This window comes from Mustela nivalis (assembly GCF_964662115.1).
Source record: "Mustela nivalis genome assembly, chromosome: 13".
NCBI lineage: Eukaryota > Metazoa > Chordata > Mammalia > Carnivora > Mustelidae > Mustela > Mustela nivalis.
Window position 1 is genome coordinate 73,513,289 of NC_139032.1, and position 219,743 is coordinate 73,733,031.

At 51.0% G+C, this 219,743-nt stretch overlaps 7 protein-coding genes across 39 annotated transcripts in view; 3 read left to right on the forward strand and 4 right to left on the reverse strand.

Moving 5' to 3' along the window:
- Nucleotides 1-1,212, reverse strand: part of WDR31 (WD repeat domain 31) — an 18,425-nt gene extending 17,213 nt beyond the window's left edge. The window contains exon 1 of one of the 10 annotated variants that reach the window (XM_082697020.1): nt 1,062-1,212. The gene's annotated coding sequence lies outside the window, so the exon portion shown is untranslated. Of the gene's footprint in view, nt 1-147; nt 163-1,043 lie in introns of those variants that run through there. The other 9 variants (XM_082697019.1, XM_082697018.1, XM_082697014.1 and 6 more) reach the window with 9 other exon arrangements.
- HDHD3 (haloacid dehalogenase like hydrolase domain containing 3) overlaps nt 1-32,869 on the reverse strand; it is a 169,322-nt gene extending 136,453 nt beyond the window's left edge. Inside the window, exons 1-2 of the mRNA XM_082697023.1 lie at nt 32,084-32,869; nt 29,745-30,794 (exon numbers count right to left, since the gene is read on the reverse strand). Coding sequence (XP_082553149.1) covers nt 29,878-30,633 — 756 coding nt within the window. The 5' untranslated portion in view covers nt 30,634-30,794; nt 32,084-32,869 and the 3' untranslated portion in view covers nt 29,745-29,877. The remainder of the gene's footprint in view (nt 1-29,744; nt 30,795-32,083) is intronic.
- Nucleotides 9,242-28,018, forward strand: BSPRY (B-box and SPRY domain containing). Of its 2 annotated transcripts, none has more exons than XM_082697006.1 (6): nt 9,242-9,460; nt 12,943-13,041; nt 20,766-20,996; nt 22,113-22,138; nt 25,696-25,820; nt 27,025-28,018. In XM_082697006.1, exons 1-6 carry the CDS (start codon nt 9,284-9,286, stop codon nt 27,549-27,551), a joined length of 1,185 nt encoding a protein of 394 aa, XP_082553132.1. In that variant the 5' UTR covers nt 9,242-9,283; the 3' UTR covers nt 27,552-28,018. The 2 variants fall into 2 exon arrangements, with proteins under 2 accessions (XP_082553132.1, XP_082553133.1); XM_082697007.1 differs by having other exon boundaries at nt 22,116-22,138.
- A 4,288-nt stretch (nt 32,870-37,157) lies between the features above and the next one.
- On the reverse strand, nt 37,158-52,829 carry ALAD (aminolevulinate dehydratase). 5 transcript variants are annotated; one of them, XM_082697011.1, is made up of 14 exons: nt 52,684-52,776; nt 52,069-52,109; nt 51,149-51,306; nt 46,632-46,820; nt 45,697-45,747; nt 45,132-45,228; nt 44,663-44,798; nt 44,478-44,561; nt 44,300-44,388; nt 43,968-44,023; nt 43,780-43,867; nt 43,608-43,694; nt 42,953-43,082; nt 37,158-42,347 (listed from the first exon to the last, which is right to left on the reverse strand). In XM_082697011.1, the coding sequence occupies exons 4-14, from the start codon at nt 46,742-46,744 to the stop codon at nt 42,286-42,288; spliced, it is 993 nt and encodes a 330-aa protein (XP_082553137.1). In that variant the 5' UTR covers nt 46,745-46,820; nt 51,149-51,306; nt 52,069-52,109; nt 52,684-52,776; the 3' UTR covers nt 37,158-42,285. The 5 variants fall into 5 exon arrangements, with proteins under 5 accessions (XP_082553137.1, XP_082553136.1, XP_082553138.1 ...); XM_082697010.1 differs by lacking the exon at nt 51,149-51,306 and having other exon boundaries at nt 52,684-52,781; XM_082697012.1 differs by lacking the exon at nt 51,149-51,306 and having other exon boundaries at nt 52,033-52,109.
- A 4,747-nt stretch (nt 52,830-57,576) lies between these two features.
- Nucleotides 57,577-60,518, reverse strand: POLE3 (DNA polymerase epsilon 3, accessory subunit). The gene is made up of 4 exons (XM_082697032.1): nt 59,888-60,518; nt 59,700-59,785; nt 59,369-59,487; nt 57,577-59,093 (listed from the first exon to the last, which is right to left on the reverse strand). The coding sequence occupies exons 1-4, from the start codon at nt 59,951-59,953 to the stop codon at nt 58,921-58,923; spliced, it is 444 nt and encodes a 147-aa protein (XP_082553158.1). The 5' UTR covers nt 59,954-60,518; the 3' UTR covers nt 57,577-58,920.
- LOC309847134 (uncharacterized protein C9orf43 homolog) lies at nt 60,092-79,174 on the forward strand (the record flags this gene model as incomplete). Of its 7 annotated transcripts, none has more annotated exons than XM_082696999.1 (15): nt 60,476-60,580; nt 62,430-62,581; nt 63,907-64,105; nt 64,208-64,358; nt 68,130-68,208; nt 70,224-70,324; nt 71,979-72,045; nt 73,207-73,361; nt 74,479-74,629; nt 75,007-75,067; nt 75,354-75,424; nt 75,651-75,738; nt 77,660-77,739; nt 78,423-78,489; nt 78,699-79,174. In XM_082696999.1, 13 exons carry the CDS (start codon nt 63,955-63,957, stop codon nt 78,911-78,913), a joined length of 1,437 nt encoding a protein of 478 aa, XP_082553125.1. In that variant the 3' UTR covers nt 78,914-79,174. The 7 variants fall into 7 exon arrangements, with proteins under 7 accessions (XP_082553123.1, XP_082553124.1, XP_082553125.1 ...); XM_082697000.1 differs by having other exon boundaries at nt 63,953-64,105; XM_082697001.1 differs by lacking the exon at nt 60,476-60,580 and adding an exon at nt 61,730-61,881.
- Nucleotides 79,175-82,128: 2,954 nt separating this feature from the next.
- On the forward strand, nt 82,129-214,728 carry RGS3 (regulator of G protein signaling 3). 13 transcript variants are annotated; one of them, XM_082697060.1, is made up of 24 exons: nt 82,129-82,210; nt 94,467-94,646; nt 110,087-110,137; nt 111,976-112,034; nt 113,232-113,326; nt 114,255-114,323; nt 122,826-122,886; nt 123,980-124,070; nt 124,687-124,739; nt 131,810-131,891; nt 132,652-132,757; nt 133,750-134,101; nt 134,938-134,977; nt 139,903-140,099; nt 142,309-142,392; nt 147,591-147,702; nt 153,555-153,598; nt 160,216-160,338; nt 199,740-200,675; nt 208,311-208,375; nt 211,638-211,739; nt 212,130-212,191; nt 212,807-212,973; nt 213,777-214,728. In XM_082697060.1, exons 2-24 carry the CDS (start codon nt 94,544-94,546, stop codon nt 213,960-213,962), a joined length of 3,240 nt encoding a protein of 1,079 aa, XP_082553186.1. In that variant the 5' UTR covers nt 82,129-82,210; nt 94,467-94,543; the 3' UTR covers nt 213,963-214,728. The 13 variants fall into 13 exon arrangements, with proteins under 13 accessions (XP_082553186.1, XP_082553188.1, XP_082553180.1 ...); XM_082697054.1 differs by lacking the exons at nt 82,129-82,210; nt 94,467-94,646 and adding an exon at nt 96,060-96,320; XM_082697059.1 differs by lacking the exons at nt 82,129-82,210; nt 94,467-94,646 and adding an exon at nt 109,435-109,565.
- The last annotated feature ends 5,015 nt before the right edge of the window (nt 214,729-219,743 follow it).

The following is a 219,743-nucleotide window of genomic DNA, read 5'->3' on the forward strand; positions in this document are numbered from 1 at the left end:
GGGGCTTGACCTCAAGCTACCATGAGCTCAAGGAGTTACATGCTCTGCTGACTGAGCCAGCCAGGCGCCCTGTAAGCTTTTGAAGGGCCCAACAACATAAGAGTCCTTCAAAATTGCCCAACAACAGATCATTCAGGGAACAGTTACCTGGGCTGTCCCAAATTTCAGGTCAGGAAAGGCTGGAGAGGACTTATAAAAGCCGTAGACTCAGTTATGGCTCTGGAATATCCTTGTTGGTTCCAGAAGAAACCTGGCCTAAATCTGAATCCCAAGACCCATTTCTGCCCGAATTTGCTTTCCATACACCTTAAGATACCCCACGGTCACCTTAAACATAACTCAGAGGATCCTCTTTTAACTCTCCAGTGCAGTATTCCTCGAAATACTCCAGCATAAACCCAACTGTTATTCTCCGCGAAGAAAGTGGGACTCGGAGGGTTGTGACTTGCCAAGATCACACGAGGCAGAGCTAGAGTACCAGACCTCATTTTTCCTAGACGCCTGGTCCAATCAGTGTTCACGTACATGCTGATTGCATATCGCCCTCCCTCCCCGCAAATCTCCTTCTGCGCACAAGGCATCGCACCCAAAGTTCAGATACAAACAAAGCCGCACTGCAAGCACTGGAAGATGTTCTGATTCGACACTCTAATGGTGCAGATGGGGAAACTGAGGCTCAGAGTCTCCCAGGGAATCAGCACGAGGTCAGAACTTCCCAGGTTGCCCCAAGCTGGGGGACAGCCTGTGTAGTTTTTCCTTCCAGGCTCTTAGATCACAGTCGTCCCCCATCCTATCCATGTGGACTACCAAACCTTATTTTCTATGTGGGAGGGGGGACGGGGGAGGCGGGGTGCGACGCAGTTCACCCAAGACCCGGCTGGGACGAGGGTTGGGGGCGGGGGGGAGTAGGTGTGGCACCACCCAACCCAAGGCCAGCCCTCGAGCGAACTCCGCGCTTTGACCAGGTGCGCGGCTGCAGGTGCGCGAGGGCTCCCACCCCTCCGCCCGCTTCCCAACCCCCAGCTGCACCCCTTACCCCCCACCTTGTGCTCCATACCCACCGGCGGGCTGGCGGGGCCGGGAGCTGAGGCGGGCGGGGGCGCAGAGTGGAGGGCGTCCGCAGCCACCACGCACCACAGCCTCCCGCGCCTCCGCCCCTAGCAACGAGGCGCGCGTCGCTAGGGCAGGAGTCCCCGCGAAAAGCCTCCGGACGCTCTCCCCGCCCCCGAACCCCAGTTCCGTTCGCAGGACGTCTCCCGGAGGCCGGGCCCAGAGCGCCCAGCTCTGTTTTCTGACGGGATCGATGCGGTGGTGAGGTTCCAGAGAAGGGGACGGTTGTGCCCCAAGACCGTGCCCCGGGGGAATCTATGTAATGCAAGAAAAGCGGTACCACCGTAATAGTCGCCGAGGAAGTACTGAATAAATGTCATATTTTAAATAATTATTCGCTCAGATGGAGTAATGTTATATTTCTTTGGAGTTTTCTGTGATTCAACCTCGTGATGCCTCTTTTGGACACTTCCCCAAGTCCACACCGACCACCACCCACCCACACCCCGGGGCCCCAGTCTCTCCCTTCCTCCTTCCTCCCTCCCTCCCTTTTTCTTTCTTTCTTTCTCTCCTCTTCTTCTCTCCTTCTTTCTTTCTTTCATCAGACTGTTACAGCCCAGGACCACAGCAGAGAACCCTCAATACCTTCATGACATCCAATGGGAAGACGTCCCAGAAACCAACAGCAGCTGCAGGTACATTGCTTCCAGACTAAAGTCTACTCATTTCTGTATTCCTAGTGAACAGGGTTTGGTGTAGAGTAAGGGTTTGTTGAATGTTGAATGAGGAAATGAATGAATGAATGAATGAATGAATGGGATCTGAGCCAACATTTCTCTTGCACCTAGAAGGGACCTGCTGCCTGTCTGATCTCCCACCAAAACTGCCTTCAGTGAAGACTTGTGGAGTTTCTGAAAACTGGGTGCCTGTGGGAACAGGAATAGGGTTGGTAAGAGAAAATTACCTTCACAGAATATTAGGGCTGGCTACTGGGTCTGTCTTCCCATGCAAAGAGGCAAAATCCTCACAGCATTCCTGATGGGGGTTCCTTTAGCTCCTGTTGATCTCCTTCGTTGATGACTCACTCATTACTTTCTGAGTCAGTGTCCTGTTGTTTCTGACAGGAGCTGGGATCTACCCCCCACACAAGACTGATCTTAGTTCAGAGCTGAGGGCTCACCCTACTAGCTTAATCTCTTTTGCCTACAATAACCTGGCAACATTCAACCAGGGGAGAGTGATTGTTTTGCCCTGAGACACTGGACTAGGCTCAGTGCAGTTACAGATTTGACTTGTCTGATCCCTGCCCTCAAGATTTCCCAGCTCCGAGGATGCAGCTCTTACGGAAGATGCTTTAGGCTTAAGGCACCTGAGACTCCCAAACTGGTATCACTAGCCAGACTTACACCTGTATATCCACCTGCTTTCTGTCCATCTCCACCTGGCTGTGACTCATACTGAAAATATCATCTTTGTCCCCAAACCTGTTCTTCCTCTTTTCCCTCTGAATGCTGGGCACTCACCAGTCACCCACGCCAAGGATCTTGGAGTCATCTGTAACTTTATCCTCTCTTCCTTGTTTCAGAACAAACCCCAAGACTTCTTAATTCTGCCCCTGAAATATCCTTTAAAAAAAAAAATCTGTCCACTTCTCTCTACCCACCATCTTGGCTCAAGCCAACATCATGCCAGAGTGTGATGGCCACGAGCTCTCTGTAGCTTTTCTCATCTCATAACTTATTTTGACCAACAGAATGTGGTGGAAGTGACATTGTCTACTTCCGAGCTTAAGCCACAAAGAGGTTGTAGTCTCTTCTCTCTTCTTCTTGGAACACTGCCACCATGGGAAGAAACATGTCTCATCTGTTTAAGACACAGAGCCCACCCATTAGCTAACACCACATGGCAGACATGTGAGTGAGAATATCTTAACCATCCAGTCCTAAATGAGCCATCAGATGACTGCAAACACACAAGTAACCATCAGAATAGCCCACCCGAACCCAGCCCAATTGGCAACCCACAGAACTGTGAGCAAAGAAACAGCTTCATTTTAATCCACTAAGCTTTGGAGGTGGTTTATTATGGACCACAGATAACTGATATTCAAGATAAAATCCAAATTCCTTCCCTAGGTCAGTAATACTTGGTCTTTATCTCTTTAGCCCATCTTCCCCCTTTTGCCCCCACACTCTAGGTTTCAATGGTCTAAACTACTTGGAGCTTCTTGGCTCCCCTTCTGTTGCCCTTGAATCCTTGTACATAGAGTTTCCTCTGCCCAGGGCATCTCCCCTACATTCCCACACCTGCATGTCTAACTATTAACCACAGCTTAGAGGCCATCTCCCCCCTACCTTCAGGTCTTCCCTAACTCGGTGTGATTTTCCATTTACTGGTTTCGCTCACTGGATTCTGAGCCCCATAAGGGCAGTGACTGAGTCTTACTTACACCCGTGTCTATTGCTGGTGTCTAATACAGGGTCTAGCACAGCACTCCAATAGAACTTTCTGGTATGATGGAATGTTCTATGTCTGCACTGTCTGTAGATGAGCTGACCCCAAGTCACATGGGGCTATTGAGCCCCTAAAGTGTGGCTAGAGCAATTGAGGAACTGAATTTTCAATTGTAAATTTTTAAAAAGACTTGTTTATTTATTTATTTATTTATTTGAGAGCAATAGTGAGATAGAGAGCAAGCACCGAGTAGGGGGGTAGGGGCAGAGGGAGAGGGAGAAGCAGACTCTCTGCTGAGCAGGGAACCCCTTGTGGAGCTCGATCCCAGGACCCTGAGATAATGACCTGAGCCGAAGGCGGACACTCAACCAACTGAGCCACCCAAGCATCCCTAAATTGTATTCAATTTGAATGTAACTTTAGTAGCCACCTGTGGCTAATGACTATGGTATTGGACCAGACAGGTTTAGCACACAGTAGATGCTCATTGATTATCTTTTTTAATATTTTATTTTTTTAGGGGTGCCTGGGTGGCTCAGTGAGTTAAAGCCTCTGTCTTTGGCTCAGGTCATGGTCTCAGGGTCCTGGGATTGGGCCCCACATCAGGCTCTCTGCTCAAAAGGGAGCCTGCTTCCCCTTCTTTCTTCTTTCTCTCCCTGCCTCTCTGCCTACTTGTGATCTCTCTCTGTCAAAATAAATAAATAAAATTTTAATATTTTATTTTTTAAAGTAATCTCTACACCCAATATGGGGCTCCAAATTATAACCCCAAGATCAAGATGCTCTACCAACTGAGCCAACCAAATGCCCCACATTGAATATTTCTGAATAAACAGCCAAAAAGACGACAATCATAGACAGCCAATTAAGATACAAGGTAGGGGGTGCCTGGGTGGCTCAATGAGTTAAGCCGCTGCCTTTGGCTCAGGTCATGATCTCAGGGTCCAGGGATTGAGTCCCGAATCGGGCTCTCTGCTCAGCAGGGAGCCTGCTTCCTCCTCTCTCTCTCTCTCTCTCTCTCTCTGCCTGCCTCTCTGCCTACTTGTAATCTCTGTCTGTCAAATAAAATAAATAAAATCTTTAAAAAAAGAAAGACACAAGGTAGATTGGTAGGGATGGAAGCAACATAACTCTCATTTTTCATTCACTCGGCCTAACATTGCCAACACCTCCAACCCTGCCTTGCATAATCTTAATTATTGGCTCTTTACCTGCTGAGCTGGTTATTCTCTCCCTAACCTCCCCAGTTTGATATTGTCCTTCCTGTGAAATGGGATGGTCCTAAGAGCCCCCTGGAGACTGATCTCATTCTGTCCAGACTGGTCAGACCCAAGCAGAGAAGACTCTCTTCCCGGGGCCCTGGACTTAATCACATGAGAACTGTGTGGTCTAAGTTTCTCCACACTGGCAGGTGGCCAAGCCCCTCTTAAAGGTGACAGTTGAGGCTGTTTCTGCCAAAGAAAGTCACACAGAAAAGAAGCCACAGTGTTGATAGTCCTCTTGCTACTCCTTACAAGAACCGGTACAAGCCCAGGTCAGATGACTTCCAGTCCTGTCACCAGAGACTTTGGCGGCCTCAGGGTCTAAGGAGGAAGGAGTCATGGGGACAGGGCGAGGTGGGATCAGCAATAGGCACGGGCCTCCCACCGATGGGCAGAGGAGAGCTGGGTCTGCGGTTGAAGAGCAGGCCTGAGGGAGAGTAAATGCCAGGGAGATATAGTCCTTTTCAACAGACTTTCCCAAATATTCACTACCCAAAAAGTTAAAAAAAAAAAAAAAAGGACAACCCAAACTAAATAGCAGAAATAGACAATTGAGAAGTCTGGTTACAGGGCAGAATGTACAGATGGTCCCAATTTTATCAAAATAAACACATTCTGTGGGGTGACCGATTGGGTGGAGGTGGGTGGTGAGAGGGTTCACCCAGGGCAGAACAAAGGAGATAGAAGTTTTTTGAATACATTGCAGGGAGCAGCAGGCAGGTGGTGGTGGGAGGGGGAGCTACAGTTAATGGTGTGCAAGGAAGTATGGGAATGTGGGCCCAGTTGTGAGTAGCCCATTGGTCAGCTGGGATCTAGGAGTCTCCTGAGGTGGGTCGCTTACGGAGCCTGTTTGCATTCGGCTGGTGGTCACTGTGGGCCCTTCTGCCTTGCTCAGGTTCCCACTGCTCAAGCCTGCAGCCTAACAGCCTCCTGGACATAGTCCCAGACACATTCCACCTACCTCATACATAAGGGCTAAAGGCTCCTCTACCATGTTTGTGAGGATCTATATATTTGTAGCACCTTTTCAGAACACAAATTCTGTATGGTTCCTTGGTGAGGGCGTGAGCAGGGTTCAGTGCATAAAAAAATTTTGCACTTGCTAGTTCCTCTGCTAGGAGAGCTCCTTCCCCAGACCTTCTCATGGTTTGCTGGCTGCTCTCTCCCGTGGTAGTGCTACTCTTCCCAGAGACAACCTCCATCGCTCTTTCTAGATCTGCACCTCCCTCAAGCCCTCTGTATGCCCGAGTATGTTTCATACAGCTTTTCTCACTTCCCAGCATTATATGACCGGTTTCTTTATTTTGTTTGCTCAAGAGAGTAGACTTTGTTCTCCTTTATGGTTGTATCCTTGGCATCTTAAATATGGCCTGGCGCATAGGTAGACAGTCAATAAATTTGTTGAATGACTAAAATGTAACAAAAGAGGGGCGCCTGGGTGGCTCAGTGGGTTTAAGCCTCTGCCTTTGGCTCAGGTTGTGATCCCAGAGTCCTGGGATCGAGCCCCACTTCCGGCTCTCTGCTCAGCAGGGAGCCTGCCCCCCACCCAACTCTCTCAGCCTGCCTCTCTGCCTACTTGTAATCTCTGTCAAATAAACAAATAAAATCTTTAAAAACAAATACAACGTAACAAAAGTGTCCATTCTCTGTCCCCAGCTTGGGGTGTTCTGCCTAAGCCCTTAAGTTCAAGTATAGTTCTCCCAACTCCCACCAAGGATCCAGAGGTCACTTTAGAGCATCAGCTTTTAAACTTTTTGACCCTCTGAATAGGAAATACATTCCCCAGTGTTTACACGTGTACATGTTTATGAAAATGAAACAGACCAAAAAAAAAAAAAAAAAACCTGTACGAGGAGCAATTTTTTCTTTTCTTTATTTTTCCTTTTCTTTTTTCTTTCCTTCCTTCCTTCTTTCTTTCTTTCTTTACCTTTCCTTTTGTTTAATGCTGCTCTTCACTCCTGGAATAGATTTCACCACCTGCTAAAGGGTCCCCCTTGCCTTACAGCATTTCCAGGAGGAGTCAGAAACTTCATTCGTGGTCTAACCTCAGGGCAACTGCTACACTTGCATATTCCTCCTTCCACCCCAGAATTAGTGGATGAGAATCTTATCAGAAAGTGTGAATGCTTAACCTTCCCTCTCCCCCAACAGTCCCCAGACTCTGGGTGATTCCAAAGCCTGACAAAGCCTAAGAGCCATCTTTTGGGAGTTTCTTAGTATCCAGAGGCTTCTGGTGGGGACTTGTGTCAGGCACATGCATATTTAAGGGAAGGGGCTGATGCTTCAGTCCTGAGTAGCAGTACAGATGACCTCCACTTTATTTATTTATTTTTAAATATTTTATTTACTTATATTTGAGAGCACAAGCGAGCCTGAGAGTGGGGGGGGGGGGGGCGGTGCAAAGGGAGAAGCAGACTCCCCTGAGCAGGAAGCCCAATGCAAGGGCTCCATCCCAGGATCCTGGGATCATGACCTGAGCTGAAGGCAGACACTTAACCAAACCAGCAACCAATGATCCCCACTTTATAAAAGTAAATCCTTTTCCACCTAAGCCCCTGGCAATTCCTAGTCCTCTGCCTGGAAGTTCTTCTGGTGACTTTCCTGCTTGCCTGACTCCAGCCTTCGAGGGCCACTGCCTGCTCCAGGGGCACACCCAGTGAAGGGGCCCTGCTTTCCCTGAGGACCTTAACCCCTACTCCTCCCCATGCTCTCCACAGTCTCTTTTCCTTCACACAAAATCACTTCTCTTTTCCCTATTCTTACCAGAAGGTTTAAGAGCCCTCCCATGCCCAGCTCTTAGAACAAAAAATTCTAACCACAATTGCTGGTTAAGGTGGCCCATTTCCAGCCCCACCCCCAGAAGAGAGTATGAAGCCTTCACCCTCCCACTAGAAACGACTTTTGATGCCAGGAATGCTGCACTCCCCTTGCCAAAGAACTTTACACTGTTTACATTCTGAAACCCTGCTACAAAGCCTCACACATACAATAAAACATTTTTTAGCCCCTACTGTATACTATACATCCAAACTCAGCACTTTCAGACAACACCTCATTTAATTTTTGAAGCAGCCCTCAGAGGTATATACTATCCTCACTCCCATTTTAGAGATGGGGTAATTGAGGCCCAGAGGAACTAAATGATCAGACCCAGGTCCTGTGGTTTAAGGGGAGGAGCTCTGGGGCTGTCAGCAGCCCTAGCCCTCAAGGGCTGAAGCTGCAGGCGCTGACAGAAGGGAATCTTTCTCTATCGTTTGTGCAGTTGTCACTTAGAGGGACCTTGGGGTAGAGGTGCCTTGGCCCCCAAGTGCTGCGGGATGCATTGCTGCTTCTCTTTAGGGTTGGGTTTTCACAAGTGTCCACTCCTGGTGAATTTAGAATAACTTCTGACGCCCAAGGCCTGGCCCCTTCTCCCTTTGGCTGAGTTCTCTCCTCAGGCCTCTGCCAAGACCTTCTGAAATAGAATTTGGGGACTGGCATACAGCATTCTCCCTGTATGCCCAGGCTGGCTGGACTGGAGCCCCAGTAGAGGGTTTAATCTGGGCTTACACTGATTTACGAGATCCTAAGAAAAAAAAGCCCCAAGGCAGCTCCAGCACTTATCCACAGTGGCTTTTTCTGGGGATGGGTGTTACATCGATGTGTTTATTTGCATAGTCTCTTTTGTTCAATAAACATGCATTAGGTTTTTTAATCAATACTCGTTATTAAAAAAGTTTCAAATGAGGAAAATTTGGCTGTAAATACTTAGGGGAAATCAGCCTAATACAGATGTTCCTCACTGGACCTTAATATGCAATTAAAAAATATTAACCATATTAGCTATAAATCAAGCTGCCTGAATTCCAACCTCATTGCTGTCAATTAGCAACTGTGACTCCCTGCAAGTTTCTTAACCTCCATAAAAACGGGGATCATACTAGTACTTTCCGTGCGTTATTAACAGACGCTCAGCAATTGCAGCCGCTGTGTGTGCTCCGGGTCCTGTTTAATCATTTAAGTCACAGCACAAGTCTGTGGGGGCAGGTACCGACGCTATCCCCATTTTACAGCTGAGGCCACTGAGGGTGAGCTGCCTGTGAGCAGGGATTTGAGCCCAGGCAGCCTAACACCAGAACCTATCTGCAAGCTACTCGTCGAGAGCTGCCTGTCAAAAAAGGGCTGTTGTAGCCCATCATAAAACGCTTTAAGGCGCTTACCAAAAGTCTGGCGCTTAATAAGTGCTCAATTAAGTTTGCTACGGTCACATTAATACTCGGAGTTTTACGGTTGTCCTAAAACTAACACGCATACATGGCGACTTAATTCAGCAGAAAAATCACAGAGCTGGCTGAGGCGGGCGGACCCCGCGCGGGAGTCCCGGCGAGCGCCCACCCGGCGACAGCGAGGGCAGGCGGGCAGGAAGCCGGGGTGGCCAGCGCGCCCCGCCGCCTGCCCGGGCCCGGGGGCGGGGTCGCGGAGGCCCCGCCCTGTAGTCACCTGCGGCAGGTGGAGCGCGCGGCGCGGGGCGCTCGGCCATGTCTGCGGAGAGCGCGGGGCCGCCGTCCGGGCCGCTGTGCCCCGAGCACGGCCAGGCTCTGAGCTGGTTCTGCTGCTCCGAGCGACGGCCCGTGTGCGCTGCCTGCGCGGGGCCCAGCGGCCGCTGCCGGGGCCACCGCATCCGCCGGGCGGAGGAGCGCGCGGAAGAGCTGCGGGTGAGCCGGCGGGGGCGCCGGAAGGCGGGGCGGGGGGAGGAGAGCGGAGGCTCTTGAAGGGAGGGGACGCCGTGGCGGAGCGCCGAAGGGGACCCGGCGGGGACTCGGCGGCAGGTCCGGGGCCCAGGCCCCGCGGGGGTGCTGGCCGTGGAAGTAGGCAGTTAAGGGTGGGGCCTTTGGAGTCGTGGGGACGTGAGTTCGAATCCCGCCTCCTCCCCACCTCGCTCGGAGTCTCGTAAGTCTCAGAACCTCAGCGCCCTCATCTGTAGGGCAATAATAGCGCGCACTTATTGGGGTGGTTGTGCGAGAGACCCAAGATAATGGGGGAAATGCTCTGTAGTCTACCACATAGTGGCGGATCCAGCTGCCCACTCTTCCTCCGTTGCATCTGTTGAGGGGTGAGAGCCAGGCCTGGCCTTGGGACATAGGCTGCTGCAAGTCCCGCCCGGGTGGAAGCTGACCTGAGATAAAGCCCGGCCCTCCTCCCTCCTCAGCCCCTGGGCTCAAAGCCCCTCCCCCCGTCCACCCTTCAGGTTTCCCGGTGAGGTGATTTCTTTTCCCTTTCGGGGTTGGCCTTGACTATACTCCAAACTGGCTCGACCTGGGTAAACGGAGGGGGTGGGGTGGATCTCAAGAGGTTCTTGTTAGATCTCTTCCCGTAGAGTTCCTCCTCACCTCCACTCCAGTTACCTCCAAGCTGTCACCTTCATCACCACCTGCCCCTGATCTGACACTGGGGAGTCCAAGTTACCCTGCGTCTTCGTCCCTCCTTCCATCCTAGTTGCGGTCCCTGGGGATTTCCTTGCAATTTGATTAAGCCGCTTGGTTTGCCCAACCTTACCCGAGTGCTCTGCCCACCTGTGAGGCCTGAGGGCTCTCCCTGGGGACTCAGACTGCAGGGTAATAAACACACCTAGCTGACTGGCCAGGAGGGATTCGCTTACTCAGTGACACACCCGAAAGCTCCTGGCTGGTCCTACCTGTCACCGCTACCCATCATCCATAGTAGTGAGGAAAATAGGCTCAGATAATGTGATGTGATAAACTTGCGTAATGGTGGAAACTTTGCAAGTGCCATAGCACTTCAACGTCCATCATCTCACTCCATTCGGACCAAACTTTGGAAGTGATAGCCTACCTCCATTTTACAGATGAGGAAACTGAGGCCCAGAGCAGACCGATCACTCCTCCAAGGATTCTAATATTCAGGAACTGGATCAAAGGAATCATTAACTTGGTCAGACAAAACCACCTCTTGGTTCAGCGGAGGGAGGAAGTGGTGCGAATGGGTGTGAGAATGCAATAAAAACTTAAAAAAAAAAAAAAAAAAGTTGCCACCAGAGCAGAATCCTAGTGGTGGAAGGGCATGAAGGCTGGGGCAGGGTGTCGGGGCAGGTGCTTGATTCGGAATGCCTCTGTCCAGGGTGTCTTCCCGGAACCCTACTGAGGTCCTAAGTATGTTCACCTCTTTGCGTGGAGGGAGGAATTTCTTTACTTCTCTTCTTTCTCCAATTTTGAGTATCTTATGACATTTACATACTCCTTCTGTCATCCCTCTAGTGGCAAAGAAATTTTGCCCCAGGGAAAGATGGTTAGCATTCACAACTTCTCTCTTACCTTCATGGTTCTTGTCCTGTTGCTTTTTCTAAGTTACACTGGGTTTCCTTCATACTCTGGTGTGTGCTGATCACAGCTTCCTCGAAGCAGCTCCGTTCTTTTACTCAGTATTTGGAGCAGAGAAGCATCAGATGGAATTCCTGACTGTGGGGCAGGAAGGATATGCAAGGGTCTCCTAGAAGAGGAGCCCAGCTGCCTTTTGGCAGACGGAACCGGGGCAGAGCTCTGAGGGGAAGCCATGGAGGAGCTGTTGGCTAGGAAGGAGTCATGTTCAAGCTCCTGGAGAAATGGAGTAGAAAAGCAGGCGCCTGGCAAGTCACCTCTCTGGGGGCTTCAGTGTTTTCATTTCTAAAAGTCTCCCCTGCTCCCCTGGGGGAACGCACCCAGCTCTGGCAGATGTGAACCGTGGCACCTCTTGTGGTCCCAGAAGTGGATGTTCATTCATTCAGCAAATATTTATCCAGGGCCTCTATGTGTAGAAGAAACTTTCTTCTAGGTAGTGGCCCATAGCGAACAAGTCAAAGTCATGGTGCTCGTGTTCAAGCCATACGGGGAAATATACAAAACAAGGAAACACACCCAGAAGATACAGGCAGAGGTGTGATAAATGCAAGAAAGAAAAATAAGCAAAGTAAGGGAATGGGCTGTGAGGGTGGTCAGGAAGGGCTTCTGAGGAGGTGACCCTGAATGGAGTGGGGGAGGGGACTTGCATATAAGTGGCTATACCCCTTTATATATCAGGAGACTGCTGGCTGCCTAGGAAGCAGCAGGTGCAGAGACACTGTTGTCAGAAAAAGTTTGGTGTGTTTATGGGACAGAAAGAAGGCCAGTGTGGAGAGTGCTAGGAGGTGACATTGGCACAGTAGGCAGAGTCCCATCAGACAGGGCCTTGTTGGGTAAAGTGGGATGCTTGATCTCACTGTGAGTGTGCTGGAGAGCCATTGGAGGGTGTGGAGCAGGGACGTGACTGGACCTAATTTCTCTCCTGTGAGAGATAATGGCTGTCTGGGCAGAATAATAGGAGTAGAGGTGACCAGAAGTGGCCAGAGGAGAGAGAGAGAGAGGAAAAGAGAGGAACTGCCGAGTCAGGGCTGATAGGACTCACTGAGGGATTAGATACATGCCGGCTTGGAGAGTAATCCCAGGGTGTGGGGTTGGGGTAAGGAGGTTGATGATTGCTAAAGAATGGGGACATCTTAGGGAAGGGCAGTTTGAGAAGCCATGTTCTTCTGCTGAGGTGTGGGAAGCCAGGGAGCTGGGTCAGAAGGAACGCTGAGAGCATGTGCAGGAAAGTGATTATGGTGATGGATCACGGATTTTAGGAGAAGGAGGGAACTGAAGCCACAGAGTGGGTGATGGACATTGAAAAGTGGTAAGACTAGAGGCGCCTGGGTGGCTCAGTGGGTTAAGCCTCTGCCTTCAGCTCAGGTCATGATCTCAGGGTCCTGGGATCAAGCCCTGCATCGGCCTCTCTGCTCAGCAGGGAGCCTGCTTCCTCCTCCTCTCTCTCTCTCTCTGCCTACTTGTGATCTCTGTCTGCCAAATAAATAAATGAAAATTAAAAAAAAAAAAAAAAAACAAAGAAAAGTGGTAAGACTAACGTTTGGGTGGCCTCAGCTGAGCTGAAGGATGGTTGGACTGGGGAATCTAGAGTTAGTCATCTGGAAGGATAGAAGTGGCAGGGTGTGGGCCCCTTAAATGAAGAATTTGAGAGTGCTATAGTTCTCAGTAATAGCAAGGTCTGGGATGTGACCCTGGGTGCAAGTGGCTGAGGTGGGATAAGAGGGGGGAGATCACTGGGATGGTGGGATGGAGAGGATGGATCAACATGGAACCAGACACCATGGGTGTCCTTTGCATTGCAGAACAGGATCGTGGACCAGTGTGAGAGGCTGCAGATTCTGAGTGCCAGCATCACCAAGTATGTCGCCGAGGTCCTGCCAGAGAAGAACCAGAGAGCGGTGGTAGGTAGTTCTTCTTCTCCTATGCTCCGGACTCCTCCTAGGATAAGACTCCAGCCTCCAGAGTGTGGACCAGTCTGGGATCCCTTCCCAACCTCACAGACTCACTGTGCTTGCTACTAGCAAAGCTGGATGCCCGGGAAGGTCGGTTTCCCATCTCTCTGAGCTGTGCTCTTACCATCTGGGCAGAGAAGACGATTCCTGGGACCACACTGGGGGCAAATACTGCTGGAAAAGGACTTTTTTGGGGTAAAGGATCAGGAAGGGTAGCATTCTTCCACCATCTGAGTATGTAGTCGTCAGCCCCTAAATTAGAAAATAACCTCTGGACTTGGACGTGGAGTGTTCTTTACAACAATCTTTATGCAGTAGGTGGCAGTTACAGTCCTATTGACAGATGGGGATATGGGTCACCTAGAGGTTAACTGACTTGCCCCGGGTCCACAACCTCCTGCCAGAGTCAGATCCAGGGCCTGGATCTTCTGACTCCTAGGCCAGTGCTCCTTCTGCGACCCCCCTCTGCCGATCCTTTATCTAATTGACCCCACTGCCACTGCCACCTCCTCACTCTCAGCTATGCCCCTCACGGGTCGGGACTGTGGATTTCTTTCAGGACATGCCATCCTTCCTTCCCCAGCATGGACAATGGTGCAGGCTTGGCACGGTCTTAGTCAAGGTTCTTTTGATTGTGTAGAATGAAACCCAGTTGAACTAGCTTGCGCAAAAACAGGGAATTTCTTGGCAGGATACAGAAGCCTCTAAGAACCTGAAGGAAAGAAGAAGCTGCCAGGAGGCCAGGCAGCTCTTCTGTGCTCAGTCCTGCATCTCTTAGCATGACCATTCCTCCCTCTCTCTCTCTTTTCCTTCATCCTTTTTATTTTCTCACCTTGATGGTGCTGGCTATGGCCCCAGTACAATATCAAAAGAAGTAAGGGTAGCAGATGCAGACTTCAAAGGGTACACTCACAGTGTTTCGCCGTTTAACGTCTGTGAGCACCCACCACATACCAAGCACCATTGTGCTCTGTGCTCGAGATTCCACAGTGAACAAAACATATGGAAATTCCTGTTTTCCTGAAACTTACATCGTTAGCCGGGGCAGGTGGTTGGGTAGGGGAAGGCCAATAATTAAATACATGCTATGTCAGAAGGTCGAAGGTTTTATGGAGAAGTTCAGCACAGGAAGGGGGACATGCTTGTTGGGAACGGGGTTTGTAATTGCATACGCTGTGATTGGGAATGACCTAAGTAAGGGTTGATATTTGCACAAAATTTACAGAAGGTGAGGGAACGGACCAGATATCTGAGGGAGAGTTCTAGAAAGAGGGAATGGCAAGTGCAAAAGCCCGAAGGTAGGAGTGCACCTGGCACATTGGAGGAGCAGCAAGGGGGCCTCTGAGCTGGAGGCAGAGTGAAAGAAAGCAGCAGGAGGTGACGTCCGTCTGAGAGGCAGGGTATGGGGGGAGCTGCATAGTATCCTCGCTGGCCATACAGGGGCTTTGCGTTTAGTTTAGGTAAAGTCGGAAGTCTTTCGAAATTTCTGTGCACAGTAAGATGATATGACTTAAGATTAAAAAGGAACACAGTGGGGCACCTGGGTGCCTCAGTCAATTAAACGTCTGCCTTCGATTCAGGTCATGATCCCAGGGTCTTGAGATTGAACCCGCATCAGACTCCTTGCTCAGTGGGGACCTGCTTCTCCCTCTCTCTCTACCAGCTAGCCCTTTCACTATCTCTCCCTCTCTCCCTGCCGTATAAATAAAATAAAGTCTTTAAAAATAAATAAAAATTTAAAAAATTAAAAATTAAAAGGAAGACTAGCTACTATGTTGAGAAGTGACCATAGGTAAAAGCAGGGAGAATGATTAGTAAGCTGGTGTCATAACCCAGGTGAAAGACAAGAGTGGTTTAGACATGAGTGATGGTGAGAAGTGTCTGGATTCTGTGTTTGTTCTGAAGGGAGAAACAGCAGAATTTGCTGATGGATTGGATGTAGGCAAGAGAGAAAGGTATAGGAAGGGGGGCAGGATAACCATTAACTTTTTTTTTTTTTTTTTCTTAAAATGCCTTGATCTGAGAACTGGAAGGATGAGGTAGCCATTTACCAAGGTGGGGTAAGACCACATGTAGAGTGATGGTTGACAGGGGAGATTAGGTGTTCAGATGTGGATGTGTTAAAGTTGAGACGCCTGTTAGATATCCAAGGGAAGATGTTGAAGAGGTGGCTGTGTAAGTTGGGAGAGGGCTAGGCTGAAGACAGATTCCTTGAGTGTATAAATGAGTGATATAAACTGAAAGCCACAGGAAGGGATGAGATCACTAAGTGATTAAGTATAGATAAAAAAGCAGGTATCCAAGGACGGAGCTCCAGAGCACGGTTAACCATTAAGAAGATAGAAGGATAGAAGGAGGGTGCCTGGCTGGCTCAGTTGGAGGAGCCTAGGACTCTTGAGCTGAAGGTCATGAGCTGGAGCCCCACATTGAAATTAAAAAGAGGAAGAGGAAGATGAAGATAGGAGGAATCAGCAAAGTCGACCAAGAAGGCGCAATGAATGAGATAGGAGTCAAGCTAAGATGTTGCGTCCACATAAGAGGTTTCAGGGAGGTGGGGTGTCAAACATTGCAGAGGTTAAGTAAGGTGAGAAATGAGAGTGGGCCATTGGATTGAAAAACAGGTTCATCAGTGGAGATTATGATGGAGGGAGTGTCTTGTAGAGTGGTGGAGTGGAAGTCTGATCCGAGTGGGTTTCAGAGAGAACAGAAGAGTAATTCGCAAGAGTTGGCACAGCCAACACTTGAGGAGCTCTGCTGTAAGAAAGGAGCTGAGAAATGGGATGATAGTCGGGGGGGATGGTATTGGATCAAGAAGGTATTTTTAAGATGGGAGAAATTATTCTGTGTATGCTGGTAGGCATCGTCTGGTAGAGAGGAGACAATTAATGGTGAAGGAGAAAGGGGGAAATGAAGAGGTAACTGGAGTTAAGAGCCTGGGCATTCACGCGCTGAAACGGAAGGCAGAGTGTAGGGGCGCACGTGCAGATACATGGGTAGGTGATGGGCAGAGCTTGTGTAAGTTCTCTTCTGATTGCTTCTATTTTCCATTATTTATCATGTTTGCTGCAGGCTCTTAATGATGCCATTGGTCAGTTTATAGATATGCTTTATTCCCCATCAATCAATTGCCAAACATGACAATACATTAATACATGCTAAACCATCTTGAATTCCTTCTAGTAAGCTTGATCATAAGGTTTTTTTTTTTTTTTCACTTTAAATTTTGAGGTAATTGTAGATTCACATATAGTTGTAAGAAATGATCATAGAGCCATATCCCCGGGGCCCTTTGTCCAGGTTCCCCTAATGATTACAGGTTACCTAACTGTATAGTACAGTATCATAGCCAGGACATCGACATCCGTACAACCCACCTTATGCACATTTCAGCAATTTAACCTGCACTCGTCTCTGTGTGTGTGTGTGTATTTAGTTCTGTGCAGATTTATCTCATGTAAATTCGTGTGATGTCTCCCACAGCCAAGATAGAGAACAGTTCCATTGTAAGGGTCCCTCGTGCTACCTTCTTAACACTGAGCTCCCTCCTCTCCTTCCCCTTATGTTACCCTTATACAAAATTTCTAAGGTCGGATTGCTAATCTTAGTTTGGGGTTTTGGGTGTGTGTTTCAGGATTTTTGTGTCTATACTCAAGAGTGAGATTAGCGTATGAATTTCATATTTTGCGTAGTCTTTATCAGATTTTGGTATTGAGGTTCTATAAATCTTATTCAATGAGTTGGGAGCTCTCTGTTTCCACTGGAGGTGTTTGTGTTAAGACTGGAATTATCTGTGCCTTGAATAATTGGTGACACCTCCTGTGAAACTAGCTGGGATGGTGTTATTTTTGCAGGTGAATTTTTTTTTTTAAGATTTTATTTCTTTATTTGACAGAAAGATCACAAGTAGGCAGAGAGGCAGGCAGAGAGAGAGGAGGAAGCAGGCTCCCCGCTGAGCAGAGAGCCCGATGAGGGGCTCAATCCCAGGACCCTGGGATCATGACCCGAGCCGAAGGCAGAGGCTTTACCCACCCAGGCACCCCTTTGCAGGTGAATTTTAACTACTGATTCATTTCCCACCATGACTAAAGGGTTCTTTCTTTTTCTTTGGTTTTAGTAATTTTTTTCAGATAAATTATGTATTTTGTCTATTTTTAAAGTTAATGGCATAACGTTGTTCTTAATCTTTTTTTTTTAGATATTTATTTAAGAGAGAGAGAAAGTACAAGTGGGGAGTGGGGGAGGAGAGAGAGGGAGAAGCAGGCTCCCCGCTGAGCAGGGAGCCTGAGGTGGGGCTCGATCCCAGGACCCTAAGATTATGACCTGAACCAAAGGCAGAAGCTTAACCAACTAAGCCACCCAGGTGCCCCCCTAAGTTTTTCTTAATCTTGATTAAAGTTGCCACTAGCTTGTCTATTTTGTTAGTCTTTTCAAAGAACCAGCTTTTAGTATGTTGATCCTCTCTTTTGTATCTCTTTTTAAAGTTTATTTTTTTCTAGTGATCTCTATACCAAGGGGCTCGAACTCACAACACCAAGATCAAGTCACATGTTCTTCCAACTCAGACAGCCTTAAAAAAAAAAACTCATTATTATTTCCTCTTATCTTTTTTTTAAAGATTTTATTTATTTATTTGTCAGAGAAAGAGACAGAGAGAGCACGAGCAAGGGCAGTGGCAGGTAGAGGGAGAAGCAGGCTCTCCACTAAGCAAGGAGCTGATGCAGGACCCAAGTTGAAGGCAGACACTTAATTGACTGAGCCACCCAGGTGTCCTTTCCTCTTTTTTTTTTTTTTAATTTTATTTATTTACTATTTACTTGACAGAGAGAAAGCACAAGCAGGGGGAGTGGCAGAGGGAAGGCAGATGCCTAACCCACTGAGCCACCAAGTCACACTTAGGCATCCATTCCTCTTATCTTCATAATTTTTTTCCTTCCGATTTTTTTGGGGGTGGAGATATATGCCATTGTTATTTAACTCCCTCGGCTAAACACAGTCTATTAAATGTAGACTGTCTTCTTTCTCAAGGTCAGCATTTAAGCCGTATATTTCCATCACAAATGTGATACGATATATTCATTCAGTTATAAGTATTTTTAAATGTCCATGATGATTTGTTATTTTACTATGTGTTATTGGAAATAGGTTTTTAAATCTCCAAATGTATTTAAATGTATTTTTAAATTATCATTGTTTTTTTTTTCCAGTAATTTCTAACTTAATTTCATTGTAGGTCTGCATATCAGTTGTTTGAAATTTGTTGAGACTTGCTCTATACCCTAAAGCATGGTCACTTTATGTAAATGTTTCACATTCAGATCTTTTCCATACTTACTAATTTTTTTATCTACCATATTTACTGAACGTTGGCAGGGAGCATTTATAATTTCATATCATGCTGTAGATTTGTCTATTTTTCCATATAATTCTGTCTTTACTGGGCTCTTAAGTTTAGAGGAGTGTAAAATTCTAAAATAAATGCCAAGCTGCATTCAGGGCAATAGAGTCTGAGTTCTGGATTACACCGGTTTTCAGTTTCCTTTCCACATTTGGACTCCAGGGGATTTCCTTTACTTAGCTGCCAGAGCAGCTTGACTTTTAAAAGGATGCTTTGGGCTATTTTTCCAGCATTTCTGTGCTTTGTTTTAGGATACTGTTTAGTTTATTCTGGCATATCTTTGGAAAAGGAAATTTTTTTTTACTCTGTCGCGCTTTACCAGGAATGAGTCGAGAAATGTGTTGAAATTGATTACAGTCTTCTAGTGAAAGAGTGTCTGCTGCATCTTGGGGCGGCGTCTGTTCTTGGTCCTGCTCACAGACGTAGTACAGACATGGCTATGGACACCCACCCCTGTGGGCGAGCAGCAAGGTGGGATAGAGAGAACAATAGCTAATGTTGTTGAACACTTCTGTGCTGGGCTTTGTTCTGTTTACTTTGTATATATTAACTCATTTAATCTTCTACAATAATCTCATAAGGTAGGTACTATCATTACCCTCATTTAGCAGATTAGAAAACTGAGGCATAGGGAAGATTAGTGTTCAGCATCCTACGGAGAGTAAGTGGATCGGTTAAGGTTTAAATCTAGGCACTGTCTGTCTCTAAAGCCTAACTTCCTGGGGCGCCTGGGTGGCTCAGTGGGTTAAGCCTCTGCCTTCGGCTGAGATCATGCTCTTAGGGTCCTGGGATGGAGTTCCATGTCTGGTTCCCTGCTAGGTGGGGAGCCTGCTTGTTCCTCTCCCTTTGCCCCTCCGGGCCATGCACTGTCTCTCTCTCTCTCTCTCTCTCTCTCAAATAAATAAATAAAATCTTAAAAAAAATAAAGCCTAACTTCCTAACTCGTGTTTTATGTTGGCTCAGGGAACACTGAAGTTGGAGTCAGAACTAAGTCGTGGGTTCACTGAGGCCACTTAGGTTCACTCTCTTCCTGTCCCCTGGGCAAATCATGGGTCTCAGTTTCTTCTGTAAAGCAGGGGTCATTACCCCCTTCACTGTACAGAGTGGGTCTGCACGGGCAGGGCACAAAGAAAGCTGTTGACTCTCCTCAACATTCGGCACGAAAGAGACTGCTCTACCTCTCCCTTGTCTGGCAAGACTGCAGGTGTTTCATGCGACATTTGGGGAGGATCAATTGTCAGATGGCACTGGGGGAAAGAGAATCGTGTTGCACTGAGAGTCCAAACAGCTGGGTTCTAGTCCCAGCTCTGTCCCTGACTTGGCCTATGAGCGCTACCAAGAGATTTTTGACTTGATCAGAGGGAAACTTTCCCCTCAGTCATTCAGTGACTGTTTGAGGACCTCCTGTGTGCTAGACCCTGTGCTGACTACTAGGAGAGCCATGTTAGCTAACCCAGAGGGGATGGCATACCTCTGGCATGAATAAGAAGTCTACCACGGAAGCCATTGGAATGGACAGATTTAGGAAAGAAGATTTTTTTCATTCAGACATAATCAGAATATTGACTGGACTACTGTTGGCATGGATCCTATTGATGGGGAAGACTTTGTAGGGCCTTTCACTCTGTAATTCTCTAATTCTCTGACCTTGATCCCTTGGCCTTGGTATTCTCGACTATGAAATAATTAGTTCTAGTTGGTCCCTAGACCGTGCCCAGCTCTTCCATTCTGTGATCCTAAATCTAAGATATGACCTGGTTGTCTGAATCTCACATTTCTTTACCCTAAACCATATTTGGGAACTCTCCTCTTTTTATTTTCTTTTTCTTTTTTTTTTTTTTTTTTGAGAAGGTATAACTTCTTTTTTTTTTTTAATTAACAGATAATGTGTTATTTGCCCCAGGGGTACAGGTCTGTGATTCATCAGTCTCACACAATTCACAGCACTCACCATAGCACATTCCCTCCACAATGTCCATCATCCAGCCACCGCATCCCTCCCACCACCCTCCACTCCAGCAACCCTCAGTTTGTCTCCTGAGATTAAGAGTCTCTTATGGTTTGTTTCCCTCTCTGGTTTCCTCCCATTTCATTTTTTCCTCTCTTCCATATTTGGGAACTCTTAAGGCTGGAATGGCGTAAGCACTGTTCCTTCCACGACTGTGCCTGTGCCAGACATGGCTAATCAATCCCAGCACTCCTTCCTACTGAGCCCAGATCCTCTTAATCTTGACTGGGGCTTGGCTAGGACCCGATTCCCTGTGTTATCCCTCACCAGAGCACGGCCAGCGCGGCGCGGGAACTGGTCATCCAGAGGCTAGGTGTGGTGAGGAGTTTGTGTGAGAGCGAGGAGCAGCGGTTGCTGGAACAGGTGCATGGTGAAGAGGAGCGGGCCCACCAGAGCATCCTGACACAGCGAGTCCACTGGACTGAGGCGCTGCAGAAGCTCGACAGCATCCGGACCAGCCTGGTGGCCATGCTCACCCATCTGGATGACCTCCAGCTGATTGTAAGTCAGGCAGGAGTGAGGACACAGCCAGTGGACCAGACACCCCAAAGTCTAAAACATCCAGAATGTGTATTGGTAGGAACTGGGTAGATAAGGATAATTCAGAGCAGGGATGAGGCAAGGAAATAAAAAGGGAAATAAAACTAAATGGATTTTTTTTGGGGGGGGGCACCTGCTAACCATTCTTTCAATAGTGAGTAAATATTTGCTAAGTGTCTACTATGAGCCATTGTGCCCTGGGGTGGGGTGACAGGATACAGCTGTTAGCGCCTCACAGCCTTCCGAAGCAGAGGAATACCTAAACTGATAGCGGAGAGTTATGTGTTCTGGCAGAAGACATCACTGGGAGACAGAGACCCCGCAGTCCAGGCTTGTAGGTGGCAGGGGTGAGGGGCAGCTTCCTGAATGAAGTACCTTTGAAGCTGGTGCCTGACAGGTAAAGAGGAGCCACTACATTGAAGGAAGTGGGGAGCTAGAGACAGGGCTAAGAAGCAGAGGAAGGGAAAAGCCCGGGGATCCCTAATTGGACTGCCCAGAAACGACCGTGGGTCATACTTTCTATAGAGATAAGTACTGCAGAGTACTTTCTATAGAGATGCAGATGCTTGCGGTTTTAATGGGACAGTCTGATGTGTGAGGAAATATGCCAGCAGAGAAATCAGAATGTGGAACAACAGAGCTGTTCTGCCATTCAAGTAGAGCAGTTTCCATCGCTGCCCTAGATTGTGCCTTCACCAGGTCCCACAGCTTCCGCGTCAGAGCACATTCTGTCCCAAACTGGGACGGTCCCAGGAGAAGAATCAGTAAGCGTCCCAGCCATCCCAGAGCTGGCAGTCTGCGGGGGTGGCAAGGAGTTGGTAAATACGGGGTCCTGTGAGGGAACCGCAGGATGCCCCGGGGTATGGGAGCCAGTGATCCAGGCAATCCATTCTCAGTGTGCAGTGAGAGCTGTGTGAAGAGCCCAGAGAGCTTTGCTTGGGGTCTTAAAGCAGGAACAGAATGCTTTGTCCCAGAGATTGCCCACATGGCACCCTCCTTGCCAGTCGAACATACTTAAGTTTTGACTTCCTGCTGAATTCCTGGTCCCCAGCCTGATTCTGTTTTCTTTTCTTACAGCAGAAGGAGCAGGAGATTTTTGAGAGGTGAGTATGGCTCCGTCATTTGCCTGGGCAGACGTGCAGACTGTTGCCCGCAGGCCTGTAACTAGTCTGTGGCATTCAGGCTCTGCTGGTCTGGGGAGAAAGCCCACTGTGTGCCGTCTGGCTGCGCGCCTGTCCCAGAGCCATGAACGGGGGTCTTCCTGCACCTAACTTGGAGACCTGGTTTAGATCCCTGGGCCGGGGTCATAAAAGAAACACTTAGCGGGGCGCCTGGGTGGCTCAGTGGATTAAGCCACTGCCTTCGGCTCAGGTCATGATCTCAGTGTCCTGGGATCGAGCCCCGCATCGGGCTCTTTGCTCAGCGGGAGCCTGCTTCCTCCTCTCTTTCTGCCTGACTCTCCGCCTACTTGTGATCTTTCTCTCTGTCAAATAAATTAATAAAATCTTTAAAAAAAAAAAAGAAACACTTAGCAATGGGAGGCTTGCCAAGGGCTTTCTGAATGTTATCCTGCTACAAAATCTCCAGTCCCCTGTTGGAGTGTTTTACACCCCCCCCCCACCATCTACAGATGAAAATACCGAGGCTCAAAGAAGGGCAGGGACTTGCCTACGACCCATAGCTGGGGTGCAGACCCACACCCCACACCTGTCCCATCACCCTTTTCTCTGCCTCAGTCCCCCTTTCCCTGAGAAAAGAATCTTTGAAACCTAGGTGTGCATTACCACCGCTCACAGTTTGCATTTTAATGAAGCAGTATTAAAAGCACTTCACCAGGCTCTCCCAGGTCCTGAGAGGCTGGGAGCCAAGAGCCCGAGGAAGTGGCCAAGAGGATGTAATTTGCCAGGCAAAGAAATTAAATTCTTGCAGCTTCTGTGAGAGATTTCAGAGCTATATCTGGGGAGCACAGCCCATTCTTCTTAGCTGTTTTTATACTTAAATTTCAACAGTAATACATGTGCATGGGAGAAAGAGAAAACAATGCCATCAGTATAAAAACCACTGAAAATTTAAAATGTCTTGGGGCGCCTGGCTGGCTCAGTGGGTAGAGCATGTGACTCTTGGTCTCAGGTTTGTGAGTTCAAGCGCCACACTGGGTGTAGAGATAATTTAGGAGAATTTTTTTTCCCCCATTCCCTTCCCAATCCCATTCCCTGGAGGTGATCAGCTTTAACAGTCAGTGATGTATCTTGTGGGACTTCCCTATGTAAACAGGGTCACGGGAGAGTATGATTGGACTTGTCGACCTCTAAAAATATATATATATATTTTAACACACTAGGGATTGTTTTACTGCTTGCTGTTCTATAACTTATCAGGCTCTCTTGGAATCTCTCCGTGTCAGTATGTATAGATTTACCTCACTCTTTGGCAAGTCTGTGAAGGCTCCCCTGGTGTGGATGACCCCAGCTTTATTTTACGATTTCCTTTAAAGGCTTGGCTTATTCCTACTTTTCCCCTCTTAATCTTTCCACACTTCTGCTAGTCTTCTCTTTCTCCTTTATCTTCTTCATCTTCCTCTAAAACCATCCTGTTTTCAATTTTAAGCTGTTCTGGTTTTTGAAAAAAAAAAAAAACTTAATCTTTAAAAATTTTTTTTAAATTTTGGTATTTTGGTATGTTTCAAATGTAGAGAAAAATTGGAAAATAGTATAAGGAGTTTCACCTAGAAATTCTAATTGTTAGTATTTTGCCACATCTGCTCTCTTTCTTGGTCTGTTTGTCTCTTCCTTCCTTTCTATTTAACAAATGAATATGTGGCACTAACTGTTTTCTACCCTATTTGAGAGTAAGTTGCAGAAAGTGAGACTTTTTAGGTCTAAATACTTCAGCATCTTTCTTTCAAGAACAAAGACCATCTCTTACATAACTATAGTGTCACTATTAAGCTCAGGAAATTACTGTTGATGTGATACTATTATCTAATACACAGTCCATATTCAAATGTTGCCAGTTGTGCCTGCAAAGTTCTTAACGGTGTTTGGTGTGGTTTTTGTTTTATGTTTTTTGTTTCCTGATCCATCTGGAATTCCTGATTTAATCTGAAATTTATTCCTTAGCCTTTAAAAATAACAATAACGGCAAAATACTTAAAAAAAAAAAGATTTTAATTGTCAGAGAGAGCAAGAGTGAGAGCACAAGCAGGGGGAGCGGCAGGCAGAGGGAGAAGCAGGCTTCCCTGCCAAGCAGGGAGCTAGATGGAGGATTCAATCCCAGGGCTCTGGGATCATAACCTGAGCCGAAGGCAGATGCTTACCCGACTGAGCCACCCAGGCATCCCCACGAGTTTTCCCTTCTGAACCATGAGGTGCTGGACCAGCTGGTTGTCTAGACTCTAGCGTCTGCAACTGGCCTCAGATTTGCCTTGGCTTGACTCAGCACTGCCAACATACGTTCCTCTTTTCTCCCCGCCTGATGGCTGGGGCTCCTCCAACCCCAGATGCAGTGCTTCAAGAAAGTGGCAACAGACCCTCTCTTGTCCTGACCACAAAGAGCCTTTGTTACCAGAGCCTGCTCTCAGCGTTTCTAGGGCTCTGTTCACCTTGCACTTCCCAATCCAGGCCAGCCACTGGCAGTCTTGCAAAGGGCTTGCATCCATGAGATGTGACCCACTCTCTCTCCCTGCTCCTTCATTATGGGCAGAGTCAGGAAATTAGGGAAGAGTGTGCTCTCAGAACCCAGTTCAGAGATCTGCAAAGCTCCTTGGCAAACCCTTATTTTGCCCTATACCGCTTTGATCATTTTCATTTTAAATCAAGGGGAAAATTACGTTTAACAGTGCCTGGATGCCAGGCTGGATTTGTTCTGTTTTTGCCTGGAGTCAGGACTTGAACGCAGCTCCCCTTTTTAGCTGAGTGCTTTCTTTGAATCTCTTTTCTTTCCTGTCAAATGGGATAACAGCCCTCTTCCAGGTTATAGCAAAGATTACGCGAGAATAGAGGGAACTGGATACTTAATAAATGGTCATTCTCCCCTCCTAGGCATCTTCTGTTCCTATATTTCCTCCAGCCCAACCTAGTGCCCCTGTGAGCTGAGGAGAGGTGACTATTGGGAGCAAAGCACTGGAACCAATTTATGGTTCGGATGATAATTGATAGTCCCTTCTTGTGGGATCCCTCAAGGATATTTGCATTTTAAGAGCAGAGGAGTGGCTGTACCTTCTTACTGAACCAGTAGGTTTTGGAAGGAGGCAGGGTTATCACCACATAGGACGGGGGGGGGGGGGAGCTAGTGCATGAGTGGCTCAGGTCCCGTCCCTGCTCTGCTGCTAACTTAGAGACCCAGCAGGTTGTTTCTCCCACAGAGGGGACCAACTCCAAGTTCTAATACTGGCACCAAGTATTTACCTCCCTGGAAATTGTCTGCCTCACTGGAATTAAAGCCCCTGGAGGGGGTGCACAAGGGGAAAGCCCAGCTTCCTGTTTGGCTCAGGCCTCCTTTTAGGGGGCTCTTGTGTGGGGCCTGGCTGCCAATCTTGGTGTCACCCTCATGGGAAGATGATTTTACTCCTGTCCCTTTCCCATCATCCTATATGGATCCAGATCCATTTCCAGAACCTTCCTGAACCTGTTTTTTGTTTTGTTTTTCTCCCCTCCACAAGGACCGAGGAGGCAGAGGGCATTTTGGATCCCCAGGAGTCGGACAAGTTAAACTTCAATGAGAAGTGCATTCGGAGCCCACTCCTTACCCAGCTCTGGGTGACAGCGGTTCTTGGGTCCCTCTCAGGTTAGGAACTGTTAGGGCCCAGCGCCAATGGGAACAACTGGGTGGCTGGCTGGGGTGTGCTGCTGGGTCACACCGGGGAGCAGAACATTTGGCACGGCAGCTAAAGCAAACAGTGACACTAGATGAGGCTTGTCATTCGTAAAGCCAAGGTGCTGGACAGGCTTGGGGCAGCTGGGTCCTTCCTATGTCCAGACCAAACTGCTCTGAGGGCTCTAAGAAAAATCCGGTTCGTGTAAGTCCCAGCTCTGTCCTGCTCGAATGGGACAGCTTGGTATTATTTCTTGGAAACCGAGTTTCTCTTTAAGAAGGTACAAGTGCTGGAGGGCATGTGGAGTGAGAATTGAGCTGCCTAGGTTTGCCTCACTTACTCCCTCACCAGACACTGACTCAGGCCAGCTGTGGCCTGGCACCGTGCTGCGTGCTAAGGCCATGGGGCTGAATGCGGCCCGCCCTTCTCCCTGCAGGGATGCCCACTCAGTGCGGAAGTTCTCCAAGCAGCACCCCCCAAGCTAGGTGGCAGCTTCTGTGCCCCTGGTTGGAGTGTTTGCACAATTCACAGAGAGGTTAGGGTCATGGGTTGACTTGTTCCTCAATTTGTAGCCCTCCTCCCTTGTGTGTCAGCCTTCAATGTTGAGTTTAAGCTCTAGCTCGTCCTCTCTGGATTCTCTTATCAGAGAGTGCCTGATTTGCCAGCAGTCCCATTTCGTGAGTTGTTGCAAAGTACAGATCTGATGCTTCCTAGCTCCCAGGGGCCGTGCCCCAGGGACAGATCCCATCTGGGGGCCGCAGAGAGGCTCAACGGGAATGCTCTCTGATCAGTGCTGGCTGCTGGATATGGGAACAAAATGCCAGGTCTTCATTCTGCCCTGCCACCAACTAGGTGTGTGACTTTGGGCAACTTGCTTCCCTCTGGGCCCTCTTTCCAATTTACACATGAGGGTCTCAGACTAGTAAGAACTATCATCACGGCCACAACCTGGTGAGCACTTACAAATGCTCGGCACTTCAGATCCTCACGCCCACCTTGTGATAAGTCCGACTGATTCCCATTTTACAGATGAGGCGACTGGGGCTCAGAGAGAGGAAGTGGCTTGTGCGAGGTAGCGCACTGCCAGGGAGTAGGGAGGAAGCCCTTTGCAGCCTGATAGGGTTGGGTTAGGGCTGAGGGTGGGCCTTGGGTGACTCGGAGACTTCTTCCTGGCAGGCACGGAGGACGTGCGTATCGATGAGAGGACCGTCAGCCCCTTCCTGCAACTGTCAGATGATCGAAGGAGCCTGACCTTCAACGCCAAAAAGTCCAAGGCCTGTGCAGATGCCCCAGAGCGCTTTGACCACTGGCCCAATGCCCTCGCGGCCACGTCCTTCCAGGCTGGGCTGCACATCTGGATGGTGAACGTCCAGAACAGCTGCGCCTATAAGGTGGGTGTGGCCCTGGGCCAGCTGCCCCGCAAGGGCTCCGGCAGTGACTCTCGTCTGGGCCACAACACCTTCTCCTGGGTCTTCTCCCGCTACGACCAGGAGTTCCGTTTCTCACACGACGGGCAGCACGAGCCCCTGGGGCTGCTGCGCTGCCCCAGCCAGCTGGGCGTGCTTCTAGACTTGCAGGCGCAGGAACTGCTCTTCTACGAGCCGGCCTCGGGCACGGTGCTCCACGCCCACCGCGCGCCCTTCTCGGGGCCCCTCTTCCCAGTCTTCGCGGTGGCCGACCAGACCATTTCCATCGTACGCTGACCCGCGGCCACCAGGAGCCCCAGTCTAGCCCCTGCCACGCCTCCAGGCCGTGTTCCTACCCAGCGGTCTCTTCCCCAAATGTTGCCCCTGCCCAGGGGGCTGCTTGCGGAGGGGGAAGGGTCTGTCCTGTTTCAGGTCTGGCTTCAGCGGGGACCTGCTGGCTATCTGTGGGGAGCCTGCTACCCCCTGGGCCTTGGGCTCCCAAATCCACCAGGCATTTGCCCCTCTGAGGGCATCTTGTTCACTGCGTCATGTCTGGCATCCAGCACAGGGTCCGGTGCCTACTGGTTGTGCAATAAATATTTGGCGAGCGAACGGCTGGATGGAAAGGTGCCTGGGTGTGTGGTAGAGTCTTTCGAGACGCACCGCAGGGCGACCTGGGGTGAGGCCTTCAGGCCCCACACAGCTAACGGAGTAGGAGGGCCCCACGTAGGGAACATGTATGTTAGTAAAGATTGTAAAAGGTTGAGTGTCTTCCATGTCCTCTGTGGGTGATCGCACAAATCCCCCAAGTGTTAGCTCACATCTTAAGAGATGCAACGGCTAGAAAAGAGAGCCCTTCCTCACCCTCTTCCGCCCGCCCAGCGCAGCACACCCAGCCAGACGAGCCTTAAGACGGTCCTGGGCCCTGCATTGCTGGAACCAGGGCAAGCCCCTTCCTGCTCTCTGAGGTCACGTTACAACAGTGGTCCTCACCATTCCTGTTTTATCTAGGAACAAAGGCAATCTTACCTACAACTTCAGGCCCCTGGGCTCAAAGATCAGTGTCAGAGCCCTCCCCGCTCTTCAGTTTGCTCAATAATTTACTCCAAACACTGGGTAGATCAAATCCAGCCCACAGACCGAATGGCAGCTTTTTTGGTTGAGATGACTTCTGAGGCCCTTGCAGCTGTGACAGCACAGATCACAACCCACATCCCCACTGCCCGCTACTTAGGAATTAATGTCACCTGGGCTTTGCACCAAACCCAAGGAAGAGAGACCTGGAAGTATGGCCTAGTCTGAGAAGAGCCTCCCTGTCCTCACGTGGGCACAGTCTCTGCCCAGAAAGCTGGGTCAAAGACCATCTTTTTACTCGGCACCTGAAGGCCCCCCTTATGCCTTGCTCCCCAAACTGCCCATCTAACTCAGGCACCCTCAGTCTGCAGTTCATGGCCCTCCTGCCAGGAATGCATCTTATTCCTCTGCCCACTGAATGTCACCGCAGTTCGGGGCCACTCTGGGCCCTCCCTGGCTGTTGGCACCAGAACACAACACCGTGTATGTGCCTGGCAGTAGGCAAGGAATAGAAGAGTCTGGTAAACACCAAGCAGGTGTGAGAGGACAGGAGTGTGAAGAGGGGAGAGGCAGGAAGTGATATGGAATTTTCACAACCCAGCCTGCTTCTTGGGTCTCCAGTCATTTCCCCCATGTGTCCTACACCTGCGACCTCAAGCCCCGGTCCCTGTTCCCTGTGCTCTCCTACCTTCATGCTAACACCTATGACCGGGGTGCCCTTCAAAACTGGCCTCCTGTAGAACACCTTCCTTGGTCTCCCAGGATCTCCACTGCACTGTCTCAAGGACACAGCTCTCTCCTTGCAAGTCAGTGCTCAATCCAAGGGCTTTGGAGTCCAGCACTCCTAGATTGGAACCCGGGCTCTCCCACACGAGCTGTGGCCTCAGGCAGGATCCTTCACTTCCAAATCTGTTTCCCACTTATAAAGTGCGGGTCCCACTACCTCTGCCCATTAGGTAGCTCTGAGGGTTATACATGCGTGTAAAGGACTAAAATATGGCCAGCATGAATGATGTTTCTTCTCGTGATGTAACTGGGGTGCTCCTTGTCTGAAACCTTGCTTATACTATATGGTCCTAGAGGACATATCCTACAGCATAGCTTAGCTCTCCAAATTAAGTTTTCCAAACTAAGTTCCTCTGATCTCCTGCTTCCCAGGGGGACTTGAACAGCCTTCAGAGCCCGACTGTGGGTCTCTAGAACCTGTTTCAATCCTAAAAGTTTCTTGCTTTTGCTGTTTTATGTATTAGGGCTCTAGTAAGATCTCCCATAACAAGGGAGGGCCCTGCTGCTAAAACAAAGTTTGAATGTGCCTGATTCTGAAGGTCATTGGGCCCTCAGTGAATCTTGTAGGCGAGGAGGGTGGGAAAGACACAGGTGTGATAAATAAACCACGGCAGAGGCGAGAAGCAGGGCTCAAAGGGCCGTTTTCACAGCTTTATAGTCAGAGCGCATTTGGACGCCAGAAGGAGAAGGGCAAAGGCCAGATCTCAGGAAGGAAGGCGCTCTCAAGCTCCAGAGTTTGCTGGAGCCACTTCCCTCATCAGACTCAAAGTTCCAGAGGTGAGCCCTGCAGGCGGTCAAGGGCAGGCAGGAGATGGGACAATGAGGGGAGGAGGCATTCTTGGGGTATAGAACCCTTGACTGCAGGGTCCAAAGGCTCTGGGCCAACCACCAGGAAGCTGTGCATACCTACAGCCTGTGACCCCTTATAATCACAGTGATAACTGTCCCCAATATGGGCTGCTACTGCCGGGTCCACTCGAGCAAGCCGCAAAGCCTCGTGGAAAATCCGCGGGTCAGGCTTGGGCCAGCCGGCAGCCTCAGAAGTCAGCACAAAGTCAAAGTGTTCCCGCAGGCCCAACCCCCTCAGGATGCCCTCCAGTCGCTGGTCGAAGTTGGAGACCACCGCCAGCCTCAGACCTCGTTTTCGGCACCCTCTCAGGGTGGCCTCGGCCCCCTCCAACACCTGCCAGGTGCCGGGCTTACAGAAGTCCTCGTATAGCTGCTCAGCGATGGGGGCCACAGCCTGGGCATCTGGAACGCCCGCGAGGTGGAAGGTCTGTGAGACCACATCCAGCCACCACCGGCGGGAGGTGAGGCCTTGGCTCAGGCCGTAGTTGGGGAAGCTGTGGCTCTGAGTCCTGTAGGCCTGCCTGAAGGCGCGTCCCAGAGTGGCGGCCTCCACCTCCAGCCCGTGGGCCCGGGCCTTGGTGGCATATTCTTCTCCCACGGGCTGGCGCAGCCGGAGCAGCGTGTCCTTCACGTCCCATGTCAGCAGTCGTATCTGTAGCCGATGTGCCATGGGCCTATCAGAGGGGGGCAAGTCCACCCCGAGTCTGCCAGCGGCTAGAGAGAAACTGAGCCGGACGAGACCACGCCCCCACCCTGTACACCCAGCCTAAAGGTCCTCTCTTTCCAGGCCTCGTGGGTCAGAGCTGTAGCACTTCCTCAGAGCAGAAGATCCTGCAAGGAGACGGCAGTGAGGTGGAAGTTCAGGCTTTGGAGTCAGAGACAGACTGGGTTCAAATTCTGGCACCACCCACTCACTGTGTGACCCTACGAGTGTCACTCTCTGAGTCTCTGTCTCCTGACTAAAGAGGAACACAATGTGCCAACCTCACATGATTGTTGCATTAAATGAGATCATCCATTCATTCCACAAATTTCTGGGCACCTACTATGTGCCAGATGCTAGGGAACAGGATAGATTTCCAGCCCTCCTGCCATTTACATGCATTAAAGAATAAGAGACGCAGATATCAAAGAACTATATAAACACTGAAGTATAACAAAGTCAACGTGTGCCATAAGGATATAAACTTCCTAAGTGAAATTTCAGTGGAGATCTGAAGAACGACTATGCAGAAAATGGAGGTGGTCAGTGTTACTGGCGTTAGAAACAGCAAGTGCAAAGGCCCTGAGGTAGGTCAATGGCAAGTCTGCTGCTTTGGGTAGACAGGGCCTGCTGTGGCAGGGCCTTGTTGGTCAAAGTAAGGAAACAATTATGATTGTTATTACTATTGTTAACGATACCAAAGACACAGGGTCCTTGCAGACCATGTGACAGACCCCTTGTTTATCAGGGAAGACTGAGCCAGAGAGGGGCAGATACTAGCCCAAGGTGCACAGCCAGCACCAGATCCCAAACTTCCAGTGCTCCCTTCTACTGCATCATGCTTAGACAGATTTGGTTTTTAAAACAATCTGATTTGGGTAGATCGGTACAGAACAAGGCCAAAGGCAGACAGAGCAGCCAGGTCCTGTCTCTAAGCCTCAGGTTTACGTCTTTACGGGAGGTAGCAAGCTCTGCCTAAGTGGAGAGCCAGTAAAAGGATTACTGACTCTATGCCCAAGAAACAAGTCCTCAGCCTGTTGTTCAGGGACTGGATGTAGCTTCTTGTCCCACACAGTTGATTCCAGACAATCTCAGGGTAGTTGAAACCTGAGGGTCCAGAACACAGCCAAGTTACTGCTAAGGAAGGGAGTGGCTGGTGAATCAGGGGCAAGCCGTGGAGGAAGTCTGACAAGGAAATGAGTTTAAGTCAATCTGGAAATTAAGGAGAGCCATCCAAAAACCCTCTCACTTTCCTGGTGGGTAGATGGAGGCCCAGCGAAAGCCACGCAGGGAGTCACTGACACAGCTAAGACTAGAGCAAAGAGCTTTGGCTCCCGACCGACAGCATTTCCCATTTCTGGAAGCTGGGGCTGAGCCTCTGGGCTGCAAGCCTAAATTTCTCGGCCTCCCTCCTCACCTCCAGGGCTCGATGGCGACAAAGTCCAGGTAGCCCGCTGTTAGAGCGACATCTCTACAGCTGCCGTTTGCAGCGTGACCTTGGGCATGACGTGGCCGCGGCCTGCCTCCTGGGGCCCCTTCCCAGTTCCGGCGCGCTCCGACCGCTCCGCGCGGACCCCGGGCCCCCAGCCTCCCGGGATCAGGGCCCAGCTGGACCGCAGAGAAACGGGCCCGAAAGAAGCCGCAGCCGCACGCGGTCTAGAGAGAGCTGCGCAGGCGCTCCGCCGCCCCGACGGAGCAGGAGGCCCGCCCCCTCGTGGCCCCGCCCCGGCCTCGTAGCCCCGCCCTGTCCCCGCCCTCCCCTTTCCTCCTCCCCCTGTTCCCTTGTCTCTTCCCTGCTACAGCCCACTCCGTTCCCTCCCGTCGCACTCTCACCTGCCACCCCGCCCCTGGCGCCCTAGGTCACCCGCCTTCCTGGTCCTTTCCGTCTCTTTCTCTGCCGGAGCGTGAGACCCACACCCTCTTGTTGCCTGTCCCGCCTCCTCCGCTCTGCACTCCGTATCTCTGGGTTACCTTGCACCCTCCCCTCCCTTTCTGCCTGCCCCGCTCTCGCCGTCTCTCTCTTTCCCACCTTTCTGCGCTTCCTCCTTTGTCCTCCCAGACCCCTCCGCCCTCCTCGGATCCAGACACCCCTGAGAAGTCCTAGGCTGACTTGGGAACGAGGGAATCGGGGTCCCGGCCTGGCTTGCTGAGTGCTGTGTGGACTTGGGCAAGGCGCTGCCCCTCTGTTTTGAGTCTCCAGTTAGTATTGGAAATAATTACTTTCATTTGGAAACTTAGTAACCCAAGACATTCTGCTAAGGGTAGAGTCCTTTGCAGTAATCTAGCTTTTTTTTTTTTCTTTTGATATGAAAATAATCATCTTCAAAAATGTTTTAAAATACAAAGTAAAAAGCGAAAGCCCAATCTCACTCACTTCTCATTGAGCATCTGTCTGCTCTGTGCCTGAGCGGGGGGGAAAAAAGACGGGATTCCTGCCTTCATGGAACCCGAGAGGGGTAGACAAAGACCAAGTAAATATACAAGATTTCAGATAGCGATGAATACTATAAAAGCAATAAATCAGAATGGCGCCTTGAGCAGTGTGGCGCCTCTGGATCAGAAGGTTAGGGGAGGGGCAAAGATCTGAACCGCAGCCAGGTGAGGATTAAGGACGGGTACTTCAGGTTAGTAAATAAGAAGAAGAACAAAGGTGCTGGGGCCCCAGCCTGCTTACTGAGCAAGGGCGGTGGACCCAGGAGGTGGGGAGATGAGGGCGGACCTCTGGCCCCCAACTCACTCCGCAGGGGTTGTTGTAGGGGGCACTTTGGGTCATTATGCCATTTTCCTAGGAGCACACAAACGTGCATATATTTCTTTCTTCCTTCTTCCCATCCCCCCTCCCTTCCTTTTAAGCAAAACCTCCTCCTATATTCTAAGACTGGCCTGTTCATTTCATTCAAAACTGCCTCATCCTCAGTGGGCCCAGGCCTGGGAGAAAATACAAAGTGTGGAGTTACAGACCTTAGGCCAGGAAAGGAGAGCTTGACTCCAAAACTCATTTCAAGCAGGATTCCTACAAGTGGGAGTGGAAAGGGTGAATGGGAGGTCAGAGGTCCAGCTGCGTTTCACAGAACAGGTTTGAGATGGTTCAAGTTCCAGGGTCGCCTAAATCCAACTCCTCAGATTCTGGTCCCAGTTCTGCCATCTGACTCTCTGTGCACCCTTCACTGAATTCTTTTCCTTTCTGGGGCTCAGTCTCCAATCTGCGAAATGGGGGGATTGAACAAAATAACTTCCAGCTGAAGTCCAGGGCAGCTTCTAAGCTAGTTTCCAAATATGATTAACTTTGTCCGTGGAAACTAATTTCCTCCATATATAAATAGAGCATCCTTACGTCAAGGTTAAGTGAGAGCGTGTCAAAAAGCTCTTTGAGAAGTAGATGATTCTTATTTATTTTTAAAAAGATTTTATTTACTTGAGAGAGAGAGAGCACACAGAGGGAGAGGGAGAAGCAGACCCCTGCGGAGCAGGGAGCCTGCCAGGGCTGGATCCCAGGACCCTGGGGTGAGGACCAGAGCCAAAGGCAGACGCTTAACCAACAGAGCCACCCAGGTACCCCACATGATTCCTTAAGAAAAAATTATAGGGACACCTGGCTGGCTCAGTCAATAGAGCATGAGACTCTTGACCTCGGGATCATGAATTTGAGCCCCACACTGGGCATAGAGATTACTTTAAAAACAGTAATAATAAAACAAATTTTTATGTGAGTATAGTTGCCACACAGTTTCATTAATTTCAGGTGTACAACATAGTGATTCAACCTCTTTTATACATTCTGCTCTCAAGTATAGCTACCATCTGTCACCATACAATACTATTACGGTAGCACTGACTGTATTCCCCGTGCTGTAAATTTCATCCCTGTGACGTACTCCGTACCTGGATGCCTGTATCTCCCATGTCCCTTCACCTGTGTTGTCCATCTGCCCAGCTCTGGAAGATGATTCTTTTCAGATAGTCAAGTCTCCTGAGAGGTTAAGGGTTTGGTTTGGTCATATAACTATCTCAACCCCGGGCTCCTGTTGTACACAGCTGGCAAGTCCATTATAATCCATGCAAGTGTGCCCTCTGGAGTTGTGACCCTGATTTGGCTTTCACAGGAAAGCCAAATGACAGGTCCCCACTATTCTGAAAACAAGCTTCTTTCTGATTTGCCAGTTCAAATATGGGTACACTTGGGGAGACTGGCTGGCTGAGTTGGTTGAGTGTGTGACTCTCGACCTCAGAGTCATGAGTTCAAGGTGCACACTGGGTATAGAGCTTACTTTTAAAAAAAAATGGGCACACTTAATGGGTATAGTTTATCCCCTAAATCAGATGACAGGAATTCTCCTTGGAGGTTTTCATCCCTTGATCTACCCTGTGTGGCCTCTGACATGACTGCTCCTGGAGACACTTACCATGTCATTTTACTGAACACGGCCTTTGGTCCACTTCTCTTTGAGGAAGCCAAGCTTCTTATATGAGGCCTTTGCCCTTGAGAATCTCATACTCACATATAAGTAAACATGGGCTGGGGCCAGCAGACACATCTTCCTTTACTTTAAAATCTTTCATTTACTTAACATATTAAAATGTATCATAGAGAAAAGTTCAAACAAGTTTACATATCCTTGAATTTTTACAAAGTGAACGTACTCCTACAACCAGTAGTCCAACCAAGAAAAAGCATTTCTAGAACCCTAGAAACCTGGTCCACTTCTGCTTGCTTTACGCCTACAAAGGGTAACCACCATCCTGACTTCTAATTACATAGTTTAACTTGTTTTTGAATGGATTATAAATGGAATAATACAGCATACACTCCTTTGCCTTGTTTTTTTAAAAAAGATTTTAATTATTTTTCTATTTGAGAGAGAGAGAGAGGCGTCCCTGTCTTGTTTTCTACTCAAATTTTATTTGTAAGATGTATTCATGGGGGCACCTGGGTGGCTCAGTCAGTTAAGCATCTGCCTTTGTCTCGGGTTATGATCTCGAGGTCTTGGGATTGAGCCCTGCATTGGGCTCCCTGTTCCAAGGGGAGACTGCTTCTCCCTCTCCTCCCCACTCATGCTTTCTTTTGCTATTTCTGTCAAATAAATAGATAAATAAAATCTTAAAAAAAAAGATTTATCCATGTTGCTATGTGTACTTGTAGGTCATTCTACCTATAATATACCTTTATATGAATATACCACATTTTATTGTGTTTGGTTTTTAGAATTTGCTTTATTAAAAAATTTTATTTCAGAGACAGAAAGAGGGAGAGAAAGAATGAGTAGGGGGAGGGGCAGAGGGAGAGAAAGAATCCTTAAACAGACTCCCTGCTGAGCAGGGAGCCCCACACAGACTTGATCCCAGAGATCATGACCCAAGCAGAAACCAAGATCCATTTAACTGACTAAGCCACCTAGGTGCCCCATATTGTGTGTGTGTGTGTGTGTGTGTGTGTTTTAAAGATTTATTTACTTGTGAGAGAGAAACAGAAGTGGGAGAAGCAGAGGGAGAGAGAATCCCAAGCAAACTACACATTGAACCCGAAGCCTATGCTGGGCCTGATCCCACGACCCTGAGATCACGACCTGAACTGAAACCAAGAGTTGGATGCTCAACTGACTGCCCTACCCAGGTGCCCCGTGTGTGTGTGTTTAAAGTAAGCTCTACACCCAACATGGGACTTGAACTCATAACCTGAAAATCAAGAGTTGTGTGCTCTGCTAACTTAGCCAGCCAGGCTGCCCACCACCTTTTACCGTTGACGGGCATTTAGGTTATCCAGTTTTTGGTTATGGCGAGTATCAGAAAACGTCGATAGGAACGTTCTTGGGTATGTGTGTCTTTGGGTGAACACAGGCACACATTTCTATTGGATGAATTCCTGCATGTGGAATCCCTGGGTCATGAGCTACATGTATGTTCAACTTCAGTGGACAGGGCCAATTTTCTGAGGTGGTTGTGCCAGTAATGTCTGAGTTCCTGTTGCTACACATTCTCAACTGTTGGCATTGTCTCTTTTTAGAATTTCAGGCACTCTGATGGATGTATGGTGGTATCTCATTGTGCCCTTTTTAAAAAGATTTTATTTATTTATTTGACAGACAGAGATCACAAGTAGGCAGAGAGGCAGGCAGAGACAGGGAGCAGGCTCCCTGCTGAGCAGAGAGTCCAGTGGGGGGCTCGATCCCAGGAACCTGAGATCATGACCTGAGCCGAAGGCAGAGGCTTTAACCCACTGAGCCACCCAGTTGCCCCGCTTTTTTTTTTCTTTAAGATTTATTTATTTAGAGGGGGAGAGAGTGAGAAGGAGGGGTAGAGGGAGAGGGAAAATCTCAAGCAGACACCCTTCTGAGCACGGAGCCCAACCCAGGGCTCAACCTCTTGACCCTGAGATCACAACCTGAGCTGAAACCAAGTTGGACGTTGAACCCACTGTGCCACCCAGGGGCCCCTCACTGCGGTGTTAATTTGAATTTCTGTTGACTAATGGAGACAATGACTTTTCATATATACATTGGTCATGTTTTCATTTATTTTTATTTACACAAAAAGCATGAATACACCCTTGTTAGATATATGACTATAAAAATGCATCTGAAGCTAAGATAACACATGAAAAGCTGAAGTCCCCTTAAAATTGGTCCCTTCCCCGGGTTTGAGCACTGGGCATGGAGTTTAGAGACCTGAATTCCAGACTTGGTTTGTCATTGGCTTGTGTGAATTTGAACAAGTTCCCTTTCTGGGTCTGTCTCCCATCTTCACAATGAGTGTTGAGTGTTGAACTAGACCTCTCTGAAGACTTCTTTGATGTTCCGACCATTGTTTCTGTAGAGGTTACAAAACTTCACGTGGTGGGGAAGCCATTTGGCCCCATCTCCATCTTACCCTTTTCCCTTCGTAACTGAACCCCTGAGTTTAGCTGAGCCCATGGCTGTCCCCCTAGACTCTAGCTCCCAACACCCCATATACAACTAGGTGTGGCCATGTGACTAAGGTCAGACAAGAGCATATGGACAGAAGTGTTATGTGCAACTTCCAGGTTGTGACCTTATAAAGAAGCATCATGTCCTCCACTTGGCCACTCTCCTCTTTCTGCTGACTGAAGAGAGGAGCTAGTGGTGGGAACTGGACTTGCTATCTTTGACCACAAGATGGAAGCCAAGATGTGTTGAGGAGGACAGAACAAGGCAGGAACCAGGACCCAGCACACCATGTAGCTGACACGATCTGGACTGCTTGGAGAGAAACATTTCCACTTTAACTATCATTATTTTTGCTTATTATGACTACTGAATTTGAATCCTGACTAATACAGAGTAACTGGGGACTCACTTTAAATTGACCAGGTAGGGTTTTTGAGAAAGCAATGAGGAAGCCACAATCTTAGCAATAAAAAGGAGACTACCACACAGATTTGAGGGAAAGGCATTCCAGGAAAAGGGGACCTGCAAAGCTTGGAGACTCCACCAGACTTCTGTGTAACGAAGTAATGAAGCAGACCTGGTCAATTATGGTGCCGTATCTCACATGCCAAGGATTAACAGTGATGAAGAGGCTGGTCATGTGACATGAGCAGGGCCAATCAGAGACCTCCAGACATTTGTCATGATGACAGGAAATGATCTTTCTTTGGGATTCTAAGTCATAAAGATCATGTGGCTGTCAAGTGGCAAAAGCCATCTTAGAATAAAGCCAAGGGAACTAGGAAGGGACACAGTCTCCATGACAGCCTGTAGCCCTAGACCCCACCACACCTGACCTTGCTGAAGTCCAGTTATAAAGACAATCATTTCCTTTTTTTTGCTACTCAACTGGATTTCTGCAACTTGCAAAATATGTGGAATGACAGAATATGGGGTATGGCAACTCACATGCCCTAATTCATGGAACCGGCAGAGTCCATGTGGGGTATGGGGCAGGTCGGGATTCCTCCTTTCCTAGTTGGGAAATTGGTAGTAAAGTGGTGGTTAAAATGCCTGTTTGTTGAGACCCTCAGCCGTATGCCCACCGAGGCTATAGTTTTAGGGGTCATAATAAAAAAGTGAGGTCGGTGGAACGTAATGGCTATTTGTTGTGGCCTCCAGGAAGGTCCTATCAGACACAGACAAGCTACTGTCTAAGCAGGCACATCATAGGGAACTAGTCAAGTCTCACTGAGAGACCCTGAATGCTCCCCAGTTGTCTGTGATGCTTGGAATTCTGAGAACATGCCTTGCCAATTGCAGAAGCTGTGTCCTCTCTCTGCACAAGCATAAAAGTACTACTAGTGAGAAGAGGGCACGCAGCAAGAGACAGGGACTGAGAAGGAACTAGATCCCCCAGAACCGCCCACACCCTTCCAGCTTTCCTGCCTGGCCATTGTCTGTACACAAAACAAGGGGCTGGAACACTGACTGGCATCGCCAGTGACTAATCCGGACTCCAGAGGGCGCCCCGTCACACAGACCATGATGCCTGAGGCAATTCAGCCCTTGGTGTACCCCATTATAACAGCATCCTGTTAGGTCCCTAATTTGGCAACTGTTTATTGGGAGATGGTATGGCACAGTGGTTAAGTGTAGAGGCCCTGAAGTTGAACTATGTGGGCTCAAATCCTAGCTCTGATGGCTCAGTGACAGGGTTCTGAGCCCAATTCTGCCATAAACTAGTTGAGGGGCCTTAGGTGAGTCATAAGCTCTCTAGATACAGCTCCCTCATTGCAGACCCAGGCTAAATTTAGGACTCCCACTCTACCCTCTTCCAAGCTTTCCCATCTAGGATATGTCCTACCAGCCACCAGGACTCAAGCCAAGTTCATCCTTCCCATCTAATCTACCTCCTCCCACCCTAAAGTCACCACTGGAGTCCAGGTTACACATTTTCCCATCTGCACTTCGCCAGTGCTGTCAAATGTTTTCATAAAACGCAAAACCAAAGCGAGTTGTTCCACTGCTTAAAATCCTTCAAATGGCTTTTCTCTTGGAATAAAATCTGGAAAGGCTCCCCATCTTCCATAAACATGGCTTTTGAGTCCTGCCTGGTTTGGGCCTGCTCTCTCTCTCCCTTTCCAGTTCAGGCCATCTCTTCCTTCATCCTTCACTCTGCTGCAGCCACATCTGCTTTGTGTTCTTCCAGCTCACTCTAGAGAGTTCCCTCTGCCCGGAATGCTCTTAGCTTGGCTGCTCATCCCTCAGGTCAAGGCTTCAATGAGAGCCTCTCAGGGAAGCATTTTCTGATCCTTCAAACCCAGTCAGGTCCTGGTGACCTCCTTCACAGCACCTGTCATCCCGTCACTGTGACACAATCTGCCTCCTGGTTCTCCTCAGGGAGACTCCTCCTCATCCCACTTAACGTTTACTTCTGGGGGTCTGGTATCATGCAGCTGTCTGCCTCCCGTGGGGTTTATACCTAAAGAGCAAGGTCTGTCTCCTGTCTCTACGCCTACAAGAACCAGGCTCCACATTACCTTGGCAATGATGAGTCTGGGATGGCCCTGAAGAATCTTCCCTTCCCCACTAACCAAAAATGAGCTCAGGGACCGGGGGACCGAAGGGCCAGGAGACAAGAAGCTAAGAAGCTAACATGACCGAACATTCTGGTCTGGTCAGAGCCCTGAGGCCCATCAGTGGCTCATCTCCCATTAGTGTTGGGGCCTTCAGGTGGGAGTTCCAGGCTCAGGCTCCTTGGAAGGTGAAGCTTTATTTATGCTTCTTCAAGCCCTGATTTTGACTAGTTACCTCCCCAAATGCTGAGGACAGGGTGAGATCAGGTCCCCAGTCAGCTGCAGCACTGAGGAAGACAACAGGGAGTCAGAAGGGACTGGTCTCAATAGAGGAGCTCTGCTGGGGGTTAAGAATTCTACATTTTAAAATGCATTGTACTGCTTAAGGTCGGACTTAAGCTTGCTTTGGCCCTAGATTTGGGATTTGTAACTCTGCAGGTGGGCCCTTTAGGTAGGGCCTTAACTTTTACTATGGGAGACATGATGTGTGTCTTGGAAGAAAGCACTCATCCAGGGGCTCAAGCCAGAAACCCATGAGGCCATCCTTGTTTCTTCCTGTTCCCTGGTTAACAGTTCAGGCAAAACTTGCTCATTCTGGCTCCAGAACATATCCTGAATACCTCTACTTCCTCCTCTCCCCACTGCCACCCCAGTCCAGGCCACTGTCGATGCTCTGTGGGGTCTCCAAGAGCCTCCCAACCAGTCTCTTTCTTGCTTACCCTTCCCTTTTTGCACAGCAGCAGAGCGTGAAAAAGTGGAACACACATAACTTCTAGTTAAGAATCCTGCAGATCGCTTTCTACCCAATGCCAAGTAAGACCGAGCTTCCTACAGGTAGGCCTGCAGAGCCTACCTTTCCAACCTCCAGTCCTATCACCCCCTCTGCTTCCTCATCCCGCTCCCAGAAGCTCTGCCAAGCTCCTCCCACCACAGGACCTTTGCACAGTTTGTGTAATTCTTGTGGCTTCTTCTGCCTTTCCCTCTGCTCTCTGGAAGGATCCTTTCTTGTCCCTCAACCTCAGGGAGGGCTTCTGGACCACCCTCTCAAGAGACACCCTTGGTTGGTTATTCTGTCAAGCCCCTTTCTTTCCCTCAAAGCACGGATTACAATTTGTAATTGCTTTGTTTTCTTATTGTCATCTGTCTCCTGTTCTCCCTGCAGTGATTCCACACAGACAGACAGGCTGAGATCCATCCTGCTATAGCCCAGTACCCAGCACTGTGTCGAGGCACCAAGCAGATGTTGTCAAAAATTCTCTTCAACAGAAAAGCCTTTCTGGGGGCGCCTGGGTGGCTCAGTGGGTTAAGCCACTGCCTTCGGCTCGGGTCATGATCTCAGGGTGCTGGGATCGAGTCCTGCATCAGGCTCTCTGCTCAGCAGGGAGCCTGCTTCCTCCTCTCTCTCTCTGCCTGCCTCTCTGCCTACTTGTGATCTCTCTCTGTCAAATAAATAAATAAAATCAAAAAAAAAAAAAAAAGAAAGAAAGAAAAGAAAAGCCTTTCTGGCTTCTAGTTCTCCAACAGTCAGGAACTCTCTACTTGCTTCTCAATTTTGATCCTCAGGCAACGTTTGTGCTCATTAACAAGTTAAGTCTTCTTTGGGTCTATGGCTGAGAACAGAACAGGAGAGCTCAGGTAGCCTGCCAACATGGGCCTGTGTGGGAATCACCTTCCAGTGGAATTGAGGCACATCTCAACTCTAAACCTGGAGATGTCATTCTAGGCCTCTGTCCCGGTGCCCAGCTCTGGTGCCAGAGGCCTCGGGGTTTCTGGAGCTTTTTATGATACAAGATGTCACTTGCCCTCCTATACTCCTAATGCTCCAAGCCCCTCTGTGAGGCCCCACCAAGCCTGAGCCCTTACCTCCTGGTGGCTTTCAAGCTGAGGCCACACCAAGAGGAAGAGCTGGGGTAATGGAGGTGAGCCTCGGGGCTGAGCCAGGGGAGGGATGGGGAAGGCTGGGGGAGCCCGGGAGGCTCGCGTGGTGAGAGGGCGCAGGCTGACAGAAAGCCCCCAGGGCTGCTGGGCGCTGGCCAGCACGTGAGTAGGAAGAGGGTGTGAGGGCACAGTTCTAAAGCAGCATTTACTTTGGTTTTCACTTCTCCAATGCCCCGGGACCTTTGAAAAGTTCTAGCTATTGGTCTTGTGCATGGCCGCCATCACTCCTCCTTCAGCCACTGCAACAACTGAGGCGTGTAGTAAGTGATGATGATGTCGGCACCTGTGGGGGGGGACAGAAGCAGGAAGCGGGGAGGGGCCAGGCATCAGCTCTGGGCACACCTTCAGGGAGTCCAGGGCCAAGGAGGGGGCAGGCGGCTACCACGAAGAGGCACAGCCCGCGGGCGTCACAATGTTAAGGCTGAGCCCGCGTGCTGTGTGACCCTGGGCAGGTCATTCTCTCTTGCTGGGCCTCAGTTTGCCAATGTATAAAACACAGAGTGGGAGGAATGAGTACGTTGTAAGGGCCATTCCCGTGCCACCCGCACGCCAACACCACCGGCTCCTGTCTGTGGAGTGATGAGCATAGGCCTGTGACCCATATCATCGCACACAGTTCTCCAGACAACCCGCCTCGGCTATTTGGTCCCCGGTTTGCAGACAAGGACACTGAGTGCACGCAGCTGGCTTGGCTACGGTCTCAACACCAAAAAAGTCACCCGAGGGCTCTGTTTTCTTCACTGCTGCTGCACGTTTGCTCCTGCAGCTCCACGGCCCCTCCTGATATTTCCAGGCACAAGACTCCAGGCTGTCTCATGACTTTATTTCCCCACAAAGTGCCCATCAGCCCCCTGCGCAGGTCAGAAAACCCCGGCCCAGCCTGTTTACCTGCGCGGCGGAAGGCGGTCATGGCCTCCAGAACAGCAGCCTTGAGATCAAACGCCCCGGCCCGGGCTCCGTGCCACAGCATGGCGAACTCTCCGGAAACGTGGTACACGGCAAGAGGGAGCTCAGGGTGCTGCCGAAAAGCAGGGTGGGTGGACAGGTGGAACCTCCCGGAGTGACCCTTCCGCCTTGCCCAACCTGTGAGCATCTGGAGCCCCGAGCTCGGTGTCACTACTGTTGGCAGCCAGGCCCAGCCTTTTTTTTTTTTCTTTTTAAGATTTATTTATTTTAGAGAGGGGTGGGGGCAGAGGGAGAGAGAGAATCCCAAGCAGACTCCCCGCTGAGTGCGAAGCCTGATGCTCCATCCACTATCTTGAGACCATGACCCGAGCCAACACCAAGAGTCAGATGCTCAACCGACTGAGTCCCCCAGGCGCTCCAGGCCTCCCCACTCTTGAACTGGGAAAGCCCAGTGGTTCAAAGGCTCTGGCTAGCCCTGGGGCAGATGCCCATAGTGGTTCCTGGGCAGGGATGCGGTGGTAGGATTCCTGCTCAGGAACCCAGATAGTCTGTGATCTCTGAGTCTGAGACCCCAGAGCCTGTGGACAAACTCACTCCTCTCCCTGGGCCCCGGCTTCTCTCTGCTCTGCCTGCTCACCTTGTCCTTCACCTCCCGCACAATGTCCAGGTAGGGCATTCCCGGCTTCACCATGAGCATGTCGGCTCCTTCCCGTACGTCCCGGGCCTAAGGGTTGAAATACTGTATAGGGAGCGCCCAGGAGGCAAGATGGGAATGGCCCAGCCAGTGGGCTCAAGCTCTGGTCACTCACCACTGCTCGGAGGGCCAGGCCTCGTGCTCCCGGCGGCAGCTGGTAGCAGCGGCGGTCTCCAAAAGCTGGGCTGGACTGAGCCGCGTCCCTGGGAAGAGGAGGCATCAGCGAGGGGGCGGGGGTGGGGTTCCAGCTTTGGGTGAATGGGTGAGGGGTTTGAAAGCAGACCCCTGCCAATCCCCACTCACCGGAAAGGTCCGTAGAAACAGGATGCAAATTTGGCACTATAGCTCATCACTGATACCTACGGGGAGACAACGGGGGTCAAGGTTCAGACATCCCAGGGTGGAGGGACAGGGAGAGGAAGGTTGTGCGCTGGGAAGCAGAATGCCTGTGGTCTATTCCCATTAAAGCTCTGGGCCTTGATTTTCCCATGTGAGATGCAGAAGCTGAGATGGATCTCAAAGACCCCGTCCAGGGCTGTTTTCACTTCCATGACTCTAGGCAGGTGTAGGGGCAGGGATGGTCCGGACTCTCTCTGTGCCTTCCCCCCACCCCTCGCCACACTCTCCGCCCCTACCCTGTTGCCAAGTCCATGGGCCATCAGGGCCTCCTTGATGGCTTCCACGCGTCCATCCATCATGTCCGAAGGGGCGACCACCTGACATCCTGAGGGGTAGAGGGTGGTCTTCAGAACCCCGGGAGCCTGCTATCCACTCTGACCCGGAGTTCCTCCTCTCTGCCCATGGCTCACTCACCTGCCTTGGCGTAGGCCAGGGCCACTTCTGCCAGCCGCTGGCGGCTCTCCTCTGCCTGGAATGCCCCATTCTTGCTCAGCAGCCCTGCAGGACAGACAGCTGGCTTTGGGGGAGCATCTCAGTCCCTGGCCCATCCACCCCGGAGGAGGACTAGGCGGGGTGGGAGGTGCAGGGAGGGAGCTCACCACAGTGGCCATGAGAGGTGTAGGGGCACAAGCAGACATCGCAGGCCACCAGGAGGCTGGGGAAGGTCTTGCGCAACAGGCGGATGGCTTCGATCGCCGGAGAGTCCTCAGAGTCGGCTGCAGAACCCCGCTCATCCTAGTGGCAGGGGAAGGACAAAGAGGTACGTCTGCTATGTGAGGCCTTAGAAAAGCAAGAACCAGACCAGGGAGACCAGCTCCCTGCACGAGGACATAGTAAGGACTGTCCCCATTTTACACAGGGCACTTGACCTGTCCAGTCAGGGTGTCACACCCCTACTTAGCTTTCTGTCCCTATGCGGGTGCTGTCATCAGGCAGGGGCCATGTCCCCTCACCCTCGCCCCAGGGCCAGCACAAGGCTGTAATGAGGGCGCTGTCTGTACGTGAGCTCAGCTCACCCTCACCCGGCCCTCCCTGTCCTCCCCTCAAACTCTGCTTCTGATTCTCCACCTTGGGGACTCTGCTAGGGACTCCAAAGACCAGGACGCAGCGCAGGCCCTCTTCCACCAGGGGCTTCAGCATCTCTTCCAGCCGGTTCACCCCATACCTGTGTGGAGTGGGAGCAGAGGGGCTGAAATGAGCACGTGGCAGGCAAGGCTCCCCACACCTCACCACCCCCCACACTGTTAAGAGTCAAGTTGCACATGGCACCAGGAGAGCTCAAGTCTCACAGTACAGAGAGGGGTGGGAATGCATCCACCAAACAGATGGGAAAACCTGAGGCCCCTAGAAGCAGAGCTATGGAACTCAGCTGTGGAAGATTCTTACTGAACTCCCACTGGCAGCTCGGCTCTCCTTTGCAAGGGACTCTGCTATGACATCTCTGGTGATGAATGGGTAGCTCATTCCTTTATGTGGCTGCCTCTTCTAACTCGGGCCTTGAGAAAACTCTTTTATCTACGGAGCTCAAGTAAGGTTCTCCAGATCTTCTACCTCTTGGGTCTGCTTCCTGGCACCTCCAGCTGGGAACTCTCTCCCTCCTTCCTCCCCTGGCCCTCCCCACCACGTCTCCTACCTGGCCACTCCTGGGAGGCTGTCGATGGGCTGTACATCATCAGGAACGTCCCTGCAAGAGCGGGGGTGGGGGGTGGGGGGGCTATGGATTAGGAGCCGTGGGAAGGGCCAGTGGTGAGGGCGTGACTGGGAGGGATGGCTGGGGAGATGGGAAGGTGGATGGAGGGAGGAGGTTGGGGTCCAGTGTCTGGTTCCCTGCCTGGCCAAGCCCAGGGCCTGAAATAATAGGAACAACAAGAGTGACAGTGACAACAGAGGCAACGGGACTAAAAGAACACTAATCATATGAAGGAGTCCAGTGGCTATGGACTTGGGGTTCTGAAGTCAGAAGGCCCTCTTTGCCTGCGATCCCAGCCACTTGCTGGTTGGGTGACCTTGGCCCAGTTGTACCATCTCTTTGAGCCTCAGGCCCTTCATTTGTCTTTGGATGGGTTTGTTCATTCATTCAACGAACGCTGAGTGCTTATGATGCACAGGTACTATTTACTCTCTGGAGACAAAAAGTGAACAAATAAGCACAAATCCCTGCCCTCGTGGAGAGGACAGTCTAGGGGACACTATCCATACTTTCTTCCCATGACAACTGTCAGGACTGGAAGAGATAATCCATGTACGCTGCTTAGCACAGTACTCGGTATACAGCAAGCGCTCAGTGTCAGCCACTGCTATGATGAATAATCATGACTGCCACCGCGGACACGTACATAGCTCTTTGCAATCTACAGAACGCCTTCTCAGCTTCTGTCTTCTCGCAAAAGCTCAGGATGGCAGGCCAGGGTTAAAATCCTTATTTTCCAAATGGGAAGACTTGAGCTCTTTTCAAGGTTTGTTTGGTTCTGAAGACTGTTGTCCTGAACTCTCTCTCTCTCTCTCACACACACACACACACACACACCCCTGGCAGATCAGAGGCCTGGACCATTCCTGGGGACTCACGTGACAAAGATGGGGTAGATGAGATTGGAGGCACTGAGGGGTGTGGCGGCTGCCTGCCAGGCGCGAAGCAGTGGGTGGAAGTAGCCGCTGTGCAGAACTGATTGGGGCTGCATGGCGGCAGACAGGGGCAACGTGGAGGCAGGCTGCTGGGCACTGTGGGCTCCTGGGGCGTCGGCTGCACGCCCAGCTCTGAGGTGGGAGGGCAGAGAGCAACAAGAGGCATGTCAGACACGGCCCCTGTCCCCAGGAGATGGTCCCATACCCTGCCTGTGCTCCTCCCAACTCTTGTCTCCACCGTTCTCTGGCCTGTGCTGGCCAATCCCTGCTGGTCTGTGACAAGGCTAAGTACAGGAAGGGACATAGGCCCCTCTGGAAACTTTCTTAGCTATCAGAATCAAATAATCTAAGATTTTAGCTTGTATATTTTATGGTTTCTTTTTCTAAAATGACATTTCTTTAGCAATTCAATACATTTTATTTATTTATTTATTTATTTTTTTAAAGATTTCATTTATTTACTTGACAGAGAGAAAGATCACAAGTAGACAGAGAGGCAGGCAGAGAAAGAAGGGGAAACAGGCTCCCCACTGAGCAGAGAGTCTGATATGGGGCTTGATCCCAGGACCCTGAGATCATGACCTGGGCTGAAGGCAGAGGCTTAACCCACTGAGCCATGCAGGCGCCACAATACATTTTTTTTTTAAGATTTTATTTATTTGACAGAGAGAGAGCCAGTGAGAGCAAAAACACAAGCAGGAGGAGTGGGAGAGGGAGAAGCAGGCTTCCTGCTGAGCAGGGAGCCCGATGTGGGGCTAGATCCCAGGACCCTGAGCCAAAGATAGATGCTTAACTGACTGCGTCACCCAGGCACCCCTAAAACAATTTTTTAAAAATATTCTATCAAAAAAAAAATCAATCTGTGATGGGTTAGAAATTAGTACGAGGAGCTGACACTTGAACTTTGTTCATTCCATGAAAAAATGTGTGTGTGCTTGGCAGGAATTTTAGATAAGGAGCAAGAGAAAAATCACCAGTAATTCTATCTCTAGAGAAAAAGGTAATTCTACCTCTAGAGAAAAGCACCGTTAACACCTGGTACAGAGACTTCTTGTACCGCACAACACACACTAAGAGGATTAAATAGCAAGGGCCTGACAGACATGGACAGACAGACAGACAGACCCCCTAGAGGGGGACCACAGGCAGCCCTTTTTTCCAGTCTGAGTGCCCCCTGCCGCTCCCCAAGCACCAGCCACACTTGGCCACTCTCTGGATCACCCCCACTCCCCGGTTCGCACCCCTCCACCCTTTATCCAAAAGGTTCGTGCTCTCCGCAACACCTCCTCACCCCTAACTCCTATCTGGTGGCCCCCTTCCCTCTCCTGCTGAAGCTTCTCGTGCCCAGATCATAATCTCTCTTACATAACAGCTCTCTGTGGTGCAGCGTTGGTGGTATAGTGGTGAGCATAGCTGCCTTCCATAACAGCTCTCTGTGGATATATTTCAGCTCATTCCAGGAGACAGAGCTTCTGCAGGGCATGGTCCGCGGTAAGCTCATTCCTGGACTCCCCTGCCCCTCAACCCCGCCTGCGGGGTAAATATTTAACTTCATGAAGTACAAGACAGTGCACCCTAAGTGCCAAACAAGCGAATGTAAGACAGAAGGAAGCTGGGGCGTGCACGTGTTTCTTGAGCACCTACTGCGTGCCAGGCCCTGCCAGGCACCCGTGCACGCGAGTTCGAAGCCCTACCCGCCCGGGCAGGTAGGGCTGCTGGAGGCTGTCTCAGACAGGAGCTGCCCCAAGTGAACCATGAGTCCCAAGGCAAGTTTGGAGGTTGGAAGAAGCTTGTTGGATGAAGGCCGGGTGTGGGAGGGGTGGCTTCAACTTTGTTTCTCAGATGAGTGGGTTCGGCTTGGCAGAGGAAAAGGGGAGAGTGTTCCCTCAGGAAGGGAAGAAAGGGGCCAAGGTGGGGAAGGGGGAACGGGCCGTGGGCTACTGTGAGGACTGAGGAGGCAAAGGTGATGTGTGTACCAGGGAGGGAGGGGACAAGAGGAGGCCAGACTTGAGGACAGGGAAGATGAGGAGGGGGTGGGGGAGTGGCCTGCTCAGAGCCTGGCTTTAGGCAGATAATTTTTGCAGGCAGAGCAGAGCTGAGCCAAGGAGCAGAGACACTCGAACAGGAGTGGGGAGGGGAGGAAAGGGAAGGGCCATCGTAAGGCAGCCAAGAGGCAGTCTCTTGGGGCAGAGGCTCTGAGCTTGTGTGACCCAGAGGGCAATGGAGACAGAGACAAGGCAGGAAGAGGGTGGTTGGGAGCTGAGCTTCTGGAGGTGCCTGGGGGAGATACCCAGTAGCCAAGTAGTGGGGAGAAGGAGCCACCGGTGTCTCCTTGTATGAATGGGACCTCAAGGCAAGGACTTTTTCGAGGTTACACTTAGTGAGTTAAGAGGCTAAAACAGCAGGCCTGTGAGCCTGATGTGTCATCTCCCAGGCAGGGAGTGGGGAATGGGGGTCCCCTAGCACACTGATAAGGCCTTTCTCTCCAGTCTCTCAGGCCCCTTTAGTGCCCTTCCAAGCAGCTCAGGGGCCCACTTTTATCCATCCTCCTCCTTGGCAGGGTTGGTGTTATCAGGAGCCACACAGGGACCCACCCTCCTACCACACCCCCCTCCCGGCGCCAGCCGCATCATCTGACACAGAGGCAAGTCAGGTCTCCCCAAAGGTGTCCAACCCCCAGATGAGCATTCAGTCATCAGGGAGACAGAAAGTCCTGAGTGCCCATTTTGTGCAAGGTTGGTGGTCGGGGTCTGCTAGGGGTTAGCTCAGCTCAGAGAGGTTATGTCCCTTGCCCAAGACCACACAGTTGGTGAGCAAACAAGCCTGAAATTGAATCTGTTCTAGACAATGAGTACAGGGTCTTATCTACCATACCCCATAATCCTGATGAAGACTTGGTTCCACAAGCATCTCTCTACGTCTATTATCCGCCTTGTGGGTGGGAGAGATGGAGAATACACGAGAGGAAAATATACTGTGACGTTATGTGCTGGGCACTGGACTAGGTACTTTTAGATTTTATTAATTAATTAATTTTATTTACTTATGTGACACATCACAAGTAGGCAGAGAGGCAGGCAGAGAGAGAGGAAGGGAAGCAGGCTCCCTGCTGAGCAAAGAGCCCAATGTGGGGCTTGATCCCAGGACCCTGAAATCATGACCTGAGCGGAAGGCAGAGGCTTAACCCACTGAGCCACCCAGATGCCCTAGGACTAGATACTTTTATATATATTATCTCATTTCACTGCAGAGACTGTTCCAACTTTCAGTGATAAGTAAATGGAGGCTCTGAGAGGTTAAGTGACTTGCTCCATGTCATTCTGGAGAGTCAAGTTGGATTTTGAACCTGCCTCTGATTCACTTCCCGGAGAACAACCTCTATAGCAGGACCCTGGCTTCTGGAATTCAAAGCTACATTCTAGTGGCCTCAGCTCCCCATCTGTTTTAGAAGGCTGGGCAAGCACAGGCCTCCTGCTTATCAGAAGCAGCAGAGCAGGGCTGCCTAGGAGCTCTGCAGCCCCAATTTTACCATGGGGATGGGAGGGGGGCAAGGGAGAAGGGTGAGAGTGAGAAGGAGGCTTGACTAGGACAATTCTACTTGCATCTGTTTAGTTTTAGGGTTTAGGGAGAGATCTGCTTTGAGAAACAGGTGTCAGTGCTGAGAAAGATTTTAAAACGTTGAAAATCACCAATCTTGTTCATCTCTTAGATTCTCAAGTGGAAAATGAGGTGCAGAGAGGCAACAGGACTTGTTTGACATTGAGCAGTCAGTCAGGTGCAGAGCTGGCCTTGACCATGAATGAGTCTCCTGCCTTCTAGTCCAGTGCCCTGTCACCTCAACCACACACAGTCATTTTGTTACAATAGGCACTTAATAAATAAAATAAATAAAATGGTCCCCGAGCCAGAGCTACCTGTTTGCAGAGCCAAATCCATGCCAAGGCTCTGCTCTGCAAACAGTCCCTCAAGACTGGGAGATTTCCACACACTTGGGTTTGGGGGGCATTTCTTCCAAGTTAAGGGAGCCTCCAAGCCACAATCCTGTGACACCTCACTGAAGACAGCAGCAAGTCACCATGAGACCCAGCACCTATGCTCACCCACATGAGAACAGGTTAGCTTAGCTGGAAGGCAGGACAGGGCGGTGCAGAAAGAACCTTATTTTGGGGTCACACAATCCCACGTCTTTTCTGTGCTGTGTGACTTTGGGCAAGGCTGCTGGCCTTTCAGAATCTTTATTTCATAATCTATAAAATGGGAATGATACTATCAACTTGCAAAGCTGTGGAAATCAGATTAGAGATAGGAGGTACGTGCCTGGCATCAGGGAGCAGCCCAGTGAACATGTAGCTACTTTTATCACAAGGAGCAGAAGGGAGCTGGAAATATCACCCCCTACCCCAAGTCCACACAGCTGTGCCTTCTGCTCCACTCCCAGGAGGGAGAACTTTCACTCAAACCTGGTCACCGCAGGGTCTTCCCAGATATCTCAGGTGGGGTCCCTGTCTTCCAGCAGCTTCTGTGGTGAGAACTAATCTGGACAGATGCAGAGGCAGAGGGGTGGACTAGATGCTATCTATGGGAGGGGCCTGTGTCTCCAGGGGTCAAGCATGGCTTCCTGAGAAAGGAAGGTTTGCAGACTGATTATGAAGGTATCTCCTTCCTTAGAAGGCAACTTCCCCAATCTGGGAGTAACTATGTTGGGCCCCAAGAGCTGCCACTGTGGGAAGGAGGGTTAGAAGGAGCTGCAAGGCCTGAATGACACCCCCCCCCCCCACCACTATCATGCTGTGCTCTGCTGAGGATTTCAGAGGCTGTGCTCTTGGTGCAGACGGCTGGGAGCTGCTGCCAGCTCTGGCAGTCCTGGCTGCTAGCTGGGGAGGAGGCAGTCAGGAGGGCCACCTATGGTAGAAGGTGACCAGGGCTGAGAAATCCAAAGCCCCAGAAGGGCCCAGGATAGCAGCTGTCAGGCAGTTCTGAAAGGGGACCAACTAACTCCCTGTTTATTCAACCCGCATTTCCTGAATCGCTACCCATTGGTCTGCCCCAATGCTAGATACAGGGGTTAAAGAGAAGCATGAGACCCAGGCCTTGACCTAGGGCTTTGAAGAGCCCAACCTTTTCTGGGTTTAGCCATCTGGAGCTATAGGGAGAATCTGCCAGTTTCAGACTCCTAGAACATCTTGGCTAAATGGATCCTTAAAGCTTGTTGATTACATCATTGAAATTGATGGTGAAACTGGTCTCAGAGAAAGGCAAACACTAGCTCAAGATCAGGCAAAAGGTCAGCGGCAGATCTGGGGCTAGAATCGGGGTCTTCAGAAGCCCAGTTCTCAGTACACACCTTGATACTTCAAGTTGATTTCAAAGCTGTGCTTACCAGCAGAGGTGGGCTTGTGGAGAACTCTGGCTGAAAGGGGGCTGGGGGAGGAAGGAAATAGAATGTTGACTCTGGACTTGGCTGCAACTGGCAGCCTGATGGCTAAGTATAGGTTTTGGACTCTGCAGAGGTGTGTTCAAATCCTGATTCTGTCACTTTCTAGCTGAGCGATCTCAGTTTCTGCACCTGGTAAATGGCGATTTGAACGGACCTCAAGGTCTGCTGTAGACTTAATGGGCCAATGGATGTGACCTATGTTTAAGTCTAGCACAAAGCGTCTGTTACTGCCTTCACTTCCCTCCCCTGTCCTTCGAGGCACTTTGGGCTCTGTACTGATGGAGAATGCCCTAGGCGTCTCCAAGGGAATGGACCCCAGAGAGGGGAGGCAAAGCCCAGAGGCGAGCCCCCAAACGTACAGCTACGCGGGGACCCCAATCCCGACTGCAACAGGGCAATCTAAGACTCCAAACGGGGGCTCCACAAGGACTCTGTCTCCGGCTGCACCGCCGGCGCTTCAGGCGCGCACGGCACGTTGGGACCTGGGGACAAGAGACTCTTGGTGCCACAGTCCCCTCCTCCAAGTCCGCCATCTCCCCGAGTCCGCTCCCCACTCACCTGGTTCCTCAAGGGCTCCCAGTTGCTGCTCCCGCCACCACCGTAGTGCGTTCTACTCTCCCGGGGCCCACGTGGGGGCGGGGCGACTCACCCGGAAACAGCTCCCCCCCCTTGCAGCCCGCCCCGACCAGCGTGCAAGCCACACCCCCTGCGAGCACTTTGCCTGCGGGCTGGTCAACTCGGGCCGCGGCTCCGCCCACGCCCCCTCGAGGCCTGGCCAATCGGGTGTGCGGAAGGGCGGGCGGGTCCGCGCCCAGCCCCTCTAGGGGCCAGAACTTGAGCGGCGGAAGGCCCACCGGAGCCCACGTTGGGGCGCAGGGGCGGTGCGGGCGGGGTCCCTGTGAGTCCGGCTCCGAGGCGATTAGACTCTTTGGCGACCTCCTCTTCCCAGCCTAGCGCATACTTGGCGGTGGTTAATTGTTGAAAGAATAATCGGGTGTCAAGGACATTAAAACAACACCTTAATACCTAACACAATAGCTAAGTTCATTTTTGCAGACTGAGTATTTTAAAGCTGTTGAGTTCAGCACCAGGCTGCCTTCCAGGTTTTCAGAGAAAATTAATTCCAGAGTAATTACTCAGGGCCAGCTCTGTGCCATGGATTGAGAGATGTGTTGTGAAAGACTCCGGAAAAGCTCTTGAGTCTGATAGGGGCATCAAACCGACCTAGGATGGGTACAGCGCAAAATTTGACTAAAGGTCTGTGCGGGGGGTTGGTCAGAGTCTGTGCAGGGGCCGGAGGGAACTGGTGAGGCTTTTGGGGCTTGGGTGACCTAGTAGTATTGGGAGGGTGAAGTAGGGGTGTAGATCCGTACCCTAGCCGAGGAATGCCTTTATAAAGATGCATCAGGGATTGGAGAAAAACTGACTCTGACTTGCTGAAGAGGCCAGTGGGCTGGTTATTACACTTCCTCTAAGATTTTATTTCTCAAAATTGGTACTCCAAACCTGTTTTATACCTCTTTATATTTCAAGTTAAAGCGACAGAAAGGCTTAATGCGTGCTAGGGAAATATGACCTGTGTAATTTCCAGCTACTAGAGTTCTGATCTGTGGTCAAATAAGGGAAATGGTGGAAATGAAGTCTTATTTTTTGTGCATTTGAGTCAGGGACAGTACCATGTGTTTTACATTCACTTATTTAATTTTGATGACAATGTTACTATCCTCATTTTACAGACTGGGAATACAGTCTCTAGGGAGATTAAATAATTTGCCCCATGTCACACTGGACTTCCTCTGCAATGCCTGCTAGTAGGTTCCTTCAACTCATAGGGGTAGTTTGGATTCCCTGCTAATTTCTTTTATGACACCTGTTCCATCTGAGTTTAACTAAGTGTAATTAGGACCATCTACCTCAAAGAACCCAAAAAGAGTGAAAAATTTAAGAATGCTGCTATTTGGTGTAATCTGTTTTTCATATGTTTCTCTTATTCTTGGCAGAAAGACCTGTTTCCATTCTCTACCGGACCCCAAGTTGTTGAAAACAATTTTACCTTCATCTCTCAGTCTTATCCACAAAAAGTATTGTGAATGCAACAATATGAATAAATCTTAAACATTATGTTAGGCAAAAGGAGTCAGACACAAGAATACATATTGTATGATTTCGTTTATATGAAATACAAACTAGTCAAAATTTACTTGTGCTGTTGGAAGTTAGGATAGCGATTACTATTGGGGAAGACAGGCAGTGCCCAGATGGGAGGCCACAGGGGCTTATTAGGGTGCTGGTCATGCTGTTTATTGATCTGAGTGTGAGTTACATGGATGCCTGTGCAAATTCATCAAGCTCTACATTTATCTGCACCATTTGGTATTTATACTTTAATAAGAAGTGAAAAACAAAACAAAATAACCCACAAAATTAAAAAAAACCTACTGAACTATTGTGAATGCTTCCCAGGTAGGTATAGGGCATTGTGCTAAATGCTCTGAAGTGTATAAAAATAGAGATGAGGGGTTGCCAGGGGCTAGAGGGAGGAAAGCATGGGGAATAAGTGCTTGACAGGTACAGGTTTTTATTTTGGGGTGATGAAAATATTTTGGAACTAGATAGAAGTAGTGGTTGTACAACATTGTGAATGTGCTAAATGCCCTGAATTGGTGATTTAAAAATGGTTAATTTTATGTTCTGTGAATATCATCTCAATTAAAAGATCAAATTGGGAGGTGCTTGGGTGGCTCATTCAGTTGGGCAGTTGACTCTTGGTTTCTGCTCAGGTCATGATCTTAGGGCTGGCGTCGGGCTCCACACTCAACAGGGTGTCTGTTGGTGATTCTCTCTCTTCCTCTCCTTCTGCCCCTCCTCTTGCTCATTTGTTTGCACTCTCAAAAAAAAAAGATATTTTTTTGAAATAGATTGCGACAGATTTTGACACAGGTTACACCAAACTGCAGCATTCTTAAATTTTTCACTCTTTTGGGACTTAAAAAAAAAAGTTTCATTTACTTATTAGAGAGAATGAGAGAGAGAGAGAGAGCAGGAGAAGGGGGAGGGTGGAAGGAGAAGCAGACTCCTTGTGAGGTGGGACTAGATCCTGGAACTCCAGGATTATGACCTGAGCCAAAGGCAGTTGCCCAACCAACTGAGACACCCAGGGGCCCTCAGATAAATTAAAATCTTCTTCTTCTTCTTCTTTTTTAAATTTTACTTATTTATTTGTCAGGCAGAGAGAGAGGAGGAAGCAGGCTCCCCGCTGAGCAAAGAACCCAATGTGGGGCTCGATCCCAGGACCCTGGGATCATGACCCAAGCCAAAGGCGGAGGCTTTAACCCACTGAGCCACCCAGGCGCCTCCAGATAAATTAAAATCTTAAAACAACAACAACAACAACCCTGATTTAAAAGAAAAGATAAAATCAGCTCACTGAATGCAACATAGTATTCTGGAATGGCTCCTGGAACAAAAAAGCATGTTAGCAGAAAACCTGGTGAAATACAAAAAGTTTGGTATTTGGTGGTTTTTTTTTCTCAGTTTTGACTAATGTACTGTGGTTACGTTAAGACATCAACATGAGGGAAAGCTAGGTGAATTGCACGGGAACTCTCTGCACTCTGCAACTTTTTTGAAAACTAAAATCGTTCCAAAGTAAAAAGTTCATTAAAGAAAAAAATGAGAAGCAAGGCCTAGTGCCACTAGAACAGGATCCTGGCTTTCATAAGTTAGTGGTAAGATCTTGAGCAAGTCACTTCTCCCTGATGAGCCTCAGTCTCTCATCAGCAAGAATAGGATTACGCTCCAAAAGTAATTTCTTTTTAAGAAGATTTTATTTATTCATTTGAGTGAGTGAGAAGGAATACATGTGCACAATTTGGGGGAGTGGCAGAGGGAGGGGAAGAAGCAGACTCCCCACCAAGTGGGGAACCCCATACAGGGCTGGATCCCAGGACACTGAGATCATGATCTAAGCCGAAGTTGGGTGCTTAACCAACTGAGCCACCCAGGTGCCCCAGTTAAATTTTTTTTTTTTTTTTTTTTTTGCTAAGTAATCTTTATACCCAACATGGGGCTCAAACTTACATCAAGATCAAGAGTTGCATGCTTTGCTGAACCAGTCAGATGCCCCTGCAAACATAATTTTGCATGGGTAAAAATGGTAACCTTCCCACTCTCCGAATCCAGATTAGAATCTCTAGGCCTGAAGGGCTGTGGCTTATAAAAGATGGTATTTTTGCCTTAACCTAGTAGGCAACCTTCAAAACTTCAGATACCACTATAGGAAAGATAAAGGTATGCTTGGGAAAGACTTGTTGATAACCTCAGATTCTTCCCAGTTTTTGTTTGTTTTTACCACCTCAAGGTCAAGACTCACAGTTTTCACCAACTTAACCAGCCGGGCACCTCCTAAATTTTGTAGTTTTTTTTTTTTTTTTAAAGATTTTATGTATTTATTTGACAGAAAGAAATCACAAGTAGGCAGAGAGAGAGAGGGAAGCAGGCCCCCCGCTGAGCAGAGAGCCCGATGTGGGACTCGATCCCAGGACCCTGAGATCATGACCTGAGCCGAAGGCAGCGGCTTAACCCACTGAGCCACCCAGGCGCCCCTAAATTTTGTAGTTTTAAGTCGTACTTCCCACTCTCAGGAAACCTGATTTTCTGAGGTAGACAAAGTTTGGGAAGACGTAAAGCCATATGGAGGGAGAGTTCTTTTGGGATTCATTGACAGGAAGCTTACAATGAAGTAGAAACAGACTGGAGTAGGTGAGAAGGCAAGCCTCCTGAGACAGGTTTTGCATACCGGGTCTAAGTATGGATTTAATGGGAAGCAGTGAGGGACTAGAATATAGCAAAGTTCCGGGAAGATCTGCGTGGCAAATGGTACACAGAGGAAGCTGGGGCAAGCAGAGATGTAGTAAGAAACAGTTCAAAGGAAGCCACAGGAGTTGAGATGGGACTTGAGAGCTTAGCTGAGTGGTGCTTATGGGAATTAAGAATGGATGTTTCTGTTGTGGAGAAGGGAAAAGCCACCAGATCTAATGACTACTGGGGTTGCAACTGTATGAAATGTTATTTATAAATTCATGATTTGAAAAAGCTTTGTAGATTAGAGGTAATACAGCATTGTAGTTGACATCATGAAGGTAAAGGTAGTTCTCCTTGATAGGATTTCAGAGTTCATACTTGAAAGCATTTAGAACAGTTCAGACACATAGTAGGTACTCAATAAACGTTGAGTCATAGAGCAACTAGTAACGCAACAGAGTGCCCAGCAGAGCCATGGAAAGCTCTTGCTGTGTGTGAAGAGCGGCATCTGCTGGTCATCCAAGGCAACGCAGGATCCCATATTTCCAAAGATCTGGCCCAGTCCACATTCTGAAAACTATATACAGGGATGATCAGTGCATCCTCCCCAGATGCCTACCATAAACAAGCAGGATGAAACAGGAGTCATTACTTTTAACAAGAATGTTCTTTATTTGTACAAAGCATAATTTTCCTCAACATTCTTCACTCATTTGTCAACAAAGTTTTGACTGTATTCATTTAACAAATTAACAGTGTCAAACTACACACATTTGACTGTCACCCTCCAAGCGCTCAACTTAGAGACAAACAAAAAAGTGCTCGGAGCACCAAATATCAAGAGAAAGAAAAAAAACAACTAGAAGAAAGGTCAACAGAGTCACTTCAGAAGCAGTTAAACAGGATGGTTTTTTTGCGGTGAGGATTAGATTCCTGAGCACCATCAGATTTCTGCACTTTGGGACGTTAAGCAGTTTATCAAGTTCCTGGGTTGGCAGACGTGAGAAACGGAGGGAGAGAGAAAGTGGGAACTGGGAACAGAGGAGAGGCATAAGAGAGACAGGAAAGGAGAAGCACAGAGGGAGAAAGTTGTGCGTAGAAGAAATAAAGTTTGAAATTCGTCATGAATTGGAAGAATGAAAAACGAGAGCCACAAGCCTGGGAAATGGACTACAAGAGAAAGTCTGGAATTTTATACCTTCCAGGAGGTGACCATAAATCCTAAAGTCATACAGTGGTAGGCAGTGAGGTGCACCTAAGACTAAGCCATCTTTTGTTTTGTTTTGTTTTGTGGTAAAAGTAAGATATTGGCACACTTGCTTGACTAATTCCGTTCTACACGGCTGATTTAAAAGCATATGTGTCCAGAGCACGGCCACCCCAGCAGGTCAAATGCCTATCAGGCATGATAGAGGAGCTCCGAGCCAAGTGGGTCTGGAGAAATAAAAATTCAATTAATATTCCTGTCAAGTGAAGAGACAACAGATTTCATTCTTCTCCCGTAACCTTTTAGTAGTTTCCTAAAGCTAAACACATTCTGACCACTTTAATAAGCCAGTATTGCCAAATGTTGTACAATCAAAACAGGCTGAGCATGCTCAAAGCCCCAACTTTTTGAGCTTTGACTACCTCCGTGATCTGGGACACAGAAGGCGGCATGGAAGTCGTTACTCCTTTTTGGGGGGACGTTAGGAAGGGAACTGGGGATCAAAAACCGCCTAACCATAAGTAAACAAAAGAGATCAAACTGACTAATCAAATTAGCCATTCAGAATCCCTCTTGCCAAAAGTCATTACCTTCAGACGGATTCGGCAAAATGGGATTCCACTACTCTGATGGAAGCGCTGGTTTTGATAATTTTAGTCAGTTTTTATTTTGATCTTCTCAGGCTTTTCTGGCTGAGATTACTCTTCCCAGCGGGGAAAAGCTTCTCACAAACGTACCACATTTCTGGGTGGTACCTTCCAAGGTGCCACAGTCTTCCCGTCCCATTAGTTGTCCACTTCCTCCTCTTCATTCTGTTCCTCTTCTTCCAGCCTTTCCTCGTCTTCCTCGTTGTCCTCATCCCTGCTCTTGTCTTGCTCTTCTGCATCTGTTTTCTTGTCTTTGTCCTTCTTCTTTTGCTCTGAAGCTTCCTTTTTGCCTTTCTGCTCTCTCCTGTAGGCTGCGAGGAGGAAGGTGGGGGTGAGGAGGCAGGGCCGAACCCAACCGACCACAGCAGCTAACGCCACCGAAAGGCTGGGGCAGAGAAGGGGCACATAACCTGCTCAGCATCACAGATCAGATCTGAGGCGGCACCACCTGAACGGATCCTGAGTCACATGCAGTCCTTGCTTCCTGTTCTTACAGGGATGCAAGCTGAGAAGACTCAGGGCCAGGTGAGCAGGTCACAAAGGATGGACATCTTTTACTCGGCTCTACACAGGAAAGGGTCATTACCTTCCAGAGCTTCTTTCAACGGGGTAACGAACCGCTGGAACTCCATCTCTTCCATGGCCGAGAGCACGTCACTGGCATTCAGGGTCTTGCGTTTCCCTTTCATCGCGAAGTTGTTGGCGCTGAAAAAAAAAAAAAAAAAAGATGGAAGGCCGTCGGGGGCCTGTCAGACCCACTCTTGTCCTGTAAGGGGTGGGAAGCGGGCACCAGAGAACCCTCCGCACTGAGGTAGAGCACAACTGTTGGGGTGTGAGGGATTCCAGGCCAGGGGGGTCTCTGCGGCTCCCTTCTGCCCCCGGCCCAGCTAAGCTCTGGCTCGCTCAGCCCGCCTCACCAGGAAGTGGCGTACAGCACGAAGACGCTGGCGGCGCGGGAGATGGCGCTGCGGGCCTCCTTGGAAATGTTGACACCGTCCGGGAGCTGGGAAAAGAGCGTGGGTGAGTAAAACTACCAGCCCAAGACCTGCTTCCCCAGCAGCCCGCCCGGCCGCCCCTGGCCCATCCGCCAGCCAGAGCTGCCCACCGCTTCCTTGATGATCCTCGTGATGACGGCATTGGGCAGGTTTAGGTCCTCGGGCCTCTCCGCCATTGCCGACGGCGCCGAGGCCCGCGCCTCCGTCTCAAGCCGCTTCCTCAGGCCGCCACGGCGTCCGGACTTCCCGCGTCGCCACAGTCTGATCCAAACCGGCTTCCGTCCCGCCCCACGTCGCCCCCACTGTGTCCCATAATGCCCCGCGCGCCACAGCCGCCTTCTTCACCCAGCCCCGCCTCCGCCTCGAGTCGTCCATGCATCCAAACTTTCCACGTCGCAACGGTTTTGGCCCTCCCGGGCTTCCGTCCGATCCCACGGGGACCCAGCGAGCGTCCCTTCCCAAGCTCGTTTCCTCGCTTCTTGCCTTCACCACGTCTGGAGACGTCGCAGCAGCTCAAGTATGGCTCACTGGAGCTCCCGTCCCTTCCCCACAGTGCTCTGCGCCGCTGCCTGGCAACGGCCCTTGCCTGGCGGCTAGCGTGGGAGACGAAGGCGTGGACTGAGCGGACGGGGCGGAGCCCCTTCCAACGTAGAGCAGGGGCGGGATCCCACCACCTCTCTCAGGCGGCCCGAGGGGGTCTCGTTTTCCTAGTGGGTTTGGCTTTCCCGCAGTTTGGCGTGGCCCTTGCTGGCGCTGCCCGCCGAGGCCGAACTCTTTCACTTCACTCTTCTGGAACGAAGCGGGTATCTTTTTTCAGTTCTGCGGGAACTGACGTCCATGTTTAATCTTTTCACACCTCCCAACTTCGTAATAGTCGCATTAAGGATAATTGTCGCCTAGAATGGTTAACGCAGACTCCTTTGCCAGTACAGCGCTAATGCTGGTGACAGGAATGGGCATGACTAGACCTCGGGCCTCAGTTCGGGCTGGTCAGGTAGCAAAAGGGCAGCAAGCAGCCGGTTGTAAGGATAACGCGACATTGCATTCCATTAAAATGCAAACCCTGTTAAAATTGTTTTTTAGTTCGTTGGCTTAATGCATCATACATCTCAGTCAAAAGCATTAGCATGGTTTTTCAGTGGCTTTGCAGCTGTATCATTTTCATGTATGTGGGTAGAAAATTGTCCTCTATCCCACTGAGCATGAATGCTTTTTTTCTTGAAACATGCTGTCTCTTATCACCCTTAACTTTCCTGCTTTTTATTTTTATTATTTAAGATTTTTGTTTATTTATTTGACAGAGAGAGAGAGAGAGAACCCAAGCAGGCAGAGTGGGAGAGAAGCAGGCTTCCTGTGGAGCAGGGAACCCCACGTGGCACTGTATCCCAGGACCGTGGGCGCATGACCCGAGGCACTCCAGCGCCAATTTCCTGCCCTTTGTTGTTGTTGTTGTTGTTGTTGTTGTTTTAAGTATTTACTTATTTTGAGTAGTTCTACAGGCAAGGTAGGGCTGGAATTCATGACCAGAGAACAAGGTCACAAGCTTTACCGTTTGAGCCAATCAGACATCCCAATTTTCCAGCTTTTGACAGGAGACATGAGTACAAATTCTTCCCTATTAGGAGAAAAACAAAAGCAAACACGGTGATAAACGGCAACTGAAACTGCATTAGTTAGCGATTATAGGGTTTGGGGGGAACTCTCCATCTGGAGAAAACAGGTCTGGTTTAAAGATACCAGGAGAGGGCACCTGGGTGGCTCAGTGTGTTAAGCCTCTGCCTTCGGCTCAGGTCATGATCTCAGGGTCCTGGGATCAAGCCCTGCATGGGCTCTTTGCTCAGCGGGGAGCCTGCTTCCCTCTCTCTCTCTGCCTGCCTCTCTGCCTACTTGTGATCTCTGTCTGTCAAATAAATAAATAAATAAAATTTTTTAAAAAAAGATACCAGGAGAGACTCCCCTCTATCCAATTGCTGTCTAGTTGGAATTGGGACCCCTGCATTGTCAAATATTTTTATCTTTAAGAAGAACCAGAAATCTGAACATGGACTATTTCCACTTTAAAAAAAAGAGCTGAAAATGCAGGCCAAACAAAACAAGTCACAGGGTAGGTGTGGTGCCATACCAGTAGTTTGTTATCTCTAGTCTAATTTATAAGCTGTTTAGAAAAGGGACTTACTTTGGTCATTACTGTTCTCTATGCCTGCAACAGGTCACATCTCATGTGGTAGTCAATAAATGTGTTGAATAAAAGGAAGAAGAAATGGATACTGTCCTTAAAAAGGGAATCTGATGTCCATCTTTTATCTTTTCTCCCCTCCCAACTTTGTAATAATTGCATTAAGGAGCAGGTGGTAGGGATTGCCTAAACTATTTCTAGGGAGACAAAGATGATACTATTGAGCCCCTATCATTTTTTAAAAGATTTTATTTATTTATTTGACAGAGATCACAAGTAGGCGGGGGGGGGGGGGTTGGGGGGGGAGCAGGCTCCCCACCGAGCCGGACACGGGGCTCGATCCCAGGACCCTGGGACCACAACCTGAGCCGAAGGCAGAGGCTTTAACCCACTGAGCCATCCAGGCATCCCACCCCTACCATATTTTATACATGAAAGTACATTATTTCTCTTAATGCTTCTACAATTCTACTTAGGGATTTCCTGTCCCCTCTTTATTTGTGGAAACGAGCTGAGAGAGGGGATATCACTTGCCTGCAGCCATACAGCCAGTAGATGAAAAGCCAGAGGCCTCTAATGTCAGCGTAAGTCTACTGATCTACTGTTGGAGCAAAGCCATTCATTTCTGGTGGGTATTTTAGCTGCCTGTGTGAGAATTGGAGTGTATTGAAAAATGAAGTATGTTTTCCAAAGGCGTGAGCTATCTAAAGCCATCTTAAATGCTGTGATTATATTAGTTCTGATTTGGAGATGGTAATATGTTCTCCCTAATGATTAATGAAGGGGAAAAGGAAAATGGTGCTAATACTTATTTTGAACTATATGCCAGACCTTTTAATATTCATTAACTAATCTTTGTTTGGTTTTCTTTTTAAAGATTTTATTTATTTATTTGACAGAGATCACAAGTAGGTGGAGAGGCAGACAGACAAAGAGGAGGAAGCAGGCTCCCTGCCAAGTAGAGAGCCTGATGTGGGGCTCCATCCCAGGATCCCGGGATCATGACCCGAGCCGAAAGCAGAGGCTTTAACCCCCTGAGCCACTCAGGCGCCCCCATTAACTAATCTTTGTAATGATCCTGTGAAATAGGCTTATCCTCATTTTGCAGGCAAGGAACCTATAATTCAGATTGCTTAAGACCCTGGTCACTCGGCTACTAAATGGCCAAGCAGGAGACTTTATGAAGTTAGTCTGCTCCAAAAACTTGCTATTCTACTTCATGCTGAGATGTTTTCATACTTGCTTGTTATCCAGTTCTTAAAAGATTTTAATTATAATATGGTCAACATATAGTATCAGGTGCACAACTTAGTGATTCAACAGTTCTATACATTTCTTGGTGATCACCACAATAAAAGCATTCTTCACCCCATCACCTATTTCACCCTTCCCCCCCACCCACGTCCTCTCTGGTGACTGTCAGTTTGTTCTCTATAGTTGAGAGTCTGGCCTGTATCTTTTTTGTTTGTTTGTTTGTTTGTTTTGTTTCTTAAATGCAACAAGAGTGAAATCCTATATTTGTCTTTCCTCTGACTGACTTATTTCACTGAGCATTGTACCCCCTGGCTCCATCCATGTTGCAAATGCCAAGATTTCATTCTTTTTAAAGATTTTATTTATTTATTTGACAGAGAGAGAGATCACAAGTAGGCAGAGAGGCAGGCAGAGAGGGAGGGGGAAGCAGGCTTCTTGCCGAGCAGAGCGCCTATCCCAGGACCCTGAGATCATGACCTGAGACCATGACCTGAGGCTTAACCCACTGAGCCACCCAGGTGCCCCAAGATTTCATTCTTTTTAATGGCTGAGTAGCTTGTTACCCAATTCTTAATTATCCTGTGACCATCATTTATTTATATGGGTTCACTAGAAATATTTTGTGCTTTGATTTCAAATCAAGATCTGGACTGCATGACTGATGTGTAATACACTCTAATTGTATGGTTGTTACTTTAGAGGGTTAGAAAGCTACGAGATGGCTTTTGTACTAAACAATTTATAGCTATGGACTTGCCAGAGGAGAGCCAGTGGGATGAAACCACCTGCCAGCTGGCTGTTTGCCAGCATCCACAATGCTGGGCCACGATCCGCCGGATTGAGAGGGGCCACCCTCGAATCCTGGGCCCCCCGTGCAAAACAGCTCTGCATGATGAAGGTGAATTAGTCAGCCCTACTTCTCCCTTACAAGATTCTTGAACTCCTTGTGTTTGGCTTCCTTTTGACAGATTGTATATTTTCTTCTGGTCTGTTTTCTCAGACAAACTTCCAGTGCTCACCACTGTAAACATGGCAGATTCCTGCCTCTGGGCCAAGAGACATGCTCATCATCATTTATCAGGATTTACCTTCACCAGACCGCGTGCTCTACTATGTCCAGGTGCTAAGTTTGACTCCAAACTCCAAGGCAGGTAAATTAATCATGGAATCTTGTTTTATGAGCCTCCTATCTCAAAATTCTGGGTTGACTTCCTTTATCTATGTAGTAGACTTTGAGAGAGCTGGATTAAAAAACAGTGGTTCAGTTAGAGCAAAAGGAAAGCATTAGTTGTGTTGTAGGAGTTGTTAGAATAAGGGTGTATTAGTTTGCTAGGGTCACTGTAATAAAGTACCCTCAACTCTATGGCTTAAACAACACAAATTTATTTTTTCAGTCTAGGGGCTGGAAGTTCAAGATTAGAGTGCTGATAGAGTTGTTTTCTTCTGAATCCTCTCTCCTTGGCTTGTAGGTGGCCATTTTCTCCCCGTGTCTTAACATGGTCTATCTTCTGTGTATCTTTGTCCTAATTTCCTCTTTTACCTTTTTTTTTTAAGATTTTATTCACTTATTTGAGAGAGGGAGAGAGAGAAGCATGAGTTGGGGGAAGGGCAGAGGGAGAGGCAGACTCCTTTCTGAGCAGGGAGCCCAGTTGATGTGGGGCTCCATTCTAGGACCCTGGGATCATGACCTGATCCAAAGGTGGATGGATACTTAACCAATTGAGCCACCCAGATACCCTTCCTCTTTTTTTTTTTTTTAAAGATTTTATTCATTTATGTCAGAGAGAGAGAGAGAGCGAGTGAGCGCGCACGCACTAGCAGGGGGAATGGCAGACAGAGGGAGAAGCAGGCTCCCCATTGAGCCAGGAGCCCAATGTGGGACTCCATCCCAGGACCCTGGGATCATGATATGAGCGGAAGGCAGATGCTTAGCTGACTGAGCCACCTAACCATCCCATCCCCTTCTTTTTTTTTAAAGTTTTAAATTTTAAACCCTCCTACACTGTTGATGGGAATGCAAGCTAGTGCAGCCACTCTGGAAAACAGCATGGAGGTTCCTCAAAAAGTTGAAAATAGAGCTACAGCAATCATACTACTGGGTATTTACCCTAAGGGTACAAATGTAGTGATCTGAAGGGGCATGTGCACCCAAATGTTTATAGCAGCAATGTCCACAGTAGCCGAACTATGGAAAGAACCTAGATGTCCTTCAACAGATGAATGGATAAAGAAGATGTGGTATATATACACAATGGAATACTATGCAGCCATCAAAAGAAATGAAATCTTGCCATTTGTGACAACGTGGATGGAACTAGAGAGTATTATGCTTAGTGAAATAAGTCAGTCAGAGAAAGACAATTATCAAATGATCTCCCTGATATGAGGAAGTTGAGAAGAAACGTGGGGAGTTTGGGGGTAGAAAAGGACTAAATGAAACAAGATGGGATTGGGAGGGAGACAAACCATAAAAGACTCTTAATCTCACAAAACAACCTGAGGGTTGCCAGGGGGAGGGGGTGTGGAGAGGGTGGTTGGGTTATGGACGTTGGGGAGGGTATGTGCTATGGTGAGTGCTATGAAGTGTATAAACTTGGTGATTCACAGACCTGTACCCCTGGGGCTAATAATACATTATATGTTAATAAAAAAATAAAAAATAAAAAAATAAAATTTTAAATTTTAATTCCGATATAGTTAACACAGAGTGCAATATCAGTTTCAGGTATATGATAGAGTGATTCAACCATTCTCTACATTACTCAGTGCTCATGATGACAAGTGTATTCTTAATCCCTTAATTTCCTCTTTTTAACAAGAACACCAGGATTAGGGCCTGTCTCTATGACTTCATTTTACCCTCTTTACCTCCTTAAAGACCCTATCTCCAAATACAATGGGACTCAAATTCTGAGGGTTTTTTTTAAAGATTTTATTTATTTATTTGACAGACAGAAATAACAAGTAGGCAGAGAGGCAGGCAGAGAGAGAGGGGGAAGCAGGCTCTCTGCTGAGCAGAGAGCCTGATGCGGGGCTCAATCCCAGAACCCTGAGATCATGACCTGAGCCAAAGGCAGAGGCTTTAACCCACTGCACCACCCAGGTGCCCCAAATTCTGAGGTATTGAGGGGGTAGGATTCAATGTAAGAATGTGGGGGGCACAGTTCAGCCCACCACAGGGAGTATTTCATCAGCCTCTGCAAGTCGTCTGAGCATGTTGTCCACACACACTATTTTCTTATCTTTTATTTTTAGGTATAAAACTATTCATAAGATCTTGAAGGCAGAAGCAGTGGTTTCCTTTTGAATCTCCTACAAAGCCTAGGCATCCAGTTAGAGCCGCATTGATATGAGAAGCTAAGGGACAGGGATCTGCAGAAAACTTAGACTTGAAACAGTTGGAACCCACGTGGTTTGGAAGCAAGGCACACCTAGAGGCTCTTGTACCAGATCCTTTTCTCCCATTTGATGTAAACAGCCTTTGGTGGTTTCCGCTAGGCTAAAGACAGTATGGGAAAGGATAGGACTACTTTCTGGTTCTCTCAACTTGAACCATGGGAAGAAGGTGGCTTCTCCCAGTCAGGGCCTATGAAGGCCAAGACCATCACTTCACTCATGTCATCTCTCATTGAATTCACAAATGTGTCTTGGTGGGGAACAATTTGCTGGGCTCTGTGGTAAACAGATTATAGTCTTTACCCCCAAAGGGCTTTCAGCCTTGCTGGGGAGGCCGAGAACCGTCCCATGTGATGAGCATGGAGGGTGGGGGGCCCAGGTGTGTGGAAGCACATGGGATGGAGTCCTCACCCGGGCCACTGTCCTGAGTGCCGATGGTACATGAACCTTTGTATTGAAGTGGGAGCAGTCTGGTGAAGGGGCACTTGCAGGTGGGAGGTGGCTGTGAGGAGAGTTCTAGACTATCGAAAGAGCATATGCCGAGGCCTGGAGGAAAGAGGAAGTTCTTTAGGTGCCAGGAGAAGAGTTCCTTGTGCATGGAACATAAAGCAGGAACGGGAGAGTGGTCAGAGCTGAGTCTGGGGAGCTGGAGTAAAAAGCATATAAATCAGGCTAAGGAGTTGGATCTTTATCTTATATTTCTTTGCTATATTTATTTATTCCTACACTTAATATGGTTTTAAAAAAATAAATATAGTAGCAAGTGATATGAAATATAAGGAGACAGGTTTTTTTCCATAATGTAAAATTGACTATTTTCATTGTTTTTAAGGATACTGTTCTGGGACATTAAACACATTACAGTGTTGTGCAACCATTCCCACCATCCATTTCCAGAACTTCTTCATCATTTCAAACAGGAACTCCATATCCATTGAACAGTGACTCCCCATTCCCTCCTCCCTCAGCTCCTCTTAATGTCTCTTCTACTTTCTGTCTGTATGAATTTGCCCATTCTAGGTAACTCCTGTAAGTGGAATCATACAATAGTTGTCCTTTTGTGTCTAGCTAGCTTATTTCACTCAGCATTATGGTTTCAAGTTTCATCTGTATTGGAGCGTATATCAGAATTAAATTCCTTATTAAGGCTGAAAAATATTCCATTGTACGTAAAAAACTACATTTGGTTTATTTAACATACACTGCACGTCTACAGCGAAGGTACTCAGTCAGCTTGTCTTGGTGGTGACATATCTGTCTGTAGTTGGAGAGAGAGAGGCACAGGCCCTGCATTCAGGTTGGTGCAAATAGTTGTCAAGTGTTTGCAGTGTGCAATGTCTGTTTGGGAGCTATTCCAGAACAAACAGGCAGAACTTAAGCAAATGGGGAGATCCTACATTCATTTGGAAAGTATTAAGCCCCAGGTTTTCTGTGGATAAGCAGAAGGCTTTTCCTTGTAGCACTAACTGCCATCCCCATAGCTCTTTTGTGTCTCAGTGTCATGTTCTTGGAAACTCATTTTTTAGGCCTCGGAAGGACTTACCTGACAAAGATTTAATCGACCATCCCGATAGATCTCCTAAAGTAAATCACAGATTAAAAAAGGTACTTCTTCAGCATTTCCTCTTTACTGATGGGAATAAAACATTTGCCTCTGTTTAACATTCAGGATGACTATAATCTGAATAAGGATAATGGTAACTCTCTAACATTGGGCCCTTAAGTGTATGCTAGTCTCTGTCCTAATGTCTTTATGTACTATACTGTTTCCTGAAATCCCCGATAGCGGTGGGATTGATATGTTCCTGTTTAGCATAGGTTAAGACTTTTCTGTCTATATTCTGCATACAGCATGTTCAGCTGCTAAGTAAACCCTGTCATCATATGGGGAAATTAGAATGCTGGAATGTGACACTGAAAGTGGGCCTTCAGGTCATCTACTCTGATGACTGTCAGCCTTTTTAGTTATGACCTACAGTAAGAAATACATTTTACAACAAAATAGCATAGAACAATCTTTATCCTAATTATGAGTAATGCACTCTGATATTTTCTACATTTTCTGTCCTATTCTATTTTGCCTTTTTTTTTTTTTTTAGGACAGAGAGTATGTGCATGTGAGCAGGGGAGGGACAGAGGAGAGGGAGAAGGAATCCTAAGAAGGCTCCACACTCAGCATGGTGCCCAGTGCGGGGCTTGATCTCGTGACCCTGAGATTATCACCTGAGCCAAAATCAAGAGTCAGACACTTAACCGCCTGAGCCACCCAGGCGCCCTGGTACCCCTCTGTTCTACATTTAAGCAATATAGGCTACAATTCACAAAATTTGATTCTATGATTTATGAATTAGTTGGAGTTGCAACTGAAGAACATTACTGTGGTCTGTCTCACAGGTCTTGCAGTCGAGAAAATTGGGGCCCGGATAAGGAAGTGATTTGCTAAAGCACATAGCTAGTTAGAGGCTGAGCTAAGTTAGAGTTTAGAAAGAAAAACCCTTCTACTTACCTACAATAAAGGGAGATGTACACTTCTTTGCAGTCTTATGGATGCCTTTTATTTGTTTTAAGAGATACTTCACCTTTCACTGTCACGTGGTGGAGAGTGTAAGGGACAGAGAGAGGGTAGGTGTGTCTGAATGGACGAATGAACAAATCACTCTCCTCACTCTCCTTTGGCCTCTTTAGATTAAATTCGTTTTAAGATCATTATTTGAACGTACATGGCTCAAAACTCAAAAAGCATAAAAGGGTAATTTACCATTCAAAGAAGTCTCCCCTATTCCTCCAAGCCAATTAGTTCCTTTTCATGGGGCAACCCTATTTTTTAAAAAATCTATTTATTTATTGGGGGAGGGGAGTGAACATATAAGCATGGAGGAAGGCAGAGGGAGAGGGAGAGAGAAAGAATCTCAAACAGACTTCCCGCTGAGGTCAGGAACTTGGAGCCTGAAGCAGGGCTCAATCCCAAAACCCTGAGATCATGACTTGAGCCAAAATCAAGATTCGAGCACTTAACTGACTGAGCCACTCAAGTGCTCCACAACCCTATTTTTATTAGTTATTTTTTCCCCTTCCCTATATCCTGCCATGGGTAGGGACTAGATAATTTATAAGGTTTCCTTGAGCACCACTGTTCTGAAATCTTAAATGACAGAGCATGAGAAGTGTTGTGACTTTAACTTTCCTGTAGACAGTCCTATAATTGTAGACAGTCTGTAAAAGCAGAAAACTTGCTTCTGTCCCTGCCAATTCCCTCCCTGTTCCCAAATTGTATTGTGTTATCTGCATGGGATCTAAGTGTTTGAAGTGGAGGAGGCAGAATGAGTAGTGTTCCCTTAGGTAAAGCCCAAGCTCCCCTTCAGGGGATGGGGTGGGGAGTCCCTCAGTGCTGCCCTAATGTCACAGGGAGGCAGGGGACACTAGTCTCTTAAAATGCTCCCTCTTGCAGAGTACCTCTCCGTGTCTGGTTTCTTGGGGAGTTGTTATGAGGACAATCTGGGGATGAGAAATGTCCTTTTGTCTTTTTCATTAGCGTGATAATTCAGTTCTTAGGCCTGTTCTGAATACCATCAGGAACTGGTACCTTCAAGCCATACATAGGCTTTCCATCTTTCTCTTAGCTTTCACTGCTGAATTTGAATGAGACACAACTTCCCAACCCTCAAGATGTTAGAAATATGGTTGTAATCTGGATCCCAGAACAACCAGAGAGGCACATGAGGTGAGTATTGTGTCCAGAACTTGGGGGCCTTCCACCCTTGCCTTCTGCAAGTCCCTCTTGCCCCGTGTGGGGGTCCCATTTGTGATCTCCTTTTTAGCCACCTCATTGCAAGTAATAGGAGGCCAACTAGAGAAGAAGGTCATGGTCTCTTATATTTGCCTCTTGCTCCACTGGGGTTTGAGTTAATGCAATTTGTGCTTCCTGCAGCGGGGCTTCTCCATATCAAATCCTCCATGGCAGGAAATAGCATGCGAGGTTGCGCCTGTGTATTTGTGAGCTCTAAGAAACAGTTGCTTCCTACCAGTCTCTCTGTCTGTCTTTCAGATTTTATTTTTTTGAGAGAGAGATTGAGATAGTGAGAGAGGGCACAAGTAGTGAGGAGGGAGAGAGGCAGAGGGAGAAGCAGACTCTCTCCTGAGCAGGGAGCCCCATGTGGCATTCGATCCCAGGACCCTGAGATCATGACCTGAGCTGAAGGCAGACACTTAACATACTGAGCTACCCAGGAGCCCCTTTCAGTTTCTCTTATTAGCTATCCCCAGCTCTTGAAAACATTTTCAGTGAAGCACTTGAATCTTTGGTCTCAGCCCCAAGGACTAGAACAGTGGCACAAGATGAATGGCGTGTAGAACTTGTGCACAAAGCAGGAGGAGCATTTGGTGAGGGCCCAGAGGCTTGCTCCTACTGAGAACCACTGGAAGAAAGCGTTTCGTTTTTCTTCTGTGAATGCTGAGGCTTTTGGATTCTTGTTAAGTGACTATGTAGATATGATGTGATTTAAGAATTTCTTCTTATTTTATTTAGTTATAAGATTTTATTTATTCATTCATGAGAGACGGAGAGAGAGAGAGAGAGAGGCAGAAGCAGAGGGAGAAGCAGGCTCCCCAAGGGGCAAGGAGCCTGATGCAGGACTTGATCCCAGGACCTTGGGATCATGACTCAGGCCGAAGGCAGATACTTAGCTATCTAAGCCACCCAGGCGCCCCCTTATTTTATACACTTCTGCGTATATGCATGTGTGTGTATATGTATTATATAAACAAAAAAGCTCCCAAAGGTTTACTTCCTTTCATGTAAATAAAAAAAAAGCCCAGACGTGGGTGGGTCACAGCTAGCACCTCAGCTCCACAAGGTCATCAGAAACCAGAACTCTTTCTGGCTCTCTGGTCATCATCCTTAGCCCGTGGCTTTCATTTTCTATGGTGTCTCATGGGGGCTTTGAAGGTCTAAGGGGACAGCTAGAGCTCCAGCCCTCTTACCCGGGAAGATGACAGAGCAAAAAATACTTGAACACCTCCTCTGGGCTAAGCTGTGAGAATCTAGTGAAGAACCAGACTTGCTCCCTGACCTAGAGTGTGTGGGGGGATCCAGGCCTTACAAACATCACCACATGGTAGTATATAATTACTAATATGGATTAATGCTATGAAAACAAGTTACTGGACTGTAGGGGAGAATGGCAGGGAACCTCATGTAGATGTGAGGTCAGGCCTTGTTTCTCGAAGCTTCTGGGCAGGTGGTTCCTCCAGGCTTCCAAACAGCTGTTTTTGTGCACTTGATAGAGGAGAGACATCTCCATGGTCATCATTCACAAATATCCTCGGTGCTTCTGTGTGAGATGTCTGGAATAAGTTGTGGTTGCTCTTGTTTCAAGTCCAGCTAAGAAGAAGCCTGTTCTTCGCAGCCAGGACTGGATGAGGAGGAGAATGATCTCTACAACGGTAAGTTCCATGTTTTGGTCAAACCTTTATGGGATTACTCTGTAGAATTTTGTTTTGTTTTTCCTTTCAGGTACCTTCCTCCATTCTTTTTAAATGAATAACATTTGCAAGAGAAACCCTTTTTAAGGAATTACCAAAGCATTTTCTATCCAGGGTCTCTCTTCCCTACTTTCTCCCTGTAGAAAAGTTAGGAGGAAGCCCTTGGATATGCAGGAGGAATTTTTGACAAATTCCCCATGTGATAGAAAGAGAGCTTCAGGGACACCTGGGTGGCTCAGTGGGTTAAAGCCTCTGCCTTCGGCTCAGGTCATGATCCCAGGGTCCTGGGATCGAGCCCCGCATCGGGCTCTCTGCTCAGCAGGGAGCCTGCTTCCTCCTCTCTCTCTGTCTGCCTCTCTGCCTCCTTGTGATTTCTGTCTATCAAATAAATAAATAAATCTTTAAAAAAAAAAAGAAAAAGAAAAAGAGCTTCAGTGGACTAGGGTTTATTTATTTATTTATTTATTTAAAGATTTTATTTATTTATTTATTTGACAGAGAGAGAGATCACAAGTAGGCAGAGAGTCAGGCAGAGAGAGAGAAGGGGAAGCAGGCTCCCTGCCGAGCAGAGAGCCCGATGTGGGGCTCGATCCCAGGATACCGAGACCATGACCTGAGTCGAAGGCAACGGCCCAATCCACTGAGCCACCCAGGCGCCCCTGGACTAGGGTTTATAGTGGACTTGGGTTTCTCATTCTCCTGCCACCATTTATGGGTAAATGTAACCTTGGGTAAGTCACAGTGCTGGGAGGTAGCTACATTCATGAGAGGAGTGTCTTGGTCCACTTGTTCATTGCTGAATCCCCAGTGCTAGCCCTATGCCTGGCACATAGTTGGCCAACAAATATTTGTTCACTTTGCTCAGTGAATGAATTAATAACCTTTTTGGGAAAAAAAAAAAAAACCCAAAGAATGAATGCCTGTTTGATCTGAATTCAACCATGGGGTAAGGAGCCAGAGAGGGAAAATATGGTGGCCTTCTCAGAGCAAAGGAAGCATTGCTGCTGGAGTGGGTCTGGAAACAGGGAGTTTGGCCTGCCAGGGTTACGTTTGGGAAGCTGGGATGTTGATGGGAAGGAGTGGCACTGAAGAGAGTGCTTCATTTCCATTGTTCCTTTCTAGAAACATAGTTGGCTCTCCAGAAAGCAGAAAACAGAGACACAGTTGGGGCCTCCAGGGATGATTGTGCCTCCGCCCTCGCCCATACAATTTCTTGAGCAACAGTCTGTACCTCTCTGGAACCAATTTGACATGCTACCTCAGGATCTACTGAAGGAGTACGTATTGGGAGAGCAAGGGTACCTGCTCTTCTCTGAAGCAGAGAAGCCACTAAGTAGCATGCTCTTTCCGACGGAGGGGAGAAAAACTTCCCCCCTCCCCCACTTGTTCAGTGAGGTCTTAGACTTACTAATGTACAGTGGCGACAGTAATCACTGCCATTTACCAAGTGCTTATCACGTGCTAGGCCCTGCACTATAGAAACAATACATCTGTTCTCTTACTGGGTCTCCGGTAGCTGCTATTCCTCTCTTCTCCTTCTTCTTTTTTAAAGATTTTATTTATTTATTTGAAAGAGAAGGAGTTCACAAGCAGGCAGAGAAGCAGGCAGAGAGAGAGGGGGAAGCAGACTCCCTTCTGAGCAGAGAGCCTGATGTGGGGCTCGATCCCAGATCCTGGGATCACGACCTGAGCCGAAGACAGAGGCTTAACCCACTGAGCCACCCAGATGCCTCTCCTTCTTTTTAAGTGAGCTCTATGCTCAATGTGGGGTTCGAACTCATGACTCTGATATCTAGAGTTGCATACTACGCTGACTGAGCCAGCTAGGTGCCCCCATGCTCTTTTTTTTTAGGTGAGTTTTAGATAAGTGGGAGGCAGGAGGGAAATGTGGCTTGGGGGTGCCTGGGTGGTGCAGTCAGTTAAGCATCTACCTTGGACTCAGGTCTTGATCCCAGAGTCCTGGAATTGAGCCCCACATCGGGCTCCCTGCTCAGTGGGGAGCCTGCTTCTCCCTCTCCCTTCTGCCCCTCCCCCTGCTTGTGCTCTCTTTCTCCCTCTCTGTCAAATAAATAAATAAAATCTTAAAAAAAAAAAAAAAAGAGGAAATGTGACTTGGAGTGAGATAGCCTTTGGGCTTCACATTGAAGCTTCCTGGTTTTGTGCATTTTGGTAATCTAGCATCTTTAATGCTTTAATGCACCGTTTGCAAAATAGGGATAAGAACACCTGTCCTTGGCAAATTGAAAGGTGTTACCCAATGAGCACCTGTTGGCATAGGCCTTTTCAGGCCCGGAGTGGAAATTTATTCAAATTTGGAGCCCTTTTCATCCCTTTTTCGTCAGCCACGCTCTCCAGGAGGAACTGTTGCTGACTGGCTGTCTCTGTCCCCTTCAGCCTCTTGCCTAATGAGGGGAAGACCATGCCTTCTCTGGAGATGAAGACACAGTTGGCCATGATGAAGAAGAAAGCTCCCCTGGAAAAGAGTCGCCCCGACAGTGCCATTTCTGCTAAGATGTTCTTAACCGTACACCGCCTCACGCTGCAGGTAAGAGCTAGGGAGCCTCAGAGAAAGGTCTAGATGTTACTCCAAACTCAATTCTCTTCGAGTCTGGAGGGGTTAACCCTTTCTTCTTTCTCTCTACCCTTCCATGCTGGACCCATGCCCCACGGAAGGGCTGGGCCATTTGTAGGTGAAAGCAAACATGCAGGGAGAGGTTTGAGGAACGTTCTCATTCTCCTGCTCTTTGTTCCCCGCTCCGTTTCCTCTCTCCAGAGCCCCTGCTATAAGGCTGCGTGCACCTGGTTCTCAGACAGTGCTGGTTGGCTACGTGGGTACCTGCATTTGAGGGATTTGTTTTGGGAAAAGGAAATACCTTTAGTAGAGCTCTTCTTCTTCTTCTTTTTCTTTTTTTCCCCTTCCAGAGACCAGCATTGAGATATCCTAAACATTCAAAGAAATTATATCACAACCTGAACACAGAAGGTAGGTCTTCTGGTGCTGCCAGGTCCTCAGCTACTGTCCTGTCAGCCCGTAGTTCTCATACTTGGTGTGGGTCTCAGTTTGTTATGTCTGTGGTCAGAGTCATACAGGCTCCCATGCAGGACTCGGGAAACCGTGGGTTCAGGAGACAGCCTCCCTTCCCCACCACAGATGGCTTGATTCTGTCAGAGAGGGTGTCACCACTGAGGAGCAGGGCCCAGCAAGCAGCCCCTGGGGAGGGTGGGCGCTGTCAGGGAGAAGAGGACCGAGCTGGTGCTCTGGTCACCAGGTCACAAGAAGCAGCAGCAGTGGCAGCAGAAGCAGCAGCAGAGGAAGGTGAAAACCCCGCCGAAGAGACAGGTAGAGAGGCCATGAGGGAGGCTGGAGGTCTGGCTGGGAAGGGTCCAGGGGCGCAGCCTGAATGGGAAGGAGTGGATGAGGTGCGAGTCTCCTGGTTCTCCGCCTAGTTCTAGATCCAGAGTTCCTGTCTGCTTGCAGACACTAGCTTCCTTCTTTTAGACTCTTTTTGAAATGTTTTCTTCACTTCCAAATATCCTAATTTGGTTCCTTCTCATGTGGGTTTCAGGAGGCTAAAAAGAAATCCAAGAGTGATCTGGGGAGTCAGGACATTTTGCATAAACATTCTGGTACCGTGGTGTATGACCCATGCTATGGTAAGGAGAATACAGGCTCGGGAGGAATGGGATCTCAGGATGTAGCTGAGGGCAGGAAAAGCCGCACACGTCCGTCATTTTGGGACCTGCCTTCATCAGGCATTCAGAATTCTTCTCGGAATGTTCTGGCTTGCCTGGGCTACAATGCATCATCCTTCCATCAAACATTTACTAAGGAAGCAAGCTGGGCCAGATGTCTGCTTCATGTGGGCATTCGAGAGATGACCGTGAGCGGGAGTCAGAGTCATTTTTCCTCAGGTCTTACTTTAGGAAAGGCAGAGTGGTTTGAGAATGAAGAGCAAGCAATGAGGCAGAAAAGAGTCCAGCCCCCCCACCCCCACCCCAGCCACAAGTTAGTCCCTGGGGGCTCGGGTTGAGATCAGCACAGTATCTAGATCCTTTCTGGAGGCAGGAGGCTACTTCTTGACAGGCAATCCTTTTCCTCGGGTGTTCATGCTGAAGACCAGAATAGGTAGCTCCCCTTTTTGGAATCTTTATCATGTGTCTGAGCTGAAGGATATACTTATTCTTTTTCTTTTAAATTTTTAAATTTTTAAAATTAACATATAATGTATTATTAGCACCAGCAGTACAGGTCTGTGAATTGTCAGGCTAACACACTTCACAGCACTCACCATAGCACATACCCTCCACAGTGTCCATAACCCAGCCACCCTCTCCTATCCCCTTCCCCCCAGAAACCCTCAGTTTGTTTTGTGAGATTAAGAGTCTCTTATGGTTTGTCTTCCTCCTGATCCCATCTTGTTTCATTTATTCCTTTCCTACCCCCCAACTGCCCATGTTACCTCTCAACTTCCTCATATCGGAGAGATCATATGATAATTGTCTTTCTCTGATTGACTTTTTTTGCTCAGCATAATACCCTCTAGTTCCATCCATGTCAGATATATTTATTCTGGTCCCTCTGATGTTGCTCAGGTTTTGTTGTGTGTGTGTGTGTGTGTGTGTGTGTGTGTGTTTGTGTTTAAGATTTTATTTATTTGTCAGAGAGAGAGCTCAGGCAAGCAGAGGGAGCAGCAGGCAGAGGGAGAAGCAGGCTTCTCAGTGAGCAAGAAACCCAATGTGGGACTCAATCCCAGGATCCTGGAATCATGACCTGAGCTAAAGACAGACATTAACTGACTGAGCCCCCCATGTGTCCATGATGTTGCTCAGTTTGAGTGCAGAAAAAAAAAAGAAAGGCGGGGAGAAAGAATCCCCAAAACCTTAGGAGCTTCTTTGGCTCTACTCAGAGTGGACCTTGCTTACTGCTACCTCATCAGATTTTATTGATTTATTTGAGAGCAAGAGAGAGAGCACAAGAGATCCCAGGATCCCAGATCATGACCTTCATCAAAGACAGACTCTTAACTGCCTGAGCCACCCAGGCACCCCGGGAAGATGTTCATTTAGAGAAAGGAAATTGAGAAAGGAGAGGATGAATGCATTTAGGGACTAGTTGGGGAAACAGCCGATGCAGAAGAATCAGAGAACCAGAGCCTTTGGAAGGAAGGGGTTTCATTTTCAGAGGTCAGTATGGGGACATTTGGGTTGGTTGCAGAAGGTAAGAGAAGTCTTCATTAACTGAAAATGTAGGGTCAGAGTTTCTTTTGGTTCCCTGATGTACAGATATCTGCCCCTTCAGTTTCTTGGAGAAATCCTAAGTCTTTTTTGTGTTTTGTTTTTCCTAAGTGTTTTAACATACACTTGACCTTAATCTCTAATTCTGTGATACATGTGTTCACAGTCCCAGGTGAACAGAGTCACAAAGAGAACTCAGAGGCCCAACTGCCTTTCACCTCCTCTAACCTCTCTTGTCCTGGATGTGGAGTCACTTGCAGGCTAGGGCTCAACTAGAAGCCCAATGGTGGGATATGAAGTACCAGTAAGAAGAGAACTGAATTGACTTTGTGCTCACTAGGTCACAGAACTCTACCAAGCCAAGAAAGTGACAAAAAGCAGCCACAGCAGACAAAGTCAGAAGAACCCACCTTGAGAAAGGTAAGAGCACTGGAGCCATTCCGAATGGTTTCAGTTCTCCGTTACTGTATAGCACACCACCTCAAAGCTGACACCGCTGTAGCGGGTCGTTCTTCAGATTCTGAAGGGTGAGTGGCCAGATTTTCTACTGTTGCTTGATGTCACTCATGCAGCTGCCTTCAGGTGGCTGCTGGGGGTGGGGGGCTGTTAGCCACATTGTCTGAGTTCTCTTTCATGAGGTCTCTTCATTGTGCCTCACTTGGGGTTCTTGACAGTGTGGTAATCTCATGGAAGCATTTCTTTGAGAGAGAGGGCTGGAACTGAAACAATGTCATTTCTGCCACATTATATTGGTTAAAAAATCCCAAGACCAGCCCAGACTCAAGAGGAGAGAAAACCGACTCCATCTCTTGGTAGAAGGAGCAGCATGTGCATTCAGGACTGAGAAGAATAGTTGGTGGCCACATCTGGAGGCCATCTACCTTCAGTTGACAGATGGTAATGGGGGGAAATGGGTTCTGGCTTTGTCTGGTCAGCCTGGAGGACAAAGAATCTATGATACAGCCTTTTCTCTTTCGTCTCAGGAGGTGGCATTTTGTCCTGTCGTAGATGTTAATTTTTCTAAGAGAAGCATCTCTTAGAAAATCTTTTCTTTCTTTAAGTCTTGTTTCAAGTTTCCTTACACTTACTCCATTGGATTTTAGGATTCCACAAAGAGGCCCCAGATGGAATACTTGGAGAATCATCTAGATTCCTTCCCCAGTAAGGATGGTAAGTTACTAGGGTGGAGGAACCTCAGTAAGTCACTTAGGCCAGGGAGAGCTGAACCTGTGTTGACAAGGATGGTTCACCACCCTGGACGCCATAATTCTTTTCCCTCAGAAGGGTCCTAAAGACATGTATCCCTTCCTTCTCTGTCCTCCATTTGTCGCTGTTGGGAGAGGGCTGCAGGTGCAGTTAATGGCTGGGTCTTCTTTTAGATCCCGAGTTATCCAAGACAGAACCCTCTAACAAGGACATCAGCGCTCAGGAGTGGGTTGTGCTGGGATCCCAAGACAGGAGCTCAGAGGACCTCTTGGATGATACATCTAGAAGGTGGAACCCTGAGCTCAAGCTCCTGAGGATTCTTCAGGCCACTGATAATGAGGATGAGGAGGACCAACTCTCCGAGTCACAGAGTGAAGAGTCTTTCTAGACCTCAGAGGACAACCTTATTCCGGAGAAAGATGCTTGAAATCCTGGGGACAGAGACCTTGGACATACAGACAGAAAGGAGAAGGGACTTCTGCTCCTGGGAGCTTTCATGAGGGCCTCATTGTAGGGACTCTGCTTTCTTCATTCACTTCTCCTTACCTCTAAAATTAGTGAGGGAGAAAAAGCCTCCTGCTTTTAAACTGAGGTTGTTTCTCTTTCATTAGGGGCAGAAAAATTTTAGTGATTAAACACCACTGCTTAAGGAAAAGGCTCGTTCTGTTCCTGGGAGGATGGGAGAGATGTATCTGTAGATGTGTTTTCTGGGTCACTTTTATCTCCCCTCTGGAGCCCTGAAAGGTTTCTAGTCACAGGAAGATGAGTTTTGGGACACCTGGCTAGCTCCTTCCATTGGGCATGCAGCTCTTGATCTCGACGTTGTGAGTTCAAGCCTCATGCTCTGCATAGATATTACTGAAAAATTAAAAAAAAAAAAAAAAAAAAAGGAAAGATGAGTTTGCCCTGTGGGAACCCGTACTGTGTTCCTAGCTTTTCCTCTCATTCTCTGGAAATGGCTTGTCTCGAGGTTGGCACCCAATGATCATTATCAAATGGTATTTCTATTAGCCCGAAAGAGTCTGAAGCTCCAGCTTCTACATTACTGAGTCTGTGGGAATGTTTCAGTGATGCTCATAAGGACTCAACATTTCAGAGTCTCAGTGGACCTTGGATTTGGTTTTTGTTTTTGATTTTTTTTTAAAGATTTATTTATTTATTTGACATAGAGAGAGATCACAAGTAGGCAGAGAGGCAGGCAGAGAGAGAGAGGGAAGCAGGCTCCCTGCTGAGCAGAGAGCCCAATGAGGGCTCGATCCCAGGACCCTGAGACTACAACTCGAGCCGAAGGCAGAGGCTCAACCGACTGAGCCCCCCAGGTGCCCCGGGATTTGGTTTTTGGAAAGATTTTTTTTTCCTGTTTCTGTCCTTGAAGTTTTTAATATAGAAAATTTTTTCAAAATTACCTAAAAGTCAAGAGAATAATATAATGGAGCTCTCATGTATCCAGTAGGTTAGATGCGGGCAATAAAGGCCCTTGACCCGGGCCTGTGGCCCATGAGTTTTGGTCAAGGCAGCTGGAGCCCATTATTCTCACCAGATCTGGACATAGGGTCAAGTCTCCTTCCCATAAGTGGGAGCTGGGTGGAAGAAGAGAGCCCTGACCACTGGTGGTACTCACTAGCTCTTAGCCTCAGCCACCAGTAGTGGCGGGCAGGATGAGGTATGATGACATCTGTCCCTCCTGGGGAGACCACTCCTCTGCCTTGGAGCAGGGGAGGGAGCCCTATGTTCTTGGGCAGCAGTGATCTGGAGTAGTTTCTGTCTCGTTGAAATTGGGGTGGGGTCGGAGAGAGCATGGCTCTAGGGTTACATAGCATAGACTCAGTTCCTACCGAGCTTTTGTAGATTTTCTTAAACAATTTGCTCTGTGCTCTTAGGGCCATTTTCAGAGGCATAAACATATATTTTAAAATAATTTTCACTAGTTTCACTGAATAGCAGTCTGTGAACTTCTCACACTCTTATGATGCAAGTGGAACTCAGGACTGGGCCTGACATCTTTTTTTTTTTTGGTTAAGATTTATCTATTCATTTTAGAAGGAGAGCACACAAGCAGGGAGAGGGGCAGAAGGAGAGGGAGAGAATCCCAAGCTGACTCCTGGCTGAGCTTAGAGCATGGGGCTCCATCTCACCACCCTGAGATCATGACCTGAGCCCAAATCAAGGTCGTCTGGTCAACCAACTGAGCCACCCAGGTGCTCCCCCAACACGATAGTTTTTTATAAGACAAACTTATCCCTCATCAATTATTTGGTTCTGCTAAGTACAGTTTGTACAAAAGAGGCAGATTAAATGTTAACTCTTTTTTAATGTTGTTTCAAAACACACCAAATTAGAAAGCTGAAACTGCTGTCTACTCATTCCTCTCTCCCAAGCCAAATCAAAATTCTATGACATCATTTGTGTTACTAGACTGAACTATACTTAGCTGAATCTTGAGAGTGAGAGGAATCCGAGAGGTGTCACGTGGGTTGTTTTTCTGCAAAGAATTATTTCTCGAATGTGCATTACATTGTAGAATGACTTGTGTGGGTTAACCTAAAAATTACACTTTTTTTCAACTCCTTGGTCTTCTTTTGGACCTGTCCACTCAGGCAACCCCGATTTCCAGTGGTCAGTAGTGAGGCTGAGGAGGGGTCTGGGCTGAGCTTTCATTTGCTTGTTTTTTCTGAAGACTCAGAAGAGAAATTCTAACTATTACCAATCCAACTACACACTTAGTTAAGCAACTCTCAAAAATTGGCACGTTCTTTTCAGTTTTGTTGGTGAGTACAAAGTTACCTTTTGAATCATTTTTTAAAAACTAGTGCTCTCTTTTTCTTTTTAAAGATTTTATTTATATATTTGACACAAGTAGGCAGAGAGACAGGCAGAGAGAGGGGGAAGCAGGCTCCCTGCTGAGCAGACAGAAGGCCCCAGGACTCTGAGATCATGACCCAGCCAAAGGCAGAAGCTTTAACCAACCCACTGAGCCACCAAGGCGCTCCTTAAATCATTTTGAATGAGAAGATGTTTGCTATTTGAACACTGGCCTTTGCTTCTGTTTTCAAAGGGAGGAAAACCATTTGTGGGCTGAAACCTGTTTCACCTTTCTTACACCAATCCCTCCAATCACTAACAGAATTTAGGGCAGTATAATCTGCATGCCACAATACAGTCTTTAAGGCAGTGTATACCCACTATTTCAGTTGGTTCTCTGGCCAACTCTATAGATAATGTGGATTGTTTCCATTTTATAGATTAGAAAACTGAGGCTCAGAATCCAGGGTTGAGAATAACTCACTTGGGAATTGGTGAATTAGAAAAAAAAAAAAAAAAAGCATCCTTAAAGACACTTTACTACCACCTGTTGAAAATTCTCTCAATGAATATACAAATCTACAATGATTACATTATCAGCGGCACCCGTAGAGTTGGTCCACAACCTTCACCACAGGACCTGGTTAAGTCATTTGCCAGCAATCAAAGGCCAGCAAGGAAAGGGGGCTGGGCTTAGAACCTGGGTCCTTGCTCCTCTCATCCACTGAACTCTGATACCTCTTTGATTCCCTCTCAGTGGAGCCTGGGACATTGTTCATCAGAAAGGAAAGATGAGACCATGTAGAGAAGAATGGACTGAGGGGAAGAAGCACTCATGAACACTTTGAATTAGCCTCCCAATGTTCTGAGCGAAGAGGAACAGGTAACTGTTGCTAACTGCCATTTCCGCACAACCTGTGTCATGGGCATCAGGAGAAGGAAGGCCTAGCAGCCAGGAGGATCTAGCTAGAATTGCTTGGAGATCCACTTTACACATTAAAGCCGACAAGAGGTCTTAAGACTTAGCTAGTTTGAAGATTGTCCTAGGATACTTATAAAAAGCTCTGGCTTCTTTTCTTTTCTCTCGTTCTTTGTCATTCTTACTAAAGGCAGGCCACTTTGTTTGGATCACCATGTTTTCTGAGCACACTTCCCAATGACACCTGGCTGGTTTGACCTGTGCGTGAACAGAGTCAAGGAAAGAGTCCTCAGACAGTCTGTGTCCATAGTCTCCTCGCTGTAGGGTCAGCGATTCCTTTGTTTGGTATCAGTGCTGACATCTGGGGTAACAGACTCTGTTCTTCCTTGTTTCTGGGTTACAGTAAGCTCCCTTTGATGGGATGGAGTCCAGATTTCAGCCAGGGTAGCAGTGACTCTTAAAAAAAGGGGCACCTGGGTGGCTCAGTGGGTTAAAGACTCTGTCTTCGGCTCAGGTCATGATCTCAGGGTCCTGGGATAGAGCCCCACATCGGGCTCTCTGCTCGGCAGGGGGCCTGCTTTCCTTCCTCTCTCTGCCTGCCTCTCTGCCTGCCTCTCTGTCTACTCGTGATCTCTGTCTCTGTCAAATAAATAAATAAAATCTTTATAAAAAAAATCCATTATTCAAATGTGCCTGAAGGAATTGTTTGCTAAATTAAAGACAGAAGTACCTCCGGCTGTTAGGTAAGAATGATTAGAGGCCCTTGGGAATCCAAGGGAATCTGGGAAAGACTTTCTAAATTGTCTCTTTCGGTTGCCAGAAGGTACCAGGGTATGAGATGATTTTGTCCTTCTGTTTATGCATTTATTTAACAAACCCTGAATACATATTACATGACAGCCAACCCCTAGTTATCTTGATAGAGAAACTAAAAGTTCTGGGGAGATGAAGTGTCATTCCTGGGAAGATAGCTAGAAATTTTTCTGGATCACTTGGCGAAGTTGTTTGGGACCACTAGGTGGTGATATTACATTGTGAAAATGATACTCTTCCAAGACTGGAGGCCTCTGGTACTTTTCTGAGGCCATGGTCTACACAACCAAAGAGATTTTCTTGTTGAGCACATGGAGAACCCCCCCGCCCCTACACACACACACACTTCACCAATGAGATATATGACACAATTTAAATGCTCTGATGAATGAATCAGTCTTTGAACACTTTAGAACTATTTCAAGGGTGTGACAAATTCCCGAACATTCCCAGAGGCCTAGAATTTGGGAAAACCGGGAGCTATTGATGATCCTGACAGTTATCGTTGGGCAGAGACTGAGGAAGGCAGCATTTGACGGGTAGAAAAATAAAAAATTATCTGAGGGTCTTATGCTGTTTTCCATCTCCTAAATTTATTTTGATCAGATTTTGCCTGTTTAAAAATTCAGGGAGGGTGAAGCACCCAGCTAGCTCAGTCGGTAGAGCATGAGACTCTTAAAAATTCAGGGAGTGTGGGGCAGCTGGGTGGCTTGGTGGGTTAAAGCCTCTGCCTTCAGCTCGGGTCATGGTTTCAGGGTCCTGGGATTGAGCCCCGCATCGGTCTCTCTGCTCAGCGGGGAGCCTGCTTCCTCTTCTCTCTCTCTGCCTGCCTCTCTGCCTACTTGTGATCTCTCTCTCTCTCTGTCAAATAAATAAATAGATGTCTTAAAAAAAAAATTCAGGGAGGGTGAAACCAACAAATTCAGATTTTTTTTTTAATCTATACTATTTCTAAGGATGGCCTTGTTTTGGAAGGGATCTGCACAGATAATTAAAACTCTCTCTCAGACTCCAGATCAAACCCAACCCCTTTTGCCTGTCTCACAAGCCTTACAAGGTAGGTTTGAGGCCTGGGTGGGTCCTGCTTGTCTCCCCAGTCCCAGTTCTCCCCGCTTCCCCCTGGTGCTGGGTGCTCTAGCCATGATTTTTTCCTTTAGGTTAGAATGAGTCATGTCCTCTCTTAACTCCAGGCTTAAAAAAAAATTTTTTTTTCTGTACTTTAGTTTCAACCTGTACAATTCTTTTCTTCCCCCTCTGCCTGACAACTTTCTACCCATTCTGTAGATCTCAGCTCACATGTTACTTCTTTGGGGAAGCTTTTTCTGATCACCAGCAGGGTGAGGATCTCCTCTCTACCTTTCCTCTCCTGGCCTCTGTGGAGTTCACGGCTTATCCATCGCCACAATCTACAGCCAGACCGTGAGTTCCGTGAGTGGCATCTGTCTTCACTGTGAATCTTCAGTACCTAGTGGAGTGCCTGGCACATTGTAAATGCTCAGTAGTGTATGCTGAATGAGCAAATGAATAAAAATTGTAGATGACACATCTCTTTTCTTCAGGGTACATACAATGTAGTAGTGGGAGCTGAGTGGTACAGAGAAGGAGCTATAGTGACGAGAAGAGAAAGGGGCACTTTGGATGCTACCATCTGAAGCTATTAGGTTTTGGCAAGTGGAGATGTTTGTGGAGGTGGCCTTTAGGTAGGTGGAGGGAAGTGACGCAGGTGAGAGAAGGCGGGGGGACAAGCAAAGACTGTTGTGTTCCAGTCTGGAAAGAGGGGAATGTAGGGCTGGAGACAGCTTGTGTCCCCGTTGTTCAAGGCCTTGAATGCTGGGCTGGAGAGTGTGGGCTCTGTGTGATAGCCATCCGTGGCTTTTGACTAAAGGAGTGATAGGACTAAAGTAGTGCTTTGCGAAGTGTCAGTCTGGACCACCTGGGCGGCACCATCGATTGGATATCCAACTCTTGGTTTTGGCTTTGGTTGCAATCTTGGGGTCCTAAGATTGAGCCCCATGTCAGGCTCTATGCTCAGCACAGAGTCTGCTTCAGATTCTCTCTCCCTCTCCCTCTGTCCCCCCTCACTTGTGCACTCTCTCTCAAATAAACAAATCTTAAAAAAAAAAAAAAAAGAAATGTTAATCTGATGACAGCAAAACACGAATTGGAGAGAGACCAGTAAGCCCATAAGATTAGTCAGGAGGCTATCCATAGAATTCGAGATGGGGGGGTGACCAGGGCCTGGAGTGTGCGGGCAGCAATGGAACAGAGACAAAGGGGCCTGTCCCCATGAAAAAATTAACAAGAACCTGGAAACTAGAAAGCAGGAGTGAGGGAGAGGGAGGAGCCAAGGAGTTTTCAGCCCGAGTCAGAGAAGGGCTGTCATTATCAGAAACCTGGAGGCCAAGAGGAAAAACCAGTTTAAGGAGAGAGAAAAGAATTTCTCCATCAGACCTTTACAATGGAGTTATGGCTTTGTATGCTTCTCATTTATGGAGTTAAATCCATGTACAGGGCCAAAAAATGAAGCGCAAGTGGGAAGGAGTGACAGGGGAGTATAATGCAATGGGCGGGGGCTGTTCCAGCTCTGCCACTCAGGGAAAAAACAGCCCAGAGGGAGTGCGAGATGCGGAAGGCAAATATGCCATTCCCTTTCTGATTTACAATACCATGTGTATTTTATGGGTGATGAAGGACTTATTTGAAGGTAATTTGGTTATTCACAATTTATGCCTTGCATGTTGATTTTAGATCCAAATTTCCTGGCAAGCTCACTTTTTAAACTCTGTGCCAGATGCTAGGGTGGGTAGGAGGCAGCTACTAAGAAGACATATCTCAGTCACTGTGTTAACATTGCACACGATCTAATTGGGTGGAAAGATGTGGAAGCAGACAATGAGGGCTAATTTAGGTGAGCAGTCAGGGAGGAAGTGGGTGCAGAGAGGAAGAAGAGTGTTGCTTAGTGTGGCAAAGCGGAGGTGGCCCTGGGCCTGGGGTTGGAGAGAGATCTGAGTCCTCATCAGAACAGCCCAGAGTAGCAACAGGAGAGGAAATCTTGGAGGGAGGGAATCTAGAGGTGGGAAGGGGATTAAAGGGCATGGCTGGGGAACACGCCTCCCTAGAACGCAGGAAGAGCTGTAGAATAGAGGAATTATCAGAGAAGTGGGAGGAAAACTATGGAGGTGGGTGAGGACTGAGAACAGGCACATGCTTTTCATAATTAGGAAGTCAGTGGTGACCTCTGAGTGAACAGTTTCAGTAGAGTGGTAGGAGGCAGAAAACGGGGTCCAGGAGTGATCAGGATGTGAAGTCATGCTTCTTCTCCCAGTTACCGATCTAGTCAAACCCACCTAGATCTATTCCCAAGTTCCCCATGAAATTTCTCTGGAGAACATTTGGAACCTCTGTCCCTAGAGTTCTTCCCAGTATGCTCTGCTACTGTCCATGGGAAGGGTACTCCCCATCACAGGACACTGGTCCAGACATAGGCTTTGCTCTATACAAGCCTCCAGGTCCAGCTTGAATGCAGACACAGCCCTCAGCTGTGTTTGCTGCATTTGATATCTAAACGACTCTCTGCCCTAAGTAAGATCCACACTCCCATGTGACTGCAAATGCTAGCTTGCAAACTGCTCCCCTGGAGTTGGCTTCTTGCAATTCCTTTGTCAGAATTTAGACAAGGCAGCATAAAACCATTTGTTCCAGGATGCAAGGAGCTCTGGATGTTTTGTAGTCAATGGTTCCTTATCCCAGTTATATTGTTCTTTCCAAGAGATTAAAATAGGAGGAAATGTATGGACCCACGTAGTTTACCATTTCTAGTTCTCTACATTCCTTTGTGCAGATCAAGACTTCCAGATGGTATCATTTTCCTGCTGCCTTGGAAGACTAACATTTCTTGTGGTGCAGGTTTTCTCAACGATGAATTCATTCAGTTTTGGGAAGTCTGAGAAGATCTTCCTTTTCACCTTTTTTTTTTTTTTTAAAGGTATTTTTGCTGGGTAAAATAGGTTGGCTTTTTTTTTTTTCTTTCAATAAAGGTGCTGCTTCATTGTCTTCTAGTGTGTGTTTCTGATGAGAAGGCTAATATCATCTTTGTTCTTCTGTAGGTAATTTTTTTTTTTCTGGCTGCTTTCCAGACTCACTTTATTACTGGTTTTAGGCAATTTGATCATGATGTGCTTTGGTGTAGGTTTCTTCATATTTCTTTCACTTGGGATTCAATGGGCTTTGTGGATTTGTGGGTTTGAAATATTCATCAGATTTGGGAAATTTTTACCCATGGTTTTCTCAAATCTATTTCTGGACCCTATCTTCTTCAGGGATTCCAATTATATATGTATCAGTGTGCTAGAAGTTGTCCTGTGGCTCAGTAATGCCCTTTGTGTTTATTTTGGGGGGGGGGCTTTTTCTCCAGATGTTTTATTTTGGATGGTTTCTATTGCTCTATTTTCAAGTTCACTCATCTTTCTTTCCCCTAAAGTGTCCAATCTGCTATTACCCTATCCTGTGTATTTTTGCCTGTCAGACATCATATTTTTCAACTCCAGATGTTTGATTTAGGCTTTTTAATATTTTCTATGTTTCAACATGCTTTTAAGGTGCTTCTTAGACATAAAAACAGAGTTATAATAACCATTATAATGTACTGGTCTACTGCTTCTATTCATCTGTGTCATTCCTGGTTTGGTTTCTATTGCTTGATTTTTCTTCTTAGTATGAGCCACATTTTCCTGCTTCTTTACATGCCTTGTAAGTTTTTATTGGATACCAGATATTGTGAATTTTACCTCATTGGTTGCTGGGTATTTTTGTATTCCTCTAAATATTCCTCGGCTTGTTATGTCACTTAGAAACATTTTGATCCTTTGAGGGTCTTTCTTTCAAGCTTTTTTGGATAGTACCAGAGTATTATTCAGTCCAGGGCTAAGTACTCCCCACAACTGAAGCAAAACCCTTCTGAGTCCCTACCCAGTGCCCCCAAGAATTAGGAAGTCTTCCCAGTGTGGCTGATGAATATAAGAAGTCTTCCTGGCCTGGTGAGCCTCAAAGATGATTCCCTCTAATTCTTATGAGTGGTTCTTTCCCTAGCCTTGGGATACTTTTCTCACACCTATGAGCTTATAAGCACTTATCCAAGGACTTGAAGGGAGACCCTTTACAGATCTCTGGGGCTCTCTTTGTGCAGCTCTCCCTCTCCAACATGCTAGCCTGTGAACTCTAGCTGCATTGGCCTCCTAAACTCCTCAACTCAGGGATTTGGGGATGGCCTAGCTTCCCTCTCCCTTTTTGCAAGTCTCTCCAGGCAGTAAACCAGAGCAATCATCAGGCTCACCTTGTTGGTTTTCTATTTCTCAGAGACCTTGTTGTCTGAAGTCTAATAATATCTTAAAATTGTTGTTTCATATTTTTGTCCAGTCTTTCAGTTGTTTCAGGTGAGAGGGAAAATCCAATCCCTGGATTGGCTCCAGTCCCAAGATGTTACTCCATCTTGGCCAGAGGCAGAGATTTATGTTAAGTTCAGAAGACTTTGGGAGGCCCTTATGGACCTCTTGACTGTGCCAGGCCAACCTGCTTATTGGCAGGCCAGGAAGAGGCTGCCTCTTGGAAAGGGCTTTCAATATCACTACAAGGACACCGAGCCATTCTAGGAGAGGCTGGGGACCCTGCTTTCCTTCTCTGGACTTTAAATCTCTAGTTTTTATCCTTGGATTCAACCTACTATTTTACGATTCTCTGGTGGTGAGGGCTTTGGTCTCTTGTACTTTGAGAGCTTGTTTGAAGGTACTAGCAACGGAGCACAACTACTCATATACCCCTGACTGAATCCCGGCCCTCCTCTATCAAGGAAGGTGGTCCACTCTGCCCAAGTGTGCAACTTTGGGGGGATGCACATGGCACACGGAACAGTGAGGGAAGAGGGGGACACCCACATGGCCAACCAGGCCAAGTGAATCAACCCTGGAGACCAGTGGTGTGAGAGATGCCACAGCCAGATGGCCTTCACATCCTGGTTTCTTCTACTTTGCAACAACACCTCTCAGCTCACTTGGAATCTCAAGTTTTTTACTTGGTTCCCACATAGACCCTGTTTGTGTTTTTAGGTCAACAAAGTCCTCTGCATCTGAGGCAAATTACAGTTTCTCAGTGGTGCTTACAGCGACCAGAGGTTGCTCTTGTAGAGAACCACTAATCCAAAGCTACTGTGTTCTACCTTGAAGACGAATTGCAGACATACATTTAAAAAGCAAATCCTGCATTTCAAGGGTGAATAAAATACCACTTTACAAAGCATTCCAGCTGGTTAAATTTAGGACGAGAAGAAAACATGACCCGAGAATATTCTCTGGCTTTGAGCCCAGGGTATTTTTCCCTTTAGAGTGAATTTGGTACATTTTCATTCATGCGAAGCTGTTGCCTCCCAGCATTTTATTCTGGGATAGAAGGTCAACAATGACTGCCTTGTTGCTAAAGCCAATGGACACTTCTCAGTTATTAACCTACTTGACCTCTCAACAGTATTTGACGTGGTTGACAATTATTTCCTTCTTAATACGCTCTCTGGCTTTCCTTACCCCTCTCGTGCCTTTCTTCCCCTGCTTGTCTTCTCCGTCCTTGGTTCTTTCCTGAGCCTTCTTCTCATATTAAATGTGGTCCTTGGACTCTCCTATCCATGCCCACAGCTTTCCTGGGAATTTCCACATCCATATGTCTAGCCTAAATGTTTTTCCTGAGCTTCATGTCTAGTATCTGCAACTGCTCACTCGATACCTCCACTTTGGTGGTGCGTGGGCATCTTTTCTTTTTTAATTTATTTTTTTAGTAATCTCTACACCCAGCGTGGGGCTTGAACTCACAACCTTAAGATCAAGAGCTGCATGCTCTCCTAGTTGAACCAGCCAGGCACTCCCAATAAACTGTACTTCTAAACATTGAATTTCTCAAGCCAAGATTCCATTTTTGCAATTTATCTTCCAACCAATCACCAAGTCCTATAGATTCTACCTCTTTCCATGCCTTCCAGGCACTATCATCTTCTGCATGGGCTCCTGGAGAAGACTTTGCCTAACAGGACTCTGTTTCCTTTGGTTTTTTTTTTTTGGTTTTTGTTTTTGTTTTTTTAAAGTACTTAAGTACTTTCTGTTTCCATCTTTCCAACCTTCAGGCCACCCCTTTTCCCCATCATCCTTTTTTTTTTTTTTTTTTCTTTTTTTTCCACTCTGGCCAGAGTGATCTTTCTAAAGCATGAATTAAAGCCCCATTCTGGAATCTTGCTTAAAATCTTTCGATGACTGCTGCCCTGTGCTCTTAGGACAAAGCCCCAGCTCCCTTTTTTTTTTTTTTTTGGATAAAATATACAAAAATTCTTTGTTGTAAATTTCATATAATGAATTGATTGTCATAGGATGCCTTCACTGATTTTTTCCTAACTCTTGCATCCGTAGCCAACCTATAGTTTTAAATGGTATTTTGGCAAATAGAGTTGCTTCCTAATCTAGACAATCAATCAACAAACCAAATAAAGCCCCGATTTGTAGTACTTGCCGATTTCTTTAGTGCAAATACTTCCGCCATGGTTGGTTTCCAGCTACCAGTGTGACATCACCGCACATGGAGTTGGGGAGAGTTACACAGTAGTGTATGGATAATAATAAAAAAATAACAAAATAATCAGGAAATGATGAGTTTTGAGAGTTTATTTTGAATTTGTTAGTTTGCATAATATAATTTTAATAATGGCTATGTTTAACAGCGAGCTTGCAAAATCCTAAAAATTTCACTATCTGCCCTCATAGGCCTGTATGAATTGTCTCCAGCATATCATTGGATTCCCATTATAAATATGGATTTCGTAATATGGGTTGAAGTTAAAAAGATGAAAACTGCTCTAGAGACCTATAATTTTTTAGGCTCAGGTTTAACCCAGTCTTTAAATCTCCAGGGATAAAATTGCATAATTGCACATGGGCCAAACCCATTTCCTTTCTACAAAAATTCAAATTCTGAAACTTTCAAGAGGTACATATTTGATAGTTCCTCTGGGTAATGTCTAGAGTTTCTGCTCACCCGACATCCTTTCTGCTTTTCTTGGGGTGGGGGATCAGCCTCTGATTTTCATCTGGGGAAGCACCTTCCAAGCTCCTTTTAATAATATGTGAAGCTTGTATCTGTTTACCTTTTTGCATATTACTTCCACCCCCACACTTAAAGTTCCCTGCCACCATGTTTCCCATCCTGAGTTCCTCAAATGAACAATGCTTTGCTCTCCTTTGCTGGCCTTTGGGTATGTGTGTGTTTGCTGTTTTTTTTTTTTTCCCCTGGCCTGTAACCCTTTCTTCACTTCCTTTGCTGGGCTAAATCATCCTTCAGGTTGCTTTCTTTGCAAAGTCCTCTCTGACTTCCTTTACCAGCTCAGCCCACCCAGCTCCCCAGGCTAAATGGGAAGTTAATCTGTGTTGCCACAGGTCAACAAGATGGTTCCTCTATTGTAATGCCCACCCAAGTCTCTCACTAGATCATATGCTCCATCTTGTTCACTTCTAGAATCCTGGTGACAAGTGTGAGGCTCAGCACAAAATAGTGTTTAGCTTCATAAACATTGGTTGGATTTTATTTTATTATTATTTTTAATTTTTTAAAAGATTTTATTTATTTATTTGAGAGAGAGAGAGAATGAGAGAGATAAAGAGCATAAGAGGGAAGAGGTCAGAGGGAGCAGACTTCCCGCCAAGCAGGGAGCCCAATGTGGGATTTGATCCTGGGACTCCAGGACCATGACCTGAGCCAAAGGCAGTCGCTTAACCAACTGAGCCACCCAGGTGCCCCTTATTATTATTTTTAAAAGATTTTATTTGTTTATTTGAGAGAGCACTAGCAGGGGAGGGGGGAAAGGGAGAGGGATAGGCAGACTTCCTGCCAAGCAGGGAGACTGAAGCCAGGACCCTGAGATCATGACTTGAGCCAAAGTCAGATGCTTAATCTGAGCCACCCAGGAGTCCCTTGAATTTAATTTAATTTAATTTTAAAAGATTTTTATTTGTTCATTTGACAGAGAGAGAGAGAGAGCGCGCACAAGCAAGGGGAGTGTCAGGCAGAGGGAGAGGGAAAAGCAGGTTTTCCACTGAGCAGGGAGTCCGATGCTGGAACTCAATCCCAGGACTGTGGGATCATGACTTGAGCTGTAGGCAAATGCTTAACCAACTGAGCCACCCAGGAGCCCCCCTTGAATTGGATTTTAATGCATCAGTAGCCACAGAGGTCTTAGTCCTCTTGTTTGTAACCGAGTCATCCTGAGTAGGAGGACTGGTAGGAAAGACGACATTCTATAGTGATTCTTTGGCTGGATTCTGATTTCTCCACTGTTTACTTGCTGCTTTGGCAACCTGATTCAGTTAACAACTCTGACCCTTAGTTGCCTCATTAATAGAAATACTTGAACTTCCTGGAGGCAGATGATTTTTTTTTTTAAATTTCTCTGGTTTACCAGTATTTTATGCATTATTAGTCAATTACACTGCCTCTCTTGTGTGATGATTATTCATGTCTTTTGGTACATTTATGTTTTTCTTACTGATTTGTAAGACTTCTTGATTCATATATGCATATTTGTCATATATTGTGTAAATATTTTAAATTCTTTTTTTTTTTTTTAAGATTTTATTTATTTATTTGACAGAGAGAGATCACAAGCAGGCAGAGAGGCAGGCAGAGAGAGAGAGAAGGAAGCAGGCTCCCTGCTGAGCAGAGAGCCCGATGCGGGGCTCGATCCCAGGACCCTGGGATCATGACCCGAGCCGAAGGCAGCGGCTTAACCCACTGAGCCACCCAGGTGCCCCTAAATTCTTTTTTTAATTTAAAATTTAGAAATTTTTTATGGCCATAAAAAACCTTTTAATTTTTTTCAACCATTTTAAAATGTAAAATCCATTCTTAGTCCACTGGTACAAAAATAGGGGGTGGGTCAGATTTGGCTTGTAAGCATAGTTTGTCAACCTCAACACTAATATGCTCATTACATTTGAATGATCTTTGCATTCCTAGAATAAAGAACACTTGATCATGAATATACTGCCAGCTTTTTTTTTTTTTTAAGATTTTATTTATTTGACAGAGGGAGAAAGGAGAGCACAAGCAGAGGGAGCAGCAGAGGGAGAGGGAGAAGCAGACTTCCCACTGAGCAGGGAGCCTACCATTGGGCTCTATCCCAGGACCCCAGGATCATGACCTGAGTGGAAGGCAGGTGCTTAATTGACTGAGCACCCAGATGCCCCATCTATGGTGTATCTGTGCACGGGTGTACATGGGCAGTGTTATGGTATGTATGTGTATGTGTGTAGAGTGTGTGCAACATGTGTTTGTGTTGTGTCTGTAGTATACTGCCTATGTGTGGGGTGTGAGTAAGGTGTGAGGGAGACATGGAGGCCCACTGCCTAGGTGTGCTGGGGTGCTCAGGGCCTGCCAGAAAGACAGACTTGGTCAGCAAACTTGCCTGTCTTCTTGGGGAGAGCAGGGCCTCAACTACGACCCTTTCTGGATGTCCCCTTTGGATAGTAGTGTGGGTGAACAGGCTCGGTTTCTCCTGCAGCAGCACTGCCTAGGCTCCCACTCACTTCTGTCCTCTTCTCTCCTGAGAAAACAGTGACCCCCTCTTTTTTTTTTTTTATTTTTTTATCCCCCCCCCCTTTTTAAAAAATATTTTATTTATTTATTTGATGGAGAGAGAGAGAGCACAAGTAGGCAAAGCGGCCTGCAGAGGGAGAAGGAAAAGCAGGCTTCCCACTGAACAGGGAGCCTGATGCGGGGGCTCAATCCCAGGACCCCTGGATCATGACCTGAGTTGAAGGCCGCTGCTTAACTGACTGAGCCACCCAGGTGCCCCAAGAATGACCTCCCTCTTTAAGACAAGGAAGTGTCTAGTGTTCTACTAAGTAAAAGGGCCCTTAATGTTGATGGTGAAGGTGGTAGCGATGGTGCCTCTAGAGGGGTCAGCTCAGGATCAGAATGGCACTGGGTTCTTCCAACTGAATGGGTTAGCTGCTGAGTGGGCCTTTATCCTGAGTGGGGGTGAGATGCTAGTGTGGGCTTCAGTCTTTCCCCCCTCAGGCCACATTCAGATAGTACAGCTCTATCCTGCCCTTTGGGGTCCCACGCACCTGAAGGTGTGTCTGTACTTTGCTCACGGCTTCCTGAGCCCAGATTGTGCTCCCCAGGATAGGCTCCACAGTTGTCCGTGGCATAGCTGGAAAGGGACCACTGCCATCTTGGGCATATCGCTCTCCCTTTCCCTGTGGACCTTACTTTGCCTTGGCTCCAGAATGCCATGCTTTCTAACTCTTACTGGGAATAAACACCTCTCTCAGGGGGCATCCTCGGATCATGCCTAACTCATGTTCCTATCTTGTTCCTGCAGCTCTAGAACAACTCCAGCCTCAGTGTCCTTTCTGCATCCTGTGGCTTGAGCTTGGGGTTGCCTTTATCCTTGGCTGGATGGAGCAGCAGGGCCAGCATACCTCCCTGCTCAGAAAGGATGCCTGGATGCGGATTCCCCCAGCCAGGAGGAGAATCACGCACGTTCAAGTCGAGCATGCAGGTATGTCCACTGTCATTGGTTAGGGCCAGGGGAGTAGGCTTGCCCCTGCTATGGGCTGTGCTCATGGAATGGGGGTTGGGAAAAGGGCAGAACAGGGCTTTACAATGTGCCAGCTTTCAAACAGTCCACTGGCCTTTATGTGGCTCCTTTGCACTTGATTACCAGTTTGCTGATCTGGGGGCTCCTTCTCTAGCTTCTGCTCCCTGCTGGTAGCCAGCTGGCCCTGTGGCTTCAAGTTTCCTTTCCTGACTCGAGGAGGCAAGTCTGCAACCTGTACTTGCTGTTGGCCATGAGGCAGGATGGAGGCCAAAGAACGATGGAGGATGGCCTTTGGGGCAGACAGGCCTGGGTTCAAATTTAAGTTCTACCAACTGTGGACAAGTCACCTACCCTCTCTGCCTGAGGTTCAGATTTATCTCTGGTATACTGGGGTTGATACTTCCTAGGATCACTGTGAAGATGAGATGATATGTGTAAACTGCCCAGCTCAGCCCCTGGCTCCTGGTACGCAATACATATAACTTTTCTCCCCACTTTCTCTCTTGCATCCTCCAACCTTGTCTGGAGTGGATCCCTGGGCCAGATATCCATCTGGCAACTTCCAACACCTCCCATTTTTAGATTTACATAAGACCAGCAGCTTTCCCTCCCACAGCAGCAACAGTCAGAGATTTGCAGAGCAGATGTCTTGGTGTGAAATTGTTCCCAGGAGGTGTCCCACGAATGTTTGCTGACAGAGACATGTAGGGCCTGACCTTCCTTCCAGCTCTGCCTCCTGGCACCTGCTCTGGAGACTGAAAGCACTTAGCCTCCCTGCATCCCATGCTTTTTGTCCCCTCCGACGCTGCCCTGTTCCACAGGGCCAGGCTGCAGATGGGGGCCTGTGAGGTTGGCTGGAGCAAGCTGCTTTGGCCTGGACCTGTGCCAGGGTGCTCCCATCCAAGAGGAGGCAGAGTTTGGGAAGGGGCTGCAGCCTGGTGGGGGCAGCCAGTCCAAGCACGGAGAACAGTTTTCCAAACCCTACTGTGCCGGGCCAGGAAGATGCTCCTTTGCGCTTGCTTGAGTCTGGTGATTACAGGTCTGAGCTTCAAAGCGTGTTACAAACCTGGCTAATTGCTGGCCTGGGGGAGCTGGGCGAGCAGGCCAGCCCACCTGCGTGGACACGCCAGGGGCCGAGGGCCTCACCTGGGGCTGGGACTTCCGGCCTGGAGCCGGGAGCCCTGGTGTGGCTGCCCGGTTACTTCTGGCTCCTCCGGGAGATGGGAGACTTACGTTAGGGAGCTCGGAGGAGGGGCCACCCCGGCTGCAGCTGAGGCCCATGCCCTTGCGGTTGGGGCGCTGCCGCCTCCTGCCTCCTCCTCCGGGCCGGCGTCGGATCGGTCAGGTGGAAACCTCCTCATTCAAACCAGCGCGGGCCAATCAGGGCCCGGCGCGCCGGCTCATTCATTCAAACGCTCGCTGCAGTCGGCCTCCCGCTCCCGCCTCCGGGACACCGGCGCGGGGCGGGGGTGGGTGAACCTGCTGCCTCGGTTACAGGGGAGCAACACAGACGCCTCGGGTTGCAGGCGGTCCTGGCCGGCTGCGGCGGGGCGGCCATGGAGCGCTCCCTGCACCGTGTGTCCCTCGGGAGCCGGCGTGCCCACCCAGACTTGTCCTTCTACCTCACCACCTTTGGTAAGTGCCCACGACCGCTGGCTGCCAGCGCTGCTTCACCCTACTCCCAGCGCCTGGAAAGCCCCCTCACCACCCCCCACCCTCGTGATGTGTGGGGCTAGAAGCAGTGGTTGCTTCCTCTGGCCCCTTCCTCTAGGGGTGCGGGGGGGGGGGGGTGGTGGTGGGGGGCAGGCTGAGCAAGCCACCGGCCACCACCTGCTGCCTGCACAGTGGTGCCAAGTGCAGCCGCTCCTGCCTCACTGGGCCGGAATCATCACAGCTCCATCCCTCTTTCAGAGACCCGGTTTGCCCCACTGGAGTTTCCCATTAGCCAGCAGCTCATGGTTGAATCACCGTCTTGTTACTACATCTGGAGATTTCCTCCATCCTCTTTCCCTTAGGACAGGTGTGGGGCACACCTTGGCAACTGCACGGTGGATCACTGACCCGCAGCTGATATAGGAGAATTCTCTTCTCCAGGAGTGACCAGCCTCTCAGGAGGGTCACAGGCCTGCCCTGGAGGGCTTGAGGTAGAAAGAAATGGTCAGTAGGCCACCGCTCCCAAAACCATTGCTAGCTCGCCTCGGTTCCCCCAAATAGCAGCTGGGCAGCAGCTGCCCCAACGGTCTGGGCAAGTCCAGCCTCCCAAGAAGCCATGATAAGGCTGAAAGCCCTGTCAGAGATCGCCACCGCCTTCACGGCTGTGTGTGTCCTCCCTGGTTCTGGCACTCCCTATGGAGAGTGGGTAATAGTTCCTCTGTGGAGACCGGAGATCCAGATCCTGGGGAGCCAGGGCCAGACTTGGTACCTGAGCTCAAGCCTTCTGAGAGGATTTGTCCAGCACTACTTTTTTGTTGTTTTTTTCTTAAATTTGGATACATTTTCTTTATAAAAGTTGGGGTCGTTACTGCAACACACAGGACTTTGCCCAGATTTCACTGACAGAACAGCCCAGAAGTTAGGCCCTCCCTGGGGTTCTGGCTCTTCTGTTCTCAAGCTTACCTCTATCAGCACACTTGGTTCCGCTCCGTTCTCTAGGAGCAGAGGGAGTGGTAGAAAAGCAGTGGCTTTGCCCCCAGCAGTGGCCTGTGGTGTGGCATCCTGGAAGTCACTGGTCTAGCAGGTGGAGCGCCACAGTGGGAGGAATGAAGCCACCGCCGTTTGTTGAGCATTTACCATGTGCTGTGCCTTGTGTCAAGTTTTTTTATGTCCTTTAATCTCCCCGACCCTTGCAGGCAGTTCCTGTTAATCCCACTGGGATGTGGGAGCCTACCAGACAAAGGAGGTTTCTGGGGTGACCTAAAGTGGTGGAGCTGGGGTCATCAGGAAAGAGTGTTTAGAAGCTTTGAGGTTCTATTACCTTAGCTGTGTCCTGATTTAAAAGTAAAGATATCGGGGCGCCTGGGTGGCTCAGTTGGTGAAGCATCTGCCTTCGGCTCAGGTGATGGTCCTGGGGTCCCGGTATTCAGCCCCACTTCTGGCTCCCTGCTCACCGGGCAGTCTGCTTCTCCTTTCCCTCTTCTGCTTAAGCTCTCTTGCATGCTAACTTGCTCACTCTCTCAAATGAATAAATAAAATCTTATTTGAAAAAAGCTAAAAATATAGCTCATTGTTTTTTCCTCCTTATTATCACTGTAAGAATTATTTCATTGTTGAAAACTTAGTGAAAAGAAGAAAGCAAAAAATCACCTGTTCTCTGACTCCTAGAAAAGATAGTTGTCAGTTAACAGTTTATATCCTTCCACACTTACTTGTGTGTGTGTGTGTGTGTGTGTGTGTGTGTGTGTGTATGTATGTAGGAGTGCGTTAACGATTTGAAAAGTATCAAGATCATATTATTTGTACAGTTTTAGAACTCATTACTTTTTCTTACTGGTATAGTGTGACTGTTTCCTAACATCACTCCATGTTCTTTATTGAATTAATCATCCTGCCAGATCTGGGAAGTCAGGAGTGTCCAGACCAGCAGGGACTGGATCCTTGGCCCCACGGTGGCCTCAGGGGTGGGTCGGATGGTTATCTGGGAAGGTTGTTTCTTGAACCAGTGACTGTGACCTGGGTGTGCAGCGGACAGGGAGGAACCTGGTGGGGTGGGGAGCCTCCTGCTCTTACAGTCTCCTTTCAGATTTCTCTGAGGGAGGACACAGATGGACACTGGAAAGTTCTGCCCTGTTTTCCTGCTTAAATCCTATTTCCTTGACAAACGCTGCCCCTCTTTGAGGAGGCTGATTTTTTTCATACATGGAGTCGTCTTTGCTTGTCTGTTCATGAATGAAGATTGGTATTAGTGGTTACCAGACTTGGTCACTTGGCAGAAGCAACTGCAAGTCCATTGAAAACACAGATTCTTAGGGTACCTGGAGTCGTCAGTTAGACATCCGACTCTTGGTTTCGGCTCAGGTCGTGATCTCAGAATTGGGAGATCGAGCCCTGTATGGGGCTCTTTGCTCAGTATGGAGTCTGCTTAAGACTCCCTCTCCCCGGACGCCTGGGTAGCTCAGTTGGTTAAGCAACTGCCTTCCACTCAGGTCATGATCCTGGAGTCCCAGGATTGGGTCCCACATCAGGTTCCCTGCTTGGCAGGGGGTCTGCTTCTCCCTCTGACCTCTCTCCTCTCATGCTCTCCCTCTCTCTCAAATAAATAAAATCTTTAAAAAAAAAAAAAAAGACTCCCTCTCCCTCTACCCCTTCCTCTCTTTTTCTCTCTTTCCCTCAAAGTAAATAAATTAATTAATTAAAAAAAAAAACCTACCATAGATTCCTAGGATCTTGATAAGTCTAGCCTGGAGCCTGAGAATCTATAATTATAAGAAGCCACAGAAGTATTTTGGTGATTAGCCTGGTTTGGAAGCTATGAATTTAGGCAGCTTCGGTAGCCAGTGTGAACTCCCTTAACATGAAGGTCTTTGCTGAGTTTACTCTGATTCTCTTGCCTTTCCCCAGCATGGCAGGTAGCCCCTGGCCTTCAGGAGTGGGCTTTGCCCTGGTAGAACCAGATGAAAGTCCTGCCTAGCTGGTGGTTTACCTCGAGCACAAACATTTAAAGGGAGCTAAATTTCCAGGATTTTTGGAATTCTAAAGAGACAAAATTGTTTTCCTTCCAGGGAGAGTACTGTTGAGGTTTATGTATTGTGTGTGTGTGTGTGTGTGTGTGTGTGTGTGTGTGCATGTGTCTATACATGCATGCGCAAGTATATATCTACCACCTTGTCCCTCAGTAAGAGACACGTTCAAGTAACATTATTAATTGGCCACATGCTGCCTTCTAAGGAGGTGTTCTGGCTGCAGAAAAGGGGAGAATGTAAACCGGGCCTAGAACCCAGCTCCTCCAGAGATGACAAGTGTGTTTTCTATAGAGCAGATGCCAGCCTGCTGCTTGGCATGTTGGAGAGTGGTGAGCGAGGCCCTGAACTGGAGGCTGTGACCAGCCCCGCCAGCTGCCCCTGGCTGGCTGTGCTGCTCAGAGCCTGGGCCAGGCCCTGGACTTAGCCAGGAAACCCCTCCAACGACTTCTCAGGGGCTCATGACTTGCTGGTTGGGGGTCCTCAGCATTCATTGGCTTTCCTGTCATCTGGGGATCTGTTTGCTTGGGAGCATTCAGAAATTCTGTTTCTGGCCTATCGAGAGTCCTTTTGTTCTCTTTTCCAATTCTGTTCCATTTTTTAAAAAACCTTTTTATTTTGAAATGTAACTCACCGACAGAAAAGTGTCCCCCCAAATGACGTGCAGCTGAGTGACTCATCACAAAGCAAATATCTGTGTGACTTTCACGGGGTAGGGGGTGGGCAGTCAAGATGGCCAATATCCAGAGACCTCGTGTTCAACATGCAGATTTTTTCTTTATCATTCAGTTCGAGATAGTTTCTAATTTTCATAGTCCTACTTTCTCAAGTATTTAAAAGATTTGGAAGTGTGTTTCTTAATTCCCCAACAGTGGGGATTTCCTGGTAATATGTTTATTTTTTGTTTTATATTTTGGTCAGTGGATATACTATGCATCCTTCCCCTCTTTTTTTTTTTTCCTTAAAGATTTTATTTTTATTTATTTGACAGAGAGAGAGAGATCACAAGTAGGCAGAGAGGCAGGCAGAGAAGGGGAAGCAGGCTCCCCGCTGAGCAGAGAGCCCAATGTGGGGTTCGATCCCAGGACCCTGAGATCATGACCTGAGCTGAAGGCAAAGGATTAAGCCACTGAGCCACCCAGGGGCCCCCTCCTTTCCCTCCTTTGATGGCCCAAGATACGGTCAGTTTTTTATAAATGTTCTGTGTGTCCTTGAAAAGTTCTGCAGTGGTTGGGTGTAGTGTTCTTTGTATGTGTCAGATTTTGGTCAAGTTTGCTAATTATGTTGTCCAAATGTTCTACATCCTTGCTGATTCTGCCCTCCCCCATCTGTGCTATCAGTTACCAAGACAGTTGTGTTAAATTTCCTCCTGTGGTTGTACATGTGTCTTTTTGTCATTAGAGTTGTGTTTCTTTTATATATTTTGAAGTGCTAGAGCATACAAATTTACAACTGTTATCTTAGTAGTGAATTGAAACTTTTACTATTATGAAGCCTTCTCTTAATTTCTAGCGGAGAGAAAGTTTTCCTGATGTTAACATAGCCACCCAGCCTTCTTTTGATTAACAATGAATCTTTTTCCATCTTATTTCTGTCAATCTTTCTGTTTCTTTATGTTCTGGGTGTACTGTGTCCCTTACAAATGCCATGAACAGAGTTGTTGTTCTGTTTGTTGGTGCAGACCTAGGATGATATCTTCCTTCAAAAAGATACTTGCTTCAGGAGCCTGGGTGGCTCTGTTGGTTGAGGGTCTGTCATGCTTGGGTCATGATCCCAGGGTCCTGGGATTGAGCCCCGAATCCAGCTCCTTGCTCAGCGGGGAGCCTGCTTCTCCCTCTCCTTCTGCCTGTTTCTCTGCCTGCTTATGCTCTCTCTCTCTCTTTCTCTATCAGATAGATAAGTAAAATCTTCAAAATTTATTTAAAAAAAGATATTTGCTTCTGTAAGGTGCCTGAAGTCACTAGTGTTCTGGAATAATCCTAACGTTAGGGATTGGGATTATTTGAGGTTAAGCTGCAGGCCCTTGAGGAACTGCATTTCATTGCGGCTCACATATTCCTGAGGAACAACCCTTGGGGGTTCTGATCCAAAAGGTCGGGACTCAGAAGGACCCCACTCTTGACAGGCCCTGGTCTCCAACTCCTGTTCCTCTTGCTCTGTGAGGCAGAGGGAAACTCTGCTCAGCCTCTCAGCTTTTCCGTCATCTCTCTGGAATTTGAAAACACCCCAAGGAGAGAATTAGCCCAGGAAAACATTAAACTTCATTCCATGAACCTCCTTCTCCCGAGATCCTGCTCTGTAGCGCCTCTCTGTCTTGTTGTATCTCCAAGAAGCTGCTTTTAAACATTATTTTTTTAAGTTTTTAATTTTATTTATTTATTTGTCAGAGAGAGAGAGAGCACAAGCAGGGGGAGCGGCAGGCAGAGGGGGAAGCAGGCTCCCCGCTGAGCAAGGCGCCCAGTTCAGGACTCGATCCCAGGACCCTGGAATCATGACCTGAGATAAAGGCAGACGCTTAACCGACTGGACCACCCAGGCATCCCCACGAAGCTGCTTTTAAATATTTTGCCCAGATCTTCTGGATTTCCTCAATGGGTCTGTCATCTCAGAAATAGAAAGTCTTCTATGCATGTTTTCTAATTTTTCTGAGTCGTTTTTTACTCTTTTCATCTCCTCTCCTTTCCTTCCTCCTTCCTTTCCTTCCACCCTTCCATCCTTTCTTCCCTTTTACTTCCCTCCATCCCTCTTTTTGTCCTATCAGTGGGAGTACCTACTATTTGCCAGGCTCTCCAAGTACATTAGAGCTCAGTTTTACAAGAGCCCCCCACCCCCAAATGGTATGATTCTTCTTCTTTCCATTGCACAGACGAAGAGACAGAGGAGCAGTGATTCAGCACCATCGGTGGTGGACCCAGGATCCAAGCCAGGTCTTACTGACTCCAAAACCCGTGCTTTGCTCATGGTTCCTTCTTGCTTCCACCCTTGTGTTTTCCGTATTAGACTTGTTCTGCTGGAAAACTTTGGTAGTGAAAAAAATAACACACTGTAAGACATGATGAAAATAAATCACTGACTTCATGGTGTGGCTTCAAGCCATCGGTAAGGATGTCAGAGGGGCTCATCATTATAAGATATGTAACTATGGAGGAAAAAGTCTGTAATAATATGACATAGGTAAAGGTGGCGAGTCATTTATAAAATATAAAATATAAAGTGTGAAACCGACAATTTTGGAACTAAAATTATTATAATAAAATCTAAAGGGAGATTGTGAAAGGAAGAAGAATGTGAATTTTCTATATATTGTGGTACGGGACACATGAATATGTGTAAAAGAAAACCATTTGCTCTGCGAGTGAAGCATTTTCATGAACGTGCTGGGCCGTTGGTGAGTTAATGTGGGACAATTCCAGATTTTATAGTTGAATTGGTAACGAGTATGGTTTGAATCAATCAAAATTCTTTAGGGAGAACAATCAGGGACCTCACAAATGGAGGGCTTTTTGTTCCCTTAGTCATATTTATCTTAGAACCATATTTTCTTAACAATTTTAAAAATTGAAAAATTGTCCCAGAATTGAGATCAGGTTTATGTCCCCTGGCTGTAGAGGCAATATGGGGGTATATTAAGCAAAGCAAAGTATCCCAATACCTGTTGGCTTAAAAAAACCCAAAGATTTGGTATCTCCCCATTCCTGTGAGTCAGGGATTGGGGAATGGCTTTGCTGGCTGGATTTTACTCAGGGTCTCTGCTGCCAAGAGTTTAGCCGATGTATGCTGGCGAGAGCAACCTATTCCTGGAAGGAAAAGCAGCTTGGGAGGCCCCATTAATATCAGGTTGCAAAGGAAGTGGAGAATCAGAAGAGAAGAGTCACACTGACCTGCCATCATCTCCACCTCACCACTCAGCCCCCCACCTACCCAGCCTGGGCTCTGCAGGCCTCCTCCCGCCAGCAGGCACCAACATAAGCCAGGCTGTTTCTCCAAAGGGAACTCAAGATTCTCCCTCTCCAAAAGAACAGAAAGACCCCTGCAGCCTGCAGGGGGAGAAAGCAAAATTGGGAAACAGGTGTACCCCTGTTGGAGCCTCGGTCAGGCTCCCCTGTCGGTCAGGTGGTCCAGGATCCCAGAGAGAGGGGTGCCCAGCAGCTGGTTGTCTCCCTCCCTCTCTCCTGCACACACAGCTTTGAGGTACAGACTCGTCCCCACAAGTGCAGGGGAAATCTGTGAGTGCTGGTGGCCAGCCAGGCTCTGCAGAGATCCAGCTTCCTTTGTATGTTTGCCCTGACATCCTCCCCTTCCTGTGGCTTGCAACACATGACAGCTCCTAAGTGGGGAATTGCTTTTGAGGTGAACTGGGTTTTGGAATGACTACTCCTTCCTGCCAGCCAGGCAAGTCCCTCAGAGATGTATCTCCTGCACACCCCAGGGTGCCATGAGCTCCCTCTAGGACACACTTCTGCTGACCCTTGAGGCCAGCTGTGGTGGGCAGCCCCCGTCTTCTTGCTTCGTGTTCTGAGTGTGTCTCTCCCTGGCTGTGTCCTGAGAGTCTGAGTTCATCTTCCCGTGGCCCTCCACAGAGTAAGGTCTGCCAGATTGAATTTCTTTAGCCAGCTTCCATGCCCTTTTTTTCTGTAGGTCCCAGGGAGTCTGAATCCCCCTAGGTCCTGTGCCAACGGTGTCTTGGGGACATTTCATCGAACCTGCCCTCTTTTTGGTTTCCTCCTGGCTTCCGAAGCAAAGCTGTGGCCATGGTCCTGTGCCTGATGGCTTTCTGGGCTCCTGAAGCCCAGGGTCGCATTGGCAAATGCAGTGGTGTATATTAATGGCTCTGAAAGACCAGCTCAGAGTATAGGCCAGAGTTCTGGAGTTGAGGCCAGCATTCTGGTCTCTCATTCTGGTCTGTCTTACCCATGTCACTCTGGGCCCAGGTCAAGTCACCTTCCATATCTGAGCATGACTGTTCTGCCTTCCAATTGAGGAGGTGGGACAAGATGACTCCAGGGCCCTGGAGATGCATTCATTGGATGGGATGGGCTAAGAGGGGAGGCAGAAGGGACAAGCGTGGTCAAGGGGGGTGGGGGGGTGGGGACACTTGTGTTTGCCCTTGTCTTTGAGCCCACATATGGGCTGGGGGAGCGTGTGTCCCTTGAGGGGGGCGCTGAATCTGGTCTACCGGGCTTGGTTTCTCTGGCTCTCCCCCAGAGGGCCTGCATGGCAAGGCCTGCAAGGGGAGCTAGGCAGACTCCTCTGATTTCCTAGTCAGTCTGCTCCAGGCCCGTCCTGTGCTCCAGCTCCACTTTTGAGCCTTGCTCATGCTCCTGCCCTGGTGGTCACTGGGCTGCCAGTTCCTTGCCATTGGACACCCGGGCATTCAGATCTGTCCTTTCTGACTCGGCCCTGTGCAGGTCCTGCCTGGCTAATTTGTCAAATGGAACTAGTGACCATTTGTGCTGGGTGATGTCTCCGTCCTGATTTCTTTTTTTTTTTTTTTTAATTAATATCTAATGTATTATTGGTTTCAGAGGTTCAGGTCTGTGATTCATTGGTTTTATATAACCCAGTGCTCATTATATCACGTGCCCTCCTTATGTCCATCACCCAGGTAACCCATCCCTCCACCTCTCTCCCTTCCAGCAACCCTGTTTGTTTCCTATGACCAAGAGTCTCTTATGGTTTGTCTCCCTCTCTGGTCTTGTCTTATTTTTTTCCCTATGATCCTCTGTTTTGTTTCTTAAATTCCACATATCAATGAGATCATATGATAATTGTCTTTCTCTGATTGACTTATTTTGTTTAGCGTAATACCCTCTAGTTCCATCCACATTGTTACAAACCGCAAGATTTTATTTCTTTTTTGATGGCTGAGTAATATTCCATGGTATATTCCATGGTATGTATGTATGTATGTATATACATATGTATATATACATACCACATCTTCTTTATCCATTCATCTGTTGATAGACATCTGGGTTCTTTCCATGTTTGGCTATTGGGGACATTGCTGCTATAAACTTTGGGGTGCGTGTGCCCCTTCAGATCACTACATTTGTATCTTTGGAGTAAATACCCAGTAGTGCGATTGCTGGGTCGTAGGGTAGCCCTATTTTCAACTTTTTGAGGAACCTCCATGCTGTTTCCCAGAGTGGCTGCACCAGCTTGCATTCCCTCCAGTGGTGTGGGGAGGGTTCCCTTTTCTCCGCATTCTCACCAACATCTGTTATTTCCCAACTTGTTGATTTGAGCCATTCTGACTGGTGTGAGGTGGTATCTCCCTGTGGTTTTGATTTGTATTGCCCTGTCCATCCTGATTTCTGTGAACAGTCCATTGGGTAGATGATGGTGTCGTACAGCTCACTGGCTCCTACAGCTATGGAAAGCCAGATATGTTTGGGCCAAAGCTGCCTTTGCACTGGTAATAGTTTCAGAAAAGATGTTTGGCATTAAACACAGTCGGCTTTGGGTTCATGAGATGGGATGACTGCTGGCCATTTTTGTCTGTTTCAAAACGTTCTCCTACCCCACACTGTGTCCGGCACATTTTTTGTAGATTTTTCAGGTCTAGAGGGCCCCAAAGTGGTAATTGTTCAGATCTTGAGTTTATAATGCCACGGATTCTCTTGGCGCCCTTCATGCAAGGACCTCCTCACCCTCCAGCATTATCTGATCTAAACACAACTTGGCGAGTGCAGTAGCCCCTGTTATTAGCTCCACCTGGCAGCTGAGGAACAAGGTGGCTCTGAGAGCGAGGACAGTAGTCAGGGCTGGAACTGGAACAGGACTCCAGGGTTCTGAGATCTGTGTTCTGGGCAGCAGAACAGCAGGAATTTCTGGTGGGTGAAGAGCTGGACACGGGTTTGCTGGAGTCTGGGTTGCCTGAATTTGCAGTTTAAACACCCCCAAAATGTGAAGAGCAAGTGGTTTCTAGGTTCCAGGGGTTGGTGAGCTGCTCAGAATTTCCCTCCTTTCTGTTCTCTGTCCCCTGCCTGGCCTTCCTCCAGCCAGCAGCAATGCACAAGCCCCAGCCACAGTCCCAATTTCATGGGGCATGTCCAGAGATAAATAGTTGGGATGATGAAGGGATGTCTCACTGTGCCATGAGGAGTGGTGGAAGAAGAGAGCCCGGAGGCTGACAGCAGAACCATGTCTGGCCAATAAAAGCTATCGAGAGGCCACTTCTGGTTCAATATAAGATGGAGTATTGAACAATCAGAGTTATTGCAAAAGAGAAAGGGCTCCCATTACAGAAAGTGAGCTCCCCATCAGTAGAGGTAATCAAGCAGAGGCAGATGACTATAAGACAGGGTTGTCATGGATGCAAGGGCTTTCTGCTTGCTGTGTGTGGTTGCTGCAGGCTGGGAGGCCCTGCCCTATCCTCCTTGTCTCCCCAGTATTTGTCCACCAGGTGGATTGAGTTCAGTGGTTTCTTAAGGTCCCAGAAAGAGTCCACTGCAGTGAGGAAAAATTTTGAGCATGTCATTGAGGAAGAGGAGTATGATCCTTCTCTCTTCTGTCCTTGCTGAAGGGTCACTGGGCATCTGTGAGGATGGCTTGATGTTTGTTTTGTTTTTATGTTGTCTTTGAAAAAATTAGAAAAACCAGGGGGAAAAACCAACTCTTTGTTCTTCACCTGCTTTCCAGCCCTGGTCCTTCTGTTATGAAGGACCCCTCCCTCCCACTCTTCCTCCTTTTTCTCCCCTCTTCCCTTCTTTTTTCATTTCCTCTTCATATTTTTAATTTAGTTTGTATTTTTAAAATATTTTATTTATCAATAAATAAAGTGAGAGCAGAGGGGAGGGGCAGAAGGAGAGAGAGAGAGAATCTCCAGCAGACTTCCCACTGAGCACGGAGCCAGACTCAGGGCTCCATCTCATGCAACATAATCGTGACCTGAGCCAAAATCTAGAGTTGGATGCTTAGCTGACTGAGACCCCCAGGCATGCCTCCTCTTCTTACTTTTTAATTATAGAAATGCTATAGTTCTTATAATTTGTATTGTTGAAACAACAAGTTAGATAGAATTAAATTCCTCTTGACTTCCCTTCCTCCAGTTCTAGACACGATCTCTGTTTTTCATTTGGTACCCTTTTACCACACACATACAGACATACACACACACACGTAGAAATATATGTCATCTGTATTGTTCTGCAATTTTCTTGTTTCTCTTTTTTTTTTTTTTTAAAGATTTTATTTATTTATTTGACAGACAGAGATCACAAGTAAGCAGAGAGGCAGGCAGAGAGAGAGAGAGAGGAGGAAGCAGGCTCCCCGCTGAGCAGAGAGCCCGATGTGGGGCTCAATCCCAGGACCCTGGGATCATGACCTGAGCCGAAGGCAGAGGCTTTAACCCACTGAGCCACCCAGGCGCCCCTCTTGTTTCTCTTAAAAACTTAACACAGCGTTCCCTCTGCCAGGACATACAGAATTCCCCCATTAAAAAAAAAAAAATACGGGGCACCTGGGTGGCTCAGTGGGTTAAAGCCTCTGCCTTCAGCTCGGGTCATGGTCTCAGGGTCCTGGGATCGAGCCCCACATCGGGCTCTCTGTTCAGCCAGGAGCCTGCTTCCTCCTCTCTCTCTTTGCCTGCCTCTCTGCCTCCTTGTGATCTCTCTGTCAAATAAATAAATAAAATATTTTTAAAAAATACTATTTTTAAAAAAAGATTTTATTTATTTATTTGAGAGAGAGAGAGAAAGAGCATTAGAAGGGGGAGAGTCAGAGGGAGAAGCAGACTCCCTGCCAAGCAGAGAGCACGATTTGGTACTTGATCGGGGAACTCCAGGATCATGACCTGAGCCAAAGGCAGTCGCTTAACCAACTGAGCCACACAGGCGTCCCTATGATGATGATGATGATGATGATTATTATTATTTGTAATAACACCTACCATTTCAAGCACAGCTAATGATGGTTTATTTAACCATTTTCATATTAACGGACTTTTCAGGTGTTTCCAATTTGTTCTTGTTTTAAACAGTGCTGGAGCTCCAGCCTTGAGCTCAGGCGTGTGGGTTTTTGTCTGTGATAGTTATGTCGAAGTAGAATTGCTGGGTTGAAGGACACGCACAATTGAATTCTGATAGGTACTGCTACCAGAAATTTCCCTTTGTTATGCTTCCTCCCACAAGATTTGAGAGTACATGTTTTCTTACATTTTTAAACAATATTTGACATTATTCGTCTCTTTTTAAAAATACTTTATTTTATTATTGTTTTTTAAGTGGTGTGGAGCCCAACACAGGGCCTGAACTCAATGGCCCTGGAGATCAAGACCTGAGCTGAGATCAAGAGTGGGACACCCCACTGACTGAGCGCCCCAGGCACCCCTAAAGATTTTATTTTTAAGTAATCACTACACCCAAGGTGGGGCTCAAACTTCCAACCCTGAGATCAAGAGTCACTGAACCAGCCAGGGGCCCCAACATGATCTTTAAATGATCTGCCAAGAAGATTAATAGTAAAATGGTATTTTGTGGCCAATTTGCATGTCCCAGGTCTCTGTGAGGTCGAGCATCATCTCGTACATTTATTGGCTGTTTTGTCTTCTCTGAATTTGCAGTTTATGACCTTTGTCTATTTTTCTATTGTGTTGTCTCATAACCTTGTTTATGATATCTTTAATTGTAGTAGACATTTAAAAACTGTATGGACTTAGAGTTGTCTATCTTTTCCCTTGGTGCCCCTGCATTTGTGCCTTGCTCAGAAGGCCTTTTCCAAGCTTATAAACACACTCAGAGGCTCTCCAGCATGTTCTAGTCCAGGGCTCCTCAACTTTTACTTCCTCCTCAGGGAGCTGGTTAAATTGCAGATTCTGATTCAGCATGCCTGGGATGGGGGCTCATGATTCTGCATTTCTAGCTTCATCCAGATGCTTCTGATGCTGGAGGTTCTCGGACCACAGGTAGCATGGCTCTATGCCAGCTTTTCTTTTCTTTTTTTTTAAGATTTTATTTATTTATTTGACAGAGAGAGATCGCAGTAGGCAGAGAGGCAAACAGAGAAAGAGAGAGGAGGAAGCAGGCTCCCTGCCAAACAGAGAACCTGATGCGGAAGTCAATGCCAGGACCCTGAGATCATGACCTGAGCTGAAGGCAGAGGCTTAACCCACTGAGCCACCCAGGCACCCCTATGCCAGCTTTTTTTAAGGGAGATCAGGATCCTGTGCAACGGTGGAGGCTGGTAGCATTGACTTTGACAGGTCTCTCTGCCCTGATCTCTATTTTTTTGCTTTTCCTCCGATCATTTGTTCCTTGTCCTTGTGTTGTTATTGCCTTTCCAGAACACAGCTAGCTGTCTGTCACAATGGTGGGCTTTCCCTGTCCTCCCCCTTGACCCCTTGACTCCCATGGACTTCTGACCAAGGCCCAGGATCCTTAACTCTCCAATCTGGGCTTGTCTTGATGTGGATACAACAACTTTTGTAGCTGTCCAACAGAGAGAGTTCTGCGGCGTTAACCTGCGCTGCCCTGTAAAGTAGTGAACTCCCCATTACCAGAGGGGTGCAAGCCCAGAAGAGAGAACCACTGCGAGAGGTATTGCAGAAAGGACTCCTGATGTTGTGAAGAGGCTGCCCTAGGTGGCTTCTGGGCTCTCTTCCAACCCAGAGAGTGTTTGGGTCTCTGAATCACTTCACATGAACAAAAGAGCAGCCCTGTCACTGCTACCCTGTCTTTCACCCAACGAGGAGACGAAGTGAAGTTGCTTCTGTTGTTTCCTTAGGTCAGCTGAAGCTGTCAATTGACGCCCAGGACCGGGTTCTGCTGCTCCACAGTGAGTATCCACGTGATGAAGGTGCCACCCAGAGGATTTTACACTTTACCTGTCCATTAATCATCTGTTTGTCCTTCCACTCAGTACACACGTAGTTCCTGAACTTCTGCCACGGCCTTTGTTGCCTGGACTCTTCTGTTTATCCCAGCAGGCCCTGCCTATCTCTCTAGCCTGCGTGGCTCTTGCTGTTAATATCTCCCTGTACCCCCTTTTCTGGCCAGTTACCTGTGCCCCCTTGAGGGCATCATGCTTGCCATGCCTCTGAGCCTCTGCTCCCAAGGTCTCTTGTGCCTGGAGTCGCATGCCCTCTTTTTGAATTCCTTTTGAAAAATAACTCTCCTTCTCTCTGATTTTGCAAGAAACATGCCTGCCTTCATCATCATTAAGACTCAGGAAGGAAGGCTCATTTTGCTTCACCTTTTCCCCTCCAGGAATCACCCCCGTGACCTACCTGAGTATGTTGTTTCCTCCTCTGTGTCCTTCTCACGGCCCTGACTACATGGGTTCTCTCTGAGTTGTCCCGGGAGTGCAGTGGGACAGCAGCCATGTCTGCTGCACCTGCACAGGGTCAGGAGGGGGTGGGGCAGGGAGACCCAGGGTTTCCTCAAGCCGGGAGCCTGGCCCCCTCCCTATGACCACGCCCTTGAGAGGAAGGATGCACACAGGAACCGTAGCTAGGACACCAGGCAGCGTAGACCAGCAGGCGCCTGGGGTCCTCCGGTCCTGGCCTGGGGGGGGGGAGGCGGGTGATGTTCCCAAGGACCAGCAGAGGGGGTTTCTTTGTGGGCCAGAGCCGGACTCCAGCTGTGCAAACAGATTTTGCAAAATGCATCTTGGCCTCCACCCCTTCATTTGTCCTGCACAGTTTGCTTTGGCTTCACCCCAGTCTTGGGGCTCTTCATCCCTTCCAGTCTGTTCTCTCTCTTCTTTGGCTTCTCAGGCTTCATGCCTCAGACTATGGGAGCCCCGTCCAAGCCAAACCCTAGGGCTCCATCCACACTGAACAGTAAAAAAATGCTGCCCTGTTTCTGCAGACCTCAGGCAAACAGGCGGGGCTTATGTCAGGATCAGGCCTTTGCCTCACCCGCCACCTGTCCCTTGCCTTTATTTATTATTATTTTTTTCTCTAGCGAATGTCCCTTGAGCAGATACTTGCTTGCCAGGCCCCCTCCTAAGCACTTTAGACACATTATTGCCTTTACGCAGCAGACCCACCATGTGGAGTGGATGTCGTGATCCCTAACCCATTATGATCACTCCCCCACTGAAAAACAGTGAATTCAGCTGCAGAGAGACAAAGCCGCTTGCTCAAGCTCTCCCATCTAGTAAGCAGTGGGACTGGCACTGGTGCTGGTCTGCAGACCCAGGGCTCAGGACCCATCTCTGGACCTGGACTTTTGCCTGCCGTGCTACACCGTCCAGCAGCCACAGTGCAGCAGATGCCTCAGGATGAGATCTCTAGTCTTGTGTGGAGGAAGGAGCACTGGACTGGGAGTCAGGAGATAAGGATCCAAACCCGGCTCTGGCATTCCCATCGCTCTGATTGCTCTGTGACTTTGGGCAGGTTTCTCACTATTTCTGGGTCCCCTGATAGTCTCATTTTTCCTTTTAAATGAGGGGTTCAACTTGATAAATTTGAGGTTCTCTTTCAGCTGTAAGATTCAAGGAATCAAAGGGATCCTGCATTGTCTCAGTGAGATTGCTGCCTGCATGTGGGGGATGGTGGGAATGGACTGGACCAGAGGGGGTTAATAACCAATGACTCTCACACACATTAGGGGCTAGTGATAATCCTTCCCACCTAGCCACCTACCCCAACATTTTCATTCTTTCTTTAGTTATAGAAGGAAAAGGCCTGATGAGCAGAGACCCTGGCATCTGTGATCCCTACGTGAAGGTATTTGATGAGCTGGGGGGGGTGTGTTTGGGTGGGGTGGGGGGTAGTGGGGAGCCATGTCACTAGACTGTGTCCCAAGGTCTCAGCACATCTGTGGGCCTGGGGCCATTCGAGGTGGCAGGGACCACCTCCTATTTTGGTCCTTAGGGATTAATTAGGTCCAGTGATGAGGCGCTGAGCTAGGATAGGCCCTTCCCTTAGCCTAGCTTGGTCCCTATGGCTTCCTACAAGAGCTGGACTCTTTTTTTAAAGATTTTATTTTATTTATTTGACAGCTAGAGATCACAAGTAGGCAGAGAGGCAGGCAGAGAGAGGAGGAAGCAGGCTCCCTGCTGAGCAGAGAACCTGATGTGGGGCTTGATCCCAGGACCCTGGGATCATGACCTGAGCTGAAGGCAGAGGCCTCAACCCACTGAGCCACCCAGGTGCCCCAAGAGCTGGACTCTTATGGGTGAGCTCGGTCATCCCCATGAATGTGTGTGTGACAGAAATCCACAGATAATCCCAAGCCCTCTCATGAAAAGCAGTATTCTCACTCCTCTCCCCGGCAAAACCGGAAGCAAGATGGGTGGTGGAGGAGAGGGAGTGTCTCTGAGGCCTAGAAGATCCAAATGAGTGGGACCCTTGCCATGAAGACAGAGGCCCTATAGCGCGGAGGGCCTACTTCCAGCCAGAGCCGAAGGCCAGCCACTTCCTAGAGTGTGGCAGCTGGGATATACCCCTCTTTTCTCTCCCAAAGCCCCCCAGGCTGGTCAGAGGTCCCTGTCGGTGAGGACTTGGTCAGGAGCAGGGCAGGAGCAGCTCGAGGGCGAGAGCATGGATTTGGGGCCTTAGTGGAGGCTGACCCGGAGCCTCTGGGGAAGGGAGCACTGAGCAGCTGCGGGGAACTCAGGAGAGAGACCAGTGCTGAGAGGAAGACCGGAGATGGCCGAAGTACACCCCATCTACGGCCAAGCCTGTGGCTGCCTTGGTGGTGTCACCCACTGCGGGGACCTTCTGACTCTTGTGCCTCGGCAGTAGCTTCTCTTTGTCTGCTGGCCTCTGACCGAGGACAGCACCCTGTTCTCCTCCGCAGAGGCCGGTTTGAAGGACACCCGGGAAGCCTTTCCCCTGGGAGATGGGCAGAGTCAGCTGCTGGGCTTTGGTGTGTCGGAGGCCATGAGCCCTCTTCTCATGCTTGCTTTTCTCCAATTCAAGATTTCTCTGATCCCTGAAAATAACCGCCTTCGTCGCCAGAAGACACGGACCGTCCCAGACTGCAGAGAGCCGGTCTTCCGCGAGCACTTCTTCTTGTAAGAGTCTGGGGGCCTCGAGGGAAGAGGGAAGGAGTGTTTATCTGGAAACAGCTCTGTCTGTCAAATCTAGAAGTGGATCTGAGCAGAAAAACAGTGACTTCTGAAGGATGTCTGTTTTCCCATTCACTCGCGTCCTTGCATCACTGGCTCCGGGCCCAGCTGCGGGGTCCACGGTGATAAGGTACCACTTGGCTGGTTCTCACAACAAAGTGCCCAGCCTGAGGCTGGCAGCCCCTGACAAGTAGGCATTTTCCCACTGTGCCTCGGGCCAAGGCTTTTCCTTGGGTAGAAGAAATTTTCCAAGTGGAGGAATCCCTCTGCTTTGTAAAACTTGCTACCCTCCCCGGGGCCTCAACTTCCATAGTTGTAAAACGGGCTGATGAGAGTACCGACCTCGGAGAGCTGACCTATGAATGAGACCATGTAATGCATGGTCAGCTGTTTAGTAGTAGTCATAGTAGTATTGTTATTATTTGTTCCCCCTCCCTGAACTCTGGGACCAACGGGAAGGAATGGCCGTTTGGTATTCTGTTTCTGAAAATGAAGTACACTTTTTTTTTTTTTTAACTGATTTTGTTTATTGTAGAAAAATAGATCAGCAAAGAGAAGAAAAGAGAAAACCGTTTGAGCCCTACATGCCTCGGGTTATTTCTTTTTGGGTCTTTGATTTGTGTGGGTGTGTATGTGTGTGTGTGTGTGTGCAGGTGTTTACAAAGTGTGCGGTAAGCTCCCTTTTGTCCTGAACAAGGTGATGTAAGCTCTTCTGTGTGTGTGAATACTCACCTCCCACCCTGTTGGGAGTTTCTTTAACCAGCTCCTTATGGTTGTTTTAGTTATTTCTGAACTTTGCAGCAGTGATGGACTCTGGAGGTCCAGACCGGAGCTCGGCCCTACTAACACCCTGACCATCTGGTTTGCTTTGCAGTCCTGTCCAAGAGGAAGATGAACAGAAGCGCCTTCTGGTCACTGTGTGGAATAGGGCGGGTGACTCCAGGTGAGGGGAAGCGCTGAGCTGGAGGGGAGAGCCTGCCCTTGGCCTGCAGGTGGCAGACAGGCAGCCAGCAGGCAACAGTTAAATCTTGTGAGATGACTGAGTAGTAGTGGCCATACTCAACCTGAGAGACTAGCCCTCCCCTGAGTCCCCATAGCACCAGACAATGCCGAGGACCATGTTACCAAGCAGTATTTGCTGTACCCTTGGTATCAACAAGGCACTGCATTGGTCTCCGGGAACACCAGCCAGTCTGCCTGTGGATTCTGTTCTCAAGGTGCCCACTTGCAGGAAGGGATACTAGCTGCTGCGTAGGCACTGATTACAGTAACATATAAACAGGCTCAGTTTCATACGAGTAGAAGCTCCTAGAAAAATAGGCCCATTTCTTTCCTAGACATCACTATACTCAATACCTAGCACGTAGATGTTCTGTAAATATTGTTTGAATGGATACAAGGCTGAATGAGTAATAAGGACAGTAAGTATAGGAAGAGAGAAGTTCCTCGTGGGCCACTGTGATCAAGGAAGGCTTCACAAAAGAAATGGGATTGTGTACTTGGGGCAGAGATCAAGAATAAGACAAGGAGAGAAGGGGGTGCTGGGGTAGCTCAGTGGGTTAAAGCCTCTGCCTTCGGCTCAGGTCATGATCTCAGGGTCCTGGGATCGAGCCCCGCATCAGGCTTTCTGCTTAGCAGGGAGCCTGCTTCCTCCTCTCTCTCTCTCTGCCTGCCTCTCTGCCTACTTGTGATCTCTGTCTGTCAAATAAATAAAATCTTAAAAAAAAAAAAAAAAGACAAGGAGAGAAGGTTTTGCATGAGCAAAGGCAAGAGGCAGGGTTACGCACACTGGGCTCAGGCTGCTATGAGGAGGCTGCATGGCAGGTGCTGAGGTCTTTTGTGGGAGGAGCCAAACAGGCGGGTCTGGGGGCTGCCCAGGAGGTGGGAGGCCAGACGTGGTCCTTAGTGTGGGGTTTAGTCCAGCACAGGCAAGGAGTGTGGGGCGAGGGGGAGAATCGGCTGCCCGGCAGAGGGGTAAGAGCAGCTGGGCTGGGTGCCTTGCCTACCGTGAGCAGCAGGAGCTCTTCCCCTGGTGCAGCCAAAGGGATCTGGGGGACCCTGTGGTCATAGTTTTGTTGAACCATCATAGAACCAACTGGACAAATGCCTCAGTGAATGAACATCAGCTCCGTTCATCAGCTTAGACTGGGAAGATATTTTGGGGTTTGTTTTTTAGCATCTTACATGTTATAGCTGGTATGCTTTTTAAAATTGAGCCTTACTCAGCCTTCATACGGAAAGATATTTCTTTTAATAGAGCATACTTTTTCTCATGGAAGTGATGGTGCTATAGACCTCATTCATTCAGCTGTCATTTCCTGGGTACCCACGTGACTACGTTGTTCTGGATGCTGGGGACACGTGGGGTCAATCAGAGACAATACTGCTCTGGAGAGGATCACTGATAGGGACTTAGAGGTGTGGGTGAAAAAGAGGACATCACATTGATAATAAGAACAACAGTTTATTGAGTGTTGACCACAAGCCAGGGGTTGACAGTATGTTATCTCATTTAATTCTTAACTCTTAAGAGGAGTAGGGTTTTGCCCGAGTTTTCAGAAGAGGAAATGGAAGGTAAGAAAGGGAGTCAGTTGCCCAAGGTCACATGACCAGTAGGCAGTAGAGCTGGGCTGGGGATCCACGCACTTAGGCCCCAGAGTCTCACTCTCACTATACTGCCTCCTGGGGTGCATGCAGAAGGACAGAAGAAAGAACCAGCAGAGTATAGCGTGCAGGACAGGGCAGGAGTGGGGAAAGGTCTCCAAACTACCCAGTGTGGCAGGAGGGTCAAGTACAAAGTACGGACCGATTAGAGATAAGATGAAGAGGTTGGTGTGAGCCAAATCAGATGATTCTGTGGTGTTCTTTGGCATGTGGGCTGCCTCCTAAGGGGGGTGGTTCTCAGTCCTGGATTTGCATCAGATTCCCTGGGATGCTTGCAGAGAACACAGGTTCCCAGGGGCCACGTCAGATGGATTCAGTCTGATCTTCATGGGCAGGGCTGAGGAATCTACGTTTATACAAGTTCTCGGGGGACCCTCACGCCGCCACCTTGGTGTTTGGAAAGTTGGCGGTGGAGAGATACTGAGGGGTGTTGAGCAGGGGAGAGGCAGATGCGTGTTCTAGATCTGTCACCTGGTAGGGCTTTGGAAGGCTGGGGAGGAGTTAGGAGATCTTGGAGTGATCTGTGAGAGAGATGCTTTAGGGATGGAGGGGAGAGAAACAGACCTAGGCCAGATTTAGGAGATGAGATTAATAGTACTTAGTGGTGGTTTGGCTGTGAGAGCAGCAGGTGAAGTCAGGAGTCATTCCCAATATCGGGTGGTATCCCCAAGCAAATCAGCATGCCATGGAGGGGAAGAGAACCAGCTTTGGGCCCCCTGGGAAGGAGGGGCTGGAGAGCGGCCAGATGGAGCTGTGGCGGGGTGGGGGGGGGCTTGCTGACACAGAGCCCAGAGGGAGAGAGGTCCATGCCAGGAATATGGGAGCCACAACCACCAAGGTGGTAGGTGAAGTAGGGGGGACTGCCCAGGATATGAGTGACCAGGCTCAAGGGTGAGAATCCCATCTTGACAGGAAAACCTGAAGAAGACAGAGGAGGGCATCAGGGGAGCCCACAGGATGGAGGCAAGGAGGAGAGCAGGTGCTGGAGGTGGGCGCCATCCAGGGATCTGCCACAGTGGTCTGCCCTCCTGTGAGACCAGGGCGAGTCCAGCAGAGGGCAGTTCATGGTTTTTGGAAAAGAAAGTGAGGTTGCGGGGAAAGTGAGTCAGCGCCCAGCGGGGCAGCATGACAGAGGCCGTGTCTCCACTTGTTGCCTATTTTGGGAAAGTGAGATTCCTTATTAAACCAAACAGAGTGGAACTGGTGGTCACGGTCCTAACCCAAAGCTCAAGAGGGACAGAGCAGGCACAGGCAGGCCCACTGGGGGACAGATGGCCCCTCTGAAGCTGCCAGCGCCACAGAGGCCCCCTGGGCCATGGGGAGGCGTGGTGTTGATCCATCTCCAAGCCAGAAGGCCTCTAAGCTGGGGGAGGCAGACCGAGCAATTGCAGGAAACTTCTGCCCTGCGGAATACTCTCAACACCGCATTGTGCTTCTCCGAAGGGCGAAGGACAGACATGCGACTTAGCAGCATCAAAGACCATCACAGAAGGAGGGAAACAAACATTGACTGAACTCTTCTTTGTGCCAGGCACTGAACACACGTTATCTCATTTAATCCTCATCACAACCCCGGGAGGCAGGAATTCTTACCGTCCCTCCCTTCAGAGAAGAAGAAACTGAGGCTTATAAAGGTGAAGGAGCCTGTGTGAGGTTTTTAGACACCGAATGTCCACTGTGTGTGGACATTGCACAGCCTGCTCCTCGTGTTGTCTAATTTAGTCCTCACAACGCTGTCTAAATAGGTAATGGTATTGTCGCTCTCTGACAGGTGAGGACACAGAGGCACAGAGAGATCAAGTAACTTACCCAAGCTAGCACAGCCAGGAGGTGGTGGAAACAGGATTCAAATTCAGGCAGCTTGGTGCCAAACCTGTGTAATTATAACCATGTTACAGCCCCACTGACCATCTCATGCAGGCGGTAAATGGCTCCAAAGCTGTACTCTTTCTGTGACACACTGTGTCGGTACCCTTGTTCCTTGGGGCCTGGGCTGTTTCCCACGGCATTTGTCATATGGTTTTACATAAATCATCAGGTGAATATGTGGCAGCTGCACTTTGCAACTGATAAGCGATAAAAGGGAAGCCTCTGTTTCATGACTTCTCACGATCCTGCCCGTGACGGCTGTGAACTCGTTTTAGGGGGACGAGATGGTCTACAAAGACGAACATCTTTGGGGGAAATGCTGGGTGATGTCACCTCATCATGGTGACAGAGTGGGTGCTGAGGGGAACCAGGCCTGAGGGCAGGAAATCTGGCTTCATGCCAACATCACTGGGAGACCTTGGGTATGTCCCTTCCCCACTCTGGGCCCCGGTTTCAACTGTGAAATTCAGTGAAAGATGCTAAGATTTTTTTCAGCTTTCAGGCTCTGTGAATTTTCAAGAAATTATAGACATTTTCAAACATGCGCAAAGGTAGGAAATATCATATAATAAGCCCTCGTAGAGTCACAGTCCAGCTTCATCAATCAGCACTGTATGGCGAGTCTAATTCCCTCCCTGCCCCCACACAGTATCCCTCCTCCAGTGGATTTTTTTTAAGCCAATCCCAGACATCATCATCTCATGTCCTCTCTACATATCTCTCTAAAAGATGGCTTAAGAAAACAACCACAGTGCCATTATCATGCTTGACAATTAATAGTAACTCCTTGATATCACTGACTATGGAACTCAGCTATTTAAAACTTTTGTTTGATGATACGGTGAAGGCCACACTGAAGCTTCTAGTATCAGTCATAGCACTTTCAGAACCAGTGGCCAGAGAACAGTCTTAGGATTGTAAGGTCACGCACCGCGCTAAAAAAAGAACAAAACACACATAGACTCTAAACACATAATCCTTTATGGGAAGAGTAGGAACATTTATGGAGAGTCTCTTTGCTGTGTGTCATACCCCGTCCTGTTCTCCCGCCTTTAATCTACTTCCCAAACAGGATCTCAGTGCCAAGCACAGTGCCATCATGTTAGAAAGCTTGTGACCAGACACGGGGAATGAAGAAAAAAAAAAATGAATGGAAAAAAACGTGTTCAATTTAAGCCACCAAAGTAAAAATAAATGGAGATTAATTGCTCTCACCCAGCAACAGAAATAGTTTAAGGCCCCTGCAGAGAGAATGGAAAAGCATTCCCTGAAAATAATGCGTTTTCATTTTGCAGGGGTCTCGTGCCCTCTGCTAAAAGGTAACAAACCCAAACACTCTTCCCCATGAGAGTTCCATGAAGCCTTACCTCTGAGTCTTTGTACTGGCTGTTCCCTCTGCCCTTCCTCTTCCTCTCCCTGGCTCAGCTCTTCAGGCCTTCTTCCAGGATCTCAGCCCTCCCAGAGCTTTCAGCATTTGTTGCCTGTACTGTTCATCTGTCTGTCAATCTCGCCCTGTCAGTGAGAGGCCTTGTATTGCTGTCTTGAAATGCTATTTCAATCCCTGCATGTTTGTCTTCTTTCCTTAATGCTGCGGCTCCTTGCCCAGGGCCTGCCAACCAGCCAGAGGCATGATGGATTCATCCATTCGTCAAGCCTTCCCTGAGTGCACAGAGCCCTGAGCTCAGGGTTCAGCATTCAGAAGTCACCAAGGCTTGGCCTCTGAGACTTGGTGCTCGTGAAGTTTTCATGCCTTCTCCAGGGTAAGCACCTGTTCCCAAGTTTATAAGCTGACCGACCAGTACATTGCAGGTCAGATTACATGTAAAAGAAGTCTTTCTTCCTCCAAAGATTTTTCAAAAGCGGGCTTAAGGAGTAGCTAATTGAAGAACACTTAGAGAGAGTTTCCTGCTTATGGACATTAATTGTGACAATTTACTTGGCCTGAATTAGCATGAACTCATTGGAGGCCCCTTAACAGGAAGTAAAGCTCATGGGAAGCTATTAACCATTTAGCATTCTCTAAGCCTTAGGGAATGAAATTCCACTTATTGAAGAGCAGAGGGAAGAGGCAGCCTTTATTACAGCTAAAGCATTGTGCTTGGACATTTAGAAAGTTAGAGCCATACCCAGTGTGATAGGAAAGTGTGCACCAAGGAGGTGTGAGCACGTAGATACCAGCCGAGCTGCCCTTGAATGTGTTGATAAATAAAATTAAATTCGTGGTGAGGACTTTGGCGAAGCCTTGAAAAGGCTTTTCTGGAATGGCAACTCAGACTAGTGTCTGCGGCTGGTGATGGTCCCTGTGGCTGGTTGTGCCTACTTGGCTACTTCCCAGGAGGGAGGAGTGCTTGCTTCTGCGGGTGGGCTGGGGAGAGGGATGTGGAAGGGTCCCTTTACTGGGGGTGAGTCCCTTTACTGTCCTCTTTGGGTAGATTATTAATCTGGTCTTGTCTGATGGGAAGGGGCAAGGAGGAGGGGGAACCATAGTGCCCAGGCCATAGGAAATGAGGGCAGGGAGAGGGAGCAGGGGGAGTAGCCAAGTGACAGGAGGTGGGGAGGGTAGGGCAGAGTATGCCTCTGTGGGGCAGGGGCACCGGTTCTGAGGATCAGTCCCTGCCTTTTGGCAGCCCCGCCCCTACTTGACCTGGCTGCCTGTGAGAAGCCCTTAGTTTTATTCTGCCTGGGACAGTCTGGTGATAAGTTGCTACCCTTTCCAGAGAATGCAAACAGTATGTATTCATTGAGACCTGGCCCACCGGTCCTAGACTGGAGCAGGCACGGGCAGGAGCCCTGTAGGAGTCCGGGATAGCTTCCTCTAGACTTGCACATCCAGATCCTCCCTTGGACTTGCTGTGTCTGTCCCCAGGAGCAGGCTCTGGTGCACAGGACTTGGGTGGGCTCTTCAGAGGGTTCTGGGCTGAACCCTCGCCTAGAGCCCCTGGCCTCACTTAGGCAGCCCTAGAGCAGGTTCCGGGAGGCATGTCTCCAGGGAGTTCACTACCCGTCTGGGCGTCTCCTTCCATCTTTGGCTTTGCTCTTGTGTCTTCCACAGTATTTGCTCAATCCCTCCTCTGTGTGGGTCCCTCAGATGTTGAAGGGTTGATTATGCTTCCATCTAAATACTCATGTCATTTCTTGATTAACAGCTATCAAACCAGTCTCTGGGGCAGTCTGAGTTGGGGATGTGCTAAGAAAGAGAACAGAAAAATGAAAAAGTGACTCTTGTGCTAGGCTAGAGAAAGATATGGGAGAGTAGAAGTATTTCCAAATGCTTTTATATTGTTTTTCTTTTCTGATTACAAAAGTAGTGCTTGTTGCCTATGAAAATTTGAAAGCACTGAAAACCCAAAGAAGACAAAAACCTTTCTAATCCCATCTACCGGAGACAACCATTGTTAATATTTTTGTGGGTGTCCCTTTCATTAAACTACAGATTTGTCAACTATTTCATTTTCTTTTTTATTTTTTAATTTTATTTATTTATTTGACAGACAGATTACAAGTAGGCAGAGAGGCAGTCAGAGAGAGGAGGAAGCAGGCTCCCCGCTGAGCAGTGAGCCCAATGCGGGGCTCGATCCCAGGACCCTGGGATCATGACCTGAGCTGAAGGCAGAGGCTTTAACCCACTGAGCCACCCAGGCGCCCCACTATTTCATTTTCTCTCCCAGTGACAAGATTATTATATTTTTAAGATTTTATTTATTTATTTGAGAGAGAGACAGAGAGAGCATGAGAGGGGAGAAGGTCAGAGGGAGAAGCAGACTCCCCGTGGAGATGGGAGCCCAATGTGGGACTCGATCCTGGGACTCCAGGATCATGACATGAGCGGAAGACAGTTGCTTAACCAACTGAGCCACCCAGGCACCCAGCAAGATTATTTTTTTAATTTCATAGCGTTAGCATTTGCCATCATTACTGGAAGCTGCCTTCTATCAGTCAGTCCCTGATTGGACATTGGGACTCAATGGTGATCAGTCTTCCAGAAGTTTGAATTACTCTTAGCCATGGAGGAACTGACTGAACTCAGCCTCTCGCCACAGTGTGACCCCGCCCACATGGCCTGACCCTGGCTCACGCCTACTTTTCCAGGTCAGGTTAGTCTCAGCAATTTTTGTGTTAACTGGGACCGTGACCTGAACCTGTCCTAGAACTGCTAAGGTCCTGCCTGTACCTGAGAAAAGTTTCTTGAACTTGAGGTCCCACAGCTTTTCAGTTGAACGTCAGTCCGTGGAGATGGGTGCTGAAATTCCCGGCAAGGCGTGGCTCTTCAGATCTCCTCAGTACCAGAACTGTTCATGCTGAGTGAAATGAGTCAGGCAGAGATAGACAAATACTGTATGATTTCACCCTATGTGGAATTAAGAGACAATACAAATGAGCAAATAATAATAAAAAAAAGGACAAAAAATCTGGACTCTTAAGTACAGAGAACAAACCGGTTGCCAGAGGAGAGGTGGGGGATGGGGAGGGGAGACAGTGTCCTATCTTCATGAGCTCTGGGAGATGAATCATTATACTGTACTCTTGAAACTAATATAACACAGTATGTTGACTCTACTAAAATTAAAGAAAAAAAAAAGTCCCCAAAGCCCAGTAGCCTTGAGCTTTTGTGGTTGGTAGAGGGAGTATGGCTTTTCAAGCTTGGGTGCATGGCTTTCCCACAGGACCTGACTACTCACTTGTTTTGTGACCCTGGGAAGGGGACCAGCTCTGAGCCTCTCGGCCTTTTCCTCCGTGAAATGGGGAGACTCAGCCCTCTCCAATCTAACTCACAAAGTTGGAAGGATCAGATGAGACAACGTGGGTCAAAGTGCTCACAAGGAATCAGGCAGACCTATGTTACATGCGATAATTGGTCTCCCGATAGAATCCTTCGAGAAGGTGCTGACTCAATCCTCCATTGTTCTCCCAGACAGAGCGGACTCATTGGCTGCATGAGCTTTGGGGTGAAGTCCCTCCTGACTCCGGACAAGGTGAGCCCCAGGGAAGCTCCTGGAAGGATCATCCCATCAAGGTCAGGGCTAGCACGGCCAGAGCTCTTTGTCTGGAAGCCCTTGGGTGGAGCTTCTGACTTGCCTGCTTCACGTGATCGTTCCTCCGACCAGGCTTTGGGTCCTCTTCTTGGTTGGTGCTTGTCAGAGATCAGTTGTCAGGCAGCTTCAAAGCGTTCCAGGGGGGCTCTGGGCCTGGAGTCAGCTACACCAGGACACTGGCAGATCCCTTGGAGTTCTGAGCCCTCCTGGGCTTGCCCTGGAGGAGGAAGGCTAGGGGGTTCTCAATCTTTTAACGTTATCCACTGGCTTTCGTGGTTTTGGGTCGAGCAAGTGTCAGGGAGGGAGGGAGCAGCATCATCGTCTGTGGAGCTTTCCTTCTGGCTGTGTGAGGACTGTGGAATCTTAAGACCCTTCCTCTGGGTACCCAGTTCCTTATCCACCCCTGCAATCCCCACCCTCAACCCCAAACTAGAGGCTTTTGAGCAGGGGAGGCAGAGAGATGTGGTGGCCCTGCTACTTTGTGTCCTGGAGTGGAGTCTGGGGGAGGTGGCTGAGGACGCTTTACCCTGCATGTAGGTCCCAAATATCTTTTCTTGACAGTAGCGCTGGCTTCATTCCCTCTTGGGAATGAAGTCCCCCAATGGGGACTGCTCAGGAGCCTCAGGATGCCTACTTTCTGGCCTCTCCATCCTTCTTTCACTGCCACCTTTCTGTTATGTCAACATTCATTGGGCTCCTACTGTATACAAGGCACAGGGCTAGGCCCATCAGAGAGCCTCTGCACAGCCCAGTGGGGAGGCAGGCAGGCAAGTCGACCGTTGTCCTCCAGGGACAAGAGGCTGTGGGATTCAGCAGGGAGGAAGACCAGCTCTGCCTGGAGCATCAGGGAGAGCTTTCTGGAGGTGTAGGGATGGGTCAGGGCAGCTGGAGTGTCTGTCTCTGCTAAGATGATGCTCCTGGCAGATGCTCTCCAGGTGTTTCTTTTTTTTTGGGTGGGGGGAGTACTGGTGGCAGTCTGACCTGGGGTCTCTGCCTCCTCTGTCTGAGCATGTCATGCCTTCCCTTGTAACAGGAAGTCAGCGGCTGGTACTACCTTCTGGGGGAAGACCTGGGCCGGACCAAGCACCTGAAGGTGGCCCGGCGGCGGCTGCGGCCGCTGAGAGGTGTGTGGACATCACCTTCATCTTCTGCCTGGACACGCTGTTCTACCCTTGTGTTCTCCCTTCCCTTTCTTCCTGAGTAGTGGCACCACTCCTGTGTTTTGTGGCATCTGTCCCCACTGGCTGCAGTCAAGTCAGGGGTCCGGGGGCTTCTCACGAGCCCCTGCTGGAATGCAGGCTGCAGGCAGCCTTTGCCCACCTTACCTTGTTTTTGTGGTTGGATTTTCCCACGAGAGAACTAGAGGCCTGACCCTACATGATTCAGCTCCCTCCACTCTAGCTTATGGAGAACTGGGTTTCAGGAGCTTTCTGCATGGCTCCTCTGTGATCAGGATCCTCCCCGGGTTGCCTCACTGGCCTTGGGGTGTCCACTTTGATAGGTAGGGCAAGGGGGCCCTGCTTGGATTTTGGGTTCCCTTCTGTTCTGTCCTTCTCACACACAGACCCAGCTCCGGATTCCCTGCTGAGCCTGAGCTCAGCCACGCCCACATCTTAGAGGCTGGCAGTGATCTGGACAGACACATGGGCCTGGCACCCTGGCCTTGTCCTCTGGGTGGTCTCTGGAATGGACTCTTATGTGCCAACAGAAATTTTCTGACTCTGATCTGTAATCTTTCAGACACACTGCTGAGAACGCCAGGTGGGGACACTGAGAAAGGGGAGAAACTCAAGGTAGGTGGGGACAGGCTCCAGCAGGACTGACAGGACTTGGGCCTGGACTCTAACTTGCTCCTGGTCCATCCTTTGGCCCTGGAGATCCCTAAACAGGACTGGTTTTGGTGCCCGAGACTCAGGTTCACTTGGAGCTCGGAAACTCAGTAAGTCATGAATTTTTAAGGGATTATTTTTTATGCTTTTCTCAGGTTACTCATACTTAGGGCTACAGTGGGGAGAGAGCCAGGCCCCAGCCCCTGGAGATTGAAGAGTCTGAATCTTACTGCTGTTCAGTCTCTCGAATCCAAGCCTCCCCTTCCCTCCAGGCCCCCTCGGACCACTTGCTTTTTGCACTGTGGCCGAATCGCCCTCAGCTTAGGCCTGCTTGATGTCAGGGAGCAGCCGTGAGTCGGGACTTGAGACCCATGGGTTCTTACTCCGCTAGGGCTTCAAATCAAGAGAGGAATCTTCATGAAGGAATTTGGGGGCGCTCCCCCAAGTTCATTCTATCTCTTTACGGGACCTGTTTTTCTCCAACAACCAAGAGAAGGAGAAGCAAACTCTCCGTGACTGAGACACCCCTGTGCCAAGTCCTGCTGGTCCCCTCTTTAACCCTCACTGCCACCCCTGTGGCAGTTGTTACTTCCCTGTCTCACAGAGGTCAGGTTCAGAGAGGTTAGCTCACTCTCCTGAGTACCCTGAGCCACACAGCCTCCTGCATGAGGTCTGCTCGGGAAGATGTGACGATGGAGGATGATACCTTCCGTGAGGTGTCATATACCCTACAAAGTGTTCTCCCTCTCATCTACTCCGTTCATTCATTCGCTCATCCACTCAGTGTTTACTGAACGTTCTCCTGGGTCAGACCCTGTGCTGAGGGGGGTATATCTGTGAGCAAGTCGGCAGAGCCCGCCCTAGGCAATGTGACGGCCACTAGCCACCTATGGCCACTGAGCCCTTCAGATGTGGCTGGTGTGACTGAGGGCCTGACTTTTTCATTTTATTCCACTTGAACTAATTCAATTTACCTCGTACATGTGTCTTGTCACTACCTTGTTGGACAGCATGGTTATTAAGTTGTTAAAATAACTTGCTGGTTACTGTATTCTGTGGCTTCATTAGAAGCTTAAAACCTTGTTTCAAGGGCTCCTGGGTGTTCAGCGGGTTAAGCATCGAACTCCTGATTTCGGCTCAGGTCATGATCTTGGGGTCATGGAATCAAGTCCCGCATCAGGCTCCACCTGCAGCATGGAACCTGGTTGAGAATCTCTCTCTCTCTGTCGCCTTCTGTCTGCTTGCAAACACATGCACCTCTCTCTCTCTCAAATGAAGAAATACATCTTTTATTTTTATTTTTTTATAAAGATTTTATTTATTTATTCAACAGAGAGAGATCACAAGTAGGCAGAGAGGCAGGCAGAGAGGGAGAGGAGGAAGCAGGCTCCCTGCCAAGCAGAGAGCCTGATGCGGGACTCGATCCCAGGACCTGAGATCATGACCCGAGCCGAAGGCAGAGGCTCAACCCACTGAGCCACCCAGGCACCCAAGAAATACATCTTTTTTTTTTTTTTAAAGATTTTATTTATTTATTTGTCAGAGAGAGAGCGAGCGAGAGTGAGCACAGGCAGACAGAGTGGAAGGCAGAGGCAGAGGGAGAAGCAGGCTCCCCACGGAGCAAGGAGCCCGATGTGGGACTCGATCCCAGGACGCTGGAATCATGACCCGAGCCGAAGGCAGCTGCTCAACCAACTGAGCCATCCAGGCATCCCAAGAAATACATCTTTTAAAGAATCTTTTAGCTTCACTGGAGGAGCTACAAAGATCTTGCTCCCTCTCTCCCTGCTTACCGAGCACAGGGAGGACAGTGACCAGAGAGCATTACTAGTGACTTTCGGGTATGACGTGACATGACATGGACATCAACACCACTAGTTTCCAGGTGGCTTCATTATGGATCTGCACACAGGCCAGGACCTATGGGCGTGTTGTTCTGAGTCCTGTTTGATCTTCCTGGGCTTACACACTTGGAGATGTCCATAGGACCCAGCACAGTGCGAGTGCTTGTCAGAGGCTTGGTCAGGCTGGGGGAGCGCCTCCCGAGGTCCCTTGCTCAACTTCCCCATTGTGCACATGGGCAGAGGGAGGCCCAGAAACCTGCATGACCTGTCCACTGTCACAGCAACCAAAGCTGGGCTGTACCAAGGGACATTCTGTGGCCCCAAGGACACGAGCAGGTGGGTGGGTTTCCCCAGGGACGGTGAGGTGGGTATAAGGGGTGCTGGGCTCACCAGGAACTGCTCTACGAGACAGGGAATGAGACTGGGGCTCTGGTCCCAGCTCCACTGTACCCCGCTGTGTGACCTTAACCACTGTGGTCCCCAGCTTCTTGAAGGGTAGATGGTGATTGGAATTCTCTCTTTGATGGGCCTTTAAGGTCTACTTGTCATCAAATACCTGATCAGATGGCCACTGTATGGCCAAGGAAACTGACTTTTAAGTAGCCTGTGAATGGCAGGCTGTTCCGCAGACCCCACAAGTTTTATGGTCTCTGTTTTGAGATGGGATGTCTGTGAGTGCGACCCCCTAAGGCATCCATGAATTCTTCAGACGGTGTTCGTCCCCTGGATTTGCTCCCAGGGGACGCTGGGATTTGTAGGGGGAGGTGGCGCTGTTCTAGAGGGGGCCGTGTTTTATGCCTGGGTTCTCTTCCAGCCAGGGGTGTTTGTGAGAACACTGGAATCACAAAGTGGCCCACGGCGGAGAATGCAGCCAGAACAAAGGCGCCCTCTCCCCGCCGGGGGCCGGGGGAATACTAACTAGTTGACAGGAATTTTAATATAAAACTCTGCCTCTTCCTTGTCATTCTGAGGTTTCAGGAAGCCTTCGGGCTTATCGTGCAGAGGCACACAGCACAGACAGGGCCTGGGGAGGTGAGAGGTGATTTCCTGCCATTCTTCTGCGGGGCGGGCTTCCCAGGGCGGTCATGCCAGGCTGACGGGGCGCAGTGCGGGCTCCCACTGCCGGGGGAGAGCTGGGGTTTCATGGGGCGGCAGCCGAGGCGGGACCCGCAGCCATGAGCCGCCTCAGTGGGCTCTGCAAGGTGTGCTCGGAGCGGCGCTACCGACAGGTGGGTGCTCAGCCCTCTGGGGGTACCCGGGGGTGCCCGGGGGCGGGGTCAGTGTAGGGGCTCTGAGCAGGCCTTCTCTCCCCATGAGGCCATCCTTGCTTCTTCCTGCTCCTTGTAGGTTAACTGCAACCTGGGGGAAGGCTAGAGGCTGGACTGGGCCCGGAGGTCCACCCTTTACCCACGGCCCTTCTCTGGGGGAGAGCTGGGGTTTCTCTGGGGAAGAGCCTGGGGGGTCCAGGCCCCGCCCGGCCTCATCCTAACTGTGGACATGGTGGTGTCCTTGGGGAGATTATCTAGTTGATTTTCTTTTATTTTTGTCTGGGGGCAGTGTGCGTTTTAAAACAAGCATTTCAAGCCTGAGACTGGAAATGGCTGAGCAGCTGGGTTTTGTGTTTTTCCTAACTTTATACTTCCATGAACTTTCTCTCCACCGAATGGGACAGGAATGCCTTGTCCTGCACCGTTTGTGTGGGAGCATGTGTTCCCACGTGTGCTGGTGTGCATGTTCATGTGAAGATGGGGTGTTTCTGTGTGTATGTGTGTACACATGACTTCCTCCTCAGTAGCTGTGATGCCTGGAGCCTTTGGCTCCGGAGCCCATCCTCACAGAGGGGGCTCGGCTCTCAGCCTCCAGTGCTGGGATGTGGGGCGGGGGTCGGGGGGAGGACTGACCATCTCTTGGCTTCAAGGCATTTCTAGAACTGTGTTGGGCACTTTTTCTTATAAATAAGAAAGGGGGTCAGGGAGGGTGAAGGCAAGGGATGCCCAGATTTGGGGACTGTCCAGGCTGATGGGAGCTCAGGAATTGTTCTGATTTTAAAAGTATGAAGAAACCCCTCTGTGTATTGTAATGGCCAGACTGGAAGGTGGGTCCTGACTCCTGCAGACAGGCAGCCTTAGGTCCTAGGGAGATGCCCAGAGTGGCCTCCTGCACTGTGGCTTGCTGCCATTGGACCCTGGGGCCCTGGAACCCCACCTGTTCTCCCTGGCATCCTCCCTAGCCCTCAGGGCCCCGCCTGTGCTCCCCGCCCCCCTGGAGCCTGGCAGAACAGCTCCCAGGACACCAGTAGCTGGTTGCAGGGGAATGGGGTGGAGAGCTCTGTTTGAGAGGTGGGGAAATGTTTGGTCACCTTGGGCCTGTGGGCCACCAGGCACGGGTCTGGGCGGGGCCTGGGGCTGAAGTTCAAGACAGATCCTAGTCTAGGAACCCACCTTGGGTTTTGAGCACTGGCTTTTGGGCCTTCTTGAGCTGTGCCCTTGAGCTCATCACTAGATCTCTCTGAGCCTCAGGATCCTCGTCAGAAGAGAAGGGACAGCGGTGTCCAGCCAGGGTGCTGTGGGGGGCACGGAACACTGTGTAAAAAGTGCCTGGTGCAGGGCCTGGGACATACATATAGGACAGGCTCAGGTAGGGAGGGGGATGGAAGCCTGGGTGTGACAGAGGAGCAGAAAGCAGGCATGAGGGCGGAGGCGAGGTACTGGCCTGGGTGAGATCTGGGAGCAGTGACCGTCCCTGCCCTGGACAGGAAAGAGCAGGGACCACCCCCAGGAAGGATAGCCTCTGCCAGGAGCTGCCGAGGTCTCAGAGTCTGGGCTGGGCTGCTCCCCTCACCTCCTGACACTGATGCCCTGGGTCACAGAGGAGGACTGAGAGCTGGGGGCTGCCACTTCCTCTCTTCAGGCTTTGGCTTCCTTCTCTGTGAAATGGGTATATTAAAACCAGTCCTGCATTCCACTCAGGGCGGCAGTGATGGTCCAGTTCTTTGGGCACTCTCCTCTCAATGCAGTGAGTGCTGTGATGGACAGAGTGTAGTCTTCCTTTATGTGGTCCCACCCCTCACACGGAGCCAGAAGGGGAGCTTGCTTCCTGGCCCCCCTTCCTCTTCTCTTCCTTCCCAGCCCCCAGCTGACTTGGACCGTTGTCTGGGCTGGTTCTTACTGAGGCTGGTACCTTGGAAGGCAGAGGGGGCTCGAAGCCTCAGTCCCGCCTGGATAAGGGGACCAGAGTGTAGGAGGAGGAGGCTGTTTTGTGGGAGCACATCTCTTCTCTCCAGATGCAGCTCTGGGGGCCAGTCCCCAAACTGCTAGCACTGAGCCCATGGGCGCTAGGGCCTGTTTGTGGAGCTGGCATCCCAGGCAGGGGGGCTGTGGCCCCTGCTAGGGTAGGATGGGGAAAGGTCTAGAAAGCCTCTGGAGTCCCAGCTTCTGCCTGGGCTAAGGATGGGTTGCGAGGCCCCATGAAGTCCTCCCTGGTCACATGGAGTGGATGGGGCTCCTGACAGCTTCCCTCAGCCTCAGCCTGGGCTTTCCACAGTCACTCCATAGTTTGTTTTTCTTTCTTTCTTTCCATTTTTTTCTCTTCCTGTCTTAGCCGCATGTTTTCCCAGAATTCTTATGGGAACAGGGTATTTTCCTGCCCCCTCCCCCTTCCCCTTGTCTGTCAGATTTCCTGTTTTACAAACTCGCTTTGAATCCAGGCCCAGGGCTGGTGGGAAGCAGGGCCTCAGGGGCCTCCCCGACAGCCTCTGAGGGCCTTGGTCACCCTGCGTCCCCCGGCCTTCCCCTTCCTCATGCCCGGCCTCTGGGACAACTGGTAGGTGAATGCCAGGCGCCCAGCCTTGAAGACAACCTCTAGAGGAAGGAGTCTCCTGACAAGGCCAATGGCCCTTGACCTTTTCCAGCTTGCTGAGCTGTCCTTTTCCTCAACCTGCCTGGGACACCCTCCCTCGTGCCTCACCAGGGTCCCCTCTGTGTCCACTTCTCCTATGGAGTCTCTTGGGACACCAGTGAACCCTTCTTCTGACTTTCCCTCCCCTAGGCTCCGAGCAGCCTAGAATCCCTTGTCGGGCAGTCAGGGCCTGGGCCTTCTGTACCCCACCCACGGCCTGAAAGGCAATGCACAGAGGGCCAGTGTAACAAGGCTGAACTGAACTGAGCCAGCAGACGGCACTGCGCCCTGCTGTTTCCTGCTGCTGGTGGGACGGTGCAGGACTGTCCTCGCGAAGCACTTGCTCGTTTCCAAGCCTGCCATCCAAAGTCAGACACAAAGAACTGTTCCCAGCTCAGTTCTTGTCCTTTGCTCCAGTGCATGTTGCATCCTTTGCCTCAGAGAGAGCTGCAGATTCTTGTGGCCCTCTAGAAGCCAGAGATCAAGACCTCGTGCCTCCATACCTCAGCAGAACCTGGCATGCATGCAGTAGGAGTTCGATAATTGCGTGTTACTTGCAAAAGAGATCCAGGTGGCAGGGCCCTTTCAGGGAATTTCTGGAAGTAGGGTTGCGGATCTGCCATGCAGCAGACACTGCAAGGTCAGTGGCTAGTTCAGATTCCACCAGGGGGCCTGTCTGTGCCCTTACCTGCCCCCTCCCCTGGGAGTCCTCCCTCACTGGATGCCTTGAGGCCCCAGCAATGGACTGCCCCAAGAACCTAGCACTTGTTCCCTGACCCTTGTCCTGAGGTTGTATGTGCATCCCCGTCTTCCCTCCCCTGTGCTCTGGGAGGGCAGTACCCAGGTGGACTTTGTCCCTGGGACCTCAGCACAGGGCCAGCCCTGGGCTGATACTCTGTGAACCCTTGGGGGAAAGAAGGAAGGGACGAAGGAGGCAGTGGGTATGGGCAAGGTGGAGGTGGGCAGGTCCAGGGGACTCTTTGGACTGGACCATGTGTCTGTGGGGTCTGAGGAAGACGGGGTTTGCCCCGCCAAGGCTCTGTCTGTTCTGGACCCTTCTGCCTCAGCCTGGATTTACCTCTTGAGCTCTCAGCCTTCCTGCTTGGCCCACAACCCAGTGCTTAGGATGCCTCGACCAAGATGGGGACAGCAAGGGCTGGCCAACCTCCTTCTTGGCTCCAGCTCCCTTAGAAAGGAGGGTGGGTCTGAGCAGGGCCTGTGGGCTTCCCGACCTTGGAGCAGAGGCAGCAGCCTTGTGGCATCTGGGAGTAACCGTGCAGGGCTGTGTCCTAGATCACCATCCCGAGGGGGAAGGACGGCTTCGGCTTCACCATCTGCTGTGACTCTCCGGTTCGAGTCCAGGCTGTGGATTCTGGTAAGTGTATCAGCGGATGCCAGCCATGCTTGACCACCACGTGCCTGGCTTCATGTGGGATCTAAAAGGGGAGCCCCAAACTGGAGTGGTGTTCTGGATTTTCAAAACAAAAGAATAATATTTTTAAATGGCCCCAGATGAAACTGAGGTTTATGAAAATATATCCACAATTTTTTTCTTTTTATCAAAATGAAAATAGATTTTTATGTTTTGTTTCCCAATCACATTAAATGGGAACTAAACCTATATTTTCAGTAAGGGCTGCATGGGAAAATGAGAGTCATTTATGGACTTAATTGGGAATTGGTATTTTATTCTATTCCCAGCCTGATTAACACTTAAAAATAGGTATTCCGTCTGTTATTTTTCACAAAGACTTCTCCTTATTGTGGAGAAGTCAGAGCTTGGTGATCTGGGTTCCCCACCCCCGACTCCCCCGTGCCTGCATACGGACGGGCTCAGGACTGGTGCTCAGTGAACAGTGTTGAAGAAATGAATGAAGTATGGGGCAACAAGAAAGGGTTCTCCAGGGGATGGGAGGCCCTGGGGAGACCGAGGCAGGACAAGACTGGAAGGGTGGACAGCTGAAGAGTGAGTGGGCAAAGGGGTGCCTTCCTCCAAGACCCCTGAGAGCCACCAAGGTTGGCATTTCACAAATGAGGAAATGGAGAGGGCCAGTCTGCCCTGTGGTGAGGTCACTGTGGAAGCCTTGACTCTAGGCCCACGGGAGCCCTTGGGTGGCCTTTCTCTGTCCCTGCAGGAGGTCCAGCGGAGCGGGCAGGCCTGCAGCAGCTGGACACAGTGCTCCAGCTCAACGAGAGGCCTGTGGAACATTGGAAATGCGTGGAGCTGGCCCATGAGATTCGGTGACAGGGGCGGTGGGGGGCTCCGGGCCTCGGGCTAATGGCACACCTCCCCCCAACCCCGGGCACAAGGCCTCACCCTCCCCTCCTCCACATGGCTGTGAGCAATTCACTCTGCTCTTCAGGGAACCGTGTCTCAGCCTGCAAATGGAAGGTGCAGGCTCCGAGCACTTCTGCATCCCAGAGCAGACAGTGGGCAAGACACTCTCACGCGGGTCCTGCGGATCCTGCGGTTCCCGTCGCGGCTCCAGTGGCCGCCCTTTCTACTCCAGCTCATTATTCCTGGGACTTCAGATCTCAGCCCGATGTTTTTTTGTTTTGTTTTGTTTTGTTTTAAGATTTTATTTATTTATTCGACAGACAGAGATCACAAGTAGGCAGAGAGGCAGGCAGAGAGAGAGGAGGAAGCAGGCTCCCCGCCAAGCAGAGAGCCCGATACGGGGCTCGATCCCAGGACCCTGGGACCATGACCCGAGCCAAAGGCAGAGGCCTTAACCCACTGAGTCACCCAGGCGCCCCTCAGCCCGTTGTTTTTAAAGGGTGGGTAGATGTTGCAAATGTTTCAAGTGCACACTTGAAAAATTATTCTTTAGAATGTTTGGGTCCCCTAAGTTTCGACCCGCTGGGGTGAAACTCTCATGACCATTTTAGGTATACTTCTAGAATGGCTGGACCGTGGGGTTGCACGGAGGTGGCTGGCTTGCTTGTCCTTGCTTAAACTCTGCCCGTGGCCCACATCACTAGTTGAGTTTGGTACTCTTGTTTAACCTGGCCTTGGCCTTGGGGTCCTTCTCAGCCACTGCCAGTCAGCTAGACTTGACTGGTTAAGTGAGGGACACTTCTGCTGTCTCAAGCTTATCTCCCTTATCTCCCTTCCTGCCCACCCACTAGGGGTCCTCTCCCCTTCCCCACCCCTCTTCTCTGCCCTGTAGGCCCCTGCCCCGGCTGACTTGGCCCAAACTCAACCTCTTGGTGTCACCCCCCCGCCACTGCAGGAGCTGTCCCAGTGAGATCATTCTGCTCGTGTGGCGCATGGTTCCCCAGGTCAAGCCCGGGCCAGACGGCGGGGTCCTGCGACGGGCCTCCTGCAAGTCGACGCATGACCTCCAGTCACCCCCCAACAAGCGGGAGAAGAACTGCACCCATGGGCCCCAGGCACGGCCCGAGCAGCGCCACAGCTGCCACCTAGTGTGTGACAGCTCCGATGGGCTGCTCCTCGGGGGCTGGGAACGCTACACAGAGGTGGCCAAGCGTGGGGGCCAGCATACCCTGCCCGCGCTGTCCCGTGCCACCACCTCCACTGACCCCAACTACATCATCCTGGCCCCACTGAACCCTGGGAGCCAGGTATGGACAGCTGGCTGGAGGAAGGTGAAGGGTATGGGTCCCCGGCCTTGCACAAAGCTGCGAAGGGAGGAGCCTGCACGGGGCTGGAAGGGTTCAGGGAGGAGGCTGGGTATGTGTTAGCTTTGGCTGCTTTTGGGGAGAGAGAGCAGATGGGTCTCTGTGGCCCAGGGCACAACTCCAGGCCCACTGGATGTCACAGGGAGGAAGACTTCACTTCAAAAGGAGGAAGAGCTTCTTGCAGGTCTGTGCTTTGTAAACAGAGAGGCATGGGCTGTGGTGAGAAGGGTGCGGCCCCTGTCATGGGTGGGAATGCTGACAGACATGACAGCACAGAGGGTCAAGGAGTACATGCACTAAAACGTTAGTCCCATGGGACACTCTGGGGAAAAAGTGTCCCGAGGTCAAATAAGTTTGAGAAATACCCCAAACTCTCCTCCTCTTCTGGGAGATTCCCAGTGCAGAGTGGCCTTCTCAAGGCTCTGAGGGTGTCTTATGGGAGAGAGTGGTTTAAGCCAGCATTTCCCCAATTCCCTTGACGGTGCCCCCTTCGTGGTTGGGCTGGTAGGGTCCCACAGTGCCACGGATCCCTCGAATGCACTTTGGAACAAGCCACCATCAAGAAAGTTGGGGATGCCAACTAAGAGTTCCACTAGATGAACATTAAGGCTCTATTCAACTCTAGCATTCTAGAAGATTCTGGGTTGTGTAATACCTCCAAGTACCACCCTCTGCTCCTTAGCCTGAGTGGCTGGGTTTTGTGCCCTGAGATGCTCCCTTCCTGCCTGGTTATCCCTTCCCATTCCTGGAGCTGAGGTGATTCTTGTCTTCTTTTGCAGTTGCTGCGGCCTGTGTACCAGGAGGATGCCATCCCCGAAGGTGGGTCTGTCCTCTGCTGCCATCCCCACCAAGCCCCAGAGAGATGTGAGCTCAGCTGTCAGGATCCCCAGCGCATTGACAGACTCTCTTTCCCCTCCATGTCTGCTCTCCCTCCCTGAACCAGTGTCTCTCCTCCTTGGAACCTGAACTGAGAAGGAAAAAGGAACCTTCCCACAGCAGTCTAGGACATGGTGTTCAGGATTCCGGCATTCGATTGGGACTCATTCCGTTTTACTGAGAAACCAAAATGTGTTAGGTGTCATAGGCCACCCGGTCAGGCCCGCCCAGAAGAGGGGCATGGAGGGCTCAAATCGGAGCTGCGTGATGGTGAACTATCCTTGTCCTCTCACTGAACCTCAGTTCATCTATAAAATGGGGCTGACAGTTCCCACCTCAGGGTTGTCTGGAGGGGTAAAGGAGAGACAGGCTGTGAGCAAGAGCGTGTCTACTGAGGGAGGCTACGCAAAAGATAGTTATTTTCGACCTGCAAGGGTGTCTCTGGACTGGTTCTTCTCCTTTGGCCTTTGAATCCTAGCCCTATGTATTAAAAGTCAGGGAGAAAAGCTGAGCTTGAAGCCAGGGCCTCCTCCCAGGATGCCCGAGATCCCAGTCTTGGTTGCTGAAGCTGGTGGAGCATTCCAGAAGGCCCTCCACGTGCCTGGCGGGGTCCAGCCAACTCAAGTCCAGCTGGTATCTGGAAGGTGGCCACCAGGCTTGCCTGGTGGTCCCATGCTCAAGCCCTTTCTCCAATGCCTACAGAACACCTGGTGACTTCCTTCCTTGAGAGGGGCCTTTTCCCAGCCACTGGCAGACTCACTTCCTTGCCATCCTCCCCATCCATAGTGTGAAGTCGATGCTGGCTTCGAACGGATACTTGGAAGAGCGCCTATGCCTTTGGGGGGGAATAGGGCTCCCATCAGGCTCAGAGCTGCTGATGGAAGGCATCTTCATTCTCTCCAGGGTAGGCCATTTGGATGGATGAGCCTGGTCTTTTGGCAATGCGTCTGTGCTCCTTCTGGAGAGGAGTCTGATAGTTATTCAACACTGAGTTCTTAAAAAGCTTTTAGTCAGCGCATTAGGGCAGAGCCGGGTGTCTCTGCTAAATGGTGACTTCATTAAGGCAGGGCCTAGGCTGGCTCCTCTCTGCAGATCCGGTGCTGGGCCAGGGTGTGGCAGGCAGCAGGTACTCAGAACTTCAGCCGAGTGACCGAGTGAAGGAAAATAACCCTGGCTGGTTGCTGCTGGGGTTTGCAGGCCTGTAGCGGAGCCCCAGAGCTGGAGAGGGCACCATTTTTGGTGGGCTAGTGGAATGGGATTGAGCCCTTCTTGGCCTGACAGATGCCTCCAGAAGTCCGCCCATCCTGGATCCACGTTTTGATTCCCCTCTGAGAATACAGTATTTTTTTAAAATTTAATTTAATTTATTTATTTGACAGAGATCACAAGTAGGCAGAGAGGCAGGCAGAGAGAGAGGAGGGAGCAGGCTCCCTGCTGAGCAGAGAGCCTGATGCAGGACTTGATCCCTGGACCCTGGGATCATGACCTGAGCTGAAGGCAGAGGCTTTAACCCACGGAGCCACCTAGGCGCCCTGAGAATATAGTATTAAGTGGACCAAGGACACAGTCATCTAAGCTATGGAGAGAGGGACAAGTAAGGAGATGTGACTGGGTTAATAACAGTGGTAGCTTTTTGAAGGCATTGTACAAAGAACTTGACCTTCCTTCGTTTATTCTTCATTGGTAATGGCTTTCTTCAGTATGCAAGTGTAGCTTGGCTCTTTATCAGCGATCAAGTCTTCACAGCTCCCAGTCCTGGAGTTCAGAGGAAGGGGTGGAACTGAACCTTCCCTTAAACACACTTGGGGTTCCAGAGTCTGGGGCCGTAACCGCAGTGCCGACTTCTGCCTCCTCCTCTGGCTGGGCCGCCTGGCTTCTGGCAGGGAGGGGTGAGTTGAGCCATCCAGAGTTGACTGGGGTCTGGTGCCCTTCTGAGGCCTCGGGCGTTTGCTGCTTATAGTTGGCATGTTCCCTGGGGCTGCTGGTACCCTCAGCATTGTCCCCGGCCCTGCAAAGGAGCCCAGCCTCAGATTTTCCAGGGCCAGACTGGGATGGCTGCCAGGGCTCACCTCGGGAGCCAGAGCAAAGCCGAGCAATTACTGTGTTTGGTCAGTGGAGCAGGTGTTGTAGCAAAAGGGTTGACGTGGGGGTTTGGACCAGAGGATGTTACGAGGTAGCAGGTGGGAAGCCAAGGAGCTTGACTTCCCAGGGCTCAGTAGCCGGGTTGCAACCTGGGCTGGTTTTAAAATAAGATACTCGCAGAAAATCCGTTTTGGAGAGCCACGCCCACTTGCCGCAAGTTATCCAGGGCTGTGTGGAGATGGGGCTCTCAGGCGTGACCACTGCATGGGTTGGATTGATTTTGCTTTATACCCGACATTGGTTGAGTGTCCTTGGGCAGGTCACCCAGCCAGGCTAGGCCTCAGTTGTCTGGTCTATAAAATGGGGTTAAGCATACTTTTCCCACCTGAAGGCACAGGTATGTCGTTCAGCTTATTTATGGCTCTGTAGGCCCAAGGCGTAGATGCTGTGACAGCCCCATGCCGCTGGGCTAGGGGAAGGGAAGATGGGGATTCTTTTCCAAGTCGGAGACTGAACGCAAAGGCCCCAGATTTTGGCCTCGGCAAATGGTGCCCTTTAATTTTGATCTGTCTCAGTCCCCTACTTGTCAGTCCTGTGTGGTTTTGCCTTCTCTGGTCTAGGCTTGGTCATGTTCAGTTAGACTATTTAGTTTCAGCTGGACCGTGTGACCTCACTCATGGTATGGTTTGAGCCCCAGCAGCCCTGTCCTCACACTGGCCATGCTGGGTGGATGGTCTGTTAGCTTGGGTTTGTGATAATCCCTTATTCACTCCACTCTTATAAGCCCCTTCCCTTCAGGCCTGTGGTGAGAGCCCCCCCACCAGCCCCAGGGCAGACAAGGTGGCACTGTGTGTTGTCTCCACTTAGCAGTGGGGAAAACTCTGGCTCATAGTGGGAAGGCACCTGTTCAGGTTACATAGCCAGAGTCTGGGGGAGCCAGTGCTCATGTTCATGTGTCTTGTCCAGCTGAAATCCAGGGCAGGTCTGGAGACAAAGGATGGGTTCTTTCAGCAAAGGGGAGAGGGCATGGCAGCAAACACCCCTCTCTGGGACTGGGGTCAGGGGCCAGATCAGAGGAGGGGCTGTGGAACTGCTTCCATCCATCTGTCCCTCTGTCCCTGCTCCCTCCCCCAAGACCCAGGGCTCACATTCTTTCTACTCTAAGCCACTCCTTGAAGAGGCAGGAAGTGGTTTGAGTCTTGCCCCAAGATATGGCTGTGATCAGTGGTCACTTGTGATGGGGATCTGACTTGTTTTTCTCACCCGACTTGGTGAGAAGGGGCATGCGGTGGGCGGTGGGCGTGGCAGAGGAAGTAAGTGTGAGATCTTTTCAGCTGAGTTTTTCCTCTGAGGCCAGGACCTCGCGTTGGTGGGGAGCTTCCCAGAGATGTTGCTGGGCGTAGACCACCTGTACTCGGGGTGGGGGTGGTGGTGGAAGGAGGCCTAGGCCAATTGCCCACCTGGCAGCAGCACCCCCCCCCCCCCCCCCGCGCAAAGGCCATCCAGGTATTTGCTGAGTCTGAATGCGATGCACTTGGCCTCCTACCTGCTTGCACCCAAGAATCCCTGATTTTTAGCTACTCTGTGTTTTGCTCCTCTGCCCAGGGGACAGGACCTGATGAAGACCTGCACGCTATCTCTTGTTCAGCGTGGGGGGTGTGTCCAGCAGTGTCCCCTGAAAGAGGAGCCCCTGCTGTGCAGCCTTCTGCTCTCTTCCCTGAAGCATCTCTCTCTCTCTCTCTCCTTTTTCTGATTAGAATAATGTGTGAGTTGGTGGTTGACCAGAGTGCCTTCTGGCTGGCAGTGAAGCCTGGGATTTTCAGACTGTGCGGGGTGCCCGATTCACTTGCTTTTCTGAGTAGAGGGGCCACCACAACAAGTGTCACAATAAGTTAGCAGCTAACCTTTGTTGTGCTCATAGCAGGTCCCAAGGAATTGTTCTAGGGCTTTGCTTGGAGCGTCTCACTGAATTCTCATGGCAACCCACTGAACTCGGTTCTGTTACTGCAGTTGAGGAAACCAAGACTCTAAGAGGGCGAAGGGAGTAGCTGAAGGTCACCAAGCTAGTAAGCAGAGGAGTGGAATCTGGGCACAGCCACATGGCCTCAGAACTGGGGTTCTTTCCTGGGAACTGGCCCAGTAGGCGCCGCTCCTTATTTTAGACCGACACGGGTGAGCCAGGCTGCCTCACCTCCCACCGCTAATAGAGGGCAGTCTCCAAAACAGCCTGGGAAAGGCCCCTGTCTCCGCTACCGCTGGACCTCCAGTCCCTCTGTTTGTGGGACCCGGAAGGCGAGGGAACCAGTGAGCTGTGCTGGGCACGCAGAGGGAGCCATGGGGCTGGTGGGGGTGTGTCTGACACCCAGGGCCGCCCAGCTGACTGATGTTCTATGTGGGACTGTGGGTCCAGTGAGGTTAGATCCTCTGATTTTTCAAACATGAGAGATTTCCTGATTTTGAAAAGCATGAGGCCAAACTGATAGGTCTGACTTGGGCTCTGGACAGGAGGCAGGGACTGCTGCCTCCACCAGCTGGTGGTTCCCGGCTCCTTCTGAGTCCCAGAGTTGCTTCTCTATGGGTCAGTACCTCCCACAAGAGTGTGAGGGATTTCCCTGCAGCCTGAGACCCTCCTGAGGCCCCCTTCCCTGTTCAGCACCTCTCGCAGGGCCCGGCATGTGGCACACGCTCAGTAAATGGTGAGAGACCAGCCACGTCTGTGTTCTGTTTCTGCAGGGGGGCTGCCTTTGCATGGAAATGCATCATGGTCCCCCATTTCTGTTCCGCAGAATCTGGCAGTCCCAGTAAAGGGAAGTCCTACACAGGCCTGGGGAAGAAGTCCCGGCTGATGAAGACAGTGCAGACCGTGAAGGGCCACGCCAACTACCAGAACTGCCCGGTCATGAGGCCGCACACCCCACATTCAAGCTATGGGACCTATGTCACTCTGGCCCCCAAGGTCCTGGTGTTCCCAGTCTTTGTTCAGGTGAGCTAGTGGCTGGTCCCAAGGGCTCCCTTGGGAGACGAGACAGAGGAAAGTCCTTTGCCCCAGGATCATTCCAGAAGATTTCCCTTTGGGGAAAGAAATAACTTCGGGTGCACAGGCTTCTGGGGGTTATCCTGAGGGAGCAGAGGTTCCCAGGGTGAAGATCAGGAGAATGAGGGCAGGGAAGCCGAGCAACGAGGGGCTCTTTTCCCCGATGCCTTTCTCAATTTTCCCTTTCTCTGGGGACAGGGCAGGCACAATACAGCTACTTGTTGGCACTGCCACGGGGCCTGCTTGCTGAGGCTCCTGCTTCGTGGCTCATCCAGTGGTTTGCTGTTTGTAAATGACCGAGGGAGAGCCTTGAAGTCTGGCATCTTGTGTGTTCTTCTTGGTCTTAGCCAACAAGTCTGGCCAGTATGAGCTGGTGCCTGAGATTCATTTCGATGCCCCTCTCCTACGCCTCCCTCTGCTCCTCCCTTCCTCCCCGTTTCCAAACCTCTGTGTCTTCCACCCCCAGATGCCATCGGTGTGAACATACAGGTGTCTTGTCTGTGTGCGTGCATACACTTCAGAAGGAAAACTGAACAGCCCCTGTTGTACATTTTCTATCCTTTTTCCTTTTTCAAATGGGAGTTGCAACAGGAACGTTCCCTGCGTCACTAAATACTCTTCCAGCCTTTGATCTGTAGCGGCCACACACGGCTCTAGCTCACGGACATGTATTTATTTAACTAGCTCTCTGTTCAGATAGACTTCTGACTCCTTCCTTTGCTACTGCAAACAGCTCTGTGATGAAAATCCTTGTGCATGAATTGCCCCTTTGATTATTTTCCTTGGAAGAGAGCCCTGGAACTGACATGACAGGGTCATGGGTCATAAACATGTCAAAGGCTCTTTATATATATTGACAAATGGCTTTCCAGAAAGACCATGTTGGTTGGTCCTCTCATCAGCTACATAGAGGACACATGGTCCCAGGGGCTTCATTTCTGACCACGCCTTCCTTCTCCATGAAACTCTGGTGGGGTGACACCCTTCGCCCCGGACGGCTCCTGCCTTTCTTTTTGTCTCTTCTCTTTCTCAGGACAGGACTGCGAAACTCTTGGCATTCACGTGGGCTCTTTTTCATTTTCCTTTTAAAATCTTTACACAAAATGAAAATTTGTTTTCAGAAAGTTATAACAACGTTTAAATTGCAACGTACATAAACCCGAAATGGCTTAACGCATGTACAGGTGAACCAATCATTGTAAAGGTGAACCAGTCATTGTATCTGCTGAGATAAAACCATAGGCTGTGCTGCCCCTCCAGAGGCCATGTTTCCTCCTGATCCCAGTGCCCTCCTCCCCTCTGGGCCTGCCCATGAGCCCGACTCCTGGATGGTCATCTCCTTGCTTCCCTTTACTTTGACCACCTCTGTGTGCTTTCCTGGGGAACGTATTTTGCTTGGCCTCTTCTGGGGCTTGCTGCTTTAGCCTCACATCCTTGGTGATATCCACCCAGGGGTTTGTGCGTAGTGGACATTATCTTTCTTCCAGAACCTGCTTGGTGTTGGGTACCTAGAAGTCATGTTATAAATACGAATGCCCCCAGGATAAGCCCTGCTGGGTCATCCAGATCCTAGGGAGCTTTCTCTGGGCTGGGCAGGGGGCGGGGGCTCCAGAGCAGACACAGGGTAGGGTGATGGGGTGGGTGAGAAGTTGGGGTGAAAATCGGTCCCTGGGGACTGCTTGCCAGGAAGGAGTCCCTTAATGTAAACGTGTTCTGCGTGGAGAGCAGGGACCAGCCTGACTCTGAAGGGACGGGAGAGACCAAATCTGTCACGAGGCTCTCAGGATCCCTGGCAGTAGGGACTTTCCCCGTGAGGCCAGAATGGGACAGATGGAGGAGAGGGGGGGCTGGAGGGCCCCAGGGCCCAGTGGAGTCGGACTGTAAGCACCTAAACGTGTGGCTGGACTTCCTGCCAGAACATGGCTCTCACGGAGGGGCTTGGTGGGGAAAGTGGCAGCCACAGTTCCACCCAGCACAAGAGCATGTCTTTCTGTTTCCACCTGTGTGTGAGGGGGCGTGTGGGCTCTCGGGCTCGGGGGAGGCTGGAGGCTTCTCTCAGTCGGTCGAGAAGGTTCTCTGTGGCTGGCTCTGGCAAGCTTGCCTCTGCCCCACACTTCATCTCCCCCTGGCCTCTCTGAACTGCCCGCACTGTTTTCAGCCTTTAGATCTCTGTAACCCTGCCCGGACTCTCCTGTTGTCCGAGGAGCTGCTGCTGTACGAGGGGAGGAACAAGGCCATCGAGGTAAGGCTTACTTACACATGTGGTTTCACCAGCATCCGCCAGGCCCCTGCCTTCTCTCTTCCTTGTGGTCTTAGAATTGTACAGTCTCAGGGTAGAAAAATCCTGAAGTCTTCCCCCTCCCTCCCCTGCCATCCCCCTCTTTACCGATTGGCTATCCAGTTTATTCTTGTACATTTCCAGTGATGGGGAACTCACCACCTATCAAAGCTGTTTAGTCCACCTCTGATGGTTAGGACATTTGCCCAGCCCTGCAAGACATCCCATTGTCCCAACTTCCTCTAAGGAGCAGGAGAGGTAGTAGTTTACCCCAGCTGTGAGGAATGACTTTGTAGGTAAGAAGATTGGAGCTGTTAGCCAAAGAGAATTTTCTGAAGGAGCATCAGTTACTCAGGTTTTTCCAGGTCTGTATTAACCCAAATCCCAAATCCTTTTCTGAGGAATAAGCCTGTGATTTCTTCTGGGTTCTCACTCTGCCAGCAGAGGCCTGGGCGTGGAGATCACGCCGTTCGGCCTGGGAGCTGGCCTCTGCTTATCTCTAACTAAGGGAATTTCCCTCACCCATACAAGCCCCAGAGCCGGCTCTGGCCTGTGAAATCTTCTTGGAGCAGAAGCTGGAGCCTGGGGATCTGAGTGGCCTGGAGTGGCTGGAGCCTGGGGATCTGGGGGCTTGCTGCTGATCAGGTCAGCTGTGGGGCTTGGCAGAGCTGAGTGGCAGCTTGGGGGTAGAGGAATGATCGGGAAACCCGAGGCAGGAAGCATACAGCCAGTTTCTGCTCTGCTGCTGGCTCACTGTGACATCCCTGTCCTTCCTCAGTACTCTTATCTGAGCCAGCACGGGGCGTGTGTCTTTGAGGTAGCTGAGGTTAGTGGCTCACTAAGGGCCTGTTCAGCTTCAGTCTTCTGGGGCCTTATGTGTAGCAGTGGCTAAGCGGGAGGCTGCTTGTGTTTTTTCTCAAAAAGGGGACCAGAAATCTCTCTTTCTCCCTGGGGAGACCACATGCTTATTCCCACCACGCTGGCATTGCTCACTACATTTCTGGATTTCCTCTTGAGGAGCTTTCTTAGGAACCTTGGCATATGTTACTGAGAGAGAAAGACTTCATCTTGGTGAGGGGCATTTGAGTTTTAGGAACAAAAAGTTTCTTGGAGCGGTGCTTGATGAGTAAGTGTGTGATGGAGCTAAGTCAGGTGGCCAAGGGTCAGGGAGTGAGGTGTGGCTGCAAATTCCCAAGACCGAGAGGAAGGCAGAAATGGCAGCTCTCCGAAATACACACATCTGTCTAAATTTGCTCCTTCGTTTGTCCTCTCGTCATTAGGTGCTCAGACACTCCGCACACAGTGTGTATTCTCTCGGTGTGGGCACTTTACATAGCACGTCTTCACTTCGCTCCCACGGCATCCTCACGAGAGGCCCAGTTGTCCCCATTCTACAGATGAGGAAGCTGAGGCTCTGATAAGATTGGCTGGAACCCGAGGGCCTCCCGGCTCATTAGGGGCAGGGCCAGCCTTAGCAGTTGGCTCTTTGGCTTGGAGTTGCTCTCCATGCTGCCTCCGGCGTGTTTGTTGAAAAACGGCCTGGCAAGCCCAGACTGGAGCCATAGCCTGATTATATTTACAATCCATCCCCAAAATCTTTGTTTAGGGGCTCTTCGGAGTCTTAGAACTAAGATATCCTTTTTGAGGACTGAAAGAAGTGATTTGAAAATCCAAGTAAATATATTTCTTTTTCATGAGATACGCTAGGAAGCCAAGGCATGGATCTTGGGGCCTTCAGGTCAAATACATGAACCAGTTCAGGAGGGGCTTGGAGAAGTTTGTAGAACCACAGCATTAGTTGGGACCTCCGAAGTCCTGTGTTCCTGTAACTTTCCAGATGATGGTTCCATCCAGGTTTTGATCTGGAAGAGGCAGCCCCTCCAGGCACAGGTTTTGTTACTAGAGAGTGCTAAATTGTCAATTTTCCCTTACCCGTAACAGAAAACTTTATTCCTGAAATGTTCCCCCCTTGTTCTTCCCCTCTCTTCTCCGAGCGTGCTCCAGCTGGCTCATGTCTGTGAGCAGATGCGGTCTCACACTGGGCTGCCCCACGTCACACCCTCCCAGAAGTCCCACTCTTGAGTAACGTGCCCTAAGATCACAGGATTATGGCCTAGCCTCGCTTACACGTTCAAACAATAGCTGTTGAGTATCCACAGGGTAGCCAGGCCCTGAACTCAAGGTCACAGGGGAATTATGGGGCTTAAGATGGACACACCCTTACTTTATGCACTGACTCACTGAGTTTACCATTAACTAAGGCACCAAGGTCTTTTCTGCAAACTCTGCCTTTAGGCAAGATCTCCCGAGGAAGCTTGGTTAGGGCTACTTGGGAGAGGTGAACTTCCAAGTTGCAAAGATTTTCTAACCAAGCAAAACCTTTGACCCTCTGTGAAAGCAGATGTATCCTAGGAGCAGATGTGGGGAAGACACCTGGTGGCTCCCATGGCCTGTTGGGGAAGGCTGCAGGTAACTGGGTGGTGGAGAAGGGTGTCACACCACTGTGGGCTGCTACAGCTCCTTGTGAAGGAAGGCCGGCAGGATGCTGGTGACACAGGAGAGGGGGCCCCCCTGGCACGCTTTGCCCCTCTGCCCTGCCTCCATCTGTGTGCCAGCTCTGTCCTTTCCCTGACCCGACCCTTGGGGAAATTCTCCATTCAGGCCTTAATCACTTCCTGTCTAGACCACATTCTCAGCTCTGGGAATTGGGGCCAGAGTGGTGGCCTGGAGCTTTTCTCACCTTGCCCATGGCTCTTCCCCAATGGCTGTCCACCTAGCTCTCTTTGAGCCTGGGACGTTTTTTGACATTTTAGGTTCCTGGCAGACTGTCCCCCCGCCCCGCCCTGCCCCCCGCCAGCTTCCCTATGAGTCTAGAGGTGACTGCCAGATTTCTTTTGAGTGGGAAAGCCTATAGGTTTAGGTAGAGAATCAACCCCTGAGATCCTTCTCAGCTCTTAGATCATTTTCTACCCTTAGCTTCTTCCCTTAGCTAACACTTTGGGTCTTGTTTGTGTTTCTGTTTTGGTCCCTGCTTGGATTGTTTCACATTCAGGGGCAGGACGGCTATAGGCATCTTGCTACCCCTTCATATTGGGAGAGCTTTAGGGTCAGCCAGACCTGGGCAATGGTCCCTGGCTGTGTGCCCTTGGACTGGTCACTTAACCTCTCTGAGCTGCAGGACCCGCATCTATAAATGAAGGCAGTGATGTTATTTTTTTTTATTTTTTTCTCCTTTTTTTAATTTTTAATTTTTTTTAAAGATTTTATTTATTTATTTGACAGAGAGAAATCACAAGTAGATGGAGAGGCAGGCAGAGAGAGAGAGGGAAGCAGAGCAGAGAGCCCGATGCGGGACTCGATCCCAGGACTCGATCCCAGGACTCTGAGATCATGACCTGAGCCGAAGGCAGCGGCTTAACCCACTGAGCCACCCAGGCGCCCCGGCAGTGATGTTATTTATAAGTCAGAACCCACTGAGCAGAAAGAAAGAACTTAACAGATGGGGGCTTCTTTTAATCCGTGTTGGGTCAGGACTGTGGTTTAGAAGAGGTCCAGAGAGAGTCACTGCCAAGATCCCTCCGAGCCCACAGTTTAGGAGCTCTTGTGTTTGGTCCCCATTGGAAAAGCTAGAGTTTCTGAGAGCCTCCTGCTCAACGACACCCCTGTTGTCTCTGGGGCCCAGCTTCCTTCAAACCTCTCTGCATTGTGCTCAAGAAGCCAAGGGGTTCTTTGAAAAAAACTTATACGTTTTTAAATCACAAAAGTAATAGACTCTCTTGTCATACGATGCAAATGAAACAGAAATGTAGGAAGTGAAATTCTACTCATGAAGAGTGGTATCATAGACATGTAAAAAATGTATACATTTACAGTTTTATTAGACAAAATTGGATTGAGCTGTAAGCATTTTGGCACATTGCGCTCTTTGGCTGTAGATCCTGTTGAGATGCTGTTGAGAACATCCTTATAGTTTCATATTAATTTCATGTGTAATTCATATTACATATCCTTGTAAGTAGAACATTAGAGGTGGGTTTCTTAGGTCACCTGGAACAGTCGGAGAGCTAAATGTCACCATGTTAACTTTCGAAACTGCAGCAACCCTTCCGCACACCCTCCCTGTGGCCTTTGGGGGTGCACGCCGAGCCCTCTGGCTCTGACTCTTACCTCAGAGTAGATGAAGTGTCAGGTTTTGACACCTCAAAGGGAAGTCCACAGAATTAATAACATTTTGTTTTCTTTGGAGACTCTAAAATTGGATTTTATTGCTTTTAACTAAAGGCCACTGCAAGATTTACAAAACAAAGAACAGTGTGATCTTCAGTGGCATTACAAGATCAAGCAGGTTTTTTTTTTTTTTTTTTGGCCTGAAACTATGCTAAGCATGCCTGTTGGTTTACCTATAATGTCTAAAAATAGCATTCGCCTTTTATTTTTGGAGCAGCTAGTGGATAAAAGAGATAAAAGTCACATACATGTCCGTTTTGGAGTGTAAGTAACTGGCTTTTTCTCAGGCTGATCATGCATTAATGCAGTTAAAATTATCCTTGAGGAATGTGATAAGAAGACCTTATACTGCTCAATGCTTCCATTCAGTCTGCCCAGGGCTGGTGACAGAAGCCTGTGAGGGACTGGGACAGCGACACTCCCCTATCTCTATAGACAAGAAAACCAAAGCTGAGGGTTCCGGGTCCCTAACCAAGTGTTCATGGCTCCGAGTGGGGAGCCTCAGGACCTCTGACTCCAAGGGCAGTGCTCTTTCAGCAAGACATGTAGAGAATAATACAAGCAAATGTGCCAACATCCCGCAGCTCGAGGGTGGCGCCCAGCCAGCAGCTCTGGGAAGTCAGAAAGATGGCCTGGCGGGAGGTGGGCGGTGGAGAGGCCTGCAGGGTCCATGTGCCATGGGAGGTGAGGGTCGGATTTTATCCATCTCCCCACCCCTCCTCCCGCCCACTGTGAAAGTGTAGAAAACACTAGAGCAATAGGGAAGTCCTGATTGCACATCATGTCTCTGTCCTTGGCGGAGGCCACACTAAGAGTCTGATCCTCGTTTTGCCCAAGATGACAAGGTCCCCTTACCCGGACCTCCCAGGGAGGTTGTGGCCACTGGGCTCTGGGCCAGCAGAGCGGCCAGTTCAGTGTGCTCCGTGGTGATGCAGGTGACGCTCTTTGCCTACTCCGACCTGCTGCTCTTCACCAAGGAGGATGAGCCGGGCCGCTGCGACGTCCTGAGGAACCCCCTCTACCTCCAGAGCGTGAAGCTGCAGGAAGGTAAGTGTGTGCCCCAGAGACGCCTGCCTACTTGCCCCGAGTCCCACTCCTCCCAGTGGCATGGATGCCCCGGGGCTTCCAGCCATCAGTGGGGCATCTGAGCATATGGAGTGGGGTCATGTCCGGCCCCTGGGGCTGCGGGGCTCTTGGAGGCCGGCATTCCATGCTAGGCTGTGCAATCTGAGCTTCTCTGGAGGCTTCTGGTCCAGGCAATGTTTCAGGGAGGTGGTGGGGTGGAGCCGGCTGAGCTCAGGCCTCCAACAGACCCATGTCTCCATCTTGGCCCTGCCCACCCCCCAACCTGTGACCTTAGGCACATCTGACTTAACCCCTTTGCCTTTGCTTACGTGTAAGCAGGGCTCCCGGTGTGGGGAAGACAGTTGTACAGATTTGGGAAGGTCATGTGCAGAGGGCCCGGGCCACGCCAGGTCCCCAACCCCACTCACAGCACACAGCCAGGACCCGAGAGCACCGCTCGTATTCCTCCCAGCTGTGTCGCCCAGGCCAGAGTCCCGGGGAACAGGGGCAGTGGGAGCCTGAAGACGATGTCCCCTGCAGACTTTCCACGGTGCCTCCTCCGCCGGGGACCGGGAAGCCTGCTGGGAATATCTGCTGAGCGGTTTGGTTTGGCGCCTGAAGTCTCTGCCGAAAGGGGCTTGATTTCCTCTCCCAGATTATGAAAACAACAACAGACCTGTTTGAGCACAGGCGACAGGGGCAGAGAGGAAAATATTACCCAGTGAAAGAATTCTGTTTTGACGGGTTTTGCTCCAGGAAAACTTCCTGCCTGTTTGCGGACCCGTCCCGGGTTCCTGAGTGTTGGGCGCCCCCGCTGTTCTTCCTCCTCAGAAGCCCAGGGAGTGTGAGAACCTCCACTCTGGCTGCCCCACAGGAAGCCACTTATAACTTCTCCTTCTCTGCCTCAAACTTTCTCCTGCCCACTGACCAGGGCGGCTCCTGAGGGGAAAAAGCCAGTCATCTCTCTTGGAGCTGGCCCCTCCTGCAGGGTGGCGGCTAGCAGCCCTTTGAGCAGATGCGGCTCTGACCCTGGCTCCCCGGTGCCCACCCGAGGAGGGGCAGGTGAGAGCTAGAGCGACTCTGCCTGGGGTTTCGCTGCCCCTCCCGGTTTTCCTCAGACCCAGCTTCCCCTGCAGCTGCTGTTCCCCTGTCCCTGCTGCACCCCTGCACGTGTCCTCACACGCACACTCATGCGGTGTAGCCCCTTCCTCTGTGGCCTGCTCACCCCAGCTCAGACAGTCAGGACCCAGGCAGGGGTGGGGCTGATCGGTAACAAGTCCTGACTGATTATGAGAACCGAACCCTTACCCAGTTGTGCTCATCCCCCAGTCTGGGGCCACAAGCCCAGGACCCTCGTCTGCTCAGCCTCCTGCTAGAAGGAGGGAGGGGAAAGAAGAGGGGCTCCACCTGGCTATGCTTTGTTGGGGGTGGGTATTGGATGGGGGAAGAGAGCTGAGGGTAGTAGCTGGGACTCTGGGCTCAGCTCTGCAGCTAACGCGCTGGGTGACTTCAGCTGGTTCTCTCCCATTCCTGGGCTCTGGTGTCTTGGACCGTGGAAGATGGTTTGGATGAGCCCTTGATGTTCTTTCCCAGCTCTGACACCTCCACATGGACCCTGAGGTTGCTGTGAGATGCTGGACGGTGCCCAAATGTCCTACCTCCTCCCCTCCTCCCCTTAGAGTGCGGTTGGGGGTGCTCGGCTGGGAATTAGCTGGATCTTCCCCTCCTGGAGCCCTCAGACCCAAGCCTTAAAGTTAGAGTCAGCGTGAGCTCAGCCTTCCACTGGGTGGCGACTGGTCAGAGTGGTGGTGCGGGGCCTGAGGTGTTTCAGAGAAACCTTCCAGATGCTCACTCAGCTCATGTGAGCAATAGCCTTGGGCAGGCATGGCTTCCTGGAGGTGGAGGCCACATCCTCTCTGGGCCAATGGTGGGGTGAGGGTGGCCGAGGCCCGCTCTCCTCAGGAGGGATAACCACGGCAACCTGAGCCTCCTGGACTGACACGGGTGTTGGGGCGTATGTGCGAGTAGGCGTGTGTCCTGGGTGTGGGATGGTTGGGCGCTGATGCGTTGTTATGCCCTTCCCGGTCAGTGTCAGCCATCCAACAGCGAATGTGGCTCCTCGGGGACATGGCTCAGTGACACTGAGCAGTCAGGTGCACATCCCATCCCTGAGATTTTGCTCCAGGCATCGGAGGAACCCCTGCCTCCTCCCCTGAGACAGGCTTGTGGGTCCAGTGTCCCCCTCTGCTGCAGTCAGAGTTGGAGTGGTAGAACCCAGTGTCCTGAGTCCTGGCGCCCGTCTTCCAGCCCATGTCCCTGGCCCCCACAGACACCTGCCGCCGCAGCCAGGGCCTGAGTGAGGGTTTTAAGAGGTCCACGTGGGGCCTCCACTGGAGCTTCTCGTGGCAGAATGGTGACTGACAAATGTGGCTCATGCCTCCCAGCTGTGTCCCTTTCAAGTCAGCATGTGGGAAAAGTTCAGTCTGGGGCAAAGAGGATGGGAATGAGGAGCACACATGGCCTTTCCTGTGGGCTAGGGCTGGTGAGGGCTTTTCCCCGGAAGGCGAGAATCTACCCCACCCAAGGACCGATGACTCCCGTGTGTGACTTGCCTGAATGGAGCTTAGCTCTGCCGGCCAAGCGTCCTCCTAGGGTCTAGCACGAGGCTCAGAACATTGCCGGTGCCCAGTGAATGTTGCTTGACTGAGTGAATGTGTAACTGACTAGGAGACTAGAAGCGCTGTCCAGCTTGGGAGCTGGAAAGCACCCTTCTCCACGGCTCCCAGCTGCTGGCGGCCACTTAAACCTTAAGCCGGCCCTCCTCCTGCCCAGCATTCCCCCCCAGCTTCAGCAGGTCTAAACGGCAGTGTAATGGGAACGGGTGGAGAGCTCGCGCTAACAATTGGGACATCTCCGGTCGTCCGGGGCCCATTGTAGCCTCTTCCTGTCTCTGTCGCCCACTGGCTTTGCTGGTCTTTGTGTTTCTCCCTCCATGGGTGGCCAGCATCCCGCCCACAGGGTGTCTTCCCGGCCTCTCAGGATGACCTGGAGATGTCCAGCTGATTCTTGGGCTCTCCAGCCACCCTGGGGAGCCAGGTGCGCAGGCTTGGAAACCCAGTGGCTTAGGTCCCAGCTGCTGGAACGCTTGGAGTTAAATTTAGTCAGTTGACATGTGCTGAGTGCATCCTCAGAGCCCACCTGAAAGCTGGCTGCCAGGTGATAGCAGGGGGAGAGACACGGTCCCATCCCTGAGATTTTGCGGCTGGCTGCCAGGTGATAGCAGGGGGAGAGACACGGTCCCATCCCTGCACTCTGGGGGTGTGCAGTTGTGTAAACCGGTGTGAGGGAGGGGGAGCAGAAATGGGACACAGGGGTCGGAACACAGGCTTTAGAGGCAGCCGTCCTGGGTTCCAATCTCAGCTCTGCCCCTCACTCACTGCAAGCCTGTACAGCTTGTTTTCTCTCCTGGGGTCTCAGTTTCTGCAACTGGAAATGGGAGCAACATGCCTCCTGGCTTGTCACACAGCGTAGGGAAGGCTTGGCCTATGGTTGAGTTTGGGACCTCAGACTAGGCTGGGGAGGGTCCTGGGAACATGACAGAGGGGTCAGACTTAGGTGGGGAAAACATCTCTGGGCCTCTGGGACTCTCTCTGCACAGCCCACATTCCTTGGTAGGAAGCAGGGTTCACCCAGGGGCCGGTGACTTCTGTGGAATTTCAAAATGGTGACGGCAGTTGGACTGTTGGATGGAAAACCCAAATGTGGGCTACCTCTGTATCCCTTTTTACTCACCCCACATTTCCACACTCTGGAAAGCCCAGAGCCCAGACTTTTGTCCCAGAAGGGCTCCTAAAAGGGTGAGGTTGCTTGCCTGGCTCAGCCACCTCGTGGCCTGCTGCTCTGCAGCTGTGGCTCCTTCCTGCCACCCTGGGCTCCCGAGGCTTGCTGTCCCTTTGTGAGGCTCCAAGCCATGCTGAGCACTGCCCCCATTCCGTCCTTCTCTCAAGTGCTGCCAGCACAAGACTGTGACATGGAGCAGATTTCAGGGGCGGTTCGGGGTAATGCGGGAGGGTGGTGGGCAGGGGGTGTCACAGCCCAGGAAAGTAGTCAAGCAGTCGTCAACCATCCCTCGCTGTAGGGAATATGTCTGAGTTTCCCCCCAACCTCGGCCTCCTGTCTCCCTGAGGTTCCCCTCTCCTTGGCTTCCCCCTGCCCCTTCTAGAGCCTTCTATTCTCTCACTGCCAGCTTCTAAAACCCACATTTCTGTTATTTTCTCACATAGATCTTTTTGTTTCTCCCTTGGCACTAAGATCTGGTTCCGGAAAGTCAAGGAGACATCCAGTATGTTTTCTTAAACAAAAGAAACCACCTCCCCTTGTCTCCACCCTCAGCAAGGCAAGAAGTTGGCAGAAGCCTCCAAGTGAGAGTTTCTCAAACATGATGGACTTCATAGGTGGGGACTTCTCCCTCCCAACCCTCCTGTAGGTGGGGAGAAGTAGAAGGATTTCTTCTAAGTCCAGAGTGTACCCCCACCCCTGCACTTACTATTGACCTGTTTTTCTCTGGATCTTGCCGGCACCCCTGGCCCTCGTTTTGTCCAGGGAATTGCCCACGTGCTTGCTCCAGGTTGGGGGCCTGGCTGTCACCCACACGAGGGTCCTCACTCATGACTTTTCTTAGGAATTGGCTTGACCCTCTGTCTCTGTTACTTTTTCACCTTTACTTTACAACACATTTTGGTTTATTGGACCATTTCTTTGATTCCGATGTGTGTTGAGCCCATTTCCTCACATGAATCATGGACGATAACAGCCCGTGTGTCCTAGGGGTTGTGGCAAGGGCTGGGCTTATACACGGACAGCACGGGGCACAGTAAGCGTGTGGGGTTTTCTGCAGGTGGAGTGGTCTTGAAAAGGACTCCCTGGCCAGTGAGGTCAACAGCTTGAAACTCAGGAAGTTCCTAACCGTCCCTGGTCTGTGCACAGAAGAATGAGGCCCGGTGGGGAGCAATGCCAGGTTCCGAGGAGCAGCCAGCAGTAGTCAGAGAAGGCGCAGGGCTTCTTCCGCACACTTGCTAGCCGTCGAGCCACACCTTGTGCTTCTGTACCTCGCTGCCTGTGCCCATGCTGTGCCCATGCCCTCCTCCTTTCTTCCCATCCTGCATTCAAGTTCAAAAGGCTCCTCCTGCAAGAAGCCTCCTCTGGCAGCCAGGGTCATCTCTTGGTCTGTGCGTTTCCGAAGCAGTCTGAGCAAATACAGCTTCTGTAGCTCTTCTGCCTTCACTCCTCTGCGGGAGGAGCGGGGAGCCTGACGCTCCCGCCCAGCGGCCTCCCAGGTGGGAGGTGAAGAATGAGTGAATTTGGGATTCAAGACCGGGGCTCTAGGAAGACACACCAAGGAGCTGGGCCTGGGCTGGGAAGCCGTCTGTGGGTGACATTCGGCCCATGACTGGAGGGGGATCTTGAATCTGTGTCCCTCTGGGTCCCTTAATACAGGGAGCATGGAAAGAGGGAGGCCTCCTGAGATGGACGACAGCTGGCAGTTTGAGGCCCAGAGGTGCTCCTGGATACCTGTCCTGGGGGTGGGACCACAGCATTCCTTGGGTGACACTGACCTGCGGGCCAAGGCCCTATTCGCCACATCGCCATCTGCTTAGTTACTTAGTGGACTTTCCTCCAGCGATTTCCCTGTCCCTTGTGCCTGCCTCTTCCTTCTCCTCCTTCCAGGAGGTTCCACCTACAGGCTTCTGGACGAGGCAGCTGGCGGTGCTAGGGCAAGCTGCTTGGTCTCTGGGGCCGACCTTAACTCAAGTCTCACTTTTGTTCCCTCCAAGGTTCTTCAGAAGACCTGAAGTTCTGTGTGCTGTATCTAGCAGAGGTGAGTCCTTGCCTCTAGATCCACAGAGAGCTCTGTGGCCTGGCACTGGTGGGAAGACATTGGTCTGGGTGTAGTGCAGGGCTCTGGGGCCAGGCTCCGTAGCATCTCATACCGTGGTCCTGGGCAGGGTTGCTACCCTGTGAAATGGGGACAGCAGTCCCTGCCTCAGTGCCTCTCACCTCTGTGTGGAGGAGCAGTGGGCACAGAAGGGTCTAGAAGGGGGGATGCCTGGGTGGCTCAGTCAGTGAAGCGTCTGCCTCTGGCTCAGGTCATGATTTTGGGGTCCTAGGATCGAGCCTGTGTCAGACTCCCTGCTCAGCAGGGAGCCTGCGTCTTCCTCCCTCTGCCTGCTGCTCCCCCTGCTTGTGCACATGTGCTCACTCTCTCTCTCTCTGTCAAATAAATAAAAAAAATCTTTAAAAAGTGCCTAGAGAGGACAGAAGGACACTGTGATCCCCTACTCAGGAGACCCTGGTCTCCAGCACCTGGCCGAGTCATCGTGAGGGTGTGGCCTGATACCCATGCCTCACCTGATTTACTTGGTTAGAAGTCTCTCTCCTGGAGATTTCCCTGATTCTTGTGCCAGCCCTTCTTCCTCTTTTTCCAGGCAGTCCCACCCATGACCCCTCCTATAGCATCTTTTCAGTATTTTATTTTATTTTTAAAAGATTTTTATTTATTTATTTGACAGACAGAGATGACAAGAAGGTAGAGAGGCAGGCAGAGAGAGAGGGAGAAGCAGGCTCCCTCCTGAGCAGAGAGCCCAACTCCAGGCTCGATCCCAGCACCCTAGGATTATGACCCGAACGGAAGGCAGAGGCTCAATCCACTTAGCCACCCAGGCGCCCCTTGTCAGTATTTTAAAGGGATGGAAGGTAATTGCACCTTTACCTGGGCCCCCTAATGCAGGCTAAAGAAAACATTAAGCATCTGTGTTTGGGGCTGGAAGGATGCCCACTTAGTGTGACTGGTATTCCTGCTTGTCTCGGTCTGATCAGAAGCACATATGGGCCTTTGTTAAACAAAATCAGGCAAACCACTTACTGCCTGATATAGTTTGGGAGATCCCTATCGTCAGACCAAGGGTTTGATCACAGAAGTCTGTGGTGATGAAAAGGCTGAGAGCCACTGAGCCATCCAGACTCTTAAATTTTCAGCAGATTTTCTGTTCCCAGTCTCATGTCTGCTCCTAGGAGCAGGGGCAGTATCTGTTCCAAGCAAGGATTCATTAACCCCGTTTCTGTCCTCTGCTTCTGCTTACATCCGTCCCTCCTAACAGTCCTGAGAACTGGCCAGTCTTGTGGGACAAGACACTCTGGGTAGGGCATGGTCTACACTAGCTGGCCAAAAGGAATACACCCTTTTGAGAAGGAGTGTGTATGTCGCTTATGACTGAAAATCATTCATCTGGTTCCTGACCATGAAAAGAGGTGCAGGCCTCCGAGAAAGTCCCCTGTGGGGACCAGATGCCTGGGGGAGAAGACAGAGTTGACCAGTTAGCTTCATGGTAGGGCAGAGAGTTCCAAAGGGCAGTAGGCATTGTCCGAGCTGAGCTGGGGACCTTGGCTGCCCCCTGACCCGAGGGCCAAGAAGGCATTTGATGTCTCCCTCTGCCCCATGTTGGCACTCCTCTACCAGGCCCAGGAAGCAGCTGGCAGAGGCTCTGCAGAGCCAGTGGGGATTCAAGTCCATGGAGCTCTGCAAACAGCCTAGCAGCTGTGAACAAGGCTGGGGAAAGTCAGAGCTTTGGCCCCTCAGCCTTGCCCCTCTGGCTTCCAGTTCTCCCTGGCAGGGCCTGAGATGAAGCTTCAGGTTCTTTAATGCCGGGGAGAGCTTCCTGCCAGCTGGTTGGTGTGGCCCAGAGAAAAGCACTTCTGCTCATTGGCTTCCAGGGACCTGGGACCTCCCGGCTCTCCAAAGACTGCCAAAGGGTATTGATCCCCGGCCTTTTAGTTCAGTTAAAGTGCCAGGAGTTCTGAGCCAGAGGGGCTAGAAGATGCAAGCTCACAGGCAGCCAGAGGCCTCTCTTTTCTCCGTAGAAGCTGTGGGAAGAGGCACATCTGAAACAGGAAGCCAGGGTGCCTGCTTGTCCTTCTTGCCCTGCTGGTTTTGGATCCCAGGGGGAGCCCCAAACTCACGTCTTCATGGGACCTTCTGACAAGTGGTGTATCTTCATTGTCTAACACGCAGGTGGCTCCTGGAAAAGAAAGTGAGGCAAGAGAGTCAGGAGTTTGAAGGGTTTTCCGTGAAATCCAGAAAGCCTCAGTTGCCTGGCTGGCCCCAGCTTTGGGTATTTCCCCGCAGTAGGTCCTAGGTGGGATTGTCCTAGGCAGTGCTCGGCCTTGGGGCCTCTGTTCTCCTGGACAGGTGTCCCTCAGCCCCTGCAAAACCAGGGGACCAATACAGCCCCCTGCTATCTTGAGGGCACTGGGGTCCCTGGGACAAAGGGCATGTTGGTCAAGGACCGTTCGCTTAGAATCTGATCCCACGCTCCATTCATTGAAGAGTCTATGCTCTGGGGTTAGGAAGTCCTAGACTTGCATCTGGCTCTGCCGTTTCCTAACTGAGTGATCTGGGCAAGTCACATACGCTTCTCTGAAACAAGGCTGAAATAGGGCCTACCTGGCAGGGTTGTCGTAATGATTAAATGAGATTCAATAAGATACCCTGACCAAAGCACTTAGCACAGAGTCTGGCACACGGTGAGTGCTCCGTAAATGGGATTATTATTATTGTCAGCTTCATAACGGGGGGAGAGCTTTTCGTATTCATTTATTCTCCATTAGAGACATCACTAATGATTTATTGACCTTTTAAAAAGAAAGCTAAGAGGAATATCTCATGTTCCTTGTAATGTACACACAGAGTTATACAAATGTGGTCAGATTACAGGCTCTGGAGGAGGCAGAAGGCAGACTTTGACTCTCCTTTCCTGAGGTCTCCTGGGGCCGCTGACTTAGCCTCTCCAAGCCCCAGTGTTCTTGTCTGAAAAATGGTTAACAGCTGTGCCTTTCCTTCTTACCTGGGTCGTCAGATCATTAGAACTAAAAGAGAGGTTCATCAAGGCGAGTGAACAAACAGTAGCAGAAGGGGTTTTGGTTCCTACAAAGATAATACTGGTTCAAGAATGAGGAGGTAAGGCAAGACAGGGTTTTTAAGGAGGCCAGGAGGACCTGGGTTTCTGGTTGGTTTTGAGGATGTTTGAATGCAGAGGTCCAGGCCCAGTACTGCCCCATCAGGAGCCCTATCTCTGGGTGAGTGATGTGAGGATGCCTTCAAGGCTGCTTAGTGCCTCAGCCCTGGATTCTGGTATGTGAGGGCTCACATATGCAGTGGCATCAGAAGCACTGCCTTAAATCACATGGGGATTAAGAGAGAACATTCATATCGAGCCCTCAGGCAGGCAGTGGGGTCCCTGATTTGGATAGATGTATGCAGATGGGAGTTCAGCTTCCCTGGAGGGAGTTGGTTCTGTGCATTCTCTCTTTACCAGACCAGCCTCCAAAGCACCTAGAGAGGAACCTGGGGAACAAGGAGCCCCTCAGATGTTTGCCCATCTAGGACAGCCAACCCTGACCCTTGGCCAGGCCTGGGTTTAGGTCTTTGGTAGCTCAGAAGGCTTCTGGATTCCCTAGCCTTAGGAGGCTTTCCGCTTCAAGCTCTCAGGACCAGAGATTCAGCCTCAAACTCTCCTGCTGAATCAGGTCATATGGTCATCATCCCAGGCAGAGGGAAGTATGATTTTCTAAAAAGAGATTATCCACAGGGTAGGGAAGAGGAAGTGGTTCTTGTGGGTGTCAGTAAAATGGACAGAATCACAGCCTCTACCTGGCAAGGTTGTTGGAAGAAGGGCTGAGACCCCACTGGTGACGCACTTAGTGCTGTGAGGGGTATGGCATGTCGGGGGGTGTCTCAAGATGGGGACCCTGGCAGCCCTGTCACTGTGAGGGGAGGCTCTCCTTCTGTCTCGTAGGAAGGGGCCACTGTCCTTGAACACAGAGCAGTGTGGAATAATACGAAACGGTTCCAGCGAGCTCTGTAGCTGCTCTGAGAGCCGCTGCTGGCATTGCTCTTTAAAGGCCTTCATGCTCGGGTTGCTTAGGTCCCAGTCTGCAAAGAGGATCATTCCTGCCAGCCCTCAGCATCCCAGCAGCCTCTGAGGGGGCCTCCTGGGTTTGGGGGAATCAAATCTCAACGGGTGTTTCTGCAAGGCTCTGAGCCTTCCTTCTGCTGCTCACTGGCATTAAGAGGTGGAGGAGGCCCTCAGCCACTCCGAGCCTTGGTTTTCCTCTTCCTTGGATTGGGAGTAACCATCTAAGCCCTCTCTAGCTCTTCATGGGATTGTCAAGGTCAAAACAAGAGCATGGATGGGTGGGAAAATTCTCTTTAAAATGAGTTAGATAAAATGAATTGTTATTAAGGCAGAATTCCTGCTTTGGCACAGAAAGGGAAGAGGAGGTCTGGTTCTGGGAGATTAAGGGATTTGCTGAAGCCGAAATAGCTAGGTAAAGGCAGGGCCAGCTTTGTGGAGAAATGGCCTTTCTAAGCTGGAAAGGACCAGGGTCCTTGCCTCTCCCCTCACCTGGCAGGGGACCATGATGAGATGGAACACAAGGCCCTCGGGTCAGCTCCCGCCCTAGCTGGCTTCCCTCCGGGGAATCTTGAGGTCTTTTTTGCTGGGCTTGTCCTTCCCCTGCAGTGGGCTGGGGGTTCGGAGAAGTGGAGGAATCTGTTGTTAAGTGGGAGGATTTCCTCCCCATATCCGCCCAGTCCCTGAAGCTAAGGAGAGGCGATTTCTTCCCTCTGATGCATTTAGGAAGATCAGCTTCTGAGCACTTTGGGGCAGGAGAGGAGTGTCTGGTGCTCTGGGAACACTTAGCATGGGAGCCGACCCCGCCCCAAGAGTGGCGGCGGGGTAGTGGCAGAATTGAGACTGTTGCAATTGGTAGTTGATGTTGCTGGTAACCCTCTCAGCTCAGAGCCCTCACATGTGCTGTTCTTCTGCCTGGAACAGTTTCTCCCAAGCGCTTGCCTTGCTGGCCTTTAGTATTCCAGCCTTCACCCAAGAGCTGCCCCTGTAGAGAGGCCTTCTCTGACCACCAGGCTCAAGCAGCACCTCTCCCTTTGGGCCTTTTCCCAATTAGTAATGATATTATTTCATTGTTTATGGGTTTATTGTCTCTGCCCCAACCTGAGTGCCAGAGCTCAGTCTCTCTTATTTGCTTCTTCATATCCAGGACCTAGTAGAGTCCCTGACATGTAGCAGGCACTCAATAAATATCTATTAAATGAGCAAAGTGTGGCATGATAACAACGGTAGCTGCTGTCTGTTGAGGCCTCCGATTGTTCTCCTGACTTACCTGCTCACGAGCTCTGAGAGGGGGTGATGTCGTTACCACAGGCCTTCCCACTTGACAGCCTTTCCTGAGGTCCACAGGTAGGAAGTGGCAAAGCTGGAATTCAAGCCAGGCCTGTCCAACTGCAAAATGAGGAAGGACTACATAGAAACACTGTCTTTTTCTCAGTTCCAAGCCATCCAGCTCCTGCTCTCAGCTCCCTGGCTGAGCTCATGTAATCACAGCCCTGTGAGGTTATAATCAAATTCCAGTGGAGTCGGAAAGAGCCTGCAGTCCCCTGACCAGAGTGTTCTAGAGTGCATCATAGCCCTGGGCCTGCTCGGCTGCCTCCAAACCCACCCCCACCCTGCCCCCCCAACATGTTCCAGCTCCCCAAGGCCACCTCCCTGGGTCTCGGCAGTGCCCTGATGCTTGTGCCAAAGCTGGCCTGGCTTTGACCTCATCCCGGAAGTCTCTCCAGGAGCCAGAGCTTACTGAGGCCATTACTTGCCAAGGACTGTGCTGGGTCCAGATGGAAAAGGCCTTCCTGGAAGGATTTTCTAGTCTAGTTGGGGGGATGAGATGGCACTTGACGATGTTAGATGGCAAAGCGGGATGGGAATGACAGCAGTGGCCGTGCTGGTGTCTGTCCTTGCACTTGGCTGGGTTGAAAGACCCCAGGTCGGGTCGGACCCAGCTCCTGTGCCAGGCACTGGTGTGGCCACGTGACTATGTCTGCCAAAGACTTCCTGAAGGGACCTGAGTTTCTGTTTGAGTTCTGTTGTTATATCTGTCCAACTGCCCATCTAACCTGGGCTTTGTGATCAGATCCTGCGCCACGATCGGGGGGAGGGGGGCTTTGTGAGCGGGAGGTGGGGTCCTGACTCCACAGGGTATCAGAGGGCTGGAGACCTTGGCCCTCTGGGTCCCCCATGTGTTTCCCCAGCTGCCGCCTTGTGCTGCCTGTCCCCGGGGGTGACCTCACCATTTCTGTCCTGTGGCTCTCCACAGGCCTCCACTGTGTTGGGAACTAACGCCTCCCCCCACACACAACCCGCGGGCACACACCGCGCGCTCGCCAGCTGGCCCCCGATCCAGCTTCCCTGCTCCTCGGGCTGCCTCGATGTCACTGGGGATTAGTGTGCATTTGTGGCTTTTAGCTGGCCCTCCCCTCCCTGCTGCAGCCTCACCCTCTGGAATCCGGGGACGGGCTTGGGCCTGGGAGCCCCCGAACCAGGGAGCAGCCCTGACCATTCTCTCCTCTGTTTGCCCTGACGTCAGAAGGCAGAGTGCTTATTCACTTTGGAAGCGCACTCACAGGAGCAGAAGAAGAGAGTGTGCTGGTGCCTGTCAGAGAACATCGCTAAGCAGCAACAGCTCATGGCTTCACCCCCGGAGCGCAAGGTAAGGGCCTTGCTGGCGGCCGTGGCCCTGGCTGCCTGGCCTCCCCTCCCTAGCTCAGACCCTCAAGCCTCTGCATTGAGCCTGGGACCAGCTCCAGCTTAGGACTTGGACTTGAGCAACAAGCTCTTGGCAGGGAGGCCGGTGCTTGAATTTCTCTCCCTCTTGGCATGTCACGGGGTCCACTGAGTGGATTCCGCTTGGCTCAGGTAGAGCAACGGCGCCTAAGGGAGCATGGCCATCGCTTCTCGGCTCCATTAGATGGTTTGCCTCTGGCCAGGTTGAATTGGGGTTGGCCTTCTGCTGCCGCCTAGCAGGGAAGCCCCCTCTGCCACGGGGTAGGTCGTGCCTAGGGGTAGTGCACTGAATGTTTGATGCTGGCCAAGGGCTGGTACCATTGGGAGGCGATGTCCACAGTGGAAGCTGTTCTGGTTTGATGCAGGCCCTGGCCAAGTGGAGCCGAGTAGAGTTGGCTGGGGATGAGGGGCCCGCCAGCTGGAGCATTGGGGAAGATTAGAGCCTCCCTGCTGGGGCTGACTAGAGATGGGTGCCCCAAAGCCGGTCCAGTGCCTGTGGAGGGGATGGGAGCCAGGTCATGGCCTTCCTCTTTGTCAGCCGGAGGCCAGCCACCGGGCACAGATGTATTTCCCCTTTGTGAATCACGCAGGTGACTTCTCTCTACTAAAAGTGTTGGCCATTTGGGGGTTTGGTGTGGTTGGCTGCGGAAGGATCTGAGTGGGTGGTCCGCTGGCTCGGGGCGAGAGGATGAGCCAGTAAAGCTGGCGGCTGGGTCTTCTTCCCCATGCGTTTGGCGGACTCACGGCGGGGGCTACCGGGACGGGCCTACTGTGGACAGGGGGCTTCTGGGCAGCCACGCCTGGTGTGGCGACAGATAGCAGCCCCACGGCTATTCCCTCATGAAGGGAGTAACAGTCTGAGAATTTGGTCGTCTCAGACTTAGAAGTTATTTTGTTTTATACCAGCCAGAGACAAGAGTAACTTGATGAAGGGGGACAGTGGGAAGAGCATGGACTTCGACTCACGCTCTGCCACTGGCTGACAAGTCACTTGACCTTGGGCAAGTCTCGCTACTGCTCAACGCTTTGGTGTCCCCATCTGGGAACAACAGTTCCTCCTTCAAAGGGTTGCTGGGAGAGGGAAATGAGATGGTACAGATGCAGTTCCTGGCACAGTGCCTGGCACGCGGTGGACGCTTGCTCAACCACAGCGGTGGGGACTGCACTGCCGTGCTCCCCACCCCAGCCAGCTCCTTGTTGCTACTCTCCCATTGTCAGGCTCTTCTGCTGATCCGAGACCTGTCGATGACGCTGTAGGCTGCCTGGTATCCTTGATCCCGGCTTGGTCATGGTCAGAAACCAGGCCATTCTCTGCACTGGGGCAGTCCCTGGGATGATTCATGGTTGAACTCATGCCCTCCTCCCCCAGCTTTCTTATATTTTGGGTTTAGCTCCTTCTGGTGGGTGACGGGGAAGAATTCTTTCTGCCTCAACTTCAGTGTTTGCAGACAGTGTGTTGACAACTGTCTTCTCGGTGCCTGGGGTGGTCTCTCCATCTCCGGTTGGGAGGGCAGTGTGAGTGGCTGAAGGTAGTCCGAGTTTCCGAGACAGGCTCTGGGCCCTGCCGGCTGTGGATTTGGCTGGTGGACACTGGAAGGACCCCAGAGTTTAGGGCCCAGCTTTTGGGCCATGCCAAGACCTATGGGTGCCCTGGGCTGGCAACAGTTAGAAAACTTTTCAAATCAAAACTCTTTAAATGTGTGTTTACTGGAGCAGCTGTGTGTTGGGGGGAGAAGGGTAAAGAAAGAGCACTGGGACAACCTCAGAACTGCCCCCTTGCCTGAGAACTAAACCCTGCAGTAGCCCTGCACAACCCATGCCCATCATCCTAAGAAGGGAGTTATGGAAGCACCTTCTGTTAGGCAGGAAGCCCCCTTGGGGTCTCAGGCCCAACCTTCCCCACCACACACACTTGAAGAGTCTTAGCAACTTACTCCTTCTGGTCCATTACAAAAAGCTCCCCGAGAAAAATTCTGATAAATATGATTTTCTCCAGGCCAATGGAGTTCCAGGAGCACTCTACCAACCTTAACAACTTGGCCTGGTGGCCATCCAGCCGGCCCACTAGTCAACCACCTGCACTCAGGTCCACCAGGTCCTGGCAGCCTCAGAGGTGACCAGGAACATCTTTGCCAAGGGCTAGGCTACAGCCTTTCTGCTAAGGTTGCTGACCTCCAGGGAGAGAGAAGAGGGAAGGCCAGGCAGAGCTTAGGCCCCAGCTTCTTGCTTTTCAGGCAGAAAGAGTCCTGCTTGATTCATTTGTCCTGAGTAGCATGCCTTTATTTATTTATTTATTTTAAATGCCTTTTCTTTATTCTTTCTGAGAATGCTCCGCCTTCCGCCTTCCTCAGCAAAAGGGCAGCCTTTGCCCAGGCTGCTCCCTGCCCCACCCCAGATGCCTCTCTGGGGAGAGAAGGGTTTGCAGGGGGTACTCCCCGGAGTCCCATGCTGCCCCTTCTCCACCCTGTTCAACTGTGTTTGCTGATCCCTTGGAAGGGGGGGACCCTTCATACACCTCAAGGAACATGAAGTTCTTCCCAAGCTTGTAAACCATAAATGGGACGTCCTGAACATGAAATGCTTGTTGGGAAAGGCAGAGGGCGGTGGAAGAAGATGGATTCCAAGAACAACAGAGAGACCAATGGGCCACCACCTGTGTGTGACCTCTGCAGCAGTTTCCTCAGTGGTCCTCCTTGTGCATTGGTCAGGTGGCTCTTTCTAGCTCTTTGAACTTTGGGATGGTCTTGAAAGCTTCCCAGGGAAGATTATCATGGAGGGCCTGGGAGTATGCAGTCTCCATGAGGGAACCCTGCCCTATAGATTTCCATAGGACTGGATTGCCCATGAACTCTAATGCCTGTAGGGGCTGGGTCTGTTGGGGCAGTCACAGGCTTTCTGTGCTGTCCCTGGAGCACCTGTGGGTTGCAGCTGGGGTTGGGCCCCTCCACTGGGGCAGTGTGGACACAATGAGGCAGGCAGTGTCCAGCCTGTACCCCTTCTCTGGGGGCTCTTATGCCTTTCTCCAGCTCCCTTGGAGCTGCCTGTGGTTAGGGAAGAGGCTGCCCTGGGTCACCCATGTGAGCTCTCCTTCTTTCTGTACAATTAAGACCCAGCTTCCTTCTGCTCCCCACACCTCCTTTCTCATCAGAACTCTCCCTCCTTACTTCAGTATGGATTCCTAGAGGGAACCTGCCTTTCTTCTGCCTTGGATAACTTCCACTAGACTGCCCCCCATGGGGAGGGAAGCTGGGATGCTTCTAATTTAGAATAACTCACAGGTAGTCCTGCCTGGGGCCAACAGGGGCAAATAGGTGCATCTTTCTTTGGTTTTTCAATCAAACACACAAAACAGATGACTCCTCGGTGTCAGGAGTTAGGTTAGGTCCTTTGGGGTCCCAGAGATGGATGAGACCTGTCCTATGGAACTTTCCTTTCACTGGGCAGAGGTGACTAGGAATGGCAAGCCACAGTTTAAAGGTGAGCCTGTTGGGGTCCTGAGAGCCATCTGGTGGGGTCCAGGCCGCACATTCAGCATCCACTTTGGGAACCTCCTCTGAGCCCCCGCCACACACACAGCACGGGCCTGGGCCAGGGGAAGCCTCTGAGGAGAGCAGGCTGCTGATGGCCATCAGGTAGGAGAGGGGTGCAGGGCAGCAGGAACAGCTCCGTTCTCGGGGTGCACCCCGGACTCCACGGTGGGAATGCACAGATGGATCCGCCACGCTCTTGCCTTGCAAGATCGCAGTCCAGGGGCAGAGACAGATATGCCAACAGACTGCTCAGAAGTAATCCTGCAAGTGATATGGGAGGCGTAAACTCTGACCACCCTATGAGCTCAGGAGAGGCATCGAGCCTCGCTGAGACTCAGTGTTTTCGTCAGGAAAGTGGACGGATTGACGGGGTTCTCAGGACGATTAAGCTCGTGTCATGTGCACACAAGAAGAGCTGTGAACTAGCCGCTCTTGTTCTCACTTGAAAGCTATGTTTATATAGGAAGATTCGTCTAGTGGCCTTGCTTATTGAAGCTGAACGCTGCTGCTCTGAGCACATGGGATGCGTGCTCCAGGTCACTGCCTGCTAACCAGCTGCTGTATTTTGGGGCCCAGGCAGGGAAACTGAGGCCTCCCGAGTCTCCTCTGGCTCTGAGCCTTCTCCCAGATGGGACGCCTTGTCATCTCCACTGGTCAGCTAGAGGAGGGACCAGGGAGATGCCAGGGTCTGTCCAAGCACCTTAGGAAGGAACAGGGGCAGGTCTTGGAGACAGGCAGCCCTGGCCTGAGTAGGCAGCGAGCTAATTCCAGTTCTGTCTGGTTCCACAGAAACTCCACCCCTATGGCTCCCTCCAGCAGGAGATGGGGGCGGCCAACTCAACCAATGCTACCCAGGATAGAAGCTTTACCTCATCAGGACAGACTCTGATTGGCTGAGCAAACCCAAGGGCGGGACTCTGCTTCTGGCAACTTAACCCTTTCTTGGGCATCCCCTACCACACAGTAACCTCACCTCAACTGGACCCAAAACGGAGGACCAAGATGGTGGGCCTAGGGTCATCTGAAGGGAGTGGCCCCACGGGTGTGTGTGTGGACTTGCTTCAGAAGGACCACAGTGGTGTGAGAAGCTCTGTGGGCACGTGCCAACTGGCATCAGAAAGTCCCAGAGGGAGAGGACTCCCAACTTTTTCTCTACGACGAGAAAGGAGAAGAAAGAGCATCTGGGCTTCCCGTGGTGCTGGTGCCTCCTTTGGGGGCAAAGGAGAGGTTGGCGGAGGTCAGCCCTACTGGAGAGCAATGTCATCAGCCTCCGCTGCCAGAAGACGTCTTGACGCAATCACTTCTTCATCTGTTCTCATTCATTCACTCCTTCATCCGGCAGATATTTGGGGGCCATCTACTTTATGCCAGGCTCTAGGCTAGGACCTGGGGATTCTGTGGAGAAGGAGGTGGATATGGTCTCTGCTCTTATCAAGATACCAGTCCTAGAAGGGGAGTGAGCGTTAAATAGATACACAGACACACACACACACACGCATGCACACACATGCGTGCACAAGATGACAAACTGATCATCCATGAAGAAAAGGATTCCCTTAAGAGAGAATATTATTTAGATTGCTATGGGGGGTGGGGTCAGTGGGTAAGGATAATAACTTTTAAGTTGAGACCTGCAGGCCAGAAAGGAGTTAGCCAGTCAAGGATTTTGGAAGCAGTGTTCCAGGCAAATGGAACAGCCTGGGGACAGTACCTGAGACGGGAAAGACCTTGGCCTGCTGGGGCCGGCAAAGGCTAGTGTGGCGGGAGCTGCGTGACGAGGCAGACCAGGAGGGTGGGTGGGGCCAGATCACGCAGGGCCATGGTGGTTAATGTTTTGCTGATGTCACTCTAGATACAGGGGGAAGCCACTGAAGGCTTTCAAGAGAGGGACAGGCTCAGGTAGAAGAGCCTGAGAGCAGAGAGCCCAAGGAGGCACCCAAAGTGGTGTAAAGGGATCAGTTAAGGGGTCCGTTCAGTCTTCTGGGTGAAGAGCTGTGGTGGTGTGTCCTGGATAGTCTGGGGAGGTAGATATGTAACTTTCCAGACCTTGGGATACAGTGGAGGCTCTGGGCAGAGAGGAGAGAATTCCCTGGCCCCCATCCGCCTTTGTTCTCCTCCACTTTGTCTTGTTCTCTCAGTGATGCAAGTGAGCCCTGGAGCCTTCCTCACAGAGCCTCCTCCTGGCTGGGCCTGGGTGGGCAAAGTGCTGAGTTCTAGCAATGGCCGTGGAAGGTGGGAACAGCTGGGGCTTCGCCTGGCCCAGGTGGGAAGGTTCACAGCCCCCAGGCCTCAGTAGAGATTGCCCATCCTGTGCTGAATGGTCCAACAGGAAGTTGGGACACAGTCCTCTAGAAACAGATTTGGTTTGCTTTCTGCAGAGCTCCCAAGGTTCAGGGACTGGGGCTAGGTGTGGCTCAGCTAAAGGAAGACCAGTTGGGGGTGAGTGATTAGAGCTCAGCCTGGTCACGGCCTGGAGCTCAGGCTTGTACAGCTCTCCTACCCTTCTCTAACTGCCAAGACCTAGAGGGAGGGAAGTCAGAGGTCACAGGTCTGAGTAATACAGGTCGGACACAAAAGGTATATGTAGGACCACAATCACTTGCATAGAAAAACGGGATCAAAGAAGCTGGAGAGATGGCTCAGGCCAGAGAAGCCCCTGGACTTTGGATGGTCTCTGCGTCATGTCCTGTAAGAGCTCAGTGTCTTTAGAGAGGGCTCTTGTGCCTGGTGAGGTTGTTTAGCTGCCGTGGCCACTTGAACTCTACGAAGGATGGTCCAGAAGGGAATGCTATGTCCCTCACCTCCCATGTAGGCAAGATCAGACACTTCTTGAAGAGGGGATGGCATGTATCTGCCAGTGACCGTGCCGATGTCCCAGCCCAGCAGGGGAACAGGCTGGGCCTTGCGGCCTGGCGATACCCGTGTCTGGGGGCCTAGACTCCGCCTGCAGGGTTCATTCTGAGAGGCTGAGCAGCTGCCTCAGCAGAGACAGCAAGCTGCACTTGGATTTCATTTGATTCCCTTATAAAATAACATTAAGGGGAATGCGAGGCCCGGGAGGATCGCCTGTCTGGAAAGGCAGCAAGCTCGACTCCCTAGGACCTGGTGACCAACCTCCGCCCCACCCCCCCCAGACTGTTGCCGAGGACAGGAGCTCTGGCCACCGGGAAATGGAGAATCAGAACACAACACGGAGCCCTGGGGACAGGGCTTTCCTCCCAGCTTGTCCCCGACAACCTGCTGACTTGACTGGTGCTCCCGTTGGGGTCCTAGGCCCAGCCAGCCGCTGGGGGAGCAAACATCAGCTCCTGGAGGGCCCGGGCCCGTCCATCTGGGGACCGTGGGGAGCCACAGCACTACTGAGGCTCTGCCTCTCAGATGGATGAAACAATGCCCTGGGCTCCACGGGCTCGAGAAGATGAGATAGGACGGAGCAGCTGCCGCTCTTCAGTGTCCCTGGCCGTCCCAGCCCGGGATGATGGACATGCCATGGAAATGGCATCTGAGAGTCATAATCACGGGAAACACGGCTGGGCCCCGCCCTCCACATAAATCATGCTAAGAAGCCTACACAATGGTCTCTTTCCTGATGGTCCAATTGTCTTCGTTTGGTGTCTGGGGCCTGGGAGCCGGGAGGATGGGAGCAAACCATTTATTGTTAAAAAGGCCATCTGTGCGATTTGAATACAAAGTGATCCTTTAAGTTCTCCTCACACCCTCGGATCCCGTGTTTTCTGAGTTCTCAGGCGCTGGGTCTTTTGAAACTGTCTCTCCTGGAAGGAGCCATGCCGGGTCTCTGCTGGCCTGGCCTTTTGACCCTTTGGGAGCTGGGACCTGTTGGAAATAAGGACATTTCTTTATGTATGTCTTGTCTGTTTATTTTTTTTATCTTTTATTTAAACATTTTTCATCCACCAAAGCCCGCCTTTCTCACACAGCCCCAGGTGGGGTTTGCAGAGTGAGGGTGGAGGCCGTCTCTGGGAGGGTTCCTCACAGGGACAGCGGGGCCTTCCAGGGTGGCAGCCAGGGTCCCCAGGCATTATCTCCCCAGACCACCAGCAGCCTCGCTGTACGGGTAAAAGGGCCTGGGACTCGAGACGTTAAATGATTTATCCCAGATCACACAGCTAGCAAGACAAGCCAGGGCCTTTCCATCCGACCCACTGCTCATCCCAGATGCAGAGGCTTGCTCTTTGCGGGCGGAAGCAGGGAAATCAATCATCTACTTCCGGGAGAGGCAGGAGGATGATATCGTGCATGTGAAAGCCGAGGCCCTTTCAGCTCTAGAGGAGATGCCTTAGGATAAATGAATCTTATTCTCCGCACAGTGGAGACTAAGCTCCCAGAGCTCACGTGTCCAAGGGGTAGCCCAGAAAAGCGCAAGAGCTTCACACCAGATTTGATATGAAGGACAAGGGAGAGTTCCTGAAGGCAGGCTGTGAGGGGGCGCTGGAATGGTCGCTGAACGGCCCTTTCCCTTTCGACTCTGGCATTCTAGAGGATCAGCCGACACAGTACTGGGTACCCAGCAGCAATGGAACTGAGGCCAAAGGCAGAAGGGGATAGCTACAGGTTTAGGACCTGAGTCCTGGAAATAGGCCTTTGGCCCGAGCCCCATCAAGGGCAGGGAGAGAGTCGGCTCTGCACTCTGGGCCCAGATTTTGCTAATTGACTAGTTCTAAATCTCAACCCCAAGTGACTGGGAATCAGCTGGACTGGATTTCAGACATTCCCCTGAGGAAGCAGGCTCTTTTCCCTAAATGGCTCAAGTGTTTTCCAATCTCTGCAGCCTTCTCCTCTCCCCTGCTTGCTGCCCATCTGGCTCTGGACAGACTGCCAGCTTCGCCATCTTGCCCTTCTCCTCTGCCACGGTGGTCTTCTTGCTTTACCCCCCCCCTTTTATTTAAAGATTTTATTTATTTATTTGACAGACAGAAATCACAAGTAGGCAGAGAGGCAGGCACAGAGAGAGGGGGAGGCAGGCTCCCTACTGAGCAGAGAGCCCGATATGGGGCTCGATCCCAGGACCTGAGCCGAAGGCAGAGGCTTAAACCCACTGAGCCACCGAGGCGCCCCCTTGTTTTAGCTCTTAAGGAAGACAGCACAACCTGACCCTCCATACTGTCTTGACCTTATCTTCCCTCAAGCCTTTCTCTGAACAGGGCCACCATCCTGTCCTTGTTCACAGATCCTTGGCTTAAGGGCAGAATGATAACATGGGGTGGTCGGGTGAGTATGTACACTATGACCTGTGTTGTCTCTTTAATCCGGCCCTCATGAGGTTCACTATCCCTGTTACACATCTACTCTCCTTACACCCAGCTGGTAGAGAAAGACGCTGAGTCTCAGAGAAGTTAAGAAACTTGCCCAAGGTCACACAGTGGGGGTGGCGAGGATTGGACTGTGGTGGCCCAGTGCCAGGGCCCCTTGGATTGCTCTGCATTACTGCTTTCCAGCCATCACAGACCAGCCAAGCTGCTTCAGACCGTGAGAGAGGCTGTTGTTAGAATAAAGGCCAGGTCTCCGCTCGGCTCTCAAGGCTCTCACTGGGTACCCTCTACTCTCATTGTGTGCCTCCAGTCTGACCACCCTGGATTATTTCAACCCTTCTCCGAACTCTGTGCATTCGTATTTCAGCCATTCCACCTATGGCTGCCTGCGCCTCTTTGCGGCCCCTGCAGTCCTCAACCTTTAGGGCTCAGCCCCTCTCCAGAGACACCATTCTCAGACGTGCATCAAAAGTGCATCAGAAGTCGTTGCTTCCTTCTCTGTGGCCCCATGGCATTCACCCTTAACAGTGCATTAGGCAGATATGTCTCTTCTGCAAGACTGTGAGCTCCTTGGCAGCCAGTAGCCGTCCTATCTTGTCTAATTCTTTTTCTGTTACTGTCCTATTCTCCTATTCTTGGTACGCACTCAGGAGATGTTGTAGAATTGAATTGGGTCCTATGGTTTGAGACTCTCATGTTCTAGAATTTAAATAAGGAAACTGAGTCTCAAACCAGGAAAGTGACCTGGCCATAGTCATGGGCAAGTAAGTGGTCAAGCCAAAACTCCTGACTGTCTTGGCTGAGAACTTTCTCTGTTGTGCCTCCATCTGGTGAGAGCAGAGCCTGGATCCCCACGTGTTTTACTAAACAATCTGGCCAAGTTCATTTCAGGGTCATGGATACTACAATAGTCTATGCTGACTCCTTGCATCCTCAGAGACAAAGGAGAACTGACCAGAGCTGCTCCCATGGTTCTCTTCCCCAGATTTGTGGGGCTCCCCTCTCACTGAAACTCTTGCCCTCAGAGAAAACCTGAATAGGATTCTGAAGATCTTAATTCAAATCCTGATGTTGCCGGTAACTCACTATGGACTTTGGGCAAATTACTCTCTCTCTCTGATTATCTGCTTCTTTACCAAGAAAAGTGAGACAGTTGAATCTAGATGAGCTCCAGGAGTCATCTTCAAAGCCTCAGAACTCTTAGTAGCAGGTTAAAGGGAGAAAGAAAACAGACAATTTGGTCTTCACATTGGAACAAGAGTGTATGCATGGTGGGTATATGCAAATGTGTGGCTAATATTCAATATTGGTTAATATTCACATTATTGTGTGGTTAATATTCATCATGTACTCACGATATACTTACAGATCTCATACTGGAAGGGATCCCTATCATAGGTACACAAATTATGAACATACTCCTGCCTCCTCTCACACAAAGGTGCCTCCTTCCAGACTGGCCCCCAAGAAGCCAGTACAAAGAGCTTCTAACCCCAAATCCTCACCTCTTCCTTTTTCCTTTCTACTCACAGACTCTTGTTTGAACTTCACATATATGTGTTCTTTAACCTTTCCCATGACTAGGTCTATGACCTATGCTGACTTTCAAGTGGAATTTGTGGTAATCAATACTCAGTACCTTTCGTTTCTCGTGTGGTCAGAAATCCTTCAGACTCTTCCCCAGAAGTCACCCCTGACATTTTTCATTGCCTTTAAAGTATATCTTCTTTCACTCAAACACTATTCCAGGTAAATTTCCCCAAACAGTGTCTTTCAAATGGGAATGACTTTCTCTGATAGCTTTCGGCTGTTGCTCCTCATGGAAGAACATTAAGGGTTAATTAAGTAGGCTAGCCCAAGAAGCTAACCACTATTTAAAACAGAGTTTTCAGTGGGAGAGTGCATTCTGAGACCTATCATCAACTCTCAGATAGACCTTGGGAACACAACTCAATACATACCCAAGAACCAATGAATACAGTGTTTATTTTATGAATGACTGGAGTTTTGATGGAACCACTGAACCTTTGAATGGGGAACTGAAAATTCTCCCTCCTCCCACCCAAGATGGGTTGATGAACAAGCTGATTTATAGAAACCAAGACCAAGAGAGGGGCAAGAACCTGGCCAAGGGCCAAGCAGTTGGTGTTAGAACTGAAACTAGGCCCCATAATAAGCTTCTAGTCCAGTGTCCCTCTTCTGTGACTTTTGAAGAGTCGGCTAGGTTGGGGGCAGGGGAGGGCACAGATGTCCTAGAGACACCCTCTTGTCTCACTCAGCTGTGTTGTCATTAGAAAAAGTCAGTCACCACTTTGGGCTGTAATGGAAATATTGAGAAACGGCCTGGCTAATGGTGTGGGGAGAGGTTGTCTAGTCGGCTGGCTGGTCTATAAATTCCTGGTGTGTTCCTGCTGGAGCATAATGAATGGGGCTGCTGTTCCACCTGGGGCTCTGAGCGTGGCAGGACTGGTGGAGATGCTCCCTGTGCTCTGTTCTAAAAATAGTGGTGGGAATGCAGCTGAGGGGAAGAGGAGGGGGGATCCTTTGGGAGCTGGGTGGGGCGCCTCCCCCCCTTCCTCTTCCTGCCAGGCTCTATGTGAGGAAGGGCCGTAGGTTCGGAGAATTTAGGTCTGGGAGGGTCCTGGAGCCATCATCCTTCACACCCTGTTCGCAAACAGAAGAGGAGGCCCCGCGGGAATGGACTGGCCAGCAGTGGCTGGGCCTAGGGAGAAGGTCTCCCCTGGCAGGCTCTTTTGCCCCTGCTGTTTCAGCAGGGAAGCTGCAGGCTTTGGGAGGCTTTCTCTCACTGCCTCTGGGTGTGCACAGAGCCTGGGAACTCCTGGGGCCGGATGTGGTTGGGCTTCCTGAGAGTCGCCCAGCAGGCGAGGAGTACCGGCCAGTCTGCCCAGAGCCATGACCTCTGCCAGTGGGCCTTCTAACGCCACGCCTTCCCTTTGCTGGTGTCCCCACCCTTGCTAACTTGTTCTTCTGTCGCCTCCTGGACAGTCTGCGGGGACGGCAGACAAGGGCCTACAGGACAGAGGGCCTACTAGCTCAGGACCTTTCTCTGCCCTTCCTCAGGAACAAGGACACCTAGCTAAGGTAGAGGCAGGGGCCTGGGCCCAAACCCAGTTTTGCTTCTCAGTAGCTGTGCAATTAGTGGTAGGTGTCATCTTTGTGTCTACCTGTATGTCTACCACCTACCTAATGTTAGGTGTCATCTGTGTGTCTACCTAGTGGTAGGTAGCATCAGTCAAATGAGATGAGGACCCCTATCTCGCTGGATTCTTGGGAGCACTTGAGGGGATGGGCTGTGTGAAGTCCTGGCATTCAGAAGGTACTCAGTCAGTCATGGTAGCTGTCCTGCACACAGACTTGACTTTCTGAACCCCTCTCCTTGGGGCTTCTACCAATGGAGGCATGACAGGTGTTGGTTTGTTTCTTAAAGGCAGTTGACTTCTGTCGTGTTGTTACAAAAGCGATTCGTGTTTATTATGATGAAAACATTTAATATAGTTGAAGCAGAAGAAGGAAATGAAGTTCACTTTTAATCCCAACACCCAGAGACAAACATTGTTAACATTTTGGGGTGTATCCTGTGAGGCATTTTTTTATACACATGAGTATCTACTTTGCAAATTGGGGTTACTGGTGCACACAACTTTCTAACTTGTTTCTTTTCTATTCAGCAATGTGTGGTGTATCCATATTTCCATATCAATAAATATTCTTCTACAGCATCATTTTTAGCATTTGGGGAATATTTCATTGTGTTTATCTAAATGATCTCCAGTAGTTCAACATGTAGTTTGTTTCCAATTTTTCTTTTCTTTTCTTTTTTTTTAAAGATTTATTTATTTGAGGGGCGCTTGGGTGGCTCAGTGGGTTAAAGCCTCTGCCTTCAGCTCAGGTCATGATCCCAGGGTCCTGGAATCGAACCCCGCATCGGGCTCTCTGCTCAGTGGGGAGCCTGCTTCCTCCTCTCTCTCTCTCTCCCTCTCTGCCTACTTGTGATCTCTGTCAAATAAATAAATAAATAAATAAATAAATATTCATAAACAAACATTCAAATAAATTTAAATAAATATTTAAATAGATATTTATTTATGAATGAATAAATAAATATTTATTTATTTATTTATTTATTTATTTGAGAAAGAGTGAGCACAAATGGGAGGAGGGGCAGAGGGAGAGGGAGAGAAAACCTCAAGCAGACTCCCCGATGAGCAGGGAGCCCAACGGAGGCTTGACCTCATGACCCATGAGATCATGACCTGAGCTAAAACCAAGAGCCTGGAGCCCAAACAACTGAGCCACCCAAGCACCCCTCCAACTTTTCATTGTTACAAAACCCCGAGATAAAAATACTTATAGGCATATCTTGGTATCCCCTGGCATCATCCAGTATACATGTTCGACCATCCACCAATATTTGTCGGATGAATTTTATGAGAATAAATTCCAGGTAGTAGAATTCCAAGCCAGAAAGTATGTATTTGTAAAAAAGCTTCTTGATAACTATTTCTAAATGACTCCCTGGAATGGCTGTACAGATTTATGATCTGTACTTTAAATATTTTATTTATTTACTTTATTTGGTGAGGGGGGGGAGAGTGAGAGAGAGTGCAGGAGCAGAGGGGAGGGGCAAATGGAGAGGGAGAGAATCTCAGGCCGACTCTGGGCTGAGTGTGGAGCCCAATGAAAGGCTTGATCTCAAGACCCTGAGGTCATGAGACCCTGAGCCACCCAGGTGCCCCTAAGTAGCCTCTTTTCGAGATATTATTTATATGTCATAGAATTCATTCATTCATTGTATTTTTTTGGTGTATCCCCCAGACTTTTGCAATAATCACCAAGAGGTGGACACTTAAGTGACTGAGCCATTCAGGCGCCCCAGGACTTTCCCTTTTTAGCACAGAAAGTCCTGCTTGTTGAGAAACCCCTTTTGTCCCAAGCAAACTGAGAGTCTGGGTGAGAGAATGCCCATTTCCTGGCACCCTCACCAACACTGCATTGTTACTCTTCAATGGGGGTTAATGCCTTTGATTTCTAGAGATGTTGAATATTTGTTTATATGCCTTTAGTCACTTGCATTGCCTCTTTTGTGAGTCCTTTTGCACATTTAAAAAATTGGGCTGCTTACAGTTTATTAGCTGACCAGAGCTCTCTATATAATAAAGATATTCGTGTTTTTATTATTCTTTAAAACTGTAGTTGTTTCCAATTGATAGGCAGTCAGTCATGTCTATAAATTGTTTTGGTAGCATCTTTTTTTTTTTTTTTTGAGATTTTATTTATTTATTTGACACAGCAAGAGACAACAAGAGAGGGAACATATGCAGGGGGAGTAGGGGAGGGAGAAGCAGGTTTCCCACCAAGCAGGGACCCCAACTCAGGGCTTGATCCTAGGGCCCTGGCTGGGATCATGACCCAAGCCAAAGGCAGATGCCCAGTAACTGAGCCACCCAGGTGCCCCTAAGTAGCCTCTTTTCGAGATATTATTTATATGTCATAGAATTCATTCATTCATTGTATTTTTTTGGTGTATCCCCCAGACTTTTGCAACAATCACCTCAATCAATATTAGAATCTCCAGAAGAAAGCGGACCCTGCAGCTGTCAGCCCCCACCTCCTCCAACCCAAGGCAACCACTGAGACACTTTCTTGTCTGTATAGACTTGCCTCTTCTGGACTGTTCATATATATAAGTGGAATCCTGTAATATTTGGGGTTTGGTGGCCGGCTTCTTTCACTTCGTGTCATATTTCCAGGGTTCATCCATAGGGTAGCACGTGACTGTGCTTTGTTTCTCTGTACGGCTGTCTAATATTTCATGGAAGGGTGGATCCAGGGCTACGCCGCATTTCATTTTCCTGGTTATCCATTGATGAATGTTTGAATTGTTTCTGCCTTGCGGCTGCTGTAGATAAGGCTGCTGTAAATGCTTGTGTGCAGGTTTTTGTGCAGACATATGTATCCACTTCTCGGCAATATGTGCCTCCCCCAGGTCAAATGGCAACTTTATGTGTAACTTTTGGAGGACCCGCTAGACTGTTTTCCAGAGGGACTGCATGATTTCTCCTCCCCACCATCAGTGTATGAGGGTTCTACTTTCCCCACAGTCTCTCGGATAACACTTGTTATTTTACCATTTTTAAAAACGATAGCCATCCTCCTGGGTCTGAAGTCGTATCTTGCTGTGGTTTTGAATTGCATTTTTCTGATGACTAATATAGCTATAAATTTTTAATTGTTTTTGCCTTTGGGGTTGTGGTATTCACCACAGGATTATATAATATTCACCCTCCCACCTTGAACTGTATGGTTTATTTTTCAAGTTTTACCCCCCTCCTCATTAACTGTCTATTCCTACAGCAGGTTGAGACTTAATAATTTTAGCTTTATGGTAGGTGGCTGTAGTCATCCCAAGGCTGCCCTCCCAATATTCCGCAAAATTTCCTCTGGAATGCTGTACCCTGATTCTAGTCTGCCAGAGTTTTACTCTTACCTTTTCCATAGACATATTTCCGTATTGGTCATGAGACCAGATCTAGAATAGTTTGTCCTCACCTCCTACTACCCACAATGAATGTGTCAGCTGACCCATACTTCTCCTTGGTTTCCTCCACGCCTCCCAGGGATGGTTGAAATCATCTGGAATTTTAGTTTCTGATTATTATCATTTTTAGACTATCCGTCCTGTTTTAAGTGTCATTTATTTAAGCTGCATTCAGCTCCTCAATATGTTATCAGTAGTTCAGTGCATGTATGTTTCCGGATTCATTGCTCGCCCGTCTCTTGGATACCACACCATCTCGTTCTTGACTCCTTGGCTTGGACTTCTTCTTTTTTTTCTGGAGAGCTCTCTTGAGTAATTTTTCCATAAAGCGTCTATGGGTGGCATAATTTCTTAGCCTTTCAAAGTCTGAAAATATTTGCCGTCATGTTTGAGTCATCGTTTTCCGACGTTGAGAATTCTAGGCTAGCAATCCTTTTTCTCCAGATACTTGAGGGAGACGCTCTGTCATCCCAGCATTTATGCTGTAAGAAGCACAGTTCTCAGTTGATTCTCTAAAGTTTCTTTATGGAAACAAGCAGCATTTCTCTTTCTAGTCTTTGGAATTTGGAAATGTCACCAGATCATTACTGAGCTCTTTGCTCTCTATGGGTAGTTTTTCCTGGTACTAAGCGGGCAAGCTCTTTCAGCTTATGTTGGCTCCAGCAAGCAGGTGAATGGTGGTGCCCATTCTCGAAGGCAGAAACAGTAAAGAGGGACCAGTTTGGGTGACAGGGTCATGAATCCCACTGCAGTATAGGTATTGTGATGGGAAGACTAGTTGGTAGTTTCTCATGGAAACAAGAACATTTAGAGCAGGGCATCTTAAACCACCCATGGTGAAGGGCCTTATGCTTTTATAAAACTCACACTGCATGTGATTTCCCCTGCTGGTTTGCGAACACTCAAACCGGCCTTGTACCCAATCCATATTCAGTAACACCAGTACACCGATCTCGGGCTCGCGTACCACGTCAATGTCAAGTGGCTACAAACGTTTCTTTTTTTTTCTTTCTTTTTTTTTTTTTAATATTTTATCTATTTATTTGACAGAGGGAGAGAGAGATCACAAGCAGGCAAAGAAGCAGGCAGAGAGAGGGGGAAGCAGGCTCCCTGCCCAGCAGAGAGCCCGACGCGGGGCTCGATCCCAGGACCCTGGGATCATGACCTGAGCTGAAGGCAGGGGCTCAACACACTGAGCCACCCAGGTGCCCCGCTACAAACATTTCTAAACACTTGATTTTGCTGCTCATCCAACAAGAAGTTCGTGGATCAGTACAGTTCTGCAGACCACGCTGAGTAACACTGACCTCGTCAAACCCTGGTGCCCATTTTAGAAACACGGAAGCTGAGACCCAGAGAGGGGACTGGCCTTGCCCTAGATCTCACAGACGACCGCAGCAAAATCGGCATCTTAGACTGGTCTTTCCTCTGCTGACCCTCTCTTGTGGTGGCCTGGGCCCAAGTCCAGCAGGCCAAGCAGCAAGTAGACTCAGGAGGCCCTGTATCTAGCAGCCAAGGTCACAGGGCTGGCCTCAATGTATCTGAGTTGGTGGGTCTGTGCTGAAAGCTGGCCAAGAACTTGGGAAGTCAGGACCCAGCCTGACCCTGAAGCTGGCACAAGCATAGTGGGTTGGGGATTGCTCCCAAAGTCTGAAATCCTAGGCCAGCATGTGGCCAGTTAGACTGCAGCCGGAAAGGGAGACGGTCTCAGCCCTTGGCCCCCCTGTACCTCTGCAGCTGCCTGAGGTCAGACTGATGTCACTGAGGTGGCAGCGGTGTGTGCCCGGGTTGTGGGCAGAAGCCAGCCAGGGGCAGTTCGCAGGTGAACATTTGATCTTTTGGATTTCACTGCCCGTGGGCTTTTCCTCATTGTGCTTGGGAGATCTAGTTCCCGGGAGCAGACTGGGACTCGGCCTTGCTGCCTGAAGTTGCTGAGGAGGGAATCGCTTCTCAGCTTTTTGGCTAAGATTAAGTATAGTATCTGAAGTTGCTGAAGAAGGGGAAGATGCAAGAGGACAAGTGCTTAGGGAGCAGGAGCGGGGGGCAGAGCATCCAGGGGAAGAGCATAGGCCATGGGGCCATTTTACAGATGAGGCAACTGAGACTCCGAGACATTAAAATGACTTGCCCAAGGTAACTCACACTTTGAGTTTTTATTTTTTATTTTTTTATTCCAAAGCCTGTGCTCTTTCTAAATTCCACTGACTGAATTCCACAGAATTCCTCTAGTGAGAGAGCCTGGAAGTGCCTAGGACTGGCCAATGAAAGCAAGGGAGCAGGGCTGGACCCACTGGATACCCCTCTCTGGCCTCGTTTTAGGGATGGAAGAGAGACCAGTAAGGGGGAAGGGACGCCAGAGCCTCCCATGGACTGGAACTTGAGGATACCTGCTGTGTCCCGTCCCCCCACACCACTTGTAGACCGTGCCCCAAGAACAAGGCTAGTGCCACCAGGAAGAGCCAGGTACATGCCCTTAGCAAGCAGTGGAAGAGCAGGTCTCCTACCCTGGCATTAGGGTCATGGAAACCAGAACATGGCAGGACAGCCCCTGCCTGCGGTGTCCGTGCCAAGGTCAGATCTCAGGAGTGGGCTACTTCCACGTCTTCCTGTGTCCATAGCTGTGTCCACAGCTCTGAGCACAGGCTCCAGCACATGTAGTGATTCAGTGTTTATTGAAGTAACAAATAAATCTGTCTTAACTGACTCTTCTGTGGAGAGGCCCTTCCTGAATGGAGTCTGCAGACCTCTAAACCAGGGATGTGAGACCCAGGGAGAAATTCCTAAGTGTCTTAGCAGATTTAAAGCTTGGGCTGGGGTGGGTATGTGCAGATCATTCTAGTCTCCTAAACCCAGGCTCATCATACTCTTCTATAGAAGGTTGGAGCAGTGGCTGGGCTTTGGAGAAGGTTGGGAGAAGCATTCCTGGGCTCAGGTTTTCACTGCCCTGCCACCCAAGCACAGGCCTGGCAATTTCATCCTCCAGGGAGAATGTTCCAGGGAGAAGAAAAGCCAGAGCAGCTGCTGGTGGGGACTGCAGTGGTCTCAGCCTGTCACAGGCTCTGGGATTCCTGAGACCACGCCTCTCTCTGGCTTGTGCCCAGTTTCTGCCCTAGCAGCATCAACCTCCTCCCCAACCTGGGACAAAATCCCAGTGGACTTAGGATCAGAAGGCAGGACGGGGAAACTTACTAAGTATTAGCCTTTGGCAAGTACCCCCCTTTCCTTGAGGGCATTGCCAGCATGTGACCTTCCTCAGGTAGAGTGTGCAGGAGGAAGGATGGTGAGTGTGTTCCCGTGTGCGCGGGGCTCGTGATGGGGGCTTGGGAGCACCGGGGTGGGCAGTAAGGGAGAGTGGTGGATACATTACCATGAAATGGTGTGTCCAGTTGCCTGAGCTAGCTCCTGCTGCTGCCGAATCTCTCTAGGGGCCTCTCTGGAGCCTTTGGCTCTGGCTGGGGGTGCTGCCCCCCAGAAATGGGAGGTGTGTACAGACTGGTTCCCTGCTGACCCTCGCTGGTCCCAGCCCTGGGAGCTGCTGGCGTGACTGAACCACAGAGCCAACCAGCTTCCCAGGCTAGCAGGCAGCGGGGGTGAGGGTGGGGGGGCGGGGTGCGTCTGATACACGGGCTGCCTTGTGTAGTGGTGCAGGGCACAGTGGAGAGTGGACTGGCCTTGACCCATAGCTCTGCCCTTACTAGTACGTGACCTTGACAATGTTTCATCATCTTTCTGCCTCTGTTTACTCATTTATAAAGTGGGGACATTAGACATATCTGATGGGGCTGTGAAGGTTTCATGAGTCAACGACTGGGAAGTGCTTTGACCAGTGCTGGGGCATAGGAAGTGTCAAATAAATGTGTATCGAGTGAATTAGGTAGATTGGTAAATGCGGCCCAGGCCTTGAGTGCCCAGTGCCGATCCCTGTGGCCAGTGGGCCATCTAGATCTCACTGTCCTCTGTTCCCAGCTCCCCCTTGCTGAACAGTGTTACCATTTATGTAGGTCCGAGGAGCACTGGGGTGTAGTGGAAGGAGCTCTAGACTGGGAGTGAGCAAATCCTGGGTCCCAGCCCTGCCACTCAGTTGCTCTGTGTCCTTGGGAAAGTCACTTTCTCTCTCTGGGCCTCAGATTCACTCTCTATAAATGGGAGACAGCAGTGAGAGATCTCCAAGGGCCCTTTTGGCTTAGATAGTCTGAGTGTCCGTGACTCCCCCTCCTGCCCCAGTACACTGGGAGACCCACCTGCTTTGCTGATTTGCATCTGGAGCTATGGAGAGGCAGAGGGGAGCTGCGTGGGCTTCTCCAGGCACGAAGTGTTCTCCTGACCTGGCCTGGCAGGCTCCTGGCCCTCAGGGTGCTGAACTGCTGGGCCCTTTTGCTCTTTATCCTTGTGCTCCAGAGCAATGATGAATGCCTTCTGGATCTGTTCTGGATCCCGCCCCACGGACTGGCAGAGCTGCTCTGTCCATCGTGGCACAGTGTCTAATTACAGACTCGCTATTCTGGCTGTGTGGCTGATGTCTGTCTCCCTCAGGAACTTTGTGAGTACAGAGCCCAGGTCTGTCCATTCTCTTCCACATCCCGAGGGCCCAGCACAGAGCCTGGCATGTAGTTGGCACTCTAGAACCATTTGTTGATGGAGAGGTGAAGACCCAGTTGAAACTTAGGGCTTCCTCTCATGTCAAGAAACCCTCCATTCAGGCTCTCCACCCTAAGCAATCTTATCCCAAGCAGCAGAAATTCCATCCCAGGAACCAGTCAGCCCTACTAGAAATCGGTCAGCCCCATTAGAACTGGACTGTCTTGAGACTCATCTTCTTAGTTTCTTTCTTTCTTTTTTAAAGATTTTATTTATTTATTTGTCAGAGAGATAGAGTACAGGTAGGCAGAGTGGCAGGCAGAGGAAGAAGCAGGCTCCCTGCAGAGCAAAAAGCCCAATGTGGAACTCCATCCCAGGACGCTGGGATCATGACCTGAGCCAAAGGCGGCTGCTTAACCAACTGAGCCACCCAGGCGCCCCAGCATCTTCTTAGTTTCCCAGGATAATATGGACCCTGCTTCCCAGGAGCCTGCAGGATGACAGTCAGGGGCAGGGAGATGGGCAGCGAGAGACATTCAGAGACAGTGAGACTGACACAGGGAGACCAAGACGTGGAGGAAAGCGCTTCAGCCCAGGGTGGGGTGAGGTGGGAAAGGGGCTCAGGGGCTCCTTTTGCCCATCACTTCCCCCGTGTGACATCCCGGGGCGCCCGCTGCTCCGGTAGTAAGCAGTTTGGGGCTGGAGCTGCTGTTGGATGGGCACCCCAGCTTGGGCCCCAGGCACAACCGAGGCTGCCTTTGTTGATCAGACAACCAACTGCAGCAACCATAGCCACAACGTCAGACAGCTTGGCGCTGGCAAAGCAGCCTCTGGGGTCGGGGGGAGGCTATGCTGGAGTGAGGAGTGGCCACCCTGCTGTTGGCCCAACTGGTCTTCAGTCCTGGCTTCACAGCCAGCTAGCTGTGTGACACAACCATTCTGTACCTGAGATTCTCCATCTGTGAATAGGGCCCCTGCCTCACAAAGTGCTGGTGGGGATACAGTGACTTTACGAAGGGCAGGTTCTGGGAATAATGCCTGGCATGGGATCCCTGAACAAGAGTTGTCAGCCCCATTTTGCAGATGAGGAAACCCAGGCTCAGAGGTAGGCAGGGACTTGATCAGGAGTGCCCAGCCACCCAGTGCTGGAGCTGGAACTGGAACTGGGGGCTCTTGCCTCAGAGTCCAGGACTCTTTCTTCTACCCCTCCCCACCCCCCCCCACATCCCCAGTAGGGATGTCTCTTTCACTTGCGGCCCTAACCCTTGAGCTGTTGTAATGTGCTTCTCCCAGCCATCATATTGTGGGGGAGGAAGCCCCGCGCTCTCTGCCTATCTGATTCACCGGAGTTTGACACACACAAGTGCTAAGCTCCGGCAACACTGGATGGTGCTGCTATGCCACTCCCCCATCCCGAGGCGGTGACATTCTCAGAGTCAGTGGCTCCTGGGCTGCAGGACCCTGGGTTAAATCGCAGCCGCCCACAGGGATGTGAGCAGCGTGGGGTTGGGGTGTGACGGGAAGCCTGGGCGGGTGATTGGCTCCATCCTGCCCAGAGCAGGAGCCAGTGGCTTTGCACTGCCCCAGCCTGGGTGGGGAGCCCTCAGCATGCCTATGGGGTACATGGCTCGGGGATCCCAGCGCCAGGGGCTGCCACTGTCAGCGATGGCTGCCTCTCCCTCCAGAGCGGCTCTTGAGGGGCCAGGCCAGGCCCCGGGGACCGGGCACGGGGGAGCCAGGACCTGTGCATGCATGCGTGTGAGTGTGAGCATGTAACGGAGCAGCCGGGGCTCCTTGCCGGCGGAAGGACTGAGGACTGGCTGCTGGAGGAGGGGGACGCTTCCTGAGACATCGTGCTCTCCCCCTCCTCCTCCTCCTCCAATGAAAGTGACTTGGGAAATCAGAGTTTTCTTTGATGGAAGAAAGAAATCCAGAGCAGCAGCGCGGTGGCCGGCTGGACAGGGTGTGTATTTGGAAAGGAGGAAGAGGAGGAGGAGGAAGAGGAGGAGGGCAAAGAGGAGGAGGAGGAGGAAGAGGAGGAGGGGCGAGTGATGCAAGGGTTTTGAAAACGCTACCTAGATGTGGGAGGTGGAACCTGGTCATTTGGTTCTGCTTTTCCCAGCAGGTATCGCTCCCCTGGGGAACTTGGGTAAGTCCATAAATAGCTCTGCTGACACAAAGAAGCTCTGTCTGGGGACGGCGGCCGCTTGACACGGGCGGCCAGGAGCTGCCACAGCCACGGCCGCCCTCCCGCCTGCGGGAGGAGCCCGGTGGAGACCGGGCTGGCGGGCTGGCTGGCGGGAGCGGCCGGGAGTCTGCTGGGTCCCTGCTGGAGTGTGCTGGGTAGGTGCCTTGGTGACGGGCTGGGTGTGTGGTAGGCGGGGGTGGGGGGGGCTCTTGTCCAGGCCACCCCATGCCCCTGTTCCTATTGTTTCTTCCCCAGGGCAGCCATTGATAGGCACGTTGCAACTAAATCGTGTGTTACGCTGAGATAGCTGTTGTGTGTGTATCTGTCTGTCGGTCGATCTTTCTCAGGGTGGGGACCCACAGGGCCAGGGGCATGCTATCACTGTGTGCTGCTCTCCACTTCTAGGCTGGTCAGCAGGTTTTTCTTTCTGGGAGAAAGGAATGTTTAGTGACCACGAGTTGGGACATTGCATGGGGAGGGCGTGCTCCGCCAGCTATGCTGGTGATCATGTCAGGGATGCTGACTCTACTCCAGACACCGGGGCGGCTGCTCTCTCGCCTAGTTCCGGGTCAGGCAAGGAGGTGGTCTGGGGTGGGGGTGGGGTGGGGGGTGGGGAGGCGGGTCTTAGCCAGCAGGGGTTGGGGAGGGCAGGGGGAGTGTTTGCCTCTGATTCCAGAGACTTCTGCTGAAATGTCCACAGGAAGCACAGGCAGGAGTGCTCTGCCCCCTGAGCCCTTTGAGAAGCATCCTGCACCTGCTCCCTTGGCTCTAGATGAGAACTGTAGCAGGGCGGGGAGGGGGTGAATGTTAGGGACTTGCTCACCCCACAGAGCTAACCACAGTGAGGGCTTAGAAGCCAATTTTTTTTTTTCGACTTGGAAGCCCCACATTTCTACTCTTGTCCTGAAATGTCTTGGGAAGACCCTTGGCGCCCTGGGACATCTGCGTCATGGAAGAGCCATGGTCCAGGTTGGGAAGGGACTGTGTCCACACAGCAGGTGTTTGTCCAGGACCAGGATGGAGGACTTCTGCTTCCTGGAGCAGTGAGGACAGGGTACATGGGTGCCGTTACCTTACCTGAGTCTCATAGTTCAACTCTGAATCTGGCACTCCTGGCTTGAGATGCCTAGTGGAGCCCAGAGCCACCAGGCCCCTCACTGAAAACTTTGCACACCCTGCTGCCCTCAGGCCCATGGCTGGGGGCTACTGTCGGGCTCCTCTGTCCAGGTGGCTGAAGTGGGTGTATCTCTCAGAAGGAAGGAGCTGCAATGCCTGGGGATCCCAGCCAGGGCCCTGAGGCCATAGTCAGAGTTTCCACCAGGGCCCCTTGAGTCCTCCGTGGCCAGCCAAGGGCACCTCCCTTCTTCCCCAGCCCTAGCATGTGGCATGGCTTAGCCCAGGGCGGGCCCTTCAGGGAGCCAAGTTCCACCACAGGGCTTGCAAAGGCCCAGCCTGGCATCTAAAACAGCCAGGGAGATGGTGAAGATGGAGGCGGCTGAGGCGAGGGACCTTCCCCACCCCCACCCCACCGTTGGGAAGTCTCCAGGGCCTTGAACCATCCAACATCCTTGATGGGACTGCTGATTCTAGTACTTGGTATCAGGGCAACCACCCCCTCACCCCACCCCCAGCTTGCTTGCCTTTGCACAGGTTCCCACTGCCCAGAAAACCCATTTCTTCTCTTCACGTCTTAATGCTAGAGAGCCCAAACTTCTACAGCTAGAGCAAATTTGGCCATGGGGACCTGTCTGTCCTCTGGTGGTGGCACCCAGGGTGGTTCCTTGATATCTTATTTACATGGGATCTGGGCCTTATTCATCTCTGGGTCTCCAGGGTCTAGCCCGGAACCCAGCCCATGGTGGGAAAGGGCCAGGATGGGCTTTCCTAAAGGATAAGCCCTGATGTGCCAGTCAGCTCTTTCTGTCTGTCTCCTAGCTCTCTGTGGTTTCTACCACAGTGGTTTCTACCAACTCGCGGGCCTAGGGAGGAGACTCTTTGGAGGAGCCCTAGTTTCTGTGTGGGCCTGAGAGGCTATTTTGCTCCCATAGGGCCAAGTGGTTGGGGGTGGGGGGGATTTGACAGGAGGTGAAACAAGGAGAAAGTTAGCTTCAGCCTGTCTGAGGTCACAGGGGAGCCTACTCAGGGGTCATGCTGGGCTGGGTGGTGTTCACACCAACATCGAGATGGAAGGGGCAGCTCCGGCTGCTTCGAATGCAATGTTCCTGATCCTTTGCACGGACTACAGTGGCTTGGAACCCATCTTGGGCCCCCTTGGGATGCTGCCAACCATGGAGGAGGATCCGGGGTTTTGTGTGGGACTGATTCTCAGCCACTGGGCTGCCTGGCTTTCCCAGAAGGGGCACAGTTGAGGAGGGAGTACCTTTGCCCAGCTGGGCTCCTGGGGGCCCTTAGAGCTTCTTCCCATTTACTAACCCAAGGGCCTGGAGAGGGCTGAGTCCATTTGCCTTCTGGACAGATAGGGGACTAATGCCTGAGAGGAAGGACTTGCCTGAGGGAACATTCAACAGCCAAGTGGGGACGAGAACCCAGGTCTCCAATTTCCATCCCAAAGTCCTCTCTATCACACCACCTAGATGACTCAAAGCACCTAGCTTTCATCGTGATGTTCCCTCTTTTTTGTGCTCCCCAGTGACACATTACTTTCTAGAACCCCCTGGCTTGCCAGCTAGAGCCTGACTCTCCTCTGAAAATCTGTAGGGAAAGCCCTTGCTTGGTCAACGGGCCAAAGACTGAGGCCCACTCTAGCTCCCACTCACTGACTGATCTCAGGCAAACATGCCCTCCACCCCCACACCGTGCCTCAGTTTCCCATTTGGAGCAACCGGGAACTGGACCAAGTCCCTTGTAGGGATCCAGTTCTTTGGTTCTCTGTGGACTCTTCTCTTCCTGGATTCTGTGAGTCACCGGTCAGGGCAAGGGTCTGGCGGAACAGGGAGGCAGCCCCTAACCTGTTACTCCGGCATTTTTGGTCAGAGGCTTTCTCCTGTAAGCTGGAGCCCAGGCCAGGGCTGGGAGCTTTGTTGTTTGCAGAGCCAGGCCGTTTCCACGATGTCATTGCCCAGGGAAAACCGTCATTCCTCCCAGGGATAAACAAGGCTGCTTACAGCTCAGCCCGCTAAGCCCAGAGAGGCTGGAGCCACTCACAGCAGGCCAGCCAGGCTCAGCCCCCAGGGAGCTGCCACCTTCCCCTGCACAGCCAGCTGCGCCCAGGCATCTGGGGTGGGGGTGGGGGTGGGTTGGGATTGGGGACAGGGATGCTGCGTATATGACCTACTGGGGAGATCAGAGTCTCCAGGCACAGAGGGGGGGCGGCGGCGGCGGCGGCGGCGGTGGTGGTGGTGGTGGTGGTGGTGGGGTGGTTGTCCCAGGATTCCTTCTTGCTCTGGCAGTGGGCCTCTGTCATCACTCCAGATGTATGGATAGCTGCCAGCTGTGCTCTCTGTTCCAGGTGGCCTGGGGCTTGTCCCCTTTCCCTGCCTGCCATGGGCCAGCCTGCTCGCACCTGGTACCATGAGATCAGGCTGCTGCCGGAGAACTGTCAGTGGCTCCCAACTTAGAAAGGCAGGGGGTGTAATAAGTTCCTTGGAACCCCGGGCTTGCTTTTCCCCATGTAGCCAGGGCTTTCTATGGTGTCCTCGGTTACCTCTTGGTAGGGTTAGCCTCAGGCTACTAGCAGGACCCAGGCATTCAGGGCAAGGTGGCAGAGGGTCGGGGGAGAGAAGAAGCTGGGCAGGGTTTCTGGGAGCCAAGTGGCTGGCCATAATCTTAGACAAAGGCTAGGGGCAGCCGGGGGAGGGTCATGGAATGGGAGGGAGTGTGGCCCTGCAGCTCCTTAGGTCAGGGGTCAAAATCGATGCCCATCCTGGACACGGAAAGCTTCACTGCTCAGACCTTGATTGACGGAGTTCCCAGTTGATCTCAATAGCGGCTCTGAACTTGCCCTCTCTGCCTCCCTCCCTCCCTTCCAAAGGCGTTAAATATCGGCTGTGCACCACGCACTGGCGGAGGACTGGAGGTGTAGGAATAAAGGGCCTGGGGCTAAAGATGGGCACGTGGTGAATGGTAACAGCACAGCTCTGATGGGGAGACTCAGGGAGGGGGAACCCTGGGGAAGCTTCTAACCCAGCCTGGGAGCCTCGGCAGAGCTTCCTGCAGGAGGTGAGGCGGAGTCTGGATGCATGGGTGCTTAGCCATGGAAGGAGCAGGTCTCCATCCCTCCCCGTCTCCACCCCCCCGCCCCCCATCTGCCCACCCTTCCATAGCGTGGACGTGATTCCTGCCCCACTGGAGAAATCACCTGTGTGTGTGCAGGCGCTGTTCTAATCCCAGGGGAGGTTTCCTAGTGTGTGTTGTGTAGGGGTGTGGGCTCTGGACTAGAGCTTGACAGCTGGGCACCCTTGGGCAAGACACTGACGCTCTCCTTGCCTCCATCTCTTCAGGCAGCGGGCCCGGCCTCATTGGGTTAAAGGAGAGGATGTGTGTGTATGGGAGCTTCCTGGGCACTGAGGCTGACTCAAGGCAGCCGCTGAGGGCCGCTAGCACCTTACCTCCCGGCAGCTATTATTGAACGAGGTGATCTGGGCAAACAAGGCGCTTGGCACAGGGTCTGACGTAGAGCTGGCTTTCCAGGAGGAGGTGCCGCGGCTTCTTGGCAGGGGGTGGGGATGGTGGGGGGTGGGGTGGGAGTTGGCACATGCTTCTGAGATGTGCACCAAGACGGCGGGGGATGGGGGCTCATGGTGGAAGGAGGGAAGGGGGGGTGGACCCTGAGATGAGGGCTTTTGTTTGTCTTTTAAATAAATTTCAGTTGAAATGCAACATCCTTAGAGAAAGATTAGAACTATCCAGCTGATGAGTTTTCACAAAGTGAACAAACTCCGCCGGTCAAGAAATAGAACATTCTTGGGGCGCCTGGGTGGCTCAGTTGGTTAAGCCGCTGCCTTTGGCTCAGGTCATGATCCCAAGGTCCTGGGATCGAGGCCCGCATCAGGCTCCTTTCTCAGCGGGGAAACTGCTTCTCCCTCTGCCTGCTCCTCCCTCCTACCCCCCTGGCATGTGCTCTCTCTCTCTCAAATAAATAAGTAAAATCTTATAAAAAAAAAAAAAAAAAAGGAAAGAAAGAAATAGAGCATTCGAGTACCCCAGAAATACCCCACACTCCCTTTTAGTCACCATCGCCCTAAAGGTGACCCCTATCTTGGCTTATCTCATTGATCAGCCTTGCCTGATTTTGAACTTGGCTTCCCCGGAATCACTGAGCATGTGCTCCTTCACGCTGACTTCTCTAGGTCCACAGATAGATGAGGAGAATGGTCAGCATTCCTGTACGAAGCTTTCTTTTGTTCGTTCTCACTGTTGCATTTCGCTGTGTGAATATCCTGCAACTTATCCATTCTACCGTGGAACCTTTGTGTTGTTGCCAGTTGGAGGTTATCATGAAGAGCACTGCTGTGAATGGTCCCATAGATGTCTTTCGATGCACCGTACATACTTTTCCGTTGGGTAAATACGTAAGGTTTACAATTGCTGAGTCATAAAGCGGTATATAATTAGCTTTAGCAGATAGTGTCATATAATCTTCCAAAGTGCGACACCAGTGTGCCGTCTGCAAGCTTTGTACGAGAGCCTCTGTTACTCCACATCCTCACCCACGTTATTGGTATTAGATGTTACGATAACTAAATGTGCATTTAATTTGCATTTCCTGGGTGACTAATGAGTCTCAGGACTTTTCCCCGTGTTGATTGGCCACCTCTTAGTGAATCGCCTCTTCAAGCATTTCCCCTCTCAGCTTTCTCCTGGGTTGTCTGTCTTTTTCTTACTGGTTTGTGGGAGCTTAAAAAATATTCTGCTTGCGTTTTCACTGTGGGATGTACACATTGCAAAATCTCCTCCCGCTCTGTGTCTTGCCTTTTCATTCTTCTGAGGAGGGTACTCTCTGAAGAAGGCAAGTTCTTAATGCAGCCCAACCTGTCATCTTTTACTCTTCGGAGAGTGTCCACTGAATCCTGGCTTTTTGCCTAGTACAAAGTTGTGGCTATATTCTTTGTTATCTTCCAGAAGTTCCATTGTTTTAATTTTTTTTTCAAGATTTTATTTATTTATTTGACAGAGATCACAAGTAGGCAGAGAGGCAGGCGGGGGGGTGGGGAAGCAGGCTCCCTGCTGAGCAGAGAACTTGATGCCAGACTCAATCCCAGGACCCTGGGATCATGACCTGAGCCAAAAGCAGAGGCTTTAACCCACTGAGCCACCCAGGCGCCCCCAGAAGTTCCATTGTTTTATGTTTTATATTCTGGTCTCAAACCCACTTGAAATAGATTCTAATGTCTGGTGGATGTAGAGGTCAAGATTCATTTTCTCGGGGTCGTTATCCAATTAACTAAAAAAAAAAAATCCCTTCTTTCTGTAAGGGGTCATGGGTCATCGTCTTTGTCAGAAATCAACAGGCAATACACGTGTGGTTGATTTGAATTTGGAAGGATGAGAAGGAGTTTGTCCTATGGACAAGAGAGGGGAGGGTGTTCTAAGTAGGAACAGTGAGCAGAGGTTTCAAGGTGCCTGAGAGTAGAGTGTGTTGGGGAAGCTTCAAACAATTTAGACCAGCTGGAGGGAAGGGAAGAGAAATGGTGTGGTGGGGAGGTCAGCTGGCCAGGGCAGAGCACACAGCATAAGGAGTGGGGACTATCCCAGAGGGAAAGAATGGTTTTCAGGGAGAGAGGAATATAATCAGGTTCTTATGAGGGAGATGAGAGAAAGTCCCATGACAGGAGGAGGCAGGAGGATGGCTTAGAGCAGACTACAAACCCAGACGACCCCAGCCTCAACATCAGCCCCTAGCAGAGAGCTTGTCTGCTTCAGGGAGGCAGTGGTAGACGGATCAGCATGCCTGGGGCATTGGAGGTAACCTTCGGCCGCAGGGTGGTGGCTGAGTCCAGTGGACAGATACCCATTCTAGTGTCCTGGGATGGAAGAGCCCCCACCCCCCAGACTCCCAGAACTGTGGGCCCCGACAGAAGAGTATTTTAGGGACTGGGGCACACAGACAAAGGTTGGGGCTCCTGGGAGAGGGGGTGCTTTCTGCTTTTCCTGCCCTGGATGTACCCAGAGAGAGACCTGGCCATACCTTGGGCTGGCTGAGACTCAGAGCTGGGCAGACTCCTCTAGAAGATGCGACCTAGAGAGGGAAGTAATTTGGCCCAGGCCAAGGGAGCCAGGCTGACCCAGCCTAGGGGAAACTGAGCGCAGGCTCTGCTGCCTCTCTAGCCTCTGGGGCCTTTGGTATGGGCCTCAGTTTCTTCCCCTTGAATTGTACAGATAAAAGTGCCCCTGTTTTAGGGCTGTAGTCAGAACGTGCCAAGTGTCATCTCCCAGGGATGCAGGGAGGGACTGATAATGATGACACTGATGATAGTAATAAGTATGATTACAGGAACTAGAAATGTTTCTTGAGCACCTGCTATGTGCCAGGCTGCTTTGTGTGGATTCTCTTCCAACAAGGCTGTGGTGTGTAGGTACTAGCTACTTACATCACTATTTACAGATGAGAAAATGGAACCTAGATCGTAAGCAGCCTGCCCAGAGATAAAGGGCACCAAGAGAGGAAGTGGCAGAGGCAGGATTTGAACCTAACTCTGTCTCCAGATCTCAGTTCTTCCCCAGCATTCAGCTTCCCTCCGCCACCTGTGGCTCTGAAGGCGCTTTCTGTTCCCTCAAGCTGTTGCATGGTGTGAAGCTTTCGATTTGGGGTTGGTCCCTGGTACCTGCCGTGAGAGGAAGACAGGTGGTGGAGAGGAGAGGCACCCCAGCGGGCTGAGCACTGCCTCCCGCCCCACTGGATGGGGGGTGTCACACTAAATCAGCCACAGGGTTAGGAAGTGAGATGCAACCCCAGGTCCGCCTGATTCCAAATCCCGGTCTCATGACCACTGTGCTATTTGTGCCCTTTCCTGGGGTCCTCCTAGCTTCGCAGAGCTTTTCTGTTTGATCAGTCTAGCATAGGACATCACAGAGAAGCCACACACTTCTGGCTCTCCTGCACATGAAGTGGCCCCTGGAGGGAGACAGTCTGGAAAGATCACCAGCTGTAGGGAATCACCACCCCTGTACCCCGCCAGGTGAGTCGGACACCTGCCCCTCAGTGTCCATCTGTTTGGGCTATGAGCAGGGTCCCCTGTGTCTGGGATGGCTCACTGTGCCTCTCGGCACCTGCCCCAGAGGGGTGCTGGGTGGGGTCTTTTGAAGGAAGGGAGAGACAGGGGTGAGGAAAGGCGGTGAGGGGGCCAGAAAAGAGGCTATGGGGTAGTAGAAAGAGCTGGGCTTTGGAGCTCTGACTGTGGTTTCCATGTGATTCCTCTACTTTCTTGCTTGGTGATCCCACACATTGCTGACCCTCTCTGAGTCCCAGTCCCGCTTTCCTTATTTGCCAAATGAGGCCTGTGGTACCGACCATACAGGGCTGCTGGGATTGAGAGAGTGTATGGAGAGCAACTGTCTTGGTGCCTGGTGTCTGGGAGACCCTCAGTTCATGATCCCCCCCGCCCCGTCATTATCACTGTCTTCTGTTTCCATCATCTCTGGCTCCACCTTCCCTATCTCGACAGCATCATGCAGACACAGCTCTTGGGGTGAAGTCCAAATTCCTGAGTGTACCCATGCTTCTGCTTGTGGAACCACCCACACTTCCTTGAATGTTCCATGCTGTCTTTGGCTTTGGCCTGGGTATCCTCTCCCATCCCTGTCCCCCATCCTTGTCCTCCTCCAAGAGCCATCCCCATCTTTCCTGTACTTCCATAGCCCCCTGGGGTGGGGGGAAGTATAGTGGGAGAGTGACATGGGCCCCTCACCTACTTCTTTGCCCCATAGACCAGCACCTTCAGGGAAGGGAAGGTGTCTTGCCACTGTTTTTCTTGCACGGGTCCTGGCGCGTGACTGGGGCTCTGTCGGTATTTGCTGAGTAACACTGGGGATTGGTGGGGGGAATAAGTGAGCCAGGGACACAATCCTGATGAACCAGACAGGGCCTGCCCAGGGCCATGAGAGCAGGGCGGGCCAGACATTGGCAGGAGAGCAGAGAGCCCTCTAGCCAGGACATCCCAGGGAGCACTTAGCTGGGCTCTGGGGGGTAGAGGGGGTGTACTTGAGAGGTGCAGACAATAGGGAAATGAGACAGTGAGTGGATCAGGCAGAGAAAGGGGGTGCCAGGTGGGAAGGGGAATGGTGGCAGAGCCCGCAGGGGGTGGTTCTGAGCAGAGAGCCCACAGCTGGGGCCCAAGAGGCCCTGGGACCTGGCGTTCTCCTTCTGAGGGAGGCTACAGTCGCTGTGGGGACAGGAAGCAGCTGGGACAGTACTGCTCTCCACTTTCACACCTTTCAGAAGAGAAGAGAGCTGAGGTATGGAAGGGGTCTTTGGGTCTTTGGGTTGTGGGGGCTCCCAAACCAGGCTCCCACACACACATTGAAGCAGTGGGGTCTGGGTCCTGAGAGGAGTGGCTTAGCAAGATGGTGATGGTCCCGGAAACTCACACGTTGGGAGCTACTTTTCCTGTCTGGCGAGAAGCTGGGCATCCAGGGTGGTGTTGGGGCACCCCAGTAAGCTCCAAAGGCCAGGCCTGGGTACATAGCCTGGCTTACCCAGGTGGCGGTGCCAAGAGTAGGGAAGCCTCTAAGAGGGGTCTCCTCACTTCCCATTCCTTAAGGATCCTTCTTCCCTGTGTACTGGCTTGGTCCTGACAGTTTCTGAACTGGAAAAGCTACTTCTCTATGCCTCAGTATTGCTTTCAGTCCAGGGGTATGGATGGTATGTTCCCTGCTGTGGGGCTTTGCCCTTCCAAGTCCCCGACAGACCCAGGAGGAGTCATGGGATCTTTTAGGAATAGAGAATTTTCGGTCTACATTCAAATTCCTCCTTCCTTCCTCTCCTGCAGTTGGGCCTCTGTGAATGGGGCACATGAGTGGGTAGCTGCCTCCAGTGAGTTTGCTAGCTCTGCATCTGGGGCCGAGGGGCGGCCGAGGTCCAGCCTCTTCTGCATGGGCTCCCCATGAGACGGAGTGCTGTGTGCTAGAACTGGTCCCACACCAGGTTCTGGTTTGCATGCATGGCCTGATTCTTTTGTATGACCTTGGGTACATCACCTTTCTTCTCTGGGCCTCATTCACCCTCTCTGTTAACGGGGGCTGCTCCCCAGAATTATCTGGGGAATCAGAAAAAAGTCAAGACGCCAATTCCCTACTTGTAGGAATCTTATCCAGTAAGGCCTGGAGTTGGGCCCAGATACAGGGTATTTTTAAGATGTTCCACCGGTGATTCTAAAGTGTACCTCTCTTTTGAGAACCAATAGTCTGGATGAGTGCTATTTTTAATGTGCAAATTAGTCTCTTGGAATCTTGGTGAAATGCAGATTCTGACCCAGCAGCTGTGGGTTGAGGGCTAAGATCCTGTATTTCCTGTGGGTTTCCAGGTGCTGCTACTGCTGCTGTCTCAGGGGCCCCATTTTAGGTACAAGATGGCCCTGTGACATTCCCTGGATTGTCCATTCATTCATTCATTCATTCATGCCTCGTCAAACCCTTGAGATAGGGAATGGTGGAAGGCAAAGCCAAAGGGAGAGAGAGCCCAGACTCGCTCAGGGCTATGGAGTTGGAACTTCAACTGGAGGGCACTGGGGAGCCTTGTCAGGGCTTTAGGCCAAGGAGTGACAGAGTCAGATGTGCATAAAAGGCTCCTCTGACATGGTGACCGAAGGAGTTGGGGCTGCCGCTGAGAGGTCCCCACCAGTTCCAGTGGGAGATGACCGTGTCGGCAGGGAGGTGGTGGTAGTGGATGGAGACGGAGGGAGTGGAGAGATTTTTTTTTTTTTGCCCCTAAGTTAATCAACTTTGTTTTTAGAGCAGTTTTAGGGATTGAGAGGAAAGTATATGGAGTTCTCATATATTCCCTGTCCCCTTTCTTGCATCCCTTACCCCAATGGAATGATTCTGAAGATTTTCTAAGGGACAAGCAAGAGGTTTTGGTGACTGGCCAGAGTTGGGGGGGAGGGTGGTGGTGAAGGGACAGTGAGAGAGGATGATACCTGGGTCCCTGGGTTGGGCAGCTGGCGATGGCGTCCTCAAGGGAGTGGACTCATGTTTGGCTTGGGTGCATTGAGCTGGGGGCACTGGCGGGATGTGTAGAGGGCGGTCTCTGTCTCGTGGTCTGGGCTCTAGCCACACAGGTGTCCCCTGATCCACCAGGGTGCTGGCCTCCCTGCCCACCAGCAGACCCAGGGCTCAGTGTCATCGCAGAGTGGCCTTCCCCACCTACCACTGCGTTCCCTCCCGACGCAACTTGCGGTTTTCCTGTCCGTCACCACCGCACTTTGTATCCATTACGTGTTTCTGTGGGCGACACCGTGGCTCATGTCAGTCCTTCCTCTCTGGCCTTGAAACTCCGCCAGCACAGGGCTTGTGTCTTTTTCATCTCCTGTCATACTCAGCAGAGCCTAGGACAATGGGGGCAGCACTGTCGCACGAGTACTTGGTGAACACCTGCCCCTGGGATCTAGACTCAGGAGACAGGTCGGGGCTGGCAGTATGGGCTGGGTGGTGGCCAGGTGGTATGGATGGTGACGGTCACCTGGGGAGGGGATGGGGGCACAAGAGAGTGTGCAGGACTGAGATGGGCGAGGGCCTGGGATGGGTTCCCATCTGTGGGTCAGGAGGCCCTGGACCTGGTGAAACATGGGTCATCAGACGGGTTGGGGGAGATCCAGGGAGGGAGATGTCAAGGTTGGGTTGTCCCATGGTGGCCGTGGCTGCCATTCAGGGGCTTCGTGTGCCCACACGGTTCCTGGCTCCCGGGGCACGTCAGCTCCGCCCTCCTCCCACTGTACTGAGGAGCTGTTAGGAATCCTGTGTTGTGGCTGATGGAACTGCTGGCTGATGAGGCTCTTCCTGAGATTACCCAGCCGGTGCATGAGGAGGGGGTCGGTCTCCAGGGTGCTCTCCACTGGAAAGTGCCGGCCCCATGCCCCGTGTTCTGTGTCAGACTGTCATGCTGGGGACGGGGTTGGGGGGGCCGGGAGAAGAGCAGCCTGGAGGCTCTGAGCTGGCGGCAGAGGCAGGTGGTGGCTCCAGCCTCTGGGGGTCAAGGAATGAAGCTGAGGAGCGGGACTGAGGCCAGGCTGGCGGAAAGAAGCGCAGGCCCGGCCGCTGAGGTTCCTGGAAGCCAGCCTCACACCAGGGACTCAGGAGCCAAGGAGTGGCTCAGGACCCCAGAGCCAAATGCAAAGGAGCCACCCCACCTAAAAAGTCAAGCCCGGAGGTCAGGGATTCTCAGAGCCTCTCCCTCTTTCCAACAGCATTCCAGCTCACAGAGCACTTTCCTGTCCTTTCTCGGACTTGGTCCCCTCAACCCTCTGGAGTGGGGGGGGGGGGGGTGTGGCAGTAGGAAGTGTCCTCATCTCGGTCCCATTTCCACGGTGGAGGAGACCAGAAGTGACAGCCTGTCCCACAGCCAGCAGAGGATGGAGTGAGGATTCCAGCAGAGGTCTTCTGGCGTGTCTGTCCGGTGTTCTGGCCGTGAGATCCGAGCTGTGAGGGCCGCCCTGAGAGACGAGAGACAACGGTGAACCTCAGTTCATACTCCCCGCCCCCCCGCTGCAGTGCAGGAAGTGGTTTTTGAGGGCCGAAGCAGAGCCCAGCATCTGTGGTGGGTGTGATGAGTCATCTCGGGGTGAGAGCTGCAGGATGACCCGGGGTCAGCAGACCTGGCTCCACATTTAGTAGCTGTGTGACATTGGGCGAGTCACTTCCAGCAGCTCATTGCCCGTCCTCTCTTCCCCTACACAGGGCAGCAGGGCTCAGGAGCTGCTCTGGGAGTCCCACCTAACCCCCTCCCCAGCCTCTTCTGAGCCCGTGATTGCAGTGGGGGCAGAATTTGATTAGATCCTTCGCAGCAGCTCCATAGAGAAGGCCTGGCTCATTTCCGGTGTGCTCCTAGCCAGCAAGACATGGACAGAATTAACACTGACCTGCCAAGCCAGAAAAGCAATGGATGGACAGGAGAAATGCAGACTCCCCCCGGCAAGGGGACGGCTGCATAGAGGCCCTGGGCCAGCAGGCAGATCTCTCTGGGCCTCTGTGACTGGATTCTCATCATTCCCACCTGTGGCAGAGCTGTCGGGCTGGGTGTTGCCTGTCAGCTGTCGGGACCCGCTTTAAGAGGCCATGGCCTCTTGATGGGCATCTGGGTCCTGGCCTGAAGACCAGTTGTCCAGCTTCTGTTTTTTTTTCTGCTCAATAGAGGACAGAGATCGTGTCTGACTTGTCTCCTTCCGTCCCTGCAGGGTTTCCCTCAGTGCCTGGAGCCGGAATGAATGCATGTAGGTTAGGACATATGTGTGTCCCCGTAGTCCTTCCCCTGCACCCACATCCTGCTCACAGAGCAGTGTCGTCACAGCAGGGCCGTGTGTGTGTCATTCTGTTCTTCATAGTACAATCCTGTGCTCTGGCATCCCTTGTGACATAGTCTCATCTTTATCTCTTTTCCTGTCCTAATTCCTTCTCTGGTCACCTCTCCCCCCAGATTTCTGAGGTTTCCTGTATTTGCTCCAGAAGCCCCCTCCCCCCGGGCACTCCCAACCCCAGCTCACCTAGGAACACTGGCCGGACCAAACCCACGTGGGTACTTGCATGAGCCTGATCCTGGAGCACAGGGAAGAGCCAAAGAGCTCTAGCGGGTCCTTCTTTGCCTGTATCTGCCCTAGGTCCATGAGGGGACCTCAGGTAGTGCCCAGCCTCCCCCTAACCCCCTTTCCCTCTAGACTCCTGGGTCCATCATATTGTGTGGAAAGGCCCAACGAAGCCAGGAGATAGCCCTGGCTGGCGGATGTGAGTGCTGATTAACACTGACCTGCCAAGCCAGAAAAGCAATGGATGGACAGGAGAAATGCAGACTCCCCCCGGCAAGGGGATGGCTGCATAGAGGCCCTGGGCCAGCAGGCAGATCTCTCTGGGCCTCTGTGACTGGATTCTCATCATTCCCACCTGTGGCAGAGCTGTCGGGCTGGGTCAGCCTGCAATTTCTTAGGTAACTCTCTGAGTTTCTGGGACCTCAGTTTCCCCATCTGTAAAATAAGACCGGACTAATGATAGCCACCATGTTACCAAAAGTTTCGCCTGGACTAGGCCCTGTGGGGAGCACTGAGAATAGTCCCTGTGAGTCCAGTGTGATACGATGGCCCTGTTCCTGATGAGGGGACTAGACTGAGAGTCGCACAGCTGGAAAGCAGTACCATTGAAATCTGAACACTGATCCCCCGGCAGAGAGGGCCCGTGGGTCCTGGGTGGTTTCTCGGCTGCTGCAGGGCGGGGACCCTCTGGGGACAGCAGCACTTCTCCTCCTGGCTTTGTTTGGTTTGGCCTCAGTTTGGGGCAGGATTGGCAGAGGCAGGCTGACTTGCATTTCTGGTTTTGGGTCTGTGGCTGTACTTTCCCCAGGGTGGGGGAGGCGGGCTCAGGCTCAGTCCCTGCAGGCACAGGCCCTGCCCCACCCCCCCACCCCCCCCAGCAAAGGGGAAATGCAGCCTGCCTCCCTCTGGGCCACTCAGTGCCAGGCCCCCAGGGCACCAGTTGCTGCTGCTTCCTTCTGTGTGTTCTTCCAGGTCAGGGGTCTGGCTAAGGAGGGAGGGTGATTGAATGTGGGGCACAGGGAGCTGGCTGTTTGTTTTCCTAGAAGAGAATGCTCCCTGGCGGGTGGGGTGAGGGGCGGAGGACTGGGCTGCTCAGGAATCTGATCAGAAGCAGGCCTTGGAAGAAGGAGCCAGAGGCCCTGCTCCAACCCCAGCTGAGCCCCCATTTGGTGCTGGTGCTCTGGGGCAGGTCTCTAGGTCCCTCTCCAGGCTGGGCCTCAGCCTTGCTGTCTGTCCATCAGCAAGGGAGCCATCTCTGTCCCTGGGAACAGTCTGGTGGGGTTAAAGCACAGACCTTGGCTTCTAGATGAGAATTCTGCATTGAGAGGCCTGCCATCACAGTCACAAACTTTGATATATGGCCGACCTTGCCTCCAGGGGTCCATGGGAAGGATGGGCTGCTGTTGGAGGTTTGAGGCTCTTCCCTCTAGACCCATTGTTCCAGTCACCACCACTGCCACCACCACCAGCATCCTGTTCAAGAACTTTAGACTTTCAGGGCACTTGGCTGACTCAGTCAGGAGAACGTGCGCCTCTTGATCTGGGGATCATGAGCTCAAGCCCCCCATTGGGTGTAGAGCCTACTTAAGAAAAAAAAAAAAGAGCTTTATGCCTTCTGTGTTTATTCTCCTGGTTTGTCACTTTTGCGTGTTGGTTATCTCATTTAATAGGTGGGAACCTTGAGACCCAGAGAGTTTAGTGACTGACTTTCCCTGCCTCCCCCGCTGTGTGGTTTGCCCTTGGCTCCTGGCCTTCTCTGGGCCTCAGCCTTCCCCTCTGTGCATGGGGGATTTGGGATCATGGATGTTTCAGGGGCTGAGACTGTGAGGTGTGCAGGATCCATGGGTGGAGTCATCTCCCACCTGCGGGTACGATTTATAGGGCATGGAGTCCTTGTGGGTGGGCACCTGTGTTCGTCTGTGCCTGAGAAGGAACTCTGGCCAGATCATCCTAGAGTCCTCTAAGGCCCACTCTGCTGCCTCACTCAGCCATACTCTCTGCTGGGGTGGGGGTGCCCCCAGCCCGTGGCCTTTACCCACACCATACTTTGATATCCACTCTGGTGCTCCCAGATGCCAGTGGGAACCTTGCCCCATATGGGCAGCACTCTGCTGCTGCCTTGAGCCATGGCTGGGTGGCAGACTCTCAGATAGGCGCCCGGCTGGGGCTCCCCAGGCCTGAAAGGAAGTCTCAGCTATGGACCCAGTCTTTTAGTCCCAGGCATGCATTCCTATACATCTCTATGATCCCCAGAGACATGTGGCCACTTTTCCCTTGGTGAGTTCTAGGTGGCCACGGTCTCTTGATGGGCATAGCCCGGACTCCAGGCAGTTCTTGCCCCAGCATTCTGAGTCCTTGGGTGCAATGAGGGGCGCAGTCCAGGCTTGAGACCTGCTTCCCCCCATGTGGTTGTGGCTCTGTAGATACTCCTGCCTCCTCCCCTGAGCTCCCATCTTCCTGTGAGCAAGCTCCCTCTCAGACTTCATCAAGGGCACTATTTTTCCCTTTGCAAACGAAACCTGTAGGAATCCAGCAAGAATGCCGAGGTGAGGTTCAGAGGGTTGCGTGTCAGGTAGACAAGGCTTTCTTCTGTCTGGAGCCCCTGAGGTTCGTCCAAACCCAGCTTAAAAACCCCTGGGTGGATCATCCCTCAGTGAGATCCCCATGTGCTGGGACATCGGTGTCACCCGAGGGTGGGCAGTATTTTGAAGTTCTGGTTTCATTCTAGTTTGCTGGTTTCAAAGAGATGCTTACGTATTCAGAGCAAGTTCTTGTTTGAGGATTTTTTAGAACTTTAGTTCAGGTAGAAGATACCCTTTGGCCAGATCCAAGGTTCTATCAGCTTGTGATTGCTCAGGCTTGGGACTGGCTTTGGTTCTGGTCCACAAAGGCAGAGACTCACGGAGACACAGGAGGGCTCTTTGGAAGATCATACAAGGAATGTTTAATTTGGTGCGGTCCTGGCAGGCGATAGGATCCAGATAATAGTGGTTACCTTTCCTTCTTTTTCTAGATGACCAACCGTGCTCTTGATGGAGTAGAAAGAAGATTCAAGCCAGAAGACAAGGGTGGAAACCCATGTGCAGCAAAGCCCAAGGGGGCCTTCTGTTTCCATCTCTCACTTCATTTTTTTTTTTTTTTTTTTTTTTTTTTTTTTTTTAAATATATTTTATTTATTTTTATTTGATACAGAGATCACAAGTAGGCAGAGAGGCAGGCAGAGAGCAAGCTGGGGAGAAGCAGGTTCTCTGCCCAGCAGAGAGCCCGATGCGGGGCTCGATCCCAGGATCCTAAGATCATGACCTGAGCTGAAGGCAGAGGCCTTAACCCACTGAGCCACCCAGGTGCCCCTCCATCTCTCACTTCAGCTTTCAGACTGTGGAGTGTCGGGTGTGGGGTTCAGGCCATTGCCTGATTTATTTCAGCCTCCAGGATGTTGGCTCACACACAGTGACAGAACATCTCATAGCCCTCTGTTCTGAACCTTTCTTGTTTGCTTTTTGTTTCCCAGATGTCTGAGCCAGAGGCGGATGAGAAGCGAGAGATGCCCTTGGAGGAAGGGAAGGGTCTGGGTGCCGAGGACCCACCACCAAGCAAGGACCCCTCTCTGGGCCAGGAGCCTCCTTCAGGACAAGACTTGCCACCCAACAAGGACCCCTCTGCTGGCCAGGAACCTTCGCCTGGCCAAGAGTTACCATCTAGCGAAGACTCACCTTCCTGCAAGGAACGTCCTCCAGGCCAGGAGCCGCAGCCAAGCAAGGACTCCCCACCATGCCAGGAACCCCCTGCAGCCCTGGCCCTCCCTCCCTGCCAGGACCTTCCTGCTGGGCCAGAGCCCCCTCCCAGCCAAGACCTCCCTGTCATCCAGGACGCCCCTGCTCAGGAGCTTGCTCCCTGTCAAGACCTGCCCCCTGGCCAGGTCCCCCAGCCAGCTGAGGAGACAGAAAGCTCTGGGGAGCCCCCAGCAGCCACCGGAGACCCACCTGCGGCCTCCAGGCCAACCTTCGTGATCCCTGAGGTCCGGCTGGACAGTGCCTACAGCCAGAAGGCGGGGGCAGAGGGGGGCAGCCTGGCTGATGAGGAGGACGGGGAGGAAGCTGAGGAGGGGGACGAGGGTGAGGAAGAGGAGGAGGAGGACACGAGCGATGACAACTACGGGGAGCACCGTGAGGCCAAGCGCAGCAGCATGATCGAGGCGGGCCAGGCTGAGGGCGGCCTCTCCCTGCGGGTGCAGAACTCCCTGCGGCGGCGGACGCACAGCGAGGGCAGCCTGCTGCAGGATACCCGCGGGCCCTGCTTCGCCTCCGACACCACCCTGCACTGCTCGGACGGGGAGGGCACCGCGTCCTCCTGGGCCATGCCTTCGCCCCGCACGCTCAAGAAGGAACTGGGCCGCAACGGGGGCTCCATGCACCACCTTTCCCTCTTCTTCACAGGACACAGGAAGGTAAGAAGGCTGAGGGCGGCTGGGAGCCGGTAATAAATGGAGAGGTAGAGAGGAAGGGGGTGGGTCTGGGAGCTGCAGGGGACAATGCTGTCCCACCCCGACGCCTCCTGAAGCCTTCCAGGAAGACTTCTACCCATTTGACAGAGGATCCAGCCAAGGCACGGAGAGACCGAGAAGGCCTTGCCTGTGTTAAGCCCGTGACTCTGACTCCAGCAGCTGTGCTCTTATAGCTCCCTGGGACTGGGAGTCCCCACCAAAGTAGAGCAGGTGTGGCCTTGCCCAAAACATGGTCTTTGGATCTGAAAGATCTGAGTCCTTGGCTGGAGGACTGTCTTCTGTAGTAGAACAATTTAGACTCCATCCAGGCCTAGCTAGACTAGAAATCCATCAGCCAACAGTGACAGCACACATCTATCCTGGGCTAAGATGCTACGCAACTTATTTTTTGTTGTTTTTAATTTTTTGACACAGAGAGAGAGTGAGCACATGACTTGGGGGCGGGAGCAGAGGGAGAGGGGAGAGAATCCCAAGCTGGTACCATGCCCAGCGGGGAGCGCCCCCTGCCACCCTGACGCGGTGAGATCATGACCCTGAGATCATTACCGGAGCTGAAATCAAGAGTTTGACGCTTAACTGACTGAGCCTGCAGGCGCCCCAAGTCTAAGCAGTTGAGCTGACCTCACTGACGTTCACGAAAGTCCTATGAAGGAGAGACTGTTGTGGTTCCTCGCGAATGAGGAGACCGACGCACTCGGGTTATCTCACTCACCCCAGGCCACGCGGTTTATAAATGTCTGCCCCAGCACTGGATCTGGCTCCAGGGCTGGAGCGCATCCCCTCCATGCTCTTTACCTCTCACAAATATTTATAAATAGATGAATAAGTGTTTATTGATTCCCTGCCATGTGCCAGGCCCTGTGCGCTGTGCCACTGCAAGGCCGCAGGGATGTGTGCAGCAGCTCTCAGCCTGCGAGCAGTGAGCCATCTGGGGGGGAGCAGCTGGCCCAGCAGTGAAAAGATTGCGTCATGGCCCCAAAGCCTGCTGGCCAGCTTGACCCTAGGCTCCATCTCTCACTTACTCTGTGACCTTTGGTGAGTCACACGGCTCCTCTGAGCCTTAGTGTTCTTCTGTAAAAAAAGAGATGAATTACACTCATGTCCCAGGGCGGTCAAGGATGAACTGGAAGAGCCTGTTGCCTGGTGACCTTAGTTCCGGCCCAAGGCCAGGTGCGTGGGGTGGGGGTGGGGGGTAGGGTAGGGACCTGGGATTTTATGGAGGAGAGACCTCAGGGCCTCAGTCCCTCAAGGAGCGTTTCTGGAGCAAGAGGCCGCTTGGCTGGGGTGTGATGGTTGAGCAGGATTGGAATAAAGAGCGGATGAGACAGGCGCTCTGTGAAAGTGGACATGACCTGGGCACACCGTCTGTAGAAGCCTTTGGCTAGAACAGGGGATTCCTAAAATGCAGGGATGGCAGAGACATGGCATGCATGCTGCCCTTCCTGCCTCTACACCCAGGGCAGACATGACTAATGGATTCCAGGGCATTTTCCCACTGAGCTGGGCCATGGCTTCAGAGGCCTTCTTCACCTCAGGCACTAGTGCAAAGGCTGACTTCACTGCTGCAGGGTGTTTGGGCTGGAAGGACAGGCTGAGAGACCCCACCCCCACCGAAAAAGGCCTTAAGCTTTGGGCCTGGAAATTGGAACTAAATCTAAAGAACTGTCAGTGGATCTCAGTTTCCTCGTCTGCAAACATGTGTGGTTCTAAATTTGATGTGCTCCGTAATGACCAGGAGGAGCTTATTAATACAGAGATTTCTGAGTCTCCAGCCCCAGGCTCCTAGAATCAGGATTTCCAGCAGGTGGTGCCCAGACCCTTGCATTTTAGACCAGCCCCCAGGGACTGTGCTGTTCCCCACAGCGGGAATATCACCATCTTTGGCCATTTCTTGATGCAACTAGAGAGAGTCTAGAACTCTGCCCTACCCGGGTGAGGCCTCAGGTTCACTCAGACCAGGCCCAGCCATTCCTGTCCAGGGGGCACTGAGATCCCAGGGCTCACTACCCACCAGGCCTCTCTATCCTGACTCCACACCCGTTCCCCAAGACCCTTCCATGTTCTGTTCTGTCTGTAAATACAAACACCTATATGCAGACACGCCCACACCTTCACACACACCCTTCTAGTTCCCCCAACCCAGCTGATCTGAGAGCCCGTTTGGGGGCAGATATGCTTGGACCAGCTCTGTCGGGTTTCAACTTCCTCCTCTGGGAGCCCTGAGTTTTCACTTGCCTCCCCCACCCTCTCTGGGCCTCTCGTTTCCTTTCTTGGGCTTGAGCCATAGCATTGGCAGGGGCTTCAGAGGCTGCGCCCCCATGGTTTCCAGTGGCCTGGCTGCCAGTCCATCCTCATGGACCCTGCTCACTGAGGCCATCTGGCTTCACCGAGAGCCCTGCCCTGCCCTGCCCTGGAGGTCGAGGCTGGACCAGTACCTGACTCTGTACCACCCCTCATGGCCTATGGGCCCGGGGTAAGTCCCTGCCCTTTCTCTTAGCCTCAGTTTCTTCATCAGCAAAATGGGTATGGTAATGATACCTCCTTTGTGGGACCTCAGGGAAGGTTAAGTAGCCCCAAGTGAGTGGAGCGTTTGGGGCAGTGCCGGTTCTTGGCACTCAGTGGGTGCTCCAGAAATGGGAATCATGTTGATGACGAGGAGGAGGAGAGTGGTAGCACATGTGACAGCAGGCATGCCAACATTCACAGAGTGCCTCCAGCTCCCTTTCCTGGAGTGCACAGCACCACTGCCGGGTGGGCACCCTTGTCCTCGTCCTCCAGTAAGGAGACTAAGGCTGGGGGAGAAGTGTCTTGTCCTAGGCCACACGGCAAGTACTGCAGGAGCTGGGCTATGGCCTCCCTCTGCCCAGTCCTCCCTGGCTCGACCCCAGACCCTGCATATCTCAGGCTGGTGAGGGACTGGATATGGGGGGCTGTGGCAGGGGGGGAGGCAGTGGCCTCTCACATGACTTCCATCTCCCTGGCTTGGGTTTGGTATGGGCCTGGCTTTCTCGGGAAGGTCAGCTGCTACTTACAGGGCACTGTTTCTAGGCTGTGCCAGGCAGGAGGCAAAGAGGAGAGGGGCGAAGTCTAGGGGAAGTCAGACAGACCTGAGTTCAAATCTCAGTTCTGCCTCCTCCTTCCTGATCCCAAGTAAGACGTTGGCCAAGATATGTCTTTCTTTGAGCTTTTCATTTTCTCTTATAAAGTGAGAGTGTTAAGTCTTCCTTGGATTTGTCCCAGGGATTCGAGAGGATTGCAGTATTTGGAAAGCTCTGTGCCCGTGGCAGGGATCCTGTTACTATGTGAGACCTAGGAGGGCCCGACAGAGCTGGTGTGGCCCTGGGCTGGTGGTTGTGCTGCTGTGTGGCTAAGCTGAACTGCCCCAAGGGCCGGCTGCCTGTCACAGGGGCAGCTGCCTGTCACAGGGGCGATAGTCCCTGCATTACCGCTCCGCCCCCTACCCCCCACCCCCGTCACCTTGCCCTGTTGGGTGTGGAGCGATTTCTTTCTACTGGGAGCAGGAACATCTGAACCAGACAGATCTGAGAGACGGCCCACTCGCTCTGGTCATTTTACAAAGGGGCTGCCTGAGGTCCAGAGAGGAGACGACCTCTCCACCAAGGTTAACTCCTGGGCCATCCCCCGGGCCTGGCTCCCGATGCTGAGTTGAGTTGTCTCACAGCACCCTCTGCTGTCAGACCCCTGCCTTGCTGGCTGCCCCTTGGCTCCCCTCAGGCAGAGCCTTCATCTGCCCTTTTCCTGGGAGCCAGAGAAGCCCTGAGCACAGCTGTGTCTGGGCCCAGGTTGCTGCCCTTTAGTTCCGCCTCAGCCTGGCCTGGCGTGGCCCAGGGTCGTGGGTCGACTTTGACAGTGAGGAGACAGAGGCTGCAGCCCCTCCCTGGCCACACTTCCTTCTCCCCTCCTCCTGCAGGGACTGGCTTGGGCAGAGGCTAACTGCCACAACAAGCTCCCCACCTGGGCGGGAGGTCAGACCAGAGCACCCCTAAGATGCCTTCCAGCTTCAAGCTGTGACAGTACCATATAGCCCCCCATTTACAAAATGCTTAGAGAAGAATCATTGCCGATGTCTAGACAAATATGTGTTGCATTTAGACCCAGTGTTTCCACAAGGTTCTACAGGGTCCACCAGGCTGGGCCAGGTCAGAGAGAGGCAGGGTTTCGGGGACTGGTGCCAGGCATGGCTGGGGAGTCCCAGAAGTTGGGTCGAGACCAGTGAGAGGAACCAGGTGAGGCCCCAGTTGATAGGAGCCCTTGGTCATGGGTGGGCTTTGGAGCTAGGCCTGAAATTCCTGGCATCTTGGCAGCTCGGGGAGCTGAGATCAAAACGTTAAAGCCCTTCATTGAGCCCCTGGCACGTTAGTGGGGGCTCAGTAACCAGGCACCATACCCACCACAGCTGGAGGTCGGCGAGTGCTGGTGCATACCAGGCACTGGGCTAGGCTCTTCCTGTTGTGTTCACTTAGTTAATTTGCACCACACCCCGATGTGCTGGGTCTGGTTATTATCCCCATTTTACAGATACAGAGACTGAAGCACAGAGGGAGGTTGTAACTCAGCTAAAGTCAATGAGCTCAGAAATCACTGAGGTAGGATTCCAATCCAGGCAGTTTAGAAGCGACATTCTTAACCACAACTATTATTATAGTTATAATTACAGTAAGAATTATAGTTATTATTCCAGGGGGAGGGAGCTCCCAGTGCCTGGAGTGGCCGGGTGGGGGCCAGGCGGGCCCCAGGGATTCCTGCCTGGAGTGAAGGGAGGCTCCCCTCCATTTCCCTTTCAGCAGGGAGGGCCCCGTAGAGTGGCAAGGCGGTGGGGAGCAGATGGGAAGGAGAGGCCTTTAGTGTGCTGGGTACTGGGCAGGCCTTGCTGTTGCTCCCGGAGAGGGGAGCCTTGGGGGACACTGTAGGGCTGGGAATCAGAACCCTGACTTTCTGACTCAGTTTTTTCTCTGTCTAGCCTGCAGCCGCACCCTCCCCCACAATGCCTGGGTTTCCCCAGATGCTCTGGGGGTCAGCGCCCAGGGCCTGGGCTATCAGGCTGATTGGTGTGGGTTGGTCTCTGCTGAAGATGACCCCCTCCCAGCAGTGGAAGGAAGAGCCCATTTCCCAACAGTGCAGAGGCTGGGGGTGTGGGCGGGGCGGGAGTGGCCCCCAGGCCCATTGTGTGGGCTCGATAAAGTACGGAAGCTGAGGTTAGAATGGGAGGAAGCCCAGCGCCTGTGGCCCTTTCCCACGGGTGGGGGCTTTGGGCACTGCCTAGCCCGCCGGAGTAAATGCAGCAGTAGGCACACCGTTGCTGCAGTGGGAAGACTCACTGAGCAATGACCTGGGCAGCCCTCGTTACAGAGAGCCCCAGCATCGCGCCCCAGGGGCCGAGACTTCATAGTGGTGACTCTCCCGACAGCCAGGGGGCTGTCACCCCACCTATGCTGTAGCTAATGAAGCTGAAGCTGGAAGGCTAAGAAACTCGTCCAGAGTCAGCGGAAATAGGACCAGTACCTGCTTCCTGCAAACCGGAGCTCTGGAGTCCCCACCATAGATGGGTGTGTGCCTGTGTGTGCACGTACACACCCGTGTTTACAATCCTGGCAGGGCAGTCTTCTCAGGAAGGAGGTGGCACTTCCCCAAGTCTTTTACTGAAAACATTTAAAATGTGCCCGATCCTTACATTGGAGTAGCAGCATCCTCTGGTGGAGAGATGCGGGCTTTAAATACACATACCCTAGAGTCCCGCTGTCACTTCAACTCCGGGTATCTTTGGGCAAGTGCCTTTACTTCTCTGAACCTCCGTTTGCTATATGGACTTACAATGAAGATTAATGAGATAGCACAGAGAGATGCTCTGTGCCCATCCCATATGCCCATCCCAAATGCCCATCCCATATGCCCATACAGTATGAACTCATCCTTCCTTCCTTCCTTCCATCCATCCATCCATCCTTGCATGGGTGTGTATTCCACCGATGCTAGTAGCTCCCCCTGCTGGCTATATCTGGAATAAGGCTACTTTTCTTTCCAGAATTAAGGCCACTTTAAGAATTAGCCCATCTTTATTTTACAAATGAGGAAACCGGAGGCCCATGGTGGGGCTCATGAGGAGTCAGAGCTGAGATCCACACCGGGTGGTATTTTGTCTTGTCTTGGGGCGTAGTGTCTATACCTCTCCCATCTTGGAGCATTTCCTGGGCTCCTGCTCTAGGGTGGCACTGTTGGGACCTTGGATTTCCACTGGAGGAAGGGGACAAGTACCAGCAGGGCAAGGGAAACAGAGGACAGCCCTGGTAGAGACGGTGGGAATCTGGAGTGGTCTGGAGAACAGGAGTGGCAGACTGGGGGGAAGAGGAGAGAGGGCATTCCGGGAAGGGGACATGGCACCAGGAAAGGGGAGGGGAGAGAGAGGTGGGGGAGGTGCAGTCTGCACCGCAAGGGGGCGGTGGGGGGATCCAGCTCCAAGCTGGAATTCAGGCAGCAAGGGCCTCCAGACTCATTGTTCCCAGTCTGCTTTCCCTCTCTTGATGCTTCCATTCATTTGACAAATATTTGCTGAGCTCCTAGTCATGAGAGTGAGATGCTCATGTAGTGAGGGGGACCCAGGCAGACAGAGGCCTTGCTCGTGAGAACTCACAGTCAAGCAGCAGGGACAGATTTAGAAAAAGCTCTTTCGAATGTGGCGGGGTGTAGGGGGCACAGCCTTAGATCTAAGGGTCTGGGAGTGCTCCCTAGGTGAGGAGGAATTAAAGTACCTTACCTGAGGCTGGGTTGTAAAGGGAGAAGGGAGGGTCACAAAAGCATCCCCCGTGGAAGGTATAGCACAGGTAAAGGCCTGAGGTGACAGGGCAGGTCAGGCAAAGACCTTCCATCTGGCTGGAGGGCAGGGTCAAGGAGGGTGCTGGAGCAGGGGTCAGGCTGAAAGATACATGAAGGAGTTGGAACTGATGTTCAAACGCAGCTTTCTGCCCAGATCCCAAGACAGCAGACCGTGTGTATCATGTCACGGAGTTTGGGTGTTACCCTGAGGGCACTGGGGAGCCATGGAAGACTTTAGGCAGAAGAGGTTCTCTCTGGCCTGTAGGACAATTCACTGTCCACCCTGCTGACCAATCCCAGGTCTCTGCCAAACCTCAGAAGCCTGAGTTAGTCATGAGGATCTCAATTTCGAAATTAAGAAATCGAGGCTCACGGAGGGATGGTGACTGGCCGAGTCACACGGCAGAACCCCTCCTGGAGCCCCTGCGCTCCGGTCTGCGCTTCTGCCTGCAGCGGTCTGTCTCCAGATCAGCCATCCCTGCTCTGTCTTCGGCTTCTCCCTCGCAAACCAGTCTCCTCCTTGCACCGGGCAGAGACCCCTTTGGCTGGGGGATCTGCTGAGCGAACCACACTTCATGGACAGACTGTTCCCAGTAACGGGCCTCCCTGTCCCTCGCCTGAGGGGTAGGAGCTATGCAGGAGAGGGGGTGGGCCTGTTTGGAGGCACCGTTGGGTCCCTAAGCCCCTCTTTGCTCAAGCAGCAGCCTTCGATGCCCAGGCTGTAAAGGGTCTGTCTTTCTTTCACAGATGAGTGGGGCTGACGCGGTTGGAGATGATGATGAAGCCTCTCGGAAGAGAAAAAGCAAAAACCTGTACGTTGGAAAGTTCCCTGTCCTCAACCTTGCAGTCAGGGAGGCACCCCATGCACCCATCCTTCCTCCTCGGTCCTCGGGTTTGTCTCTCCTCCAGGGGTACGGGTGGGGAGAAGGGGCTGTGTCAGTCCTGCCCTAGACCACCAGTGAACAGCAAGATCTTTTAAGACTTGCCCGTGGCCCCGGGGTGGGGTCACTAGGGTCCTGGGCATCTGGCCCTGCCCTCAGCATTCATGCAGAGCAAGGCAACGTGTTGATTCAGTACCTGGAAGCCCCAGGGAACCAAGCAGAGGCAACCAGCCAGGTTGTCCTGGCCCTGGCCCAGCCTCTTGGGACAAGCAGTGGCTAAATGATCTTGACGAGTGCTTTGCGCCCTCTGGGGAAGGACACGGGATTCCCTCTTTCTCCTCTTGAGGTCTCGAAGGCTCGCAGTCTTTGGCATTGCCAGGAGGTGGCACTGCTGGTCCGGGTAGTGCATCCCACCCTCCCCAGCCTTTTTGGCCCTGAGTCTGGGGCCTTATGCACCTGGTTTGGACGTTTATTGGAGGTGCCAATTAAATGAACAGGGCGTGTGTGGGTTCTCCTTAGGTGTCCTTGTATACCTGGGCCCAAGGCCCTGGAGACTAGGGGCCGGATGGAGAGGAGGCCATGGTGAGCCCCCGCCTCCCCTCCAGGTTGTAGAGTACCCACCATTACTTGCCAGTTGGGCCTGGGGGAGGAGAACAGGAGTCTTCCCAGACGCCTCCTACAGCCATTTCCCTGGCCCCTGTTTTGGCTAGCATCCACTCCTCTAGAAACTCTTTCTCCCTCAGCTCCTCTGCCCTCTCCAGGTTCCTGTGGCAACTATAGGCTGCTCTCCCTCTGCAGCCAGGAGCCGTCCTGCCTTCTAGGGAAGGTGACATGCTCCAAAAATAGCCCTTTGCACTATCGCTGGGTCCAGGTATCACCAAAGCGGTCACTCCCAGGGGTGCAGCAGTGAGGGGCCGTGGAGGGTGGGCACCTGGGGAGCTGGAGCTCTCCCGGGCCGGTCCCAACTCTAGCCTCGCTTCAGGATGGGTTCGGCCTTTCGAATGCCTGAAGCTCACGTTCTTAAAAGCTTCATCAAGGACCCTTAGAATCTGGGGTGATAATAAAAATAACTAACGTTTGTTGTGCCAGGCACTGTTCTATGTGCATTCCATAAATTGTATAATTTAATCTTTACCGTTATTTTATTTTACATTTCCTTTTTTCTCTCACATACCCTATTTGCCCAACGAGTAAACCGAAGCAGAAAGAAGTTACTTGTCTCGGGTCGCGCAGCAAGCATGCGGCAGTATGGAGATCGGATACTGGAGTGCTGGCTCTGAGAGTATAAATACAAATATATGTATTTTTTCTCTCAGAACCTGTTCTGTTGAAGCTCAGTGTAGGCTATTCTGAAGGAGGTTTGCAGAAACCCTGCTAGGTAGGCTTTGAGCCCCTAGTGATGAGAGTCCTTTCCCCAGAAGCCACTCATTCCATCTCTTCATGGCTCTGATTGGAGAAACGTGCTCCTTTAGCTTCCTCTTGTGGGTCGCTGTTCTGCCTTCTGGACCCACAGGGGAACACCTGGGGCCTGTCTGAGCTCTGCCATCCTGTCAGACCACTAAGCCCCAGGAAGTCCGATGCTGACGGCCCAGTCACCCTTGGGCATTCCAAGGGCCCCAGTCCTCACCCAGAGGACTGCCCATCCCTGGACTCCTCAGCCTTAGCTCATTGGCTTGGACCTTCTAGAGCAGGGTCCCCATCCCTGGGCAGCTGCCCCAGACATGCAGGACAGGATATCTGGGCACTTTTGCCCCAGGCAATGTGCTAACACTTTATGTGCATTTTCTGCTTGCTTCTCAGAACAGGCCCAGGAGGGGTTGGATGGTTGGGAAAATTTAACGTTCTGAGAGGTGAGGTGGCTAGACCAGGAGCACACAGTTGGCTACTGCTGGAGCTGGGATTTGAACTCCAGGCCCCCTGGCTCTAGAGCCTCACACTTAACCTCCACGGGGTACCACCTCCTTCACTGACTCACCGAGGGCGTCCCAGAGGTCTTAATGCCGCTTTAAGCCCGAATAACTTCAGAAGCATAAATACTACAAATTCGACAAACACCCATGTGAAAGTTGAATTATTCAGATTTCTTTTACACTTGCTTAGCTTTGTGATTTTGCCAACACATTTTGGATTTTTAACTTTGGTTACAGTCAGCGGTTTTTATCTTTAATCGGAAGAACAGAGACCAAAACTTAAGAATAAAAAAATGTGTCATTCAAAAAACCACAAAACTCAGTGTGCATTAAAAAATTGCATAATTAAAATTCCAAATGACGTTTTGGAAAGGTTATAGGACTTGTACTCCTGCAGTTCTCTGAGCTCAGACTTGTGTGAACTCGGACTTGTGGGACACCGTACAGACTCATGGATGCGTGTTTCCAAAGCCAATGACAGGCCCAGGCCTACTGCCAGGAGCTATCCTGAAGCTGCCCAGGGTAGGGGGTCTAGAGACAAGGGGAGCAAATGTGGCCGTGGGGCATTTAACCCCTTTCTCGCCACCAGCTTTGCCCAGTCCTGAAAAGGGCTGCCTCCTGGGGGAGTGGCAAGGCTAAAAAATGCTTCCTAGCTAAAAATAGCCACTCCTGCCACCCTGGTGGGCAGAGCCCTCCCCCCTTCCCTCCCAGCAATTTGCTGACTTGTTTTCTCCTCCTCCCCCTGGCGCTGCCATGGCAATGGAGAGGCCGGTCACAAATAACTGGGCCTGGCTTTTTGCCGGGCAGGCCCCAGAGGCCGCCCCTTGCGGACACTTGCCCCTTTCACGGGCTCCCTCTCTGGGTTGGCCAGGAGGGATATTTTCCTCCTCCCTCCCCCTTCATACCCCCCCCCCATCCTGGTCCCTCCCATTTCCTGGCTCCTCCTGTCTGAGTCCCAGCCCGGCTTGTGCCTGGGAGCCCCAGTCATCCGGTGGGGATCCCGGCGATCGCTCGGCTGCAGCACGCGCCGGCTGCTGCCTGCCACCCCGGTTCGCAGGGTGAGGAGCTGGGGGTGCTCCCTGCAGACCGTCCCGGGCCCCAAGGTGGGGGGCCCTACAGAGATGCTCCGAGGCATGTACCTCACACGCAACGGGAACCTACAGAGGCGGCACACGATGAAGGAGTAGGTGTCTCCCCTCCACTGCGCGCAACCTTCCCACCTGAGGTTGCAGGGGCTGAGCGTGCCAGGCTGACCGACCCCCCTTCTCTGCTTCTGCCCCCAGAGCCAAGGACATGAAGAACAAGCTGGGCATCTTCAGGCGAAGGAACGAGTCCCCTGGGGCCCAACCAGCGGGCAAGGCAGACAAAATGGTGAAGTCATTCAAGTAGGTCCTTTCTGCATCCCTGGGACCCCTCAGGCACCCACTGGTCCCCAGGGGAGCAGGGCTGGTGGTGGGGTTAAATGGAAAGGTGGGGGGTTTTTTTGGCTTGTTCTGGCTGTGGGTTAGACGGAGGCTCTCTTTGAGGGAGGCTGGTACCTGGCAAGCAGCAGCCCTCATGGGGAACGGCTGCCGAGCAGGGGCAGAGGTGGGACCCAGAAGGGATGCTGGTCCAGAGAGAGAGGCTGAGCCCCCTTCTGGGCACCCCCCCTCCACTGGACTCAGCCACTGCCCAGGCCAAGGGCAGCTAACAGAGACCCCCACCCCTCTAGCCCCCACCACTGCACTTCCCCAAACCTCATGGTGCCTCACTCTGCCCCTTCCCTCACCCCTCAGGCCCACCTCAGAGGAAGCCCTCAAATGGGGTGAGTCCTTGGAGAAGCTGCTGCTTCACAAATGTAAGTGGGAGCCGGCTCCCCTCCCTGTGTGATCTCCCCCTTCCCCCTTCCCTTTCCTTCTCTCCCAGACCCAGAGAGCGTGGCTGGTCCCAGAGGGGTTGCCTTTCCCTCTTTCCTGGGTCCCATCAGGTGTCCCTCTGTTGAGAGAGGCTGGGGCCCTTGGGCTGGCCTTGGAGCCGGCTTCTGCCAGCCCCTCCCTGTCCCTGGGAGCTGGCACTGCCTGCAGGAGGCCACTGGGACCTGTGCGCTCAGACCCAGAGATTCCCAGAATAACAATAAACATTTCCATGTACTGAGGGCTTCCACTGGGTCAAATGTGCCCCGCGTCTCATGGGCAGGATCCCTCTGGTCCTCACAGGGCTCCAGGAGATAGTCTCATGACCCCATTTTACAGATAGGGGAACTGAGGCACACACATGGGCGAGACATGGCCAAGACCCACAGAGAGGCTGTGCAAGGGGTGGGTCCACATCTTGGGGCTCCTGGCTCTCCAAAATGGTTATTTTACTAAGCTCCCCACATCTGCACCCTAAAAGGCCCCTAGAGGGGAGGCTGTCCAGAGGGCAGAAGGGGCTGGTTCTGCCTCTCATCCCAAGGCCTGGGCTTCTGTCACAGATGGCTTAGCAGTGTTCCAGGCCTTCCTTCGCACTGAGTTTAGTGAGGAGAATCTCGAATTCTGGCTGGCTTGTGAGGACTTCAAGAAGGTCAAGTCACAGTCCAAGATGACAGCCAAGGCCAAAAAGATCTTCGCTGAGTACATCGCCATCCAGGCCTGCAAGGAGGTAAGGCCGCGGGCTGGGCCCTCAGGTCCCCACGCCCCACCCCCAGCTCCACTGACCTCTCATGCCACAGGTACGTGGCAGCCTCAACGAGGAGCCCAGGAAGGGGAGAGGCCAGAGTGACTCTTGGGGACCGTGTGTCTAGGGTGGAGAGGAAGCAAGCTGGGGCCCTGGGAAGAACAGAAATCCATCAGTAACAGAAATGGCCACCATCGAGGCATGGGCTGCTGGGCACCCACCAAGCCCTTTATGGATGCACTCTTTTATTGGATCCTCACAACAACCCGTAAAATGGGATTATTATTATCTGCATTTTAAAAACGAGGAGATGGTCTTGGAGAGCCCAGGTTGGAGTCGCTACCATCTAGTGAGTGCTTACTGAGGGCCAGGCCCTGGGGACCGAGTCCCAGGGGATGACCTGTGGACTGACTCCCTATCTGCTTACCATGGATGACCTTGTGTAGTCTGTGGCACTCTTAGAAGAGTATACCATCCTTCCTAGCCTACAGATATGACAGTGGGCCTCAGAGCACTTAGGCGGTCTGTTTGGGGCTACATGCCTCCGTCCAGCCCTGCTGGGATTCCAACCAGGCACAAGTGGTCTTTCCAGGCCCTGTAAACTCTTCACCCTCCAGTGAGGGACCGAGCCAGGACTCGAACCGCTGCCCCGAGGGTCTCCACTCTATGACTTAAGATGGGGAGCAGAAGGGCTCAGAAGTGAAGGGCCCCATTCCTGGCCCCCCCCCAACCCCCAGGTCAGCCCCCTGCAGGTGAACCTGACCCTTACTGCCCTCTGCCCACCACAGGTCAACCTGGACTCCTACACGCGGGAGCACACCAAGGTCAACCTGCAGAGTGTCACCCGCGGCTGCTTCGATCTGGCACAGAAGCGCATCTTCGGGCTCATGGAAAAGGACTCCTATCCGCGCTTCCTCCGCTCTGACCTCTACCTGGACCTCATTAACCAGAAGAAGATGAGTCCCCCACTCTAGGGGCTGCCAGGGTAGAGTTCCGTGTTCACACCAAGTGGGCTGGGCCCCCTTCCCACCTGCCTCTCTCCCTCTGCGACGGAGGGGGCAAGCGAGCCCCTGGAGGCTGCGTCTCCGGACGGACAGACAGATGGACATTCGGATGAGCAGCCTGGAGGAAAAGGACTGGCCCTGTTGGGTCCCCACTGGCCTGGTACGAGGGGACCCAAGGGCCCTGGCAGGTCAGGGGCCCCGGCTGAGCCGGATCTGGAGCTGCTGCTCCATGCTGTGTAGACTCAGCAATGACCAAGTTCCTTAAAGAACTGGCTGATGGGGCAGGAGGCCTAGTTGTGGGTTCCAGGGCTCTCCAGGGTGGGGAGTGCGCTGGGGCTTGCAGCTCAGATTCACCCCCACCTTGAGTTTTATTTATTTAAACAGTAGTCGGATGCTTGGCACGTCGTCCTGTAATAGGAAATTTTTGCCTCATCGGTTTTCCTAATTTACAAGTGCAATATTTTAACCAACGCCTTGTGAAAAGCCACCTCGCCGAGAGGGTGGACACCACTTTGCAGTTTCAGGGGATTTGCTGGTCCCAGGCACCAGGGGCGGGTGGCTGGGCCTCCCGGACTGATGAGGCCTGGAGGGGCGGATGCTGCGTGTGACCTCGCACAGAAATCCCGCACCCCCCCACAGAGGGAGGTGCCCCTCGGGGGCCCTGGGAAAGCGTGGCCCCCTCAGACCACACAGTAGCCGAGCTCTGGAGCAAATAAAAGGCCTGTGTTATTTCTCATTGTTGACCCTTTCTGTGTGTTCCTGGGTTTGAGCTCTCCCAAGGTTGGCTGGGGCGCAGGGTGGGGGGGTCAGTGGGCCGCTTCTCTCTTGCTGTTACCCGCCTCCCAACCCAGAGCTACACACACGATACCCTGGGGCTCAGGCTCCTAGGCAATCTGTCATGCTTGTTCCGTGTAGCCTCTTATCTTCCCCACCAGCCTGGGAGGCAGAGGTTATGCCCATTTCACAGATTGGGAGAGCAAAGCACAGACAGGGTGGGTGACTCGGCCAGGGTCAAATGACTGGCAAGTGGCAGAGACAGGGTTCTGCCTAAGCCCCACTGGCTTCCAAGCCTGTACTCTGGATTGCTGTCCCCTGCTTGCTACAGGCAGAGTCCTAGCTTGGCTTCCCACTGGCTACATTTCTTTCATTCTTCTGCCCACGGCACCCTGAGATTCTAGCAGGACTTTCAGGTGACGCAGGACTGGTTGGTGGAGGTGGACAAGGCCAGACTCTCAGGCTGCAGATGGGTGGGCCCATGGATGCTGGTCAGAAGGAAGGAAGAGCCAGGCAGGTGACAAGGAGTAGGGCTTACAGAGAATCCCTCCCTCTCCCTGGAGAAGGCTTCCCACTCTGTGCCTAACCGGAGATGCAAATTTAGGCAAGGCCTGGTCCAAAGCCATGTTTCCCAGGAGGCTCCGGACCACTGACCTGGAGGGCATAGAAGAGAGCCTGGAGCCCAGGCCAAGCTGATGCCAGAGCTGGACCCCCGTGCCCCTACATGCAGCGTGCCAGTGTCTGGGGGTCAGGGGTCTGGGCACTGCCTGGAGTGGGACCTGACCCAGCTGGGCTGACTTCCGTGACACTGGGTGGAGTTGGTGCAGGAGGGGCTGGGCTCCGTCTCCCTGGATCTTGTTCCTTACCTGGGGTCCTGGGTTCGGGTCTGCCCGCCATGACTTGTAAAGGCAAAGGACATGGGGCTTTGTAGACGCTCGCCTCTGTGCCTCCCTCACTGTTTGCCCTGGAGGCCCAACCTAGGGCCAGGCATACAGTAGGCGCTCAATATGTGTTACAGCCTTTTTTGTTAGCACTGGAGTGTGAGCTCTTCCAGGAGTGGGGCTGGGTCTGGCGCTGCCCCTGGCCTGAGCCCTGCTGGGCCTTGTAATCAGTGAAGGACTTTCCCACCACGGAGCCACCAGAGCCTCGATGAGGCTGGAGGGACAGCGAGGGGCAGAGAAGTGCCCCTAATTCAGAAACAAGGGCACCTCGCAGGGGTCATCCAGGCCTGAGAAGTGGGGACCTGAGAGCTGGGAAAACGGACCCAGAGGGGACCACAATACCATTCCTGTTCCTTCCAAAATGGCTAGTGGCAGAGAAGGCGGTGGAGCTCAGAACTTGAGTCCCAGCCTGGCCCGGCCTCTCTGTGATGTCTTCCCCTCCGAGGAGACACTGTGGGCCTGAAGAGGCTCACCTTGCCCTTTCTTCAGGTGCCAGAGATTTAGCCTTGGGCCAAGCCCTTCACCTTCCCGCCCCCCACGTTGCCACGGAAACCAAAGTCTTGCAGAGCCAAGTCAGGCAGATGGAATTTCCATTTTGGAAGGCCCCCACTGCTGGGTTTCCATTACTCACACTGGGTCTCCTGGCCCAGAGTGGCTTTGGTTGTGTTGAGCAGCTGGAGAGCAGATTGGAGAGGTGCCGGGATCCTCCTGCCCTGGGCCCTGCCTGGGCTCCCTGGGGACCTTGGCTAGAGCCCTTCTCCTCGCTGAGGCCTCAGTCCTGTCACATATACAGTGGCTGGACTGCTCCCCATTTTCTTTTTTTTTTAAACAAGGAAGGAGCAGCCCCCTTGTGCTCTGTCTGGCAATCCCAGGCTGGTCAGTGTAGGATCTGATGGCTGTGAGGTCCTCCTGTCCAGGTCCCTTCCCATTCTACAGATGGGAAGACTGAGGCAGAGGGAGGGAAGCAGCATGGCATAGAGGTGAAAGGCCTGGACGCTGGCTCCACTGTCTCTGACAAAATCACATCACCTCTCTTTACCTCAGTTTTGTCATCTGTAAATGGTACTTACTGGCACCTTTCCCAGAGCTTTGGTGACTAAGTGAGGTTGTGTGGGCAGTGAATTTAGCCCTGCACCAGCTGCCGTTAGTGACCTCATCACGCAGGGTCACAGGGAGGTGGAAAGCTTGTGCTCAAGTGGTCCAGGCCTGGGCTCTACCCTGATCGCTGTGGACAGAGAGCCTCTAGACTCAGTCCCCAGCTCCCTGTCCTTCCAGGAACATTTCGCTAGAGGACAAAGCCAGCCTGTTCCAGGGAGTGTCAGAAACAGCCTGTCCTTGCACCACTGCCCAGTCAGCCTGGCTGGGAGCAGTTGGGGTCAGCTTGCAAATAGGGTGTGAAAGGTTGAAAGGGGAGATGGCATGGCTCTGGCGCTTGGTTGGATGCCAGTGGGAGGGGACTCAGCACTGGCCTGCCTGTGCCAAACTTTGACTCCCTGTTAGCTGGGCTGGTCCAGTCCCTCACGCTCTTGGCCTCTTGGCTTGGCTTGGGGCAGATACAGGCTCCCAGACTCTCTAGCCTGGAAGAGACTACCTGATCTAAACTTCTGTCTTGTGCTTGGGTCCCTTCTTGTGTTCCTGCTTACATCTCTCCTGTGACAGGAAGCTCATTCTCTCCCAAGGTATCTCAGGAGGGCCTGGGAGCCTCTGGGGGTTCTAAAACTCTTTCCCTGTGAAATCAGGATCCTGGGGTGGGGTGGGGTGGGGTGAGGGGGACAGGTTAGCAGTAGCCCCTATGGGTCTCCCACCTAGGTAGCCCCCTACAGGCTCCCTGATTCTCTGGTTTCACTCCTCTCTTCTCCGCCTACCCACCCCAGACTCCTCTGTGCTCCTCACCCCCATGTCCCTGCCTGGCTCCTCTGCTCCCTTTGCCTACTGTCCCCTCCCTAGGTCCCTCTCACTGACATCCTACTCTAGAAAGTCTCCCTGATTCACCCCTCTGCCCCAGCCTCTCCCTCAGGGCTCTCTGGCCCTCAGGAAACAAATCCCAGGGCCGCAGACAAGGACTCTTGTTTTGCTTACCATCGGCAACATCTGTGAAACATCTGACTCTGCCTAGCCTCCTCCTGGCAGGGCTGGACAGGAGGAAAGGGGGTACCCTGGGCCCCCTGCTGCCAGGGTACTCCTTCCTCGGGTTGGAGAAAACAGTGGGGACGAGGAAGAGCTTCAGGGCTGGTCTAGGCCTGCTCAGCAGAGATGGTAGTGTGGCTTCAGGGAGGGCAGGGCCAGTTGCTGATAAAAGGTCTGTACTACCGGGGCATCAGGGTGGCTCAGTCGCTAGGCACCTGCCTTCAGTTCAGATCATGATCCCAGCGTGCTGGGATCGAGCCCCACGTCGGGCTCCTTGCTCAGCGGGGAGCCTGTTTCTCCCTCCCCAGCTCCCCTGTGTTGTGTTCCCTCTCTTGGTATCTCTCTCTGTTATAAATAAATAAAATCTTAAAAAAAAAAAAAAAAAAGATTGTTGCTACAGCCACACAAAGGCACGCACCAAGGGCATTCCATGCCTTATCTCCATCAGTCCTCGCAGCAGGCCTGGAGAGGTGCTGAGGGTTGTGCTCTCTTTACCAGTGAGAAAGTTCACGTTCAGGGAAAGTGGAAGAGTATGCTGTGGCTGAGCAGAGACTGGGACTCCAATCCCTAACATCCAGGCGGCCTCGCCTCCAGCCGCTCAGAGGGAATTAGTGGAGAGCACAGGTTCTCCTGGGTCTCCAGGGTGAGCTTTTCTAAGGAAGGTCATGAACTTCAGCATGCGGGGATGTGTGCTCCTGGGCCGAATCTCAGTTCTCAGTAGCTTTTGATAAATTGCCTTACTTACCCGAGCATCAGTCATGTCACCTATAGAATGGGAATAATCCCACCTGATAGGTCTCGGGTAGACTCAGTGAGATAAGAAATAGGTGTAAACCTCAACACAGGGCCAGCCCCAGAGGGGGTGCACCATGGAGGGGCAGACGGGGAGGTCTGGGGCTATCACCAAGCATCCAAGGTGAGTTCAGGCCAAGCAAGCAGCTGGCCAGAGGAAGCCGCCCCCGCATTGGCTCCACAGCCAGTTTCTAAGACAAGGCCACCAGGGGCTCAAGGACAAGGGCGGAGCCCCAGGAGGGTGGGATTGAGCTCCAGGCCTCGGGGGTTCAGCAGAGTCCTGCTTGCTGTTTCAGGGACGCCTGACCATAGCACCTGTGCTGTCAGGCAGCTGCCTAGCTCTCAGATTCATCCCAAACCTGCGCGTGATCTTGGATGAGGCCCCTCCCTTCTCTTGTTGGTTTCTTCTGGAAAACAAGGAGAACCAAGCTTGCTTTCGGTCTGAGGACCTTCCGAAAGGGCAGATGGTGCTTTGTGTGATGTGAGGCGCTGGGATCCAGGCCAGGTGTGTCTGCATAAGCGGTGTGTGTGTGTGTGTGTGTGTGTGTGTGTATGTGTGTGTTGTGTGTTGTTAGGACTAAAAAGAGAGTTTCAGCTCCTTCCCCAAATGACTGGAGGGGCCTCGGGACACGGCCTTGCCTGTCCCTTCGTCAGGCTGGACCAAGGAAGGATGCGCTGGTTATTCACATACTTGCTCCTCTGAGGTAAAGCCCGCACCTCCCTGACCTCTGCTACAAACCACCGCCCCCCCCCCCACCAAGCCCAGGATGAGCAGCCCCTTCCAGGCGCCGAGCTTAGTTTGCAAAGGCAAAGCTGACCGTCCCTGGACTTGTGGGAAGGAAACCCACACCCACCGTCTGCTTCTGCTGCCAATTTGCGGTAAGTCCCTTCCCTCACTGGGCCTCACTTGGCCCATCTGAGAAATGGGTGATGGGGGGGGTGCTTTCCAGGTTCTCTCGAGGAGCCTTTTGGTTCTGACTGCTTAGGTTTCCTTCACTTCTCCCTCTTGAGCGCTCTTGCTGCAAGGACTGGCTCGCTCAGTGGAATCTGTCCCTTGCAACGTAGTGGGGGATGGTGACGAGGAGCGCGGGCTTCAGAGGCTGACCGACCGGAACTC

Excerpts from the sequence above, each read along its gene's own strand:
- BSPRY (XM_082697006.1), top strand. The coding sequence starts at position 9,284 with ATGTCTGCGGAGAGCGCGGGGCCGCCGTCCGGGCCGCTGTGCCCCGAG. Across the intron at positions 13,042-20,765 it reads AGAAGAACCAGAGAGCGGTG|AGCACGGCCAGCGCGGCGCG; the intron begins GTAGGTAGTTCT and ends ATCCCTCACCAG. Across the intron at positions 22,139-25,695 it reads GAGCAGGAGATTTTTGAGAG|GACCGAGGAGGCAGAGGGCA; the intron begins GTGAGTATGGCT and ends CCCCTCCACAAG.
- ALAD (XM_082697008.1), bottom strand. The coding sequence starts at position 48,112 with ATGGAAGGCAGCTATGCTCACCACTATACCACCAACGCTGCACCACAG. Across the intron at positions 43,083-43,607 it reads TGCGGGAGGTGAAGGACAAG|CACCCTGAGCTCCCTCTTGC; the intron begins GTGAGCAGGCAG and ends GCTTTTCGGCAG. Across the intron at positions 42,348-42,952 it reads GACCGCCTTCCGCCGCGCAG|GTGCCGACATCATCATCACT; the intron begins GTAAACAGGCTG and ends CCCCCCCCACAG.
- RGS3 (XM_082697060.1), top strand. The coding sequence starts at position 94,544 with ATGGAGCAGCAGGGCCAGCATACCTCCCTGCTCAGAAAGGATGCCTGG. Across the intron at positions 147,703-153,554 it reads GAGCGTGAAGCTGCAGGAAG|GTTCTTCAGAAGACCTGAAG; the intron begins GTAAGTGTGTGC and ends GTTCCCTCCAAG. Across the intron at positions 211,740-212,129 it reads AAAATGGTGAAGTCATTCAA|GCCCACCTCAGAGGAAGCCC; the intron begins GTAGGTCCTTTC and ends CTCACCCCTCAG.
- POLE3 (XM_082697032.1), bottom strand. The coding sequence starts at position 59,953 with ATGGCGGAGAGGCCCGAGGACCTAAACCTGCCCAATGCCGTCATCACG. Across the intron at positions 59,786-59,887 it reads CGAGGATCATCAAGGAAGCG|CTCCCGGACGGTGTCAACAT; the intron begins GTGGGCAGCTCT and ends CTCTTTTCCCAG. Across the intron at positions 59,488-59,699 it reads GTGCTGTACGCCACTTCCTG|CGCCAACAACTTCGCGATGA; the intron begins GTGAGGCGGGCT and ends TTTTTTTTTCAG.